Genomic DNA, 288,358 nt, shown 5'->3' with positions numbered 1-288,358 from the left:
TTAAGTGACCAACTCTTGATTTCAGCTCAGGGCATGATCTCACCATTCATGAAATCAAATCCCACATCAGGCTCTGTGCTGATAGCAAGTAGTCTGCTTGGGATTCTCCCTCTCACTCTCTCTCTCTCTCTCTCTCTCTCTGCCCATCCCCCATTCATGTGCTTGCTCTCTCTCATTCTCTCTCTCTCAAAATAAATAAATAAATAATGTTAAAAGAAAAAGAGAAGATTTTGAAATCATCTAATAACTACTATGGCAAAATAGACAATCAGAGAAAAGAAATATATTACTTACTTACATATGAGATGTTAATGCTCAAAATTACAGAAAGTTAAGGCATAAGTAAAGTATAAAAACATTTAATATTATTTTGTGTCAGCAAATTACTACTGAATGCTCTACTTTGAAAACTATTTATGCAAAATCAATGTTTAACACATTAATGAAATATAAGTTATGTGAGTAGTAATAAAAATCGATAATAATTTATTATACTAAGATCAGTGACCAAGAAATAGATGTATTAAAGTCTTACCTAACACTGTACATAATTCCAGTAATTGTTTTGAATGTCTAATTTAAAATTGTTAATGGGTAGTAAAAATAAAATATATCCTAATCTTTATCAATCTAGTACAATATATTACTGCTCTTTCCATTTGTTATTTTTATTTGTAAGAACTATGATATTTTGCATTTTGTTTAAAGAAGTTTCATATTTATGGAGGATTGTACAAAGAATTATATAAAGAATGTGTAGGTCTGCAGCTTCAAAACCCACCACTGTTGGTAACTACAAAAGCTAGACAAAAAAGAAAGAGATGAATTTTTTAAATCAGGATGAAAGCTTTGGAGAGTTACTGAAGCTACTTGGGCTTAAGGTGGGGAAAGACACACTCCCAGGGAGAAAAAAATCCCATGGATGTCAGACCCATGTGCTTCTCAGTTCTCCACATGAGGGCATTTGGTAATCCAAAAGCTGTGGATGATAGGATGAGAAGCTGAACAGAAATATTGGAAAACTTATACTGCTGAACAAATAAAAACTACAGTTGAGAATGTAACAAAGATGAAGGAACCTGACATGTAATACACATTTTCAGCTCTGCATAAACCCTAGGAGTAAGTTGAACAGAGTATAGATTAGTAAACATGAGAAGTAAAGTCCAAATAAATATCTGGTGATATAATCTCAATCTAAATGGCAGACTAAAACAAAATAATCTTTATGAAGAAAGATATTATCATACAAGGTATTAAAATATATTTATAGTTTTTACCCAAAATATCTCTTATTCAATTAAAAACTAATGAAAACAACGTAAGAATTGTCCAAAAGCAGTAGAAAAAAGAAAACCCTGCATGGTAAAGTAGGAGGACCCAAACTTCCCTCATCCCTCAAACACAGCAGTGTTGAGGCCAGAGGACTTGGGATTCCAAGAGTCCAGACTGCACAGTCACAGAGACATCTCCAGGGTCCCATGGGGACAACTTGGCAGGCTATAGGTAGGTGATTACAAATTGTGAGAGATAAAATGGGCAGTGTAGGAATGGAGGGGAGGGATCCCCTTCTGTGGAAAGGGAAAAGGAAGAGAAAGAGAGGCTGTGGAAGTATCGGATTGTACTTGGAAAAGAGAAAAACCACGGACCAGGAATGGAAAAAAAAAACGGTGAAGGAACCAATTTTTAACTGCAGGGCTTTCTCCAAACTGTGCTGTTTGCACACCTGGGGAAGTGGGGAGCCAGCCCCAGCCTCAATAACTAGCTCAGAAGCACAGTCTACAATCCAGAGAAAGCAATCCTCTCCTTTGAGTGCTGTTGGAAGAAGGCAAAAAATTGTTCCAAGGACAAAGGACATTGCTTGTGCCCGCTAGTCAGAGACCCTTTGTCGGCTGGCTGGGTGGAGTGGAACTACCCAGGAACTGAGGAATGAGGAGTGGTATTCTTTAAGACACCCAGGTTTGAATCCCAGCTGAGTGCCTGGGAGGCACAGGAGACTGTGGAGCAGAAAAAAGAGCCCATTTGTGCCCACGCAGCAATGTGAAGATGGCCTGAACAGAGTGATTTGGTATATCTGGTCCAGGGAGGAGAGACTGGGATGTAGCCATTTTTCTCTCCATCACCAACAAGGTGGTGGTGGTGGGGGGGGGGGCTTCAGGGAATGGACAAGGGGCCCACAGTGGAGGCAGGACCCACCTACACCAAGCCACGCCCCTCTACCCCTGGTAGCTGCCTATCTACCGGAACAAGATTGACACTGACCACACCAGACCAGCCCAGCCACAAGTTCCAAGGCACCAGTGGTTGTGCATTTTCTGATTTAATTCTTGGTCAATTCTTATTATATATATTTTTTTTCTTCCTTTTCTTCCTCTCATTTCTCCCCTTCTCTAGTCTGGTTATTCTGGTTGTTGGTTGCTTAAGCAGGCATATTTAATCTATTCTTTTTACACCTTTTCTCTATCTCTTTCTTTATTTTCCTCTCTCTCTCTGGATTAAGCCATATAGTTTCTCTGCCTCATCAATTTTATTTACTTTTCTTTTTCCCCACCCCTGTCATTTCTCTCTTTGTGTGGGATAAGGCTTATTCCACCCCCCTCTTTTTTTTTAATTTTCCAGGGTTACTTCAACAACAAAAATCAAAGCACACCTGATGGAAGATCCAATCCACCACTACAAGTAGGGAGATAAAGCAACCAGAGTCACAAAAACAAAGACCATGTAACACACTCCAAAAGCACCTCCTGAAGGGCCAGGCCCTAGACAGCATATAGCCCCTTTTTAATTTAGTAGTGTTTGAAGGTTCAGGACACATAACAAGCTATTAAAACATACAAGGGACAGAAACCTTTCCAAAATGATGAAACAGAAAAATTATCCTCAAAAGAAATTCCAGGAAGAAATGACAGCTAGAGAATTGCTCAAAACAGATATAAACAATATATCTGATCAAGAATTTAGACTAATAGTCATAAGATTAATCACTGGGCTTGAAAAAAGTATAGAAGACAGCAGAGAATCTATTGCTGCAGAGATCAAGGAACTAACAAATAATAATGACAAGTTAATAAATGTAAATGAGGTGCAAAATAAACTAGATGCAGTGACAGCAAGGATGGAGAAAGCAAAGGGGAGAATAAGATTCAATGAAATGTAATAATATCTGCATCATAGGAATTCCAGAAGAAGAAGAAGAGAGAGAGAAAGGGGCAGAAGGTTTACTTGAACAAATTATAGCTGAGAACTTCCCTAATCTGGGGAAGGAAGCAGACATCCAAACCCAGGATGCACAGAGAACTCCCTTCTGATTCAACAAGAATAGGTCTTCTCCATGGCACATGATAGTGAAACTGGCAAAATACAAAGATAAAGAGAATTCTGAAAGCAACTAGGGACAAACATTCCTCAACCTACAAAAGTAGACATATAAGTGTAGTAGCAGAACTGTTCACTGACACTAGGCAGACCAGAAAGGCATGGAAGGAAATATTTCAATGTGCTGAATAGGAAAAACATGCAGCCAGGAATCCTTTATCCATAAAGGTTGCCATTCAGAACAACTAAACCATCCCTGTAAGAGGTCCTAAGGGGGACTCTGTGACTGGAAAGCAGCAAAGACTACAAAGGGCAAGAGACATCACCACAAGCACGAAACCTACAGTTAATACAATGACACTAATACATCTATTCCAATAATCACTCCGAATGTAAATGCACTAAATACCCCAATCAAAAAACATAGGGTATCATAATGTATAAAACAAAACAAAACAAGATCTGTCTATATGTATATACATATATACCCATTTTAGACCCGAGGACACCTTCAGATTGAAAGTGAGGGGGTGTAGAACCAACCACCTATCATGCTATTGGAAGTCAAAAGAAAGCTGGAGTACCCATACTTATATCAGACAAATTAGATTTGAAACTAAATCCTGTAACAAGAGATGAAGAAGGGCATTATATCATAATTACAGGATCTATCAATCAAGAAGAACTAACAATTATGTTTATGCTCCCAACTTGAAAGAACACAAATATTTACATTAATCAATCACAAACATAAGCAATCTTATTGATAAGAATATGGTAATTGCAGGTGACTTTAATACTCCACTTACAACAATGGAAAGATCATCTACACAGAAAATCAATAAAGAAACAATGGCCCTGAATGATCCTGGACCAGAGAACTTGACAGATATAATCAGAAGTTTCATCCAAAAGCAGCAGAATACACATTCTTCTCAAGTGCACATGGAACATTCTCCAAGATAGATCACATACTGGGTCACAAAACAGCCCCCAATAAATATAAAAGAATTGAGATCATACCATGCCTATTTCCTAAACACAATGCTATGAAACTTGAAATCAACCACAAGAAAAAATTTGGAAAGCCTCCAAATGCATGGTGGTTAAAGAACATCTTACTAAAGAATGAATGGGTCAACCATGCAATTAAAGAAGAAATTTAAAAATATATGGAAGCAAATGAAAATGAAAACATGACAGTCCAAACCCTTTGGGGTGCAGCAAAAGCAGTCCTAAGAAGAAAATACATTGCAATCCAGGCCTATCTCAAGAAACAAGAAAAATCCCAAACACAAAACCTAACAGCACACTTAAAGGAACTAGAAGCAGAACAGCAAAGAAACCACAAGACCAGCAGAAGAAGAGAAATAATAAAGATCAGAGCAGAAATAAACAGTATAGAATCCAAAAAAAAAAAAAAAAACCAAAACAAACAAACAAACAAACAAAACAACAGTAGAACAGATTAATGAAACTAAGAGCTGGTTTTTTGAAAAAAATAAACTAAATTGAAAAACCCTCAGCCAGACTTCTCAAAAAGAAAACAGAGAGAACCCAAATAGTTAAAATCATGAATGAAAAAGGACAGATCACAACCAACAGCACAGAAATACAAACATTTGTTAGAGAATACTATGAAACATTATATGCCAAAAAACTGGACAACCTGGACAAAATGGACAAATTCCTAGACAAATTCCCTCAAATGGGAAGAAATAGAAAATTTGAACAGATCCATAACTAGTGAATAAATGGAATCAGTTATAAAATATCTCCCAACAAATAAAATTCCTTGGCCAGATGGCTTCCCAAGGGAATTCTACCAGACATTTAAAGCAGAGTTAATACCTATCCTTCTCAAGCTGTTACAAAAAAACAGAAACAGAAAGGAAAGTTTTCAGGACGTTTTATGAAGCCAGCCTTACTTTGATTCACAAACCAGACAGAGACCCCACTAAAAAGGAGAATTATAAGACAATACCCCGATGAACATGAATGATCAACAAGATACTAGCAAATCAAATTCAACAGAGTATTAAAAGAATTATTTACCATGATCAAGTGGGATTCATTCCTGGGCTACAGGACTGGTTCAATTATTTGCAAATTAATCAGTATGATACCTCACATTAACAGAAGAAAAGATAAAAACCATATGATCCTATCAATAGACACAGAAAAAGCATTTGACAAAATACAGCATCTTTCTTAATAAAAACCATCAAGAAAGTCAGTATAGAAGACATACCTTAACATCATAAAAGCTATATATGAAAAGCCCACAGCTAATATCATCCTCAATGGGGAAAACTGAGAGCTTTCCCCTGAGCTTAGGAATACGACAGTGATGTTCACTCTCACCACTGTTGTTTAACATAGTGCTGGAAGTCATAGCATCAGAAATCAGACAACAAAATGAAATAAAAGGCGCACCAACTGGCAAAGAAGAAGTCAAGCTTTCACTTTTCACAGATGACATGATACTCAACATGGAAAACTCAAACGACTTCACCAAAAAGCTGCTAGAAATGATACATGAATTCAGCAAAGTCACAGGATATAAAATCAATGTATCAGATGGAACAGAAATCAGATGCATTTCTATACAGAAGCAACAGAAAGAGAAATCAAAAAATTGATCCCATTTACAATTGCATAAAGTACCTAGGAATAAACATAACTGAAGATGTAAAAGATCTGTATGCTGAAAATTATAGAAAACTTATGAAAGAAATTGAAGAAGACACAAAGAAATGGAAAAAACATTCCATGCTCATGGATTGGAAGAACAAATATTGTTAAAATGTTGATACCACTCAAAGCAATCTACACATTCAATGCAATTCCAATCAAAATTACACCAGCATCCCTATCAAAGCCATAGCAAACAATCTTAAAATTTGTATGGAACCAGAAAAGACCCCAAATAGCCAAAGTAATGTTGAAAAAGAAAACCAAAGCGGAAGGCATCACAATCCCAGAATTTAGCCTCTACTACAAAGCTGCACTAATCAAGAAAGTATGGTATTGGCACAAAAACAGACACGTAGACCTACGGAATAGAGAACCCAGAATTGGACCCACAAATGTATGGCCAACTAATCTTTGACAAAGCAGGAAAGAATATCCAATGGAAAAAAGATAGTCTCTTTAGCAAATGGTGCTGGGAGTACTGGATACCAACATTCAGAAGAATGAAGCTGGGCAACTTTCTTACACCATACACAAAAAATAAACTCAAAATGGGTGAAAGGCCTAAATGTGAGACAGGAAACCATCAAAACCCTAGAGGAGAAAAGAGGCAACAACCTCTCTGACCTCAGCTGCAGAATTTCCTGCTCAATATGTCTTCAAAGGCAAAGGAAATAAAAGCACAAATGAACTATTGGGACCTCATCAAGATAAAAACTTCTACACTGCAAAGGACACAATCAACAAAACTAAAAGGCAACTGATGAAATGGGAGAAGATATATGCAAATGACATATTGGATAAAGGGTTAGTATCCAAAATCGATAAAGAACTTATCAAACTCGACACCTGAAAAACAAAAAAATCAGGGGAGAAATGGGCAGAAGACATAAATAGACACTTTTCCAAGAAGACATCCAGATGGCCAACAGACACATGAAAAGATACTCAACATCACTCATCATAAGGGAAATACAAATAAAACCACATTGAAATACAACCTCACACCAGTCAGAGTGGCTAAAATTAACAACTCAGGAAACAACAGATATTGGTGAGGATGTAGAGAAATGGGAACTCTCCTGCACTGTTGGTGGGAATGCAAACTGGTGTAGCCGCTATGGAAAATAGTGTGGAGATTCCTCAAAAAATTTAAAATAGAACTACCCTACGATCCAGCAATAGCACTACTAGGAATTTATCCAAAGGATACAGTAGTGCTGATTCATAAGGGCACATGTATCCCAGCGTTTATAGCAGCACTTTCAACAACAGCCAAATTATGGAAAGAGCCCAAATGTCCAAATGATGAATGGTTAAAGATGTGGTTTATATATACAATGGAATACTATTTGCCAATGAGTAAGAATGAAATCCTTCCATTTGCAACAACATGGATCGAACTGGAGGGTATTATGCTAAGTGAAATAGGTCAGTCAGAGAAAGACAGATATCATATGTTTTCACTCACATGTGGAACTTGAGAAACTTAAAAGAAGACCATGGAGGAGGGGAAGGGGAAAAAATAGTTTTAAACAGTGAGAGGGACAAACCATAAGAGAGCCTTAAATACAGAGAACAAACTGAGGGTTGATGGTGGGGTGGGGAAGAGGTGAAAATGGGTGATGGCATTGAGGAAGGCACTTGTTGGGATGAGCACTGGGTGTTGTATGTAAGCGATGAATCATGGGAATCTACCCCCAAAATCAAGAGCACACAATTTATGTTAGCTAACTTGAAAATAAGTTACATTAAAAAAAAAGCAAACCCCAAATATAAGCAGATCTACAGGAGATGCATACAGTGAAGGTATTTTTATAGACATTAAAATAACTGCTACATGTATGTGCAAGAAAATAACATGAACATGGTGAATTTTGACAGAGAAATGGAATCTTAAAAAGAAATCTAATGGAAGTTCTTCACTGAAAAATAAAATAAGTGAATTTTGAAAACTCATAGGTGATTCTAACAGAATTGACAAAATTTAAAAGAATTGAAAATGGAATAAAAGCTGCAAGATAAAGGGTAAAAATAGAGAAAAACAGCATGTGAGACACATGGAAAATAATGAAGCAATATCTCATATTAGTAACTGAATTCTCAACAAGAAGGAAAAAGATGGAACAGAAGCGGCGTTGAACAGAAGATGGCAAAATCTTTCTTAAAATTGATGAAGGACATCAAGCAACAGTTTTAATAAGCAATTAAATTTCAAAGAAAATAAATCTGAATACTGGGCATAACATATATATAACTGCTAAAAATGTAACATAGAGTAAACATACTGAAAACATCCAGAGCAAATATGCATATTACCTAAAACTTAAAAATGTAAGCTACAGTCAGATTCATAGCTAAGCTCTTAGAGAAAGGACAGAAGGAAGGAATTAAAAAAAGAAAAAAGAAGCTGAATAACTATTTAAAAAATATATTCAGAGGGTTAAAATGAAAATAATTGACACCCTAGAGTTATAGGTCTTGGAAAAATAATTTCAAAATAAAAATCAAATATAGTTATAGCTCACAAATAAAAATGGAAATAAGTGATAGCCGCAGACTGATACTAAAGGAAATACTACACTGGATTCTTTAAGTGAAAGGAATAGTATCTCAGTGGGAAGAGTGTGGTTGTCCAAAATCCCCAATGGTCTTTGTATGAATACGTGAAGAAACAGGCAACCACATTAGTAACCTGGGGCATGTGAGTTAAAAACACAACTAGATACAATCATATTCACAGAAGAAGAGCTAAAATTTATATCCATAGCACATGTATAAATATTTGTAAATATTTTATAAATATAAGCATAAATTGATGATGATAGAAAGATGATAGATAGATAGATAGATAGATAGATAGATAGATAGATAATATAGTTATATAGTGTGTTGGCAATAATGTGAAACAAACACTAACTCTCAAATGCTGCTAGAAAAAATAAATTTGATACAAACTATTGTGGCAATATGTAATAAAACTGAACATACTCTAAGACTAAAACTTGCACCCAACACAAATTCTTGCATAAATTATAAAAACATGTAAAATATGTTCAATATACATTATTTATAATGGGCTTAAGCTGAAAACAAGCTAAATTTTCACCAACAGATTATCTAGCAATTGCAATGAACCAATTACTGCTGTCTGCAAAATATAGGCAAATAACACAAAGAAAATGTAGCATTAAGCAAACACGAGATGAATAATATGTATTTTTTTATTCCATGTATAACGTTTAAAAGAAGCAATACTAATCTGTGATGATAGAATTCAAGACAGTGACAACTATTAGGAGGAGGGTTGGGAGCGGCTGGTAATGGGGTTTGGGATGTTAGACACTTTGTGGCCTGAATAGTGATTACAGGAATGAGTTCACTTTTTAAAAATTTGTCAGGCTAAAATAAAGCATATCAGAAGGGACATGGGTGGGGGATGGGTGAAATAGGTGAAGGGGATTAAGAGTACCCTTACCATGACAAACACTGAGTAACGACATATAGAATTGTTGAATTGTTACATTGTACACCTGGAACTAATTTAAAATTGTATGTTAACTATACTGGAATTAAAATTAAAAACTTCATTTAAAAAGTAAAGTAAAAGATAAGATAATAGAAATTTATCAGGCTGTACATTTTTTTAGTCTTTCTATATGTATTTTATTCTTTAGTGGAAAGTCTTAATAATACAATTATAACTTTCACAGAAGCTTCTGATCTCTTACTGCCCTAAATATGGGTTGCTTTTAAAATCAAATGAATGTCCATTTCTTTCCAACAAAATGTATAATAACCTTAAAGCATCCTTCATTAGTCATGCATGTCTTCCAAAAGTAACATAATACTTTGACCTATATAATGAAGCTAGTTTTTCTTTTTCATACCCTGAAATTGAGTAGGAGTGGGATACATTTTCTATGATGTTCATAGTTTACCAAGGCTAACTGCAAATCATAGAATTTTGAGATCATTAGTTAGATTATAAAAATAGTGTCTTTTTATATATACATATGTAACCACATACATTACCGAAGCTTATTCAACTGGGAACTCAAGAAGCAACATGAGAAATATTTCATTTCTAAGAAAAAAATGAATTCATACTTTTTGTTCCGGTTAAGTGGTTAAGTGAAATCATAAGTGTAGATTCATTTGAAACTTATAACTCTTTCTTCAGCAAGTAGTACAATTCAAACAAACAAAAAAACCTAACCTTTGGTTAAGATGTCAATTCATAAAACCAATACAATTATTAATCTTATTCTTGTGACAGAATATCTGTCATATGCAACAAAACATAATGGTGAGCATTCCATCATTGCTTTTCTCTGGATAAAAATTCATTTGCATAAATGTGTGTCACATAAGGCAGTGTGAATTAAAGACCACTATAGAAGCCCAAAAAGACAGTGAGAGCACAGGGCAGAGTAAGATTTCTAGGTAGAAGATAAAAAGGTTTTCCATGAGTGTTTACATTTTAGTTGGATATTAAGAGAATAGTAGATTTTAAATATGAGAAATTATAGAGGGTGCTCACCATATCTTAGAGAAAATGGCTCAACGTATTTCTTTAAGTAAGCAAAAAATCATTAATTTCCTGAAGTTTGCATTACAATGCATGCTTTTTACCATTTAGAAAGGAATTTGTACATTTGAATGATGCCATTATTTTTATTATTTATTAAATGCAAATAATTTTATTTATATTTTTAATTTTTTAATGTATTTTGAGAGAAAGAGAGTGAGCCAGAGAGAGGGTGAGTAGGGGAGGGACAGAGAAAGAGAGAGAAAGAGAGAATCCCAAGCACTGAGGTGCAGAGTCCGATGTGGAGCTGGAACTCAGCCATGAGATTACGACCTGAGCCGAAATAAGGAATTAGACACTTAATCGACTGAGCCACCCAGGTGCCCCTAAATGCAAATAATTTTATATTTTTAAGTTTATCTTTATTTATTTTTAGAGAGAGAGAGGGTGAGAGAGAGAGAGAGTGAGAGAAGTGGGGGAGAGGCAGAGAGAAAGAGGGTTACTATGGAGCATGATGCAGAGCTCAAACTCATGAACTGTGACCTGACCATGACCTGAGCCAAAGTCAGATGCTTAACCTACTGAGCCACCCAGGTGCCCCTAGATGTAAGTTGTATATACACTAAATATTACTTACAAATGTTGGTGAATGGAGAAAATGCAAGAGTCAGGTAAAATCTATATATTTAGACTCAGAAGTACCTCCTTTATTTTTTCAATTTATTTAATGTTTATTTTTATTTTTGAGAGAGGGAGAGATGGCATGAGCAGGAGAGGAGCAGAGAGAGAGGGAGACATAGAATCTGAAGCAGGCTCCAGGCTCTGAGCTGTCAGCACAGAACCCGATGTGGAGCTGGAAGCCACAAACCACAAGATCATGACCTGAGCCGAAGTCAGACGCTTAACCAACTGAGCCACGCAGGTGCCCCCTCAAGTCTCTTTAAAAAAATAATAATAATAATTTATGTACTGATAACATATGCTTTCAAAGATAAAACCTATTTCTATGGCCTGGAGAGTAGGCCACTTTTCGGGTTCCTGGACCCAAAGTAAGTCTAAGTAAGAGCCTGACTTCTAATTCTTGCTGCGCATCTTCTCTCACTGTGTATTTTTTAACATTAATGTACTGCCTCTTTTTTTTTTAAGTTTATTTATTTTTGACAGAGACAGAATACAAGCATAAGCTGGAGAGGGGCAGAGAGAGAGGGAGACATAGAATCTGAAGCAGGCTCCAGGCTCTGAGCTGTCAGCACACAGCCTCATGTGGGTCTCAAACTCACAAACTGTGAGATCATGAACTGAGCTGAAGTCGGACGCTTAACAGACTGAGCCACCCAGACACCCCAAAAATACATACTTTTGGCCAAAATTCTTCAATCATCCAGCGATAAAGCTTAGATTATTTAATAAACAGGTATAACCAGATTAGAAATGTACTGTATTAGTTAAGATAACGTTATCTGTTGTAACAAACAAATTAAATATATAACTAAATATGCAATTAAATATAAATAAATTTGTACAACTATAGGTATAAACTATATATTAAATAAATATTATATATATATACACACACACACACACACACACACACACACACATATAGGCTCAAGCATGATAAAATTTTTTGTTTCCTTTTTATTTCCTCACAATAAGTCCAAAATCCTAGCTCCTTATGGTGGGTTTTCTCGAAGATGTTTGTTTGTTTGTTTGTTTGTTTGTTTAGTTGGTTTCTTTTGTTTCCTGGGGAAGAGACACAGGCTGCTTGCGTATTTTTCTTCATCTTTGTCAAAATTTCTCCATTATCACTGATATCAAGAGTTGGAAGATACAAAGAAGGTTTCTATGGGCTGTCTCATCAGATGGTGTATAATACTTCCACTATCTGTCCAGAGGTTCAAGATCACTGGAATGGCCACATCTCACTATAAGGACAGTTGGGAAATGTAGAATAGCTGTGTACCCTTTACAAGGAAAAGAGCAGTTCAGTAATCCGTTAGCCAGTTTACACGCTAGTGAATTACATTTATTCACCCTCTTGAGCAAATGTGTCAAGTCGCTAGAGTTGTTATAAGCACCTGGCTAGGTACATAAAATATGCAAAACAACTATAAGTCACCATGCCTGTGTCTAATATAATCTAGTTGAATGAGAAAAATATATGAAAAGATAAAGCATTGTAAAACACAATTTACGTTTTTCAAGTGAATGTAAAATAATCAGGATTTTACATTCTCAAAGAAGGAAGGAAAATTGTTAGAATTACTTTATAAAAATCATAACATGATATGTTCAGGGGTCAACAGGAGAAAACACATTAGAAGAATAGTGATACTTAGTTTGGAACAGAAGACCAGTTAAGTGAAGAGATTCTGAATGCCATTCTGAGGTATATAGAATTGGCCTAGAAGTAAGGGAAAACATAAGCATTACTGAGCAGTAAACTGGTACAAAGAAGAATGTAACTTAGAACAGACTGAGAAATAAGAAATGGGAAGGTGCTGCACCAGCATTCTTCTCGAAATTAGAACAAGCAATCCTAAAATTCATATGGAACCACAAAAGGCCCCGAATAGCCAAAGGAATTTTGAAGAAGAAGACCAAAGCAGGAGGCATCACAATCCCAGACTTTAGCCTCTACTACAAAGCTGTCATCATCAAGACAGCATGGTATTGGCACAAAAACAGACACACAGACCAATGGAATAGAATAGAAACCCCAGAACTAGACCCACAAACGTATGGCCAACTCATCTTTGACAAAGCAGGAAAGAACATCCAATGGAAAAAAGACAGCCTCTTTAACAAATGGTGCTGGGAGAACTGGACAGCAACATGCAGAAGGTTGAAACTAGACCACTTTCTCACACCATTTACAAAAGTAAACTCAAAATGGATAAAGGACCTAAATGTGAGACAGGAAACCATCAGAACCTTAGAGGAGAAAGCAGGAAAAGACCTCTCTGACCTCAGCCGTAGCAATCTCTTACTCGACACATCCCCAAAGGCAAGGGAATTAAAAGCAAAAGTGAATTACTGGGACCTTATGAAGATAAAAAGCTTCTGCACAGCAAAGGAAACAACCAACAAAACTAAAAGGCAACCAACGGAATGGGAAAAGCTATTTGCAAATGACATATCGGACAAAGGGCTAGTATCTAAGATCTATAAAGAGCTCACCAAACTCCACACCCGAAAAACAAATAACCCAGTGAAGAAATGGGCAGAAAACATGAATAGACACTTCTCTAAAGAAGACATCCAGATGGCCAACAGGCACATGAAAAGATGTTCAGCGTCGCTCCTTATCAGGGAAATACAAATCAAAACCACACTCAGATATCACCTCACGCCAGTCAGAGTGGCCAAAATGAACAAATCAGGAGGCTATAGATGCTGGAGAGGATGTGGAGACACGGGAACCCTCTTGTACTGTTGGTGGGAATGCAAATTGGTGCAGCCGCTCTGGAAAGCAGTGTGGAGGTTCCTCAGAAAATTAAAAATAGACCTACCCTATGACCCAGCAATAGCACTGCTAGGAATTTATCCAAGGGATACAGGAGTACTGATGCATAGGGGCACTTGTACCCCAATGTTCATAGCAGCACTCTCAACAATAGCCAAATTATGGAAAGAGCCTAAATGTCCATCAACTGATGAATGGATAAAGAAATTGTGGTATATATACACAATGGAATACTATGTGGCAATGAGAAAAAATGAAATATGGCCTTTTGTAGCAACGTGGATGGAACTGGAGAGTGTAATGCTAAGTGAAATAAGCCATACAAAGAAAGACAGATACCATATGGTTTCACTCTTATGTGGATCCTGAGAAACTTAACAGGAACCCATGGGGGAGGGGAAGGAAAAAAAAAAAAAAGAGGTTAGAGTGGGAGAGAGCCAAAGCATAAGAGACTGTTAAAAACTGAGAACAAACTGAGGGTTGATGAGGGGTGGGAGGGAGGGGAGGGTGGGTGATGGGTATTGAGGAGGGCACCTTTTGGGATGAGCACTGGGTGTTGTATGGAAACCAATTTGTCAATAAATTTCATATATATAAAAAAAATTAAAAAAAAAAAAAAAAGAAATGGGAAGGTGCAACGGTCTGAATGTGTCCTCCCCAAATTCATGAGTTGATAATCGAATACCAAGAGAATGGGGTTCGAAGGTAGGCCTTTGGAAGGTGGTTAGCTCATGATGTTGGAGCTCTCATAGATGGGATCAGTGCCCTCATAAAAGCAACTGCAGAGAGATCCCTTGATCCTTCCACCACATCAGACTTCTGCAGAGAAGTCTGCAGCCCAGAGAGGGCTCCCACCCTCTTGATCTCAAACTTCCACTTTCCAGAAATGTGGGAAATAATGGTTCAGTGGTCTAGAAACAACCAAGTTTGTGGCATTGTGTTATAGCACCCTGAATGGACTAAGCTATAACAGTAACCAGGTACAAAGATGATTGTGATTTTGAGAACATTGAGAAACAGGAAGGAGAGCAACTTAAACAATAACAGGGACACTACCAGTTATTGAGATATTCTGAGGACTTTGCCTTAAGGGTATAAAAGGACTCTAGGTCAAAGGTGATTTGAAAAAGAAAACATATTTGAAAAAAAAAGTAGCAATATAAAAAACTTTAAAGGAAAGGTTACTTTTCTATTATATATGAATATAACATATAAATGAATATTTTATATGATCATATAAAATTATACTACATTTATAGTATAAAATATTCATATATATGGTGTGTATATATATATGTACATATATATACATGTAAACATGGCATCAGGCATAAAGGAGATTTATGAGTGCCCTCTTAAATGCATCATCAGTATAGACTTGTGTCCAGCTTGAGAAGTACTAGCTGCTTTACAAGAGCAAAGAATCCCAGAGCTAGACAACTTAGAAAAGTATAAGAGACAGGTCAAATATAAGCCAGTAGAATGCACATCGCCTACCAAAACTTCATTCTGCATTAGTCTAGAGTCCAAAAGCAATAAGGGCTGGATTATTTCATTGGATTTCAAAACATAAGGTTCGAATGGAAAAATTAATTGTGCTTTAACACCTTTTAAGTTACTCAGAAAAACTGATCACATCTGATGATAAACTGAGGACTTCCTCCACTTTTTCTTGCAAATATTTAATAGGTAGAAAGACTGTGACATATCATCACTCTAGGTACTTGGGATAAGAAGTGAAAACATATACAAGGTTTTTACCCTCATGATGAATATTTCTAGTGTGAAATAAAATAATTTAATGAACAACAAAATGTTTACCACTATGTAGTGCTAAATGCTATCAAAAAACTAAAAAATGGGGCCTGGGTGTTTCGGTCAGTTAAGCGTCCGACTCTTGATCTCAGCTCAGGTCTTGATCTCAGGGTCATGAATGCAAGCCCTGTGTTAGGCTCCACACTGGCATGAACACTACTTGGAAGGAAATAAAAAACCTAAAATATGGTTATAATTCAGAATAATAGTGGCAAGAAATGCCTCTCTGAGGTGGTGGTATTTAAACTGAAATCTGAATGAATAGACGGGACCCGCGTAATAAAGATCTAGAGTAAATAAATAAATGAATGAATGAATAAATAAATAAATAAATAATCAAATTAGCATTGAAGGCAAGGAAACAAGTAAAAAACACAAAAAAAGATTCTGTGGCAAAAATGATCACAATTTCCTTGGTGAATGGAAAGAGTAGCGGAAAGACCAGAGCAAAGTGGACTAGAACATTTGTGCAGAGCACTGAGGCCATGACCACAGGGTGGGTTTTACTCTGCAGAGATGGAACACTTTAAGCAAGGGAATGACTTTGTCTGCTTTCTATTTTTAAAAGGTCACTGAAGAAGAATTATGAAGGAAGAAGTGGAAGTGAAGGACCCAGATAGATTATTGTCATCCAAGCAAGAGATGATCAAGACTTAACATTAGAATAATAACAAAGAACGTAGCAGCTGTAAATTTTTTTGATATATTTTCAGAGGCAGAACGTGCCATTTGAATTAGGTTATTTCGGTCCTTGTTTAACTAACACTCAGCAAAGTTCCTTTTCTAAAAGATCCAGCTTACTCCTTCAGTTATGCAATAATTGATCTACTAAGCTATTCTTTGCATTCAGTTATAATGCATTAATTCTGTAAAATACATATTAACATTATTTTTTCCAGGAAGGACAACTACATAATTTTATATTTTGCCCCAGAGATATGTGAACGTACTTGCTACATATTAAAATGAGGTAAATATGTAAATATAATTTATGGTGATAACTTAAAGGCATTACCCTTACTTATAAGTATTATTTGATGGAAGCAGAATATATTAGTGTGTTTCAGAACATTTCTTATTGGATTTTTGATGGCTTATTAAATTAGAAATGATTTAGTAAATGCAGTAAACATAAGAAAGTTCACACTTGGACTAGTACAGACCTAAGTTCTAAGCATCTCTATTACTATTTCCTAGCTAAGGTGTATCACACTCAAGGCATCATCTGCCATCAGAATAACTTGACCCTTTGTCTCTCTTAGATATCCAGAGAGAACTTTGAAGAGGGAATTTCACGGCATGGCATGTGACAATCTAGTTTTTATTTATGTGCTACGAATATGTACTAATACGTTCCACCTGCTCTTTCTCCTGCTCTTTCTCCTCTTTCTCCTGCCTTGGTTTTCCTTAGAAATGCTTGTGGTGTGAATACCCTTCAGAATACAACATCTACAAGCCTAGAAACACGGTGATTCTTTCTGATCCTACAGTGTCAGAATAGGGCACTGATTTTACAGTTAAGTCAGTTCAGGTTTGGACCAGAAAAAAAGAAAAATGCAAAATGATACTAATGCAGAATGATACAGATGTGAGAAGCTTCTCAAAATACAAATTTGTAAGCTGTCGTGGTTGCTGAATATCTTTTGCAGGATGTCTCGCTACACATCTGTACATATAATTTTAACCTCATGATATTTTATTTTTTCTTTTTGTTAACCTCATAATATTTTATTTTTTTTTTCAACGTTTATTTATTTTTGGGACAGAGAGAGACAGAGCATGAACGGGGGAGGGGCAGAGAGAGAGGGAGACACAGAATTGGAAACAGGCTCTAGGCTCTGAGCCATCAGCCCAGAGCCTGACGTGGGGCTCGAACTCACGGACCGCGAGATCGTGACCTGGCTGAAGTCGGACGCTTAACCGACTGCGCCACCCAGGCGCCCCTACCTCATAATATTTTAAATCAATATTTCATCTTGGTTATTCACTCAAAAAGCCAAGTATTGTGTCAATCGTATATAATTCTATATATGGATACATGATCTAACAACTATTATTGTTGACTCTCTCTCCTAAAGAACATAACCACTCTTTAAATACTGAATATAATAGAAATTAAGAAAAATACTTTGTAAAGTTATAGTAGAGAAAATGGAACCTGAGAAAGTTCACATAAAATTTGTTAGGTGATTAAAACTTGGGGAACAGAACATTCTAGGCGCCAAAACTCTTCCCCCTAGATTTACACTCTGTCTTTAAGTCTGGTAATAATACTAAATCAGGTTGATCATACCCAAATATAATCCTGGGACTATTCACTACTTTGGAACCAAAATAAAACCTGGGAAGGCAATCAGGAAGTTGGTGTTACAACAGATATGTGGGAAATACAGATATTCTGCAACCTTAATATCTTTTGTATGAATTTTGCCGATAGAGTTTATTGGGTTGAGATTTCAAAGTGTTATGTGTCTTCTAACAACGATTGTTCTACGTAATTTAATACATATTAAGCAACGTAACACTAAAACTGAAATCAGACTTTTCTATATATTTCAAAGTCACATGTGTTTTTGCTTGTATGTATGTGCATTCAAAAGGATAGAACATACTTCACTTCTTAAAATATTATTCAGCAGATAAGGCAGTAATTCCAAAGGAAAAAGCCACTACTATTCAGTTCATATTAACATTAACATGCATTAACATTTCCTTGATAATTTGAGCTCATGATTGATATCATGTCAATTTTAAACTAGCTGAACTGAACCATTTTATGTCCTTTGATGAATGATTGATATTCCAAAATCTTTGAGTCTCATTTTTACACTAAAAATTACTTAAAACTACTACACAGATCATTTAAATGTTATAAATATCTTTAAAAATGATACAGTGCTTGAAACATGGCATATAATGTATCTATTATACTCAGTATAAGGTTATGCATTTTTATGATACTCAATTAATTTTAAAATAACTACCACTGTGCACTTCAGCATGAGTCACACCATAAAGAAACAAAAAGCAAAGAACAGATCAAATGTATCTTTCTTTGAAATACAGAAACATGTTATATGCCACACTTTGCTTTTAGTCTTACCTTGATTGTAAAATTTTGTTATCTAGGAAAGAAAGATGTCTGATAGACAAAAATTTTAATTTTTTAAACCTTTTGATTCCTGAGTGTCAGATTTGCCATTCATGTGAGAGCTTTCTTTTCATTTATTTTTGTGGGATTTTTAAAAATTAAAACTATTAATTTAATCATGGAATCAACACATTTTGAATCACAAACATACACTAAAGAAGATCCAAGTACCATAACAAGAATTGTAATTTGACAATAATTTTAGATGTTTGGGAACAAATCATAAGAATATTATTAAGCAATAAATTTGCCCTCTAGTCATAGTTAAAAGCTGCCCAGATTTATTGTACAGTTGTGGGTAAAGTTGACGATTTTCCTATGATTCGGATCTTTTGGTTAGAATAAAAATAGGAGTGCATTAAAGTTTAAAGGTTTCCCGAGAAATGCTATTGTTAGCAATATGTATGTTCCTGCCAAGATGCCCAGAGTGTGAGTCATCTTGTGCCATGACTGATGTATTACTTTGGCAGTCAGACATTATCCAGCCTGGAAAGAAGAAGTGCTGAAGTCCCTGGCAGTGACAGCTGTGTTTCTGTATGGAATACTGTGAACTTGAGAAATACGGTTCAATGAGAAACAGACCTAATCATCACTAGGGTCCTTTTCTTTATGACATAGGCTTTCAAGTTTTGTAGAATGAAGCTCAAATCAAAGATACATTTTTGAAGTACGTGTTAGTATTACACTTGTTTAAACTGTGTAGATAAAAAAACTAGCTAATTAATATATTGATAACAGAAAAGACTTAACCTAATGTGACTAATCATTTCCTTTGTAGAAATACAAAGCCCGTATAAACCCATTATGTTTTCCTTCAACTAAAAACTCTAAATATGAAAAGAATAACAAAAATGGCATGTTAAAGGATGAGTTCAAACGTATTAATTGATAGTGTATTAATCTCTTAGGTTCTATGGCAAGTTAACAAAAGCCTTTGCAGATGGGGCAAATGATCTATATTTGAAGCTCTTCTTAGAGAAGAGGAATAATACAAAGATTTTTCAATTAAAAATTTTTTTTACATTTTATTTATTTTTGATAGAGAGAGACAGAGCACAAGTGGGGGAGGGGCAGAGAGAGAGGGAGACACAGAATCTGAAGCAGGCTCCAGGCCCCGAGCTGTCAGCACAGAGCCCGAGGCAGGGCTCGAACTCACAAACCGCGAGATCATGATCTGGGCCAAAGTCAGACGCTTAACCAACTGAGCCACCCAGGCACCCCAAAGATTTTTCAATTTTAAGTAAATATAAACTTAAATTATTTCTTCCCTGTGTTCACATTAATATTTTAAACCTGAAAGTAGTTTATGAAGACACCAGTCACAAAAACTTTTAAACCCAAAATAATTATTGATTCCAAATAAAAAGTTACAAGCAATTGAGACAAATATCAGAAAAAAATAATCTAAGAATATGTTAAGAATGTGGGTTTCATCTGATTCAGAATGGAAAGCTTTTACCAAATGTTGGCATTCTTCTTCAACATTTATTCCAAATACAACTCAGTATTTTTCTTATGATATTAATTGCCTTTGGACAGAGACCAACTACACACACACACACACACACACACACACACACACACACACAAAGCCAATAAGAAATTGGAGCTTAACAAGAACACTAACATTAACTCTCAGAGATGCTATGTACTTAGTTTCTTCACAGAGGTTTTAAAGACATTCTACTGACTTATAAATAATTACATGAAAGAGAAATTAAGTCTAATGATAAAACATTTAAATGACATGAAGTTGAGAGAATTTAGAGTAAAGAGATGAGTTTGAAATATTATTTCTGCAAAAGTCAACAGATAATTAAATTAAGACTGAAATAAACAGTCATTGAAAGAGAAAAATCCAGGGGTACCTTGGTTGGCATAGTCAGTTAAGCATTTGACTCTCATTTTGTCTCAGGTCATGATCTCATGGTTCATGGGATCAAGCCCCTTGCTAATTGGGATCCTCTCTCTCCCTCTCTCTCTCTCTAAGTAAATACATACATACATACATACATACATACATACATACATACCTAAAGAGAAAGAAGAATCCAAATTTTTAAAAGAATGGCTTCAGACTAGAAATTAGCACATATGGAATGGGATGTATTTGCCAAATGCCTATGAGTGAATCATTTACTTGTTTTATTCCTCATTCCTCTGCTGTGGAATGGAGTAAACACTTTCTTCCCTCTTTCTTCTCATGATTCCTTAGGCACTGGTTCTGAGATCTTCCCAAGTATGGGAATCACCTACATGAACCATTTGAAAGACTGATTGCTGGCTACCACACCACACCCAGAGATTCCAAGTCAGCAGGTTTGGAGTGGGCCCACTTTCTAACAAGTTCTCAGATGTCAGTGATAATCTTAATCAGGGACCACCTTTAAGAGCCACCACTTAGAGTAATAATTAACACTTCAGGTAGGATAGAAATTAAAAAAGAAAACAGTTGTGGAAAGTCTATTTCAAAGTGAAACAAAAGCCAACTGGAACAGTTCCCACTGGCCAAAGGTAAAACAATTTGAACAATAAAATGAAAAAAGTAGTTTTGGAATATAATCCAAAGTATGAAATAAATATTGATGGGTCTATACTAATATGAATGATTGAATAAATAAATAATTGGGTGAAAATAAGCAACACTATACAGAATTTTTTAAGGTTTTTGGTGTCTTTTTAATTTTTTTTGACATTTATTTATTTTTGGGAAAGTACAAGTTGGGGAGGGGCAGAGAGAGGGGGGCAGAGGATCCAAAGCAGGTTCTGTTCTGACAGGCTGACAGCAGTGAGCCTGATGTGGGGCTTGAACTCACAAACCTTGAGATCGTGACCTGAGCCTAAGTTGGAGGCTCAACCAACTGAGCCACCCAGGTGCCCCTTTAATAACTTTCTTTAAGGTTTATTGATTTTTGAGAGAGAGAGAGAGAGAGAGAGAGAGTGAGCAGGAGAGGGGCAGAGAGGGAGACACAGATCCGAAGCAGGCTCCAGGCTCTGAGCTGTCAGCACAGAGCCCAAAGCAAGGATCGAACTCAGGAACCGTGAGATCATGACCTGAACCTAAGTTGGATGCCCAACCTACTGAACTACCCAGGCACCTCAACACTGTGCAGAATTTTAAATAATTTATGTAGATATTCTGCCATCAAGAAGATGAAGCATAACTTTATCTTAAGTGTGGCCTGCACATAGTGACTTCCTTCCAAAGAGTGTGACATGAACAAGAAGAAAAAGGAGTAACTTTCCAGTGAAGAAACCTGCCAAACACTATCTCATCAAATGATCAACATTAACATCATGTCAGTATGATGTCATGTTGACAGTTTGTATCCTTGATATAATGTGATGAAAATGGCACTTTACTTCTGTGATCTTCTTCCCCAAAACGCATAACCCCACTCTAATCATGAGGAAAAAACAAGAAAAATTCCAGTTGAGGGAGATTCTAAAAATATCTGAATCCTCAAAGCTGTCAAGGTCGAACTGTCATCCCGAATAAGGAAAGTCTAAGAAACTGTCATAACCAAGAAGAACTTAAGGAGAAATGAAGGCTAAATATAAATGTGGTATCTTGAAGAAGATTCTAGAGCATAAAAGGGACATTAGGTTAGAACTAAGGAAATATGAATAAAATATGGATTTTACTTAACGGCAATGCACCCATAATAATTAATTAATTATGACAAGTGTACCATAGTGAGGTTAACATATAAACAATAAGGGAAACCGGATGTGAGGTATATGGAATCTCTATACTTTCTTCACAACTTCTTTGAAAATCTAGAACTATTATCATGTAAAAATTTGTTACTAAAAAACAGCAGTGATGATGGAAGTGGTTAAGCAATTGAGAGACTGGGAGAAACAGGCTACCAGGTCATCTGTAGCCTTTCTGGTTTGCACTAAAACAGTTTCTAGCTACCCATGCCTGCACACACAGAGACAGAGACTAAGACAGTGACAGACAGAGACAGAAAGAGTAAGAAAAGACTGAGGCGTGTCTCATTGGACTGTTTTAGTGGGTTTTTGGCTTTTTCCCCAAATCTGTTTCTTTTTCACTGGGAACTATCCTAGTTTTTACTTAGGTATCCACATCCTGTCTATTGAACCCGTAAATTTTTAATGAACTGAGGCTGCCTTAGTTTAAAGAGTGGGACATGTGGCTGATGTGACTGAAGTTTAAGATATCAGCTGAATTTCATCAACAGACTAACAGATATTGACAAGCATAGGATCTAATTCAGACAGTAGGTCTGAACAAGACTAGCACCAGTAGATTCCGGGGAAGAAAAATCTATTGAATGATATGCTACACATACATGAAATCTGGAATAACTATTGCAAAATACCCAGCATAGTGGAGTTCAGCCTTTAGACAAAGTTGATACCACTGACAAAAGGAAGAAGAGAGGAAGGTAAGGAGGGAAGCAGGGAAAGAAAGAAAGAAAGAAAGAAAGAAAGAAAGAAAGAAAGAAAGAAAGAAAGAAAGAAAGAAAGAAAGAAAGAAAGAAAGAAGGAAGAAAGAAAGAGAAAGAAACAAAAGAAGGGAAAAAGGGAGGAAGGAAAAAGAATAAACATAGATCACAATAAACATAGATCAACTTAATATATTTTAATATATATATAATAATTTGGAATGCATTTTTAAAGAATAACAAATTATATAGCATTTAACCAATCTAGGTAAAATACACAAAATTTAAGCTATACTAAAATGTGGAAATAAGCTTGTTAGGGTAGTTTTGTAGCTATTAATAGATTATATTTACTTGGGGCAAACAATTATGTATTACATTTTACATTCCTTTTCCTCTCTAATATTTAAGCACAAAATTTCAAACTTTTGCACTGAACTGCTATCCATTCAACTCTACATTATTATGAGAAAATTCCAAAGCTTTTAAATGTTGTAATAATATTATTAAAATTAATTATATAATTTATAACATTGTGACTAAGTCACTCACTCACTAAATTTATTTGTAAAGATAGCTAAACTATATGTAAAAACAGAAGACTTTCCAATTAATATCTGGCCAGAATTAATGAGAAGGCTTATTATTAAAAAATGGCAAGGTCAACATCATAGCTGAAAATTTAGTAGCATACCTAAGATGATATATTGAATAATTTGAATTTTTCTGTTGTGAGAAAACATCCCTTTGGCAGCTGTCATTAACTGAGGATATTTCAGGGAGACTAATATGACCTGGGGACCCTGAGGAAGGAGCAGTGATGCCAGTCAGTCCCTAAAGATGATGGATGTAATTAAGCTTCAGGTAAAAATGTCTCTCAATGAAAGTGTAAGCAGGACTCAGTGAAATCATCAAAGTTCCTGAAATAAATACTCAAATTCACACAGGATGCTGACAAATATCTTTCTCTGAAAATTTTTTGAAATATAAAATGCTCATGAGTCCCTGAGTTTGTTTGAAAATGTATGCTTTTCACACACCTTCACGTGGAGGACAAAAAGGAAATAGCCACAATGCCGGGCGCACCTCCCTCTCCACTGTAAGGTTTGGAATTAGGAGAAGTGGCTCTTCTGTCTGATTTCATCAGTCTTGATGCTTTGGGAGGCAGATCTGTTACTTTCATCAGGAGAGCTGGGTGCAGTTTATCAGTGGCTGGCACAAGATATATGTCATGATTTACAGGGTTCTGATGCTCTAGAGAATTCTTTGTCTCTCTCTGTATTGAGCTCATGTTTGGAACTGTAAAGAAGCAAAATGATATAGCCATTCATTTTTCATTTCATTTTCCTACTTCAATTCAGATTGCAGCATCCCAATAAGCGGAGTCTGACAAATTTGACAAGTGTTTCAGGCATTCCGTAATGTAGACAAAGGTGCAACAATGTCCTTTAGGATAACAATGTTTTTGGGTGTTGTCTTCTTACTTTTATTTGTACCGAGACACTAAGAACAGAAGACAACAGCTTAACACATTATCCAACTTTATAGTCTCATAGAGTTAAAAAAATCATAACAAAACCTTATTTGGCCATTTTTCCATAATGACTAAACATTTGCAAACAAAAAATTTAGTGCACTTCACTTTAATCCTCTTACCAAAAATATTATGAAACGTAAGGCTTGATAAATTATTTACCTTTGACCTTGCAGTCTTAATTATCAAATTATTTAGTGTTACTCCAAAGAGTCATGAGGCTTTACCATCCATTTTTCCATTTCCATTATTATTATGTCTTTTATGAAATAAATAATAATTTAGGCTATTTTATTGATTTGCATGTTCTTTTTGTATATATAGATTATATACTATCTGTGCTTGTGATATTAAAATATATCACTCAGATATAATAAATAAACTACAAAAGAATGGCCATTGTTTCACAGTTCCATTTGTCACAGTAGTTAGCTTTAGATTCTGCTGGTTTCATAGAAGCCCTCAATAGACTTCCCTGTAGCAAGTTTTTAAATATGCCAATGTTTGTTAATTTTTAGAAGTTGGAGAACATGAAAAAGAAATGATAAAAACAACTTCCTTAATATTTTCTTAAGACACAGCACTCAGCAAGTTACGACAGCATCTATGAGTCTCGCTAAAGAGAACCTATAGACTACGGAAGTTTTCAAGCTTTTGTAGAGAATACTGCAGGCATTGGATGCTTCTAAGTGTTGTTTTTCTTCATTTTATCAATTTGGTAGCATTTCAGTGAATGAACATACCATTTTCACTGACTTTCTATATAATGTTAAAAATGCTTTTACAAATGCACTTTGCTTCCTCTGACCCTCTCTCCACTGAGACAGACCAACTCTCTCTTAATCCTCACAGATAAAATTCTCCTTAAATGTATACAGGTATATGTATGTGTGTATGTGCTTATATACTATTCTCCAGTGATGTGTTTTATTTTGTCTTTAGAGGCATGACTTAAAGGGACAACATCCTTGGTCTGCTCTGTCATTTGTTTCTTTTCTTTTCTTAAGAAAAAAAAAATGTCTTTCTTTTGCTTATCACATTATGGCTAAGGTGTGGAAGTTGCTTCAAGAAGGGATTAAAATGTGGGCAGTTTGTTTGGAAATGGGGTGGAGGTTGACAGCATTCAATTTGTTGACTGTCCTCAAATTGTAGTAATTTGGATTTTTAAATTTGGATTGTGCCTCTATTTAAATAGCTTGAAACAACATTCAGATAGCAAACTGAGTGTTTGAATTTAAGGCTAATAGAGACTTATTTTTCTTTTGAGGGAAGATCTAAAACCCTCTAGAAGCTACCCTTGGCATCTCCACTATTTAGATGATAAAAAGGTACAAACTCGCAGTAATCATGGTGACCTGGGGGCCACATTCACTCTCCTTTCATGGACAGGACATGATCTTTCAGCCCTGGCCTTAGACGGAAAAGCCTGACAGCTTTCTGACCTTGCTTACTCCAGGGACAGACTGTCTTTAGCTGCTCTGAAAGATACTGCCTTGCCCTAAGCCCCTCTGGTCTGTGTCATATGCAGTGTGACCCATGTTAACACGTGGCACTTTTACTATCGATTTTCCTCCTTGTGTATTTAGTTCTGCCCTGTCAGATGTAGATAAAAATTATTACATATACTGAATTTACCTAGTAACTAACACCGTGACTAGATTCCAAGTATATAAAAGTGCTTACAAGACTTTAATAAAGAGTGCTTCCTTCCATTTTAGGTTCAGCTCTACTATTCAAGTCTTGCCTCATGAATACATTGTGAATATATAGCAAACAAATCTGAATTTGCCTTAAAAACTGTACTTAGAAATTTGCCCAAGAAACTCTGTGTGTTTGATGGTCCATGACTGCCCTCCACAGGGTGCAATGCAGACATTTTTTTTTTTATTGTTGTCTCTGTTTAATTTTCTTGAGTGTTCTGTCTAGGATCATTTCTGTATTAGAGAAAATTCATAAAGGCTTGAAAAGAAATTAAATTCCTTGATCTAATTTAGTGAAGGTTTAATCATTTAAGTTAGGAAGCAAATGTCAATGCTAGCCTAACCCTCGCTCCCACTGTACATCATCCTGCTGCATCCAATTGCTTGATAAGGAGCTTCTGAAAAATGCTATTTTGCTTCTTAAACAACAGGTAATGGATTTTTAATAGTTTTTTTTTCATCTCTTCTTTCTGTAGGAAATTGAGTTAAAAGCGCAAATGTTGGCAATTACTCTTGTACTCCATGGCATTTGTTTGGAACTAGTACTTAATAAATCTACTAGCGAATTAATACTTTTCTAGACCATTTATCCCAAGCCCCCTGCTTACATTTCTCATAAAATAGATAGATCTCCTGACTCTTTCAAAGGAAAATTGTGGGATAGAATTTAACCAAGAGAGAGCAATGATCCAAATATATTCACACTCACTCATTTTGTAAACTAATAATTTGATATGGAGAGAAAAAAATCATTGTACATTGGTGGGATAAGGAGAAGAAATAAACAACATCCACATTAGAAGGTAATTTCTTTCAAACAAATAATTATTGTTCTGTTAGTTCCTAAGAGTCAGTCCTGGATCGTGTGTGCTGAGAGAAGTATTAAGCAAACCAAAAAAGAACCCAATGTTTTGATCAAAATGGCTCTCTCATAATAACCACTGAGAATCTGTTATCACTGTAAGAGCAGATGCTGAACAATAACAAATATATTCCTCTGAATATTTAAGAAAAGGAAGTCTTGCTAGCAACACCAGTGCATGTCAATGTCACGTTCAACATTAGACAACCCAGTATATCTCTATTCTTTCCAGCATCGTCCCTGATCTGATCAAGCCTGAAGACCAGCCATGCTGAGGCTCATGCAGCCCCAGGTTGCTTCCTGAGCCCTGAAACAGGACTTCTCCTTTCACAAGTAAAGCCACAAATGCCACACAGAGGCTAGGAGTGAGAGGAGCAATATATCCCCACATTGGTAAAATACACACACACACACACACACACACACACACACACACACACACATTTACTTGGTATTGAAGAACATTTAGTTACCCATTAATTTAATTTCTTCATTAGACAGAGTTAAAGACAAAAATAAGGATGCTGACCAATGAAAGAAACAAAGCTCTGCCATGACCACGGTAGCTGTTAGATCGTCTTCAAAAAAAGGTAACTTAAGAACTATGCATTTTAGTTAATTGCATAATGACTGCCAGAATCAATCTATAAATTAATTTTAAGAAATTTGTGAAGGTTAGTTGTGTCCCATAAGTGTTTTTAATAGAAGACAAAACATTTATAAGCAATAGGGTCCCAGGCTTCTGTCTTGCAGATATACCATCTGGAACAGGCAGCTTTCAAGGTTACTGCAGATGGGGAAGAGAAGCCTGGAGGATATTGTAGGACAATTCTTAAGAACAAGGACTGAAGTTGGCTTGCATCACTTCTGCCCACAAACTATTGACCGAAACTTAGCCAGTAGCACACCATCATGACTGCGGGTTGGGTGGACAGTAATACGATAAATGTCTTTCTGTGTCCTCAAGAGGAGGAAACCTTGTCTCTGTCCCACTTTTCTCTATCAGATAAATACCTAAGTATAATCAAAGCACAATGTTTTCACTTTGGGTTAATTTTCCCAGTATAATAAATAATAAATCATATAATAATGGTAATAAATCATCATTGTTTTCCTTGGCACAATCTTTTTTTTTAAATTTCTCAATATTTTATAATGCAAGCACTTAAATTTTTAAATGACACCCTTTCTTTTGTCCTCTTATTCCAAGCCCATTATCTAATAAGTAAATGCTTTCCGAGGTTATTCCTAAAGTAACAAAGCTGTGGGGAAATATATTAAAGTTTAATTTGAGATACTTCACTTATTTAGGTAGAAGAGTTAAGAAAAAAAAGCCCTTTAGGGGCACCTGGGTGGCTCAGTCGGTTAAGCATTCGACTTCCGCTCAGGTCATGATCTTACAGTTCGTGAGTTCGAGTCCTGCATCAGGCTCTGTGCTGACAGCTCAGAGCCTGGAGCCTACTTCAGATTCTGTGTCTCCCTCTCTCTCTGTTCCACCCCTGCTCACATTCTGTCTCTCTCTCTCAAAAATAAAAAAATTTTTTTTTTAAATTAAAAGAAAAAAAGAAAAAAGCCCCTTGGAGCACTTACTGGGAATTAAGCACAGAGAACACTTACCCAAATTTTACAATAATGGGATAAAGCAAAAAAAGTCCTTGTCAGTTTAATAGAATAATCATCACCAGAGAGAATTCTGTTGGCTTTGAGCTTCAGAGCAAGGCATGTTTATTGCTTGATTAAATATTAATGTGATTAGAGGTCATGCTCTTTGGTAAAATCCCATTAGTAACACACAGTAGAGTAAAAAACATTCAACTTCAGCATTATTTGTAATACATTTAGAACTATATGATTCATAGCTAAAAAAAAAAAAACAAAAACAAAAACAAAAACATGAAGACTTGAATTTACTTGCATATAGAAGCCACAGACCAAACACTGTCATGATGTAGTAATGTCAGACTCAAGGGGAGATTTAATATGCAAGAGATAAAAAAGGGAGAATTTCCTTCTTCTGACATCCTAGACAGTGCAAAACCATATTTCATGCCTAAGTAGATCAAATTGCAGTTAAGTAAGTACATGTGTCTGTATTAACTAATCAACCATTATGATTATACAGACTAATTAGGTAGAGTTGAATTGTAGCCTCTCATAAACTGCTGATTAGATACTACGAAGTAAAATCTGAAGTCTTGGCTCTAGTAATAACTCACCATGTGAACACAGATAAATGAGTAATGTTCACAGTCCCTCCATTTCTCTAGCATCAGGATAATACCTACCTGAACCTGATAGTGTTCGGACATTTTTAATAATGAATGTTACTCAAAGTGAATGAAGGTTCAAGTAGGAACTATGAAAAAGATCAGTAATGACTATACAGGGTAAAGACTTCTTTTCTATGGTGTCTCTGATATTTTCCATAAATACCAAAATGTAAACTTAAAAATATTGAATTATTAGTTAAAAACACATTTGGCAATTAAGAACTAAGCTGCCATGTTAGGTCAGTTTCTAGCTCAGGGTTTATACTGGGGAGGCACTTAGAGATTCATTTCAATTGCTATTATTAAAAAAAATCTCTATTCTACTTTACATGAGGGCCCTTTTTTTATATAAAGTTTTCTATTTGAACAATCACCTTTGAACTTTTCTGAGGAATTTCTCTTTTGGTATCATCATGTGATTGAGTGTATTTTCTGATGAGATAGCTGGAATCCAGAATTATAGACAATTAACTCTTTAAACTTATTTTTTATTCATTATGGTCTCGGGTTAATATAGTCTAAAGATTAAATCACACATAATTTAAAGTCAGATACCTCTTAAAACCTGGTATACACATAATTTTTTTTTCTTCACAGATTTAAATAAAAGGTGCTATGGAAATTAATGCCTCCTTCTTTAGTTGTATCTTGAATCACATGAGTATGAATGAAATTGGGGTAATATTGTTACTTGAGAAATAAAATAAAACTCCACTACTGGTGTTCCCACAAATAAGAATCTGGGGATTTAAATGAACAAGATAAGCCTCTAAATTAAAACAAGATCTAACTCAATTAAAATTGATACCTCTTCCCAAATTACGTAAGGGAATACTGCATTTCACACAGGAACACTATATCACACATACATCATATAGCAGCAATTCATTTCAGACCCTTAACATGCTACTCTTCAAAGGGGTCCATGACTCCGTAAAGGATCTGACTGACAGTCCTAAAGACCACTCGCTTCAGTGTATCTATAACACAGGCATCCACTGTGGAAATTTCACCACAAACCGGCATTTATGTGTGAACTATACACATCCTGAACCGATGACAACAGGGTATTTGTTGCACTTGGTTTCCAGGGAAACGACACTTTACAGGATCCCCACTTATCCTGCTCCACGCGAAGCTGCCTTACAATCGCCTTCAAAGAGCCCTTGTCTCCATCTGTGAGCTGCAGGTAAGGCGCTGTGATGGCTGCTGCTAATGAGCTGACTCGCCTCCATCGGGGCAAGCCTAAATTTATTTCTGCTGTCCCCGTAGGGAACTGTCAACCAGGAATATGAGTGAGAGGAGAAGAAATTATTGCCCCCTCCCAGGAGCATGGCAGTCTCGCTAACACACTTGCTAATTTGATAGTTACAATAAAGGATGGATAGTTAAGGGGAAAAATCCATGTACATTTGCCAGTACTGCAATGTCAGCTAAGCGTTTCCTTCCTAACTTTCCCAGGAGCGGCTTCCACCCGCCAAGCTCTCTGCATGTGCCTGTGACTCTTCCTTTGTCAACTGTGCTTGCTCCTAATTGCAGATTTCACATAGCATACCCTTTCCAGGAGTCTGTGTTCCCTTGCCCTTACTCTGTGATTGACAAGGAAGAATTTTAACAGAAGTTACTGAAAACGCAAAAACACATGTTTGAGATCATTGGGTAAAGCCAATTTTTGTTACGGTAGTACTCATTAATGGGCCACTGCAATGAGAGTATTAATGGCAGGTGTCCTTTGTTCCTTGGGTCACATGCCAGGGCCATTATACTGCGAAGCAGAGTCACAGTAGGTTATGCTAAGGAAGCCTGATTCTGAGGGACAATTAGAGACATTCCGCTGAGATTGGAGTAAATTGGTGAATGATAGTATGTTTCTAGTTCAGTATCTTGGGGACTATTAGATTCTACTTGGAGGTACACTTGAAAATGATTAAGTGTAGGGCAATAGAATTGTTACTAAAGATACCCGAATGGAGGAAGCATTGTACAAGACGGAATTGAGAAAAGTAAGGCTGCTGACTAAATTTACAGAATGTGAAACAGTTGGTATCACTTGAATTGTACCCTCATTTACACATCTGCTACCACTCATCTAACTGGACTTACTGTCTCCTATAGAACAATACATACTCTAGTTTGGGAGGACTCATACTATTCAATTAGAAGAAAATGATGCTGAGATTTAGATCATTCAGGCTTCTAGAAGCAGCTTACTTCCTTAAGAAACCTTGAAGGAGGCCACAGAGTACATTAATATGATATAAGATCAGAAAGGGTGCATGGGACATAATAGGCATGTTACGTGTGTATCTGTGTGAGTATGTATATATGTATATGTGTGTATATGTATGTATATATGTATATGTATATATGTATATATGTGCACTTAGACACCTGCATACAAAAGCTTCAGGTTCTGAAGTCTGTTACAGTAAAATTATAATACAAAAAGTTCTTTTTTCCAACACAACTGAGAGTAATCACTATGCCAGCATAGCAAGAGACTAGCTAATGGAAACAGAAGCAGACATAATAATGTATCTGAAAGACAGGTTGAAAGGTGAATGGAATGAGAATCCCTAAAAAATAAAAAAACGTGATATTATGGATGGAAAAGAAAAAAAGCCATCTGTGGAGAGAGAAAGAAAATGTTCCAGCAAGGCCATCCTTACCCTTTCCCCTTCAAAACCTTATTTTTTTTTTCCAAATGCCAGTGTAGCATTGAGAGAAGAAATTACAGGTTCTCCTTAAAAGACAAGTCCAATGAGGTACACACTGGTGGGCATTTTGCAATACACTGAGGACCTTACAAAGACTTAAGAATCACTGACAGTTCCTAAGACAATTTAACCGAGTGTCCTGAAGTGAAGTTCTGAGAGTATCAGTCAGGATTCTCCAGAGAAAGAGAACCAAGAGGATATAGATACACATCGGGAGAGATTTATTATGGAGTATTGGCTTACATGATTATGGAGGCTGAGAAGTCCCACAATCTGCTGTCTGCAAGCTGGAGAATCAGGAAAACCAGTAATGTAGTTCAGTCCAAATTTAAATGCCTGACAATGAGGAGAGCCCACGGGTATAAATCCCAGCCCAAGGCAGGAGAAGACCAATATCCCAGTTTGTGCAGACAGGCACAAAGTGAATGCTTCCCTCCTCTACCTTTTTGTTCTACTCAGGCCCTCAGTGGATTGCAAAATGCCCACCAACAATGGAGAGGACAATCTACTGAGTCTACCAGTTCAACTATTAATCTCATCTGGAACAACCTTCACATATACACCCAGAGATAATGTTTAATCTTTTATGCACCCTGTGGCATAGTCAAAGTTGACACATAAAATTCACGATCACCCTGAGGTAGGTCACATAAGAATTCTTTGCTTTTTATTCTAAGTGGGATAAAATAAAGGATACACATAAACGTAATTTTGGGGAAATGGGGGGAAGGGAAGTAGAATTTCACCTCCATGAGAAATGGATTTGGCATACATTATTCAATATGCAGTAATCAACAGACACCATATTTTGTCTGTATATCAGCCTTTTCTCTATTTTTTGGTCAAAGATGATTATTTTTCTAGGCAAAATTACTTCTGCCCCCCGTGTGGCACCTTTCCCCTCCTTTTCATCTGGATCCTCTCATTCTGTCTAGTTATATTCCCATCCAACAGTGTATAATCTTGGAGGAAATTCACCACATGTCTATTGATGCAACTTCCCCAAAGGGAAGTTTTAAGTAAACAAACAAATAAGGTATTTCTTGTCTTAAATGAATCAGAAAATGTTCCTCAGTCAAGCCTATCTGGAGAAGACCACTCCAGGATGTTCTCTGATTGCTCTGCCAAAAGGAGGAGAATATTTATCTTGGTGCCATCAGAAATTTTAGCTTCCATAAGGATCACTGACTACATGTTTTCCATTACATAAATTTCCAATCAGAGAGTTCTATCGTAAGAATATTCTCTCCTATACCTACTCTCAGAAATGCTAGGAGAGTTGAATTGGTCAATTATACTATATCCAAGGAAGATGTGCCTAGGGAATTTTTTAAAAAATGAACTACCCTTGCTGTTTTATATATGTGTATTAGTTTTTACACTGACTCTGTACGTAGCTGTCTCAAATAATTTTGGTAATTAGACAGGATATAAATTAAGCAAATAATGAATCATCAAAATGTTAATGCATGTGGTGAATTCCTACATACACCTAGTGGAGGGAATAATTTGTCTTGAGGACACCATGCCATCAGTGAAGTTTGATATTTGTAACATTTAAGAACATTTTTTAAAGTTTACTTACTTTTGAGAGAGAGAGAGACAGAGAATGAGAGGAGGCGGGACAGAGAGAGAGAGAGAGAGAGAGAGAGAGAGAGAGAGACAGAATCCGAAGCAGACTACAGGCTCTGAGCTGTCAGCACAGAGACCAACCAACACGGGGCCCAAACCCACAAACTGTGAAATGGTGACCTGAGGCAAAGTCAGATGCTTAACCTACTGAGACACCCAGGTGCCCCATATTTATAACATTTTAGAAATGAATTCACTGTTGATTTGTATGACCTTAGAGTTTCGAAAACATCTAAGGCTTTGGGTTTTTTTTACCCATTCTTTGATTTTGCACTTGGTTACACAGGGCTTTCTATTTGTGACTCTTGTTTTAAAATAAGTTATTTATTTAAGTTATCTCTACACCCAACGTGGGGCTCAAACTCACAACCCTGAGATCAAGAGTCACATGCTCTTCTGACTGAGCCAGCCAAGTGTCCCTTTATTTATCATTCTTAAATGTTACTGTATTAGATTCATCTTATAGAGCCAACATAACAAAGTATCTTTTTGGAACTTGATGATGAATCCAAAATCTAGTATCCAGAATGCTGTTGTCTCCTGGCAAAAGCCCACTCTGCATTAATTTTGGGTTTTGCCTGTCAATCTGAATTAGAGATCCAAATGAAGCTGCAAATATGGCCATTTGTGCAAATATGGCTATTGTACTATTTATGTTTTCTTCCTATAACATTTATTGAGTGTTTCTTTGGGTAATACCCATCCCACCCATTCCCTTTTCATTTCCTCCCCACCCTGGCTAAGTAAAGGAAATATGTCTTACTCATACTTGCATGCTTGGTAATATTTAATAGTGACATATAGTGCTGATCAAAAAACATGTTCATCCAAACATTTAAAATGTACATGGTGAGCTCCTACTCTGCTTTAGGCACTGTGCTGTGTGCTTGATATAAAATGAATGAATGAAACACAGAATAAAATTGGAGAACAGAATTTCACAGCAAGATGGCAGGCACATGAAGCGTTAGGAAACAATTAAAAAGTGCAATTACAACAAAAAGCAACGAACATGTGTCAAATGTTAAATCGAATTGAAATAATCCTGTCTGCCCACCTCCTCAATTATTTTTAGTCCTGAGTTCCCTAAATACCAAATGGTAGTATGAGGTCCACAGAAAATTAATTTCCTTCCCACCCTATACCAAGCTCTTCATAGATATCTCCTCACACAAAAAGTGGTTTTCAATGTAATCATATTATACTATATATTATTTATATTATATTATTTATAGCATTTATATTATATTATATTATATTATATCATATCATATTATATTATTAATCGTTAGTATTTGAGGAGATAATTGATGTTCTGTATAGTTCACATTCAAATTCCATTTCATCTTAAAAGACCTCTTTCTGGGGCGCCTGGGTGGCGCAGTCGGTTAAGCGTCCGACTTCAGCCAGGTCACGATCTCGCGGTCCGTGAGTTCGAGCCCCGCGTCGGGCTCTGGGCTGATGGCTCAGAGCCTGGAGCCTGTTTCTGATTCTGTGTCTCCCTCTCTCTCTGCCCCTCCCCCGTTCATGCTCTGTCTCTCTCTGTCCCAAAAATAAATAAACATTGAAAAAAATTTAAAAAAAAAAAAAAAAGACCTCTTTCTGTCTTGGACATGTATAGGATGCCCCAAAGTTTCTACAATAAAATTTTGCTAACCACCACCACTTTTTTTTACAATACATTCTAAAATACTGTCCAAGGTACAATCAAATTATTGGGAAGAGATAGATGATATGAGTTTTCTCATATAAAACCTTGAAGGAGGAAATAATTGCAGTATATTGATGTAGTTATTGAACAAATATGTGTTCAGCACCTGCCACATATTTGTTACTCATTTTGCCACATATTTGCCAAATGTAACACAAAAATAAAAACTCCTGCCCATGGAAGCTAAATAAAGTATAAAAGCAGAAACAATAATGTATGTTCTTTGTCCTCAATGATCCCTGACTTTAATGGAGGAAATAGAATCAGGAGCACAGTTATGACACTATGTTGCACCTGCAGAAGCAGAAATATATACAGGGTTTTATAGATACAGAGAATAAGTATATACCCTGTTTGCAGCACTAAGTTAATGACCCAACTTCCCAAGTATCTGGAGTATCTGGAGAGCCATCTCAAAGTCACCTTTGAGAGGAGTTTCATAAATTGGAAACTTTAGTCCTACTAATAGCTGTTAAAAGGCCATTTCAGGAGCCTGCATGTCTCAGTTGGTTAAGCCTCGAACTTCGTCTCAGGTCATGATTTCATGATTCGTGAGTTTGAGCCCTGCATGGGGCTCTGTGAGAAGCCTGCTTTGGATTCTGTGTCTCCCTCTCTCTTTGTCCCTCCTCTGCTCGCTCGCTCGCTCTCTCTCTCTCAAAAGTAAATAAACATGAAAAAAACTTGTTTAATTTAAAAAAAATAGGCGCATTCCATGCAGAGGGTCAACGTGACCAATGTCAAAAGGAAAAAAGTTCTAAAATCAGGAAGACCAATTAAGGCACATATGGCAAGAGTTTTAGGAATATATGATTTTACCTGAACTACGACAAGAGATAAAGGTGTGGAAAGGAAGCAAGAGATTCACGATGATTTTAGGTGTTTTGATTAAGGATGGAGTTCAGTGAGGAGGAGATTTGAAAGCTAATTTCCATGTTTTCAGATTGATTGCGTAGATGATGATTCCCAAACAGAACTTCCAATCAAAAGTGATAATTGATTAAAATTTAGCAGACATTTTGATACCCTACGATTTCAGGATGGTAAGACTTAGGACAGATGAGCCCCTCAAGGTCACAACAAACCTTGAGAAGCCTCCTTCAGATGCATGTTATATATTTTCATTTACTGTGAATGATGTGGCATGGGAAAAGTTTACAAAGAAATTTTACGGGCAATTTAGACACAAATAATAAGAATAATTTTCTCTGTCCAAATACCATCCCATAATAAATCTTTCAGAAAAAACATTGGTTGTATTTCCCCATTATTGAATTCATATTCATAACATATACATGTGTATAGTGGATACAATTAAGTTTTTAAAATATAATTCTGTTTGTTTTTAAATGTTTATTAATTTATTTTGAGAGAGAGAGAGAGAGAGAGAGAGAGAGAGAATGCAAGCAGGGGAGGAGCAGAGAGAAAGGGAGAGAGGGAATCCCATGCAGGCTCCACGCTCAGCATGGAGCCTGCAGCGGGGCTCAATCTCATGAACAGCAACATCATGACCTGAGCCTCTAAATCAAGAGTCAGAGATTAACTGACAGAACCACCCAGGTGAACCCAATTTTAATTCTGTTTTAAGAGAGTTACATAGCTTTAAGTCCTGGAAGAAATCCATTATAACAGTCCATAATGGGACCATAAAAAATCTAAAATATTTTTTTGAGGGAGGAGCCAAGATGGTAGAACAGCATGGAAGTTCTTTGTGTGTCTCACATCTATGAAATACAGCCAGACTAAACTAAACCATCCTGCACACCTAGAAAACTGATATGAGGATTAACACAACAATCTGGACAACCTGAACCACAGAACTCAGCTAAAAGAGAAAAAATTCAATTTTATTTTTAATTTTTATTAAAATATTTTCTTTAACTTTTTCCAGTATATTTTTTACGTTTGTGTAAATTTTCTCAAATTCTCTTTTATCCATCATTTCATTTTAGTCTACTTCCGTGTAATCATTTCTTTCAAATTTTCAAATGATTTCCTTTTTTTTCTTTCTTTCCCCTTTTTTCTCTAATTTATGAAGCCCCTTTCAAAAAACTCAAACCAAAACACACCTAGGATCTAGCATCATTTATTCCATTTGTGTCTGTTTTTAATTTTTCAAATTTTAATATTTTTAATTTTAATATTTTTTTAATTTTAATTTTTTACCTCATGAATTCCTTTTCTCCCTTCAAAATGACAAAACAAAGAAATTCACTCCAAAAGAAACGACAGCCAGGGACTTAACCAACACAGATACAAGCAAGATGTCTGAACAAGAATTTAAAATCACAATAATAAGAATACAAGCTGGAGTCAAAAATAGATTAGAATCCCTTTCTGTGGAGATAAAAGAAGTACAAGCTAGTCAGGATGAAATAAAAAATGTTATAACTTAGCTGTAATCTCAATAGATGCCACAACAGCAAGGATGCATGAGGCAGAACAGAGAATCAGGGATATTAAGGACAAACTTATGGAGAATAATGAAGCAGAAAAAAAGAGGGAGATTAAAGCAAAAGAGCACAATTTAAGAATTAGAGAAATCAGTGACTCATTAAAAAGGAACAACATCAGAATCATAGGGATCCCAGAAGAGGAAGAGAGAGAAATAGGGGTAGATGGGTCATGTGAGCAAATCATAGTGGAAAACTTTCCTAACCTGGGAAAAGACACAGACACCAAAATCCAGGAAGCACAGAGGACCCCCCATTAGATTCAGCAAAAACCGACCATCAACAAGGCATATCATACTCATATTCATAAAATAGTCAGGCAAGGAAAGAATCATGAAAGCCTCAAGAGAAAAAAAGTCCACAACCTACAAGGGAAGACAGATCAGGTTTGCAGCGGACCTATCCACAGAAACTTGGTAGGCCAAAAAGGAGTGGCAGGATATATTCAATGTGCCGAATCAGAAAAAATATGCAGATAAGAATTCTTTATCCAGCAAGGCTGTCATTCAAAATAGAAGGAGAGATACAAAGTTTCCCAGACAAGCAAAAATTAAAGGAGTTTGTGACTACTAAACCAGCCCTGCAAGAAATTTTAAGGGGGATTCTCTGAGAGGAGAAAATATTAAATAAATAAATAAATAAATAAATAAATAAATAAATAAACAAATAAATAAATATCAAAAGCAACAAATACTAGAAAGGACCAGAGAACACCACCAGAAACTCCAACTCTACAAGCAACATAATGGCAATAAATTCATATGTTTCAGTACTCACTCTAAACATCAATGGACTAAATGCTCCAATCAAAAGACACAGGGTAAAGAATGGATAAGAAAACAAGATCCATCTATATGCTGTTTACAAGAGACCTACTTTAGTCCTAAAGACACCTTCAGATTGAAAGTAAGGGGATGGAGAACCATCTATCATGCTAATGGTCAACAAAAGAAAGCTGGAGTAGCCATACTCATATCAGACAATCTAGACTTTAAAATAAACACTGTAACAAGAGATGAAGAAGGGCATTATATTATAATTAAGGGGTCTATCCACCAAGAAGACCTAACAATTGTAAACATTTATGTGCCAAATGTGAAAGCACCCAAATATATAAATCAATTAATCACAAACATAAAGAAACTCATTGATAGTGATACCATAATAGTAGGGGACTTCAACACCCCACTCACAGCAATGGACAGATCATCTAATCAAAAAATCAACAAGGAAACAATGGCTTTGAATGCCACACTGGACCAGATGGACTTAACAGATATATTCAGAACATTTCATCCTAAAGTAGAGGAATATACACTCTTCTCCAGTGCACATGGAACATTCTCCAGAATAGACCATATACTGGGACACAAATCAGCCCTGAGTAAGTACAAAAAGATCGAGATCATACCATTCAAATTTTCAGACCACAACGCTATGAAACTCAAAAACAACCACAAGAAGAAATTTGGAAAGGTTACTTGGAGACTGAAGAACATCCTACTAAAGAATGAATGGGCTAACCAAGCAGTTAAAGAGGAAATTAAAAAGTATATGGAAGTCAATGAAAATAGTAGCACCACAACCCAAAACCTTGGGATGCAGCAAAGGCAATCATAAGAGGAAAGTATATAGCAACTCAGGCCTTCCTAAAGGAGAAGAAAGATCTCAGATACACAACCTAACCTTATGCCTTAAAGAGCTGGAAAAAGAACAGCAAATAAAACCCCAAACCAGCAGAAGACAGGAAATAAAAAAGATCAGAGCAGAAATTAATGCTGTCGAAACCAAAAAACAAAAAAAAAACAAAAAAAAAAACAGATCAATGAAATCAGAAGCTGGTTCTTTGAAAGAGTTAAAAAAATTAATAAACCACTAGCTAGTTTGATTAAAAAGAAAAAGGAAAGGACCCAAAAAATAAAATCAAGAATGACAGAGGAGAAATCACAACCAACACAGCATAAATAAAAACAGTAGTAAGAGAATATTATGAGCAATTATATGCCAATAAAATGGGCAATCTGGAAGAAATGGACAAGTTCCTAGAAACATATACACTACCAAAACTGAAACAGGAAGAAATAGAAAATTTAAACAGACTCATAATCAGTAAAGAAATCTAATTAGTAATCAAAAATATCCCAAAAAACAAGAGTCTAAGGCCAGATGGCTTTCCAGGGAAATTCCACCAAACATTTAAGGAAGAGTTAACACCTATTCTCTTGAAGCTGTTCCAAAAAATACAAATGGAAGGAAAACTTCCAAACTCTTTCTATGAAGCCAGCATTACCTTGATTCCAAAACCAGACAGAGACCCCACTAAAAAGGAGAACTATAGACCAATTTCCCTGATGAACATAGTTGCAAAAATCCTCAACAAGATATTAGCCAACCGGATCCAACAATATATTAAAAAAATTATTCACCAGGACCAAGTGGGATTTATACCTGGGGTGCAGGGCTGGTTCATATCCACAAAACAATTAACATGATTCATCACATCAATAAAAGAAAGGACAAGAACCACATGATCCTCTCAAAGATGCAGAGAAAGCATTTGACAAAATACAGCATCCTTTCTTGATAAAAACCCTCAAGAAAGTAGGGATAGAAGGACCATACCTCAAGATCATAAAAGCCATATATGAAAGACCCACTGCTAATATCATCCTCGATGGAGAAAAACTGAGAGCTTTCCCCCTCAAGTCAGGAAAACGACAGGGATGTCCACTCACGCCACTGTTTTTCAATACAATATTGGAAGTCCTAGCCTTTGCCATCAGACAACACAAAGAAATAAAAGGCATCCAAATCGGCCAGGAGGAGGTCAAACATTCTCTCTATTCAGATGACACGATACTCTATATGGAAAACCCAAAAGATTCCACCAAAAAACCACTAGAACTGATTCATGAATTCAGCAAAGTTGCAGGATATAAAATCAATGCACAGAAATAGGTTGCATTCCTATACACCAACAATGAAGCAACAGAAAGACAAATCAAAGAATGAACCCATTTACAATTGCACCAAAAAACCATAAAATACCTAGGAATAAATATAACCAAAGAGGTGAAAAATCCACATACTGAAAACTATAGAAAGCTTATGAAAGAAACTGAAGAAGACACAAAAAAATGGAAAAAGATTCCATACTTCTGGATAGAAAGAACAAATATTGTTAAAATGTCGATACTACCCAAAGCAATCTACGTATTAAATGCAATCCCTATCAAAATAACACCAGCATTCTTCACAGAGCTAGAACAAATAATCCTAAAATTTGTATAGAACCAGAAAAGACCCCGAATAGCCAAAGCGATCTTGAAAAACAAAACCAGAGCAGGAGGCATCACAATCCCAGACTTCAAGCTATACTACAAAGCTGTCATCATCAAGACAGTATAGTACTGGCACAAGAACAGACACTCAGATCAATGGAACAGAATAGAGAACCCAGAAATGGACCCACAAACATATGGCCAACTAATCTTTGACAAAGCAGGAAAGAATATCCAATGGAATAAAGACAGTCTGTTCAGCAAGTGGTGCTGGGAAAACTGGGCAGCAACATGCAGAAGAATGAACCTGGACCACTTTCTTACACCTACACAAAAAGAAACTCAAAATGGATGAAAGACCTCAATGTAAGACAGGAAGTCATCAAAATCCTCGAGGAGAAAGAGGCAAAAACCTCTTTGATCTTGGCCACAGCAACTTCTTACTCAACACGTCTCTGGAGGCAAGGGAAACAAAAGCAAAAATGAACTATTGGGACCTCATCAAAATAAAAAGTTTCTGCACAGTGAAGGAAACCATCAGCAAAACTAAAAGGCAACTGACAGAATGGGAGAAGATATTCGCAAACGACATATCAAATAAAAGGTTAGTATCCAAAATCTATGAAGAAATTATCAAACTCAACGCCCAAAAAACAAATAATCCAGTGAAGAAATGGGTAAAAGACATGAATAGATGCTTCTCCAAAGAAGATATCCAGATGGCCAACTGACACATGAAAAAATGCTCACCATCACTCATCATCAGGGAAATACAAATCAAAACCAACATGAGATACCACCTTACACCTGTCAGAATGGCTAACATTAACAACTCAGGCAACAACAGACGTTGGAGAGGATGCAGAGAAAGAGGATCTCTTTTGCACTGTTGGTGGCAATACAAGCTGGTGCAGCCACTCTGGAAAACAGTATGGAGGTTTTTCAAAAAAACTAAAAATAGAACTACCCTACGACCCAGCAATTGCACTATTAGGTATTTATCCAAGGGATACGGGTGTGCTGTTTCAAAGGGACATATGCACCCCATGTTTATAGCAGCACTATCAACAATAGCCAAAGTTTGGAAAGAGCCCAAATGGCCATCGATGGATGAATGGATAAAGAAGATGTGGTATATATCTACAACGGAGTATTACTCATCAATCAAAAAGAATGAAATCTTGCCATTTGCAACTACGTGGATGGAACTGGAGGGTATTATGCTAAGCGAAATTAGAGAAAGACAAATATCATATGACTTGACTCATATGAGGACTTTAAAACACAGAACAGATGAACATAAGGGAAAGGAAGCAAAAATAATATAAAAACAGGGAGGGGGACAAAACAGAAGTGACTCATAAATATGGAGAACAAACTGAGGGTTACTGGAGGGGTTGTGGGAGGGGGGATGGGCTAAATGGGTAAGGGACACTAAGGAATCTACTCCTGAAATCATTGTTGCACCATATGCTAACTAATTTGGATGTAAATTAAAAAAATAAAATTAAACAAAATCTAAAATAGAACTTCAGTATCCAGAACTGGCTAATAGTTAATACAGTATAATGGAATCATATGGAGAGTTTTCTCCCTGATGGTGAAACAGTAGCAAATATACCTTAAATCTGGTGAGCATTCAATGTAAATTAGATAATGTAATACATCTATTATAATCAGAAATAAAATAAGTCCACAAGCAAGCTGGTTACCTTTTGCACTGTTCCTACCCATTTGATGCCATCATAATTGCTTCCAGTACCCAGGATTAAAAACCTATTGCCACCATATTCAATTGCCATTCTGCTCATACTTGGGGGAAAGGATTTTTCTGAAGGAGAATGATGAATCAGAATGAGGAAAGGCTGAGCAAAGCTTGAAGATGAATATACAGTACAGGAGTTGAGATGGGCATTCTATATGCATCAACATATCCTACACCAAGTTGGTGGAGGTAATTTAGCACCGAAGGAAGCAATATTTGATCAACAACAATTTAGGTACAGGAGGTCAGAGCATGGTAGTCAATCAGCTAGACAGGCAGTTTGGGGATCAAAAGTACACAGGTAAAAAGTCCCTAAAAAAAATGCTGGGTGAGTGAAAGGCTGAGCAGGTAGTCAGGAATCTGAAAACTCAAAGGAAGCAAAGCGCAGAGCAAGGTCACGGGGTCTGCATCCAGATGGGCACAAGGAGAGAAACTTTGACAGGCAGGAAATCTCGCCCACAGGTCTTCACTGGGTCATGATCAAATACAACCAGGAGTTTTGTAGCTTTGTTGTTCCTGAATTACAGAATACCTCAGACTTTTTAATGTCTGGCTTTTAGAAATGGAAATTTCCTTTTTTTTTTTATTTTTTTTTTATGTTTATTCATTTTTGAAAGATAGAGACAGAGCACAAGCAGGGGAGGGGCGGAGAGAAAGGGGGACACAGAATCTGAAGCAGGCTCCAGCCTCTGAGCTGTCAGCACCAGAGCCCGACACAGGGCTGGAACTCAGGAACTGTGAGATCATGACCTGATCCAAAGTCGGACACTCAACCGACTGAGCCACCCAGGCGCCCCGGAAATTTCCTTTTTAAAAATAGAAGCCCATAAGGCTAAAATGACAAACACAGGTAGGTTTAGATCATTGGTCAACATGTTCTCGTGTGGAAACTCATTTCAGGATTACAGAAGGCTCAGTGTGCTTTCCATTTGTTCTTGGATTTAAATAGGCACATCAACCATACAGTCTTCAACTGTGAGGTAGGCAGTTATTTCTGCCCCCCGACCCCACCTTAGTTTAGTGTCATCTCATCTCCCACGACACAGAGATGACTGAAGCAGTCCTGGTTTTTATTGATTGACTTGTCCCGTATATAATTTCAAAATAGATTTGAGATAGCTAAGAATATCCCTGTCTAAACCCATCGTCCAACATACCTCTTCAGCCTCATCACATTGTGTATTATCACAGCTTTCCAGGACTATTGCTTCAGCCCTCTCCCCAGGCTCCTTTCTGACTCCCCTGACACTCTGTCCTTCAATTATTCTCCCTTTATTTTAGATCTTTCTTTCCTCTTCCTTTTCTCTCTTTCCTGTTTGTCTGCAAGCATGCAACATTCTTCCCTAAATACTGTAACAGTATTTCCTAAGTAACATATATTTCCTAATATTATATATAACGCAATATTGAAACTTAATAGCTGATGCTCTGTTCCTAATTTCCTATTTGATGTCATTTCACGTCCTATGTTTTTAAACAGTGATTTACTCCAGCTTATAATTCCCCTCCTCTCCATTCTAAACTCATCAACATCTTTCTTCTATTTCTATCAGTTTGATGAAACATTTTCCAATACGGCATTGACCTATTAATTACTTAACTCCATGATATTTTCCCCATCCCTCTTGACCTAATTTTAGAGTTTTACAGGAGGAAATTTCTCATTTTTTGTCTCTGATAAGTTGATTTCTCCTCTCCTATGCCCATCTCAGATGATAATGTTGAATTTTCAATGGTGACTATTATTTCTCTAATTAAATGTGGATTAACACAATTTTAGCCTTTCATCCCCTATTTCTTCTTTTCCCTTTCCTCAGAAATGTATCTCTTCCTTCTGGTTAAGTTAGCATTTCTAAATATAACTATTACATCTATACTCATAATCTAACTCATTCTCCAGCTCTGTCTTGCATCTCTGAGGAGAATCATTATATTTAATCAATGAAAGACATTTTAACATATCTAAAACTGAACAGATTTTTCTCTTTTCTCTTTGGTAAAAATCTACTTCCTCTTCCTTTTGTTTCATGTCCTCTGGGCTTAAATTCTCATGACTGCTTCTCATCTCTGCCTTCTGAGACCTCCACATTTAATCAACCAAAATCCATACTGTTTCCTGTTTCTGAATGACTTCTATTTTAGCCCTTTCTTTTTTTCTATGGCCATCACCACTGTCCTAATTAAGGCTCGTACCATCTCAAGTTTGTTCTATGAAACAGATTCTTCAAAGGTCTTCTATCACTAAGGTTTCTCTTCATACGAATCTATCTTGCAAACAGATGGGTCTTTCTAAATGCTGTTTGATCATGCTACACATCTGATTTAAATACTTTGGATCAAATCAAAGCATCTAAGCCTAGAATTCAAAATTACACACAATATATCCCAATCTTTCTAGAGCCCTCCAATTGCTCCTTCCTACTCCAATTCACCAAAATGAACAGATCTTTATATTCACTGACATCTGTATATGTCTGGACCACTGAGATCTCTGAGTCTTTTCCCATGTTGTAACATCCTCACCGCCTATCTGAATTTTTCTCAAATTTCAAGACCAAGTTCACATTTCTGTCCTCTCCATAGAGTATTTATTGTCCTGCAACACACAATGATCTTCTAAAATCTGTATATACAATACTCTGCATATATTTTGTATAAACCATGCAATGCATGCTATTTTGACATATAATATCTCTTCAACTTTTTCATTTCTTCTACTTCAGAAAATGTGTCTTATATATCTGTATTAGCCATTTGTTTTTTAATTCGTAGTAAGCTTAGTATTTTTATTGATTTTATTGAAGACCATAATACTTACTTGTAATAAGACATGTAATAATGAACTTTCATTTTTCTCTCTAAAATTTTGTGAGTTATATATGTATATATAATCCATTATTTAATTTTTCATATTTTTCTTTCAATTTTATAAAAATAATATTTTTATCTCCATTTTTACACTTGTGCGTGATACATACATGCATATTCCCTCCTCAGCTCCTCTGTGACTTAGACAAGCAATGACATTCTGTATTTCGATGTCTTTCCTTTTATTTATTAATTTTTTTTTGAGAGAGAGAGAGAGAACAAGCAGAGGAGAGGGGCAGAGAGAGAAAGAGAAAGAATCTCAAGCAGGCTCCACACGCAGCACAGAGGCCCATGCAGGTCTCAGTCCCACAACCATAGGATCATGACGTGAACCGAAATCAAGAGTCAGATGCTCAACCAAATGAGCCACCCAGGCACCCCAAAGTCTTTCCTTTTGAATTGGGAATTAGACTACTGGTCTTTACCTTCTCACTTTGGGATGTAAACATAAATATCTACTATGTAATGAAGATATATTGTGTATCTATAAATACAGCATAGCACTTCAGAGGAAAACCAGTCTTTGCAGGTAAGTTATTATTGCCATTATCTTACATTATGAGGAGTAGAAATCTTTACGATGGAATATATAACAGGATTTATCTAAGCAAAGCTACTATGGAGTGCCATTAATATCTTTTTCTTTACATGTATTTTTTTTTTCCTAAATGTACATCTCAAAGACTAGTAAAATTAGTTTCATGGAAGTGCCAATTTAAGTGCTCATAGTTTTTAAATTGTCTGATAAATAATATTAACTGTAGCAAATTTATTATTCTTCTTTTAGAGCATTTCATATCACATTCCAAATTTGCTACACTGAATTCCTAGGTTTTAAATCTTCAGTATTTATTATGGCTACAAGTTGGTTTGAAATAGAGCAGCAGCACCCTCTAGTGGTGACTGTCTTTTCAGAAGCTGCATATATTTTTATTTCCTGAAGTAATTTCAATTGCTTTTTCAATTCTATTTTTTTTCCATAGATGTTTGCTAGTGAAGTTTGTCACACATCATAATTACATATAATTTTTTCAAGTTGTCTATCTTTCATAAGATATATCAAAACATATACAGTCATTAATTTAATTATTTTCAAGGATGTCATTGTTTGTTTTTAATGTAGAAATCAAATGTCTAGAACATTTCTCACAACTTTCCACCCAAAGTAGTTGTGTTTTCTTGTCAACTATAACCAAAAATTCAACATACATATGAAACTGAGGCAGTTTGTAAAAAAATTTTTTTCATTGATTTTGTCTGTGAATAATTTTAATATAAAATGACTAAGGGGGCCCATGAGGGAAAAGACCAGGTTAACAAAAAGTCCAAATATTTACCCCCCAATACTAAGTTTCCCAGAATACATAACAGGGGCTTATTTATATACATAGGAAAATGAGAAGATGTTTATTTGTGGGTTAATTCAGCTAAGTAAATATTGATCAAATATCAGTTACTGCTGGGTGGTGAAGATATACTAATAAATATGCTACAATCACAAAAAGCATTTCTCCAGCCCTAGTTTTATTAAAACAATATCCCATTATAGTTTTATTAGGTTCTTGCATATCAATAATCTTTCCACTTCACAAATAAGACAACTAGAGTATAGAAACCTTAAAATGTATTCAAATGCATTTTGTTTTTTATTTTGATTTAAAAAAAATATTTTAGAGAGAGACAGAGAACATGAGCAGGGGAGAACAGCAGAGAGAGAGAGAGAGAGAGAGAGAGAGAGAGAGAGAGAGAGAGAATCTTAAGCAGGCTCCACACTCAGCGTCGAGCTCCATACCACGACCCTGGGATCATGACCTGAGCCAAAATCAAGAGTGGGACCCTCAACCAACGGAACCATCCAGGTGCCCGAAATGCATTTTGAATACCAGAAGTAGAACCCTGCTAACTAGTCTGCATTTAAATTTTACAATATCTGACAACTTGCATGATGTTTTAAAATACATAGCGCTTATAAACACATGTACATGTATATTTCAATCAAAACTGTGAAAAATAATTCCATAAGAAGTGAGATTTTTTTTAAGTTTTTTTTTCTAATGTTTATTTATTTTAGAGAGTGGGGGGAGACAGAATGCAAGCAGGGGAGAGGCAGAGAGGGAAACACAGAAACCGAAGCATGCTCTAGGTTCCAGCTGTCAGTATAGAGCCCGATGCCAGGCTCAAATTCATAACCCCTGAGACCATGACCTGAGCCAAAGTCCAAAGCGTAACTGATTGAGCCACCCAGGTGCCCCCAAACCACCCAATTTGTAGTATTTTGTTATGGTAGCCCCAGCAAACTAATACAGGTACCCTCATCAAGCTAGCACCTTGTGGCTTCCTTACACCCCGATCACAACTTTGTAAATAGTCACTTCTCATATTGCCTTGGATACCCAGTTAGAGGGTGCCATACGGTTCTGATTCATCCTTCTATGTATTAGTCCTAGGGTTTTTGTTTTGTTTTGTTTTTTGTTTTTGTTTTTGTGGTCTTTAAGGCAATGATAATGATATGTATCAGTTTCCCAGGACAGATCTGGGAACCAGAAATCTGAAATCAAGATCTCAGCAGAGCTCTACTCATTCTGGGGACTCTAAAAGAGAATCCTGCCTTGCCTGTTCCAGCTTCTGTTAACTCCAGAGTTCCTTGGGGTGCATCACCCTAATCTCTGACTCCATTTTCACATGACCTTCTCCTCTGTGTCTTCTCTATCCTTTCTTCTAAGCATGCCTGTTGGATTGAGAGCCTGGCCTAATTAATCCAGCATATTCCCTTCTCAAAATCTTCACCTAAATTCTATCTGCAAAGATCTTTTTTCTAAAGGAGGTCACATTTATAGGCTCCGCTTTTGAAGGAGCACCACTCAAACTACTACAGACAGAAGAACAAATCTCAAAAGAAATTTCCTATCTTCTTGCCTGATGCCATCTGTTCAGTGTAACATCTCTCTTGTGAAAAATAATAAATGAAAACTATCATTATTAGAAAGCATAGGATCCCATATAATTAATATACAAGTAAAGATAAGTACGATGTGCATACAACTTGCCTTTCTTAAGTCAAAATAAGGCACTTGGAGCACATAAAAATGTTAAATAAAGAATTTTAATAAATAGAATATGTAGTTAGTGCATTTTAACAAGTGTATATAAGAAACCATAGTGGGGAGCAATCGGAAGATGGTGGGTAGGAGGACGCTGGGCTCACTTCCTCCTGCTGATTGCTTAGATTCCACCCACATCTGCCTAAATAACCCAGAAAACCACCAGACAGCTAGCAGAACAGACTCTCTGGATCCAAGCTAGACACAAGGCCTATGGAAGAGGGTAGGAAGGGCGGAGAGGCGGTGTGCACTACACGGACTGGCAGGAGGGAGCCAGGGTGGTGGAGGGGCAGCCCGCTGGGCAAGGCAAAGCCCCCGAAGTCTGGCTTGCAAAAGCAGAGGGGCCGAACTCCGTGAGTTCTGACAGCCAGCGGGACTTAACATCTGGAATGTTAAAACTCAAAAGCTCTGCTCTCAGAGAGCAGGGAGGTCAAGAGGACACTGGGAGGGAAAGTTGTCGAGCCCTATAAGACAGAGCTGAGCTTGGCAGGGGAACAAAGGCGCTGGAAAGCACCATCTCCCTCTCCCATCCCCCAGCCTAAATTCCAAAGGGAGCCATTTCCCATCACCGAACATGCTTACACCTTGCAAATGCCCAACGCTGTGCTTCTGTGGATCCATCCCTCCAACGGGACTGCCACCCTCCTGGTACTGCAGAGCCCCTCCCACAGGGGACCACAGAGCTAAGCAAGCTAAGCCTGCCCCCCTGCCCCTGTGCACCTTGCAGATCCATCCGGACTAATATGCCAGATCCCATCGAAGCAGCACCACAAGCCTGGCAGTGTGCAAATAGCCTAGACAGGGGCCAGACCACTCCACAGTGAGTCCTGCCCCCGGGAGAGGGGAAGATAAAGTACACACACAGTCTGACTGTGGCTGGGGGCAGACATCGGGTCTGACTGCAGCCCCGCCCACCAACACAAGTTACTCCAGACAGCACAGGGGAAGTGTCCTTCAGTTTGGAACCACCACAGGGACTACCCAAAATGATGAAATGGAAGAATTATCTTCAAAAGAAACTCCAGAAGTAGCGACAGCTAATGAATTGATCAAAAACAATTTAAGCAATATAAAAGAACAAGAATTTAGAATAATAGTCATGAAATTAATCACTGGGCTGAAAAAAGCATAGAGGACAGCAGAGAATCAATTTCTACAGAGATCAAGGGACTAAGAAATAGTCGTGAGGAGCTAAAAAATGCTATAAATGAGGTTCAAAATACAATGGAAGTGGCCATAGCACGGATTGAAGAGGCAGAGGAGAGAATAGGTGAATTAGAAGATAAAATTATGGAAAAAGAGGAAGCTGAGAAAAAGAGAGATAAAAAATCCAGGAGTAGGAGGTGAGAATTAGAGAACTATGTGATGCAATCAAACAGAACAATATCTGTATCATAGGAATTCCAGAAGAAGAAGAGAGAGAGAAAGGGGCTGAAGGTGTACCTCAACAAATCATAGCTGAGAACTTCCCTGATCTGGGGAAGGAAAAAGGCATTGATATCCAAGAGGAACAGAGAACTCCCTTCAGACATAACTTGAATCAATCTGCATGACGTATCATAGTGAAACTGGCAAAATACAAGGGTAAAGAGAAAATTCTGAAAGCAGCTAGGGATAAACAGGCTCTAACTTACAAAGGGAGACCCGTAAGAGTAGTGGTATACCTATCTACTGAAAATTGGCAGGCCAGAAAGGAATGGCAGGAAATCTTCAATGTGATGAACAGAAAAAATATGCAGCCAAGAATGCTTTATCCAGCAAGTCTGTCATTCAGAATAGGAGAGATAAGGGTCTTCCCAAACAAACAAAAACTGAAGGAATTCATCACCACTAAACCAGCCCTACAAGAGATCCTAAGAGGGACTCTGTGAGTGAAATGTTTCAAGGAGCACAAAGTACCAGAGACATCACTACAAGCATGAAACCTACACACATCACAATGACTCTAAAACCATATCTTTCAATAATAACACTGAATGTAAATAGACTAAATGCTTCAATCAAAAGACATAGGGTATCAGAATGGATAAAAAAAACAAGACCCATCTATTTGCTGTCTACAAGAGACTCACTTTAGACCTCAGGACACATTCAGATTGAAAGTCAGGTGATGGAGAACTATCTATCATGCTACTGGAAGCCAAAAGAAAGCTGGAGTAGCCATACTTATATCAGACAAACTAGACTTTAAATTAAAGGTGTAACAAGAGATGAAGAAGGGCAATGTATAATAATTACATGGTCTATCCATCAGGAAGAGCTAACAATTATAAATGTCTATGCACCAAATACAGAAACCCCCAAATATATAAAAAATTAATCACAAACATAAGCAACCTTATTGATAATAATGTGGTAATTGCAGGGGACTTTAATACTCCACTTACACCAATGGATAGATCATCTAGACACAGGATCAATTAAGAAACAAAGGCCCTGAATGATATATTGGATCAGATGGACTTGACAGATATATTTAGATTCTGCATCCCAAAGCAACAGAATATACTTTCTTCTCGAGTGCACATGGAACATTCTCCAAGATAGATCACATACTGGGTCACAAAACAGCCCTTCATAAGTATACAAGAATTGAGATCATACCATGCACACTTTCAGACCACAATGCTATGAAGCTTGAAATCAACTATAGGAAAAGTGGAAAACTTCCAAAGAATGGAGGTTAAAGGACACCCTATTAAAGAATGAATGGGTCAACCAGGCAATTTGAGAAGAAATTAAAAAATATATGGAAACAAATGAAAATGAAAATACAACAATCCAAACACTTTGGGATGCAGCAAAGGCAGGCCTGCAAGGAAAATACATTGCAACCAAGGCCTATCTCAAGAAACAAGAAAAATCCCAAATACAAAATCTAACAGCACACCTAAAGGAAATAGAAACTGAACAGCAAAGACACCCCAAACCTAGCAGAAGAAGAGAAATAATAAAGATCAGAGCAGAAATAAATAATATAGAATCTAAAAAAAACAGTAGAACAGATCAATGAAACCAAAAGTTTGTTTTTTTGAAAGAATAAACAAAATTGATAAAACTCTAGCCAGGCTTCCCAAAAAGAAAAGAGAGATGACCCAAATAGATAATATCATGAAAGAAAATGGAATTATTACAACCAATCCCTCAGAAACACAAGCAATTATCAGGGAATACTATGAAAAATTATATGTCAATAAACTGGACAACCTGGAAGAAATGGACAAATTCCTAAGCACCCACACACTTCCAAAACTCAAACAGGAAGAAATAGAAAACTTGAATAGACCCATAACCAGCAAAGAAATTGAATCAGTTATCAAAAATCTCCCAACAGAGGGGCGCCTGGTTGGCGCAGTCGGTTAAGCGTCCGACTTCAACCAGGTCACGATCTCGCGGTCCGTGAGTTCGAGCCCCGCGTCGGGCTCTGGGCTGATGGCTCAGAGCCTGGAGCCTGTTTCCGATTCTGTGTCTCCCTCTCTCTCTGCCCCTCCCCCGTTCATGCTTTGTCTCTCTCTGTCCCAAAAATAAATAAACGTTGAAAAAAAAAAAAATCTCCCAACAAATGAGTCCCCGACCAGAGAGCTTCCCTGGGGAATTCTACCAGACATTTAAAGCAGAGATAATACCTATCCTTCTCAAGCTGTTCCAAAAAATAGAAAGGAAAGGAAAACTTCCAGACTCATTCTATGAAGCCAGCATCACTTTGATTCCTAAACCAGACAGAGACCCAGTAAAAAAAAGATATCTACAGGCCAATATCCCTGATGAATATGGATGCAAAAATTCTCAATAAGATACTAGCAAATCTAATCAACAGCATAGAAAAAGAATTATTCACCATGATCAAGTGGCATTCATTCCTGAGCTGCAGGGCTGGTTCAACATTCACAAATCAATCAATGTGATACATCACATTAATAAAAGAAAAGATAAGAACCATATGATCCTGTCAATTGATGCAGTAATAGCATTTGACAAAATTCAGCATTCTTTCTTTTTTTTTTTTTTTCAGCATTCTTTCTTAATAAAAACCCTCGAGAAAGTCGGGATAGAAGGAACATACTTAAACATCATAAAAGCCATTTATGAAAAGCCCACAGCTAATATCATCCTCAATGGGGGAAAACTGAGAGCTTTCCCCCTGAGATCAGGAACACGACGGGGATGTCCACTCTCACCACTGTTGTTTAACATAGTGTTGGAAGTTCTAGCATCAGCAACAACAGCATCCAGACAACAAAAGGAAATCAAAGGCATCAAAAGTAGCAAAGATGAAGTCAAGCTTTCACTTTTTGCAGATGACATTATATTATACATGGAAAACTCAATAAACTCCACCAAAAGTCTGCTAGAACTGATACAGGAATTCAGCAAAGTCGCAGGATACAAAATCAATGTACAGAAATCAGTTGCATTCTTATACACTAATAATAAAGCAACAGAAAGACAAATAAAGAAACTGATCCCATTCACAATTGCACCAAGAAGCATAAAATACCTAGGAATAAACCTACCCAAAGATGTAAAAGATCCTTATGCTGAAAACTATAGAAAGCTTATGAAGGAAATTGGAGATACAAAGAAATGGAAAAACATTCTGTGCTCATGGATTGGAAGAATAAATATTGTTAAAATGTCAATACTACCCAAAGCAATCTACACATTCAGTGCAATCACAATCAAAATTGCACCAGCATTCTTCTCAAAGCTAGAACAATCAATCCTAAAATTTGTATGGAACCACAAAAGACCTCAAAGAGCCAAAGTAATATTGAAGAAGACCAAAGTGGGAAGCATCAGAATCCCAGACTTCAGCCTCTACTACAAAGCTGTAATCATCAAGACACCATGGTATTGGCAAAAAAAAAAAAAAAAAAAGACACATAGACCAATAGAATAGAATAAAAACCCCAGAACTAGACCCACAAAAGTATGGCCAACTCATCTTTGACAAAGCAGAAAAGAATATCCAATGGAAAAAAGACAGTCTCTTTAACAAATGGTGCTAGGAGAACTGGACAGCAACATGCAGAAGGATGAAACTAGAGCACTTTCTTACACCATTCACAAAAATAAACTCAAAATGGATAAAGGACCTGAATGTGAGACAGGAAACCATCAAAGCCCTAGAGGAGAAAGCAGGAAAAAAATCTCTCTGACCTCAGCCGCAGCAATTTCTTACTTGACACATCCCCAAAGGCAAGGGAATTAAAAGCAAAAATGAACTATTGGGACCTCATCAAGATAAAAAGCTCTTGCACTGCAAAGGAAACAATCAACAAAACTAAAAGGCAACCGACGAAATGGGAAAAGGTATTTGCAAATGACATACCGGACAAAGGGCTAGTATCCAAAATCTATAAAGAGCTCACCAAACTCCACACCCGAAAAACAAATAACCCAGTGAAGAAATGGGCAGAAAACATGAATAGACACTTCTCTAAAGAAGACATCCGGATGGCCAACAGGCACATGAAAAGATGCTCAACGTTGCTCCTCATCAGGGAAATACAAATCAAAACCACACTGAGACATCACCTCACACCAGTCAGAGTGGCTAAAATGAACAAATCAGGAGACTATAGATTCTGGCGAGGATGTGGAGAAACGGGAACCCTCTTGCACTGTTGGTGGGAATGCAAACTGGTGCAGCCACTCTGGAAAACTGTGGAGGTTCCTCAAAAAATGAAAATAGATCTACCCTATGACCCAGCAATAGCACTGCTAGGAATTTACCCAAGGGATACAGGAGTGCTGATGCATAGGGGCACTTGTACCCCAATGTTTATAGAAGCACTTTCAACAATAGCCAAATTATGGAAAGAGCCGATGAATGGATAAACAAATTGTGGTTTATATACACAATGGAATACTGATACATGAATTCAGCCTTTTGTATGAAATATGAGAAAGAATGAAATATGGCCTTTTGTAGCAACGTGGATGGAACTGGAGAGTCTTATGCTAAGTGAAGTAAGTTATACAGAGAAAGATAGATACCATATGTTTTCACCCTTATGTGGATCCTGAGAAATTTAACAGAAGACCATGCGGGAGGGCAAGGAAAAAAAAGTTAGAGAGGGAGGGAGCCAAACCATAAGAGACTCTTAAAAACTGAGAATAAACTGAGAGCTGATGGGGAGTGGGAGGGAGGGGAGGGTGGGTGATGGGCATTGAGGAGGGCACCTGTTGGGATGAGCACTGGGTGTTGTATGGAAACCAATTTGACAATGAATTTCATATTAAAAATTTTTTAAAAAGAAACCATAGTTACTTAAAAAGAGCATCCTGTTGACTTATTCACAGAATGTATTTTATATCTACTACAGTCAAGACATTGTTTTATGAAAAAAATGTAAAACAGTTATGGTTTATAAGAATCAATGCCATGGAACATAAAATAACAAGTTCATTTGATGTAATCATTCATTTTTCACATGAGAAATTCAAATCTCTATTCATAAATCTTCATCTAGTCCTGGGTTTTCCTACTCAGGTTCTATACCACATGTTAACTCTTCCCACATTAAGTGTGTTATTTTATTTATTTATTTATTTATTTACTTATTTATTTACTTATTTATTTATTTATTTTTGGCCAATCAGGAAAAAATTGAGCACTTGTACTTATTCTCTTTCTGTAAAGATTGGCATTGTTTAAAGAAAAAAAAAATACAAGCCAGGACTTCATCTCTTAAAACTGTAGTTGGTCAATTATGACCAGAGAACTGTATCCCTAGGTATTTTTCATGGAATCGTTCATTTGAAAGAAATCATTTGTCCCTAAGGACTTATGGTCTAAAGGCACCCTATCAGGTTTTTAAATATCATGTTGTAAAGAGAGATTCTTTTAAAATTTGATCATAGCACTCAATGAACCCATTGTGCACAAATTAGCAGTTCATAAAAATTCTGGTCCTACAAGGTCCATGAAAGGAAACTAACAACCTGTATAACCTTCGTGTTTTCTTTTATTTCCTCTTTCTCTATGTTAATATGCCCAGCTTATTTTCTTTTTCCCCCCAAAGAAGGACTAAAGAATGGTATTCCATAACCTCTGAGATGTTTACATGAGATATGATGATTCTTTAACATTTCAATCAGGCATAATCTTTAGCATTACAATTATTTTGAGAAGAATACACTTGATATGTGAAGAATGTTTAGTATTGTTTCATGACTGTCTCACTCTGCATATAATTATAACATACCTCTTGCAAATAAAACCTCTTTTATCAGTTCTTTTGAAGATAGTAAACTTTATAGTGGGCTTTCAATAAGTAATGCCTTTAAGATACTTTCATTTTTATTTTATTTGTATGTGTTCCCTGAACTTTTCTTTCCTCCCCAGGAGAATGAGATGCCAGCACTAAGCCAGTTTGATATCTGATGCCTCAAGAAATGACCAGGCAGAAATAAAAAAGTAAAAAGAAATCAAAGTGTTTCCTCTTGGGAAGCAGTTAATATTTGGTTTATATTTGATTCATACACAGATTCAGATATTTCTATTGCATTCATATTCATCAAAATGCCTGCTGAAAATCGACACAAAATTGAATACTCCTTGAGTATTCCACAGGAGGCTGCAATCCACATCAGACACTGTGGTGCAGTGATTTTTTTTATGCTTAGTGTGACTGCTGACTCTCTAGGAAGATGCCATATGGTGATGGAGTCATTAAATTTTTTCTAGCTGGACATGTGAGCTAACTTCATGCCTTCTTTATTTACAAGAAATAGCTCTTTTAAGAAATCATTGCTAAATATTTGAAATTACAAGGGCATTTCTATTCAATCATCCATGTAAGACCACTGATAGATGCCATCTTCAGTATCAAAACCAAGACTATATGGACAGCCATAAAAGTCATCAATTCATTGAAAAGTCAAGGGTAGGAAAGCCATGAATAAACAGGATGCCTTTCTTTTTTTATTATTAGTAAAGTGGCCTTTACACTGATAAAAGCATAGAATATACTTATTTCTGGAGGTATGAAAATAAGACAGATTTAATATCTAAAGATTTCATATAAAAGCTAAGTAATCTTCTTTCTCTCACTATACTATGGGACCAATGCAAATTGCAGGTAGGAAAATTGCAGCTTTAAATACTTGTGAAACTCGTAGTATGAGCACATTGCACAATGGTTAGACTATAGGCATATCTGGGTCAGTGACTTCTACACGTGTTCCACCATGCCTGCAAAGATGCTGTAGCTTCTGCTGTAGCAGGGTCCTGCTTTTCCTCTCAGGAATGCCTGATACTGCCTGTAGATACCTCCTCTGTTTTCCACCACTAATCACAATTAACAATCCCCCCTTTTTGCTCCCACTTTCTTTATGTCACTAGAAAATAACACACACACCTTGAAATTTTGTGTGTATATTCCTGAGTGTTAATCAAATGTGTCTTCATATACCCTTGAGCATGATGCCTAACCACCATAAGCACTCAGTATATTTTACTGAATTGCTGGTAGGTCCAACCATGCTGAACCTTGTAATTTGCTTTTATCCGAATGCTGCTAGTAAGCAGATTTGGACCTTGGGCAAGTCATTCATTCATTCTCTCTAGAGTAGCTTCTAATCAGCAAAATTAAATATTTTAATCAGAACTAAAATTATGTGAGTCCAAGTTTAGAGTTCCTAATTAAGAAACAGAGAGGGTTAGTCTTACACTTTCAAACTAAATGGAATCTTGGTCTTTGCAAAAAGTATTCAAGAAAAAAAATTCTTTTGTCTTCAAAACCCCAGAGAAAATCTGTATCCATAACATGGGTGCTTAAAATCAAAGGTGAAGTGATCATTACAGCTAGCAGCTACATGTGCACTACTTAGCACCACACAGAACGCTAATTGGTTTGGGAAAGCAACATTTGATCATAACTGCCAAGTGCACATTATATATAATGATTAGCGAAACAAACCTAGTGCATGCTCTCTTCCCACTGTGCGGTTGTAGTTATTAGTGGCTGCCTACCTCCCCGCCTCCAGCAACATCGATGTCTCTAGAGCTCCCGAACCCATTTACTTTCCATTCACTGCTTGCCTCACTGCCTGCAGCTGTATTAATACATCCCAGAAGAATTTGTTCCCATCAATTATGGTAGAAGTTGTAGTCACAGTTCTGTGGCACATCAGCACTACTGCAAGCAGGCAAAAATAATACATAAAATAAATAAAATAAAAACGGACTCAGCTCATGACTCACTGCAATTAAGTTGCTGAGATCTGGGAGGGGGGGGGGAATTAAAAGGTGCTTCTACTTTACAAGACGAATTATTTGTTACCTAACATTTGTTATAGAGACAGTATAATAATGACTTCTGGAATAACCAATACTTTTAGGGTTAAACTTTAGAGTGAGACTAAAGAGTAAGAATGACAGGTGGACAGCACTGGAGAAATAGACTAATTATTCCAAGTCCTTAATTGTGACTCCCCTGAGTTTTAGTCTTAGAAGGTTAGTTTTCCTCTTAGGAATCTCTTGTTAAATGTTTATTCCTGTTACTAGAAATTATTCCTGAAATAAGAAATGCCATGAGTGAAAAACATCATGGTGTTGCTAAGACTTGAATAATTATCCTAGAAATAAAAATAATTTTTCTATATTTTTATTATGATAATCACTTATGACTTATATAGACTTATACTTTATATGACTTACATAGACTTATATAGAATTTTAAAGGCAGAAGAAAGCCTGGATATCACACAAGTACATCATTTCATTAATGCAGAAACTGAAATACCTTACTTAGGTACTAAGGGGAAATTAGAGCTGACCATAATACTCTATTTAATGTTTTAACCAGCTTATCTTCTCTAAGTACCCCTGATTCCCATTACATTGATCTATTCTTTCTTTCTTTTTCTTTCTAGCTTCTAATATTTTATTAGCTCTAATTATTTATTGGTTTTGTTTCCTCCTTCCCATTATAATGTATCCACCTAGAGAGCACATTCCTTTGTCTATTTTGTTCTTGAATGTATCCAAAACATCTAGTGTAGTGTTAATACACAGTAGGGTTTGAATTCATATATGCTGAATAAATAATAAAGGCATAGATAATTGGTGCAAAAAGTCTGCTAAGGAAGTAGGGAGAGGAAACAGGAGAAAATACTCTCAAGTACATAAGTAGAAAGACAATTTTACTGATAACAATGGGAAAATTAATAGAGGAGTAATTTTGGCTATACATGGGGGTCTTCATATTTAATATAATAAGCTGAAAGGGTTTTGCAACCTAATATTATTTTATTCCAAGTGAAGTCATTGGGCCAGAACATCAGCTAAAACTGAGAGTTAAGACATCATGGAATATAACCCTCAAAGAAACTGAAGAATTAAAATTGCCAATGGGAAAAGAGAAAAGGAAATTCTCCAGGTAGCAATCTCTTTAAGAAACACTGAGAAGACTGAAGATGAATGTAGTTGGCACCAATTCAGAGTGTTCTTCAATATTTTCCTGTGTGAAACCAACCATTCAGTTATAATTGTACAAAAGGAAGATAATCTGTAGCAACAAAAACTCAGTGCTCAAAAATTGAGATATGTAACTATCCATGAATCATGGAAGAAGGACCTCAGAAGACATGTAGATGTTCAACTTCTGTTGTTGTTGTTTTTTCTTTTTGTGAGGATAAGAGTAATAATTTGCAAGCTCTTTACATACCGAAGCAAAAACTGGAGGTGCATCCATTGGGCAATCCTTATTCTTTAATATTTGTTTCAGGGTGCTTGCCTCGATCAGTCAGTAGAGCATGTGAGTCTTAACCTCAGGGTAGTAAGTTCAAGCCTCTTGTTGGGCATAGAGCTTGCTTTACAAACAAACAAATAAACAAACAAACAAACATGTAAAATTTGTTTAGATTTGCTTTATGGCTAAGGATAGCATCAATTTGGGTAAATGCCCCACATGCATTTGAAAATAATGTGTATTCTGCAATTTTTGAGTAGATATGTACCAATTAGGTCAGTTTGACTAATGTTTAATTCGTTTGATATCTATTTACTTTCTGTCTAGTTGTTCTGGTGTTGAGAAAGATGAGTAAACATCTCCAAATATGATACTGGGGTGGTTTTTTTTTACTACTTTTTAAAAAGTTTTTTAAATGTTGATTTATTTTTGAGACAGAGAGAGAAGGAGCACAAGTGGAGAAGGGGCAGAGAGAGAGGGAGACAAAGAATCTGAAACAGGTTCCAAGTTCCAAGATGTCAGCACAGAGCTCCGTGCAGGGCTCAAACCCACAAACTGTGAGACCATGACCTGAGCCAAAGTCAAACACATAAGGGGCTGAGTCACCCAGGCGCCCTTTATTACTTCTTTTTGATCTCTCAATTCTTGCTTCATATATTTTGAAGCTATGCTATTAGGTGCTACTGAAATAAGTTTCTAGGCCCAAGATGAAGTTACTTCTGCCCAGGGTGCCAAGCCAGCAAAATAAAATTTATATAACCTAGTGTTCCTATAAATGCTCCACTTGACCAAAAATTCAGGATATCAGTCAGTCAGTCCCCAAACACCAAGCCAACTCTAGGCTCCATACTTATTTCCTTATACCGTCTCACCCCAAAAAAGGTAGATTATGTGGCCCAGCAAATCAGTTATTTTTTGTTGTCTCTTCCATGTTCTTTATTCTTTATCCTATTAAAGTGTCCTGCCTTCTGCCCCATTTTGCAGTGCTCTGGATAAAGACTGTCCACTTAAAGTGTTCAATAAAGTCTGTTTGCATCATCTAAATTGTCTTCTTTAGTCATTTTTTAGCAATTTATACAAAACACCGTGGACTTGTCCTTTTTATCCTGCCTCTTTACTTTGATTAATACCTCCTTATCTCTGTCAATACTTCACCTTGTCATCATTTTTTTCACTGAGATATAACTGACATATAATCTCATATTAGCTCCAGGTATACAACATAATGATTCAATACGTACATACTGCAAAATGGTCACCACAATAAGTCTAGTTAACATCCATCACCACACATAGTTACAACTTTTCTTTTCTTCTTGTGATGAGAACTTTTAAGATCTACTCAACTTCTTCATTTGAAAGATAAAGAGGCAGTGTTATAAAAATGCGTTCTTTTATTAACTACCCATGTAACTTTGGACAAGTTGCTTGTCCTCTTTAAACTTTGATTCCATGATTTTTAAAATATTGGTAATACCTCAGAGAATTGCTGTACAGATAAAGTAAGATAACCCATTTTGGTGCTTTACCCGGAGTAAAATAAGACCTCATTATGTTGCCCTCATTATGCCCTCATTACATGCCCTCATTATGTTACAGGGCAACATTTAATACTATTAGTACTAGTAGTTTAAAAACTGTGATCCAACCCTAGAATCAGATGGCTTCCCTGAGACTTCTTTAAAATATTTAAACAGAAAGTAATACAAATGTACAAACTCCAACTAGTTTTGAAAGAACTTCCAGAGTTCTGAAAAGTTACAAGACTAGAGTGATTGTGAAATCAATATCTGAAAAAGATGTGACAGGAAAGGAAAATGACAGATTTATCTCATAAACATTAAGCCTAAACAAAATATTATCAAATATAGCAAAACATTATACACAAAAAATGATGATAAATTATGAGAAAGTATAGTATGTTCCAGGAATGACAAGCTAAGTTAATATTCATAAAGCAATATTATTTACCATGTTAATAGAATAACATGTATATTTTAAGAGGAGCTGAACATCATTTAACAAAATTTTATACCAATTCATGATTAAAAACAAATAAATTACTTAGCAAAGTAAGAATAGTACAAAATTTCTTTAACTTGATAAATGGTACTACAAAACACCTATAGGTAATTAACATCATATTTGATGTCAAATATTAAGAGCTTTTCATGTTGACATTATGAAAAAAAATAATACCCTCTATAATCCTTTCTATTCTATATTGTACTGAAGGTCCTAGTCAGTATAAGGAAGAAAGGAAAAATACATAGGATTGAAATATGCAACCCCTAATAAAAATCTTTTATTTATGAGCAAAATGACAACCTGATTTTAAAATTTACAAATTAATGCAAAGGAATGAAAATCAGTAAGACAATATTGAAGAATTTTTAAAAATAGAAACATACACTTGCAAATACTTCATAAACCCATAGTCAGTAAGAATGCATGGTGATGGTTCTAAGTAATTACAGTACAAAATAAATAATGAACACAGAATATAGAATATAGAAACAAACCAACACATATATGATCACCTTATTTAAGTCAAGAGTTCTGTTTCAATAAATTGTGCTGGGTCAATTGAAAATCTAAATGTAAAACATTATGTCTTGATCCATACAACATATTACTTATAAAAACATACTAGACAATTTTATGTCTAAATATATAAAACATACGAATGAAAGAATGCATGAATAAATAACATCTTTCTGAGTGACAAGGAGACAGTTAAGGTTAAATGCAGGTTTGTAACCTATTGTGTCCCTTTAGTGGAGACATTTAAGAAGGAAAGAAATAGTCTGATCAAACTCCCTTGCAATTATACCGCAAAACAGATCTATTATAAAGGCATTCTTTAAACTATTATGTGAAATCCAAACTAGAACATGTTTGAATGCAAGGGATGAAGAGCATTTGGGAGGTAGATCTGACAATCTTGAACCTCCTCAAAGACTTGTCATGTCTTTTGATACTCTCTGTATACTCTGAATTAGTGGTAATTTGGTACTGGGTAAGAAAAAAAAATATATATATATATATAGTATCTTGTTTGACAATTTGATCTTTATTGTAGGAAAAGATTTCCTAGTTCACCTGGCAGCAAATCCCTTCTAAGAACAGATAAATGCACTACATACAGTCACACAATGAAATACTACATAGAAGAGAATGTACAAGCCACAAATATATGCAACAGTATGGATAAATATTAGGAAGATAACTCTGAGAAAAAAAGAAAAAAGTGACAGAAGGTAAAAATTCTATATGCTATGATTGCAATCAGGAGTTCAGGCTTAATTAACAAGATTAACCTTTGGGCTAGAGGTCAGAATATTGTTTATCCTTTAGAGCCATTTACTAAATGTGGACACAAGGATTTCTGGGATGCTGATTACATTTTCACCGTTGGGTTCTGGTTACATAGGTGTAATCAGTTTGTGAAATTCCATCAAGGTATACATGATCATTTTTGTATTTTTTGTATGGAATTTTTAAGGATTAAAAAGAAATATTTAGAAAACTGAGGGGGGTTGTCAATGATCACACAATTACTTTAAGGAAAAGCACTGATATAATATCCAGGTCTTGTTCTACTGTTTTAATTATGTACACATACATGAATAACACATTTATTAAACAAACATACAAATATTTAAAGAAGGTTTGTACTTGCAATTTGCTAATAATTTTGATGGATTTGGCAACAACAACAAAAAAAGTTTTACTATGAAAATACAACCAACAGGGAAAAAATTGCATGGAACACCTTTAAAGATTTGCCCTGGGTCTTAAAAATATCATGATGTAGCAAATGTTAACACCAAAATTCTAATGTTAGAACCAAAGGGTTGAATCACAAGCAGTTGCTAAACATCAGAGTACAATCTATTTTAGTTGAGAAATAGCCCAAGGTACAGAGAAATGAACTGCTAACTGTTTGGAAAAGTAATAAATAGCAATGACAAATAAAGACTACCTATGCTTTTTCCTTGCTTGAAAAAATCACATTTTTTTCTCAGCTCTAGTGTGCTTTGGTTAAAATTAAAAGATGTAAAAAAAAGTACATGTACAGAATTTTTTTTTTCTTTTTAAGAATTGCAAAGAAAATTAAATGTTACAAGAAAATATTAATAAATTTAGTAAGGAATATGGAAAATTTAAGTAACAATTATATTGAGGAAATGCAGTATTTCTTTCCTTTTTTATTAAGTTTCACCTTTAAAATTTTTTTTAATGTTTTTATTTATTTTTGAGAGACAGAGATAGGACATGAGTGAGAAAGGGGCAGAGAGAGAGAGGGAGACACAAAATCTGAAGCAGGCTCCAGTCTCTGACCTGCCAGCACAGAGCCCCATATGGGGCTTGAACCCACGAACCACGAGATCATGACCTGAGTCAGACACTTAACTGACTGAGCCACCTGTCCCAAAAATGGGGTATTTCTATAATTAATGTATATCTGAGTAATATAGATGCTAATAGTACTAATCAAAGATGTTGGGAAAGAATAAATTTTGATATTGGGGACCAAGACTTTAGAGATAATCTAAAAGTACAGAAAAAAAAATCAAAGGGGTTTAAAAAAACTTATTTGACTAACTTTTGGTAAGGAAATGGGTGTATGTTAGTAGAATACAGAGCATTAAGAAAATAAATTAGAAAAGAGAAAGAATGCATTTAAGTTGAATTTAGGGAAGAATAATTTCCTAGAAAAATACTGCATCTTAAAATGTCAAATTGGAATGAAGGGTTTTCTTTCCTCGAAAGAAAACAAATCTAACTTATAAAATGCCAAGGCATATTTCAAAAATTTTTGATATTAAAGTAAGTATGGAAATGCTTACTTCCTAACTTTAATTATTTATTTAGCATTTGGACTTCACGGAGAGGGTGGAGAAATGAGAAATACATTAAGGCACGGAAGATTTAAGCAACCTCATTCTAGACTTTAAAAAAATATTTTCTATTTCTATTTAAAATGTTTTCCACAGAGTAAATAATGAGTTCAAACTTAAGTAACGATCAACTTCATACAGACTGCTATATGTATATGTATATGTTATATACAAACCTAATGGTAAAGAAAAAGGATTCCAAGTATATCACTAAAGAAAGTCAGCAAACCATGAAAGACAGAAGAGAAACAAGTGTCAGAGAAAAACTACAAAAACAACCACAAAACAAGTAACAAAATGGCAATACATATCTATCAATGATTATTTTGAATATAAATGGACTAAATGCTCCAATCAAAAGACATAGGGTGACAGAATGGATTAAAAAAAAAATCTATATGCCGCCTACAAAAGATTCATCTCAGACTCAAAGACACTCACAGATGGAAAGGGAGGAGATGGAGAAATACTTATCATGCAAATGGATGTCAAAAGAAAGTTGAGGTATGAATACTTATATCAAAAAGAAAAAAAAATCGGGATGCCTGGGTGGTTCAGTCAGTTGAGCATCCAATTTCAGTTCTGGTCATGATCTCATGGTTCATGGGTTTGAGCCCCTCATCGGGCTCAGTGCTGACAGCTTGGAGCCTGGAGCCTGCTTCTGATTCTGTGTCTCCCTCTCTCTCTGCCCCTGCCCTGTTCGCACTCTGTCTCTGTCTCTCAAAAAGTGAATAAACGTTAAAAAAATTTTTTTAAATAGACTTTAGAGCAAAGACTATAAAAAAACAAAGAAGGACACTATATAATAAAAAAGGGCATAATTCAACATGAAAATATAACAACTGTAAATATTTATACACCCAACATCAGAGCAACCAAACACATAAAACGCCTAATAACACACATGAAGAAAACCACTGATAATAATACAATCGTAGTAGGGGACTTTACCATCCCATTTACATCAATGATCAACCAAACAGAAAATTAACAAGGAAATAGTGGTTTTGAATGACACACTGGAGCAGATGGATCTAATAGATATATTCAGAACATTCTATTCTAAAACAGCAAAATACATATTCTTTTCAAGTGCACATAGAACATTCTCCAGAATACATCACATATTAGGCCACAAAACAAGTCATGCATTCAAAAAGATTAAAGTCATCCCATGCATCTTTTGTGACCACAACACTATGGAACTAGAAATCAACCGCAATAAAAAATCTGAAGACAGCACAAATACATCAAGGTTAAATACCAAGCTACTAAACAATAAATTGGTCAACTGAGAAATCAAAGAGAAAATCTAAAATTATATGGAAAGAAATAAAAATGAAAACACAATGGTTCAAAATTTTTGGGATGCAGGAAAGTGGTACTAAAAGGGTGTTTAGAGCAATAGAGACCTACCTCAATAAGCAGGAAAAATCTCAAATAAACAATCTAGTCTTATATCTAAACAGGCTACAAAAAGAGCAAATAAACAAACAAAAAAAAAACAGCAGAAGGAAGGAAATAGTAAAGATTAGAGCAGAAATAAATGATACAGAAAGTAAAAAGACAATAACAAAGATCAATGAAACCAGCAGTTAGTTCTTTGAAAATATCAACAAAATTGATAAAACTTTAACCAGACTCATCAAAAGAGAGGAAAAAAGAGAGTGAGAGACAGGACTTGAAAAAACAAAATCACAAATCAAAGAGGAGAAATAACAAGCGACACTACAACAATACAAAAAATTGTAAGAGAATATTATGCCAACACATTGGATAACCTAGAAGAAATGGATACATTTCTAGACATATACAGCCTACCAAAACTAAAGCAAGAAAAATCAGAAAATTTGAAAAGACTGATTACAGGAATAAAATTGAAGAAATAATTAAAATTCTCCTAACAAATAAATATCTAAATCCAGATGGCTTCACAGACAAATTCTAACAAACGTTTAAAGAGTTAATACCTACTCTTCTCAAACTATTACAAAAAACAGAAGAGGAAAGAAAACTTCCAAATCCATCCTATGAGGCCACATTACCCTGACACCAAAATAAGATAAAGACACTACAAAAAAAGAGAACTACAGGCCAATATCTCCAATAAACATAGATGCAAAAATCTTCAAAAAAAATACTAAGAAACCGAATCAACAATACATATTAAAACAATCATTCAATACAATCAAGTGGGATTTACTCCCAGGATGCAAACGTGGTTCAATATTTGCAAAACAATCAATGATACATCATTACAATAAGAGAAAGGATAAAAACAATGTGATTATTTCAACAAGTGAAGAAAAAGCATTTGACAAAGCACAATATCCATTCATGATTAAAACCCTCAACAAAGTAGGTTTAGAGGGAACATATCTCAACCTAATAAAGGCCTTATATGAAAAACCCACAGTAAGCATCATACTCAATGGGAAAAACTAAGAGCTTTTCCTCTAAGATCAAGAACAAGACAAAGGTGTTCAACTTTTATTCCTTTAATTCAACATAGTACTGGAAGTTCTAGCCACAGTCATCAGATAACAAAAAGAAATTTAAAAAAATCCAAATGGGTAAGAAAGAAGTAAAACTTCCCCTATTTGCCGATGACATGATACTCTTTGTAGAAAACCCAAAAGACTACAAAAAAAAACTGCCAGAACTGATACATGAATTTGATAGTCACAGGATAAAAAAATCAATGTACAAAAATCTGTTGTATTTCTATACACTAATAATGAAGTAGCAGAAAGAGAAATTAAAATAATTCCATTTACGGTTGCACCAAAAATAATAAAATACCTAGCAATAAACTTAACCAAAGAGGTAAAAGATCCATACTCTGAAATCTGTGAAATACTGATGAAAGAAGTTGAAGATGACACAAACAAATGGAAAGATATTTCATGCTCATGGGTTGGAAGAACAAATATTGTTTAAAATGTCTATACTACCCAAAGCCATGTACAGATTGAATACAATCCCTATCAAAATATCAACAGTATTTTTCAAAGAATTAGAAGAAAAAATCCTAAAATTTGTATGGAACCACAAAAGACCCCAAATAGACAAAGCATCCTGAAAAGGAAAAGCAAAGCTGGAGGTATCACAATTCTGGACTTCAAGTTATATCGCAAAGCTGTAGTAATCAAAACAGTATGGTACTGGCATACAAATAGATGCACACTTCAATAGAACAGAATAGAAAACCCAGAAATAAACCCACAATTATAACATCAATTAATTTTTGATGAAAGAGGCAAGAACACGCAATGGGAAAACTGGAAGATTACATGATAATGAATGAACTGGACCACTTTCTTACACCAAACACAGAAATAAACTTAAAATGGATTAAGGACTTAAATATGAGAACTGAAACTATAAAAATCCTAGAAGAGCGCATAGGCAATAATTTCTCTGACATCAGCTGTAGCGTAACAACATTTTTTAAATATGTCCTGTGAGGCAAGGAAAACAAAAGCAAAAATAAACTATTAAGACTATATTAAAATGAAAAGCTTCTCTACAGCAAAAGAAACAATCAACAAAACTAAAAGGCAGCCTACAGAATGTGAGAAGATATTTTCAAATGACATATCTGGTAAAGGGTTAGTATTTAAAATATGTAAAGAACAGATACAAGTCAATGCCCCAAAACACAAATGATCCAATTTAAAAATGGGCAGAAACATGCACAGACATTTCTCCAAAGAAGACATACAGATGGCCAATAGACACATGAAAAGATACTCAACTTCACTTGCCATCAAGAAAATACAAATCAAAACCACAATGAGTTATCACCTCACACCTGTCAAATGGCTAAAATAAAAAACACAAAAAGCAACAAGTGTTGGTGAGGATGTGAAGAAAAAGGAACTCTCATGCACTGTTAGTAGGAATGGAAACTGGTGCAGCCACTCTGGAAAACAATATGAAGTTTCCTCAAAAAGTTAAAAATAGAACTACCCTACAGTCCAGTAATTGTGTTGCTGAGTATTCACCCCAAAAATACAAAAACAGTAATTCAAGAAGAATACATGCACCCTTGCGTTTGTAGCAGCATTACTTAAAATTGTCAAATTATGGAAGCAGCCTAAGTGTCCATTGACTGATAAATGAATAAAGAAGTGGTATATACATATAACATATATAGATTAGATATAGATATAGATATAGATACAGATATAGATATAGATAGTGGAATATCATTCAGCCATTAAAAAGAATGAAATCTTGCCATTTGCAACAACATTGATGTAACTAGAGACTATAATGCTAAGTGAAATAAGTCAATCAGAGAAAGATAAATACCATATGATTTCACTCATATGTGGAATTTAAGAAACAAAACAAATGAGCAAAGGGGGGGGGAAGGTAGAGAGAGACAAACCAAGAAACAGACTCTTAATTCTAGAGAACAAACTGGTGGTTACCAGACGGAAGGAGGGTGGGGGGATGGGTGAAATAGGTGATCAGGATTAAAGAGTACAATTGTGATGAGCTGAGTAACGCACAGAATTATTGAATCACTATATTGTATCCCTGAAAATAATCTAACACTTTATGTTAACTATACTGAAATTAAAATAAAATAAAAACCTTAATAGAAAAAAACAAAATAAAATATTTTCCTCACATCCGAAATTCTCCTATACACACTCCAAAAGAGATACATTATTCTTAGAAGTGTAAAAATATTGGGGCACCTGAGTTGCTCAGTGGTTAAGCGTCCAACTCTTACTTTGCTCAGGTCAGTGATGATCTCACCTGAGTTTGGGCACCATATCAGACTCTGTGCTGACAGCGTGGGGCCCTCTGCCCCTTCCCTACTGGCTATCTCCTTCTCTCTTTCTCTCAAAATAAATTTAAAAACTTTAAAATTTTTTTTTAAAAAGAAGTGTAAAATATTGATTTACAAATATCCTTTCTGCAATGTAATTAATTCATAGAGATGTCATCAAATCAATGTTCAAATTGGATAGCTGTTAGTTAAGCTCAGTTTACCAGGTTTTTTTACATTGCGATTCAAATATATTAATGTAAATAAGAAGTAGGGAAGAAAATAAATAAAGTGAAATAATGTCATTTTAGTTTAAATACAATTGATATAATTAGAAATGTAAATATATAAGTAAATCATAACTATTATAGGTAAAATTATATCACACATAATTTCCAAAGCAAACAAAAAACATATTTTGTATAAGACAAAAAATATTACTACTGAATTATATCTGAAGAAAAATGTCGTTAACCTATTTCACAAAACTACTATTTTCTTAGAGTTTGCTTTTGTGTTTTATTTTTTTACTCCCTATTTGATTAGATAAATTAAGATTAATTTATACAGAATACAAATCTGTCCCGTGGTTATATAGCCTTGAAATAGACCCATGATTAAATAATGTTTGCATTGTTTCAACTGCCTATTCCTACTACAAGAAAAATTAGGAAAGGCTGTTTTAAGTTAAAATAGGAGAAAGGAATAAAAAATAATCCAAAGAAAGGGCAGTCGTACTGAATATGGGGTTGGAAAAATGTTGCTTAAGACTTGCCTTTTTGTTTGACTTCAAGATAAGAAATATTTATTTTCCAATCTATCTCCTTTAGCTTTTGTTTTTGACAGATTGATAATTTCTGTACAAAGTTTATCAGGCAATGCCCCTGCTCCTGACATCAAGCATATGTCAGCAAAAGAAAACCTCAAGGAACAACACAGATTATTATACAAGTGAAAATTATTATACCATAATTAATCATATATTCATTCTTTGGTTAGAAAAAAACGGATTATATAATAATATATATATACACATATATATGTATATATATATATAACCTAGTGAATAATAAGAATTGGTTAGAGACTTCACATATATTATTTTATTTTATTCTCACAAGAATTAATTGATGCCAACAAATCCAGTATTTTGCAAATGAGCAAAAGGAAGCTCAGAATAGTCAAGAAAACAGACATAAGCAGCTGACTTGTGATCAAATGAGGGAAAAACTATTAGCAATACTACTCTATAAATAAGAAAAACAAATCTTTAAAGACCCCAAATCAAAATGGTAGAGACAATATTTAAATTCTGGTAATCTGACCCCAGAATTCATTACTTCATGCTCCCTCCCATAATAGACCTCTGGTTTCAAGTTTGATTCCAGATCATAATATTCAGACTTGATTTCAGTGGGACTGTTCATGACTCCTAATGTTAATGAGAACAGGGTATGTTTCCTTTTTATTCTTGCATTATGCTATCTTTTTGATAAGAATCTGTCACTTTAAGACTAATGACTAGACAGGTAAACTCCACTGACCCTTAGTAATATAACAAGAGCACATGAAAATGAGGCAAGAGTTAATATCCTTTATCTTGTTCATTCACTTTGAGGTTAATATTAATGAAGCAGAGTCATGAATTTAAATCCCATTTGAGTCACGTAAATTTTCTAGTCCAGATAGTTACCAAATGCCCTCTCAGGTCCAAGCTAGTCATTTTTCTTGGCAAACAAATACACTGGTCACAAGAGAGACAAAATGAAACCTATAGATAGACTTGCGTTATCACACTGGCAAAACACTTAAAAGTCGATGGTACCAGTCATTTCATCTTTACTTATACATGAAACTTAGTTTTACTAAAATTCAATCCTAATTTAAGAATATACTATTTATGCCTTAAAATTTTTGTACATGTACAGTACACATGACATAATCTCACATAACCTAGACCAATTAGCTTATAGAAAGTCTAGTAAAATCTTTGGGAACTGTATTATAAGAAGGCTATTATCAACCTAGAGCACTACTCAAAAGGGAATCCCAAGATACGTAAACAGCCACGGAAGAACCGGACTGAGAGGTTTCCTAGGATGTGGGAATTCCAGTGCTAAAACAGCATAGTCCAACACAACTTGGGATGGTTGGCACCTGTATTGCAATAGCCTCACTTATCTGCAGTTTTGCTTTCTGGGGTTTCAGTTCTCACAGTCAAGCACCTTCATCCATGGTCTGGAAGCAGATGGTCTTCCTTCTGAATTATCATCAGAAAGTCAGTAGCCTCATACTACACCATAATGCCTACATCATTCACCTCATTGCATCTCATCATGTATGTCTTTTATCATCTCATATAATCCTCAGAAGAAGAAGAATGAGTATACTACAATAAGACATTTGGAGAGAGAGAGAGAGAGAAAGAGAAGACACATTTGCATAACTTTTATTACAATATATTGTTACAATGTGTATTGTTCTATTTTATTATTGTTGTTGTTAATCTCTTAATGTGTATAATTTATAAATTAAACTACCATATATATGTACGTATAGGGAAAAACCTATACATGAGTATAGGGCTCAGTACTATCTACAGTTTTAGGCATCTATGGGGGGTGGGGGCATGGTAGGTATCCCCCTTAGGTAAGGGAGGACTGCTGTATTATGACAGATAGTTGAAAGAATTGGAAAAAGTTAATGTGAAACAATTCTAACTGAAACATTATTAGTTCTCTAGAGTTCCCATAACAAAATATCGCAAACTGGTCTAGAGGCTACAAATCAAAGACCAAAGTGTCAAAATTTGGTTCTTTCTGAAGCCTCCCTCCTTGACTTGAAGATGCCTCACTCCTTGTGTCTTCACATGGTGGTCTTTGACCAGTGCCTGTATGTGTCTATTTTCTCCAGTGTGTTAAATCTTTCTCTTGTAAGGACCTCAATCATTTTGAATTAGTTAAGACTTCACTTTTAACTTAATCATCTCTTTAAAATCCTTGTTTTAAAATACAGTCACATTCTGAGATAATAGGGGTTAGGACCTCAATAGATAAATTTTGGGTGAGGACAACATCTATAACAGAAGTCTTCCAGTATCTGAAAGACTCTCATTTTGGATAATCTTTAAATATTCTTTTAGTCTTCAAAGGCAAAGAAAAATGACTATAAGAGAAAATTACCATAAATTCATTTGTGATTCCAAACTATCCCATTGAATATGACGCCCAGCTGGGTAGTAAACAATCTACTCTGAGAGGAAATTTTGACTTGATTACCAAACTATGGTTTTCTGAGAGCTGGTCAATTCTGAATAGACTACATCTGACAATAATAATCAGTGTATGTATTTTTGTGTATGAATGTATGTATGTGTGTATATATGTATATGATTCACACATAAAACTTCATATTTAGGGGCCATTAATATGTGGAAGCATTTTAGAGAGACAAATCATAGCATAAGATTGAAGAGAGAGAAAGAGAGAGACATAGAAAGATAAATAGGTAGATATAAATATAAATGTAGATATAGATGTAGGTAAATAAATATAGAGATAGAGACAGAGATATATAGGTATCCACATTTTCAAAGACGGAAGTATTGAAAGTAAAAAATAGTAATTTTACAGTGGAGATGTGGTAGGGTCCCGTCTCTAAGGAGAGGGAAAACAAAAAAAAAAAAAAAACTCAAAGCAACCTGGCTATGCATAACTGACAACATCCCTCACGACCGACTACATGTGTGTGTGTTACCATATATGGGAGACAAAGAAATAGAAAATGTATCTGAAATCTATGCCACGTGGCATTCGGGGCTCAGTGCTTTGGGTGCGAACCCAACTGAGCGGTGCTGGCACGAATTAAGTTGCTTCCTGGAAAAAAAAGCTTTGGTGTCACGACTTTCTGTGCAAGAATCCTGCTACAGAGAAACCTGACAGAAACTACATTAACCAAATAATGAAGGTCAGCGTCACCAGTGATTTTATGTCAAAATCATGTTTTCACTGATACTACGTAATGAGATCATTTCATACCTGTGGTACTCTTTCCAAAAATCCATAACCTCAGGCTAATCATGAAGACATCAGACAAATCCAAATGTGACATATTCTATATAATCTCTGGCTAATAGTCCTCAAATCTGACAAGAATTCAAGGAAAGACTCTCATAGACCAGAGGAGGTTGGAGAGACGTGAAAGATGGACACAATGTGGTATCCTGGAATGGGTTCCGGAACAGAGGGAAAACATTCATGGGAAAGTAATGAGACCCAAGTAAAGTCTGGAGTTTGGATAAAGTAATGTGCCAGTGTTGATTTCTTGTTATGACAAATGTACCACGGCCATGTAAAACGATAATAATGGAGAATTATCTGTATTACCATAGTCATTTTTCTGTAAATACAAAATTATTACAAAATAAAAAGACTATCTTAAAAACAATTCATAGCCTGGAGGATAAAATAGAGAAAGATTAAACTTAACACAGTGGAAGCACAGCCTAACCCAGATGAGAGATCATAAAATTGGGTAGGAGCCATGTGGATGGAAGAGGGAAAATAATTGATTTGAAAGTTAAGTGTCAGAAATGACATAATTCAGTGATGTTATTTTTTTATTTGTAATATTTTCAAAAGCCACATTAGCCTTTCTAGCTACTGCATCACATGGTTAATATATTGAATTTACTCTGGAAAAAAATATTAGCCTTTCCACAATCATGGTTAAGAGATTTCAACATCTTCTACAGATACAACTATACTTATGGACCTAAGTATAGGATCAGATTTTACCCTTTTGAATTCTGCTCCTCATGGATGACTTTACATATTTGAATGGATATATATTTACTTTTGCCACTCAAATCCATTTACTGTTGTCTTGGAAAGAGAGGCCCTCCTGCGTTTGGGCAGTAACCACATCTCCCCTATTTGTAAGAATGGCACTGGAGCCCATATCCATTCCTAAATCTAAGAATGGCCAGGTAATTTAGACCTGAGCCAAAACCATTAGCATGAAACATTAGCATGGTAAAGGTGATTAAGTCAGGAAGGATAGTGACCTTTAATCATTCTCTTGGAGAAGGAAAGTAAGTGTATCTTCTGCAGATGTGCACATTTTTTAAAAGATTTTATTTTTTAGTAATCTTTACACCCAACGTGGGGCTCAATTCACAACCCCATAATCAAGAGGCCCATGTCCCACCGACTGAACCTGCCAGCCACCCCTAGATGTGCACATTAATAAATATAGTCCTGGAGTTTCTAGAAACCAAATGCCATCATCAGAGTCAGCATGGAAAAGAATAGATCAAGGAAGACCAGCTCCTTGTGTTTCTTGTTCAGACCCTACATGACCTGAATTACATGGATTACATTTCTTCTCCTTTTCTACTTGTGCCAGTTTATGATAAATTTTCATGTTTATTACCTGCAACTGAAAACTCTGAAGGATAAATGATATCTATAATAATGAACTCTATCATTTTTATGCACTTTGTATCTATAGATTTGATGGACTTTTATGACTTCTAATTATTAATTCAAATCACAGGGAAAAGTGTAGAACAGCCTAGGGTTCAGTGAGAATTCTGAGACATATGATGAGAAATCTCACTCTAATTCATACCCAGCCTTTGGGAGTGAATCATGACTGGTCTAAGTCAGTGGTTCTAAAACATTAGACTGCATCAAAATTAACTGACAAGCTTGTTAATTATATGCAGTCTCCATTGCCCGACTTTCCAACTAAGTGGGATGGGTTTGGGACCTGAGAATTTGGATTTCTAACGAGTACGCACAGATGACTCTTTCAGAACCACCGGTCTAAGCATCTCATATTCACCCTTTTTTTTTTTTAAAGAATGTGTATTTATTTATTTTGAAAGAGAGGGAGCATGCACAAGTAGGGGAGGGGCAAAGAGAGAGACGGAGAGAAAAATCCCAAGCAGGCTCTGTGCTGTCAGCTCACGGCCCGATTTGGTCAGTCTCATTAACCGTGAGATCATGACCTGAGCCAAAATCAAGAGTCTGACAGTTAACAGACTGAGCCACCCAGGTGCCCCTAAGCATATAATATTCACCTTTGATCCTCATTTCTCTCTGTGACTCAAGTAGGGGCTTTCCAGAAACATGTTTTCACTGTTTTAAGAAAGAAATAGGGTAATAGAGTCACCTTTTTCTAATCTTTTTCTTCCAGTGTTGGACACTGCAATGAGAGAATGTGGTCCCTGGAGCCATATGGGAATCAAGAAAAAAGGCCAAGAGAACTACCAACGTACTCATTCCAATGCCCTGACCAGCCCCCAGGACTGACTTATTTCAGAATTCTTGATATGACAGGCAAATCAATGCTGTTATTATTATCCAACCATTAGTCAGGTACTCTTGTTACTTTTAGCTAAATGTTCTGCTTGAGATGGTTACAAATGGGCTACTGCAACTGATATGAAAAGCATTCTTGTGGCTATAAATTATTTTAGGGCAGCAACATTTTGCTTTAGGTCCTATAAAGCTACAGCACAGAGTACAGTTTCTGGAACACAATAGATGTTCAATAAATTTCTGCTGATTTAATGATAAATGATAGCAGTAGTTTGAATTCAGTATCACATAGTTTGGGCTTTGAAGCATTAAAAAGGCTTCATGTAATTTCTCCTATTAGCTAAACATGCAGAGTGAAAAAAAAATCACTTCTCTTTTCTTTTAGATTATGCTCCTTTTCCCCTTTTCAAAAACATTTCTCTCCCACAAAGATTTTAAATATATTTTCTACAATATCTAAAAATAGTTTAATAAGGGTAAAAATCTGGGATTGCAGTTTGAAGTCATAAAATAATGCATACTAAAAATAGGAGTAAATGTATCTTTTCTTGTCAAGGAATATTATAAATCCCACTTAGAAGGACATCATTTCTCAGGATGCTACAAGGCCTTAAGTCAGCTCTTTAATAGAGAAGAATACTAAGAAATATGATTCAGATAAAATAGTTTTATGGCATATAATTTCTTTTTTCATATATAATTTCTTAATGCTGTGTGAATGCTCCTATAACTCAGACTTGCACATATTATATCAAACACTTTTCTTTGCTTCTGTGGAACAGAAAAAATACAACTCTCATTAATACTAACTTAACTTACCATATTCTGCATCACCAAGCCCTTAGCAATTAATGTAGCATTTCTACCTTTCTGTCAATAAAATTAAATCTTACATTTAATAGATGTAGATAAGGATCATAATTTTACATGGGAAAGTAAAATCTGTACAAAGTCCAAAAATGATCTTGTAAAAAAAAAAAACCAAAAGTTCAAACTACTGCAAGCTCTAAGTTACAGTAATTGCTCCCTTGTTTGTAGTATGGGCTTTGTCTCCAAAATTATAGCACTTGCTAGTAGTAACTGATAAACTTCGCAGTTTTCAGCCTATTATTGTTTAATTTATTATTATTAATCATTCAAAATGAACAAAAGAAAATAATATGGGTTTTTTGGTATTGAAATTCCTTTTGTCCCCCTCATTTTGAAATTATTGGGAGGAAAATTATACTTTGTATAAGAAAATATTGATTCTAACTTACTGTGTTTAGTTCTTTTGGTTTTAACATCAAACATTCCAAAGATGGATTTTTATTTTTAGCTGAACATTTACTTTAATTTTGGAAGTTATTAGCATTTGCTTAATAGATATAATAATTTGGAATTGGCATTTATACATGACTCAAATCAAATAAAAACTCAATGTTTCTAATAGATTATTATATGAGTACATAATAATTTACAGCCTCTTTTGAAAAACAAAGAAAGAAAACAATGCATTAGCATTTCAGCTCTCTTAGAAATAATGTTGCAATTATAAGAGTCAGTATGAGAGGCGATATTCACATGGAGACACTCTAGTTCACTGTCTCACATCTTCCCCTACTTGGTAACTGAGTGGTCTCAGCCTACCTACACAAGTGTCTCTGGAGAGACTGCTAAATTCATCATTGTTCCCGACTATAGAAGATTAAAATCCCTTTGTATAGGCAGAGTAAGATTAGGCTAATCTAACCCCTTCTTCTATGAAGTAGAAAATTCATGGGCTGGAGAATCATGGATCCTAAAATTACTAGAGCCCAATCACATCTTTTGCTGACACTCTGGGGTGTCCATGAAAATTTGCTTTTTGTACCTCTGGAACCTCTCTCACTTCTCACCTTCACAGAATGTAGCTATTCTTGGGTTTTTTGTAAAATTCCCTTTTTTGATCATGATAACCAATTCAGATATCATGTCACAACCATATATGGACATATATAGAAAAAAATTATGTTCTTACTTTATATCTCTATCTGCCTATTCTTCCATGTATCTCTGTGGATATACAGATATAGTGATAGATGATTAGATAGATAGATAGATACATAGATACATAGATGACACATATGACATATGGATATATATGGATACTTATAATGGTCTCTCTATGTATGGATATATATGAATATATGGATATACATGACCTTTTATGTTATATGTTTCATATTATACAAAGGGATACAGTAAATTTAAGAACTGCTCTTTGGAAATAAAAAGTCCCTGACTACACTGAATAACTTAATGGTTACTGGATTATGGCCTCTGTTAATATCTATCTAATTCCATCTATGTGAATCAATAGACTCAATCACATGCCAATGATACTTTGAACAACATAGCACAAATATTGACAGCAACCTAGCTGGAATTGTCAAACACAGAAAAGTAGATAGTAAATTAGATCAATTAAATCAACTTCCACAACCTATTAATTGGGAGAAATTATTTGCAAATCATATATTTGATAAGGGATTAACACCCGAAATATATAAAGAACTCATTCAACTTAATAGCAAAACAAAACTAGTCCAATTAAAAAACTAGGCAGATGATCTGAATTGATGTTTTTCCAAAAAAGACATACAGATGGCCAACAGATACAAGAAAAGATGCTCAACATCACTAATCATCAGGAAATTCAAATTAAAACCACAAGATATCAACTCACACCCAATAGAATGGCTATTATCAAAAAGACAAGAACTAACAAGTGTTGGCAACGTTGTAGAGGAAAGGGAACCCTTGTACACTGTTGAAGGGGTTGTAAATTGGTCCAGCCACTGTGGAAAGCATTATGGAGTTTCCTCAAAAAATTAAAAATAGAATTTCCATATCAACCAGCAATTCCATTTCTGGGTATTTATCTGAACAAAACAAAATCACTAACTCAAAAAGATATATGCACCCAATGTTAATTGTAGCCTTATCTACAACAACTAAGGTATGGAGACAATCTTAGTGTCCATTGATGGATGAATAGGTAAAGAAGATGTGATACATATTTGCAATGAAATATTATTAAGCCATAAGAAAGAATAAAATCTTGCCATTTGTGACAACATGGATGAAAGTGGTAGTCATTATGCTAAACAAAATAAGTTAGAAAGGGAAAGACAAATGATCTCACTTATGTGTGGAATCTAAAATAAAAACAAAACAAAGCAAAAACAACCACCACTACCACCACAACAGAAACAGAGAACAGATTGCTTGTTGCCAGAAGTAGAAAATGGGGGCCAGGCAAAACTGATGAAGGGAGTCAAAAGGTACAAATTTTCAGTTATAAAATCAATAAGTCATGGCATGTAATGTATAGTATGGCAACTATAGTTAATAATACTGTATTACATATTTGAAAGTTGCTTAAAGAGCAACAGTTAAAAGTTCTCATCACGGGATGCCTCGGTGGTTCAGTCGGTTGAGCGGCCAGCTTCAGCTTGGGTCATGATCTCACCGTCCGTGGGTTTGAGCCCTACAGCCTTGGGCTCTGTGCTCACAGCTTAGAGCCTGAAGCTTGCTTCGGATTCTGTGTCTCCCTCTCTCCCCCTGCACCTCCCCTGCTCACACTCTCTCTCTCTCTCTCTCTCTCAGAAATAAACATTAATTTTTTTAAATAAATAAAATAAAAGTTCCCATCACAAGAAAAAACTATACATATGGTAATAGATGTTAGCCCGACTTATTGTGTTGATCATTTTGCAATATATACAAATATTGAATCATTATGTTGTATATCTAAAACTAATTAATGTTGAATGTCAATTATATCTCAAAAAATAAAAATTTTGAGAAGTAAATAAATTCAACTTTCCTGTTCATTAACAACAAAAAATATATTAACCAGGACATTGCCATGTTTTATTAAAAAAAAAATCTCCTTATATTGAAGGCACTAAGATGGGAGAAAAAGACCAGAAATGGATATTCTTAAGATGTGAATGAATAGTATGATCAGTTATACAGCCAATTTTATTTTCCTTATTAAAAGAGTAGTTGTCATATCCTGTTCCCTGGAGTTGTTATAAGAATCTTTCCTAAAGAATGATTTGTTAAACATGTTTATGAAAAGATCAGATAACCTGGAGAGGGATTGAAACACACACACAGACACACACACACACACATACACACACACACACACACAATCATTTATCACAAATATAATAAACAGAAAGGCAATGAAAAGAATACAGAAGTATTGTAAGAAAAGACTAGGTTAGCCCTGTTACTTGCTCCTTCACACAATTGTGAAGTCCTGTTTTAATCTATCTAGCACGCTTTTCCTAATTATAATCAATATAACTGACTAGCCATGGGTATGGTTACAGCCTGCAGATTTTATCCATAAATATAGGGACAAATTTAATGGTCATAATCACAAAATGCATATTTTATAAAATGACATTCTACTAACCAACCTGAGCTGAATTTTAAAATAAACCATATTTTCCCCCAGTCAATAATCTCCCTTGTCTTTTATACAGATAGTTACTCAAAGGCAAAGAGAAACTTATGCTTTGATAAATCCAACCTTGCAAAAAGAGTTTCTGATTTTTTATGCTAGCCCAGAAACTCATCTTTAGATAAAAGAGCATTGTTATTACATTTACCTCATTTATTATCTCTCTCCCTTGGGACTTCAAAAATTGGGTTAGGGCTACAACTTGAACAGATTCCCTATCTAACCCTTAAAAGTGAGTGTAATAGAATATTATTTGGATACAAACAACATCCATTTCATACTACTTATCACTGTTATCATATGCTTTGTAAAGGAGTCTTATCAATCTTACACGCTTTTATTGTGCCTTATTGAAATGACTACCTAGAATGCACATTTTCAGCATTCTCTAAAGTAATTATAGTGTATAGTAATAAAAAAACAACTTACTTCCCCAACCTCACAAATTCCCGTTTATTGATTTCAACATTTATGCAATGTATTTTTCTATTCGTCTGGAATGACTCTACTTGAAATTTTGTGTATGGTTTCTACTGCATCTCTGGACATATTTCTTGCTTTCTTATTGCTCTCACTTCCTGCTTTCTTCATGCTTGTGCCATTCATCTTGACTCATCCAACACTTTATTTACTTTGGTGCTTTGTGAAATTACTTTGAGCCATGTTACTTGAAAATCCTGAAGTTAATGCAAACCTAGCCAATTAAATGATTACATATGTTTCACTCTTTGGCTTTAAATTTTTCCCATTACTTTGTGTTCTGAATTAGAAATTATACTTAATAATAATAATAATAATAAGCAATTACACATAAGGGCTGTATTAAAAATACCACTCAAATAATTGACTACCTGAGTTGAGTCCCACATATTAAAAGGAATACATTCAGCCCTGGAATATCACTCATTTATTTAATTTCAGATTAGTTTCTGTTAGGATGTGATATACAAACTATGACACTAATTCATTACTTCTAAATCCAACCTATCTTTCCATTGAGAAAAGATACTTTTTAACAATATGAAAATAAAATCACAGGTAATTGTTCATAAAGGGGTGTCCCTTGTGCAACAATTACTTACTAACATTTAAATAATGTAAGTTTTCCATCAAAATGTTGTTATTTCTCTATGTAGTGATATCCACTTTCAAAGCAACTTTTGACTAAAGCAATTTCATCCTTAAAATAGATGGGTTATACTGTCTTTTTCCAGAATTTTTATTTCACTTCCCATTTAATCCATTTGCTTTAGCCCACTGTTACACAATAGGACATTGCCCAAATTATCTTGCCCTTGCTCTCACCCCATCAGGCCAACCACGGTGATTGTGCTGAATTGTTGATCCTCCTCAGGTTACTGGATGTTCTTAATTATCCTGTCTGTTCTTTTTCCCATGTGGCCAGTTGGAAAACCTTTCTTGGCCACTGCCTTGCAAACACACAGCAAAGACCTACTGGAGCAGACAACTTGCAATGATGTCCCTGGCATATGGACATGCAAACTTTTCACACTTCAAGTGATTTTGCCATTTGAGTGACTAGGTCTGGTTGCAAATGTCTCAATAAAGATCATCATTAAGTTTTCAAATATATGCACTATTGTAGAACATGTTTAAGACCCTGTATCTATCCCATATGCTTATTCATTAGTGTATGCTTATTTCTGCGCTATATTCTTGCTAGCTTGAGCAAACATTAGTTGGCCCTTAAGTGCCATGAAAAACACCATATTATGCTGTTTTCCCTTCAAAACCTAAACTCTGAGAAAACTGCAGTCACTGCAGGAATTACAGAGACAAGTAGTTAGAGATTTAGACCAATTTACTTTCATTTGGTTGTAGCAAGTGTCGAAAAAACAACAGCTAAAATAACCAAGAGAGTGGTGACTAAGTAGGGGAACAATTTATCTAATTCAATAGCAAAACAGATACTATAGATAGGAAAATAAAACTGATTCATAGACATGAGTTTACAAACCTACAAATAGAACACTACATGGTTTGCTGTTGTTTGTATCAAAGCCAGCCTAATTTCTTTTAGGAGGTAACTTGCAAACTTGATGCAGTTCTAGTCAACTTGAGACTCTTGAAACCCAATGTTTCTTCCCTAGACAGCAAGAAAAATTGAGTTCCATCTCTGCTAGTTCACTCTACAGTTTATTCCACTGTAGAATATGGTGTTCAGGTGCCTTCTTTCATGTATCAATCATCCAGAGTTGAAAGAGATTTAAGAAGTCTTGAAAATAATAAGCCCATTTTTTATAGACCTTATGACGTCTCTACTCCCAGACTTGTCTTTTTAAAGATACAAATATTTGAATAATATTTTATGATAACAGATGGTAACTTGTGGTGAGTATAGCATAACTTATAGACTTGTTTAATCACTATGTCGCACACCTGAAGTATTGTGTTTCACCTATTCTTCAATTAAAAAAAATTAAAATAAATGAAAATAAAGATACAAAGATTGTTTCCTAAAAAAAAGCATCCTGTTGGTACTTAGACTAAAATATCTATCAGTGGAAAAGCCTTATCTTACACGTATTTAAGTTTTTGATACTACATTTTAAGGTTGTCTTAGCTTTTCATAATGTTGGATTTTCAAGATAAGGCTATTTACCCCTGTATCTCCCATTCTTTCATATTTCCTTTCCTCTCTTCAGAATGTCAACATATAATAAACTTTATCACTATTGATAACTGCAAAATAAAAATAAAAATAAAAACAAAGAAGCTGTGCAGCTCAAGTGAGAAATGTGTGGAAACTCTGAGTAATTTTATCAATATCAATTTGAATTATAAATAAATATAGGGATGCCTGCTTGGCTCAGTCAGCTGAGCATCCGACTTCAGCTCAGGTCATGATCTTGTGGTTTGTGGGTTCAAGCCCCGCGTCAGTGCTGTGCTGACAGCTCAGAGCCTGGAGCCCGCTTTGGATTCTGTGTCTCCTCCTCTCTCTGCCTCCCCCCCCCCCGTTCATGCTCTATCTCTCTCTGTCTCTCAATAATAAATAAACGTTAAAATTTTTTTAATATAAATAATAAATTTTTAAATATTAAGCTATTCTTATACTGTTTGTTCTTTATACATTGATCACCCTTCAGAGTGTTACAGAGAGATATAGGTCAGTTTATTTTATTTTTTTTTATTATATGAAATTTATTGTCAAATTAGTTTCCATACAACACTCAGTGCTCATCCCAAAAGGTGCCCTCCTCAATACCCATCACCCACCCTCCCCTCCCTCCCACTCCCCATCAACCCTCAGTTTGTTCCCAGTTTTTAAGAGTCTTATGCTTTGGCTCTCTCCCACTCTAACCTCTTTTTTTTTTTCCTTCTCCTCCCCCATGGGTTTCTGTTAAGTTTCTCAGGATCCACATAAGAGTGAAACCATATGGTATCTGTCTTTCTCTGTATGGCTTATTTCACTTAGCATCACACTCTCCAGTTCCATCCATGTTGCTACAAAGGGCCATATTTCATTCTTTCTCATTGCCACGTAGTACTCCATTGTGTATATAAACCACAATTTCTTTATCCATTCTTCAGTTGATGGACATTTAGGCTCTTTCCACAATTTGGCTATTGTTGACAGTGCTGCTATAAACATTGGGGTACAAGTGCCCCTATGCATCAGTACTCCTGTATCCCTTGGGTAAATTCCTAGCAGTGCTACTGCTGGGTCACAGGGTAGGTCTATTTTTAATTTTTTGAGGAACCTCAACACTGTTTTCCAGAGTGGCTGCACCAATTTGCATTCCCACCAACAGTGCAAGAGGGTTCCCATTTCTCCACCTCCTCACCAGCATCTATAGTCTCCTGATTTGTTCATTTTGGCCACTCTGACTGGCATGAGGTGATATCTGAGTGTGGTTTTGGTTTGTATTTCCCTGATGAGGAGTGACGTTGAGCATCTTTTCATGTCCCTGTTGGCCATCTGGATGTCTTCTTTAGAGAAGTGTCTATTCATGTTTTCTGCCCATTTCTTCACTGGGTTATTTGTTTCTTGGGTGTGGAGTTGGGTGAGCTCTTTATAGATTTTGGATACTAGCCCTTTGTCCGATATGTCACTTGCAAATATCTTTTCCCATTCCGTTGGTTGCCTTTTAGTTTTGTTGATTGTTTCCTTTGCTGTGCAGAAGCTTTTTATCTTGATGAGGTCCCAATAGTTCATTTTTGCTTTTAATTCCCTTGCTTGTGGGGATGTGTCAAGTAAGAAATTGCTATGGCTGAGGTCAGAGAGGTCTTTTCCTGCTTTCTCCTCTAGTATTTTGATGGTTCCCTGTCTCACATTCAAGTCCTTTATCCATTTTGAGTTAATTTTTATGAATGGTGTAAGAAAGTGCTCTAATTTCATCCTTCTGCATGTTGCTGTCCAGTTCTCCCAGCACCATTTGTTAAAGAGACTGTCTTTTTTCCATTGGATATTCTTTCCTGCTTTGTCAAAGATGAGTTGGCCATACGTTTGTGGGTCTAGTTATGGGGTTTCTATTCTATTCCATTGGTCTATGTGTCTGTTTTTGTGCCAATACCATGCTGTCTTGATGATTACAGTTTTGTAGTAGAGGCTGAAGTCTGGGATTGTGATGCCTCCTGCTTTGGTCTTCTTCTTCAAAATTACTTTGGCTTAGGTCAGTTTAAATACAGGTATAGTTTAGGCCTAGGAACACCACATAGTAATATTGAAATTTATAGTTCTTAGCCACTTTCTACAATATTTTAAAAATTTTACAAGAACAAGAAAGCTCATAAAATAACATCCTAATTTTTGCTTTGTATATTAGTATGGAATATATGAGACCAAGTACCAGTATCTGGAATTATATGTAAGAAAAGAATAGCTTGGGGGGCTCAGTTGGTTAAGCATCTGAATCTTGGTATCAGCTCAGGTCATGATATCATGATGGTGGAATCAAGTCCCATGTCAGGCTCTGCACTGACAATGTGGAGCCAGCTTGGGAATCCCTCTCTCCCTCTTTCTCTGCCCCTCCCCTGCTCGTGCACACAAAGTGCATACTCTGTCTAAATTAATTAATTAATTAATTAATTAAAAATTTTTAAAAAGAATAGCTAAGGGGGTGCCTGATTGACTCAGTCAATGAGTGAGAAACTCTTGATTTCAGCTCAGGTCATGATCAAGCTCCATGTGGGGCTCTGCACTTAGCATGGATTCTGCTTAGAAATCTCTCTCTCTCTCCCTCTTGCACTCTCTCTCTATATAAAATAAAATTTAAATTTAAATTTAAATTTAAAAAAGAAAGAAAAGAAAAGAATAGCTAAGGATGACATGGAATCCAAAAGAAAAGTTGGAGGAAATAGGAGAAATGGATATTGCCTAATATGGATACTTTGATATCACTTTCTTTGAGATGAGACAAAAGATATTCCCCAAGTAATCCTCACTTGCTCCAGAAAGTAGAACTATAACCCTAGTAGATTTGTTCAACAGATATCCGCTAAAATACCCAACTACCTTTTTTTTTATTTTAGATCTAAGAAAATAAGAAAGTAAAATATTTTTAGGACAATTTATTAAATTTACTAAGAGCTAACAAGGATCCTATTTCTACTTTAGCCTTCATGGTGATTGAGAAAACTCACAATCATTTTACTTATTTGTAATATGGAAAAATAGAGTTATTTTTAGCTTTAATAAAGATACAGGACTATATTGCCTCTGCAGAGAGTATATAGTGATGAGTCTGAGCTACCCTAAAGACCAACAGGAATAAGGCTTTTACGACATACTTGAGTTGTCTTTTCCATGGGGTTATAGACATAGTGTATAGTATACTCTCAAAATCAACTTTGATTGTTAATAACATTAAATCTTCACCAAAATCTTTTATAATACATGACTCTTATACTGTTTACTTCTTCCTGGATTCAATCAAAGTTTGAACTATTGAAAAAAATATTATAATGAGTTTATATGAGGGAAAGAAAACATAGATCCGGGTGGAATGACATGGTGATTTACCACACAGGTTCTAAAATTTTCACAATTTTTTTTTTAAAAATGAAACATAAAATTTAATATATGTATCACCTAAGAAATCATAAATATTAATAGTTTACCCAAACAACTCTTCTTTTATGATAAAAATTCTCCTCGAGACCAAATGTGACAAACTGAATTCAAGTGAAACTCCAATATTTAAGGTATCAAACTGTATAATTAATTTAGATAAGAAAGTATAAAACTTACATAACCTTCAAATATCAGAAGCCTAAATTTAGGCATTCAAACACTCGGGAAGAAAGTGACCTCATTCTTTTATTACAAATATGCATTTACATGCAGAGGAATTCTATAATCACTATGTCCTCTTCCTACCTCCAAACTGTAGTAAAAAATAAAGGGAATAAAAACTGAGAATTCCCTTTATTTTTGACTACAGTTTGGAGGTAGGAGGAGGGCATAGTAATTATAGAATTCCTTTGCATGTAAATGAATATTTGTAATAAATAAGCTGAGGATTGATGGGGAATGGGAGGGAGGGGAAAGTGGGTGATGGGCATTGAGGAGGGCACCTGTTGGGATCAGCACTGGGTGTTGTATGGAAACCAATTTGACAATGAATTTCATTCAAAAAAAATGTATGTTGATGCATGCGTATTTTAATGAAAAATTTTCCTTTTCAGTAAATAAATAAATAAATAAATAAAGGGAATTACTGGAGGTGCAGCCATAGTTAGGGTTGTGTTCACTAGCCAGGTGGACACAAGAGCCAAGCTTCCAACAGCCGGCTGCAATGGCTTTTTCCTCTGGCATTTAGGTTAAAGTATGTGATTTTCCACTTTATATACATGCAAATTTTATTAGTACCAGAAAGGTTTCTCTTTCATTCAGAGGAAGTCATAATTTAAGACCATGCCAGAATACTCCATATTTTGTTTTCCTTTTCCAAACTGTAAGCTATTACCAGAACACATTTACTGAAACCTAACAGGGTGCAGCTTGTGCTGTGAAAGGTAGAATTACATATGATACCACCTGGAGGTCTTATAAAGAGTAAATTAAAAGGCAAGGAACTAAGTACACATACAAACTGCAGTTAGTTACTCAATTTATTGTTTTTTTTTTTTTTATTTTTTTAACTTTGTTTTATTTTTGAGGCAGAGAGAGACAGAGCATGAACGGGGGAGGGTCAGAGAGAGAGGGAGACACAGAATCTGAAACAGGCTCCAGGCTCTCAACTGTCAGAGCCTGGACTCAGGGCTCAAACCCACAGACTATGAGATCATGACCTGAGCCGAAGTCGGACGCCTAACCCACTGAGCTACCCAGGCGCCCCACTCATTTATTGTTATTGAGTGTGGGCAAAGGGAACAACTACCCTTTTTTGAAGCAGTCATATATTTTTCAAGCATTGCTTCATTAGTCAATTTGTAAGTCAAATATGACTTATAAACATATAGAGGAAAAGCTCTTAGAAATAATTGATGAAGCAAATTTTTAAAAAGGCAAAACTCTCCTTGATTACCTTTTTGTCAAAAGGACTAGATGTTTTCCTTGCTTGTTCTGTTCTGTATATGCACCAAATATTAAAATTTCCAGAGATTTTGGAAGGTTAAGCCAGTAAAAGATATTGTAGCCAATGAATGAACAGAAGAAATAGCTCCTTCATTAGCCAGAAATTACACATCAATTATATATGAACCTGAATTGGCTGGCATGTCCCCATAATGAAAATAAAGTAATTGTTTATTTTTTCCAACTTTATTGAGGTATGATTGACAAATAAAAGTTGTATATATTTAGGTTGTGCAACGTGATGGCTCTGTTTATTTCTAACGGTGTAAATACGATGATATATTATAAAATGATTCCACAATCAAGTTCCTTAAAACATTCATTACTTCACAAAGTTAACTCTTTTTTGTGGTGAGAATACTGAAGGTCTACTTTCAGATCACGTCAGCAACAAAATGTCCTCCACTTACATTTATGCTTTCACAAGTGTTAGGATTTTCTATTTCTACGGTTGAATAATATTTCATTGTGTGTGGTGTGTGTGTGTGTGTGTGTGTGTGGTGTGTATACACACCATAAATGGTCAACAGGTATTTGAAAAGGTGCTCAAAATCACTAATTATCAGGGAAAGGAAAATCAAAACCACCATAAATACCACGTTATATCTCTTGAGACAGCTAGTACCAGAAAGACAAAAGATAACAACTGTTGGTTAGGGTGTGAAGAAGGAAAATCTTTATATATTGTTAGTGGGAATGTAAACTGGTACCCCTGTTTTATGAAAAACAGTATGGAGGTTTCTTAAAAAATTAAAAGTAGAAATACTCTCTGATTCAGCAATTGCACTACTGGTTATATATCCACAGGAAATGACATCAGTATCATGAAGAGACCTCTGCACATCCATGTTCATTATAACATTATTACAGTAAATAGTCCAAGATATGGAAGCAACCTAAGCGACTGCTGACAAATGACCGGATAAACACACAACCTCTCCTTCATGATTAAACTGTTTCTCAGGCCCAAGAATTCAAACAGACTTTGTAAAAACCCAATATATTAAATAGTTTGAATTAAAAATAATTAAAGGTGAACTACTCTATTTGCTATTTGCATCTCAACATTGAATTCATCATGATTTATTACTAAAACAGATTTATGTTTGTCCTCACATTATAGTTCATGATAGGTGAGTAGGGCCTTGTTTTTCTTCATCTGAGACTTTCTCAATGTCCTAAAAACCATGATATTTAGGCAAGTATATTTTTTAATGGAAAGCCATTTCTACACATCAACTTTTCTTGTTTGCATTTCTCATTTTTATTTTCCTTAGACCAACTGCAAATTCTCAATGTCTTAGGGAATTTTTTAATACATTCTGCCTAAATGTTTCAAAATTCTTATTTTATTTTATTTTATTTTATTTTATTTTATTTTATTTTAATAATGTATGAGATAATATTCAAAACTATGTGTTCTTTCCTCATATATGGCCATTTCCAACACAATAGTGATTTATTGTATCTAACAGTAATTTCCTTCACTAAATAGATTCTCTTCAATGTATAAAACAGCCCCCTCAGATGCAAAATCTGCATTAGAGATGTCAAGAAAAGATGTCAAGAAAAGAAAAAAAGAAAAAAGAAAAAAAAAAGCAATAATTCCAAACAGAAATTATAAGACTATATCACAGTCTCTAATATACAGCAAGGTTTGTACAATCAAACAATTATAATTTATTATAATTTACCACACCACATTTTGTATTTGCTAGTATACATGATCATAAATAATAATTAGTGCAATTTTTAATCTTGTTTCAACATTTCATTTTTCAAAAGTCCAGGTAACTACAGCATTCAGTGACCTTGAATGTTAACTATGTTTGTCTCTTTTTTTTTTCTGAGAGAATGAGGGAGAGAGGGAGAATCCCAAGCAGGTGCTGTGCTGTCAGTGCAGAGCCCAACACAGGGCTTGATCTCAAAAACCATGAGATCATGACCTGAGCAGAAACCAAGAGTCAGACATTTAACCAAATCGAGCCCACAGGTGCCCCTGTCTCTTTTCATGTTGGAAATATATTTTCTTTGTGTTTTCAGTGATGCATAATGATCTTAGTTGGGATTCTTTCACTATAAGTTGGGATGTACACAATTGCATTAAGAAGAAAAAATTAAATTCATATCAGAAATATCAATAAAAAGAGAGCAAGATAAATGACTCACATTAAGTGAAAAAAACTTAACTTTAAAAATTTAATAGATGCTGATAAAAGCAGTTTTTCACAGGAGATTTATGAAAATTTTTATAAATAATTTTAATAAATGAAGACAGTGGAAAGAAACTCCTCTTCTCAGAAAGGAAAACTATGCCTATTTTATAATTCATGAATTCCAGACAAGATAATTGGTAAGTTTAAAAGGGCACTGAAAATCAATCCGTTTTAAGTTATGACCAAAATTATAGTAATAGTTAACAAGAGGGAGGGATATTTGAATAAAATGCTATTGCGAAGAAAGAAGCTAAAAGCTATGAGATAAATTTTATTTCATAACCTGTTATGCATTTTTTCTAAGAAACAAACATTGCATTGATGAAATGTTGATTTTTTTTTTACTTCCTCGGAAAAGAGAACAGATGGGATGTTATTTTTTCTTAATTCTAGCTATTATAAATAACACAAGATGCATACAGTATATTGATATTCTGGATGAGCACATAATCCAGTGAAGAAAACAGCAATAGCAGTGTGGGTTACAGGACCAGATATGTGGCCAAACATTATTTGAATGTTGCTGTGGATGTGATTAATGTCTTTGGATGTGATTAATATTTAAATCAGTAGATTTTGAGTAAAGCAGATTGCCCTCCATAGCATGGGTGGTCCTCCTTCAATCAGTTGACGGCATGTGTAGAATAAAAACAGACTTCTTTTGGACAAGAAAGAATTCTGCAGTGGAGAGCCTTCATATATGAATTGCAGATCCACTCTCTGTTGGGTTTCCAGCCTAGTGAACCACCTTGCAGATTTTGGACTGGCCAGCCTCTATAACTGCGTGAGCAAATTTCTTAAAATATGTCTCCTTATACACACATACACACATCCCATTGGTTCTATTTTTCTGGAGAACACTGATTAATACACACTATACATAAATATTTCATAATTTAATTAAAATGTTATAAGTGCTAGAGGCCTATTCAAAGCACTGTTGAGTTTACCATCTAAATAGAATAAAAAGAAAATCATATATCCTCTCAATAGATGAAGGAAAAAAGTAACAAAATTCAACAATTTATGATAAAATTTTTAGCTAATTCAATCTGATAAATGAGATATATGAAAACCCTACTGTTAATACCATATTTAATGATGAATATTGACTCATTCTCATTATGATTGAAACCAAAGCAAGGATATTGTCTCTGATGACTACTTTTCAACATTGTACTGGAGGTTCAATCTAATGCAATAAGGCAAGAAAAAAAATCTAAGCCATAAATATCAAAAGTAGTAAAATAATGTCTATCCTAGACAACATAATTATCTACATTAAAAAAAAAGGAATCTATCTAGAAACCACAACAGTGATAAGTAAACTGTTTAGGAGTCACAGAAGAAAATGTCAAAATATAAAAATCAGTTGTGTTCCTATATGCTATCAATAAATTATAGAACTCTTAAGAACCCACGTATAAATTGCATCAAACAAAATTCTTAGAAATCAGTTTAATTATGTGCAGGACCTCTATGTTGAAAATTATAAAACATCTCTGAGCTAATTTATTACAACCGGAATAAATGGAGAGATGTGCTATCTTCATAGATTAGAAGAACCATATTTTTAAGATGCTAATACTCCCAGGATTGATACATTCAAAACAATCCTCATCAAAAGTCCAGCATGATTTTAATAGAAATTATCAAATGGATTGTAAATTTTATATGAAAATTAAAAGATCAAGATTATTGAAAACAGAATAATACATTTCTACTAATTATACTCTTTGAAATATGCATTTACTTTAAAGCTGTAGTAATCGAAAGATGAGATACTGGCCTTAAAAATAGACTGGTCCAGTCTTTGTAAACTATGCTTATCACTTCAGAAAGCTCATATGATCAAGAGAAATACTGCTCAAGATATTTTGGTACCTGCATTTGTTCCTCAACTACGAATTTTATTTGGGGGGAAAATGTCATGAATCTGGTAAAACTGAGTTTCTTCTAAAGGTATTATTATAGAGACAGCATTCCCAACTCACCTTTAATCCCTTGTTTGACCATAAAACACACAGCCTTTGATTAAGATGTTAATTCTGAGTAAGATGTTAGCTGCTGCCACATGTCAGAAATTCCAGCATGGAGATATTTTGCCTAGTTATTTTATTAAAAAAGCCCCAATTCCTCTGAGCAATCATCTGACTTTTATTAAAAGATATCCAGCAAAGGGCACCTGGGTGGCTCAGTAGGCTGAGCGTCCGACTTCCGCTCAGGTCATGATTTCACAGCTTGTGAGTTGGAGGCCCATGTCTTGCTCGGCGGGCTCTGTGCTGACAGCTCCGGGCTTGGAGCATGCTTCGGATTCTGTGTCTCCCTCTCTCTCTGCCCGTAACCCACTTGCATTCTGTCTCTGTCTCTCTCAAAAATAAATAAACATTAAAAAAAAAAAGTTTTAAAAGATATCCAGCAGGTATTACCCAACTTGATCCTTGTAAGAACCACTTGAGATTTTATCTTGAAATTTCAAATTTCTAACACAATTCTGGCACAGTGTTTGTTCAAGCGATTAAATCTTCCCACCCTGAACGTGGATGCCAAAAGTAGGCTTTGTCATTTCTTCCCAGTTCTACTCTGTGATTTGCCAGAGAATGCCCACCCAATTCCATTTCTTTCCCCTCATGTGCATGGTTCCCATGGTCATTTGCAAGTAGTGTCTGAGTTAGCTAAACAACAAAAGTGGGGAACAGCTTGCTCTCAGTTCTCCTTATTCTGTCATTCTAACTGAACCACCTTAATACAAAGCTGGTGAAAATAGGCTCCTTTGTTTCTGATTAATGGACCAGAAAGAAGTAGAGGCACAAACTATATACTTCCATTAAACTCCTAGCCTGAGTCACAACACAGGATCCTCTCCCAGGGTGGGTAAAATCCCTCTTAAAAAAAGGTATTACTAACAATGTAAAGGGATGGTGGTCACTTCTCTAGAATTGAGTTTAATAATAATCTGGGACCCCAGACTCATTTGGTTATTCAAAGTTTACCTGAGTGCTCAGATCACAAATGTTAAACAAAAGAATAAGATATGTCAATTGTGGCCATGTTCTTTGATAAAGGTTCAGTCATCTTTTAGTGGTTTTAACCTACCAGCATTAGAAATTGTCACCTGCTCCTTAATGATCGATCACCCCCTGAAGAGAAGGCTTAATCTTGTTGCTTGTTTATAATCAAGATCTTCTCGTTAGAATTGAGAGCCTATTTCTTCTTAGCTGGACTGTTTTATATTCCCTGCTGAAACCAAGTTTTATACTTCAGTATTTTAACACTCACTTGTGTATTATGACTATTATAAGATTGTTACTCTCACAAGCAAAACAATGCTAAACATGTTTTGTATTTGTAAACCTCCAAGGGCAAGATAATCACACAGAGGAAGTTAAGCAATTTCCTGTGCAAAGCTATACCACCTGGGGTTTTTAATGACAACCACATATCAGCACCCATTCCAAATTAAGTGGAGGTGTAAGAAGTTACTTCCGTGTGTATGCTCTGAGGCAGAACTTTATTTCTCCCAAGTGAGTTGGGATGAGGGAGAGAAACATATGTGTCTCCAATATTCTTTCTAGCCTAATGAAACGAAACCCCTCAAATATTCTAAGGCTGATGCCAGCCACATACTCACTTTCTTTCTTCCTGTGTGATCCTGTACAAAAATGATTATAACAGACCACACAGATTGAGCCACTTGCTAAACACCGTGCTCAGCAAGTTACCTGTAATTTTCTCAGTTCTTTCAGTGACCCTCTGAAATAGTCACTCTCTGTATTTCACAGTGAGGGAACAGAGACTTGGATGGGTCAAGTGTTTTACTAAAGGTCACACAGTAAGAGACACAGAACAAATTCGAACAAAAACTGATTTCAGAACCCACTTTCTAAACCACAATACCACGTTGCCTAAATGTGGTGGTCAACAATATAGAGAATTTGAATTTGGATATTGACTGCCTAATTCAGTCTACTTATACATCTCATTGTGTGGAATAGTATATCTTAAAGAATGCTATCTGCCCTTTTGAGATAATTGCATCCTTTATAAAGAGAAAAAAATAAATCTCTGGAAAAGTCCTCTGCTAATTTTGAAGTGTATGCACCAAGGATAATATGTTTATTCCAAGTATAAACTCTGATTACTCTTAGATGCAGCAGCACTGCAGTATTAAATTATTCATTTATAATTTAAATTCATGAACAATATCCAGCTATAATTAATATTCTAATCAGCTCTGTAGTAAGAATCTTGCTAATATTTGTACTCTTCCCATGCTATTTTTTAAAAGATTACATAAAGTTGGTGGGCTTGAGTATCACATGGGAATTTAGGAAACGAGATAGCCTTCCTCAGCTCCATTACAAAATTCCTCCTAAAACAGGAAGTAGCTCAGTTTAAATGTTCTACATGCTGAGAAATGTAACTGGCAAAATAAGTGGACTTTATGCATGCATGTGTGTGATTAAAGTGAATTCAAAGTAACATCATTTAATTGTTAATTTCAGAATCTATTTGACTAATGATTTCTAAAATAAAAATAAATTTGCCTAAGTAGTTGTTCACTGAAACTGTGCTGTTGAACAATCATTTTATTTTAGGATTTGGAAATAAATGCTGACGTTCTAAGGAACTCCTGGAGGAGAAAGTTAATCCCTGAATGCCCTGTAAATATTTTACTGACTAGTTAAACTCCCTCCTTGTGGGTTCCTTAAAGTTATCTATTAAATAATTCTGTGTTATCTGTTCAAGAAGTAATTGCAGTAATTTCATTTCTTTGAAGAAAATAATTATTTGACTTTTCTAATTAAAGGATTTACTTCCCATGTTAATTATATTCATTCAGTTTTACTCACGGAATTCATTTTACCTTAAATAATTGCAAAAGGATTGGTTTATTCATTTTAATAATCTACAAGTAGCCAGAACTTAATTCTTCCAAGAAACCCAAATCAAATTTTATCTAGATTATTACTCAATACTATGCAAGGAAAGACATTTTACTTTTATTTCCCTTTTTGGACCCATTTCCTCTCAATTTTTAAAATTAGTATCAATTATTTGTTATCCTTTCTTCTCTAAATGTTTAAAGGGTTAAATAACTGTACTTTGGGGGCTCAAAACTTGCTGAGTTTCATTTGATATCTGACATACAGCCAGAAGCTGAAGAATGTAAGGTTTCTCTCTGAGCACAGGACTAAAAGATGACCTAAAAGATGCTCTTTCCCTTGCAAAGAGCAAATGTTCAGAAGTGAATTTTGACAAATGAATAATTCCAAGGTCTGGGAGCTTAATAGGGATTTAGGAACTGAAGTTCTGATACTTCTGGCAAGTGGAGGTCATGACTTCACCAGCCGAAATATTTCCTGACTCAAGATACATTTTTCATTTAATTCATATACTGCTATGAAAATACTGAGAACCCATCTAACAACTTTCCATGAAGAATTACAATACATGACCCAATTGACAGTAATGAAGCGTTAGCAAAATATTGAAATTAATCTCACATGCTCCTAGGAAAAGCTATGTATTTTATATTAAAATGGCTTTGGGGGAAAAAGAAACATTGTCTTATAACTGAAGAATTTAATTACTTGGAATTATCTAAGTAAAAAGTATCACATTAACAAAGAATTAAAAGTGGTGCATTTAACATCTATCAGTTTTTCTAGAAAATGATCTTCAGAATGCCTCAATTCCAAATTAGAATTTATATTACAAGTATGAGTATCCTCTTTATAACTTTGTAAATTAAATAGAGTTTTGAATAAGATGCTGTCTCCATTGTAGGATAAAACACTTTAAATATTCCAATATTAAATTTCCAATACTCACATTGCTACCTTTGATACCTAGGTCTCAGGGAACTAAAGCATGAAAATACTTTCTACTGGCTTATGGTATCAGCACTGCATTGAAATTTTTCTCAATTAGTTCACCTTTAAATTTCTATTCAATAATGCAGCATTCTAAATCAAAATATTTTATTGAATCTAAATGTTGCATTGTATGTGCTCTCTGTTTCTGGATGTGTGCACGCGTGTGTATACTTGAGGTTGTAAGTAGATAATAAGTTATTTCTACTCTTCTGCCTATGCATGTTAATTTCATGAAACCGTGCTTAAAAAATTGTAGATCCAAAGAATTGCGAGGCCTGGAGTAAAGCTTAAGTATGTCACAAACCCATGCAACACTTATGTACTTGGGTGCCATCACATATATATTAATTCACCTTCTGCTGGTTGATCTCTCTCCAAGAGCCACAAAGTAGGAGGTAGTCACTTGATCTTGCATTGCCTTCCAGAAAATTCAGGGGTAGCATTTGGTCTCCAGTAAAGTTGTAACAAATCTTTTTTTTTTTAATTGAACTGCTTCAGGTGGAAGCAAAAATCACAATGAGAGAATAAAATCACAACTAAATGACTGCCTTGTGCATGCCATAAGTCTAAGCCTTAACATTGGATGTGCGGTAATTATTGGCTATAAACTTAGCTGAGCCAAAACTTACAGTCTGTTATTCTGTTTTCATCTTAAACTGCTGCATAAAAACGGAACCTGTTCCACCATGGAGGTAAAGAGAGTGAAAGGAAAGCAAAAGTGAACTTAATAATGAGTAAAAAATGTTAACTGTCCAAAAAAGCACAAGCTCTACTCTGAATATATTTTGTAATTGTGGGAAATTGTTGAGAGAAAGACAAATCAGGACTCAGTTAAACATGCAAGACTCTTCTATAGTGCTCTCCCAAGTTAGCTTGGAGAAGACCTCAATGCTGCATATCAGGAAGCTAAGATTTATCCCTCCTAATAAGAACGGCATTTTTTTATTTTGGGGAGTTTTACATTTTAAAAATGTATACATTTGCAGTTTTGCACAATAACATGACTCCTCTTATTATAAAAGAGATGTGGCAGATGCATCTATGACCAATTTGCTAAAATAAAAATGGACATTTAATTCAGTAGTTTTGTGTGTGTGTGTGTATTGTTTGCAGTTAAAACAACTCCCTAACAACTGGTAAACCGATAGCAGTATTTGGCACATTATTTCATCTTACCCTTTTCATGTTCATGATGGACCTTTTATTAAGAAATGCCTTTGTACTTAGGTCCAAACTCCCAGGGAAATGAAGAACTTTATGATTATTAAATTCCTGACAAGATCATTATATCTGAAGTGAAAAAGAAGCATTCAGTGTTAAAGAAAAAAAAAGTAGATCAATCTTTTGCATAAATTTGATAGAACATTGCATTGTAGTGTTGTGACAGTGATTAATCTTGGATTATCTTGAAATGAGTAGGACAAAAAAAATAATCAGCCAATTTGTAGTGAATATCACACATAAGTATAGAATGTATTATCCAGGTTCAAATACTAGAATGTCTCCTGGCTTTGTTATTGTTTACAATGTATACATGGACTAAACCTTTATATTCCAGACTCATATTTACCTCTGCTTCTCCTGACAGCTGTAATAACTTCCAGTATTTTATTTGAAAAGGCTGCAATGTATATATACACATGGCAATCGAACCCCCGAGGCTGATAACAGGGCATACCAGGAGAATACTGACATTTAAGGCTACCATGGATCTTTTCCCCCAGCAGAAGGAGCATTTAGTGGGTCATGGCCCAAAGGTATTGAACTTCTTCCCTTGCTGACAGCTATTTACCAGAACACAGTCAAGGAAAGGAAGAAGAGGATTAAGGAGCTCCAACTGATCAGAAAATAGCAATCAAAGTTGAAACCTGTCTCTACTCCCAGGATTCAGCTTTTGAAAATCTTTTAGTGAAACCATTGTCAAGGGATGGCATAATCACAGAATGAAGTAAGAAGATTTAAAATTCTTGGGGCGCCTGGGTGGCGCAGTCGGTTAAGCGTCCGACTTCAGCCAGGTCACGATCTCAGGGTCCGTGAGTTCGAGCCCCGCGTCGGGCTCTGGGCTGATGGCTCGGAGCCTGGAGCCTGTTTCCGATTCTGTGTCTCCCTCTCTCTCTGCCCCTCCCCCGTTCATGCTCTGTCTCTCTCTGTCCCAAAAATAAATAAACGTTGAAAAAAAAAAAAAAAAAAAATTTAAAAAAAAAAAAAAGAAGATTTAAAATTCTTAAGCAGATGAAAATGCATTGAGATTCTAAGTTTTAAGGGCTCATAGGAAATAGCTATGTAATACTGAATCACAGGGAATAGTCATTGATCCTTTCAAATTATGACAAAAGGTATCAGGAGAAAATAGATCTTTCCATCTAATTCAATGTGATTCTAATGTGAACTCCATCTAATTCAAAATAATATTTCATACAAACAACAAAAATAGGAAGTTAAGATTATTTTATTAACCTGAGCATTGTATACAAAAGAGTGCAAAAAATATGTACTGAATAGCCTGTGTTCTGTGGTTGTTTATTCCTTTGTAGTTCCAGTCAATCAATTGCTTCCACGAGTTGAAAATGCAATACTTAAGTGAAATGCAGGTGATGGAAACCTGAAAAGTAAATGTTTTGAGGAAAAAAAAAATGGGCTGAATCTTATAAATGATACGGTTTTTTTTCTCTTGTCTTTGTAATTGAAAGATTATTCTTTCATTTTGTGTTGATTTGTGTTTATTTTTGAGGAGAAGTTTGGTTAAGTGTCCTGGGTTACCTCAGAAGGAAGACATTTGCTTTTAGAGCCTGTGTCCACTGATCAGAGAGTCACTCCAGCATGACACTGAAGAAACGAAAACTTCTCATTGCTAAGATACTCACAGTTTTGAGAAACTTGGTTTCAGTAAAGAAATGACCATAATAGGACCTAGTAGGTATTGAGTGCTAATTATGTGCCAAGGATTTTTCTAAACACTCTCCACAAATTAACTCAATTACAGTCACAAACACCCATGGAAGGAGGTTCAGTGTGTACCCCCATCCTGCAGGGGAGGGTACTGAAGTGCATAGAAGTTCAATAATTTGACCAAGGTCACATAGTCAGTAAGTGGTAATGTCAGAAATTAAACTTAAGGATGTTAATTCTTGTTTACACACCCAAAACAGAGAATGTTGGTAGAATGTGTAGTGTTCTTTCCTGAAGTCAGAAGACATGTGTACAAATAGTGCTCTTTAAGTGATCCCATCTCTGAGCTCCTTCCCATCTGTGAAATGGATTAACAATCCCCATCCCACAATACTGCTAACTGTTTTAAATAAGACTCAGCATGCATAAAGGTTGTTTTTGTGAGCTGTTACAGTTTGTATTTTATATTGAGAAATTATGTTTTCTATAAAACTGTATTTTCAAAAGCTCCTAGAATGAGGTCATAATTCATTTGATAAATATTACCTTCCTCCAATCCTTTTCTCAAGTAAAGGAACAAAAAGAGCAACAGTTCTTCTCAGGTGTGGCCCTTAGATCAGAAAAGCAAATTCCATTTATATATAATTAGTAGAATGTCTATTCCTCATTTATCAACTAGGTTCGTATAGCTCACCTGTATAAGCAGCATAATTATCAGGTATGTTTTGAGAGCTGGTTTCGTTTCAGAAAGAGAATAATGCATGTTGGAATGTACCTTTTTTTTTACTCTTTTAATTTGAATATTGTTGAAACACATTACCTTAGCTGCAGGTGTAGAACATAGTGATTCAACTTCTCTATACATTAAGCTACACTCACCACAAATATAGCTACTATCTGTCACCATACAACACTTCACAATACCACTGACTATATTCCTTGTGCTGTACCTTTTATCCTCATGACTTATTCATTCCATAACTGGAAGTCTGTACCTCCCTCTCCTCTTCAGTCACTTTGCCCGTCTTCTTGCCTCTGGATTGTATCTTAAATGTATCTTAATATACATGGCAACTTTCAAACCATTGATAGAAATATTTTGTGTTAATATATGGTAGGTAATTTATTTTTGCTTACTAAACCTAATAGAAACACTATAAAACTGCTAATCCAAGCAGTATTTTTGACATACATTAATAAATGTGAAACGAATGCAAATATAATGGGTTCTAGGATTCTGAATAACAGAATGGGACCACAATATAATATATTTAAATTATATAAATGTGTCATGTAATAACACTGTTACCATTATAAGTCATGTACTAATAAGCTTAAGTTAGATCATATTCTATGCTGAGAATTTTGATATTTTTTTTCAAAATAGGAGAAAAGGAGAAAAGAAGTAGAAAAACAAATACTGACTCCTCAAAACGTGGCATGTATTTTCTTAGTGTGTTCCATCATTGGTTCATTTAATCATCAAATAACCGGGGCACCTGGGTGGCGCAGTCGGTTAAGCGTCCGACTTCAGCCAGGTCACGATCTTGCGGTCTGTGAGTTCGAGCCCCGCGTCAGGCTCTGGGCTGATGGCTCGGAGCCTGGAGCCTGTTTCCGATGCTGTGTCTCCCTCTCTCTCTGCCCCTCCCCCGTTCATGCTCTGTTTCTCTCTGTCCCAAAAAAAAATAAATAAAAAACGTTGAAAAAAAATTAAAAAAAAAAATCATCAAATAACCGTATGAGTAAGGTACTATTATTATCTCTACTTTGAAGATGGTGGAAGTGTAGCAGAAAATTTACTTACCTTACCCAAGTTCCCAGAGCTTGTGTCAAGTAAACTGGGCTATGCAAGAAGGAAATCTGTCTCCAGACTCAGCTTTCTTATTGCCACTCCTATAGTAAAGCATATTGATCTCTAAAATCTATTAGACACAGTGTTATAACTCATTTTTCTGATGCATAGGCCACTACTCTCAAATTATGCTCAGAGAGCCAGATGCCTGTGGACCATGTTAGGATATTGGATCAAAAAACGCCTTCTTGACCAAAACATAAGACAGGAAGCCATTAAAATCCTAGGGGGAGAAAACAGGCAACAACCTCTTTGACCTTGACCAAAGCAACCTCTCACTCAACATGTCTCTGGAGGTAGGGAAACAAAAGCAAAAATGAACTATTGAGACCTCATCAAGATAAAAAGCTTCTGCACAGCAAAAGAAACAATCAGCAAACCAAAAGGCAATGAATAGAATGGGAGAAGATAGTTGCAAATGACATATCAGATAAAGGGTTAGTATCCAAAATCTATAAAGAACTTCTCAAACCCAACATCCAAAAAAATAATCCAGTAGAGAAACAGGCAAAAGACAGGATTACACACTTTTCTGAAGAAGACATCCAAATGGCTAACACACACATGAAAAAAAAAAAAGCTCAACATCACTCATCATCAAGGAAATACAAATCAAAACAACAATGAGATATCATCACCTCGCACCTATCAGAATGACTAAAATTAACAACTCAGGCAATAACAGATGTTGGCAAGGATGCAGAGAAAGAGGAACCCTTTTGCACTGCTGGTGGAAGGCAAACTGGTGCAGCCATTTTGGAAAACAGTATGGAGGTTCCTCAAAAAATTAAAAATAGAACTACCCTATATGCCAGGAATTGCACTTCTTGGTATTTATCCAAAGGACACAGGTATGCTGTTTCAAAGGGGCAATGTGCCCCAAAGCTTATAGCAGTGCTATTGACAATAGCCAAAGTATGGAAAGTGCCCAAATGTCCATTGATGGATGAATGGATAAAGAAGATGTGGTGTATATATACAACGGAGTATTACTCAGCAATCAAAAAGAATAAAAATCTTGCCATTTGCAACAACATGGATGGAAGTAGAATGTATATGCTAACTGAAATTAGAATTAATTTGCCAGTCAGAGAAAGACAAATATATGACTTCATTCATATGTGGAATTTAAGATACAAAACAGATGAACATAAGGAAAGGGAAGCAAAAATAGTATGAAAACAGGGAGGAAGACAAAACATAAGAGACTCTTAAATACAGAGAACAAACTGAGGGTTGCTGGAGGGGTTGTTGGTGGGGGGATGTGGTTAAGTGGGCAAGGGGCATTAAGGAGGCAACTTGTTGGAATGAGCACGTGTTATATGCGGGGTATGAATCACTGGATTCTACTCCTGAAATCATTATTGCACTATACACTAACTTGGATGTAAAAGTAAAATAATAATAATAATAATAATAATAATAATAACAACAACAACAACAAGGCACCTTCTTGGATCACCCAGGGCCAATTAAATCAGAATCCCTACTGATAGGTCTACTTTTTTAAAACAAACAAACAAAAAACTTTAACAAAATACCCAGATGATTCTCAAACACATGAAATTTGAAAAACACCATATGCTTTTAAAATAGGATCATGTCTGTGTTCTCAGCACTCCTGACACACATAGGAAGTAAGCTCAGTAAATATGTTAAGTGAAATAAATTATAAAAGAATAAATCAGTGTGCCAACAAACCATTTTTTCCACGACAATCACCTTTCCATGACAATCACCTTTATATAGTTCTAGGATTTATGAAACACAGATGTGAGAGAGTTTGGAATTTTTAAATATATAGTTAACCACTTTGAAAAACAAAATAAAAATTCCCTGTGGACCTATATCAAAAGCACAACACTTGGTGTTTTTAGAATTAAACATAAAGAAGGAAATAGAAATTCATTTTTAAAGATGAAAGCACTGTAATTTTCACTGCCAACTTTCTCAAGCAATTGTATTTCTCATTTTCTTTTTAATTTCTCCAATAATTCCTAAAATTGCATTTACATATATGACTAAGAATCCCAGTACAAAAATTTAACATGGCCCTGGTGGCACTCTTTAGCCCTCTATAATAAAAGAATCAGTTCATCTAAAACATTAGATATTTATGTCTTTTAATGTTTGACTTATCATGTTGAATTGAAATGATCATTAGAGAAGGCCATACAACTAAGGCTATCTGTAGCTTTCCCTAAAAGTGATTGGGTTAATTGTGTGATGATTGGACAGGTCCTCCAGTAGGAAACTCAAATTTGGAAGGCCAACCATGAGCAAACGGTTACCCTAAACAATGGTTTTCTACATCAAAGATGATTCTGATTGTTTCCGGATGGTATTGATTAATGATGGTCTCTGCCCTACCTGGGCAGACCAGAACGTTAAGCTTTCCTTTGCTGGGCTTTATTCCTTACCTGGGCTATAAGCTTAAAATAAGTATCTTACAATTAATTAACTAATTAATTAAGTGTCTTACACTGTTCGGATTGCTATTGCAAAACATGATAGCCTGGTTGGCTTATAAACAACAAAAATTTATTTTTCACAGTTCTGGAGGTTGAAAATTCAAAGATTAAGGGGTCTGCAGTTTCAGTTTCTGGTTAGAATTCATTCCTGGTTCACAGATTGCTGTTTTCCTCTCTCTATCCTCATAATGCAGAGGGGAGGAGGCTCTCTGGGGTCCCTTCCCACCCCATTGATAAGGGCCTCACTCTCATGACTGAATCACATCCCAAAGACCACACCTCCAAATACTACCATACTGGGGGCTAAGTTTCAATATATGAATTTTGGGTGGACACAAACATTCAGTCTAAAGTAAGTTCTTTAAACCAAATCATTCTCTTTTGAAATTTTATGTTAACTGGCTATCTTTTAGTGGCTATTAATTATTACTTAAATGTTCTAGTCTTAAATTGTGGAATATAGTGTTGAGGAAGAGCAGGTTTGATAGGTAAGAATAGCGAATTTCATTAAGGGGAAGTTAGCCCAGCGGGGAAGGAGACTCGGAACAAGTTGAGAATCTTCCCCCATCTCCAACAGAAGCCTCTGAGCTTTATTTTAGAAAGATGGCATCAGTTGCTTTTATCCAGTCCTGTATTATTTTTTTCCATCTAGCTCAATTTCTTCTTTTTGTCTGTTCTCCTGTTCTGCTTTCTCATTTCTTATTTCTCTACACTTATTTAATTGGGTTAGCTTGCCAATTTAACTGTAATTTGAAAATATACACAAAGAAAATGTCTACGGTTAGCCTTGGGGGATTGGGGAAGGAATCCACAAGGCCAGTATATTTGAATTTAATTCTCAGCAACATACATAGAGCCACCTGTTTCTCCAACCTGTTCAATAATTTGTTTTTCACAATTTTTTATGGTAACTAACTATCCATCATTTCCAGAGTTGATTTTTTAGGCTAAACAGAACTTATAAATGAGCAACACGCTAAAACATATTCTGTTTTCACACTACTTTATTCACTCTGAACACTATCTATGTGAACCCCAGAATGAAATAGTCATGATAAACATTGAAATAAATAGTTTGATTTTAGCCTGGGAGGAATTACTATTGACAACCTGAATAGGAGAATAAATAGCAATATTTTGAACTCTTGCTCAACAAGCTGAATAACTAAGAGAACTCTGTAAGCTGTCTCAAACTCACCCTAATAATAAATGTGATTTTCAAGGTAGTGGTGTTTTTGCCAGGTGTGGTGGAAGTGAGTTGCCTCTTCCAAGAACACTTGGGGAAGCTGTATGTCATTAAAGAAAACCTAGCATTGATTATTTTGAATAATTTGTTTAAAAATACAAATAACTATGTTATAGCTTAATTCCCACTTGGAGTAAAAGTTTGCATGAGTGAATAAAAAATGTATGCAAGAAGAAAAAAGCACAGAAAGCATTTGTTTGAGTCACATTAATAGTCATGTGGTGCTGAAATGTTTTATTACCTATGGTAGATAATCTGCTAGCAAGTACATCATACATATCCATGCCAAGAGCTAATGAGGAGCAAAGTATGATAAGGATCCTTCTTGAGAAAGAGCCATAATTGATGGGAAGAGCAGAGAAGCTGTGAGAGAGAATATGGGTTATTTTAATAAAATCAAAATAATAGGATAACTAAGAAAGAATGGTTCATTGGTATTAAAATTTAAGTTGTATCACTAGACAGGAATTTTAATAATGGAAAACACAATTATAGTGAAGTAAGAATGCAGGAAGAGGAGGGATAAAATGAGTAGGAAATTATGTTAAACTGAGGAAGAATTATGCTCACCAGAGCCGGGGATTGAATAAAATTAATGAATCCTAAAGTTGACAATTTTTATAATCATACTTTTTGTAAGAATTTCCTGAATATTCACTTGTTCAAATTTTTCATCCTAGCTACTTCTTTTAGGCAATTCATTGATCATTTTTGCAATATTGAAATAATTACCTTTTTTAAGTTTATTTATTTTGAGAGAGAGAGAGACACAGAGTGAGTGTGTGAGTGGAGGAGGGACAGAGAGAGAAGGAGAGAAAGAATCCTAAGCAGGCTCCACGCTGTTAGCACAGAGCCCAAGGTGGGGCTCCATCCCATGAACCATGAGATCATGGCCTGAGCCAAAATCAAGAGCCAGATGCTTAACCAACTGAGCCACCCAGGAGCCCATGAAATAATTATCTTTTAAGCAGGAAAGAAAAACACACACAACTATTATTAGCGATCACTATACTATGTTGATTGCCTTTCTAATCAGATCTTTAAAGAATGTAAGATATTACAATAAATGCCTTACTAACATTCATATGGATAGGTCATGACAAGTAATTTTACAAAGCATTATTTAAACCTTAAAACACGCAATTACTCAAAATGCATGAACATTGTCTAATTGTCTAAAAAACTGAGGTGATTTTAATACTTAATTTCAAGCATAAAAACAATCAAATTTAGAAAAAAATATGCCTAGGATTCTGATATGTACCAGATCTATGAAACTGACCCAGAAACGGATGTCCCAGCACTCGTGGTCTCAAGGCTTGCTCCTTTTAGTTTACATACACTCTTTGTTCTGACCCCCATGCAAAGATGTGTCACTGTAGTTGTGTCTAATTAGAGCTCCACATAGGTAAGATTTGTCTGTAACTTTCCCTCAGCACTTTACCTAGGAATCCAGTGTCTCCCAGTGCTCTTTAACTGTGGGACTTGACAACAGTCCCTGCCCCCTTCATGGCTGTCCATGAAAATATTCTATATTCTTTAAGCCAGTATCTCACACCCCTGCTCTCTGTAACAAGTGATTTCTACCTTTGGATAAACCCGTTGAAGTGGTTTGTTACCCTGCTACCTACTCAGAATATTCGACACTTTAATAGGAGATTTTAAGATGATATCCACTCTCTGTTCATGCTATAATTTTCTGCCCTAGATCTAACTAGTCTGTGCTTGTCCATGCATAAATTGAGTTTAATGTATACTTCTCTTTAACTTGCCTCCCTGTCATTGATTATTGCTACTTTGTTCATAATGCTTTTATAAGTTCTAGTGTCTAGAAATAGAAACTCCCTCTCTTCAAAAACCCTATTTCTCTAAAAGATGACGAGTACTATTTGAATTGGAAACATCATGCAGGACGTGTGAAAGTTCTCGGCTATATACTTTATACTCCGATGACTCTAATACTTTAATGTTTTATATTAAAATAAAAAAGTCATTCACTGTTTTTATATGAGATTCTTCCCAAACTTTATTACACATGCTGAGAAAAGTCTGCTTTAATGAAAGAATGAAGGCTGCTGAACAGTAGATTATTTTGCCTGTTATCATCAACTGAACTTCCCTCACTGGCTATCACTGGGTACATCTTTTAAACTCTCTGAACTACAGTTTCTCCATCAATAATATGATCACAGAAATGATTTCTTTCTTTAACATGGAGGTATTAGCAGAGTTAATTGAAATTTTTTAATGTAATGAACTATTTAAATGCAAAGCATTATGACAAAAAGGCCATTTGCCATGGGTGAATTTGTAAAAGCAAATGCAGAGATGAATATGTGTAAACCTCCAATGACCAGCAGCAATTCCTGTGGATCATATAAGAGATTTTATCTGGAAATGGATATAAAGGGAGAATTGACTTTTAGAGCAGATTGTTTTCAATGTTGTTTAACCATAAGAAAGGATTTATAAGAAAGAATACAGAGCACAGATTAATTAAAAGATTTCAAAGAGGACCATATGGATTAAGGGGCTTCGTGACTTTAAGAAAGAATGAATGAATGTTCTACAACATTCTGCATTAAAGCATTCTTTTGCAAAGATTATTGGAAGTTGTTAATTAAATTTACTTGAGTGATCTCTTCATTAGTGAGATTTCAACATCCACTAAATGGTGGGTGCAAAAAGAAACAAGTTGATGTGCAACCATGACTGACACAGAAGTTTTCTGTTTGACTTATTTTCTAGGTCAAAGCTCACAGTGTGGCAGTTTTCTATACCACACCAACCAAATTTCCACAAAATATAAATAAATGCATATATGCATGCACACATATTTTGCATATGATCAGAGCATAATTTGTTACTAGATATTTCTTGTTTCTGTTAATGTTCCTACCATGACTCAGAAGCAGGTGTAGTTTATAGTGTTGACATAATGTATAGTATGAAGCGATATGAAGGTCCTTGAGAGAGAATAAAGCACCATACAAATGTGAAGCAATATTTATGGTGGTTCCTTAACCACTTTTGTATATGTGTCTTGTAATTGGCTGGTATGAGGGATGATCTGGAGACAAATTAGTAACTTTCCTTTAATAATTGCAATTTTGGGGGGCGCCTGGGTGGCTTGGTCGGTTGGGCGTCCGACTTTGGCTCAGGTCATGATCTCACGGTCCATGAGTTCGAGCCCCGCGTTGGGTTCTGTGCTGACAGCTCAGAGCCTGGAGCCTGTTTCAGACTCTGTGTCTCCCTCTCTCTCTGCTCCTCCCCAGTTCATGCTCTGTCTCTCTCTGTCTCAAAAATAAATAAACGTTAAAAAAAAATTGCAATTTTTGGTCTGAAGAAAGTGGACTAAGATGATGGACAGGTGTTTTGCAAGTATTCAAAATGAGAGAAAAGTTGAAATAAAATCTCTGCAAAACTTCTGAACAAAGTACTAACCATAGGGTTTTATGAAAATGTACAAAATTAACACCAATGACCAGAAGGTACATCTGAATATACTCAGCTCTTACCAAAAGCTGAGATGATGAGATGACTATGTATTTTTTTGGGGGGGGGCAAACTTTGGTATTTTTAGGATAAACGATGGGACAAAAACTCCAGAATATGAATCAAAATGTTCCTCCTGCTAGTTTACTCTCCGTACAGGACTGCACCACATGTGGATCCTGTTCGGCTGGCTTTATCCTGCTGTTGCCAAAACCTCTTTTTGTTTCATGTGTCGGGGGGGGGGGGGGCTGACGAAAGGAAGGAAGGAAGGAAGTAAGAAGGAAGGAAGGAAGGAAGGAAGGAAGGAGAGGGAGGAAGAGAGAGAGGGGAGAATGAGTAAGTAGGAGGCTTCTCTTCTCCTCTCCTCTCTTCGTCTCCCTTTCCTCTTTCTCTTTCTTTTCTTCCTCTTCTCTTTTCTTCTTGCTCCTCCTTTTCCTCCTCCTCCTCCTCCTCCCCCTCCTCCCCTCCTCCTCCTCTCCCTCTTCCCTTTCCTTTTTTTCTCCTCTTCCTTTTCCCTGTCTTTCTTCTTTTTCTTCCTGCGATCCCATAAATGTTTACACGATCTTATCAGTATAAGACTATATGGAGGATAGGTCAAGCTGACTGAAATTCAGCATATGTGGAGGAAAAATGTCCCTGGGAAGAGAGCTCACAGGAGCACTATCATAATCTAAAACATGCCAGGATAAAGCAATAAGATGCTAATCTAGCTCCTGGGCATTTTCAGGGCCAGTGGAACACACATTTATTTTCTATAAACTCTTACAGCAGGTATACAATTCTTTCTCTGTTTACTGGGGGTCTCCTCAGCAAAGAAAGGGAAGCCATCCCGACAATTTTCTTGTAGACATGTTACTATTAAATCAACCAGTGGTCTTGCTACTGGAAAGTCCCATCCTATGAACCGCTTTTAGATGGATTGATCTGTTGTAGGACTATATGGTAAACAAAACAGCTATCTATGGACATATGAAGCACAGGTACGTGGAAAATGTCACCTAAGCTATATAACTTATGGGAATAACATGGATTTACATCGGTGGTCCATGACCTCTTCCTGCTTTGCCTGTCTCTCCTGAGTACTTGTGTCCTTGAAATTATTAGGAAACTGGAAACTAGGTAAGATCACAAATGTGTGTGAGACTGATTGTGATAGTCCAATGATTGGTGACTCACCAGCACACAGAGTAGCATATTGTGACGATTGTGACCATCTTTCATTCGCTATGTATGGCATGAGTGGTGAAGATACTGCTCAAGATGGCCCCTAATAAAGACACACCAGTCGGACAAGGTGAAAAATGCCCAGGTATAATTGAACTACCATAGCAGAGATGAAGGATGAATCTACTCACTCAGAATAGAATCTTCCTTCCAGTGTATTTCCTGCCACCCTAACTGTAACTACATCCATGATCAACCAACATAAAATTACCCACAAGAAAAAAAGAATTTCCTCTTCAGTTTTTTCTGGAACTAAGTGTTTCAAACAGAGACCTGCACTTTCTCTGAGAGAAACTATTTCAACCAGCAATATCATAATAATAATAACTTTCAAGCAAACCAAAAAAGTAGTGACTAAGGTATATATTATTCACTAGCATGAATATATAGCTAACAGGTGGCTTAACTTCTGACCCCAAATTTTCTTGCTTCTTTTTTTTAATTTACTAAGAACTACAGTTTTTACAAAGACTGATAGTAATGCTGTATGAAGTTGATAGGTGCTAAGGCCCATCAATCGTGACAATAAACATAATGGGATGATTTATGTGCTAGAAATACATGCATACACGCAGACATATTTTTAATTACTTGGAAGCATGCTCTGGTGAACTAAAACCGTATCTAGATCAATAAATTATTTGAGCAAAAAAGATCTCTTTAAAATTCTTAATGAATGTGAGAAATCTCAATATGCTTAATGACAGTAAGGTATACTTGATTTTAGAAGAAAAGTGGAGGAAGCTGTAAGTGCCATACAAGTGATCTCAGCTTACCAGAACTACAGTTGGAAAACTGGTTCTTGTAAGTAGGACCTTAAGAGGGGGGTGCCAGTTATTCAAAAGCAAAATAAAAGATAGTTAGAGCTGAAGAATCAATACAAATCTCCCACAAATACAAATCTCCCCTATGACATACAAAAGAAAATATTTTAAATAGGTTTTAAAAAATGAAACATCCACTCTCCTTGACTAGTAACAGTGGTCTTAGATTCGTATTGACAAGATTCCTGAGACACAATAAATGTCACCCAGTACCAAGTTAACTGACCTTTAAGAAAAGAAACAAAGCAGTGACAGCTAGCAGAGGTCATGTGACTCCCATGTGCAGAATGACTCGTTTCTAAATTACTCTGCATCTGGGACATGAGTATGCTAATAAGAGAAAAGGCTGACTGGGTGGGCACCACCACAGCACACAGAGGTCGTCAGCTCTGGAATCCCTTCAATCTTTGTACCTTGCTAGTTACACAGCTTCCTTGTGCTTTCTGGAGCTATTCTCCAAGTGTAACTGCATCTCATCAACTAGCAATTACTCATTGCCTATAAATTTTGCAATGGGAATTTTGATAACACAGGACAGACACTGAACTGGCTCAGAGTATATTCTTCAGGTTTTTTCCACAGTTTATTATGATCCTGTAAATGTTCCTTTAGTGTTGTAAGAGGCATTTGGCCAGAGGAGATTTCACAGATCCAATGACAATTCTTTATTTCCAGAGAAATAGTTCATTATTATTTTCAGCTAGATTAAGTGTAAGAGAAAACTTTGAGGCAGTTAAAAGTTATTGTTAGATGAATAACATGAGTGCCAATTGGAAAATTCAAAGAAGTTTATTGAATACTGAAGAAATATAAATCAAGGACATAGTAGACCAACTTAAGACATTTAAAATTCAGAGAAAAATGCTTATATATATATGTGTGTGTATGTAAATGTGTGTGTATATATATATATATATACACACTTACATATGAATGTTTATTAAGTATTAAATATTGTACTTGTGAAAATACATTAAAATTTAAGAGGCATAGGTAATAAAACCAGGAATGTCCCTATATGCAAAAAAAAAAAAAAAACTGCATTGAAGAAAAAGGAATAATCAAAAAGTTCCCAATTTGAAGAAAGATTTGAGTAACCACATTTATTAGGCAAATTTCATGACAAAATATAAATCTCTAACCCATTTCAGTAAAATTTTTTTTAAGTAAGTTCTGTGCCCAACATGGGGCGTGAACTCATGACCCTGAGATCAAGCAAGAGTTGCATGCTCTCCTGACTGAGCCAGCCAGACATCCCTTGGTAAAACTTGTTTGAATTTTAAGGACCTGGAAGAAAAAGATGTAACAAAAGTACCATAGGGGAAGCAAAAGTGCTATGAGGTGCTTTGGTCTTGAATGTTGCCAAAATCTGCTCCCATATACCACAAAGCTGTTAAATCAGGAGCAGTTAGAACCCCACATCTATGACAGTGTCTTTGGAGGAAACAAGCCAATGAATGAAAATGTCCTATCCTTAGGACAGCCTTTGGGCAAATGGAGAATTTCTGAACAGATCTGCTTCTGATGGTGAACAAGCAATCAATGATTTTGGTTGCAACTAAAGTCTCCTACCAGCTGTAATTAAAACAAGTATTTTTTATTCATTTAACATAGTCCAAAAGGAGGGTCTACCTGCATCAGAACAGCTCCTTAAACAGTTAAGGCTTTTCTTTCCTCATCTTTACTGTATTGATTTTATTCTCTGAGATATAATAGCAAGTGAGGTGGGGAAAATGGAAAACAGGGAGGTCGTGGCTGGCTTAAAGGGAAATAGAAATCACAATTCTTTGTTGGGGAGTGTGCACTTGACACCCTGATCAAAATTAAGGTTCTGTTGGGAAAGAAGGGGGAAGAATTTTGGCTACATAACTAACACTGTCAGCTACAGGCAGACACAAATGAGTAAACAGTGGGCAGAGTTGAATCCATTCTCAGAGGGCTGATGTCATGTACAGCTTACCTGCTAAGTTGATGCTTAGAGGCAATCACTTTCCCCACAAGAACCAACTAACCTACCAGCAGAGCTACCTTACAATGAAACGGTCTCGAATAACATTGTGTTTTATCATAAAACACACACTCCAAAAGGGATTAATCACTTCAAACCAGGGATGGTGGAAGGTGACAATGGGGTGAGAATAATTTCTTTTCTTTTTTTTTTCTTTCTTGCTTCATAACATTCAATTAATTTTTTCTCCTTTTAATGTGTGTGATAAAAAGAACTCATTATGACATATGAGTAAGCTGGGAGGAACTGAAATACATTATCATGCCATTAATGGGTAATCTATTATTTGGTGACACAGCTTTCTAACTTCTTTATTCAAATTTTATCAATGAAAATTCACAGTTTTATAATGACAGAAATCTTTGGTAGGCCTGATAATAATGTAAGCTGTGTTAACAGAACTTGATAACGGAGCAAAGATTATTGAGATTACCAATTTATCAGAAAGGATATTTTAATAATACCAAGAAATAGAAAGTTTTCTAACCAGAAAGTGGAAATCATTGAACTCAACTCCTCCTGGAGGCTTCTCATGGAGCTTCTTGCTCTCCACAACACCACATCACTTATGAGAGCATCACCCTGTAGCTAGGTCACCTTCCTGAACTTTGATTCTAAATCTGCCACTCACCTGCTAAGTGACAATGGGCAGGTTAACTTCTCTATTCGTTCGTATCTTCCTCCATAAAAGAGAGGGAATAGTATTAATTTCTACTTCATAGAAGACATATGAGGATTAAATGAGGTAATATGTGTAAAGTATTACTACTTATGGTACTTGTCACATATGCATATGTGTGTGCATTTATATATCACATATATGTGCGTGCACATACATATGTATATATAGTTGCTAAATCAGAGTGTGTAAAATAAAGTAATTGTGTATTTTTGAGGTTGGAAACAAAAACAAAACTATTGCTACAGAAAAAAGGTATGCAGAGTAAAAAAAAAAAGATTTCACGCAAATATTTAGGGAGGGGACAAATATATGAATAAAAAGAGATACTCTGTTAACATTTGTTATATTCATAACAAAGAGCCTATTAAGAGTCTACAATGAGTGTTAATGTCTTTCTCTTTTCTTTTCCCACCAAATAATGTATTCTTGTTATACTTCATTCATGTTATTAAGGGCTTTTGACACCAAGCCTGTTTGCAGCTCAGAATACTGATGCATCTGGATCATCAGCGAATCCAAGAGAAATGTGTACAAGTAGATTTCAAAGACATTTTTTAACATTTTTTTTTCCTGAATCTGGGATAAGGCAAAACATTTTCCATTAAGGTAATATTGTCACAACATTTGAAACCTTGAGAACTCCTTATCTACATATATATTTAATTTTTTTTAATTACTTATCTATGTAGCTACCTAAGTAATTTTATTTTATTTTTTTAATTTTTTTATGTTTTATTTATTTTTAAGACAGAGACAGAGCATGAGTGGGGATGGGGCAGAGAGAGAAGGAGACACAGAATCTGAAACAGGCTCCAAGCTCTGAGCTGTCAGCACAGAGTCCAAAGCGGGGCTCAAACTCACCAACTGTGAGATCATGACCTGTGCTGAAGTCAGAGGCTCAACTGACTGAGCCACCCAGGCACCCCGCTACCTAAGTAATTTTAAAGATTAAGAACTTATGAATCACATAGCATGGAAGACAGTGATAGAAACAGACAGACCACTAGAAACCAAAGCACCATTTCTTCTGCAGCATTAAAAATGCTTTAGTTTGGGGCGCCTGGGTGGCGCAGTCGGTTAAGCGTCCGACTTCAGCCAGGTCACGACCTCCCGGTCCGTGAGTTCGAGCCCCGCGTGGGGCTCTGGGCTGATGGCTCGGAGCCTGGAGCCTGTTTCCGATTCTGTGTCTCCCTCTCTCTCTGCCCCTCCCCCGTTCATGCTCTGTCTCTCTCTGTCCCAAAAATAAATAAACGAAAAAAAAAAAAACTTTAAATAAAAATGCTTTAGTTTACTGACAGGGACTTTTTGCTCTATGATATTTACATTATGAGACTTCCTTTTTTACTAATCTCTTGATTCTTTAATTATTTTGAGGGTACAAGAAATATGGCAATCTATGCAGTCTTTCTTTGAACAGCACTCAAAGGCGAGACGGCAGATAATACTTGGAGACCTACTGTCTATAATTTTAAATTCAGATTTGACTGTGGAGTCCTTCTACAAGGCAGATTTGCTGATTGCAACAAAACGTGGGTGGCCAATCAGTATGAATGAAAATCTCAATAAGAATACTTTTCAGCTGGCGTGCAGCTAGTCTACTGGAGTTTCCTTAAAAAGATCTAGTGTTGACATTCCAAAGAAATCTTCCTTTAATTTTGGCTTCTTTGTGAGCAGAATACTATCCTGTATTGTATCACGCATCACTGATAGGGATTTATTTTCCCTTAAAATCTGTGGCATCTTATTTTTTTGCATTCTATTATGGCTCATTTGTTTAATTTCTTCATTCTTCCTGCTTCTGCATTTATCAAGAACACACAAATGGCATGTAACTTAGCAGTCATTCTTGCCTTATTTCTTTTGTCTAGCCATTGGATCAGCTCATAGCTCGTAACTTCACAAAGCATAATGTAATCATTTATACAGTCTTTTTTTCCCCTTCTCTGTTCCTTTTGTCAGCTCTTTATGTGAATCTGCAGAGTTGGCATTACTTAGCCCTGACTCTGAATTAAACCTATCAGGGACTTGCTTATTTTTTGCTCCCTATTTGAAGCAAAAACAATCATGGTTTTTATGAATCAAAAGACTAATGAGCCCATCTGTCATATTTTGCAAGAATGCCACAGCGAATCACTTTTTCTGACTTTAACTGGCACTGGGAAATTACTACGTGTAAATAGACTCACTGAGATGTCAAAACAAGAGTGCTGCATAAAAGAATTTCCATATAGTTTTCCACAATCTTTGGCTGGACTTCCAGTTTATTAGACATTCGGGAGAACTTTGAGCATCAGAGTTTAAGCAAGATGTTCAGGATTTGAAGGGGGTGAAAGAAAGTGTGAAATAGCTGGAAAATAGAATCTTCTCTCAAGGTAGCAGAGGTTATGATGTTTGGAAATTATTGCTAAGGCAAAGAGAAGGCTAAAGAAGAAATATAGACCTCAGATAACACTATAAACCTATCAGTAAAGAACTTTTAAAATTCTTGCTTTAGAGATAGAAAATACAGTGGCTTTCCATTTGAGAACTTGAACCGAATTCTCTTTCCATTAAAGTATTTAGGCAAACTGAGGCGCCTGGGTGGCTCAGTCAGTTAAGTGTCCGACTCTTGAGATCAGGTCATGATCTCACAGTTTGTGAGATCGAGCCAAGCATGGGGCTCGGTGCTGACAGCATGGAGCCTGCTTGGGATTCTCCCTCTCCCTCTCTGCCCCTCTTTCTCTCTCTCAAATAAACAAATAAGTAAATTTCTTAAAAAATAAATTAAAAAATGATATAAAACATTTAGGCAAACCCTTGATGTCACACTGAAACTATTTCTACTTTAACTAAAGCAGACTTTAGCCTCTCCTTTTTGGTTTACAATACGATGATACTTCAATGAATTTTTTGAGAAAGATGTGGATGGAGATGGAAGTGAGGACAATACCAAATGCAGCTAAGTGATCGTAATGTTCCTGGCATTTCGCTAAACAAATCTGAGCTATAATCTGCGAATATCAAGAAAGAGCTCATTTTACAAAGAATCAAGACCTATGTTTTATGAAGGTGTGTGTCAGTGAGGGATATCAGGGAAGGAGAACCGCTGAGCACTATGAGATAAGGAATATATTTTAGGAATTAGAATCTCTATATTATTTTAGAGAACCCATGGAAGGAAAAATCAGGAAAGACATGGTTGGTAGATCAGAGAAAAGCCACTAACTAGCAAGGAATCATGGACAAGGGCTGGTAAAGTCGATAGAAGACTGTTGCCTCTTTGGGGTGGACAGCTTGTAGATCAGCAGGGCAAGAATCATGGTGAATAAAGTCTGAACCTAAAATGAGATATAAAACCAAATAAGAATGCATGAGAGGAAACCTGGATGCAGGAGGCTCAGTGGAAACCCACACCTGTCATTTGCTGCTTTTCTTACTGTTTCTGAACTTACATGAAGTCTTAACTGACCTGCCTTGGGTGACCTGCAGAGGACCTTGCTCTTCACCTTGGGGCTGCATATGAGCCTGACCCACAACTTAAAGAACCCAAAGGAGCTCTGTGCTCACTATAGCCCCAGGCCAATGAGATGAGCTAGCCGATCAGCAACGCGGGAGATCTGCAGTGATGCCCGGAGCCCAGGCACCAGCCTCCCAGCTTACTAGCTACTATTTCACAATTCTCTACTAAATCTCACAAGTTTTTCTTGTGGCCAGTCTAGCCCAGAACCATACACAAAAGAACATTTGGAAAATAGAGTTCAGCTAAAATGACACATATGAAACCATTGAGTTTAGGGTTCAGATCCAGACTACCTGAATCTGTTTTCAGAAACTGGTGCTTATCGGCTCTGAGATCTTAGGCTATTTACTTAAATGTTCTGTGCCTCAGTTTCCACATCTCCAAAATGGGGACAATATTAGCACTTAACCCAGAGGATTATTGTGAAAATTAAATAAGCAAGTACATGTAAAGTTCCTAGAATTACACATAGCATAGTAAGTGCCCATTACATGTAAGTAATTATCTTTATATGTTTACTTTATGTTACCCTATTTTGTAAATAATCTTATGAAGTAATGCCTTGGGATCTGCTGCTAAATTACATGTTTTTTTTTTTTCTGAGTTGGAGCATACTGCAATATTTAAAAATCACAAGCATGTATGACAAAATATCAACGTGCCAGGGGTCTCACCTTCCTTTTATGCTCTATTAAGGATAATATATTGCTTTCAGCCCTCTACCTGAAGGCAGAAGCACCAATAGTCTGAGAAGTCTTTTGCCCAAAGCTGGTATTGTAATTTTCAGTGGACATAACTGACAGGATGTGTCAACAATTTTTCTGAGGGCAATGAAGGTTAAACTTAAAGCAGGCGATGAAATTTACTTAGAGTCTCCATGGGACTTATTCCATTATCTTCCTGGGTAAAATTTTATATCAAAAATTCCTACTCAGACCTTAAGCAAAGGAGCAAACCGTTCTATAAATAGAGTAAGGAGAAGTGCATTCAGTAGAATGAGACTACAATTCCCCCAAAAAGGCATGGAAATTGTCTATTTTTCTTTAATGAAATTGCATAATGATCTTACAAGAAACTTACTGATTTCTGAAATGCCTAAATTAAGAATACTGGGTATAATTGATTAGTGAACCCTAAGAAAGAGAAAATTGTTACCTGGCCAAGGATAAGAAGATCTGGTCTCACAGGAGAACTTTTCTGAGGCTTCCCCTTAACAATTAGGTAATTGTTATGCCCATTATATTGATGAGGAAACTGAAGTTCAGAGAAATTAAGTAACAACTATCCACAGTTTTACAGTTAACAGGAGGCCAAAATTTGAACTAAGTAATAAGACACAAAGTCCATGATTTCAACCTCTATGCAAATTGTCTTCCCTTATACAGTCAGGATATAGCACTGAAAACTGTGACCAGGTCTTGAAAATCAAATTCCAGATTCTTCTGTGCAAAGACTGAGTGTCCATTTGAAATGTTTAATATACGGCATATTTTTATATCATTGTAGGTCACATTAATCCCATGTTAGTGCTGTCTCCCAAGACTAGTATTTATTAGTATTAATATTACTATTAATATCTTCAATATTAACATTTCTTAGTATGTAATGATTTCCAGTATTAGTGCTGTGGTTTTTAACCACATAGTAGTCCTTAGTCAGATATTTAAAATAACAGTTACAAAAAAGAATTTCTGAGTTTCTTCCCAAGCTTACTCTTTGATAATTCTCTGCTTTTATAACTTTAATGTGCATATGAGTAGCCTGGGGATCTTGTTAAGATGAAGATCCTTGGTGAATAATTCTGGAGAGATTCTGCATTTCTAACAAGTTTGCAGATGATGTTCAGAGACCAAACTTTGAGTGCTGAAGATAGGACCTCTTCACATTCTTTCTAGATACTTCTTGGGGGTGAGAGGGAGGAAGTACATGCATAGGAAACTCTTTGGTTATATATTGCTGGAATTCACTGCAGTGATGTCTCTAATGTGACCAAGACCCAAAGTGAAATCTCCCTGATGAAGGCCACTGGCTGTATTTTCCTCACTGCTCAAGCCTGGCCATGCTACTTATACTTAGGAAATTAAAGATCAAAAGCTTATTTCATTCAGTAGCAAGATGAAATATGCTTGTTACATGTTATGCATCTTGATATAGTATGATGTCATTAAGAATAACAATTATCACTAAATCACACTGCAAATTGTTTTAAGTAATGTATAGGTTTTATCACCTGCAAGGTACTGATAGTGATTAATTTGACCCCCACTAAAACCCATATATTTTTATTATACCTTCCAAATGTTGAAGATATTTTGTTAACCACATAGAAATAACAAATTCAATTCAATTTGTATCCTATACAAACACAAAATACCTCCCAGCTCCCGAAGAAAGAAATAAAGAAAAAAGAAATTCCAGTAAAGCTGGATAATGGCATTAAGGACTGTGTCCCCTCCAAAATTCATATGTGAAAATCCTACCCCCCAATAGCATGCGGAGGTGGAGCCTTTGGGAGATGATTAGATCATTCATTAGGTGCAGCCCTCACAGATGGGATTAGTGTTCCTACAAAAGAGACCACAGAGACCTCTTTTTATTCTTGTACCATGTGAAGATACAATGACAAAATGGCTGTCTGCCACCTGAAAGAGATCCCTAACCATTACCAAATCATGCTGACAGCCTGATCTCAGACTTCAGACTCCAGAAATGGAAAAAATAATTTCTGTTGTTTATAAACCACCCACTCTGTGGTATTCTGTTGTAGCGGGCTGAAATTAGACAAATAATGACTTTAGTAATGCTACTTAGTGCTATTCTAATCATAGATGCAGCAATGTTAAAGCTGACTAGCATTGTCTTGTCCAAACCATTCATTGTATAAATGCAGAAACTAACACTTGGAGAATTCAGTAAGTTGTTTAAGGTAAAATTAACAAAATCAAAAAGAGAACATCAGATTTTGACTTCTGGTGGTTAGAAAAGAACATTCCCCCATTTGCATATATGTACCCCCAATGTTACAATACCAGTCACAATAGGCTAGGTTATGCTCCATTAGAAAATGACTCTCAAGTCTCAGAGGCACACAACACAAATGTCTATTTCTTGCCCATATTGCATACCCGCTGTTGTTCAGCTGTGATTCTGCTTCACGTTATCTTCGTTTTGTGACCCAATTTGACAGAACAGCCCTATCTGGGAGATGGCTGTTCCCATTGTAAAGGGAAGAAAAATGAGTTACTTTTACTCACATTTCATTAATCAAGAAAATCACATAAAATGTCAGGATGTATTTTCCACCTGCAGGGAGGAACACTCCAAGGGTCATGGTCAACCTTGATGTCAGTGGAGCAGAGAAGGATACTTTTTCTACCAGGGTAGTAGAAATACTACTTTTAAATGATACAATCTTGTCCAATTACAAATGGTATGAACTCCGGTGCTTTTGCATGGATCTAACACTTGCAGCAAACGTTCAGCAAACAGCCCATATTCATGACATCTTCCTTCCCTGTGGCTCCAATTTTAACAGTTTTCTGTTAAAAGAGATGGGTCAAAACCATTCTAAAGTACTTAAATGGGAATATTCTCTCTTGTGGACTAAGAAAACAGCCATAAGTAGCAGCTATACCATTTTAGAGTTAGTAGATTATGGAGCAAAATGATACATAGATCACATCAAAAAGATGAATGGGCAGAAATGGGGGGATGAGAGATGATTGGAGAGGTGCCATGTTCCCTGTGTCAGCAAGGCACAGATAGAGGGCCCCAAAGGTTGGGGACTCAGGAAGGTTGGTTGACTCAGATTTAAGTTATAGCCCAGCCAGCAGATGTGTACAAGTGGATAATTCCACTCTCACAAATATGTGACTACTGTCACCTCTACCTATGCGTACCTACCTATAAAATCTTAATAGCCCTTGCTCAAAATGACATTCGCACTTCAGGTTACCACAACTACAGCAGATAAAAATGACAAGAGATGCAGAAAAGACCACAGGACACTTTTCAGAATAAAGCACTTAACTCCCTTATGTATAATCCACAGAAGCAGGGAACCCTTAGATCCTCTATTTTGAATATGGTCTTCCAGCAAGTATGAAGTGTAAATTAATAGATGAAATGAAACCAGAGGGGTGGGTGTGTTTGGGAGAGAGGGAGAAAAGGTATCATTTCTCTTGTGTGGATTGGTCATGACCAAGAAAACAAATGAGTAACACACTTAGTTGCCTTCTAGCTGAAAAAAGAGACCAGGATGCAAACTGGCTGTTTTACTGACATTGCTAGGCAAAGTCAACATCTCTCAGCAATTCTGCCAAGAAAAGGTAAGTTCCTTAAATTTTTCTAAAAAATTCCATGTGAAATGGGTATAGCATTTTGACAATTATATTCCAATTAAGTGTGTGTAAATATATGTGTATTTGTTTTTGTGTGAATGTGTATATAATTCTGAGCATGTGTGTACATGTGTGTATGTGCTTCTGTGGATGCCTATACGTGTGAGTATATGCACATGTGTGTGTTTATGGGGGCACAGGCTGAAGTTCTGACTGATACATAGAGCTGCTTATATATGTGCATATAACAGCATTCTCCTAATTATTTCTCTAATTTGGATCAATTCACATTGAGCAAGATTAGTTCCTGACAATCTATTTGGATCATTTCACTGAAGAGTTCATTTTATTTTCTGGATAAGAAATATCTAAAGGATATAGCCATCTGAAGGGCTTAGGCTCTATTTTTTTACAGGGTTATTGAGCTTGAATGTAATTGAATTGTGAACACACCAAACCCTGTTCAGCATAGATACTAGCTCATGTAGTAAGAATCTTAAAATGTTTCAAAAAATAATTGGTAAACTCCTGCCACTGAAAGGAAATTTATTGGCTACTTTAATTGCATGCTTTAATTACACATTTAAATTATATAAGGTTCTGGGATCTCTCCATAATATCTCTGTTTTTTCTTTATTTCCAGAGATCTCAGTCTAGCTTTCACTGAACCTGCTTATTTTCTTTGGCAGGACTTTTTACATAAGGGAGACAAGAGTAGGATTATGTAAAATGATGGAATGGTTTATCATTGCCTTCTTACCTTCACAAAGTGTAGACTTTTGGATTGAATTTTTAATAACATATTTTTTGGTGAGAAAAGGTAAAAAATGTAAAACCAAAATGTCAAAAAAATCTTGATATTATTTTTTGAAGTGTTTTATATAAAATTTGGCTGAAATGTTACAATTGATGTGATTTCTTTTTGATTACTGTTTGCTCTATGTTCACTCTAAGTTAAAATGGCTACCTCACACATAAATATCAATCTTACAATTAACCAAAATGTAAACTGATGTGGTCATTTTACCATTTTCTTCACAGAGTGTTGATTGGCGTGGTTTCTTTCAAATCAACCTGATATGAAAAGCTTTTGTCTTCAGAGTGAATGTCTTAAAACCTCATTAAAACAACATAACAATTACAGAAAATTTGTTCCCAATAGATAAGTATATCTAAGGGGTTAGAAGCATATGTGTTAGAAGGTGGGGTGGGGAACAGTAGACTATCCCCCAAACTGATAAAGTACTTTGAGACCAGACAACAAAGCAGGTGGCTCCATACAGGTGACTCCATACACAGAGTTTTAGTCAGGCTAACTCACTGAGAGGGGAGATTAGGCAGGTGATGATCCAAGCAGCTGCATAGATATTCTCCACAAAGTCCTGACCTCAGTCTACAGATTTTACAGAGTGAGGGGACGTACAGAAGGACACTGTAGTGAGATCAAGATTCACGCATACCTCAAAGGATAATTGAGAACTAATCTTTCATTAGATCTTGTCGCCCAACCTGTTCATCAGGAAGGGGAAAGACTGTGTTCTTTCCCACAGATTCATGAGAGCTCAAGGCAAGCCTCCACCTGTTCCAGCCTTGGCCGGCATTTCTAAGTTATGTTTATTAAAATCTCCAAGGGACTCAGAACACATAACCCCAAGAGAGGTCATTGAGTGAACACTAGCAAGATGGAGAGACAAAGATGGAGTCAGTATTGTCAGCATGGCTACACTATGAAATGTTTATATTCTTGAATGACTAAGCTTATCATGTTCAATGACAAGAGATAAAGTCAAAAGCTCTAGACGTTTTAAAGCCAAAAGCAAGAGAAAGACATGTTTTTAATGCTTTAGAATACGCTATAGTTTGTCACTTTATCAAAGGATAAATATTCACTTAGTGAAACAACCAATATCATCTCTGCTTTGTCAATGATATAGACAAATCACAGAGAGCCAGGGATACTATTGCAAACCGGGAGATGGCATACTGTCCTCTTAAAACAAATGCCTTATATTAACGGTAAGTACACACATTTCAACTGTCCAAAAGCTCTTTAGGATGACTAAATTCTAATATAGAATATTCTGGAAAGTGAAAGGTTACAAAGGACTATAAATTATAAGGATTAGGACAATTCTAAAAGAAACTAAGAAAAAAACAAATAGACATTATAGCTTTTTTTTCTTCTAAGATTTTATTTAAATTCAATTTAGTTAACATATAGTATAATATTGGTTTCAGGAGTAGAACCCAGTGATTCATCACTTACATATAACACCCAGTGCTCATCCCAACAAGTACACTCCTTAAAGCCCATCACCCATTTAGTCCATCTCCCCACCCACCTCCCCTCCAGCAACCCTCAGTTTGTTCTCTATAATTAAGAGTTTCATATGGTTTGTCTCCCTCTCTGTCTTTATCTTATTTTATTTTTCCTTCCTTTCCCCTATGTTCATCTGTTTGTTTCTTAATTCCACATATGAGTGAAATCATATGGTATCTGTCTTTCTCTGACTGACTTCTCGCTTGGCATAAAACACTCTGGTTCCATCCATGTCATTGCTTATGGCAAGATTTCATTCTTCTTAATGGCTGAGCAATATTCCATTGTGTGTGTGTGTGTGTGTGTGTGTGTGTGTGTACCACATCTTCTTTATCCATTCATCAGTCTACATTATATATTAATTAACATTCTATGGCAATCTATTAAGTTCAGAACTAGTACATTCTTACACTGGCATGCTTATTCATGGAAAAGAAAAACATCATTAAAATATTATAATTAAAGAATTTCTGCCTTCAACTAATTAAGTACTTTCTAGAGAAATGACTTTTAACTTTTTTTAAAGTGCATCATGAATTCTATTTGACCTCCTCCTATTTGAACTCCAAAACCCGTAGTTAGGGTTTACTGTAAAAGCAAGGTAAGGAAGTAGTAAGTCAATTAAATAAAACAGATGTTTGTTTTCCTCTGACATAATAGTGCAGATACAAAGGGTCAGGACCTGTGGCTTGACTGTGCTATTCCTAGCAAGTAGCTTCCAACACTGCTACTTTTCCCCATTTTATAGCCTTCAGGAGGAAAGAAGAAAATTCCAGCAAGGCTCCTCAGGGAGATGATCCAGGAGTTACACATATCACTTTCTGCCATAGCCCATCCTCTTGATTTTAATCACATGGCCACTAAACTGAAAGAAGAATGAAAAGGAGCAGCGGTTGCTGGTGGCCCAAGATGAAACTCAGTGAATTTCATCACTAAAAGGGGAAGGAGAGAATGAAAACAGGGAAGGGTTATGTTTATACAAAACTTCTCTTAGTTTTACACACTCTCTCCAAGGATCTAATGTAAAAATTCGAACATACCATAAATTGGTCATGTTTAATTCCTTCTGTCTAACCAACTTCACCAAATTCATGCCTCTGCCATTGACTTTATCATCCTTTACTAATAACTTAACAATAAAGCTATATTCCTAGTTGCTGTGAATTATTATCTTTTTAATATTAATAGTCCTAACTCTTAGCTGCAGAAGCAAGAAACATTCATCAAATACAGAAATGCAGGTGCAATGCTTTACTTAAGCAAAAGCTCCCCAAATACCTGGCCACTTTCATCTAGGAACTGACACTCTTAATAATAAGAAAGAGGAAAGAGGCAAATAACATTCATATAAAGAACTTCTGCATATCCTCAGTAAAAAAAAAAAAAAAAAAAAAAACCCAAAGGATTTATTTGGGTGATACAAAAAGGCAGAGTCATAAAAATGAAATGCAAGATTGTGCTTGAGAACTTTGAGGCCCAAATCAGGCCAGGAAACTTCAGTTTCCTTAACTAGATAATGTCCTAATTGGATCTTATCTTTATTCTTTCAGTTAGAAAAGAAAAGAAGATGAGCTTCTGGAACTGTTGTAACAACAAGACAATGAAAACTTAGCAAGTTGATGTGGAAAACTTATTCTATGGAAAAAAGTAAAGCCGATCTAATACTTTGGTGATGATAGCAGGGCAATTAGATTAAAAAGCACTGAGAAAATTTGACAAGTAAGCTGACTCTCTTTCAATATCAAAAAATTCTTTTGACCTCCAGGCACTAAGATGATTAAGTTAAAAAGTAACATGGTGAGAAGATAAAGCCTGCCTAAGCTACAGATGCGGCTGGCACAACAATGTAAAATCATGGGGCTGTGAATTGGTTAGGATTCTGGATATTTAAGGGGGGTGCTCTGAAAATGACCTAAACTAGCAGCTGATAAGGAAGAACATGCTGATATTTTTTCAAAGCTCCCTACTAACCAACTAAGATGCTATAAAAAGTGTGGTAACCCCTACCAGGAAAAGCCTATCTCTCCCAGCCTAGTTCATTTTTCTTTCCTGAAATACAGTCTATTTTTGAACACTACCATGAATAGAGTTCCCTCCCTTGGAACAGTTCAGTACTATACAGTTCAGCATGTTCTGGCATAATACCTTTTATTCAAAAGTTTCATAATCCACTTTACAGACAAAAGTAGATTAGGGAGATCTGCTTGGTGAGAGTGGCTTTCATATGACAAGGTAAGAAGCTGCATGGGGAGCAGGAAGAAAGAATGAAACAGAATTTGCATTAGCAAGGGGGAAGTAAATATGGGCTCCTGTAGTCAGACAAGAGAAGGATAAAAAGAAGCTGCAATGACAATTGAAGGTCAGGGGGAGGTATGAAGGGAGGAAAAGATCTTAGGAAAATTTTTTAAAGGACATTGTCTCACATGGGTGATTTTTAGGTGAATCTCTGAAAGGAATCTGGGAAAGAAAGGCTTTTTAATGTGAAGAGACATAAATCCTTACAGGTAGGAAGGGACCATAAAAATCATCAAGTCACGAAATTTTAGAAATGAAAGTGATTTTAAGATCAGTAATTTTGTTCTGCAGATGAGAAAACTGAAGCTCAGAGAGAGCATTAGTGAAATGCCCACGGTTGTGGAGTGAGGGCCAGTACCTGTACACAAAGGTGGGTCCACTGTCTACACATCTAATGCTGTGTCCATAACATCATGCCACAACCACCTCTGAATGGCAAACATATTTTTTCCCAATTGAAGGAGTGCAGTTTTGCCATTTTAAACAGAATATTCCAGAATGTGACATCTTTAAGCTCGCTCTTTACTATCAATTTGCAAGTAGTGGAGTACTCCAATTCCTACATGACAGGACTGTTAAATGATGTGAGAGATTACTATTAATTAAACAGATTTACAATCCATTTGTGTTCAGTTTTTATGTATCTTTCTTTGGAATAGTATTCAGTTGGGGGCGCCTGGGTGACTCAGTCAGTTAAGCATCTGACTCTTGGTTTCAGCTCAGGTCACCATCTCACTGTGATTTTGAGCCTCACAATGGGCTCCATGCTGACAGCTCAGAGCCTGCTTGGGATTCTCCCTCTCCCTCTCTCTCTCTCTGTCCCTCCCCTGCTCGCTCTCTCTCTCTCTCTCTCTCAAATCAATAAATAAAACGTTTTAAAAAATAGCATTAACCTGAAAATATTGTACATATACGAACTAAGTTATATTGTCTAACTCAGACCTCCCAGAGCCAAAAAGCTTTGAGATAACATCTGAATTAATGTTTTAGGTATCGTGTTAGCTGAGTAAAATTGATATCTTCTCTAAGCCAGAAATTACATCGGATGTGTGGAATCACTATGTTGTGCATCTGAAATTCATGCAGGATTGTGTCAAATATACTTCAATATAAAAAAACTACATTAGATGGACTTTTGCATCAAGTCTGAAGTAGAGCTGAAGCTTAAAACATCCTTCTCTAGAATCTAATTAAATGAGTTATAAACTAATTATGAGCTAGTCAAAAGCAAACTAGCAGCCCCCCCCCAAAAGCAAAACAAAACAACAAACAAGTTCATAGCATAAACTTTGTCCAATAACAAGAATATTAAGAGGCTCAACATGGTTCTTTTTTCTTATCATTCGCCTACAAACCTCTTCTTCCATCAGTATTGCTGAAAAAAAAAACTCGAATAAGTTCTAATTTTTATTAATACCTTGCAGTTTGCAGGAAAGCAGGTCAGACTGGTCAGTAGACAGCATGAGAAAATATCTCAGGACTAGCAACTCCTAGTGGCCAGCTCAGTGGAGATGAGAGGAAACTACAAGGGCTTGTGATTTCTCAAGGCTACTCACCTACTTGCAGGGAATATTGTGCAGCACAGAAACATCCCACACATTACACATTCGCCCACACAATAAATCCCACATTACTGCATAGGGACCTTAGTACAAAGTGTTTAACAAAATTGCAGGGAGAGAAAGTGATGTGAGTCACCACAGGAAGGCTGCCAGAGCTTAGGCTCCTTCCTCATGAGCCTCCCCTAAGCCCTCAGTTTGGGAAAAAAAAAAAAAAAAAAAAAGGAAAAGCATATAGTATGCATACTTCAAACTGTAGCTCATACAAACACAAGGAGAATTCACCCACTCTCTGGGGGAACCATGGAAAAGAGCAGGGCTGTCTAAATGACGCATGAACCAAATAAGAAGAAATAGTATGGTGGCCATGTAAATATACCACAGAAGGAAGAAAGGGAGAAGGGAGAGGATAGTATGTAAAATATTGCCAAAAAATGAATCTGGAATCAAATTCAGCCAAAGGAAAGGTTTCTATTTGCACTATTTATTATAGAATAAGTTAATATGAAAATAAGTCAAGACACTAAAAACTCCAACAACATAATAAAACACAGAATTAGATTAAAAGAGAAAGATTATAATTAAGAAAACCAATAGCAATCTGAATCAACAATATTACACAAAGAAACAATAAATTAGAAGCAGCAGAGGACAGAAAACACAGAGTTGAACATTGCATATAATTAAAATGTGTAAGGGAGTTATAGGTACTGTAACAATTAGGAGAAAAGTATAGGTATAAAGGAATGAGAAGAGAATTCAAGACAATTAGACCCCAACCCTAGTAAGACATCTGGTAAATTGAACCAAAAAATTTTTTCAAACTTTAATAAAGGATGTTAATTTTTAGGGCAAGGGGAAACTGGCAAAGGTATATACACACATTCCAAGAAAACCCCATTCAGAATAATTAATGCCAACTGATTCTCCATTGAACCTCAGGTATGAAAAAATAATTCTGTAAGTATTCATGCAAATGTAAAACATGTCACATACAAAAGTAAGTTACAGGGTTAGCTTTAGACATTTCCACAACTATGTTCTGTGTTAGAAAAACAACATAAGAAAAAATATCTTCAGAAATCCAAGACAAAAATAAGCTAGTCATTTGCCCAAGCATATTATCCCTAGAAAAGTATCAGTCAAGTATAAAAGAAAAGAGAAAGGTTTGTCATATACAAAGGAACTCAGGGAATATAGAACCCATCAGCCTGCCCTTCTGAAAAAAAAAATACAAAAACAAAAACAAGCAAACAAACAGCTGGTTGGTGATGACATACATGTAAACAAAAGATGAATGGAACTGTCGTAAAAGAGGACTAGTTCAATACCCAGGGCTAGAGAAAGCAGAAAAACAGCTACAAGCTTCTGAGAGAAAAACAAGGTGCCACCACATTTTTATACTGAGACACATTTCTTCTTCAAGTTGTCAAAACAGTAGAAAACAATATTCAGCAAACAAATCTCTGGGATTATAGTACCTAAGGATCCTCACTGAAAAGATATTTAGTAATATTTAAAGGCCTACTCCTACTATCCTTTTTTTTAACCCAAGACGTTTATTAAATAGTTCCGCAACTTTATACAAAGGAAGATCGCTGTCCTCTTGCAATACCTAAAATATGAAGAAGCTTATCAACTAGATATTAGGATAATGTATTAAAATTGTATGGGAATCAAAGAAAAGAAATACAGCAGTCTTGGAGAGAAGCAAATGTGAATTTCTTAAGGTTCTGTCACCTTTGAACCATGAATCACAGGACTAAGCTAAGTGTTAATTGATTTATAACATTGGGCATGTGGGCACGTTTTCAGAGACAAAAATTATCTGCAAAAAACTCCAAAAGTATTCTTGTTGAACAATATATATTTTTTGTTTTATATTTTTTTTTGTTTAACCTAATTCAAGAAATTTGTTTGATAACAACCCAGTCACAGTAAATTATTTAAAGGTGAAAGCTGCCAGGAGTTTCTTACATTGTGCTGAATAGGGAAAGAAAATTTCTATAGTGCTCATGGCCTTAGTCTTTAGAGATCTTTTGCAATTACTACTGCTCTCTAGGACAGCCAGGGTATAAAATCATGTATTTTTTGAGCAAATGCATAGATTATGGTGTGCACCATGAAACTTAACCTTCTGGTCTTTTTGCTTCTATAACATTAAGAAGAGTTTAATTTTCTTAGCTGTCCTATTTTTATCCTTTCATTCATTCCAGACAAAGATAATTATAACCCTCTCATAGAAGTCCCCAAATGTTCAGCATTGGCCCTACCTACGCCATCTCTCATGATCTTCAAGTCTCTTCCTCCTTCATTATTCACCAAACCAGAAACTGTCATTCCCATCACTGAGATGGCCACAATTTTTATATCCTCACTGAAAGCATCATTAAGAATATTAGTAATGCTGGGGCCCTTAGGTGGCTCAGTCAGTTGGGTGTCCAACTCTTGACTGCAGCTCAGGTCATGATCTCACAGTTTGTAAGATCAAGCCCTGTGTGGGTTTCTTTGTGCTGACAGCATGGAGCCTGCTTGGGATGCTCTCTCTCCTTCTCTCTTCCCTCCCCCATACATGCTGTTCTCTTTCTCTCTCAAAATAAATAAATAAACTTTAAAAAAAAGAGTATTAGTAATGCTTACCTATCCAAAGCTATATATTCTCTTACTCACCATCCCAAATATATTATACCTATACTTATCTAGATCATTACTTAGCCTTTATGGTTAAATATTTTAAGTGTACATTTAAAATAAATGTTTGCTCTCCCATTGATATTCAAAGACTTAAGTTAACGGGAGCTTTTTTGTAACTTCTGTATTTCTCAAAGTAGGAAGTTCTACACATAAAGTTTCAAAAATTTAATGAGCATTTAATAAAAATGAAAATATCACAGGAACTTCAATCACACACATACACACACACACACACACACACACACACAGTGGTAAAATGCAGAATAGTATTAACTCATATTTCTTAATCATCTAGCTCGGCCATTAATGGTTCATTAATTTGTTTTAAAAATTTTAAGAGAATGAGCACAATACAAATACAATTGAAGCCCTCATGGTTGGTATTCCATTCCTACACTATCCTCCTCTCTTTCCTGCTTAGAAGTTATTACCCTTTAGTTGGAATAAGTCAGAGAATTTTCCTCACTGTCTCACACAGTACACAGCAAGATTATGTTCCTGAGTCAATGGTAGTAAATGGCTTGATTATAGACCCTTTATTGGCTTTATTTTCCCCCTTTTTATTTTCCAGCTCCTCTCATAGAGTTTCCTTTGGTAATCCCCCAAATAAATTTGAGAAATTTACACAAAAATTTTTGCCTCAATTCTGTTTTGTTTGTAGCCAAACTAAAACATTCACAGTAAAAAAAAAAAAAAAAAAAAGAAAAAAGAAAAGAAAAAAAGAAAGAGAAAGAGAAGAAAAAAGAAAAAAGAAAAGAAAAGATCTAGTATGTGTCTTGATTTTTATTTTGTTTTTGATATCTTTTGCTTCAAAAAAAAGCCTCGGGGTTGTTTTTGGCTGTGTATCAGTATTTTATTTTATTTTTTTACTTTATTTTTTATTTTTTAAAATTTACATCCAAATTAGTTAGTATATAGTGAATGATTTCAGTAGATTCCTTAATGCCCCTTGCCCATTTAGCCCATCCCCCCTCCCACAACCCCTCCAGAAACCCTCAGTTTGTTCTCCATATTTGAATCTCTTTTGTTTTGTCCCCCTCCCTGTTTTATATTATTTTTGTTTGTTTGTTTTAACTCGTTCAGTGCCCTATTATCAGAAGACATATTTCAATATTTCGTTCAAATTTTTTTCTACACTTTTTGTGTATATGTAACCTACCTGGAATTTATTTTTCTTTATGGTGTGAGATAAAGGTCTATTTTATTTTCCTGAGAGGGATAAACAACCAACCCAGCATCATTTATTGAATAGAATAGACATCCTTTCCTCACCTATTATTAGTAACTATCTTTTTGATCCATGAAGTTTCCATATGTGAATGGAATGTTTGTGGGCTCTTTATTCTACCCCACCAAGATGTTTTCTACTCCTGGACCAATATCATACACTCTTTATTATTATAACTCTGTAATAAGTTTTATTATCTTGTACAGTAAGTTCCATTTTTATTTTAGTAATTGTTTAAATTTTAAGACATATGATTTCTTCTTTTTCACATTAACCTGTTTGTTCTACTTTAGTCTTTCCTTCATAAATCATTGTCTCTTTTAAAGAAAGCTATTCTCCCACTCATTTATGTGAATGTATTAAGTATAATTACTTAAAGAATATAATTTCAGGAGAATTTGTAATATAAATGCCGATTTCATTTCTGAAACCAAGTATATAATTTTTGGTATTCAATCTTATATTTAATCTATTTTACCCTGTGCTTGGAGCAGAGCATGTGAACGTATTGTGCTCTTGTCTCTTCTCTTATATAACAAAGTCCATAGAACTATAACAAAGTTCTACCTGATTTCTCAAAAGCAATCACATCAGCTGTAATGTAGAAAACAGCAATTTCACTTCCAAATTCTTGGTTCCCCAGATTCATGGGTCCCTCTTCAAACTCCAATTTTATTGAGGGGTCTGGTCTATTATTAGCATCATCTCCTGGGGTGAAAGTAAAATGAACCTCTCCCAACTCTATCAGTAGTATCTCTCACTTCAGCATATTTGAAAGAGTTTAACAATTTACTTAGTATTAATTTAGATAAATTAAAACCAAAAATGTATCCCATGACATGTATTTATTTATATCTTACTTTTTATCAGCAAGAATTTCAGAGTGCAACATAAAATTATCTTCTTTCAAGAGTACAGAAGAAGAAAGAAAAGTGGTTGATGCTTATTGCAGCCAATTATAATATGCCACAATTTCAGTGCTCAAACACTGAACCTGACGTAGGACATCCTTATCTCTGGCCAGCTTCACCTGACAGAATGGGAGGCAAACTGGTTTACTTATGAATAGATTTAGGTTTTGTTTATTAATTTTTAATTCTAGACTCATTATTTATTCAAAATGTGGAAGTGTCAGTGATAAACTGTTCTTTAATTATCAGAAAACCATCTTGATTTTCATATAAAGCAAAGGGCTATGGTCGACTTGTTCTCTAACCTGTTCTGTTGTTATAATTAGTGTGTTTAAAAAGATAAAGTTCAGGACAAGTAAGCAATGTCTTCCCCACCCAGAATACTTCCTTAAAATAGAAACAAATGTTTTGTGTTTTTTTTCTCTCTCAGCAGCTACTCCCATTCATTGGTAACCACACAAGGCCATAAAGAATAGCCATGTGATGCCTTGTTAAAACAGACTTTGTTTTAAGTTAAATCAGTACTACCTTACATTGCATAACTTCACATGGGTAATATAACAAAGATTACAAAATGTGTTATTATTTCAATAAGAAACATGTATGTGTGTGTGGGGAGGGAGGGAGAAAGAGAGACAGAGATGTACCTACTAATATATGTGTTGGGCTTGGCATACACCTATACATAAAAGTTATTTTCAGAATGCCTACACCTACATAAAACAGTAGAAATGCCTTAATAAGGACGTGAGCCAGAGAGTACAAAGTTGATCTGTTAGAAAGTCACCACAAATATCAACTGCATGTGGCTAATTACTAATTGGCCTGCCATGAATTCCTATTTTTCCTAATAGTTCCGGAAATGATAAAGGGTCCTTTTTGTTTACAACATGCATTTAATTTCATTCACCTCAACAAATGGCCTGTTCAGGTGATTAACGTTTATAACTCTGGCCGTATCTTTACTCATTAATATCTTCTTAAAGATTAACCACCCTTTTAAGCTACTCAATGTATAGAGGCATAATGTTGCTAAAGGGTCATGCACAACTCATTTACACCAGCCAGTAACAGTAAGATAGACCTATGTTGTTGCTTTACAAATCTTTGACAACTTGAGAGGTTTTGCTCTTCAGTTGGAGCAGGGGTCTATGTTCTTTCACAGTTCTTAGACTGGCATACTTTCAAAACCCAAAAATGGTGTCAAAAAGAAGTATACCTTCAAGGCACCATTCTCTCAGCACCTATGAGGTCCTGTTTGCAGCTCTCTTTGCCTTACTGGTGGCACTCTGTGCTGGATTATTTGCAGTGTCCTGGCTGGCTATCGAGGGATCAGAAAGAGGTAAGCCCTGTGGCTTTGGCTTAGGAAGAGACTCTCTGATGAATGTGCCCAGGTTAATCTCAGTTATCCCACCAGGATGTCTTATCCGTTTCTGTGCTCTCATGACAAGACACCTATGTCGCATTCAGATGCTTTTGGTATCAAGTTTGGAATTTAATTCAGAATTCAAGCATGAAACTAAGCTTTTTAAAATAAAAGATGTCAAGTAAGTTTTTTTTTTTTTTTTAGTTTTAACATGTAACTAAGTTTCATAGCCCAGATTTCTTCTGATGGAATTTAAATCATAAATATATTAAAATGTTGTTGACTATTCAAGTCAGTAAGTAGGCAAGGTTAAAGGAAATATATTATTTATTCTAGGGAATAACAGTTTCATTTTCTTATTAGTCCAACAATAAGAATACAAGGAACTTAGATTAATTGTAGACTTTGCACTACAAGAATACAAGGGAACTTAGATATGATTGTAGACTTAGGTCTCAAACTGCCTGAATAGCAATTTTTAATAACAGAAATAAAGAAAGGTAACCATTATTTAACACCTAAATTATCTATATCATCACTTTTCAAAGATCTTCAAATATATTCTCTTCCTACAACAAATCTATGATTTAGTTGTTATTGTTACCCTTATTTTAGAGTGAGGAATCAGAGACAAGAAGAGTTAAGCATTTGTTTAAAATTTGTATCAGTACTTTATAGTTTTAAAAATAAGTCCAATATATTCCATTTAAATACTGTATACAAGGGATGTATTTAGAAGAAAAAAGAAAATTTGTGATATTTTATACGGAGGTTCAACTTAGACTTTTAGAAAAGCATCTGCTCTGGTCTTAATTAAACGCTAAAGTAACTGGAACAACATGTAATCAGTTAAGAGTCCATTGGAATCTTAATGTTCAATGAAGTTACAAAAGTTATTTTACAAGCAAAACAAAAAATAAATATTTATAAATGTTATGCGATTTAATAGAATACTGAATATAAAAAAGGAGTTTGAGTTACATCTAAAATAGAATATTAGAGGACAAAGCCCATGCTACTTTTAATGCATTGCTTTAACTTTTTATTAAAAATCATTTTAGACTTACAAAAGATTGCAAAAATTGTAGGTTCTTATATAACGTTCGCCTACCTTCACCTAATGTCAGTATCTGTATATCTGTAGTAGCAAATTGCTACAACCAAGAAATTAACATTGGTACAATATTAGTGACTGAACCACACATTTTTATTCAGATTTTGCCAGTTTTCCCACTAATGTCCTTTATACCTGCTCAGGATTCAAACCAGATTTCTACACAGAACAGGTTATCCTGTTCCCTCAGTCTCCTCCAGTGCAGGAACAGTTTCCTCAGTCTTTCTTTGTATTTCACATTTAAATATGCAAGTCTAAATGTAATTTTGAGTTTTTAAAAACAAATGAAATAGCATAAATGATAATATATTCCACCAATTATGCAATGATAACTGTTTAGACTGAACTTTATGCAACTTTATTGCTTAAATTGTTTCTAATGTTCTTTCTGGTCTGGGAAGTTTGGTGTCAATGTATGACAGATCCCGGGTTCTAAAGTATGTCAGTCAGTGTCCAAATTCCAGATCTGTCATCTGTGTCATTATCACCTTGGGAAGTGTTCACAATGAATCTTAGCCCCAATTTCCCCATCTGGGAAAAGGAGAACTGACATCTTCTTATACCATAATGTAAGAATTATATATCATTATTACCATATTTACTAATGATTTCATCATTGTGTTTCAGTTGAAGTGTCTCATTTTAATTTAAACATATGTCAAAAAAGATATTCTGGTAAAGGGATTATGCAAAACTTGATGGCGCATTTTATTACCCATGTTTATATTCAATTTATTACCTTTCCACTTACATTTTTTATTATATGGGATAATATATTTCCTGCAGCATTCTCAACAACTTTTCCAATAAAAACAGTCACCATTTAATGGCAAAAGGTCATACATGCCAACTTTATAATTACTAGAATAAAAAAAGTAGTTTCACATCTATCTTTCAAAGTAACACATACACTGAAATCTTCACAGCAATCCGCATGTAGAAAACCAACAGTGTCCCTGGATGCTGGGTGTTCAAGAAGTATCTGAAAGCAACTACAAACTTCTAAAACTTTTAATGGTCCATTTCTCACCATGAGTCCCTGGATCAGTTCTCCAAATTGGTGGAAGTTTATCCCTTATCTTCCAACAGGAATCTCAGTAGTAAAAAAATAAAATAAAATAAAATAACACTTGGAGCTTAGACTGTGGGTTAGATTTCAAAGAAAAGGAAAAAAATGGTAGGATAAAGAAGTTTATTTTTAATCTTGTAAAACAACCACATAGCTTAAAAAAAAAAAAAAGCACCTAATTATGGAACATGAAGTCTGCAAAGAAAAAGCAAGAACCACCACTCCAACACAGGAAGCAAGAACTTTAGGTCTAAGTATCAACCGGAATGTGCATATTCTCTCTTATTCATGACTCATATTGTTAGTGTTTTATTTCTTATTAATTCATTTAGATCAGTGTTTGGAAAAAGTCACAAAGCCAGAGGGACATTGAAAATAACAGCTGGAGCCAGGTATAATCCTAATTTGCAAGACAAACTCTCAGTGGATTTCAAAATTCTTGCTTTGGACCTTCAGCAAATGGTAGGAACTGTCTTTTTTTTTTCAGCTGATTTAAAATTTCAAACATAGTTTCACTAGCTACTTGCCAAAAGATACATAGATCCCATTTTCTTACTTTGAGAAAATAGTAAATAAATGTAATAAATGTATTTATTACATGTAGTAAATAATGTGCCCAGAATTCTTAAATATATGAGTCCTATCACCACAGAGAAGAAAACGGCCTATGATCCATTCTAAACAGAAAAAAAAAGATCATTTGTTTAAAATGTTTTATAAAAGTTTAAATCTTAATACACGGTTTTTTAAACTTTTTTTAGATAGATGAATGTCTTTCAATCAAGTAATCTGAAAAATGAATATAAAAACTCAAGAATTTTAAGATTTGAGTAATTACAGCTCAAAAATTTTCTACTGTTAGAAAGAAGGCCCAGAATCACAAAATAGTGATTTGATTTTATTTTTTACTAATATTTGGTAAATGTAAAACAGGGTGACCCACTGTCAAGAGAAAAAGGAACACTTAAAATTTTCAACATTTTTCTAAGGATTTTATGAGGAAAGTGGCATAGCATAAACTTTCATATTAGTAGCAAATAATAATGCTGGATAATTTATCTTAAGTCAACATGTTTCTCTCTCCTGAGTAAAATCTTTCAAAAACACATGGATAGGGCTGAGGTTGAATGTATGCAAATGCACACAGAGTGTTTCATCTGCTCTGAATGTGTAAAAGATGCTCATTTATCACACTCCATTTACACTGAAAGTCACAGAGAAAAGACACTTATTCACTGCTGCACTCAGAAAGCAAGTCACTACCTATAAAAATGTGAATAGTCATTAATTTTACTTTTATTAAATTTATCATTACTACACATATATCATTTATTGTGTACTGACTAATGTTACTAAACATTACATGGCAAGTTGTTATACATTAGTATAATAGGAATTCAGGAGAGAGAAAGACTTTAAATGATGTAGTCTGCCTTTGCTTGCCTGCTTTAGGTTGGAATGCCCACAGCTTCAGTGGGAAATTCATTGTCATCCACAAAAGAAAGTGATTCACACTGCTTAAAAATGGATTCCATTATACAAGGATATCTGATAAAAATTAGGAATCCATTCTCAACGTTGCTGTGAACATCATTGTTACTGAGGTGTTTTACTTGTTTCTTTATATTTGTTCTAGAAAAATTATTTCTTATTCTCAACCACATCTTTATTTCTTTGACCTCTCACCCACTGATCCTGATGGTAGCTCTTAAGGTTTTACAGAATAAATATATCTCTATCTTTAGATTTCAGTCTTTCAAATACCTGAAGACTGTTTCTAGTGTTAACCATTTTAAATGCAGGTAGGGTACTTTCTGGGGTTTTGTCTAAGAAAAGCACTCTGACCTTCTATTTTTCTTTTCCCCTCTCCGTGTAGGCTTCTGCAACTAGCCCTACCATATCACCTGTACACTCGCAAAAATAGCCTGCTTTCCTCTCTTTTGTATACTTTTTCACTGCCTAGATCGGCATTTCTTCCTACTATATATTGCCATCCATCATTACAATCCATCCTTACAAGCCATTAAGAACCAGTCCATGCATCTCCCACAAGGATGGTCACATGATACTCTCGCCCAGTTAGGTAATGTCTCAGACCTGCTCACTTAGCATCCTGTACCTACAAATAAGTAACAACTGTCATACTATAATATAATCGTTAATGTGTCTCCTTTGTTAGACTATGAGCTCCCTCAGGGCAAAGAATATCTTTGATACCTGTATTTCCAGAACCTAGTTAATGTCTGCCTCAGAGGATGTACTTTATAAAGTCCTAGAAAGTAAATAAACCATTTCCTTGGCACCTGATGTTGATATACTGAGTACTATGTTAGGTGCCACATGTTTTATTTAGCTCTTGTCCTACAGATATAAAATAAACTATACTCTGACCAGGGCGTTAACTTTTTGTTATCAGATTTTAATAAAAAAAAATCTAAACTAGTTCTCTGGGAGCACAGAAGTGTTACAAATTCAAGAGCCCCTCAGGTTGGAAAGGAGAGTCATGGAAGGTTTCGTCTGATAAGCATGAGACAAGACTACTTCAGGAGAGAAGAAAAGGGAAGCTAGTTTCTGTTACAGAAAGGGATTGTTGCATATTAATGACGTTTTCTGTCTTTCAGTGAGTGTCCAACAATATGTTGAGACAACAGGAAGGTGTTGAATATAAGCCTAGGAGTCTGCGTTTAACCTTTTTCAAGTGGAAGCCATAAGGGACTCTAGGTCATTGGAGAAATTCAGCGAGTCATAACTGTAAAGTGAGATCTCATCTACTAACCTCACATCAAGAACAACTGGGTCAGAGAGCCTTGTGACAAAGACCTTGGTAAAAGATCTTTAGTCCCTAGTGACCAAATAGAGGAAGGAAGGGTCAACTCAGAAGGCAGAGATCTCATTTAGAAAACAATGACAAGGTATGGGGCGTCTGGGGTGCTCTTTGGTTAAGCAGCCAACTTCAGCTCAGGTCATGATCTCGCAGTTCGTGGTTTAAGCCTCATGTGGAGCTCTGCTGACAGCTCAGAGCCTGAAGCCTGCTTTGGATTCTGCCTCCCCTTTCCCTCTGCTCCTCCCCTTCACTCCTGCTCTCTCACTCTCAAAAGTAAATAAACATTAAAAAAAAGAAGAAGAAAAAGAAAAACAATGACAAGGTCAAATGAGGATTATTAATGCAGAAGAAAACTCGGGGACTTGCCATTTCTTGTTGGAACAAAACTAATCCTATCAAGTGGAAGTCTAATGACAACCAACAATAGAAAAAAAGTTTAAAAATCTCTTTTGCTCTGTTCTTTCATTTCTTACTTCTTTCTCATCTATTTATTTACCTGTACTTATTCTTGGTCGAATTGTATATTTCATGACATCTTATCCCAATGGCCAACAACCCTACACCCATCTACTGTCTTCATTCCGACCTACCATACAGAGGCTTCTACCCTTGTTTTCCAGGACTTATTATCAGCAAGAGCCTCTTTTATGGGCTCAATATCAGAACTGGAAGGAGACATGTGGACTCTTAGGAAGGTTTTTGTTTGTAATGCTTGGTTGGTTTAGGTTTTTGTTGTTGTGGTTTTGTCTTTCTCAAAAGAGTATTTTTTATAATATTTATTCACTATTCTGTGATAATAAAACATGCATGCAATTTTTTTTTTTTGTCACTTCAAGCAATCTGTCTATTTTGGAGTATGTAGATTCAATTTCTCTTTCCAGTTTTGTAGAGGATTGAGTGTGGATCTGTGCATTAAAGCCTTAATTCAGATTTTTTTCAAGTAGTTAGCATTCCTTAAGGAGAGTTACCCAGGTACTTGCCTCTCATATCAGGCTCTGCTCAGTGAATCCATACAAAGCACAGAGTCCATTGCAGAGTTTATTAGGATAGTTTTGCTAATGAAGTCTTCATATCCACATGTTTACAACATGCTGGATAACTTTATTTTTACTAGATGAGGAAAATTGCTGATATAGACTTTTATATATATAGGCCTAATGGATGATCAAAACCCCATTTATATCGGGGCGCCTGGGTGGCGCAGTACGGTTAGCGTCCGACTTCAGCCAGGTCACGATCTCGCGGTCCGTGAGTTCGAGCCCCGCGTCGGGCTCTGGGCTGATGGCTCAGAGCCTGGAGCCTGTTTCCGATTCTGTGTCTCCCTCTCTCTCTGCCCCTCCCCCGTTCATGCTCTGTCTCTCTCTGTCCCAAAAATAAATAAACTTTGAAAAAAAAATTTAAAAAAAAAAAAAACCCCATTTATCAAACCCAGCATTTTCTTTGATATTTAATAAGTAATCTTTATTTCTCTAGAAGGTAAAGCCACTATACTGGAAACCATAAATTATTGAGCTGAGGAATTAATTCTTTCTCTTCCTTCATAGCTACCTAGAAGACCAATGTAGTACCTAAAATCTTGCTATGTATTTATAATGATTCACAAATAATACACTGTATCAATGTAGAGATACTTTCACCCAGTTGTACCTGAACTACGTTTAAATCAGAAGTAAAGATTTGAAAGATGCAATGCAAAAGAATTTCATGAAAATGTCTGTAAGATAAATTATAGGTCAGTTTCTTTGCAAGACTGAGAAGAGAAAGATAGGGAAAAGAAATTCAGAAGCAGGAAAGAAAGCAACTAGCAAACATTTAGATTTATTTTAATAATCATTTATAAAATGACATACTCAGAATAAAGTGGCAGACTCCTAATTACCTTTATAAATTATTTAATTTTAATTCCATTGATAAAACGGGCAACAGAAATAACTGAATTCTCAACTAACCATATCCCCACCAACAGTGTGGATTTAAAAAATCCCTTAAAATACCTATTTTCCTTTTTCTTACTGATTTCATTAAACTCACATTATATTCACATGTATATGGTCACATTATAGCACTCAGAAAACTAACTTAGTCATCAAGGTATCCTTCTTTCCTTTTAAAAATATCCCTCAAAAAAAAAAAAAAAGAGGTTAGAGTGGGAGAGAGCCAAAGCATAAGAGACTGTTAAAAACTGAGAACAAACTGAGGGTTGATGGGGGTGGGAGGGAGGGGAGGGTGGGTGATGGGTATTGAGGAGGGCACCTTTTGGGATGAGCACTGGGTGTTGTATGGAAACCAATTTGTCAATAAATTTCATATATATAAAAAATAAAAAAAATAAAAATAAAAAATAAAAACCCCCCCAAAAAAAATATCCCTCAATATCGGGGGACCTGCGGGGCCCAGTCGGTTAAGTATCCGACTTGATTTCAGCTCAGCTCATGACCTCATGGTTGGTGAGTTCAAGTCTCCCATCAGTCTCTCTGCTGTCAGCACAGAGCCTGCTTGGGATTCTCTCTTTCTCTGCCCCTCCCTCGCTTGCACATGCTCTTTCTCAAAATAAATAAACATTTAAAAAATTGTGTTACTTAATATCAACTCCTGCTCCTCTATTCAAGTGTGTGTGTGTGTGTGTGTGTGTGCGCGCGCGTGTGTGGCCACTCTGCAGGTTTGCTCTCCTCTGGGAACACTTAATGTTATTCTGCTTTGTGGAAAGTGCTTTGATTCAGAGAGCATTTAGCAGTTGATTCTTTTAATAAAGTGCTGTTTACCCTTTGTGGCGATATGCAGCTTATTTTGCCCTTTGAGCACAGACAAGTCACAAAGTTAGGAAAGGAAAGGCTTTTGTTTACTCAGCAACCCTAGAGGTTATCAATATCATTAAGAAAATAAGAGATAAGAAACATTTTGATTTATTGCACACAGGCTTTCCGTACAGTGATAGGATTTATCTGCTTTACAAAAAAACTCAGATATTCCACTGGAATAAGTACTTTGAAATGAAAACGGCCATCGCTATGTTGTTGTTGTTGCTGTTATTTCCCTAAAGGAAGAATTCTCATTTACTTTAATAAATAAAATCAGTCTCACAGCAGTGATAGAGATTGGTATCATACCAATCAAATAACAGCTTTAGCTTTCTCATTAGGTAAAACACAAATGTTTATTATGTTTTTTCCTGATTTCTATATATATGTCTCTTATCTCAAGATTTACACTGAGGAAGAGAATTTTAAAAAATACAACCGTATGTGATATATGCTAATTACTGGAATTAAAATAAAAAGCTTAAAAACACAAAAAGATATTTGTAAAAATAAACAAATAATGTAGATATAGAATGTGTAACTCTTGCTCTTCTAAAGTACAAATAACTAAATAAAATGTATAATTTGCAGCTAAGAAGATACATCTTTATGTATTTTTATGCCTGGTTATGAACTAATATAATCATTTTCAATGCAATGAAGGAAAATGCCAGACTTGTATTTTCTTTAACAAAAATGCCTTACTTCTTCACTCTCTAACTCAAATAAGATAAACACAAGTATTCAGCCAAATTAAACATGTGGAGATTACATAAACAACTCAGATTCAGGGGTGCCTGAGTGGCTCAGTCAGTTAGTTAGGCATCCAACTCTTGATTTTGGCTCAGGGTCGCGATTTATAGGTCACAGGTTCAAGCCCCACCCATTGGTTTCTGTGCCAGTCCAGAGGCTGCCAAGTATTCTTTGTCTCCCTGGCTCCCTGCCCCTCCCCCACTCATGCATGCTCACTCTTTCATTCTCCCTCTCTCTCTCTCTCAAAATAAATGAACATTTTTTAAAAGAAACAGCTCAGATTTAATCAGAATTGAATTAAAGAATTAAACTATCTCCTGTGCAATCAAGGATAAGTTTAAAATTTTGATATGAAGACCGAGAAATGTATTTTAATCCCGTCCATATTTAATCCTGTCCATTTAACTATATGGGGGCAAAGGGCGGTTAAGGAGGCATAATTAGAAGAAGGAGGAGGAAGAAGTGCAGGAGGAGGAGAGTAGAGGGATGGGGTGGGAAGGAAGTAGGACAGGGAAGAGAGTGTCAGAGAGAGGAGGAAGAAGGAGAGCAGCAGAAGGTGAGAGAGACTTCTCATTTATAAAATTTGGTCACTATGATTAAATTAAGTTAAACATTCTGACTTTTAAAAATTATTTATTTAATAGAGATGAAGTGTGAAGGAAGAGAAAAATAGAAGATTCTATCTCCTGAAATTATGGAGGGAAAAATTATCTATCTGTTCCTCCCCAAACCCAACTAGCTACCTTTCCCATTTATTTGATATAAAAATCTAGTAAAAATGCAAAATAAAAACCTGGACCTGCATCTAAGCAAAACGTACTGTATTGTCTTTCCTCTCAACAAATAGTTCCTATGGTGTTGATAGTGATGGTGTTGGCAGTATGGGAATGGGAAGTACACAAAACCACACCTGTAAACAGAGACTCTGGACTTCATTCCTATCTCTGAGAGTAACAGGCTGTGTAACTCTGGGCAAAGTTACCTACATTAGTCCAGGCCTCAATCTCCTTGTTACTAAAATAACAATGTTGGCCAACATTAGGTGCAAAAACAGAGTAATCTCTCTTTTCTGGAGCTTCTGTTTAAATAAGCATGGAATAAAGCCTGGAAGTTGTATGCCAGTTAGGATTTTTTTAATTTATTTATTTAAAATTAAACTTGTTAACATACAGTGTAGTATTGGCTTCAGGAATAGAGCCCAGTAATTCATCACTTACATATAACACCCAGTGCTCATCCCAACAAGTGCCCTTCTTAACGCCCATCACCCATTTAGCCCATCCCCCCACCCAAGATCCCTCCATTTCTTTTCTGTATTTAAGTCTTTTATGGTTTGCCTCCCTCTCTGTTTTTATCTTATTTTTCCTTCCCTTCCCCTATGTTAATCTGATTTGTTTCTTAAATTCCACATGTGAGTGAAATCATATGATATTTATCTTGCTCTGACTAACTTATTTCACTTAGCATAATATACTCTAGTTCCATCCACATTGTTGCAAATGACAAGATTTCATTCTTTTTGATTGCCGAGTAATATTCCATTGTGTATATATATCACATCTTTTTTATCCATTCATCAGTCAATGGGCATTTGGGCTCTTTCCATACTTTGGCTATTGTCTACAGTGCTGAGATAAACATTGGGGTGCATGTGCCTTTTTGAATCAGCACTCCTGTATCCTTTGGATAAATACCTAGTAGTGCAGTTCCTGGGTCATAGGGTAATTCTATTTTAATTTTTTGAGAAACCCCCACACTGTTTTCCAGAGTGGCTGCCCAGTTTGCATTCCCACCAACAGTGCAAAAGTGTTCTCTTTTCTCCACATTCTCACCAACATCTCTTGTTTATTGAGTTGTTGATTTTAGCCATTCTGACAGGTATGAGGTCATATCTCATTGTTGTTTTGATTTGTATTTCTCTGATGCTCAGTGATGTTGAGCATCTTTCATGTGTCTGTTAGCCATCTGGATGTCTTCTTTGGAAAAGTGTCTAATCATGTCTTCTGCCCATTTCTTCACTGGATTATTTGTTTTATGGGTGTTGAGTTTGATAAGTTCTTAATAGATTTTGGATACTAATCCTTTATCTGATGTCATTTGCAAATATCTTCTTCCATCCCACCGGTTGCCCTTGAGTTTGCTGATTGTTTTCTTCACCATGCAGAAGCTTTTTAAGTTGATGAGGTCTCAATAGGTCATTTTTGCTTTATTTCCCTTGCCTCCGGGGATGTGTCTAGTAAGAAGATGCTGTGGTTGAACTCAAAGAGGTTGCTGTCTATTTTCTCCTCTAGGATTTTGATGGCTTCCTGTTTCATATTTAGGTCTTTCATCCATTTCGAATTTTTTTTGTGTATGGTGTAAGAAAGTGGTCCAGTTTCATTCTTCTGCATGTTGCCTTCCGGTTTTCCCAACACCATTTGCTGAATTGTTTTCCATCGGATACTCTTTCCTGGTTTGTAGAGGATTAGTTGGACACACATTTGTGGGTCCATTTCTGTGTTCTTTATTATGTTCATTAACTTCTGTGTCTGTTTTGTGCCAGTACCATACTGTCTGGATGATTACCGCTTTGTAGTACAGGCTAAAGTCTGGGATTGTGGATGCCTCAGTGCTTTGGTTTTCTTTTTCAATTACTTTGACTTCGAGGTCTTCTGTGGTTCCATAAAATTTTAGGATTATTTGTTCCAGCTCTGTGAAGAATGCTGGTGTTATTTTGATAGCGATGGCACTGAATGCATCAATTGCTTTGGGGAATATTGACATTTTAACAATATTTGTTCTTTCAATCCATGAGCATGGAATGTTTCCATTTCTTTGTGCCTTTTAAAATCTCTTTCATAAGATTTCTGTATTTTCAGAGTACAGATCTTTTACCTATTTGGTTAGGTTTATTTCTAGGTATTTTATGGGTTTTGTGGCCATTTCAAATGGGATAGATTCCTTGTTTTCTCTTTCTGCTGCTTCTTTATTGTTGTATAGAAATTAAACCCATTTCTGTACAATGATTTTATGTCCTGGATTTTCTGAATTCACATATCAGTTCTAGAAGTTTTTTGGTGGAGTCTTTCTTATTTTCCACTTAGAGTATCATGTCACCCGCAAAAAGTGAAAGTTTGCCTTCTTTTTAGCCAATTTGTATAACATTTATTTATTTTTGTTGTCTAATTGCTGAAGCTAGGCCTTCCAGTACTTTGTTGAACAACAGTGGTGAGAGTGGATATCCCTGTTTCTAACCTTAGGGGGAAAGTTCTCAGCTTTTCCCATTGAGGATGATATTAACCTGTGGGCCTTTCAAAAATGATCTTTATGATGTTGACGTATGTTCCTTCTAACCCTACTTTCTTGAGGATTTCTATTAAGAAAAGATGTTGTATTTTGTCAAATGTTTTTTTCTGGATCGATTGAAAGGATCATATGGTTCTTATCCTTTCTTTTATTAATGTGGTGAATCACATTGACTCATTTGCAAATATTGAACCAGCCCTGCAGCCCAGGAATAAATTCCACTCGATCACGGTGAATAATTCTTTGGCCAGTTAGGATTTTTAGAACTCCAATTACCAACACATAACTAGAAGCCCCTGGGTGGCTCAGTTGGTTTAGCATCCTGCTCTTGATTTTGGCTCAGGTCATCCCAGAGTTTGTGATCCAGTCCATGTCTGGCTCCACCCAAAATGTGAAGCCTGCTTAAGATTTTCTCTCTCTCTCTCTCTCTTTCTCTCCTTCTGCCCCTCCCCTTTTCATGCTGTTGCTGTCTCTCCAAACACACACCACACACACACACACACACACACACACACACACACACGACAAAAAGTGCCATAAACAGCAAAGGCTGTTATCATCTGACATCACAAGAAAACTGGAGATTTCAGCAGAGGTTAAGTCAATGGTACAATGACAACGACATAAGCTGGAATTTGGGTGCTTTTCTTCTTTCACTATGCCATCTTTAGCTTATCAACCATAGCTTGTCTCAAGGTCCCAAGATGGTAGTGGCAGTTCTGACAATCACATGTAAATATAATAATGTTGAACAAAGAAGAGTAGTAGTCTACTATGAGCTTTTTTCCAGGTAGATATGGACAAATTTTCCAGAAGTTTCTCACCAGTGTTCCCTCAGATTCCATTTCATTCATATGGCCTTGGATAAAACTGCCATTGACACGAAGAATGGTTGGAGAAGACATCACGTTTCCTGAGAAAATGGAGAGTTATTCTCAAATAAAATTAAGGATCAGTCAGCATGGAAAAATTAATGAAGGTGGAAGAGTAGATAAAAAGACAATGTGTGACAAAATGTATCTGTTTCAAAGACTGCAAGTGGTTCCATGTAGGGGTAAATTTGGGGACCTCTGAACTAAACAGTCACTGAGGAATCTTCTCATTTACAAGATTTGGTTACTATGATTTATGCGAAGTTAAACATTCTGACTTTTAAAATAACTTATTAATAGAGGTAAAGTGTGGAAATTATTACATCAGAGCAAGCACTTTATTTCCAAAATGAGAAACCAGCTACAAAGACAACAATCCTCTGCTAAACTGTGAAACCTGAATAGTGGCACAGATATAAGAAAGAATATTGTACCTGGAGGACATGCTGATCTACTATGATATTCAAGGAATGTTCTGATTCAATATGTAGTCCTTGGGGGAAAAAAATTGCAAGCTCTACCAAGACAATGGTATGGACAGATAAAGAACATTTTTAGAGTTGAGGAAGTCCTTGAAGAATCTTATTAACTTATAGATACCACAGGGTATGAGTGTAACTGCCCAAATTTCAGAACCAGCAAACATACAATGGAAAATTTGATTCTCTCTAGGCTTCCTCTTTAGGGTCCAAGTATACTCTGAGTACCCTCAGCTTTCTGAGGGGCACACAATGGAGATCAAGACTAGAGTTTGGGGGCGCCTGGGTGGCGCAGTCGGTTAAGCGTCCGACTTCAGCCAGGTCACGATCTCGCGGTCCGTGAGTTCGAGCCCCGCGTCGGGCTCTGTGCTGACTGCTCAGAGCCTGGAGCCTGTTTCCGATTCTGTGTCTCCCTCTCTCTCTCTGCCCCTCCCCCGTTCATGCTCTGTCTCTCTCTGTCGCAAAAATAAATAAACGTTGAAAAAAAAATTAAAAAAAAAAAAAAAAAAAAAGACTAGAGTTTGGCTCCCAAGTGGTTTTACCCCAGAAGAATACCATGAGCCAAGCAGAAGTGTAGGCAGGAGAGCAAAAGTCTCTCAAGTATCCCTGTTGGGCCAAAAATTTATTCATTTTTTTATTGTTTAAACTGTAAACAAATCACCAATTAATCAAACTTTTTAAATGGATGTTTCAGAGCAGGGGGTAAATAAAAGGGAATATAATTTGGGCCATATAATTGGATTCTAATGTTATGGTCAGAAATAATGTAGGCAAAATAATCCCAACTCCTGACTATGAGACAGACTGCATTTCCCCAATAATCCCACGTGTATGAATCTTCTTTCTATCCCTAGAAATCAGGGCATATTTTGATATTTTTATATTAAGAATAGAGAAGAAAAAGTAGATATGATTCATTGCTCTAAGCTTGCTCTCAGGCCTTTATAAAGTACATAGAAAACTCTGAAATTAGTGAAACTATCTTAGACTTCTCCCAACTTAGAAATCATCTGTGAAAAATTACAGATCCACACTTTTCTTTCCTTTGCACAGTAAATTAAGAGTAAATATCATGATACCATGTGATTTTGTTTAATTTGACACAGGTAACCTAGGGAAGAGCCTGGCCTGAGGATTAGGGTGCTAATGTAGAACTCAGAAAACTTTAATTCCGGATATGTCTGTGTTCTTGGACAAACACTTAGTTTTCCAATCCCCTTTCCTTCCACCTGTAAATTAAGGTAATATTTCACATAACCTACCAAGGTTTACTACACAAGTGTAATAAGGTGATAACTGTAGAGGATTTCAAAGACCCCTTACATGAATTAAATACGAATCACTTGATGAAGGCTGACTTTTTCCTCTTATATCATCTTTTGCTTTACAGAAATGGCAGCATTATAGTTATATTTGACCTTTTCTTTGCCCAGTGGGTGTCAGATGAAAATGTAAAAGAAGAACTGATTCAAGGCATTGAAGCAAATAAATCCAGCCAACTGGTCACTTTCCATATTGATTTAAACAGCATTGATATCACAGGTATCTGTGAACATTATTTGATTTCTTTGAATCATTAAGCTATGAAATTAAAATTCTAGCTATATACCAGGGAAGCAGTGGGATCGTCCTTGGACTTTAGGAACATGTCTTATTGCCTGAGGTAACACATTTACATGAGAAATGTGAAATATGGAGAAATCATATTTGAAGAAAAATACCAGTGAGGAAAAGTTTGTAAAATATCAAAAGGTTCTGAAATATTGGCATACATAAATGTTTGTGGGTCACATCACATTCTTGGCATTTGTCAAGTACACCCTAACTTTCCAGGAACCCTCTGATAGTAAGTAACACTCATTACTTTCGGATAGAGTCATAGATGTTATTAAATTACAAAGTCACATGTCAAGCCCACTCTAATTAAGAACTTACAAGGAGAGGAAAAAACATAGAGAGCTCATGAGTTTGATTCTCCCAGTTATTTATTAATAAAAAATAAAGCTTCATTTTTAAAATAAGTAATTTTATTTTTTTTAGTGTTTAGAGAGAGCACAAGTGGGGGAGGGGCAGAGAGAGAGGGAGACACAGATTCCCAAGCAGGCTCCAGGCTCTGAGCTGTCAGCACAGAGCCCAATGCAGAGCTTGAACCCTTGACCCACGAGATCATGACCTAAGCTGAGGTCTGACACTTAACTGATTGAGCCATCCAGGTGCCCCTAAAATAAGTAATTTTAAAATAAAAATAAATCAAAGGGGAAGAGATATAAGGCATTAAAAATAATAGTAGGACAATAATGTCTATCAACACCTAGGTTATTCTAAATTTTCCATTCTAGTTATCCTCCATCTAATTCAGTTCAACGAACATTTACATATATCTTCATTTTGTTTGAAAACAATACTACTAATTTACCAGATCTATCCAGGTCCACCATCCCTTACCTGTAAACCTTGGAGTCAGGTAAGTTCCGGAATTTGGAAATTTTGGGACTTCAGAAAGTTAACCAGTATATAAATACCCACATCAAGTGGAATAAAGACAAAATTTAAATAGCCTAACACCAGTTGAAGCAGTTTTGCTATAGAATGAGATCAGTCAGTACAGGTTTGTTTCTAAATCAAATATATAAAAACATGCAAAAGTTTTTTGTCTTGTTTTTGATTTTGTAATACTAGATATGAAAGTTGCTTCTCCTTACAGTATTGGCTCATCAAGCATAGTTTTCTCATTCATTGAGTCTCCTCCTGTATCCTGCTGTTTAGGGAGAAAACAACTAATGCTCTTAAGAGCTTCCTCTACTGATGACTTGGTTCCCTCTGGCGCAAAAGCTGGAGCAGGGACGTTGTGGATCTTTGATTCAGTTGAGCTAAAAACTACTACTATGAGTTAGAATAGGTGATTAATCTACAAAACATTTAATCTTTACATTAATCTTATTACATTGTGTCTTTACTAACCCTCACTTTACAGATGAGAAGACAAAAACAGATAATTTTGATAAATAGCCTTAAATTACATAGGTATTTAGAGTTAGATGGAAGATTCTGACCCAGCTGATCTTACCCCAATGTCTGTGCTCTTAACCATTATGCTAGTTTGTTTACAATGTTTTTTTAATGTTTATTTATTTATATTATGATAGAGAGAGAGCATGAGCAGAGGAGGGGCAGAGAGAGAGAGAGGGAGAGAGAGAGAATCCCAAGCAGGCTTCACGCTCAGCTCGGATCCCAAATCGGGGCTCTCACAACCGTGAGATCATGACCTGACCCAAAATCAAGAATCGGATGCTCAACTGACTGAGCTACCTGGGCAGCCCTGTTTACGATGGTTTATCTTGAACAGCATTGACTGATACTGTCTCAATAGTCATTTTCTTCTAGAAAGTTGGGTTCTTATTATCTTTAGTTGAATATGCATCAGGTTCTGAAAGTCTCTTCTGGCAAATGTTTTAACAGATATGCTGAAACTTATTTTCATGACTCCCTACAGTTGGGCTATTTATGGGTGGTTTTTAAAAATATTTATTTATTCAATAAAAGTATATCTTTGAGTTATCTGAAATAAATATCATAGATGCAATAAACTATATCATCAACTCAAGAATATGTTCCACACATAGAAGTTACATTTAATTTGTTGAACTCTGTTAGCACATATTTATGAACATGATAGCAAGGTTAATTTTAGATATTTAAGTTTAATGAGTTTAATATTTACTTGTATCATGTGAATTTTTTAATTACATTTAAAATTGGTTGAAATTTTTGTAAATATCTGGAATTTTTATATAGTTTACAGCCAAATCAAATCATAAAAATTTAAAATATTAAATTATTTATGAAAAAATCTTATAAATTTTGTTTTGTTGTCTTCATCAATCTACCAAAAATTGTTTATGGAGCTGCTATAGATCTTGTAGGAATGAGACAATGCGAAAATGAAGAAATACTGGAATAAATAACCTAGTCAGTAGAAAAGAATATACCTCATAACATACTTATCTTAAATACAGTTTTAAATAAAAACAAATTGACCAGATGGGAATTTTTCATAAGGAATGCTTTGGTTTCCTTTATACTGTACATAGTTGTCATTATGTTTTTAAAACTATTAAATATTTTAAAAAGTGAATAAAACAGCTAGTTTTTATCTTTTCTCAGTATATATTATTCTGATATAATAATTCTCAGTAGATATTATTCTCAGTAGATATTATTATGTGCAAGATTATTTTGACATCTTCCATATATTTCAGTGAAAAACTACTGATTCTAATTTTGACATGTTCTGATGTGCAATGTTATATTAGCTGTCTTAAATATAAGTTATCCTATATAACTATGATGAATAGATATCTTTTTTTAATATGAAATTTATTGTCAAATTGATTTCCATACAACAGCCAGTGCTCATCCCAACAGGTGCCCTCCTCAATGCCCATCACCCACTTTCCCCTCCCTCCCACCCCCCATCAACCCTCAGTTTATTCTCAGTTTTTAAGAGTCTCTTATGGTTTGGCTCCCTCCCTTTCTTTTTTTTCCCTTCCCCTCCCCCATGGTCATTGGTTAAGTTTCTCAGGATCCACATAAGAGTGAAAACATATGGTATCTGTCTTTCTCTGTATAACTTATTTCACTTAGCTTAACACTCTCCACTTCCATCCACGTTGCTACAAAAGGCCATATTTCATTCTTTCTCATTGCCAAGTAGTATTCCATTGTATATAAGATGCTCAACATCACTCCTCATCAGGGAAATACAAATCAAAACCACACTGAGATATGACCTCATGTCAGTCAGAGTGGCTAAAATGAACAAATCAGGAGACCATAGATGCTGGAGAAGATGTGGAGAAACAGGAACCCTCTTGCACTGTTGGTGGGAATGCAAACTGGTGCAGCCACTCTGGAAAACAGTGTGGAGGTTTCTCAAAAAATTAAAAATAGATCTAGATATCTTTCTTAAATGAGTAAAACAAAGCAAACTTTTTGCATAGGTAAATTTTATATACAGCACATACAGATTCTGGAAATTCATCAAATGTATCACAATCAAATAATAATAGAAACATCCAGCATAAGATAGGATAAAATGGGAACTCTATAGGATCAGCTGTCCTTTGAATGATATTCAAACTGCATTCACTGTTTTGTAATATATTTCTATTATAATCCCAAACTTCAAATCAACTTTGCTTTATTCCAGCATCTTTGGAGAATTTCTCTACAGTAATTCCCGCCACAACTTCAGGTAAGTACTAATGGCATTTTTTTAAATGTAACTTGGGGGTGTCTAGGTGGCTCAGTTGGTTAAGCATTGGACTTCAGCTCAGGTCATGATCTCAAAGTCTGTGAGTTTGAGCCCCACATTGAGCTCCGTGCTGACAGAACAGAGCCTGCCTGGAATTCTCTCTTTCTTTGCCCTTCTCATGCTCTTTCTCTCAAAAATAAATAAATAAACAAACAAACAAAATTATATACACATACACACACACATATATATACACACACACACACACATATATATACACACATATATGCATATATTGGTGGTCATCAAGCTCCATGACATTAGAGAAGGTTATTTTTTAATAGCCCTTTCTAAGATGTTTATTCTTCATATTAAGAAGTGTACATTTGGTTAAGAACAATGTAGTTCATAATATTGCAGAGTTCATAATACCTAGCTACACATACCAAGGGCATGCATCTTTAATTTCAATGTTCCTTTCATATTTTAAACTCTATTTACATATGGTGTATGTATGAGTGTATGTATGTGTGTGTGAGAGTGTTTGTGTGTGTATGTATGTGTAGCATTCTAAAATGTGGCTCTAATCTTACAGGCTTGGAGATGAATCCCTAACATTCATAAGATCACTAGGTATAAAGAAAACAGCATTTAAAAGAGAAACAAATGATGACTTTCAGAATATATTGCATTCTTGAGAAAGGAAAATCCAAAGCTTAATGTTACCTTTGCTCTGTTCCAGCATTTTCTTACTCCATCTTTCTAACTATAATTGATTACTACTGCTCATAAAATTCAGAACTTCACTTTGTCTCACCAAGATCATACCACTATCAAAAGAGTTTGCTTTGAGAAATTGTTAATAATTCTAAATTAACCTAGCTGATCTTATAATGTAAAATTATTATGTTGTAGAAAAATTATTTAAATCAAATTCAGGAGATTTAAACATCAATCCTTGCTCTGCCAATTACCAGAACCACTGGACACATCTCTTTACCTCTCTGAAAATCTACTGCCCATAAATTGCAGATAATAAAATTGTTCTGAATATTTCAAAGTCATCCCAAATATCAAATTTATACATAAATGATTTTTAAAGTATAAATTGTTATAGAAACTATAAATATATTACTTTCAGTATTACCTATTATCATGACCATTTTTTATAATATTTGAAAGATCTACATTTTTTAAAAGTGTCTTCTTGGGCCAGGTAGTATATTTTACCAGCATTGCCTCATTTATTCCTCAGAATGATCCTTTAGAGAAGTAATATTTTTTTCCACTTAAAAAGAAATAAATAATAAGCAATGTGCCCAGAGTCACATAGCTACTAAGTGTCAAACTGAGGAATTAAAAGCAATTCCTTTGGACCTCAAAGCCCGTGGTCTAAGCATATCTCAAGCTTCTGCTTCACATAGCATCAGATTAACCTAGAAAATTTAAGTCTAATATCATTAAGATATTAATGAATCCTTGTGTTTGGTTATTGATCATTGAATAACATCTTCTCTACTTAGAAAATAAAAGATGACTTAAAATCGAAATACCTCTGCTCTACAATTCTAAAAACCAATGAAAACATAAAAGACTTATTCTTGGATCCAGATACAAATGACATTTTCTTAAGTTAATAGATAATCATAATTCACAGTAACTTTAAAAACTCTCAGGTTAAATATTAAACACAGAGAATACACAATAAATTCTTAATAATCAGTTTAAAAAGGTAATAATTATCTCAACACCATTTCTTTTTATAGGCAAGCTAACAACCGGCCGTCCTCTGGCAACTCCAGGTCAGTTTAAGTAATTTTATTCATACCTTTTTAAAAAGTTTTTACTTGTTTTATTTTAGGCTCTTGAGAATTCTCTGCTAACACAGCAGTTAATGTTACTCTTATTTTACGAATAATAAAATTGCAGCATAAAAGTGTGCAGCTTTAGCCTAAGATTTCACCAAAAGTGAGCAATAATTTAAGGCTTATGCTTGGATTATCTGACCTCACACTAGTCGTCCATTAGAACTCTGGTTATTATCTGACACTAAGAATGCCACCAATAGGATCAAAATGCTTTCTAGAGGGATGTAGGTTTCATCAGATGTGAGGGATTTTTCTTCGATTATTCTGTCTCCATACAAAATAGAAATGCTAGCTCTCTCAACACAATCCAGGTTGCCAAACCAACACCAAAATAACTTTAGGTTCATTCATTCAACACGTTTTCAGTAAGTGGCTACCTTGTGCTAACTCTGAATATGTACCTTTGATGTGCCCATTTCTCTGCATTCCTGGTAATTGTCTACTGTGTCTATTTGTCAACTAAAGTGCCTTCTCAGGTCCCAACTTAATCTTCATGTTGAATGCCCTGGGTGTGTCCCTTACCTTTCAGATAAACTCCAAAAAGGAAATATTGTACATATCTTCAGCTCCTAAGGTAACACTGTCATTTTTATGTCATTAGAATTCATATCAAATGTTATATACATGCAAAGAAAGAATATTTGTAAAACTATAAATGCCCTTTTGAGTAAGACTTAATAATTCTTGAGCAAACTTGTTGACATGATGTTTGAAAAGCAAAGCAATACATGAATCATTAATCAAAATCCTTTATGAACCAATCCATCACACCTCAAAATCCACAGAGATTGTTTACAGTAGGAAAAGGCTGCCTGGAGTTGTATTTAGGTGTGAACCCATAGAGCAATACAGCTTACTAAAATATAAAGTTGTTCTTTATCACACAATCTCTTTTCCAATGTGGAAGACTATTTACAGCATTTAAAACAACCTTACAATACACTTTCAAACAAATGCTTTTAGGATTGATAATGGTTAATTCCTTTAGCCTAAAAATAAGCTGAAAAAGTAAATTTAGTATATTTTAAGAAATATCTTTCTTTGTATTTTTTTTAAAAAAAATTTAACATTTACTCATTTTTGAGAGAGAGAGAGCATGAGCAGGTGAGTGGCAAAGAGAGAAAAAAGGGAGACACAAAACTCAAAGCAGTCTCCAGGCTCCTAGCTCTTAGCACAGAGCCCAACGAGGGGCCCGAACCCACAAACTGCAAGATCATGACCTGAGCCGAAGTTGGACACCCAACCGACTGAGCCACCCAGGCACCCCTGAGAAATATCTTTCTAAAACTTTGAAAGTCAGCAACAAATAACCAAATTTGTGCCAGTTTTCTATTTGCCTATTGGTTTACTGAGTGATTCCTATAAACCATAGTATGAGGACATCTTAGGTGTTTTAAAATGCCTTAAAAGAAATGTGTGGAAAAAATCCATGTTAGAGCAAGAAAGCCTTGGACTTAATGTAAGTGTTTCTCCCCTCCTATCCTGAGAACAAACTTGTCAAAAATACAAGAAGAGGTTGAACTCTGTGATCAGTTTTCTCCATCCAGAGGAGATGGTGAACGGGGGACACAAAGATCATGGGAGTGATACTTCCCTCATACCCTTCTTTCCTGGGAAGTGAAGCAAAAATCTCCTTTCCCACATGTAAGCTACAGGGATGGGATCAATATACATTTAGTCCTATCTTTCACACTTTAGGCATTGGATATTTAAAATGAAGACCAAAAAAAACAGCATACAATCATTGAAAAGGCATAGCCAAGTCCATCATTAACTAATTGCACCAATCACTATATGTGGTGTTCAACAAGCTACCTAGTCTTTATTTTTTAATTTTAGACTAACATACATATCTGAGAGAACAATCATGAGAATTAAAAGAGAGATAACACCGATAACACTGCACTGTCTCAATTCATGACTGATGCAAAGTTAGATTCCTTCTCCCTTTCCCCTTCTGAGTTAAACAGGAAAAAAAAAGAGTTGCAATACTTTTTTTAGAAATATTTCAAAAACTAAACTAAGGTTAAAACAAGACCATTGTACCTGGTAATGTTCATTTAATCTGATCTTTTATTTGACTAAAAGAACTCCATTTCCAAAGCTTTCTTATTATTGGAAACTGTATCGAATTACTTTAATCAATCCTCAAAGAATCATACTAAGGTAAGGAAGTGGGAACATCTTATATTCCCTTTTTTACTGGATCCACGAGTCCCCAGTCATCCATTCCATTTGTGCCTCTCACACAGCGAGACGCTATCGATTTATAGAGGGAACGAGGCAATTACACTTGAAAACCACAGTTTCCAAGCAGTAATTTATTATGAATATGCCTTTCAGGGATGTTAAGTTTATTCTCATCTTTATGTGCCTGGAAGACAGAGTTTGAGAAAAATCAACAAATGCATGCATCATATACCTGGCATTAGTGCTATTATAAATTCTGCCAAAGAGAATTTTTGTATGATAGCGGGTACAAAGTCCATGAGGATTATGTCCTATTGTTCAACTGCCTTTGTTGCCAATTACTGTAAAGTTTTATTAACCCATTTGGAACACTGGAGGAGGGAGATGGGAACTGGGATTGAATTCCACTGATTGATTTCTTGGCTGCTACAGCCAAGAGGGGCTGTTCTGGGCGATTGTTCAAATGCTTGAAGGATTTCTAGAATATAGTTTGTTCTAGTCTTTTGTTGCTTACTACGTAGGCAATGATTGCAGAAAAACAAAAGTTTCACTATTTTGGACTTTCTCAGTTTCATACAAAATGCAATCTTGCTCCAATACTACTATGTGGAGGGGATTGGGGATTGGAAGAAAAGAATTGGCTGATTTAGTAAAGAACATGAAATTGGGTCAAGAGAAGCTAAGGTAGAATTACACTCTTCAGTTGAATTGCCCAAGGACTAAGACACAGGGACTTTATCCAACACCAAATGGAACTTTAAGTATTTTTCTTTCTCTGCATTTGAGAGAACAGCATGTATATTGCTAAGCACACTCCTAAAACATCCCTTTGCATATGACACCAGAACTTTTAAAGTATTTTTCCACTGTAATTTTACTTGGATTGACCAGCCATGGTCTTGCTAAAAAGATGAAATTAGTTATATCGAAGTTGAAAAGAATTTCTGTAAGGGGATATCTATTTTGCCAATACAGTGTAGAGAAATAAACTTAGTCTCTAAAGGCAGGCATACATGGATTCAGACTCCACTTTCACTGCTAAGTATGTTATAAGGGACTTGGGCTGAACTTGTCTCAAACAGTTTTGTCCACCAAGAATTATTATCTCCATTTAAGTAACAGGAAAAATAAAAATCCAAGATTTCCAAAACATGATTTAAAAATTATTATCTTGTAGGTAACACTCCTTGTAACTGGTTTGAAAAACAAAATAAATGGATTTCTGTCTTCTTATCCTCTACCTGCCTAGTACAGCGCCTGCACAAAGTAAGCACAGGAGATTCCTCACCACAAATCACTGAAAATTGTTGTGGCTTTGGATCATTCTGGAGTTATCACATTCGGTTTATACTGAATCCTTCAGGGTACAAATATAAATGGACAATTAAAACCTTCCATTTGCAGAATCCTAAATAATACTAATTAATAGGTAGGTTCTTACAAAATGCCAAAAGAAAAATAGTATGCCAATGATAAAATACCATATAGATATGAAAATGCATGCACACCTTTTTTGCCCACTCAAGATAAGAGTAATTAATATTCAGGTAATTTGTTCACCTTCTAGTAAACAGAGCCAATTATTATTCTCTCTGTGCACATTTCTTTAAATATAGTTATTTAACTCCTTTCCTAGAAATTCCCTATTGAGAAGTACAGTACAGACTTCTTAGAAGAGAAATACCAGAGCAAAATATTGTGAAATGAAATGGCAAACAAAGTAGTACACAAATTGAAGAACTCTAGTTTTAAGAGTGGAAGGTCATTTTTAAAAACTGGCTAATTTCTGTGAAAGTTAATGTTGTAGTGAATCGTTTTGTTGGAAATTATCATCATATATGTGTATACAAGGAGATGAAAGAAAGACAGAACACAAGGTAAAAATACAATCTGATAAAATCTCCAAATGTTCCATCCTTATGTGACAATTATATTTATATTTTCTATATCGGTTTTGATATGAAGAACTTCTCTTTCTTCATGGACAAAGGCAGCTGAAAGGTGCTGGTGAAACAGAGTCTGGGAAAATAGAGTACAACCCAAACTAGAGTACCTAATATTTCCACCTTCACATCAAAATACTTCAAATTAGAATCATTTTCTAATCCCCCCAGGGGTTTCTCTTATAATTACTGTGGTGACTAATGACCGTGAATAATTCAATGGGCCACTCCAAAAGTGTCCTTTTTTCCACCTCTCCAGTCAGGAGCACATCTAGTCACCAAAATTCATCTATTCCACTTGTAAAATAGCAATTGTACTCTCCTCTACCAGGGCAAAGTTGCTACCCTTATCCACTAGTAGGAGTTCGTCAGAGTTCCAATCCTTAACCACTTTCACCTTGACCATAAAAACAGCTTCTCAGTTGGCCTCCTTACTCTACTTGATTTTCCACTTGGTCCCAGGGTTGCCTTAATGACACATGGACTGACTATACCACACATATGCAAAAAATTTCAGAAAAAATATTTCTGTCATTTAACAAAAATTAAAGAAAACTCTTTTAGACTTGACACCAAACTCCCTTCCTGCCATGGCCTTCACAAATATCGAGATAAGTTTAGACTTACCTGTGTTCCATATATTGATGTGTTTTGTCACATCACCATGTATGCATTCCATATATCCCTCTTCCTGGTACATTTCTAAGAATCCTTTAAAACCTAGTTTATATGAAGATGTTTTCAGTTTCTGACTCAAAAGGAAAATAATTGCCTAACCCTTGGTGCTCCCATTGCACTTTTTTATACCTCTTTAAAAAAAAAAAGTTAATGAACTAGTTTTTCACTAAAGTCCAAGCTTCATGAGAATAGAGGCTATGTCTTAGTCATCCTTTTATCTCCATTCCTTAAAAATTTTTGACCTAAATAAATAAACAATAAATACTTGTATAGTGAATAAATGATCATTAATAAGATCAAAAGATCCCAATTGTTATCACTTGCAAGTGTGGCTTTGATGCTCAATCTATAGAGTTCAGTAAGCCACAGACAGACATGTGAATCATCATGAAGTTCCCATGAGAAGCATTAGGACAGACAAAATTATACATCTTCTTAGCTGTTTTCCTCAATTGTTCCTTTAAATGCTAAATACTTAGAATTCTATTAACTACTGTTAAAATTATATATAGATTTCCTAGAATAATGCTTTTTTGTTATTTAGCAAGCATTTATGGAATACTATCAATGCTATGCCTTTCTTAGATTAGGGATTCAATGACTAAGGACTCTTATGTAAGTATCTCATATATATCAACAGTTGTAATATGCTTTTGGGCTTATTCAATACCATGTTTACCATTTTTTTATTCCCTTAAATGGGGGTGCTCTGTCCTTTACAATGGCTGTGATCTTTATCGTGTCCTGTTTTAGATGTTAGGTGATCGATCCATGAATTTCCCACTGGTTTGTATTCATTTTAATTAGAGCCAATAACAAAAGTCTAATTTAGTTGAATATATCCCCAGCAATACTGTCCATAAATGTCCCAAATTAGGTATTACCTTAGTAGATTAATTGACACATGCACTTTCATTTTCTCAATTAATTTTGTGGAACACAAGGAGAAATTTCAGAATCAAATATATTTTTAAAATCCAGCAGATGGCAGTGCAGTGCAGAATATTCCATTTTTAAGAATCGCACTTAATTTTTCCAAGTTAATTTCTAGAAGTAAAATGTGTTTCTTGATCCATGCCTGCATGTAGGCATATGGAAGAGGAGCAGGTGAAGCACAAGACAGGCTGAGGAGAGCAAACGGATCGGATTCTGGTCAGAGAATGGCATAGAATTCTTCAGGGCAATGTTTGTATCTTTCCCACTGAGAATCTCTGACTCAAGAAGCAAAGAAATACTGAATGGAAATAGCGATTGGGTTTATTCATTGCTCAATGTAGCCATGTACTGGGAATTTTAAGTGTTTTATTCTACTATAAAATGGCCATCACCAACAAATTTTGTTCTGCAGAATGTAAACGTTTCTTCAGCCCCCATATTTTCAAATAATAAGTTTATAAGTAAATGAAGTGGTTACTGGATACTGCAGATAATGTGAAAAACATTCCAACAAATTGCCCCGCAGAACATGTATAAACAATCGTAGGAGGTGTAATCATTAGGAGCTAAATGTCCAAACTATAGTATTAATTTATCAAGGTTAAAATCAAGAAATTAAACATTCATATTCAACATCTATGAAGGAATATATATCTTCTTTTCCAAATTTAAAATTCTAAGCTTCTTTTACAAATGACTAATTAATTAAATGAAATGAATATTTACTTTGGAAATTGAAATCCATGCTCTGAGTAAAGACCTAAATGACAAAAAAATACGTAATAAATATCTAAACGTTGTACATATGGTTGGCAATTAAATGTACTATGCAAGAAATTTACAAATTCAATCTTTTTTTTCTAAAGGAAATGTCTCAATAGAATGCCTGCCTGGTTCTAGTCCTTGTGCTGATGCTCTAAAGTGCATAGCAACTGATTTATTTTGTGATGGAGAAATTAACTGTCCAGATGGCTCTGATGAAGACAATGACACTTGTGGTAAGTAATGTCCCCCACATTTTCTCACCCCACTGCTTTTTCATCCTCCCTCACTGTGTACACACAAACACATATCCCTCAGATACCAGAAACTACTGGAGAAAGAGATATTCCAATACACATGATTATAATTTAATACAAAATTTAAAAAAATAATTATATTAATATTTTTCTAATCTATTTTATGCAATATTAGACACTGATTAAGTGGAATTCTATTTGATGTTTATGGATACAATGCTATGATTAATGTCTGTCATAAATGAGGGAAGAGAATGTCATTGTTTCTCATCCTTGAATAAACTACTCCAAACTATTATGAATTTGAATGCACTTTCATGGTTTTTTTAGCATTACACCATAATATCAATCTTTTTTGTGTGTGTGATTTCAATGGCTTCTAACTCAGTAATTGCTGCTCCTTAATTTTGATTGTTGCTTTTATTTGATCTTTGACATGGAGACAAGTAAGAAAAAATGTACTTGAGTTGTAGTTCTATGAATAATAGAAACAGTTATGAATAAGATCTTGTCTTATGAATAAAACATCCATGTTTTATTTGTAAACTTTGGCATCTGTTTTAAGTGTTATTATTATTATTATTATTATTATTATACACTTAAGTAGTACTTACTATATGCCAAGCATGACTCTAAGTGATTTAAACATATTTACTTTTTGACTTATTTCATTTGATAGTTGTGCAGCATATATATGAAAGATTATCACATAACTACAAATATAGATTGATAAGCAAGGTGAAGAATTATAGGAACAATTCTAATTTATAATTTTTTTCTTAATTAAACAGAAAGCATGAATTGAACACATCTGTGGTGTGGTTTATAATCAGTCTTAAAATTGACCATGAGCACAATTAGTTCCTGAAATGTACAAAGGTTGTAGTTACAACTTTCTACACTTGCTCTTCTTTTATTTGTTGCATTTTGTGCTTCTTGTATGACATTAATTGAAGATGAGTGCTCCAAAAACAACCAAAGCTTAAAAAGTTACCTATCCACTCGGTACTCACTTTAAAAGACAGGCAGTTGGCCTGTTTTCCAGGAGCGACTCAAAAAAAAGGCAACTTGACTAAAGAGGCTTCTACTAAGCAATCCCAATTCAAATGTTCTTTGATAAAATTCAAACCTTCAAAGTTTAACTACATACTTTGAAGTGCACTCAGAGCATATTGGAAGAAAGTGCAGGCTACAGAATATTTTTTAATCTATTTTATATAACTAAGTTACTCAAAGAAGAAGAAAGCAACATTCTTTTTTTGCTATGGTTTCCAGGCAGTTTCCAAAAGCTTTTCAGGGAGAATATGATACAAGTGTGCCATCATGAGGTAACAAAGGTGATGTTTCTTAATATTTAGAAAAGAATAATGAATGCCAAAGTTACACACATAGCTTTAAGCCTATATAATGATAATTGATAAACTTAAGTAGAGGGAAATATGTAAGATGAGTTCAATAATCAGAAAATGTACTACGCCTATTATTATTTGGTCTTCAATGTCATGGAGTTAATAATGTTCATGGTAAAGTAATGTCAGTGCATCTCCAAAAATAACCGTGGAAGTATCATGTTAGTGTAACAATTTGTCCTAAAATAAGTTACAAGGTCATGAATTCTTTTTCCAAGTCACCATAAATTAATGGCATGAGCCTTGGCATTAGAACTGAATTAATTCTTTAAATTTGCCTTAAGTACATATCAGACTGCATTTTTAGTTTTCAACGTCATGGAGGTTTTGTGTTAAGTGAACTTTGGTATCAACAAACCATCCATGTCACTAACTTTCTTAAGTCTCTAGATGCTCATTTTTCATTTTTATTGGCTCTCTTCGCTATTTGATTTTTAAAATTAGCATTATATTTATCTTGGAAAACAAATTTAAAGCCTTTGTGGAATAAATGTGGACTAATCAATCAGTTAATCTATCCTTATCCAGCTAGGATTCAGGCCTATAAGTTGTTTTGTTCATCATTCATCCTTAATGATGGTGAGCCCAAAAGCCTAGTGCACTTTACCTCAGCACCAACCTGATCATCTAATAGCATAATTTCTATGTGAAAGCTTGTGTCCATCAATCTACATTCCCAAAAAATTAATTTAAGAGAATTCTCTCTCTATGAAATTGACCCTTGTGCACTCTCTCTTTCTTTTTTCTCCAGCTGTGAGCTCTAATTCTAGTATGTGTTATTAATAGAGTCACATTAATGTTGACTTCCTCACATAGCTTCCTTTTTTAGTCTTTAGTTATTTAGGTCTTATGCAACTTATAGCTGACTGTAGCTGAACCAAGAGTTTTTAAAATTGTTTTTCTCTTCTGATTAGAATGGCATCAGCAGGAAAGTTCGCTTTTTAGCTGACCTATGAGAAGGAAAGACGCTGACTCACAGCCTTTAGACCAATGTTCAGACCTATTTGGAAGTTGTCAACCGTCTCTATAGATTGTTTGCATGCCTCTGTATGTGTGCACAATAGACCTCGGTGGATGGGCATAGATCATGTTTGTTTTATATATCCTGGAGAGTTCAGTGCCCTATGCAAGCGCACAACTAGTAAATATTCAGCCAGCAGAGGGAGCTCTCAGTAGGTTCTGAGAGCATAACTTTTAGGAATCCCCTCCCATTACAGGCACCTTTCAGAGAGCTCAGTAAATGCCTGATATTATTTGACAGGCTCATTTATCTCCCACTCAGGATTTTTTTTTCATGCTGCACCGTAAAGCACTATGCAGTCTAAAAAGTCATAATCCTGAACGCCAGTTATCATACTTATCCATGGCTGGGTTAGATCTATTTTGCTGAAAGGCTATCCCCCTTCATTGTCTTGTGTAATATTAGGTTCTCCAGAAACGTCCTGAAATTAAATGAAAGAAGAATGTATGAGAAGGCCCCTAGAACGAGTCGACACCTTGAAATAATAATATTTTGGCATTCTGAACATTTCTATTATAAGTACCTCAATACTATCGTGGTTTTTGGGTTTTTTTTTTTAAATGCTTTCAGAATATGCTTCTTAAGAATACTCTTAACAGTCACATGCAAGAATTCATCAATGACCCTTTAGACCAGAACTGGATGTGCAGATTGCCCATTCCTACTGAAAGTCAGCAAATTCATAGCACACTGGAAAAATTGATCATATTTCTAAGGATAGGCTAAGTACTATGGTAAACAATCTTCGCAATTTAAGATAGTAACAGTTTATTTATCACATCCTGATCCAAGGGGCTGCCCTCTGTGTAGGCATCCAGGAAACCAGCTCCTTTCTCATCCCCTCTGTCTCTTGTCCTCCCCTGGATCCTTTGCAACCCACTGACAGACAAGGAAGACTGTCTCAGAAGATCTTTTTAGGAATCACATCTGGAAATAAACATAATGACTTCCGCAACAGTTTCATGGCCAGGATCTGTCACATGGCCCATTATTGGAAGTGCAGCCTAGTGATGGACCCAGAAGGGACTGAAAAAGGGTGTGACAAACCTACAACTATCCTGCCACCAGGGACATAACTCAGGTTGTTGGAAAACTTTGAATTTTGTTGTACAACACAGAGCCGCTCCCAAATGTGTAGTGAATGGGTATGAAGAAGTGAAGAATTCCTAAAATGTTTCCAGATTTGCGAGTTGGTTTTATAAATTCTTAAGCCAGTCCTGTTTTGTTCCCTTTTCCTTCTATCTTTTTTGCTTCTTTCTATTTGTCATAGAATTCTATTGCAATGTGCCCTATTTTAATTTTAAGAACAGTGAAAATGATGGAATTTTTTAAAAAATCCTGTTTCTTCTTTTATTTACAGTTCTGCACACACATGCCCCCCCTTTTAGTCCAAAGAGTAAATGATAACATCACGATAGCTGTATATATTGAGGTATCAGGTAGTATACCCCTGTATGCTCAGGAGTAAGAATGCCTGGCTTTGAATTGTCACTAATAATCTGGGAAAACTTTTGCCAGTTACTTAACCCCTCTGTGCCTCACTTTTCCCACCCATAACTTTGTAAGGTTGTTGTGAAGATCACATTAATACATACATAACACCTTTACAATAGTGGCTGGCACATAGTAAATACTCCATCAATTATAGCAGTTACATTTTAGGACTGTCAAGATTGATTGCTCATCAAATATAAACTATTTAAAATAACAGTGGACTTGCTTACACTGCCTGTAATCTTGAAGTCCATATGCTTTTTTGACAAAGTGATTGGAAGGCTCCATATATCACCTAAAATATAAGCAGGCACTATTTTCACTTTTCTAGTCATTGAAGCTAAGGGATTAATTGTCCCATTTATTTGGCATGGTTTGCAGACAGTTGAGGGTGAATGAGAGGTTTCCTTTTACAACTAGAAAATTACTTAAATCTGCATTAAATAATCAGATATTTTTCTGTTTATTTTCAAATCATACAAATTATCCTTAATCATCTTTATTTGCTCCAGTAAGAATTACACATAAGGAGATTCAGTTCTCTCAACAAGTCACAGTACTCTGCATTTCCTTTCCCAGATCTCCGAAGATTTTTCAGTGCTTAATGCTTCTATCTTAGATTATCTTTTCTGTTCTCCAAGTTTGTTGCTTATTTGTTGTTTTGTTTTTTTGTCTTCAGCTGGGAGTCAGGTTATCAAGTTATAATCCAATGCAATTAATTCCTAGCTCATTGTTTTTAAACAGACTGAGTCTTACAATTTACAATCTTACACTCTTACAATCATAAAGTGATTTCTTATGCTTTTAAAAAAATACCAAAAATAGCAAAAAGCCAACCAAAAGCAAGAGAGTTCTGCCAAGATTTCTATAGGCTGTTTAATTTGTCAATTTTTTCCTTTGTCCATATAAAATATTTGTTGTCCTATAATAGCTTGTATTTAATTACTTGACAGAAATGTTGTATAATGTTACAGTGAGGTTTTCCACCCATTAGCTTATTCTAAGTCTCACGTTCTAAGAGCAGCAATTTAATATTAGTAATTTTTTTTAATCTCCCTATCCTCCATTCTTCTGGCCTATAAGGAATTAACAACCTACCAAGAGAAAAAGGACACATTCTAGGAGTAATTATTTTAAAATGTAGTATCAAGAGTATTAAGTAAAAAGTATATAGAAAATAATCTAAGAAAAATTAAAGATTGTGAAAAAATGGCTTTTATTTTTTAACACATAGTATGCATTGTAACTGTAAGGGGAACACAAAAGTTAGTGAGGTATGGTTCCTGTTTTATGCCTTCAGTAAGATTTTAAACTAGCTGGAAATGATTCAGATATAAATTAAAGACAACTAATAACACGAGACATCAAAGAGAGTATATGAAGTAAATATGCTACAAGAATTAAAAGAGGAAAATGAGTAGTCATGAAACACAGAAGACATATTCAGGAATATTGAATGACAATATTGAGATAGCAAATTCATACAAAAGAAGCAAGAAGTTTAAAAGATGGGTGGAATAGATCAGATGGATGGAATTTGCTACAGGCCACTGGCACCACATATATCATTTGCCTGGCCATATTGTGATCATTTTCAGGAGGACATAGCACAGAATGCATATATTTAAAATTCACCCTCCCTCCAATTTAATCAGGAAAATAAGACCAAAAAATAGTAGCTATTTGTCTAAATTAGGAGTTTATAATTCAAATATATTTATTTCCTTAAAAATGTGAAAAAATAGGGACACCTGGGTGGCTCAGTTGGTTAAGTGTCCTACTTGGGCTCAGGTCATGATCTTGCAGTTTGGGAGTTCGAGTCCCGCATCAGGATCTGTGCTAACAGCTCAGAACATGAAGCCTGCTTCAGATTCTGTGTCTCTCCTCTCTCTGCCTCTCCCATGCACTGCTCTGTCTCTCTCTATCTCTCAATAATAAATAAACATTAAATAAATTTTTTTGAAAGGTACTCACTTTAAAAAAAATGTGACAAATACTAAAAATGCAGTTTAGGTATGGGCATTTAGAAGTAAAATGCTTTTCTAAAGGAATCTATGGTGAGTTATGAGCAAGTATATGAAAATAGGCAATAGATTTTAAACATGAGATCTGATCTACTCCTATTGGATCATTTCAGTCATACAGATTCAGTCATAACTGTTCTGTGAAGGGTTCATTAGCCAATTTGAATCCCATTTCACTTGATAAAACTTTCCAGGACTGTTTTTTGTCTAACATGACTTCTCATTTTTTTCCACAGCCACAGCTTGTGATGGCAGGTTTTTGTTGACTGGAACTTCTGGGTCCTTCCAGGCTGTTCATTACCCAAAGCCTTCTAAATCAAGTGTTGTTTGCCAGTGGATTATACGGTAATATATCATTTTCTATTCCCTGTTGTTAAGTCATAAAGTCTTTCCCTGATACAATAAGTCTTACCACCTATTGTAGTCTATTTTTTAACAATCATTTTCACTGGCTATGAAGCAGTCTTCCCAACTGATAACCTGTCCTAGAAGTTTCTCTCTCATTCTTCAAAAAGGTGTTCTATCCTATGGGTAATACTGTCTAATTAATGGGGCCATCATAGGATTCTGTGGCAAACTTTCCCCCCTTTATGATTGGCACAAATCAAGGGTTGCCAAAGTGAACAGCACACATTTATATCTATATACTGCAATATATAATATTTCCCATTACTTGCATCCTGGCCACCAAGGATTCTTTTCTCATTATGCCAGCATCTATATGAAAATGTCCTCTGATGTGATTTAGTCATGGCAGATTAAGAGTTGGGGACACCCTCTATACACATCCTACTAGACAATAGTAGCTAGATCTTGAATAACACTAAGATCAGTTAGCATGTCAAATACATGATATTGACCTCCAAGCTCTTAATTCAATCCACTAATTCAATCATTATGATGATCCAAATAATTAAACTGCTGAAGACTGATTGACCTTAATGTTTATCTAAGCATTTTGCACACAGGAGCAGTATCTGATGTTCCTCCCAGATTCCAAAGGAAAATAATTTGTACGCAAATAAATAAAAGCAAAGCTGAAATAAACTCATTATAACTTTTTAAGTTCAGTTTAAATAAGTTAATGAGCAATATAAATTTAAAAAAAAATCATCTTAAGCCACTGATCGTTTTTCTCCACAGAGCATGAAGAATAAACGTTCTCTGGAATTCACTTTGATAAATGACATTCTAGTTAGTTCATTTCTCTTAACAGCTGGGTAGGACTGTGGTTTCCTGATCCAACTTACTGTATAATAGTTTTAATCATTGTGATGACTCACTAGAAAACTAGGAGAATCAACATTACGACTGATTAAAGAAGGTTATAAGGCAATGCCAAACACATTCTTGCCAACTATGTATGATAGAAATGGTTCCATAAAGATTCACAGTGTTGTTTCCTAGTGTACATACCCCAGAGATAAAATGGGATATGAAGGGAAATTCGTATTTCCCTTCAAATTCATGAAGGGAAGAAGAACATTCTGTTCTCTTTAAATAATTTCTATTTTGGAGTTCAGCCACATGTAAGATATGTTTTCATGCTCTAGACAACATGTTACTTGTATGCCAAAGATAAGATTTTGTATTCAAAATGACAGCTCACTTGTCAAGTTAAGAATTAACCAATTTGGGGGATATTGTTTCTAATAGAATCAGATCAAATTTAAAAAGAAGCATTTATAAATGGCTATTAGCATTGATTACAAGTAAAATGAAAAATATTCTATTCCTTACTTAAAATGTCAGCAGAAAGGTTTAGAAAAATCTTAAATTACTTTCTCTGAAAATGGAAAGAACATGAATCCTAAATTATTTCTTCATGCAATCTTTGAAATTTTATTCACACCAAATAAATATAATGTAATTGTTAAATTTAATTGTTAAATGCTTAATCAAACTGGATCAAACTTGTAGGAGAGTTTATAAGGAGAACCCAACAAACTTTTGCCATAGTAGTAATATCATTTATGTAACAATCAAACTATGTTAATTAAGGATTTGTATGGTTCTATTCTTTTTTACTTTTTTTTCCATTACTTAATTTTTAAAACCATTTTTAAGAAATACACCATTAGTGCAGCAATGATTTCCAAACCCCAAAGGACCTAAAATGTTACCCTAAACACTGCACTTCAAGATGAAATCATGAATTAATTAATCATATAAACAACCTAAGTATTTTGTTTTTCTTCTTGAAACTGGTTACTACAATGGTGATACATTGTCTTTGATAGTTTGTTTTTCCTAATTATGATCAAAGGGGGTCATAAAGATAATCATGTTTCCTATAAGCTTGAAGACCATTAAATGGTGGAGAAATGTTTAAGATGCAATTAAACTATATTTTGGGCTAAACCAGCCCATCGTTGGAATTATATTAAAACTACATTTAGCAGAGAATCAAATATGAAGAATATGAGCACCTGAGACAATCTGTATGAATTCAAATCTTCCCTCTACAGATTCAAAATATGTGATCTCTAGCTAATAACTAAATCTCTTTGACCCAAAATTTCTACATCCTTAGAGTTCAACATCTCTAAATTCAGAGGCCAAAGTCATTATTAAATGTAGTAATGACTGTAAAGGGCTTACCCCCATATTAAATTATCAAAAAAACTGGGCTTTAAAAAGATTAGCTATTGATACAAAAATATAAAATGCATAAGTTATATTTAGAAAAATACCCATTCCCTTAAAAATCAAAAGATAACCATGTCTACATTATAATAAACAGATATTATATTTTCTAATTAGTCTTCTATCTATAAATGACCAAATTTTTATTGCAAGTTGGCTTTTCTGAGTCAGAAGAAATACTCACTATTTTCTCTCTTGTACCTTCAACTTTATACATAAAGAAAAGTAAAGGAATCCTGAAAGCAAAATTTCCTAAGGAGCTTCTCTTGTATCTCTCAGCTTTATAGCTTAAAAATAACACATGAAGGAAAATTCATTTTATTCTTCCCTAAAGACATCAAAAGTTCAATTAAAAAACTAGAAATCACTCTGAAGCCTACTTCATTTCTTCTTCCCATGTCTTCTTAAACTTTGACACTGGAGTCCTGAGGTCGCACTACCAGGCTCACTCACCCACCTCTAAACTGACCTAACCGAGGCAGAATCTGTATAAATGGCTGCCACCATTTGCAAGAGCACATAAGAACTGACAAGATTGCATATATAGAAAATCATAAAAATACACACATACAGACAATATGTTAGAACTAATAAAATAAATCAACAAAGTTGCATATACAAAATTCATATAAAAAATCCTGTGTGTTTCCATACACTAACAATGAATAGTCCAGAAAAGAAATTAAGGAACAAACCTATTTACAATAGCACCAAAAAGAATAAAGTACCTAGGAATAAACTTAACCAAGGAGGTTAAGACTTGTACACTGAAAACTACAAAACATAGTTGAAAGAATTTAAAGAAGACACAAATAATGGGAAGACATCTCATGTTCATGGATTGGAAGACTTAATATTGTTAAAATGTAATAATATATTAATGTCCATACTACTGAAAATGATCTATGGATTCAATACAATCTCTATCAAAATCCTAATGCCATATTCTTACACAAATAGAAAAGAAAGAATTCTAAAATTCATATTAACTCATAAAAGACCCTAAATAACCAAAGCAACCTTGAGAAAAAGAACAAAGCTGGAGGCCTCATACTTCCTGGTTTTAAAATACATTACAAAGCTACAGTAATCAAAACAGCATGGTACTAGCATAAAAACAGGTACACAGACCAATAGAACAGAATAGAGAGCCCAGAAATAAACCCACACCCTATGGTTAAATGATCTTTGTTAGGGGTTCCAGGACTACACAATGGGAATACAACACTCTCTTCAACAAACAGTGTTGGTAAAACTGGATATTCACATACAGAAAACTAAAATTGGACCCTTATCTTACACCATAGAAAATCAACATAAAATGGATTAAATACCTAAATGTATGACCAGAAATCATAAAATTCCTAGAAGAAAAGATAGGAAATACATCATGCATACACCAGCCACATACCACACATGAATAACACATATAGCACACAAATACACATAATATTCACACAAGACACATACCACACACACCACATATAAACAACACATATACAACAAACACCACAAATACAACACACATACCTATTGCATGTATCATACACAAACACCATTTGGAATACCACACATATCACACACATGAGACACACTCAGTACACACATAACATACAAACACCATATTCACCCCACACATAAACAACAAATATGCAATCAACACACATACCACAAATCCACCACACCCATATCAACCAAATACCACACAATCATATCTCACATACATAAAAAAAAATAGAACTCTTCATAACATTAGTCATCACAGTGATTTCCTTTAGTTGCATAGACAACTAAAGCAAAAATAGACAAGTGGCATTATGTCACATTAAAATCATTCCACACAGCAAAGGAAGAAATCAATAGAGTAAAAAGGCAACCTATGGAATGGAAGGTAATGTTTGCAAGCCATATATCTGATAAAGTGATAATACCCAAAATATATTAGGAACTACTACAACTACATAGCAAAAAAACAAAACCAAACAAAACAAAAACCAAATATCTAATTTAAAAAATGGACAAAAATCTCAAATAGTTACCTCTCCAAAGAAGACATACAAATAGTCAATAAGCATGTGAAAAGTTGTTCAATATAAACAATCATCAAGGATATGCAAATTAAAATCACAATGATTAAAAAAAAAACCAGAATGTTATAAATTTGGTGAGGAAGTGGAGGAAATAGAAACACGTGCACTGTTGATAGAATGTGAAATGGTGTGGTAACGATGGAAAACAATACAGAGAGGTTCTTCATAATTTTACAACTAGAACTACTGTACGATCCAGCAATCCCATTTCTGGATATTTATCCAAAAGAGTCAAAATCAAAATCTCTAAGAGATATTTGCAATCCCACTGCAGCATTATTCACAACAGCCAAGGAGTGGAAACAACCTCAATGTCCATGACTGAGGAATGAATAAAAAAAATGTGGTACATACATACAAGGGAATATTTTTCAGTCATTAAAGGAAGGAAATCCTGTCATATGCAACAACATGGGTGAACTTTGAGGATATCATGTGAAGTGAAATAAGCTTTTTACAGAGGGCCAAATACTGCATGATTGTATTTATATGAAGCATCTAAACTATTCAAATTCATAGAGACAGAAAGTAGAATGCTGGTTTCCAGGGACAGAGGGAGGGTGAAATGGGGAGTTACTGTTCAATGGTATAGAGTTTCGGTAACACAAAGTGGAAAAAGTCCTAGAGATCTGCTATACAACATTGTGCCTATAGATAACAGTTCTGTATCATAAGCTTAAAAATTCATTGAGCATCAATCTCATGTTATGTGATTTTTAAATCACAATTAGAAAATACATCCAAAGTTTAGAATGCATAAAGAGTTTTGACAACTTGTTAAGAGTGTAGTAACCTATTTTTTGCTTAATTTAGTGTAAATCAAGGACTCTCCATTAAACTGAGCTTCGATGACTTTAATACATATTATACAGATGTATTAAATATTTATGAAGGTGTGGGTACAAACAAGATTTTAAGAGGTAAGTTAAAACAAATATACAATCCATTATCAAAATGAAAATATGTAGTAAACTCTTTGAAGTGATGTGTTTTGACTTTGACTTTAAACTGAATATGGACTTGAAATTTAAGTTACTGAAAGGAAAAGGCAAAACTGGTTTTCATTATAAAAATGAACAATTTAGTTCCCTATGTGATCAATCTTCTTAGTAGTAAAATGGTTACTACTTCATATTACCCTCTTCTAACTATTTTTTAAAATAAGGTGGAATTTTCCAAAGAAATATAATTGTGTCTTTGGCTACTATGCTTTGTTTGTTTCTCCCATTAAGCAAAATTCAGACAAACCTCGAAAACCATTGTTCTCATTTTCTCTAACATTGCATTGGTTATAAACTCACAGAATGTCTTCCTATTTTCAACATGCACTCTACTATTCATTCTTTTGCAAGACTATTATGAATACAGCAAGTAAAACAATGGCTACCCCAGGATGTAGGCTCATTAAATGATAGGTATAGGTGGTATTGTCCTTTCATAACCATTGTCATTATATACATGGACAGTAATAGAAGCCGAATAGAGGGCGGGGAATTCACTAATACACATGTGCCCACTCTATTCTGTCTGGTCCAACCGTTACATGGGTAGAAAGACAAAAAAATACTCTTGTTTCTATTATTGTGACCAAGCTTTAGCCATTATTAGTGTGGCATGAGCAATACCTGACAGAGCCAAATTTTTAGTTTTATAACTGCTTAGTTTGTGTGTTTCTTAGAGGAACTTTTTCAATAAAGGGATGCATCTTTTCTTTTTATGAGTATATAGTGTTGTGCAGCTAATAATTAAAAACAAAAATATAGCTTTTTCAAACCATAAATATGTATAATTTGTGGTTTTCTAACACTTAGGAGAAGAGACATTTCAATTAACCAATTAATCATTACTAGTGCTCATTGTACTGAGTGGTATAATATAGATTGATGAATCAATTGATAGAATAATAAATTGTTGGATGGACAGAAGGATGGATGGATGGATGAACAGATCTATAAGTATATTATAGTCATTCATTTTTTTTTGTAGCTTCTCTCTGGGAAACCAATCCTGGCACAATTAGGGTCTTTTCCAACCAGGTTACTGCCACCTTCCTTATAGAATCTGATGAAAATGATTATATTGGATTTACTGTGACATATACTGCATTTAATAGCACAGAGCTTAATAGTAAGTATTGTTTATTATTTAGCCTTTGAATTTTAAGATGCTTTAATATTGTAATGGAATTTTAAAAGTAGCAGAATTTAAAGTTTTAGAACAATGTCATAATTTGTTTTATTACGCAGGTTCTTTAATGAGTATCTCATGTATAGCTCTCTCTCCTTGATACTTAGGAAAATTGAGAAATTAGAAAATAGTTCATGTTCTTCAAAAGAATCAAATAATCAATTCCAGAAAAATTACAAAGTTTCATATATGTATACACACACATATGCATAAAATTAATTCTGAGAATATTCCAGAATATTGACCAATATTCTGGGTAAGCCAATAGAGATCAGATGTAAAATTAAAGAATACTAAGAAAAAGAAGCTTGCTTTGCTAAAGGGCTACTGGGATATAGGAAGCATATTAATTTAAGACAGTTGGCAACAAAAAGCTATTTTTTTCAACTAAATGGAATGAAACAGAATGAAGATGAATTAAAAAAGACTATGTGCATGACACTTAATTATAGATATACAAGACTGTATAAGACTAGATTATTTTTGATGCAATCGGTTACAATTAGTCACACTGTGGACTAAATTTGAAGTATTTTCTTCCTCTTTTTTAATTCACAGATTATGAGAAAATTAACTGTGATTTTGAAGATGGCTTTTGTTTCTGGGTCCAGGATCTAAATGATGATAACGAATGGGAAAGGATACAGGGAAACACCTTTCCTCCTTTTACTGGACCAAATTTCGACCATACTTTTGGCAATTATTCAGGTATAATTCATATTTAATTCAAAATCAAAGGGAAGCTGGTGTTTTCTGCAGTTTAATGTGAACAGCATTAAATTAAAAATAGTCTTTTCAGATTTTCTTTTTTAAAAAAATCATGGACTAACAAATGTTTTGAAGTGAAAATGGTAATCAAATAGGCCAGCAAATGAGAATATTTCAAAAGATACATTATTTTACCCAGTATATGCCTGAAATATGGAAAAGTACACAGAGGCTATTCCACATAAGACTTAGGTTGTTGGGAGGAGCCAAGATGGCGAAACAGCATGGAAGTTTTTTGTGTGTCTCGAGTCCATGAAATACAGCCAGACCAACACTAAACCGTCCTACACACCTAGAAAACTGATTGGAGGATTAACACAACAATCTGCACAACCTGAACCACAGAATTCAGCAGGTACGTGGTGTGGAGAGGTGAACTTGAGGACAGAAGCCGGCGGCAGGCAGGGAGCGGCGCTTGCAGGTGAAGAGAGGACGGAGACTGGGTGGGGGGAGCATACGGGAAAAGCACCCCTCCCCAAAAGCAGCTGGAGAGAAAGTGGAAAATTGGAAACAGACACAGGGACTAAACTAAAAAGGGAGAAAGGAGAAAGGAGACGGTTTAAATTCCATTAAGACTGTAAACAAGGGGAGCGCAAAGGTTGCAACTCCACAGCTCCATACCTGTAGGTGCTCGGGTGAAAAGGGCGAATCCCCAGGAGCAGAACGGGGTCCAGGGGGTTCTCGGACCACACGGAGAAAAGCGGTTCCATTGCTGGAAGGACATTTGGTGGAGACTGTTGAAGCCACCTGGTCCCAGCAGATCCCAGAAAACGGCCACATTCGCTGGTGCTGGAACAAGGTCTTTAAGGGTGAAGCCTGGTGCCAGATGTGTGCTGTAATTTCCCATAATCCCTGAAATGCTGCTGCTACACTATTGCTTGAAGTTTTTCTGGGCGGGCTGGCACCTGGCTGCAGTCTCGAGGAACCGGCAGCAGGATGCCGCAAGCGTTCCTGGGTGCAGCTGGCATTCAGCCATTGCTCGGTGAGACCCTCCCGCAGAGGGGCGGAACGGGTCAAAGCCGCAGTCTTTCAGAAGTAAGGGGCCGGGGAAACAGCCGCATCTGAGACAAAACTCGGCAGAGAGGTACGGCCTGGGGCTTGGTCACGGACAGTGAAGAAGCAGGGAGTGGATGAAACCTGAAGACAGAGGATGGGTGCGCGATTGCTGATCCGGGAGAACAGTTCCGACACTAGAGACTGGATACTTGGGTGACGCAAGGGTCACCTATCCCGCGCATGCGCATATGCATTTACCAGTGCGGCAACAATCCACCCCAGTAGGCTAGCAGCGCCATCTAGAGGAGAATGGAGCCATTACACTGAGCCCCACCCAACTGGACCAACCTCACTCTTCAAGAACACAAGTCTCACCTCCTACTTAGTTTAAGGACTATAAAGTGCTACATAGTCTGACTTCTAGGGGAAAATGAAGTAATTCCACTCCTATTTCAATCTGTTAGCAGGTCCTTCTATTCAATTTTCTTTCTTTGTTTTTTTCTTCTTTTTTTCTCTTTTACACTACTTTTCTTTTTCTTGAATACAGAAAGAAAAAAATTCATTTTTATTTTCAATTTTTATTAAAAATATTTTGCTTTAATTTTTTAAATATATTTTTTACTTTTGTGTAAATGTTTTCAAATTCTATCTTACTTCCATCATTTTATTTTAGTCTACTTCAGTGTATTCACCTTTTCAAAATTTCAAACTATTTCCTTTTTTTTTACTTTTTCTTTTTTCTCTTTTTCATTTCTTTTCTTTTTCGTGAATGCAAACACAAAAACTTCATTTTTACTTTCGATTTCTATTAAAAATATTTTCTTTAATTTTTTTTACTATTTTTTTGCCTATGCAATTTTTTTCAAATTATATTTTACTTCCATCATTTTATTTTAGTCTGCTACAGTGTATTCACTTTTTCAAATTTTCAAACGATTTTTTCTTTTTTCTCTTTTTCATTTCTTTTCTTTTTCTTGAATACAGAAAGAGAAAAATTCATTTTTTATTTTTAATTTTTATAAAAATATTTTTCTTCAATTTTTTTCTACTATATTCTTTACTTTTGTGTAAATTTTTTCAAATTCTATTTGACTCCCATCATCTCATTTTAGTCTACTTCCGTGTATTCATTTCTTCAAATTCTCAAACAATTTCCTTCCCCCACCTTTTCTTTCTCTAATCTGTCAAACCACTTTCAACACCCAGACCAAAACACACCGAGGATCTAGCATCATTTATTAGATGTGTGTGTATATGTGTGTTTTTAATTTTTTAATATTAATATTTTTTAATTTTAATTTTTTTAATTTTAATTTTTCTACATCATTAATTCCTTTTCTCCCTTCAAAATGACAAAATGAAGGAATTCACCCCAAAAGAAAGAGCACACAGAAATGACAGCCAGGGATTTAACCAACACAGATACAAGCAAGATGTCTGAACCAGAATTTAGAATCACAATAATAGGAATACTAGCTAGAGTCAAAAATAGATTAGAATCCCTTTCTGCAGAGATAAAAGAAGTAAAAAAGAGAATGAAATAAAAATGCTATAACTGAGCTGCAATCACGGATGGATGCAGAGATGGCAAGGATGGATGAGGCAGAACAGAGAATCAGCGATATAGAGGACAAACTTATAGACAATAATGAAGCAGAAAAAGCACAATGAAGCACAATTTAAGAATTAGAGAAATCAGTGACTCATTAAAAAGGAACAACATCAGAATCATAGGGGTCCCAAAAGAGGAAGAGAGAGAAATAGGGGTAGAAGGGGTAGGGGAGCAAATCATAGCAGAAAATTTTCCTAACCTGGGTAAAGACACAGACATCAAAATCCAGGAAGCACAGAGGACCCCCATTAGATTCAACAAAAACCGACCATCAACGAGGCATATCATAGTCAAATTCACAAAATACTCAGGCAAGGAGAGAATCATGAAAACAGCAAGGGAAAAAAAAGTCCCTAACCTACAAGGGAAGACAGATCAGGTTTGCAGCAGACCTATCCACAGAAACTTGGCAGGCCAGAAAAGAGTGGCAGGGTATATTCAATGTGCTGAATCAGAAAAATATGCAGCCAAGAACTCTTTATCCATCAAGACTGTCATTGAAAATAGAAGGAGAGATAAAAAGTTTCCCAGACAAACAAAAATTAAAGGAGTTTGTGACCACTAAACCAGCCCTGCAAGAAATTTTAAGGGGGACTCTCTGAGGGGAGAAAAGATGAAAGAAAGAAAGAAAGAAAGAAAGAAAGAAAGAAAGAAAGAAAGAAAGAAAGACTAGAAAGGACCGGAGAACACCACCAGAAACTCCAACCCTACAAACAACATAATGGCAATAAATTCATGTTTCAGTACTCACTCTAAACATCAATGGACTAAATGCTCCAATCAAAAGACACAGGGTAGCAGAATGGATAAGGGAACAAGATCCATCTATATGCTGTTTACAAGAGACCTACTTTAGACCTAAAGACACCTTCAGATTGAAAATAAAGGGATGGAGAACCATCCATCATGCTAATGGACAGCAAAAGTATGGAGTAGCCATACTTATATCAGACAATCTAGACTTTAAAATAAACACTGTAACAAGAGATGAAGAAGGGCATTATATTATAATTAAGGGGTCTATCCACCAAGAAGACCTAACAATTGTAAACATTTATGTGCCAAATATGAAAGCACCCAAATATATAAATCAATTAATCACAAACATAAAGAAACTCATTGATAGTGATACCATAATAGTAGGGGACTTCAACACCCCACTCACAGCAATGGACAGATCATCTAATCAAAAAAATCAACAAGGAAACAATGGCTTTGAATGCCACACTGGACCAGATGGACTTAACAGATATATTCAGAATATTTCATCCTAAAGCAACAGAATATACATTCTTCTCCAGTGCACATGGAACGTTCTCCAGAATAGACCACATACTGGGACACAAATCAGCCTTAAGTAAGTACAAAAAGATTGAGATCATACCGTTCATATGTTCAGACAACAACGCTATGAAATTCGAAATTAACCACAAGAAAAAATTTGGATAGGTAACAAAAACTTGGAGACTGAAGAACATCCTACTAAAGAATGAATGGGCTAACCAAGCAGTTAAAGAGGAAATTAAAAAGTATATGGAAGTCAATGAAAATAGTAGCACCACAACCCAAAACCTCTGGGACACAGCAAGGCAGTCATAAGAGGAAAGTATATAGCAATCCGGGGCATCCTAAAGAAGGAAGAAAGATCTCAGATACACAACCAAACTTACATCTTAAGGAGCTAGAAAAAGAACAGCAAATAAAACCCCAAACCAGCAGAAGACAGGAAATAAAAAAGATCAGAGCAGAAATTAATGCTATCAAAACCAAAAAGACAGTAGAACAGATTAATGAAACCAGAAGATGGTTCTTTCAAAGAATTAACAAAATTGATAAACCATCTGTCAGTTTGATCAAAAAAAAAAAAAAGGAAAGGACCCAAATAAATAAAACCAAGAATGAAAGAGGAGAAATCACAACACAGCATAAATAAAACAATAATAAAAGAATATTATGAGAAATTATATGCCAATAAAATGGGCAATCTGGAAGAAATGGACAAATTCCTAGAAACATATACACTACCAAAACTGAAACAGGAAGAAATAGAAAATTTGAACAGACCCATAACCAGTAAGGAAATCGAATTACTCATCAAAAATCACCCAAAAAACAAGAGTCCAGGGCCAGATGGTTTTCCAGGGAAATTCTACCAAAAATTTAAGGAACAGTTAACACCTATTCTCTTGAAGCTGTTCCAAAAAATAGAAATGGAAGGAAAACTCCCAAACTCTTTCTATGAAGCCAGCATTACCTTGATTCCAAAACCAGACAGAGACCCCACTAAAAAGGAGAACTATAGACCAATTTCCCTGATGAACATGGATGCAAAAATTCTCAACAAGTTATTAGCCAACTGGATCCAACATTAAAAAAATTATTCACCATGACCAAGTGGGATTTATACCTAGGATGCAGGGCTGGTTCAATATCTGTAAAACAATTAACGTGATTCATCACATCAATAAAAGAAAGGACAAGAACCACATAATCCTCTCAAAGATGCAGAGAAAGCATTTGACAAAATACAGCATCCTTTCTTGATAAAAACCCTCAAGAAAGTAGGGATAGAAGGAGCAAACCTCGAGATCATAAAAGCCATATATGAACAACCCAATTCTAATATCATCTTCAATGGGAAAAAACTGAGAGCTTTCCCCCTAAGGTCAGGAACAAGACAGGGATGTCCACTCTCACCACTGTTATTCAACATAGTATTGGAAGTCTTAGCCCTTGCAATCAGACAACACAAAGAAATAAAAGGCATCCAAATCGGCCAGGAGGAGGTCAAACATTCACTCTATTCAGATGACACGATACTCTATATGGAAAACCCAAAAGATTCCACCAAAAAACTGCTAGAACTGATTCATGAATTCGGCAAAGTTGCAGGATATAAAATCAACGCACAGAAATAGGTTGCATTCCTATGCACCAACAATGAAGCGACAGAAAGAGAAATCAAGAAATGATTCCATTTATAGTTGCACAAAAAACCATAAAATACCTAGGAATAAATATAACCAAAGAGGTGAAAAATCAATACACTGAAAACTGTAGAAAGCTTATGAAAGAAATTGAAGAAGACACAAAAAGATGGAAAAAGATTCCATGCTCCTGGATAAGAAGAACAAATATTGTTAAAATGTCGATACTACCCAAAGCAATCTACATATTCAATGCATCTCTATCAAAATAACGCCAGCATTCTTCACAGAGCTAGAACAAATAATCCTAGAATTTGTATGGAACCAGAAAAGACCCCGAATAGCCAAAGCGATCTTGAAAAAGAAAACCAAAGCAGGAGGCATCACAATCCCAGACTTCAAGCTATACTACAAAGCTGTCATCATCAAGACAGTATGATACTGGAACAAGAACAGGCAATCAGATCAGTGGAACAGAATAGAGAACCCAGAAATGGATCCACAAACATCTGGCCAACTAATCTCTGACAAAGCAGGAAAGAATATCCAATGGAATAAAGACAGTCCCTTCAGCAAGTGGTGCTGGGAAAACTGGACAGCGACATGCAGAAAAATGAACCTGGACCACTTTCTTACACCATACACAAAAGTAAACTCAAAATGGATGAAAGGCCTCAGTGTAAGACAGGAAGCCATCAAAATCCTCGAGGAGAAAGAGGCAAAAACCTCTTTCATCTTGGCCGCAGCAACTTCTTTCTCAACACGTCTCTAGAGGCAAGGGAAACAAAAGCAAAAATGAACTATTGGGACCTCATCAAAATAAAAAGCTTCTGCACAGTGAAGGAAACCATCAGCAAAACTAAAAGGCAACTGACAGAATGGGAGAAGAATTGCAAATGACATATCAGATAAAGGGTTAGTATCCAAAATCTACAAAGAACTTATCCAACTCAACACCCAAAAATCCAGTGAAGAAATGGGCAAAAGACATGAATAGATGCTTCTCCAAAGAAGACATCCAGATGGCCAACCGACACATGAAAAAATGCTCAACATCACTCATCATCAGGGAAATACAAATCAAAACCACCATGAGATACTACCCTACACCTGTCAGAATGGCTAACTTTAACAACTCAGGCAACAACAGATGTTGGTGAGGATGCAGAGAAAGAGGATCTCTTTTGCATTGTTGGTGGGAATGCAAGCTGGTGTAGCCACTCTGGAAAACAGTATGGAGCTTCCTTAAAAAACTAAAAATAGAACTACCCTACGACCCAGGAATTGCACTACTAGACATTTATCCACAGGATACAGGTGTGCTGTTTCAAAGGGACACATGCACCCCCATGTTTATAGCAGCACTATCAACAATAGACAAAGTATGGAAAGAGCCCAAATGTCCATTGATGGATGAACGGATAAAGAAAATGTGGTGTATATATATACAATGGAGTATTACTCGGCAATCAAAAAGAATGAAATCTTGCCATTTTCAACTATGTAGATGGAACTGGAGGGTATTATGCTATGTGAAATTAGTCAGGGAAAGACAAAAATCATGACTTAACTCATATGAGGACTTTAAGAGACAAAACAGATGAACATAAGGGAAGGAAAACAAAAATAATATAAAAACAGGGAGGGGGACAAAACAGAAGAGACTCATAAATATGGAGAACAAACTGAGGGTTACTGGAGGGGTTGTGGGAGGTGATGGGCTAAATGTGTAAGGGGCACTAAGGAATCTACTCCTGAAGTCATTGTTGCACTATATGCTAACTAATTTGGATGTAAATTTTAAAAAATAAAAAATAAAAGCAGTTAAAAAAAAAGACATAGGTTTTTGTCCTAGATTTACCACTAATTATTTACTAACTGGATGCATAGGAGGCAATCAACTTTCCTGAACTTTGGTTTACTTTGCCTTTATTTCATTTTCTGATTGTTTATTGCTAGCATATAGAAATACAGTTGAGTTTTGTATATTGGTCTTGGACCCTGCAACTTTGCTGAATTTGTTTACTAACTGATAGTTTTTAAAGACTTTCCTACATTTTCAGTATACAAGGTCATGCTATCTTAGAATGCAGATATAGAGATAGATCTCCTTCTTCTGAAGAACTGTCTTAGTCTGCTTAGTCTGTGTAAGCTTCTATGACAGAATACCAAGACCGCTTGGCTTAAACAATAATTGATTTCTGACAGTTTTGGGGTTTGGAAGTCTGTGGTCAGGTGGCGCCATGGACAGGTTCTGATGAGAACACTCTTCCTGGGCCACAGCCACCTGCCCTGACACTGTGTCCTCACACAACAGAGAGAGACAGAGAGTCAGGGAGAGACAGAGACAGAGCACTCTCTCTTATTTCTTCTCATAAGGTCACTAATCCCATCATGAGGGATTCACGTTCATGACCAAATTACCCACCTCCAAACACCGTCACAAGATGAGTAGGGTTTCAATATATAAATTGTGGAGATACAAACATCAGTCATAGAAAAAAGACTGTGGAAGAGCTGATTCTAAAGCATGGTCCTGAGAGAAATGGTTGTGATTAGTAAATACCTCTTCATGTGAATATCAGTTGGATTTCAGGTAGAAAGATAACATTGGAGATGATAATAGTTGATGGAGAAGTCCAGAAATCATGGGGAATTATCAGAAGATAAGGAAATCATACTGGGAATACTGCTCATGAAAACCTTAGAAGCATGTATTTATAATACCAAATTAATCACTGAATGGAGAGTTCAAATCTAGAAGTAATGCATATTTTACAAAGTAAGGAAAATTACAGAAAGGGCAGAATAGCAATTTTGGAATTTAGCTAATTTTCTTAAACAAAATCCATCCAACAATGTGATTTGTCAATAGGTTACGGATGAGAATATGGTTCAACTCCAAAAACACATACTATAATCTGCCTCTAACCTGATAGGGCTCTAGGCATTGAACACACAGTTCTCATATCACTACTTATCACCATAAAGCCTGTCTGGAACCTCCAAGTCAAAATCTTTCTTTCTGTTAAGCATTTTAAACACCTCTTTTGTTTTTCCTGTTATGTAGTATTATATTTTCTTACTTATTTTTTTCTTTTCACTACAGTATTCTCTTCAGAAATGAGGAACTTGTCTTTTTCATCTTTGAATTCCTAGTGCCTTCTCAGTGCCTGAATCTAATTAACATGTAAAAATATTTGGATATATGAATGAATGTCTTCAACTCTGACTCAATAAGTAATTTCTGAATGAGTTATTGACTGTGAGAAATTGCTTATAACATAAAAATAACCTGATGATATGTGCATTTAAATATATTATCAATGCCGGGATGCCTGTGTGGCTCAGTCAGCGAAGTATCCAACTTTGGCTCAGGTCATGATCTCATGGTTCCTGAGTTTGAGCCCCGCATCAGGAATCTGTGCTGACAGCTCAGAGCCTGGAGCCTGCTTCCCTCTCTCCTTCTCTCTCTGCCCATCCCCTGCTTGCACTGTCTCTCTCTCTCTCTTTCTCTGAGAATAAATAAACATTAAAAAAATTTCTTTTAAATATATTATCAGTGGCCACTTCTATTGCAGACATCAATATTCTCATTTTCATAACCTAAAAAGTAAATAGTTGATTTAATGTCATTGGGAATGACATCTGGAAAGAGGACATTAAAGAGTTCATTTTCTCAGGGCAAAAATGTATCTGACTAGTCCTGTTCCTTTGGACAATGGCCTCCCTGGAATAACAAAATATGGCTCATCACACTACTTCAACTTGATCAAAATATTGCATAATAAAAAATGACTACTTTTGATCTATTTTTAATCTATTTCCATAGTCATCATTAAAAGCCCCAGCTGAATAATTCTTCCACTCCTTTACTCAAGAAATATTTTTTTGAGCCCCAGTGCCTATTCAAGGCACTCAGTATATATCTTTGAGTAAAACGAAACCAGATTTTCTGAGATTATGTAACATATATAGTAAGGGGAAAAAAATTTTAATTTAAAAACTTACAAAATAGAAACTAAGCAATCTGCATGACAAATAATTACAATTTGTGGGTATTGTAAATGTGAATGAGTGCTCTGAGAAAATGTAGAGTTTGGTAAGGACGGCGGGTAGGGCAGGTGTGCAGGAGTGCTGGTGTAGACTAAAAGAGGGTGATCAGTTGGATCTCATAGAAAAGTGACATTCAAAAGAAAACTTTATGGAATGGAAGGAATTGACTATATAGATTATTCCAGACAAGGAAGAAGAAGAGCAAGAACTTTAAAGGGAGTATGCCTGACCTATTTGAAAAAAAGCTAGGAGGCCAGCATGGCTGATGTGGAATAAACAGGGCCAGTGGAGTGCAGATAATGATGGGTCTTCTATAGCTTTGGCTCTTTCCTTAGTGAAATGAAGAGTTATTGGAGGTTCTTGAGCATAGAAGTGATAGGATTCACACTGGCTCGTAGAATAGTGAATAGAAGGGCAAGAGTGTTGTCAGGGAGACCAGAGGAGAGTTATCACCCCACCCAGAGAAGAGGCCATAGGACTTTCAGATCAGTGGGACCAGATACAGTAAGAAGAGGTCAGGTTCTGAAAGGAAAGGCAACAGGATTCTGCTAACTTAGTTACCAATACAGAGCTCTGAACAAAAATGTGTTCTGTGTAGCTGGCCAATCCCATTAGACCAAAAATGTTTAGTATTGAAAATAATGACGTGCATAGTATAATACATAGTTACTCTTCTTTGAATAAGTGATTTCCCAGAGCCTGATCTCTATGGATAAATTAGTAATCTGCACAGCTAAAGACTAACCCCAAAGCGATAATCACCCCAGCCCTCTGAAGAAGCCTGGTCTAAAACAGTTAAATCATTTGACCAGTTTTTGTCTTTATTGTAAAAAAAAAAAAAAAAAAAAAAAAAATGTCTGTACCACACTTGGACAAGAGTAGTTAGAGGAAAGTACAGAAAGCATTTATATCTATTGACTATGACAGATACCTTTTATGTAGTTGAAGTCTTTGATGTTCAAATGATCATTTTTCTACTTTTATGTCATCATAATAAGAGATAAAATAATTCCACTGATATTTGAAGAATAGAAGTACATTACAGGTGAAAAATGGTTTCAGCTTGCCAACAGATTAAATAACTAAAGAAATAAGATGAAAATGACCACAGTGAAACAGGTTGAATGTCAGGTGAAGATTTTAAATAGTTGGGTCGGAAATGGAGTCTCAGGAGAAAGTCATGTAGCAGGAGTTATTTAAAATGAGACAAGTCAGAGCGGTTCAGAGCCCAGCAGAGGCAGTGGTGTAATGAGAATGGATGATAGGATTTAATAGGTTCTCTCCAACTCTCCTACCAGTGATTTCATAATCTACCAGACATTCCCCGCCCCCAGGGGCATTTTTTCTTCCAACCTGCTTTTTTATGTGTCAGAACATCCTACCTCTGAAATGGAAGAGAATTAAATCTCTCCTGCTGTTCCTCTTATCCATGCAGGGGATTTTTGTTCTTTGCCTTCACTTTAAATGACAGAAAAGTCTAAATGAAACAGATAAACTTTGAATTAACATTGCTTTAGGGAAGAACATCTAAGCCCCTTAACTTTTCGGTTCCTTCTAAAGAACTGTCTCCTGGTAGAGCACCGGCTCCAAATGTGTGCAGTGTGGATGCTCAGAGTTTCTCTGCACCTCTTAGAAGCAAAGGGAGTCAGTGGAAATGGTGGCACTGATACAGGGCGGCATCTTGGGGAGCTCAGAAGTGGTTCCTTTGTTCAGAACATTCAGGGAAAATGAGGTCAGTAACATGTGAAAACTTCAGAAATGTAGGGGTCACAAAAGGGCTAGACAGCTCAAAGCAAGTGTTTCTTTGTTGGTCTTTCTCGGAGAAATCATAATTGTTTCTAATGCTTAGGGGCTAGTGTAGTGTAGTGGTAAAACATCATTAAAATAGAGACTCTGAAGCCAGCTAGGTTTAAATCAGCTCTGCCCTTTAGGCAAGGTATCTGTCCTCTTTGCCTCAGTTCCCTCATCTGGGTAGTGGGCTGATGATAATAGGACCTGACTTTAGAGGCATATTTTGAACATTAAATTGCTTACTATGTTTACAAAAAATAAGTAAATAAATATAATAAGAAAATGGCAAGCAAAAAGTGCTGTAGAAATGCTAGGGATTATAACTATTTTCTTTTCATGTTGCAAAAGCATTCAACAGATAAAAATTGACTGCAGAGCTGTTTTCAGTGTTAGGCTAGGGAGAAAAATAGTTATACTGTTCAATTTTCGAAAGTATATTAAGCCTTTTAGATATCTGCATTTCATGTAGCACAGATACTTTCTTCTAACATAAGTATGACTTTAGTGTTTTCAAAGTAATATTTGTCTTTATTCCCTTAGCTTTCCTGTGATGTTGAATTTTAGGAAATTCATTAATACAAAGTCTATTAATATTGATAGACTTGATTTTGAACCATTCTGTAATGTAAAACTTACAATGTTTATCTCCTAGGTTCAGTTAATTTTACATAGGTGCTCACAACCCACAAAATGGTTTGTTTCAGGCTAATTTCCTCTTGAAAGGGATCTCCAAGTTTCCACAAAGTTCTACAGACTGTCCAGCTGCTGCTGTGTCTATATCACATTAGCACGTGTCCAACACTTTTTCTCCTTACTTGAGGTGTTGGGTGTGAAACAGTTAGGTTTGGTTCATGGGGAAATAAGCAGTAAAAGGGATAGAAAGAAGTAAGAAAAACCAAAGCTCCACAAACAGGTTCATTATATGCTTAGGTTAACAAAATAAATTCAATCTTCTGGGTTTTAAGCTATGAGGCTAATGGAAGAGTTCTTGAAGACATTTCAAGAAATTTGTAAGATTTTAGAAGAAATTATCATTTCACCGTAGAAATTCCCATGTGATTATGAAAAATATCTATCTAATCATTCCTTTTGTGTATTACTTTAATAAATTTAAAATGAACAAGTCAAATTGGTGTAATAAGAATAAATTAAGCAACATTCAGCTAATCCATATTGAAAATTCAAAAATGAACCAAGTGTATTTTTCTCCCCAAATCTAACAGTTTTAAAGGTCACATATGAATATGAATATAATACACAGTAAAATAGACTAAGTGAGGAACATCTGGGTGCTAAGTCAGTTAAGCATCTGACTCTTGTTTTCTGCTCAGGTCATGATCTGACTCTTGTTTTCTGCTCAGGTCACGATCTCTTCCAGGTCGTGAGCTGGAAGGAGCCCATGTGGTGCTTTACGCCGACAGTACAGAACATGCTCAGGATTCTCTCTCCCACCCTCTCTCTCTCTCTCTGCCTCTCTCTCTCTCTCTCTCTCTCTCTCTCTCTCAAAATAAATAAACTAAAAAAAGAAAAGAAAAAAACGGATAAACTAAGTGACATCAGAGAAAGTACATGTGCAACAGACAATTCAAAAGGAGTGGACACATATGATTGGGAGGATCAATAAGCACTTTCTAAAGGAAATGGCAATATGAGCTAAATGATTTCAAAAAATTAGTAAGATTTTGACAAGTACAATCGTAAGGAGACGTAGAGGGACAGAAAAACGGGGGAAAAAAGGCCCATATGTCTTAACATTTCTGGGGGTTGAAAAAAATCAAAATAATGTAATTTTGTAGAAGTTCTACCTGTAAATAGATGAATTATAAGAACTATGGCTAGAAAATGACACTGAGTCATAGTATAGTAGCTTCAACCATCATTGTAAATTTATGTTTGTTTAGTAGGAAATAAACAGATGGTAAATAAGGGACCAATTAGATTGTGCAGAAGGAGGCATTATAGGGCAAGGATGGAGGAGGTGAAGAATTCTCATGGAGAGTTAGAGAACTATGAATGAGACACACTTAAAAATAAATAGTCTCAATGATATTATAACTTAAATTATACTCCCAAGGTATTATGTCCTTATTAGTCCACCTGCTAAGATACTCCAACAGAAATATTGTGTGAACTTCTGGTTTCCATATTCTGAGTGGAACCAGACGGATGTACAACTGAGAGCTTATCAAATGTGAGGCAATTGAAATTGTGCCATATTAAAATTATTGAAGGCCAAAAGGATGAAAAAAAGCTTGAGAAGACTTAGAAAAGTCAAAATAGTAGCTTAAACATTTGTAGTTAACATAAATTCATTTATCCTTAATGGGCTGAGGAGCAAAATTTGAAAAAATAAGCACATGATAACTTACTCTTAGAAAAGAAAAGAATTTTCTAATTGTGTTGAAATGGAATGGGCTGCCTTGAATGCAATGATTCCTGCAAATCTGACAAACGTTAAAGACAGGCAAATGACCCCCACAGGAAAATATTGTAGATGAAATTTAAGGACATGAGGTAGACAAGTAAATTTTTATGTAAACAATATTCTATTTTAAAAATTCGTAATTTTATGAAGAATTTTCTTCATCTTCTGATTTGTTAAGTAGAGAATTTAGCTGATATCACAGAAATATTTAATATATTATTTTTCCATTTTTATTATTATATATTTATTAATATGTTATTTTATGTTATATTCCAAAACATGCAATTCTATGTGATATGTAATATATTGTGTTTTTTAAAATGTATTTATGCAAAATTCATAAGGTACTATGATCCACATGATTAATAGTTTTATCTGAACAGTGGTACAAAACCCATAGCGTCATGATATCTTTATGAGACTGAAAATCCCATATATATTACTGCTCAATGAGTAAACAATAGGTTCAAAATATTTCTTATAACTAATTGACTATGAACATGGCCAAACATAAATAGAAGCACAATAGTTTTCATGGTATATAATTGCTGCTAGCTAGAAATATTTCTGAACAAGGTACCCATTTCACTATTGATTCATGGCATTCAATAGTATTTTAATCATTTCCTCCCCAACTATATTTTAATCAACTAAAATTAAGGTCAATTCAAACGGGTTTTGGAATTTGGCATTTAAAGGATGGACTCTGGATCATCTCCTATGTTACATTTTTTACTAGGTTGAATAATTGAGCACTAACTGTAAAGCTAAAATAAGTACTCATGAAATGCCACAGCCTTATATAAAGTATTAGTAACATGTTAATATAAAATGTTAAACATTCATTCATTTCCATTTTACATATTATAATCTAAGTCGAGTGAATGTACTTAATATTACATTTATTAATATATTTGACTATGCAGTTAAGCGTCGACTTTGGCTCAGGTCACGATCTCATGGTTTGTGAGTTCAAGCCCCACATGGGTCTCTGTGCTGACAGCTCAGAGCCTGGAGCCCACTTTGGATTCTGTGTCTCCCTTTCTCTCTGCTCCTCCCCTGCTCACACACTCTCTTTCTCTCCTTAAAAAATAATAAACACTCAAAAAAAATTTTTTTAAATATATATACTTGACTATGATTTCACCTTGATAAAAGACTAATTTATTCTGAATTTTTTGCCTTACTTACCTACATATAAATTGACATATCTATTGGCAGTTTTACTAGTACTTTACTTTGTATCTTGTCCTTATGCTGCATGTTGTAAATGAATGAGTTGAATTTTATACAGCATTGCTTTTAAAAATTTCTGTTGGGGCGCAGCTGGGTGGCTCAGTTGGTTTAGCGGCTCAGGTCATGATCTCACAGACCATGAGCTTGAGCCCCGCATCGGGCTCTATGCTGGCAGCTCAGAACCTGGAGCCTGCTTCAGATTCTGTGTCTCCCTCTCTCTCTGACCCTCCCCTGTTCATGCTCTGTTTCTCTGTCTCTCAAAAATAAATGAAAACATTAAAAAAAAATAAGTATAAATAAATAAATAAATAAATAAATAAATAAATAAATAAATAAATAAAAATTTCTGTCGGAAAGCACAAAGAGAGAACATGCTTGATTTCAAATAAACACTAAATTTCAGTGTTTCATAAAAAAATAACATTCTAATAAAATTAGATTTACCCAATATGTCATTTGCTTTATCTCATATTTTGTAACATGATTCCTGCTTTCTGTCATAATATATAAGCTGCAAACTAAGAATAAAATAAATAAATAAATTTCCCTAAGAAAGTGTTCAAGATGATCTCACTCAAGCAACTCTTCCCACACTTCAAATAACTCAAATCATTGGTTGGAATAATGAATTCCAGACCAGAAAGGACTTTATGCAGTGGCTTGAGCTATTATAGAAAGCTTTTATGTAGATTAGCATGCTTCCTGCTCTTCTGTGATCTGATTAGTTCTCATTCAAAGAAATATAGAAGATGAAACCATTATAAAATCAGGTAACTTCTTATAGGGAGAAATGCAGTATAGTCCATGAAAGAAAAAACTGACTGTCTTTGAAACTCTTAACATTGCCTTCAAATTTGTGCACAAATACTTGCATGTATCATGAGTTAATCCAGTAGCATATCTAAATACTCTCATGTACTCATTGTCTCTAAAGAAGGGAATTGATCAAAACATCTAGTAAATGGGAATTAAAGTGGCGTTTAGATATGATAATATGATGAAATAATCATTTGGACTCATAAAAAGTCAGAGATTGATATACCTTTAGTGATACTCCAATTCAAGGGTCTTGTTTTATAAATTGGGAAGTTGAGAGTTGAGTTCCTAAATAATAATTTTTATGGCAGAGATAGTGCCCTCTGGATTCACATCTACTGCCCTTTCCCTCTTTACATTTTTACCTTAAAGTTGCTCTTTTCTGCTTATACATGATGTATCTCACACAATGAAATTGCTGTAATTTAAATGAAGTAAAACTTTTTTTTTGTTTTTATAGGATTTTACATTTCCACCCCAACTGGACCGGGAGGGAGACGAGAAAGAGTAGGGCTCTTAAGTCTCCCTTTAGACCCCACTTTGGAACCAGTCTGCCTCAGTTTCTGGTATGTCATAGACATATGTGAAATAAATACTGCCTTATTTAATGAGTAACATTGCCTTTGTCACATTGCCAGACTCTGATTTTACTAAGGCACCCAAGTTTTAATTCATTTGCTATTATTTATCCAACAGATAAAATAGCAAAATGATGGGAGACTCCCTCCCCTTCTCTAGGAACGCTCTCACTCAAGGAAAAATAGAGTATTTCAGAGAAAGTAAAGGATTTAGAAAAATCCTAAGTTCCATTTATTCTAATATTGTAGAAATCCAATAATTTCTGCTTGTTTCCCAATTAGGTATTATATGTATGGTGAAAATGTCTATAAATTAAGCATTAATATCAGCAGTAACCAAAACATGGAGAAGACAGTTTTCCAAAAGGAAGGAAATTATGGAGAAAATTGGAATTATGGACAAGTAACATTAAACGAAACAGTGGAATTTAAGGTTGGCAAAATACCTTGTGATTTATAATCATGTATTTGTGTTCTACACATGGTGATACAATTATAATCTAGGTAACATGATGAAAAAATTATTTTTTTCTGAATATAGCCAAGTCACTTTTTCTACTTGCTTCATCTTTTTTTTTAATTTTGAGTGCCTACATTTTCATTTGTCCATTCATTTATTTAAAACCACTTATAGAAAAACAACTTACTACATGAAACTATTGCTTATAATGAGCGATAAAATCCATAGAAACTTTGTGATCTATTTCAGTTTTCTTCAGCAACTTTCTAGCACAAGTCGGCCATGTCTTCCCATGTCCCCTACATACCAAGGACTTCAGCTTTCACAAACACCACCTAGATCAACCCTGCACTTTCTAGGGAATCATCCTTTCCTATTAGAACATCCACACCCATCAGTATCCATCCACCTTGCCTTACTTTGACTTAATCTATATATTTCCTTTAGAAACAAATTGTACAAGCTGTATCATTGGGAAGTTTCTGATCATTTATTTCACATTAAAGTGGATTAATTTTTCAGATAACAGCTTAATGTGTTCTCTTCCTAACGGTGTTTACAATTAAAATACAGGATAATACAGGCTAATAGACCAAATTAACAATGTTTTAATCGGGTCATTTCAGACAAGAGAGTGTAACTCTCAGTAGGTGTCTGTTTGGACAGACATCGTCATTGTGAAGGCTTCAGTTCGCCCCTGTGATTTCGTGTAAGGCAGGCAATAATCAACCACACTTGTCTGCATTCCTTCCATTTTTCTTTCTTCTGAAGTCTTTTTTATTTTTTCTGTGAAGTTTTCTTCTCCAACTTTGTTTTCTGATAATTCGGAGAAGGATAAAGGAAAATAGGACATCAAGGGAACTAGGAAATGGCAGAAGCAGGAAAATAAGTATGGTACCTGACTTGTCCACAGAGGATATGTTCTAAGACCCCCATGGATGCCTGAAAACATAGATACTATCAAACCCTGTATATACTGTGTACTTTTCTATAAATACATACCTACAAAAAAGTTTCATTTATTAATTAGACTCAGTAAGAGATTTACAAAATTAATAAAAAAATAGAACAATTACAACAATATACTGTAACAAAAGTAATGTGAATCTGGCCTCTCGCTCTCTCTCAAAATATGTTATTGTACTTTATTCACCCTTCTTATGATGATGTGAGATGATAAAATGCCTATGTGATGAGATGAAGTGAAGTGAATGTTATAGGCATTGTGACATGGCCTTATGCTACTACTGACCTTCTAACAATACCGAAGAAAGATCATCTATTTCAGAACTTGGTTGACCATGAAGATCTGAAATGGCAGAAAGTAATACCTCAGATAAGGGGGGACAGCTGCATTGCAGTGGCAAAATCTGTCTCAACTCATTAAACATTTTTTTTAAAGTAGTATAACTCCACCCACTTCTTCCAAGTTAGCTTATCAGGCAGAATGAGAACAGCAAGTTCAACAAATAGTTGCACCTTGCCTCTGCCACTTTGTTATGAAATCTTAAGTCACTTTAGTCTCTTTGAAATTCAACCTGCACGTACATGAAAGGGAGAAAATAATCCTTCTTTGGAGTTATGTCTAGCATAAAGTAGGTAGGATGAATGAACAATTGCGTAAATGGATGACTGTATAATAGTGTTGAAAGAATTAAATGAGATAATGTGTACAATGTGCCTTGCATAGCAATTAGAGTATAGCAGGTATTCTGTTTATGTCTTTCCTACAGAAGAGGATCCAGGAACGTTCAGCTAAAATACTCACTGTCCTTAAGAACCTAATATGTTTCATCTGACCACTTGAAAATTTCTTCCCAGTCTGGGTCTGTGTCCTCTAAGCATTACCCTCACACAGGATCTCACACCAGCTTTCTGGGTGAACTATATCAGAACTAGTTGGCCCTGAATGATCATATTATACCCATTTTTCCCTTGTCCCTTTCTTTTCTCATTTAAATTATTCAGTTGGTGTGTCTTCCCTTTAGGGTTTGTATTCTATAAGAAGACAGACAGCTACCTGGATTTCTAATAGTGTTGCAGGGAGGAATCTGTGAGAAGAAAATGCCAGAAAATGTGGCTGTGTGGCAGAATCCAGTAAAGTATGACAAATCATGAGAGAGAGAGACAGACAGAGACACAGAGAAACTGTGACAATATTGCCTAACTCAGAAGGAAGACACCAGTGGACATAAGTAAAGGAGTGGACTCAGCAGAAGGATTATAAAAGAGCATGATCTATCAATATTCCATTGTACAGACACTTGCCCTCTTATATTTAGAGTTGGTAATACTGATTCTCCAGAGAATGTTGGGCCACAAGAACCAAGTCAGAGATTAGAGTAGAATGATTTCATATCCTTCTCTGAATTGCAGGTTGCTTTTAATGCTTTTAAAAACCAGTTCCTGAGTGATATAGCTTTGGATGACATTAGCCTAACATATGGGATTTGCAATGTGAGTCTTTATCCAGAACCAACTTTGGTCCCAACTCCTCCACCAGAACTTCCTAGTAAGTAACTATAACATGTATTTTACCAATTAAATCATTAATATTTTCAGGTAGATCTTCATTTGACTTTTTAAATTATCTTAGTCTAATATTTTTTCACTGAAAATCTAAGACTTCAAAATATAAGTAAAATGGAAGCTAACAAAATATTACATGTTATGCATACACTCATAAAGAAATCATTTGGTACTTTGTTGTGCATAATATTTATAATAATGTTAGTATATTTTTTTAATAATTAAGGTGTTGATTTCCATCCTGTTTTCACTAAAATACAAATTAAGGCTGTATTGACCATGTGGCATGGCTGAGAATCTTTGGGGAAAAAAACCTTAAGATTCTCATGGTCTTCTTAAACAATGATGTTAGATCTCAAGAAGAGTTTAGTTAAGCTTGAAACCCACCCAGCCTTTTTCTGGAATAATTTAATAGCAATTATTGGGCCTGGACTTTGACTATACACACCAAGATCACATGAAAGATTTTTATCCTAAAATGATGCCTTCGTAAGGCCCTGCAATGTGCTCCCTTCATGGGGCCACTAACGTGTTTCAGCTGAGCAGTGACCAGGATTTCCCTTGTCTTATGGGTTCTTTTAAGACAAAAAAAAAAAAATGGAGCCTGTGTCTACCTGTGTTTTTAATACAAATTGGAAACATGACATTTCAGAGGACAAAGGGGCATTACTATCCATCTTAGCATGTCAAAGGAGACCATAACTACATACTACTTTCAGACTACAGGATTTGGCAGGGAAAAAAAAGGTACAATGATAAATTATATAAAACAGGTATTGCCTTTATTGAGATGTCTTCACTGCATTGCAGTTTTGATGTAAAAAAAACATACCTTTTATCCTTCTTTGGATTATGGTACTTGGAAGCTGAGCTAGCTCTACAACTTTGCTTGTATCAGACCTCATGGATGTTTTTCTTCTGCCATGGATCTGAGCCCACAGACAGCACTTTTTCCATTTCCCATTTCCTTCCAAGTGCACTTGAAACTCTTCCCATAATCACACCAGCAAATCAACTTGGAGAACATATCCAAATTTGACTTTACTTCCAAAACTACATGTTTTTCTGCTTTCAATCTTTACCTTAAAAAAAGAAAAAGAAAGCAGACTTTCAGATGAGGGGCTTTAACAACTCAAAAGTTCTGAAGATAAATTACCGGTGTTTAAGAGCATATACATTGTCACACTGGTTCCATGCCACCATAGTGAATGTACTTACATTCTACCAAAAGGCTAGTTTACTCTTACCATCTTTCGTATTAACAGGTTTAGATGCTTGAATAGACTATACATAAATTCCTCAATATTTCAAACATTCATTCAAATTTTATAAATATCTACTATGTAAAAAGCATTGCATAATAAATGTAATACATAGCAGTAACCAATACATGGAACAAATAAATATAATCTATGTAAATAAATACTTAAGACAAAATATAATTATGTACCCCTAAAAGTAATGAACTAGAAAAGTAAGTGATAGACTTTGGAGAAGAAAGTGTGAACTAGAGAAGTCTTTAAGGAAACATTAAGAGACAGTAGAACACTTATAAAATTGAAACAAAGGCAGAAAAATAGCACGCATTCTCACATAATAATTTGGCCACAAGATTGTGGCAAGGAGTGACTTTCATGGCACCAAACTCTGATTCTTACTCACCTTTGCTTCACAATTATCTGACTGGTTCTTAACATCACACAAATAGATCAATAAATATTATTAGACCTGAACCGATCTCTCTTTCTTTTTATGTTGACTGTAAATTTCTTTTGTGACACAAACATTTTTGTAAAACAAAATTTTGATACCAGAACTAAGATTTGGAAATGAAGGAAGGGATGGGATAGAGAAAAAACCACCATGAATACAATAGTTTGGGCTATCCAGCACTGTTTAAAAATAATTGTTTGACTTCATTGTTGGTAGCCCACACCTTATCTGTCTATAAAACTTATATATTACATTCTTATATAGAACATTCTGATGCAAAAACACCCACCACATTTTAATTATTAAAATTACTACTGGTTTGATAAATAATTCCTATGGATACCAAATATTAGAAACATCCTGCCTTTTTTTTAATGTTTATTTATTTATTTTGAAAGAAAGAGAGAGCAGGGGGTGGCAGGGAGAGAAAGAGAAAGAGAGACAATCCCAAGCAGGCTCTGCACTGTCAACACATAGCCTGACAGGGGGTTCGATCCCAGGAACTATGAGATCATGACGTGCGTTGAAATCAATAGTCAGACACTTAACCGACTGAGCCACCTAGGTGCCCCAACATCTTGTTATTTTGATATTTCAATCATTTAAAAACAATTTTCATAATCCTTTCTGCTGGTGTGTTTCTCTATTCATAGATAAGTGGTCGAGAAAAATTTTCCAGTGGAATTAAGTTTCATAGGCTTGATATTTTTAAAATAATAATTTCATCATTATCTGAAATCAAAAATGCAAGATAACTTTTGTTCATAATAGCATACATACAAGTAAAACTTCATTATAATTTCCCACATTAAAACTTTAACTACATAAGCCATTCAGTCCTCATATCTAGTCTAGTCAGAAAGAGAAAAAATAATACTTCAATGTCAAGGAAGCATGATATCCTTGCATATTTTAACAATAGGGATATTATAACGGTAGAATGACCTATCTGATTTTAAAATATAAACTTTAGAATTTTCCCAAAGTATATTTGTTCCAGTTTCCAAATGGTTCACTTCAGGGCAATATTTAGCACAGCAGAAAATGTTAATTACCATCAAATGCATTCTGAACAATTTCATTCTAATGCCATTTGCAATTGGTTCAGTGAAATTCTTATTTGAGCAGAGCTTTTCTGGTTCCAGATCACTGATTTGTTTAAGCAGGAATAAAAGGAAACCATGGCTGACTGGCTAATAGCCTTTCTTTAGCTCTTATAGAGCATTTAAATAAGAAAATAATCCCAGACCAGTAGCTGACTAGCAAAATTCCTCCTTTGTTCTTAGGCATCCACATTGTGCCTAGTTTGGAGAATTGTTAAGTTCAGTTTTTGTAAGTACAGGGATTCTTCCATTTTGTGGCTTCAATCACTTGCTGTTGCATTAGCTCTACAATTGTTGCCCTCTGACATTAACACAAATAATTCAAGCATGGGGATTGTATTGAGAACACTTGTAAAAAGTACACATTCCATTAAACAAATATCATGTCAACTTGCAACACAATTTGGGTGATACGTGACAAGATACCTACTAAATAGAATAAGAATAAACAAAAAGAAATCCACACTTCAGGTCCCTAACTTATTTCTGTGACTGTTAAAACTACTTAAGAAAAAAAATTATAAGCCATAGTTTCAGCTATTTTAATAGTCACTCTTTATTTCCACAATTTTGCTCTATTTGGCCATCATTTAGGCCATTTTCCATGTCCAAAGACCAAATCAAAGTTAATTTGGAAGGTTTCATAGACAGAACGTTATACTTTGAGTTAAATAATCTAACTTAAATTCTTCATTTCTATAGAAATGAATCGGTACCTATCTACTTGTCTTATAATTATATGAGGCTCATATTCTAGCAGAGCTACTTGCCTTTTATATCATTAGTATGACTTGATATTTAAATCCCTAGCAAATTCCATATTAACTGCACTCACATGCATTCATAGGTCACTAGAATATATGAATGGAATATAAATTTTGAGAAACCAAACACAAAATTTTCATGGGAGACTCCATTTTATATTACAACCTAAATTTTTTAAATGTTATATGTAATAGTGTAAGACTTGTCTATTACTATGATGATGAAAAGTAATTGCTGACTTTAACATTATTTAAACATCAATGAGAGATACTATTTCTCAAGGTGCATCTATTGTTTTTCCACAAATACCTTTAATTTGAACCTTCTTCTTGTAAGTGAGAGCTGGGCTTTTTTCTTTTTCACCCCACACTAACACATATCTCATGAACGTCAGAGGCTTCAGCATGGATTAAAATGACGTACCTCAAGGAAAATATCTATCCTTGACAACCACTTTGCAAAATACTGCATGCTATTTACATACTGTATGGAGTGAAAATCCCTGCTGGCATAGTAAGGAATTAATCAGAATACAAATCTTTGAGAGAACAGCTTCAAGAAAAAGAAAAATGACAAAATTTAACAACTGTAAATGAATAGAGTTCCCTGTACCAGACAATTTAACTCTTTAGTCTCTGGGTGGAGAGAGTTTATCTAATGACACAGTATGTGATACCCAAAAGTATGTTTTATGAGTCTTCAGCCCCTCTATTAAGAAGCTATGTCTTTACTATAGCAACACCACTCTTAAAATACATTGTGTCTTCGTATTTAGAATGGCTGAAAGTGCTTTTTCCAATTCCTTACTATCATATGTATACAGAGTCACTGACATATCATATCAGGCCAAGGGTCAGAGATATCTTACTACTGAGTTATTAGATATGAAATTATATGTGAGATGAATTTCAAAAAAGGGATTTTTAATTTCTAAGACTTCTATTTAGTGGAGAAATGCTAAGTGAACTGTTTGCCTTGACAGGCTTCACAATTACGCTTGACAACATTTTAGTTCTAGTTGTGTATTTATTAAAGTCCTACCTACTCATCTATATCTAATATAATGTACTGTTGTGTTCAGTTATGTGAAAATTCAATCCCTTCTCCAAAATGTCAGCTTTTTACTCCGTTAGAAGAATACATTTTAAGATTTTCCTATTCCTTGAAAAGAAAATATGAATGACGGTTTAAAATCAACAACAACAAAACAAAAACAAATCCACTGGCCACGTCTAAATCTGTGAAATAGGAAGAACTGGTTTTCCCCAATCTGCAATCTGCAATGTTAGTTTTGCCCCTGCAATTATACTTCCCCCTTTCCCATTAGTTTCACAGAGGATTTATGGGAGATTTTCATGGCACTAAGAATTATTAAAATTAAATGAGTTGTATGTTAGTGGGGTTGGAGGGATTGCCATAGATCCTTCTTCAGAAATCTTTACTGGACAATTAATCACATAATCAAGGAGAGTATTAGCCTCAGAGATGGGAGCACACAATCCTCTTGCCTTTCCTTCCTCCTGCCCAGTGGAGAACCTGCTCTTCTTCCCCATTATCACTCTTTCTTTGGTTTAAGTATTTTCTTCAACAACCTATGTACAGTACTTTCTTTCTTCTAGATCTATCCATCATTGACCTTACTTGTTAGTACTTTCATCTATGTTCCTTTCTACCCTCCTTTTTTTTCTGTCTATACCCAACAAGTTTTATGTCACCTACCATCAAGTGGCACTTACTGAGACACAGTCAAACCCTCTCTATAGCTTAGACCAGACAGTGGAAATAATGCAGGGTTTAATCAACTTAATCAGAAGACATATTGAGGGATGAGCTTGAGATGAACTGAATTGAAGTCTTGACTTTGACACTAAATGGATGTGTACAGTATTAGCAAGTAACTGAATATCTCCAAAGCTTTTATTTCCACTTAAAATTGAAATAATAAAAGTAATTACCTAACCCACAAGTATGTATTGGAAATCAGTACTGAATATTCCAGGTAATGTGTAGGCACTTTTCATAATTATGTCTAATTTTTATAAACAACCCTGAAAATATCTAATATATATCTATTTTATGTATGAGAAAACCAACTCTCAAAAAGACAAGTAGCTAACTCAGGGCAAAAATTTAATCCACCAGCTCCAGCACATCTTCCTTTTATACATCATGTTCCCTCCCAGATGAGACGATGTGCATGGAAACAATGTGCAAATGATAACGTTTTATAAGAGATTATATTACTCTTGCTAAGCTCATCCGGATCTGGCCCAGCCTGCCCAGGAGAGTGTGTAAGGTAGACCAGGCTCCACACCTTACAAAACAGGATGGGATGGCAACACTACTACTGGGCCACAGCAACTGCCCCTCTCCGCCCAGTCGTATACATCATGACACGCAAACCGAAGAGGCTCATTGCATGCAAATTTGGAACAAGCACATGAATTGTAAAGATCTACATAAATGAGATAGATAACATATAAAAGAGGAACCAGGGAGCCTGAGTGGCTCAGTCGGTTACGTGTCTGACTCTAGATTTCAGCTTAGGTCATGGTCTCATGCTTCCTGACATTGAGCCCTGCTTCAGGCTCCATGCTGACAGTTCAGAGTCTGCTTGCAATTCTCTCTCTTCCTCTCTTTTTCCCCCTGCCCCATGTGCACTCTCTCTCGTTCTCAAAAATAAATAAAATAAATTTTAAAAAATAAAACAGAAATAAAAGAGGGACCAAAGAAGAGGGTATGACTGAAGGCACTGCTGTAGATATAGAGACATTTAATTATCCCTCCTATTATCTGATTTTTATCTTATTGGGAGTAAATAACTTCAGTATCATCTGCCTTTAATAACAGTAGAAATATATACTTAATCTCAGTTTCCTATATCCTTAGAATTAGGTTACTTTTATCATCTTGATTTTAAATGTAACATGCTAATAAAAATAAGATAGAATAAGGATACTTAAACTAGCTGGTAAAATTTTATATTACTCTAGAATTTTCTTCCTAAGCAGGAGGATAAATTTAAAATAGGTTAAGAATTTCATAAAGTTAATATGCCTACTTAAATCATCTTAGTTTTCACTAGGATACCTGTGCTCTATTTTTTCTAATAAGTGTTTCCTCAACTTGACTCCTAGACAATGTTAAGTACAGATCAGTCTAGGCCAATTATTTAGCAAGTGAAGTTTCAGTTTGTCTCCCGTTCTTGACAGTAAAACAACTCAGTATACAGAACAGTGAGGCTTCCTCTCTACTGAAAAAAAGAAAGCTAGATAGACAGAAAGAAAGAAGGAAAGAAAGAAAGAAAGAAAGAAAGAAAGAAAGAAAGAAAGAAAGAAGGAAAGAAAGAAAGGAAAAATAGTAGAAAAACAAAAAGAAAGAAAAAACGTAAAAAATGGCCAAATGAGTCATTTACTAGCCCTTCTCAGAAAGGCAGAAATAAGATCTGTTCTACTATAAAGATTCTTTTTTTTTCTATAGCAAGGAGTATCTGATACCTTATTTCATGAAGCCTATTTATAAAAGATGCTCAGAAAAATTATTCCTTACCCAAATAATTTTGGGAAATGCTGCATACTATTATGCCTTCTTGGAGATTCATAAATAACATAAGAATATTTAATGTTTTGAGAAGTTCTTCAGTAAGGAGACCAGTTTACCTGTAGTTTTTCATTACTTAAGTTGCAAGGTTTTCTTTTATACACACTATGCATTTTATCTGTCAAAATCAGTATTCCAAGAAATATAATTGGAAATTTGCTAAGATATAATATTATTTCTCTGAAATAAGCATTGTGTTACTAATGATTTTTTGTTATTTCCTTTTCAGCGGACTGTGGAGGACCTTTTGAACTCTGGGAGCCAAATACAACATTCACTTCCATGAACTTTCCAAACAGCTACCCTAATAAGGCTTTTTGTGAGTTGTTTCTTTTCCCAAGCCATGAGAAACAGATGCATGTGTGTGTGTGTGTGTATATATATATATATATATATATATATATATATATATCAAGGCTAGATTCCCACCTTGACACAGCAAAGTGGATTAGAAATTTTCCAAACCTGACTACAACTATCACATCTATAATATTGCATAATATAATGATAACAACAATAACAATAATGATTACTAACTTACTTAGCATTTATTTCATGCCAGGCACTGTGCTAGTGCTTAATATACTGTTTCAGTCAATTCTTACAATAATTCTTTGAAGCAGGTGTTATTATTACAATTCTAAAATTTAAAAATTTAATAAAACCAGTAAGTAGAAGTACCTTACTCCAGATACTGTTCTCTTAATCACTCATCTTGATTATACATACAATGTCTATATTATATATAACAAGTTTGCAATTTCATAGAATAAAGTCAGCAAAAGTGCAAAAAGTAAAGGGCCAACTGTGACATCCACACCTTTTGTAAATATAGACCAGTGTCAATAAAGCAGGCAGCTAGAGTCAGGTAGCTAGTTTCTCAGTATAAAAGATGAAATAATGAGGAGTCACTAGAAAATCATTAAGTGTAGAGGGAAGAATAGTTTGCTAAAACTGAACAGAGCCTATATCTAGGTCAATATTTCTAAGTAGAGTAGCTCATTCAAACTGCATAGAAATTATGTTAAAGATGCCAATTCCCCAGCCCATCCTACAAATATTCCACTTCAGTAGGCCTGGGAAACAGATATGTTCCTCACATGGCCGCATCTAAGATAGCAACACCAATCTAAATGGGAAAATCTACCAGTAAAAGAAATGCTCTAATGACAGTGAAAAATGTGTTGTTAGAAAATGTCAGCTTTTCTTCCTTCAAATGACCCAGAGATAAGTAAATATCACTTTCATAGAAGAATAAAGTCACTATTCCAGGGGCTTATCTGATCCAAAAAAATAAACAACCATGAATCTAATTTGACTTGTAGGGGGAACCAGAGATTATCATCTCTACTCCACATTGAAGACATCTTTTAAACATATCATTTGTACAAAGGAATGGTCCAAAATTTCTGAAACATCAGTGGAATATTAAAAGAACAATTTGAATAAATTTATTAAATTTGTTGATTTATTAAATAAATATTATTGGGCACTTTGTTAGGCACTGAAATGAGAAAAGAAGAAACAAACATGACACAGTCTAGATGAAGATGTAGGTAAATTATCAGGCTTTACAAAATACCCAAGGTAGTGTAACAATAAAAGGAAAGGCAGGGTGCTGTGGAGGGACATGATATTTACCTAATATACAAAAGTTCAGAGAAATTTGAAATTCTCAAGGGAGTAAAGCTTTTGAGGGAAATCAAAAGAAGTGTGTTCTAAACTGTGTTGTCATGTTTTACTTTTAAGGTATTTGGAATTTAAATGCACAACAGGGAAAGAATATACAACTTCATTTTCAAGAATTTGACTTAGAAAATATTGCAGACGTAGTGGAAATCAGAGATGGTAGAGGAGATGATTCTTTGCTCTTAGGTAAGTCTGCAATTTCAGTATTGTGAAGGTTGTATGGCTCAAGATGTTGGAATGATAGAGAAAGCATTTCCCAATAAAAATAATCAGTCTTTTACAACAAGCAAAATGACATTACAACAGCAGAGTAACATGTCAAATTTTATGTGGAGCTTCCAAAATGAGAGTGTTTGCAATAATGAGAGAGTAATATTCTTCTTGAGCATTCTTGGCAAACCAGAATTAATATTTTTGCATGAGTAGTTTCTACCAGCTATATTAATTCACTACAGTGAGCATTATACCTTGGAGACTAAGAGCTAAAAACATGCATTACTCAGTTTAATATGCATTATGTATACATCATATTTCCAAAAGTAGCTATTAAATCCAGTTTTGTTTCACTTCAAACTAAAGGAACAAATTGTGTTTTTATGCAAAAATGTTTTATGATTTTTTATTTACATTTCATTATTACTTTGATTGTGTCTCTAGTACCAGCTGCTTCTATATAAGTATCCGAAAATGATTCAAATATTGATCAAAGTTGATTTTTCCCTAACTTCTACTGATAACTATTTTTTTTTAATAAACATGGAAGAAAGTGTACTATTCTAGAGGAAATTCTTGTATGTAGGTCATAAAATATATGGTAACATAATAAAAATCTATCAGTCAAATGTGATAGCTATTATCTTACTTAACTACTACCAATATTTTAAGAAAGTGTCTCTTGATAAGTGATATATTAAATTATGAAAATGCTTATAGAGTCAACTGGAATGCATGAAACAACACACTTCACAAGTAAAAGTGTTTTATCTAACTGTGCTTTGGACTCATATTAATCATTTCCTACAAAGTCTGACCAGGTAACTATGCAATCAGGGTGCAATCACATGAACACTGCAACCAATGGAGAAGACCAGAGGGAACTTTCTCTACAGTAAAGGTGCAGGGTGGTGGGGAGGGTTCCCAGCAATACTAATCCATTGCTGCTTACACAGTGTTCTTCAGCAAAATCCCACAAAGTTCTAACGTACAGGCTTCCTAGAAGATTTTGAGAGCCACACAAAGAACGTATCAACAATGAAAATCTCGGTGGGGCTGGGAGGCTAATGTTAATAAGAACTGAGGAACTTCAAATTTGATTTTTATATACATAGTTATGAACACATTTTGAGTTATTTTCCCATGTTTAGGTTATATTGCCCCTCTAATGAAAATTTCAGTGTTCTTATGATCTAAGAAAAATTATTTTTTGTCATTTCATAATATTTACATTAATTATTGAAAGGTAAATAAGAATTCCAGAGGATCCCAGAATCATAATTTTCAAAATTTTAGGCAAGAAGCTGTTTTGAAACAATCACTTTAGGGGATTCTAATACATAAAATATCTAATAATATGAACGAATTTTTAATTAACTTAAGTCTTTATTGTGTAGTAGAGAGTATTTCATTATTTGTGAAACCCCCATAGCCCAGGGGTTAGTGGGAAACATTTTGAAAACATAACTTAGGTTTATATTATCTGTCTCTAATTAATCCAATCCTTCAGCTTAGTTTAATGATTCAACTCACACACACAAAAGAAAACCAAATAAATTTGGACAAAAATTTACTAAGGGAAGCTATAATCTCCATTATTTTCTAAAGGTCTTTAAAACAGACATATAATCATTTCTTCTGGGATAACATGAGCTTTGAATAGTAGTGGTGCTAAGCCAGATAATATAAATAATTCATCATTAAATTATAGAGCCACAGCAATAGTGGAAAAGATCAATAGAGAAGTTGGCTTTCCTAGAAGCAGTGTCCAAAATCTAAAAAAAAAGCATAGTTATTTATATGTGGTCGCTTCCCAAGCAAGCTACGCTGCATGTAGCATACATCTAGAAGGTGGAACTGACAGAAACGAGTCTATTTTCTTCTAGATTCAAAGAATCCCCTCAATAATTATCTTGTTTTCATTTGGAGCAGCTGTGTACACAGGGCCTGGTCCAGTAAAGGATGTGTTCTCAACCACCAGTAGAATGACTGTGCTTTTCATCACTGACGATCTGTTGGCAAAAGGGGGATTTAAAGCAAACTTCACTACTGGCTACTACCTGGGGATTCCAGGTATGTGCACTTAGGGTTACATGTTTAATTGTAACTTTTGGAGCAAAACGATACAACCAGACAGTATTTTGAAGCCTAAATATGACTTCATTGTTTGCATTCAAATACACTCATCTGTCTTCATTTTATCAGAGATTTTCTTCCTGCCTTTACATCTGTATAACTGCTGCTTAAGTCGGTTCAAAGAAAGAATCCATATTTTCAGCAGACCTACTTGTACTTCTCTGGGGTGTAGAGTCGTGAATTTTGTTCACTGAAGAGGGCCATTTTAAATGTTAAAAGCAGGGTACTTGGGACTATGAGGAAGGAGGATTATCTGTCATGTCATTTGCCAAAAGCATTTTCAGAGAACAGCGGGGAGTCAGGCAAGTGAGCTGTTTGGATTCCAACAACATCCAATTAAAAAATTAACATCACTAACTTCTTAAATACAAACCAGTGTAAAGCTGCTGCCGTGAAGGATGAAGGAATTTGATGCTGATATTACTGGCATGTATAATCTTCTAATCCTACATTTTTTATTAGACCATAACATAATCAGCAGGCCAAAACAAAATTGCCTGCCTGCTTATCATGTATCTGTATCTCTATAAGCACAGATAGAGGATATGGTATAACTCTTTGCATTTGACAATTTATAGTGAATTTGTGATCACTTGCGGCTCGGCTCCCCTTGGAGTGTGATTTTTCTTATACCCCCGCCCACAACTCTGTGGTCCTCTCCAAGGGGATAATATGTCAGGAACACAGAATATATGTCATTTCCTTTATCTATGTTTCCTTTCCATAGGAGATTGTGGTCAGTTTGTCTTTGACCATAATGTCTAGAAAAGAGGTAGGGGTCAAGGCACTGATCCTCATCTGGCTTGTTATCTAATCTCAGACCCAGCTGTGCAAATATCTGTTCCTCCACTTACAACTGGCCTAAACCTTTGACTGCATCTCTGAAAGTTGAATGCTTTCAGATTTACTGCAAAGTTGATCTGTATCTTGTCTACCAACCTGCCATGAAAATAAGCCGCATCAATTATTAGCCAACCTACTTAGGTAGGGGTGAGTGGTAGCCCAATCAACTGACCTGCCCTTCTGGATTTTGTGACTGGTTTTAGACACAGCGACTTGTGACTTGTAAGCAACAGTGACATGCATCAATCAAAATATTCAATTAGTGAATTGAATATTTGCAGTGCGATTTGAATATTTTCAACCTATGATAAATATGTAATATAAAACGATGGGAATAAAGAGTTTGAGATCTACTGAAAATTAGATTTTTATCTTAAAATACAGTCCATGACAAAGGAGAAAATGGAGAAAATGACAGGATTTAAATTATTTTTATTTTATAAATTAAGACTATTTTAAAGTCATACTTATAATTATTTTTCAGAGGAGTAAAAAAGAAAATATAGTGACATGAAAATAGCAATAGATATTATATATTTATGTAAGTATACATTTATAAATATATATTTTTATGACATATATATTTGTATGATATATACATACATATAATAAGGAACTTAGTAAAGAATCATATCACTGTTTGAAAAATATTAATCAAGGCAATTTTGAGACTAGCATTTTGTCTTATTTTTTGTTTGTTTAGCTTCAGATTTTTATTTAAATTCCAATGATTTATTTATTTAAAATACAACATAATATTAGTTTCCGATGTAGAATTTAGTAATTCCCCACTTACGTACAACACATGGTACTCATCACAAGTGCCCTCCTTATTCCCTATCACTTATTTAACCCATCCCCCCACTCACCTCCCCTCCAGCAATCCTTAGCTTGTTTTCTATAGTTAAGAGTCTGTTTTATGGTTTGCCTCTCTCTCTCTTTTTTCCCGCATGTTCATTTGTTTTGTTTCTTAACTTCCATATATGAGTGAAATCATATAGTATTTGTCTTTCTCTGATTGAATTATTTCACTTAATACAATAGTCTCTAGCTCCATCCACATCACTGCAAATGGCAAGATTTCATTCTTTTTTATAACTTAGTAATATTCCAGTGTGTGTATATGTGTGTGTGTGTGTGTGTGTGTGTGTGTGTGTGTGTGTACCACATCCTCTTTATCCATTCATCAATCAATGGACATTTGTGTTCAATGTTTATAGCAGCATTATCAACAGTAGCCAAATTATGAAAAGAGACCATCATTTTGAATTAAGCTACTAATTCTGTTCTCTGATAATTCTGTTGTTATTGATTTTACTATGGTAACTATATTTGTCTGCCAGTATTTTATTCCAGTTTTTTTCTGTTTGTGAGTGAACCTAATATTTTAATTTAATCCAACATTTGATTTAACTTAGGTTAATAGTTTGACTTTCTGATGATACTTTTAAAGTGTAGATGAATAATGGACATGGATAAGGAAATTTTGGTATATAATATTTAGTCTTTCTAAGGTAAAAAAGACTTTGAATGTGTATTATTGATAAAACCTAATTGGTTCTTACTGTTAATAGAAAGGAAATGATATAATAAAGAACTTTAGCTAATAGTAGAAGACACAAAATGGTTTCAACATTATTTATACCTAAAATTATGACTTGTAATTTTTTACAAAATATTAATATTTAATTTTAGCTCCTAATATCTTGCTGAACACTGCCCCCCAAAAATGATATTACAAATTAGTTGCCCCTTAAGATATTTGGAAAACCATTTCTATTTGAGGCAGAGGAATTTCCTGTTTAAACTCTAGCACAGGGGCGCCTGGGTGGCGCAGTCGGTTAAGCGTCCGACTTCAGCCAGGTCACGATCTCGTGGTCCGTGAGTTCGAGCCCCGCATCGGGCTCTGGGCTGATGGCTCAGAGCCTGGAGCCTGTTTCCGATTCTGTGTCTCCCTCTCTCTCTGCCCCTCCCCCGTTCATGCTCTGTCTCTCTCTGTCCCAAAAATAAATAAACGTTGAAAAAAAAAAATTTTAAACTCTAGCACAACCAAATTCTTTTTTCTGGTTTGATTAGAAGTCTTTGTTAATGGTGTAAAAGGCACAGTTTTTTGGTTGCTTGCATACCAATTCAAATACTCTAGCACCAAAATATCCACATTTCCACAAATAATTGCTGCACAAAAGCGTGATCAAGAATACAAAAACAGGGGTGCGTGGGTGGCTCAGTGAGTTAAGCGTCTGACTTCAGCTGAGGTAATAATCTTGCCATTTGGTCAGGCTCTGTACTGACAGCTCAGAGCCTGGAGCCTGCTTTGGTTTCTGTGCCTTCCCCTCTCTCTGTCTCTCTTTCTCTCTCTCTCTCTCAAAAACAAACATAATTTTTTTAAATAAAAAAGAATGCAAAAACAATATATAAAAAGTTGGAAAGATGTGAAAGTCTAGAATGAGGATTCAGGAAAAAACACCAAGCTACAATTTAAAAATAATGAACATTCCCAAAGGGAAAGAACCAGTTGAAACTAATAGGGGAAGCTATAAAGGGAAAAAAACTTTTGGATCTGATTAAATGACTAAAAATCACAAAGTCTTACTGCTGTCTGTAAAATATTAATAAGCAGTAATTAGTATTATAAAATTTCCTATTTACATTTTTAAATTCAAGAGGAAAATTTTTTGGCAAATTTCTAAGCAAAATAAATATAATCATTTTTCAAATGTGTTAAAAATCAGATCAGCCTCATATATTACTCATTTCTTTTTTTTTCAATATATGAAGTTTATTGTTAAATTGGTTTCCATACAACACCCAGTGCTCATCCCATAAGGCGCCCTCCTCAATACCCATCACCCACCCTCTCCTCCCTCCCACCCCCCATCAACCCTCAGTTTGTTCTCAGTTTTTAAGAGTCTCTTATGCTTTGGCTCTCTTCCACTCTAACCTCTTTTTTTTTTCCTTCCCCTCCCCCACGGGTTTCTGTTAAGTTTCTCAGGATCCACGTAAGAGTGAAACCATATGGTATCTGTCTTTCTCTGTATGGCTTATTGCACTCAGCATCACACTCTCCAGTTCCATCCATGTTGCTACAAAGGGCCAGATTTCATTCTTTCTCATTGCCAAGTAGTATTCCATTGTATATAGAAACCACATCTTCTTCATCCATCTGGTCAGAGTGGCTAAAATGAACAAATCAGGAGACTATAGATGCTGGAGAGGATGTGGAGAAACAGGAACCCTCTTGCACTGTTGGTGGGAATGCAAACTGGTGCAGCCACTCTGGAAAACAGTGTGGAGGTTCCTCAAAAAATGAAAAATAGACCTACCCTATCACCCAGCAATAGCACTGCTAGGAATTTACCCAAGGGATACAAGAGTACTGATGCATAGGGGCACTTGTACCCCAATGTTTATAGCAGCACTCTCAACAATATATTACTCATTTCATGATGATACTTAAAAACGATATGGTTATATTTCTAAGATTTGTGGATAATTAAATGTATAAGCATCAATATCATCTATATTTGAATGCAAAAGAATTAAGTGCTCAATTCTTCAAAGTATCTTAAAATAGTGCAAGAAAACACCCAATAACTACTCTGCTGGAGAAGAGAGCCTCCCAAATTTTTTCCAAGAATGATGTCATGGAAAGAACTTATGAAAAAAGTATTATATTTTTTTGAATCATTATAATGTACACCTGAAACTAACACAACACTGAACTAACAAAACACTGTGTGTTGACTATACTGCAATTAAAATTAAAAACTTAATAAAAAAAACACACAATCTGAATTTCAGAAAAAGAGGAGAAGAGCAGAACAAACATTTTTTTCCAAAAAATGATATAGAAATGCCCAATAGGTACATGAAAAGATGCTCAACATCATTCACTATCAGTGCAATGCAAATCAAACTACAATGAGCTGTCAACTCACACCTGTTAAAATGGCTATTATTCAAAAGACAAGTAATAAATAACCAAGTGCTGGTGAGGATGTGAGGTAAAGGGAACCCTTGTATACTACTGATGAGAAGAAAATTGGTTTAGTCACTGTGGAAAACATGAAGTTTCCACCAAAACTTAAAAATAGAACTTCCAAAAAAATTTAAAAAAATAAACAGAATTACCATATAACCCAGGGGTGCCTGGGTCGCTTGTTTGGTGAAGCAACCAACTCTTGATTTCAGTTCAGGTCGTGATCTTATGTGTGTGAAGATCTAACCCCGAGTTGGCTCTGGACATGGAATCTGCTTAAGATTCTCTCTCTCCCTTTTCATCTGCCTCTCCTGTGCTCACTCTCTCTCCAAAAAAAAAAAAAAAAAAAAAAAAAAAAAAAAAAAAAAAAAAGCTATCATGAAATCCAGCAATCCCACTTTTGGGTAAGAATGAAAAAGAAATGAAATCAGAATCTCAAAGACATATCTGTACTTCCACGTTCATTGCAACATTATTTCCGATAGCCTCAGGATAGAAACAACCTCAGTGCCAATCTACAGATACATGGATAAAGGTGATGTGGTATATTATATTCAGTGGAATATTATTTATCCATGAGAAGGAAGGAAATCCTGTCATTTGTGACAACATGGATAAACCTTGAAGGCATTGTGCTAAATAAAATAAGTCAGAGGAAGACAAATACTACAGCATATTGCATAGGTGGAATCTAAAAAAGCCAAACTCTTAGAAACGGAAAGAAAATAAATCAGTAAATAAATAAATAAATAAATAAATAAATAAAACGTATATTTTTTTTTAATTTTTTTTTCAACGTTTATTTATTTTTGGGACAGAGAGAGACAGAGCATGAACGGGGGAGGGGCAGAGAGAGAGGGAGACACAGAATCGGAAACAGACTCCAGGCTCTGAGCCATCAGCCCAGAGCCTGACGCGGGGCTCGAACTCACGGACCGCAAGATCGTGACCTGGCTGAAGTCAGACGCTTAACCGACTGCGCCACCCAGGCGCCCCTATAAAACGTATATTTTTAAAGAAACGGAGATGAACTGTAAAACCAACTGAATTCATGAGATAAAATAACTAACAACTCTATCAATAAGGAAATGGATTTTTTTCATGTCTCCAAACAATTAGAATAATTATTGGGCATTCCACCGTCTGCAAAAAGAAATCATCTTGCAACAAAATTTTAGACAAATGTAGGTCTTTTAAAAAACATTTAAGAGAGGAGAAAAGTGGAAAGAGAATAGATTATGAAAAGGAATGTGGCAACAAATCTCTTCCAACAACAATATTAGTTACTGGTTTTTATTAGATTTGTATAGTGAGATAAATATAACACCTAGGATTTTGAAAAATACTACAAGTAATCCTATTCAAGATAAAAGCCTAAAGAGCACAATCTGTTACTTTCAACACAAAACAGATACCAAGTTTTTGGTGAAGGGGTTGTTCATAGTTGCCCATTCACTAGATTTCAGTTACTGTGATTATGATATTTAAGAAATAAATCATTTAGAGAGAATTCCCAATCGTTGCTAGAATGGAATCTTCCATGACCATCACTGTGTGGTGAATATGCTGGGAATGTGATTTCTCATCCCTCCTGGACACAGGACAGATGCTGTTGGGGAGTAGAAAATGGAGTGAATGAATCGTCATCAGCACAGTCTCCCAGAGAGATTTTTACACCAAAAGACTGAAAAGCAATTATAGAAACAGGGAATTGGCAGTGGAAGATAATCAAGCTGATAATGGAAAGAGAGCTCGAGCACACTTATCTGTTTATATGGTGCCCTGCTTTGGTGATCATTTTAGAAAGGAGTATGAAAGGGATATCACAAATTTTCAGCATTTATGTACTTCATTTATCTTGTGTGATATTTTAAGGGCACCTTCCAATGCATTCAACTGAAATATAAAACAATTGTATAACACATTTTTGTATCTCTTTTCCTTATCCTATTTTTAACATTTCCCTGTAAATTAAACTAGAGCATATGAAATATAGATTTATTAAGATGTGTCTCCCATAAACGTCCCCTTATTGCTCTTTTCTCATACTCAGAGTCTTAATTCGGAATTCAATAGTGCTTATCAGGCAACTGTGGAAGCGGCAGCTGATTACATTTAGGGGTTTAGAGCCCTCCCCAGATTGTGTGGCATGTGCCTTAGAGATCAATTCAGTTCCATTTAAAGCCAAGCATATGTTGACTAAACGAGGCAGGGCTACTGGAGACTTCATAAAAAGAAGATGGGAAAATTCAATTCTTAGCAATATTTCTTTTTCCCTCTCTCTCTATGGGCATAAAATGATCAGATGTAAGATTTCAGAGGCCACAGAGAGTTACACTTTGGGACTAAAGACTTCTTAATGAAGCTGAACTGTTATATGTGGCAAAGAATCAGAATCCAGTTCATGCATGTAAGGAAAATTTTGAAAGAGTTTATTCACAACTGTCTTCAGAATTTATAATTTCTACTTAGGTCAGCAACAATACATCATTTTGTCCCATTCAGTATTTTTTCATTCAGTGCATCCATTTTACAGAAAGAAGTTAGTTTTTTGGATTTACAGGGTATAACCCTAACAGCTTCAGGCTACAGCACAAAAATAAATTACAATTTCAGATCTCTATGCGTGTATTCACTCATATTTTCATTCAGAAATTTATATTTCCATTTGGCAAACATGTGCTTTTCCAATTGAATGTAGCCTGACTACCCTAGTAAAAGAGTAAAATTATCAATAAACTTATCTGTGAAATAAATTATTGCTATTGAGAACTCAATTTTTACATAATGATTTTAATAAGCTATGAAAACAAAGTAATGAGATAATTTTAAAATAACTCATGCTGACTACCCTTCTATATTAAGGTATTTAATAAGGGATATGTAATTAGGCTATCAACTTTTTAAATAAATATAATATGTATCAAAGCATAGATTTAAAATAGAATATACAAATACAAACACATGTATACATAGTTTTAAGCCTTCCTGCTTTGTAAAGGAAAATCAATAGTAGAGAGATAAAATATAAAGTCAGTTAAAATATTAATGCTTGCTTGTAGAATATATAATTGTCTTCGCCCATTTATCATCTCACTAATCTGGTTAAAAAATACGTGTTTGTGAAACAAATTGATAATTACATTTACAAGAACATCCTTAATAGTATTATGGTTGATATATGTAACATACTTCTCTCATAGGGTAAAGATTTACAGAAACAACTAGACCAGCCATGTCTTCCTTAAAATATTTCTTATTAATGGAACTTAGATTTGGGTTGCAAAGTATAGAATTCTTCAAAGTTCAAAACAAAGTACAAACAGCTCCAATTGTTGTTTTAAGATACCCAGAGAAAGAGAGTAGGTATGATTTCTTGTTGTTTATATGGTTATCTGAAAGTTAGTGAAAGGGATGCTTTCTAAGTGTTACTCATTTTGCTGTTAATATTATTCCTTGAGCATTCAATATATTCATATTGGTATACTAAATTTCTTTTTTTTTAAACTGAATCTCATAACATACCTAAGACATAATATTGTTTATTCCCATTGGACAGTCAAAGAAACTAAGGTTCAGAAAGATTAACTTATTTGCTCAAGGTTAAAAATAAACATAAAGAAAATAGCTACACTGCGGATCAAACCAAGGTCATAAGATTCCAGAGCTTATGTTTTAGCCACCATTCAAAAACAAACAAGTATATTTTATCTTGGTAATTCATGGAATCAATTCCTATTTTACATTTCAATAGAGTTACCATTAGAAGATCAACTGCCCAATTTAAAAATGTATTTTTTAAATTGTACTTTTAAAGATTGCTTTATATTGTGTCAACTCTATTACTGGGGTTCATACTGATCTTTGAGGCATATCACTCATTTGACATAAATTAATTCACTTTATCAGATGTGCCAGGCACTGGATCAAGCCCTGGGCATGTAAGATGAACAAACAAAGCATATAGACATTGTAGCTAGTAAATTGTATATTCAATTTAAAGAATGGATTTAACAAGAGTGTAAACAGAAAATGTTTTCTTTTTCTCCACCTACTTTATTTCAAATCTCTCTTTTGGCCCCTGGATATTTCAGACAGATCTCTTCACTTTTCCAGTTATTTTAGGTGTTAAATTTTCTTAACTGGTTAATTAAGATTCACTTTTAGATATTAAGATGTACTGTCAAATACAGCATCCAAACTTTAATATCATCTAGTTCAAAGTTTCTTTTACCTCCCAACTCTGTAAACTAATAATCTAACCTAATAACTTAAGGTAGAGGAGGTAGAAATATTGCCTTTGACTCATTTTTCACTTTCTTTCCCTTCCATTTTCCTATAGCTGTAGCGTCAGAGGAAAGGCAAGCAAGAAAAATCTACCATCACTGTATTTTTCTTTTGGCCTACAGTGGCTCCTGGCCAAATGCTAGCTAGCTCTTTTGTAGAACAGAACTGTGAGTTCTTCGGAGCATTCCTCTCCCACCCCCCCTTCCCCAGGCCTACTGCACTGTAGGTATGGGTGGTACTCTTCCTAGCCAATCTCTAGCCCTGCTGAGCTCCTAACCCACCTCAGATTCCATCACTCCACTTCTTTGTGTTGAACCTGCTTGTCCTGTAAGGCAGCTGTCCCTCCATTACATTGTCCAGTGTCCACTGATTAAAAAAAAAAAAAAAAAAAAAAAAAAACTTAACACACTTTTCTCGCATGGATAAAATGTAGGTTCTTTCCACTGCCACTCTCTCTCCTGGCCCCTAATTACCATCAAGAGATGCTCCAGTCTAACTTTCTGACTTTGAATTCATTACATAGGAAGAGAACACAGGTCTTTAATTATACAGTTATATGCCCACAAACCTTAAGAAACTAAAGTCACAGTCTTCTGTGAAGTCATTCACTATACTTCAGTTTAGTCTGATTGTTTTCAAAAAGTGGATCATGAAATCGATTTATTTGGTTTCGATAAACATTTCTTATTATGGAATGGAATAAAATGGAGTAGAATAAAATTTAGAATAGAATAGAACAAAATAATTGTGTTCAGTTACACACACACAAGTACACAGAAACACACATCTGTTGGAAAAAAAAATCTGAAAGTCCCTGCGTTAATCCCATGGAAACACTGGTCCTTGTGATTCTTTAGGCTGCAAAAATTTCAGGCTGAAAGTGATAGGATGGCCTTCTCCCTTTAAGTCAACTCAATATGAATGGTTGCCTTGGAGCATTCCTCAGCTGGTGCGCTGGATGGCACCATATTCCCTTCTCCCACTCTTCTTCAAGGACATTACACAGTCTTCTTTTAGAAAAAAAAACTTTAATCTTCTTTTATATAAAAATAGAGCTGGGGCGCCTGGGTGGCACAGTCGGTTAAGCGTCCGACTTCAGCCAGGTCACGATCTCGTGGTCCGTGAGTTCGAGCCCCGCGTCGGGCTCTGGGCTGATGGCTCAGAGCCTGGAGCCTGTTTCCGATTCTGTGTCTCCCTCTCTCTCTGCCCCTCCCCCGTTCATGCTCTGTCTCTCTCTGTCCCAAAAAAAATAAATAAACGTTGAAAAAAAAAATTTAAAAATAGAGCTGAAAATAGGTGATGGGTGTTAATAGTTGCTAGACCAATTTTGATCTATTTTTTAGTTAAGTGTAGTATGGATATATTTAGTACTTCTATTTAGAGTGTAACAATATTTATCAGTACTCTCAGATTTGGGGCTACAACCTAGATTCTAAAACAACAGGAATGATTCCTTTCAAGTACTATTACATGTGGTCATCATAAATTGAAAAAGTCTCTACGGAGATTAATACAATTCAGTTTTGAACCTACTTTAACATGAATTGTGGCTCCTTGAAAATAATATAATCATTTATAATTAATATTCATAATAGCTTTCAAAATACAGGTTTCCCTCTTCCTTGATTTTATCAAGTGCTTTTGCTTCCCCATTATGCTTATCCATACACAACGTAGGGGAAGAAACATTAAGCCTCTCCATACCCAGCCACTATATATCTCCCTTCTCAGGGAAGTCAAATCCCATGTGGCCTCAACAGGGTCCTAGTACTGCCATGTAGCCATCCCTCCTAAGCCATAATTACAAAACATTGAGGGAGCAAACCCCTCTCTCCCTGTGACATGAGGAGTCACCCAGGGCAAAACCCTGCAAGATCAAACAAACAGGTCCAGGAAACAGCAGCACCACTTTCTTCAAACAATATTTCCAGTTGGCCTATTTTTGCATGACCCAAATCCTGGAAACCACCAACTGCCTGCAGATTCATTCAGTTTCTTCCCTGTCCAGTTTCTTCATTTTCCTTCTATTTCTTCACATGCCAATTATATTCTCCCAATTCCAATGCTGATTTTCTTGTTTGGGGCCCCATCTTTAAGTTCCTTTCAAACGACTGTTATTGCAGAGTTTCCATGTCTTTGTGACTACTTTTCCCCACCTGACTCATGATTTAATTGAACTCAGTTTCCAGCCTCATCCAACTTTGGTCCCACCAAAAGGCAACTTTCACATTAAAAAAAAAAAAAATTAACGTGTATTTATTTTCGAGACAGAGAGAGAGACAGAGCATGAACGGGGGAGGGGCAGAGAGAGAGGGAGACACAGAATCGGAAGCAGGCTCCAGGCTCTGAGCCATCAGCCCAGAACCCGACGCAGGGCTCGAACTCAGGGACCGAGAGATCGTGACCTGAGCTGAAGTCAGATGCTTAACCTACTGAGCCACCCAGGCGCCCCACACATTTTTAAATCATGTAGGTTTGGATGCATCATTTGGAGGGAAAAATCAACAGATCTTCTATGCTTGTGTAACATTCCAAAGGTTGAGGCTTGAATATTTATGTGAGGTAGAGGAGTTTATTGAAGAGAAACTAACAGAGTTTATGAGGGAGGGGTATATTCTAGACCTCTCAGCCATCCCTTGGAACTGCTCTGTGCTCTGCTGTAAAGAAGATGCCTAGGGGTGCCTGGGTGGCTCAGTTGGTTAAGTGTCTGACTTCAGCTCAGGTCATGATCTCACAGTTTGTGAGTTCGAGCCCCGTGTCGGGCTCTGTGCTGACAGCTCAGAGCCTGGAGCCTGCTTCAGATTCCGTGCCTCCCTCTCTCTCACTGCTACTCCCCTGCTCACATTCTCTCTCTCTCTCTCTCTCTCTCTCTCAAAAATAAAGAAGTATTAAGAAAAATTAAAACAAAAATAAAGAAGATGTCTAAGGTTTTATCCACCCTTTCCTCAAGCCACATCTCTGGCTTTGACACTACTATTGTGGAGGCGTTCTGAGCAACTAAGTGTATATAGTCTCACTTGATATTAGATCGAGGTCAACAATGCACTGTAGTAAAAGGTTGATGTGTAAAGAGGCAGAAATGGGATGGATATTACAGGATCATCTATTCGTCACCTTTTTATCCTATATGTTAATATTCTTTCCCCATAGAGCCCTGCAAGGAAGACCATTTTCAGTGTAAGAATGGAGAATGTATTCCACTGGTGAATCTCTGTGACGGTCATCTACACTGTAAGGATGGCTCAGATGAAGCACATTGCGGTATGTGTTGATTTTAAGAAAACACTCATCACTTCAGCCTCTACACTTGGATCCTCCAAATGTAAAAGAAAGATCAGAAATGTATTTATCAGGACGTGTTTTGTTCCTTTTGTGTATCATCATTCCCCTCGTGACTTCCGCACCTTGGATGCCACTCTGGTTAGGAGAAAAATTAACAAGCAGACCCCTGTTTATTGTTAGTTTATTTATTTAAATTTGACTGCATTTAGTAACTTTAAGTCTAGGATAACCCGTATTCAGGTAGAAAGCATAAAGTAGTACTGGGAGACAATGGCCCACACCAGGCCCTCTAGCACCGCCCATATTGACTATGATACTCCTTTGCCTGCATATGGAGGCATCCTCATGTTTACTTATAACTGACTATGTTACACTTGCTCCTTTGCATTCTTGGTTCTTCAGTATCTACTTCTCCTCCTGCTTAGTTGAGTCTTTAGTCTCATCTGCTTCTGAACCTCTATAATGAGTTGTGGCTACTTTCACTATATCTTGCTTTTATTTCTAAGCAGATACTTAGTGCTGCTTATTACATGCCATGCACTATATCTGATTGCTGCAAAACAATCTTAACAAAAGAAGAATTAGCTCTTTTTAGCCATGAGAAAACGGGTTTGGAGAAGTTAAGTGGTTGTCAAAGATCACATACATAGTAGGGGCTAGAGTTGCATTTTCAACCTAAGTCTGTCTAATTCTAACAATGCTCTTGCTTTTCTCAGAATAGGGGGAAAAATGTAAACAATAACATGAAATTTACCCATTGTGGGTAAAACTATTGTTTCTGATGTTTTACCTGTTTGATAAACTAGCTTAGCTTGGCCCAGTCCCTACCTAGCCACTAATAGCATCTATACTGTATCCAAAATGCTTGTAAGATGGTGGGGAAGAGATGGAAACCAAATAGCATAAGAACAAGGCCAAAGAAAATAGCCTCTAGAGAAAGAAGTAGGAAAAAAAGTGCCTATGAACTTGAATTTTCCTTGTTTTAGAGACCAAGCTTGTGAGACATACTCCTCACAATAAATATTATTTTCCATTTATTTTCTATTTTGATATGCACTAAACTTCCATATTTCTCTGCCTTTTTCATTTTTGTAGTTATATGAAAAGAGCAATGTAAAGTCTATCAAATTTATATTTTTCAACTTAAGCTTTCTAACATCCTCTTTTTTAAATGTTTATTCATTTTTGAGAGAGAGAGAGAGAGAGTGCACGTGAGTGGGGGAGGGACAGAGCGGGAGTGGGGGGACAGAGGATTTGAAGCAAGCCCTGCACTGACAGCAGAGAGCCCTACACAGGGATCCAGCTTAGAACTGTGAGATCGTTACCTGAGCTGAAATCGGACGCTCAATGGACTGAGCCACCCAGGCGCCCTCTAACACACTCTTTAAAAAAATTACAATCTCTAAACTCTAAACATTAAGAACATTGCACATGTAGTTTACAACCCATCGTTTACTTTTAACAACTTAGGTCAAAATGACCCTGTGTGTGATCTAATTTCTTTAGTGCGTCTTTTCAATGGCACCAGGAACAACAATGGTTTGGTGCAGTTCAGAATCCTGAGCACATGGCATGAAGCTTGTGCTGACAACTGGACCACACAGATTTCAAATGATGTCTGTCAGTTGCTGGGATTAGGGTAAGTAATTCTACTCAGCTCTGTTTTAAGCAAGTCTCGAACTTTCTTATTGGTATGAAACTGGGTTTATTAAGACATTTAAAATTTATGGAGGTTATGAATTTAGAAAATACATGTTAGCAAAAAGAAGAAAATAAAAATCTTGATTAATGCTATACTCAAAAATAACCACTTAACATCCTTTTTATAAATATGATATAAATATAAGTATATAGAAATACTGTATTATAAAATCATACAAAATATTATACTATTCTGTTTTGTAGCATACTTACACATGAGCATTTCTCATGTCATTAAATTTCTATAGACTATCATTTTTAAGAAAATAAAATATTCTATTTTATGCTATATCATAATATATATAACTAATCACAAAGGTCCCTAGAGAACATGTTTTTGCTATATCTTTCTATAGCAAATAGCTATAACTATTTCTACAATAGTTCCTTTGGAAAATCTGTAACAGTATAATTATTGTGAGAAAAGACATGCAAAGTTTCAAGACTTTTTCAAGAATTGTAGTGCAAATGATAATTCCATATCAATGACTCAACTAAAATTTATTATACTTTCAGTTTGTCATAACATGTTGCATCAAATATACAATTTCATTTTTTACCTTCCCATAATCTCAAAAGTAATGAGGTTTAAAATAGAAAGAAACAGTATAGTCGACTCTAATTCGGCATTGTGATCCATTCATATTTGTGATTTACCAAATCACAATTTGGGAGATTTAACCATTTTAGATTACACATGGTTATTTGGTCATTGGTAGCACTATATTATTTACCACTTTGTTTTATCATATTAAACTATAAAATCTAAATGTAGGAAGTATGCCTATTTTATCCATTACTTCATTGCTAACACCCAAACTTATCATTGTCTCCAAATATAGGTACTAAATAAACATTTGAAGTAATAAATTATTCATTATATATTAATATATGTGTGCATATAAATATAGAAATACCTACCTATCTAAACGCCCAAAGTTGCCCAACTATAACTCATTATCATTTTATTCTGTCCTGAACTGGGGAATTTTGTATAAAATTAAAAATAATTTAAGTCCACATCCACACATACCCTCAGCATTTGGCAATTATCCCAGCTATTCCTAGCTCCTCAAAATCAAAAGTAATTGAGTGCTTTCTTTATAAGGGGACTCCTTCTTAGTTGATTAATAATCATATAGTCTTCATGCGATACACAGGTTTTCAAAATTTATTTCAAAATGTTTATTTTTTTAGCCCAAGACATATTTTCCACAAGAATAACATTAATGAGTGATTAGGTCTTGGTGTAATCTGTAAGAGCTGTTTCATTTCTATTTGACTGGGAGAGTTACATTGTATACTAATGCCAGGCTAGCACCTAACCACCACATAGCGAGATTTTACCATAGGAAAATGTGTGAGGTCCTACTCTGGGTATCAGATACACCCCATAATTTTTTGCAGTTTGAATTGAGAGTTTTCAACTCCCTTTACCTCCTAAAATGCTGTCATTAAGATTGTGAACTCCCCAGTTTCAAGCCTCATTCAAGTGATGCCAGCCTCATCAGGAAGACAATTCCTACAACGAGCAAAGGGAGGATGTGATTTGTCACCCATTATGTAAATAATCATCCGTTTGATTTATGTGCATTAATCAGAAGCTTCCTGCACTTTATATATATTATTGTTTTTATAATACATCATAGCCTGTATTCTAACAAAAACTTTTTCAAAGTGGGAGGCTTTGAGACATAAAGGGTCTTGGAGGAGGGTAGGCTGTAGAGGGAATAATGTTTTTTGATGAAGACTCAACAGAACACTGAAACTGACAGTTGTTGATTTATTCCCACTTCAAGTAAAGCACTGGGTAAGTGGCATTGATTCCAGATTCCTACTTTAATTCCGATTTTAGTTCAACAGTGAGTTCATACAGGTGAGGCCCGAAGAAGTTGTTTGCTGTCACTACTGAAGTTGTCAGTAATTCTTAGGAACACTTTTATAGACCCAGGAATTTAGTAAAGATTAAGCTAAGGAGATTGGTAACTTGACCTTATTTCCACAAGTGACAAATCCAAATGATCTAGATGATGGAGCTCTCAATGCACAGGAGCTTGTGTTCCAATTCACCATCTAGCCAAGCATCATTATATGGTTATAGACACAGGAGTGTGTTTTCATTCTGGTTGTGAATCTTAACTAAAATAGTTTCCGGGGAGATATATGGGTTCAAGATGAATCATTTACAAAGACCAAAGGATCAACATCCTCTTTGACAGAAGTTTTTAAAATTTAAGTGAAATATGTTGAGGGATAGCACAATACTGATTCCTGCAATTGCGCGAGAGAATGTGTTGGAAAGGGAACATGTATCTTATTACTTTTTAACAGTTGTTAATATAAATGTATTATTTTAATTACTCCTGGATCAGAAATTGAAGCGTTAGCAACAATGTTGTGTCTGTTCCATGGATGAGTAAAACATGGTTTTTACTTCAGGTATGTTGGGGATCGACACGTAAGTAGATAATGACAATATAACGTGATAAATGCAATATGCTATTAGAGAACCACTCAATTTGGGAATGTCAAGGAAGGCTTTCTAGAAAATGGCTTGAGCTGAGTGGATGACAGCCAATTCCACACAACTGTATACTATCTATTTACATGTTTTTCTCCCAGCCAGATTTTACTGTCTAGTTCACTGACCTCATTTCCTATGAATCACAGCCCTTCCAGCAGGAGACAGGGACAAAGAACTAGACTTTTTAGTGTGTATAAAGCAAACAGTACATCCCATTGCCTTAGATACAATATTTTTGATGAAGGTCAGGCACTTGCTTTCTTCAGAAATGAGTCAGGTAATCTCTTCAAAGACTTTAATCTTTGGGCCTGCACTTATTAAATAGTCTCCACAGTGCCCTAGTAATTGAACGAAAGTTATAGCCTTAATGAGAATGTGTCTAGACTGGCGCATGGTACCCGAAAGAAAACTTAGTGACTTTAAAATGATGTGTTTGGTACAGTGGAAAGTAATTTAGGAGTCAATTTATTAAAAAAGCACTGTGGTCTCTCAAGATTATTTATGCAGATAGGGTACAAAATGCAATTCCCCAAAGATTCTAGTAAATCATATGAGGTGGATTTCATCAGCCTTCCTTCTTTTAAATGAAGCATTTTCATTCCCTGCCATTTATAGCATGCGTAAGTAAAAAAGTACTTTAAATAACACTTTCATGTCTCTGATCAAAGTATGAAAGAAAACATTTTACACTGATGAAAGAATAAATGTTAAAGAAACTTAGGGTATTGATTTTTAAAACATTTCCTAGGAAAGCACACTACCTCGTTACTAACCCAATAAATGAACTATGTGGTTGACTTGCCCCACTAAGCCATTAAAAACTAGAAGTCATCAGGTCTGTGCAGCTTTGCAGAATTTAGGAAAGGCTAATGTCTTAAAATAGAGGTGGTTATACATACCCCTCTTAGCCTGCTTGTGAGGAGTTGCTGGTAATTTTTAAATCCCACAATAGTCCTGTGCAAGATGCCCTCAATTCAAATGTCAGAAACCTCATGTTGAGCCTCTCATTCTCAAATCCAAAATAAGAAATGGAATTATTGCAAGGTCTTCCATTTCAGAGGGGTTTTGAAAATGTTGGGGGTGGGATGGGGAGGGAATATTGTTTTAATAAGCCTTCCAAATAAACAGAGCATAATGATTTCATATCCTGTGTAAGTACCACCACAAATTCGTATCCACAATTTAACACTGGGTCTTAGAAAACTGAAACGTAGAAAATATAGAACCAGTGTTTCATATTAGTTTTAAAAATTGGTAGGCAAAAAATATTCCTGTTCTTGCCCATATTTCCAGTCATTGTCCTCAAATTTTCAACTACGTGGAAAAAGCCTTAACATAAAGCAACAACAAAGATAAGATATGAGAATCAGTAGAAAAAATGTAACTACTACTTTCTACTTTAAATGATTTCCTTTTTATTTGCTAACTTTATACAGAAATAATTAAATACTATTTTCTGTTATTTTTATTCTTATCTATTTTCCTAGGTGGGATGGTAGGGGGAGGGCAGGTTATGGGAAAGATGGTGGGAAAAAAATTATTTTACTTAGTTTAATTGACCAACCTAAAAAGTTCATCATTTGCCTGATATACAAACTGTAACTCTCATATTCTTCCTATTTTGTTTTTTTTAATGTTTATTCTTTTTTTGAGAGAGAGAGAGACAGAGCGTGAGTGGGGAATGGGGAGAGACAGAGGGAGACCCAGAATCTGAAACAGACTTCAGGCTGTCAGCACAGAGCCTAACGCGGGGCTCGAACTCATGAACCATGAGATCATGATCTAGCTGAAGTCGGACGCTCAACCGACTGAGCCACCAAGGTGCCCCTGTTCTTCCTATTTCAAACTAGAAATGAATTAACTAAAAATAGGTAAAGAGAAAATAATTATAGCAATGCATAGTAAATTTATAACTTTCCAAGATTCATATTACTAGGTTATGAAAAGCACAGTGGTTAGGAAATTCTGTCTGCTATGGGCGAGGGACTGAAAGCAAGCATACCAGTGACTTGTAATCCAAGGGCTGGCTCAGCAGCTCTCAAACCTGGCTATACGTTAGAATCACCTGGTCTTTTTCCCAGATGTTTGGAATCAGGAGGGTTTAGGTCCATGGCTTTCACGTGTGTGTTTTTAAGATCAAACTAGCATAGCAGCATCTGCAAAGCCTGGGATGCAAGCGCGGAAATGCAAATTCTGGAGCCCCACCTGAGTCCTGCCCAGAGGCAAGTCCAGAGTAGTGTCGGCAGTCTGTGTTTGAACCAGCCCTTCAGGTGATTCTGATGCCAAGTTTGAGAACCGCACTCTAGGGAAGGCTTTCATAACCTTCTTTTGTGTGTCATGAACACTTTTGGTGGTCTGCTGAAAATTACCAACCTCTTCTTAGATTCATATATTTAAGTGCAATAAAATAAAATACACATGACTAGAAAGGAAACTAACCACCTTGAAAAATAATTACCAAAATGTTATAAATGTGATATGGTAATATGTATTTCTTTATGGAGTATTCAATAAGATATGTTGGTGGTTCTAATGATTATTGTAAGATAAAAAATTAGCATAAATGATATTTTTAGGTGTATGCAGCAACTGCAATGTTCGTTTTGGTGACAAAATTATAGGTGTTGCTATCAGTGTGGCAATTAGTCACTTACATTTATATAAGAAGGAAATACTAAACTTCAATTAAAGATTAGTAAAAGTTAGTATGTAATTATTTCTTTTCTACCTACAAACTTCTTATCATGGACAACAGAGCAGGATTCTCTCCATCTCTCTCTGCCCCTCCCCCACTTGCCCTCTCTGTCTCTCTGTCTCTCTCTCTCAAAAATAAATAAATAAACTTAAAAAATGGATGAGATGGACACTTGGGTGGCTCAGTCAGTTAAGCATCCAACTTCGGCTCAGGTCATGATATAGTTCGTGGGTTTGAGCCCCACGTCAGGCTATGTGCTGACAGCTCGGAGCCTGGAGTCTGCTTCAGATCTGTGTCTCCCTCTCTCTCTGCCCCTCCCTCGCTCATTCTCTCTCTCTCTCTCAAAAATGAATAAACATTGGGGCGCCTGGGTGGCGCAGTCGGTTAAGCGTCCGACTTCAGCCAGGTCACGATCTCGCGGTCCGTGAGTTCGAGCCCCGCGTCAGGCTCTGGGCTGATGGCTCGGAGCCAGGAGCCTGTTTCCGATTCTGTGTCTCCCTCTCTCTCTGCCCCTCCCCCGTTCATGCTCTGTCTCTCTCTGTCCCAAAAATAAATAAACGTTGAAAAAAAAAAATTTAAAAAAATAAATAAATAAATAAATAAACATTTAAAAAATTTAAAAAATAGAAATATTTTTTCCTTCTCCCTCCTGTCCTTATTTTCATTCTTCCTTATTTTTTGCTTCCTTTCTCACTTTCCTATTCCCTTCCTTCTTTTCTCCTTTATTGCCTTCCATTCTCTTTTTTTCCTTATACCCTTACCTTTTCAAAACAATCTGAGGTGATTTGTAACAGAGTATGTATAGTAACGTTAATAGAATAGTAAATGAAAATAAGATCTGAAGAAATAAGGAGGCAAATCTATAAAACATACAGGATCAACATAATTACTAATATTTGTGTCTGAGATTCCTGGAAACCTACGCAAAAAAAAAAAAAGGAAAACATCAATAAGGGCATCACTTTAATTATGAGATAAGATAAATACTACCAGTTCCATAGAGAAGACACATGTCTCCTGACATTAAATTCTAAAGGAAAGTTTGCATTCATGTCCTTATAAGGTAGTAATGCATTGAAAAAATATGTGCACAGAGAAAACTTCATAGTAAATGTAGAGGTGAATGTCATACTCTTCTTCCTGAAAAATAAACAAACTCCAATGGCAGCTAAGAAAATAAAGTTAGGAATGAGTCAAGGACTTACTACAAAGGGGTAAGACCACATTCTCCAAGATGTTAACCATGAGGATCCTGTCTCTGACAATCTCCTCTAAGTATTATTTCTCTCAGCCGCATTTGATGTACAAAATGCCAGGAACTTGTTTCCTTTCTAATACCATTACATTTGTAGGATAATGTAGAACAGCTACCAGGCTGACCCATCAATTTCTCTCTTGTTCTTAATACAGCAGCTTGCACAGAGGAAGAAATTGATTAGGTGAAGATAATTTTTTCTAGTGGCATTTTTTTTCCTTCTGCATACCACAAAATGTTAGGAGTCGAGGTCAGAAAATCTAAAAATAATTCAGGTTACCTGTTTGCTAAGAGCTACCATAGTTCTAGGGAAGTGCCTACATGTGTTACTATAAACGTGATAAGAAATAAGCAATTGTAGTTGAAGTGTGTCCAGTTCAGCCACGCTATTTACCTAACCGCCTGTATGTCCTGACTTTTCTAGTAGGATGCGTTGCCATCCTTTGCCTCAAACCCCTTTCATTCGCCCTTCCCCCTGCCTATTAAAGTGCTCTCCTCACCTTCTGTCCTGCCAAATCAATCCCCTTCTTTCCCTCCAATCTGAAAAAAAGAAGGTCCATCCTTCTCTAAAACCCTTTTCAAACTAATCCCACCTGGCTCCATTCATTACTTAAACCTTTTGGGGTGTGAAATGAGCTACAGTGCCTGGCTGCAGTATTTGCAACATTTGTTATTATTCTTTCTAGCTTTAGTGTGTCCAAAAGCTTCAAACATCCCTAAGCTTCTGCTTCAGGGAGGAATTCTTATCACAGCAAATACAGTCTGAGGAGCAAGACAAAAGAGAGGAAACCCAAGCAGGCCTGAGAAGAGACACAGAAGATTTAATACTGTACGAGACGCCCCAGGATATCCTTCCTTTTCTCCCTAGAATTCATCTCCTAGTATATTTTTATACTCCATATATGACCTTAAAAATAATGATGGTGGGTTGCATTTGTATGCTTCTTTTCTCACATAGAATAAGGTTTTCCTGAAGCCAGGGGAGCCCTTTCAGGATGCATAACCTATAAAAATGGTAATAAAGGTTTAGAAATAGGTAGTCAGGAGGCATTAGCATGTCAACAAGGTAATGCTATATGGGCATGTTTCTATGTGATACCAAATTTGTACAGATTTCAGACAGCTGTGCAAATGTGTGGGTAGAGTTACCTAAATCTGCAGAGCTAAAATTTTCAGGATTTAAAAAATGCAAACCCCAGTCATAATCTTGCCAGAGTTCCTCTCTAAAAATTAAAAGCTAGTTTTGTTGCAAGAAAAGGAAACCGAGGCAGGGAGAGACTCAGTGACATGCTTTAACTGCAGAACTTAATATAATTTATTCTCTCTCAACAATTCAATTTTTCGTTGTTATGAGATTCTGCTTTTCGAAAATAAATGTGATAATAAAAGGTTGCTAGCCTGTTATTTTGCCAAGAACATTATTAATATATTTTTATTATCTCCATCATTTCTTAAAATAATAAATAGTTTGTTGTAAACCTTCTCTACGGTTTATCTTCTGTGTACTGTGAATACAAGCTGGAATAAATTGTGTTCAGTCCGGAAAAGGTTGAGTTGAATTTGGCAGGATTTGAAACACAAGTAGTCACTCTTAAATTAAATTCCAAATTCTAACATCCAGCACTGACACCTGGAAATGTTTGTATGAACGGATAGCCTCTATATAGCACTTCAGGCTGCTGAATTTATGAGCGACAAAAAATTAATTATGTGAATACTTTATAATTTTTTTTCCAAAAGAGCATTTTAACTATTTTATATTATAGCTTGTAATATATTCTATATACTATATAGACTACATTTACTATATATAGCACTTATATACTATATATCTATATATACTATATATAGCACTTAATATATTCTATTCTATATTCTGTATTCCAAACAATATATCTGTAGTATTAATTGCAGTCTGTTTCCTCATGTAACTTTGAGAGTGAAAATATAGAGAAGACGATCTCAGAATATAAACTGTGTGTCTGTTTTTTTATTTTCAATATGCACACATAATCTTTATTTTTTCCTCTGCCAGATAGTGAAAACATCACTGTGGGACTGCATTTGAGACTCCAAGAGTAGAAGAATTGGCATTCACTAGATATTCTTTAAAGCTTTGCCTCTAGTCTTTTTTTCTCCTAGAATAGGCTTAAAAATTTACCTGCCAATCCCATCACAGTTTAATGCCAGTTGTAAATGTGTAATAAATAGACACTAGATTTAAAAAAAACTGATTTATAAATAACACCTCAATACTTTTTCACTTTAATTATGTCCGAATTTTTAAAAAAGGAAAAAAAAAAGAAAAAGAATTACGTCCAAATTTTGTTTTGAAGTTCCAGAGATACTAATGCATCTTCTCGGGGTCTGTAATAAAAGAGCTAGTCGGGGCACCTGGCTAGCTCGGTCGTTAAGATTACATGCAACTCTTGCTCTCAGGGTCGTGAGTGGCTTGTACAGCTTACTTAATTAAAAAAAGAGAGAGAGAGATAGTTAAGGGATGGAAGAAAAACAGGTAGAAAAAATGGAAAAGTGTTAAACCCACGTCTCTGAGATGTATTTTTAATGAATTACCCTTGAGGATGTTCCCCCACATAGTTATGAATATGGTCAAATGGCAAAACTAAAACAATTTAGTATTGAGTTTGATGTCCTTTATTGAAGGGAAAACGATCCACTGATTGCAGGAGTGCAGTGTCTCACAAGCAGTAGAGCAGACTTCCTGAGTGATTTGGGGGAGAGAGAGTTTTATGGACTGTTAGAAGAGGCAACGGGGCATGACTGGTTAGGAGATCAGGATTTCCTGTTAACCCTAGCAGGTCTTATTTTAGGGTAAAGTAAGCCAGCAGAAGCTGAGTTGGAAGATTGTGATTGGTGTATATTAGGGTTTCTTGACAATGAGGCCATTCCTCAGTGTGGGCTGACAGGTTGAGATTTGTGAAGTGGACTGGGCCACTGCAGTGGGCTCCATTTTGTGGGTCCTGAAAAACAAATTAACTTTATCAGTGCCTTAAAATGAATTGCCTATCAAATAACGAGAAATCATTTCAGAAGCTAAAAAGCAGACCCCCTGAACAAATAAAAATAGATATTATATTTGGCTTTGACAGGGCGTCCCTGACTTCCAAGTGTCAAAATCACCTGAAGGGTATGTTAACACATAGATGGCTGGACCCTACTTCCAGAGTTTCTGTGTCGGTAGGTCTGGAGTGGAGCTAGGCAATTTGCATTTCTAATATATTCTCTGCTGCTTGCCTGGAGAACATACTTTGGAAATCCTTGGTCATGGAGGGTCAGGAACATATAAAACTACCTAGAAGAATGTCCAACACATGTAGGAATTCAGCAGAATAAGGACACTGGCAATATGACCAAAAACAATAAAAGAGAGAGTCTAAAAGAGAGAACGGATAGTAACTAAGACCCACCCTTGCAGCAAAGATGAGCACAATCAACCAATACTAAGGATGTTTCTGAAGCCTCAAGCAAAGTCAACTCAATGAGAGCCTCTTCAAATTGAATAGGTATTCCTTGATAGTCTGAAAAGCCAAGACTGGTGTGATGAATTCTACCAAAAGCTGCAACAATGGTAAATTCAAAGTCCTCTAAGATCTGTTTTGATGCACACTCTGTCTTCCCTAAATATGGGAGTCCTTAAATATAATGTTTCTGCATTATTGTCCTTCCTGAGCAGAGCATTTCTGACCTCTACACCCCTGCCTGTTGTGAAGTCCTTATGCCTATTTGGTTTTTCTGAACTATAACAAATACATTTTACATAAATACTTAAATAAGATGATGCTTCTTTTTCTCTAGAGGGAATATCTTAATCTTTAACAATAACAGTAACAGCACTTATTCTCCCTTTGGCAAATTCATTTCGGGTATTATTAAATGAATAGTCATTGATTTGTGTGCTAGAGTTACTTTTATCTGTTTATAAAGTGCAACATGCTGAATTCTGGGACATTAAATACAGGCTCCATTGTTCCAGTTCTCTGTTCAGTGGATGAAAGGTACGAAACAAACACTTTCAGTTTTTTTTAAGATGCTGTCCCATCTGAAAGAGACAGGAAACACTCTCAACCTCTTTTCTTCTTATTGATCACAACAGTCATGGGTGTTCCCTTGGAAATTCCCTACACACAGAAAAGGGCCAGTGTTGGGGACTGTCTAGGCAAGACATTGGACCTTCTTTTGAAGATGCAGTTGGTGGAAACTTCATGTTATTCCAAAAGATAAGAACTGCATCCTCTCCTTGCCAACCGGCAGAAGTTAGCAGGAATCAGGATGTTTCCAATCAAAATGCATATTTTTATATGAGGATTAAAATCTTGAATAAATAAAAGGCAGGAAAAAAAGATTAGGAAGTAAGAAGCTAAATGTTTCCAGCTAAACCTACGGAAGAGGGTCAGGATGATTGAGAGAAATCTTAAGTTTCACAGTGGAGAGCATGGATATAACATGTTTTCAGGGATAAGAAAGACTAGAAATTTAATGTCTTTTGTTACATGCAGAATGTCTCTTTCTCCATCTCATGCTGGCCCATGAGTTTAGAGTTAGAGGGCCAGGCTACAGACTCCCTTTTTAGAGCAGTCACGTAGCTTCTGGCTTTAAATTAGGGCTTGTTAGACTTTAAATTGAATGAAATACCGAGAACAAAGCAACATTTGGAAAAGTAAACACTGAAGACATTCTTTTTCTAGGTTGTTCTCAGGCAACATGCATTTTTTAAAAGATGGATTACACTCAACAGGAAAAAAGTTTAATAAATTATGGTGCAGCAATTCTATGAGGTTGTTATTAAAATTGATCATTATGGAATTTATTGAACATAGAAGAGTCAAATGAAAAAATCAAATACTCAAGTGGTGCATGCACTGAATTTTAACTTTGTTAAATAATATATGAGCATGAAAACAAGAACTAGAGGGATTACACAAAAACTTAAATTATGTTTTATGTTTTTATGGATGATTCTGGTTTGTACCATCTTTTAGACAGCAAAACTTTTGAAGGGTTATATTAAAATGTTCATCTTTTTTTTTTGTATGGAATCCCATCATTTCTTTCAATGTCCACAGCAAAAAATAACTATAAATTAAGGTTTTGGTTCTTTGTGTTTTTGTTTTGTCTCTATGTGTTTTTCCCTAGGAGTGGAAACTCATCGATGCCAATCTTCTCTACTGGAAGTGGACCATTTGTAAAATTAAACACAGCCCCTAATGGTAGCTTAATACTAACACCAAGGTGGGTCCCAAAATCTGTTCTTGGACTAATTTGTACATGGACTGGAAAGAAGATAGATTTTAAAACTAATCAGATTTTAACGCCACCACATACTAGCTATATAATCTTAAAAGTTATTTAATTTTTGTATTATTCAGGTAATCTCAAATACTACCTGACTGATCCTACTTGATAACATTATCTAACCCTCATGTATATGGTAAGGCAGTCAAAGGAGATATTGCATATAAAATTGTGCAGCACATAGATAGAGATTCAATAAGTTTACTTCTATACCCTTTCTATCCTTACCTTCAAATTCATTAACAAGTAAATCCCAAAGAAAAAAATTCTGAGAGTTGGGATAAATTGGTCCAATGTTAGTCAGACTAAAAAGGGTGACACAAATTAGTTATCAAGAAAAGAGAAGAGAGGGGCGAAAGTCATGGTATTTAGCAAATAGAACATGAATATTGAGGGAAGGAGTCTAGACTTCTAGTTGTGCCTGCATATTCTCTTATGCTCTTTAAAATTAGGTTATTTTGGGGCTCCTGGATGGCTCAGTAGCTTAAGCATCCGACTTCGGCTCAGGTCATGATCTCGCAGTCTGTGGGTTTGAGCCCCCTGTCAGTCTCTATGCTCTCGGCTTGGAGCCTGAATCCCACTTGGATTCTGTCTGTCTGTCTCTCTCTCTGCCCCTTCCCTGCTCATTCTCTCTCTCTCTCTTTTTCTCTGTCTCTCTCTCTTTCTCTCTCAAAAATAAATAAACATTAAAAAAAGTTTTAAATTAGGTTCATTTTTATAATTTTTACTACTGTTTAAAAAGCAACCTCCTTCCTGTATTCAAACGTCTATTTTATCTTAAATTATGTCATTTCTCCTGTTTGGGCATTCATGATATTTTTTTTGGTTGAGATTGGCTTTTGAATTTTAAAGTTCCATTAAAGACCAGCTGCAGGTAGGAAGAGAGTAACTTCAAGAAGAAGCCATAACTACAGACAAAGATTTAAGATGTCATTGCTGGTACATTAGCTTGCAGTTTTTTTTTGTATAACATACTTAATGGTAAAAAATGAAATTATGTAATTATTCAGCTATTCATGAAACGTTGTATCTGTGAGCTCAACCAGTAAAACAAATTGATAAAGGAGTATTTTCAGTACCAAGGACTTTGCAATTGAATGTTTTATATGAATGTTTGCTGGGCCTTGACTGATATTGTTAGTCTCATAAGGGGTGAAGCAAAGCTTTTTCAAATGAGAAAGCAGATTTCTAGATTTCCTTCTATAAGCATGTTTAAATTTACATTAGCATTGTAGATCAAAAGCAATTTGTACACCGAAAATTTCTTTTGTTTATATCTCATAGACTTTAAGGATAAGAAAAAGAACAAAGGAAAAAATATTTTTAAAAATTCATCTCAATTATGTGCATGTTTCAGAGCAGAAGTCTGTTATTCTGTGCTTATCAACAAAATGACAGTATCATTGATGTCCCTATTGTGTGTATGCTTATGTTATTGTATGCGTGCTATGTTATTGTGCATATGCTATGTTATTGTACGTATGCTTATGTTATCATATATATGCTTAGTATTACTCTACTCTAAGGCCTAGGAGACTAAAGCATGACCTGGACATGCTCACAAATCCATAGGCAACCCCACGTTCCTCTATTTTCCACTCTACCTTGCAATCTTCTAAATTGCCAAAGGCAACAGCTCACTTTAAATAACAATTCTGGAAGGGGCGCTTGGGTGGCTCAGTTTGTTGAGCCTCTGACTTTGGCTCAGGTCATGATTTTGGGTTTGTGGGTTCAAGTCCCAGGTTGGGCTCTGTGCTGACAGAGCAGAGCCAGCTTTAGATCCTCTGTCTTCCTCTCTCTGCCCCTTCCCTGTTCTCTCTCTCTCTCTCTCTCTCTCAAATAATAAAAAAAGAAAAAAAAAACTAAAAAGAAAGAAATAAATAGCAGTTCTAGAAAGGAGAAAGAAAGAGAAAGCATAGCCAATCAACGAGAAAAAAGACCATACTGATGGCCATATATGGGAGAGAAACGTTTATTTTGTCAATATAATAGATATAAACCCATCCATTTATATCGCAATAGCCCCTCAACTAATGGGGCTGAGAGAAAGACATAGGATCCTGCTCTTGTCTTTCTTCCTGTCCAGGGGGCTGACCTAGCTCTGATTCCAGGACCAAAGGCCGGGACAATAATTCTGTTTCCCTCCGATCTCTCTAAATATACCTGGGCAAAGTGTGGAGTCACTGCTCATTCTGACCAGATACTAAGGAATTTATTCCTCTACACTGAGAAACTGCATGTGTGTGTTTATGCATGAAAAGTTTGACTGGCTGAAATGCATGGAGAATGAGGGGCAAAGTTCAGGTCCATTTTCTGGTTAATTTAATAGTTACTTTTTGTTTTAAAAGTTTATTAAGCTTTTCTATGCTTGCTAAAAAGAATTTCATCAGTTTTGTCCATACCACAAACTATTAGGCATCTTTAATATCTAAGAATGCTGAACCATTTTGAATATGGATTTTCACTGATGAGTACTATAGATAGAGAAAGAGTTTGGATGAACTTGAAAGTATGTTGGAAAACATTCTAGAAACTGCTTTTCTCCCAACGATGAGTATATAATAGAAGGGGAGTTCATTATGACTATATATTGATATACCCATATTTAGATGGATATACATGTGTGTGATGTGGTTGTGGATTGGGGGGGGGGTGGTTCGGAGCCCACGACCAAGAAAAAATTCTTAAGACCTTCTTTGGGGCAAAACAGTAATTTTATAAAAGGATGGGGACAGGACCCATGGGCAGGAAGAGCTTCCCCAGGATTGTGAAGGGTGACTGATTATATACTTGGGAGCTGGGGGAAGTAAAGGCAATGAGGAGTTTCCAAAAGGACTTTTATATGGAGGCCTAGCTGTTGTCAGTCTCTAGCAAAGCATTAACATTAAGATATTAGGGAGTTCCTGGAGAAATGTTGTCCTCCCCTGCCTCAAGCATTTGTCAATAGGCTGCAGGTTATAAGGAAATTTATTTTATCTACCATTTCCTTCTGCCTTGGTTTCCCACATCACATCCACATTGCTTATTAATAAAATATAAGTATATTTTCTTTTATTTCAATTGAAGTTACCTTCTATTCTAAGTGATATGTCAATTGGACAGTATGAATGCACGTGCTTTCAAATAAGCCTTATCATGTATGTTCCAGAAACACTGAATTGCTTTGATTGTACTTGTGATCGCATACACATTTTGGGTCTTGCTTTGTGTTTTTGTTTTGTTTTTACCTGAAATTTCAAACACCTAAGTAATATGCACAACATATGTAGCTAAATATATAAATAGAAATTATTAAAGTTATATATGTGTGTATGTGCTTGTTTCAATGTGACCAGTATCTGCCCTGGCAGAATCAGGAAACAGTGTGGGAAAGTACTTTAATTCCTTGTATTATACTGATCTCTAGTGGTCAATAAGTATAACACATTTTTTAACTCTTTTCCTTTGTTTAAATTTTTGTTTAACATAGAATTCTTGGCTTTGAAAAAAGTTGGTATCCAAGTATTTAAACAGGTAGTGAGTTTTTAAATTATTTATGCCTATACTTCGTCTTATATTTTGCTGTTTATATGTTTATCTCCCTTGAAAGCAGGGCCTGTGATTCATCAATCAGTGAATTTTCTGAATGAGGTACACAGCCTCACACACAATGCGAGGCATTTATATTTTCCTGAATAGCAATACTGAGACATGTTCTGTATTATAGAATGATGATATCCAAGGTTGGTTCAAGCAAACTAACAATAACTATCATTTATTGAATGTTCATTGTGTGTATGGCACAATAACTCCAGTTTATTTAACTTCTCACAAAACTCCAACAAAGTAACTACTATTGCTCCCATTTTATGGATGACAAAACTGAATCCCAGGGACACTAAACAACTTATCCAAAATCACAAAATGTAAGTGGTAGAGAGTTAAGGGCTCAAACTCCGTTCTATTTGACTTTAAACTGAGGATTTTCCTGCTGTGCGTGTCAGCGTCCCCACATTTCATATAACCTACTTACATCTGAAGGTTAATTCTACAAAAAAAATAAGATAATAAGATTAAAATAGATACACTATACTTTGTTTTAAAATGTTAGGTGCACACTTTCTGAAATATAATTGTTCTTCTATTACAGTAAACAGTGTTTACAGGATTCACTGATTCTGTTACAATGTAATCAAAAACGTAAGTAAATATTTTGTCATGTTTTCTTCCTTCATGCCTTCCGTTTAAAATTCCGAATGGAGTTGGTATATCACTATTTTGTAGTGATCCACTAAATTTTCGTAAGCAAAGGAAATCCACCAAAATAAAATAGATTTATTTTAATTCACTTATTTTATTTCTTCATTTATTTTAATAGCATGTGGGAAAAAACTAGTGACTCCACGAGTCAGCCCAAAGATTGTTGGAGGAAATAATGCCAAAGAAGGAGCCTGGCCCTGGGTTGTCGCCCTTTATTACAACGGCCAACTGCTCTGTGGTGCATCTCTTGTCAGCAACGACTGGCTGGTGTCGGCCGCCCACTGTGTGTATGGGTGAGTGTGACATCACAGTGGCTTCTCCCAGATGAGATGACCACAGCAGACACTCTGCATGCCATTTCCTGCAGCCTCACAAAATCATCCCCTCAGGGAAATGTTCCTGCCATTCTGACATTATATAGTACCATTTTTCCCATTAAAATCATATATAAACATAGAGAACGCTAAATTAAAAATCAATTCTTCATTAGATACTTGCATCAAGCATTATGTTTCCTACATACATGAAAATTGAAATTCATATGTACACAAGGTAAGCACTTTTAAAGGCATGAAATTCGTATTTAATGCATAAATTGTGCTGGTTATCGTTCAATCAGGCCAATAGCATCAGAAATTGTCAGTATCAAAAAAAAAAAAAGCACGTTCAAATAGCCCTTAAGTGACTAATAAACTGTGTTCTAAAAATTCATGGGTAGGGACTTTGTTGTGACTTAGAATAAAAATATTTCCTTCTCAAGTCACATCTAGTTTGATGCTACCCATAACTGAATCTTAGAAACAATATCAACCATATCTAACTCTTTTTTTGTTATGTAGTATGACAAAATACATGTTGAATTCTAGGATCTGTCTTCTCCTTCTAGAAGCAGCCATTCCCAAAGCAGTGCCACAAGGAAAAAACAGAGAGAGTGGAGGGACGGGGAGAAAAGGAGAAGAAAAGAACTATTCTTGGGCCCAAGAACGTGTTAATTCTCTGCTTCTGCCTGAAAGAAGGCACCTTCTTAGGTAGTCTTATTCTGACACTTCTGAATTAGGCCCAAGTAAAAGGTAGCTTCCTCATAGAAGATTCATAAGCCCTGATCCTAAGGTAATTTACTGACCTTAATTGAGTAAAAGGAACCTCCAGAGAATGGCCTGAGTTATGAGGATTAGAATAAGCCTCTGTGGCCAGTGTCCAGAATCTCTGAGAAATGAAGCATGTGTGCTCAGGAATGTAAGATATAGCTATAATCAGATCAAAAGACTAACTCCCTACCAACCCAGATAGTGAAAGTTCTTTGATGGATGGAGACAAATTGTCAGATGCAGGTTATGATAGTTGTTTGGCAGACGGGGGCGGGGAGCAGAGTATTAAAGGATTGATCCCATTGGACCAGTGTGAGGGCAAACTTGAACTCAGAACCCGAGGAATCTGAAATAAGGACCCATAGCCAGAGCTGGACTAATCACCTGGGCTCCAAAAGGACTACCCAAGTTACTGCCCATCTACATCCAAGCTCTCTATTCTATGCATCACACCCTGTATCTAGATGAGTAAACTACAGCCTGTCCCATAGCTAAACTGCACCTTCGTGACTCTGCTGCCTCTCGATAATAATATTTTAATCTGTTTTCAGCCACACCACAAAAAAATGTCCATAGCAGTCAATATTTTCCCATCCCCTGCTAAACATGAATTTAACTTTTACCTGTACATAACCTATACCTTCAGATGCCACAGGTGGGTAACCTATATCCCAATTTACAAGCGAAAGGTATCTTTACCTACAGATTCATTGTTTTCTGTTGCACAGAGATGGGTCTTATTAAGTTAGCAACCTCCCATATTAACCTTGGATTTGGTAAATTAGTCCGTTTGATGTTCTTGCAGAACATATGCTTTCTAAATGTCAACCAGGCTTACAGTAATATTAGTGGCATCTTTCATTTATCTACCTTACAGATGTACTTGTTGTAGGTCAATGATACCAATATCATAGCTTTTTAAACCACAAATATTCAAACGAAATAGAAAATCAGTTTGGTCTACTATAAACACATGTTTAGTTATATAGGACATAAAATGTCTTTTCACACAGCTTCAATCAGAACACAAGCAAACAAGTGTAAACTGTAATACAATTGTGATGAATTCAAACTCATCCTCACCAACGTTGCATTTTGCTCTCCTTACCCATTCAGTTGTATTATTTCTTCTTTCCCAAAAAATGTAAACCTGGTCCAGGCGTTTTAATCTGCAGGTGGTTAAATGGTTTAATTGGACAGCTCTTCTCTGTCTACCACAGTCCACACTCCTATTCCCATCCATCAGCCAGTGTTCCTGGATGTCATTAAGCTTCCTTATGCCTGTTTTTTTTCTCTGTCACCGATTTGTCTTCTTTTCCAACCTTAAAACAGAGATTTGGAGAGTATGGACCAACTTTACTGTGCCTTAAAAGGAAGGTTGACTTTAAACCAGAGGATAGAATTTTGATCCTACTTACGCTACTGACTTCATGTGACTTGGTATCTGTTTAGGTATCCTCACCCACAGGGGGTTCCTAACGATGTCCACCCCCTAGAGTGATTATCAGGACAAAAGTAAGATGATGCAATACTTTTGCGTACTGTGAATTACATAAATGTGCAATAAAAATTTTATTGTCCTCCTGTTCCTGTGCAGAAAAGGTCCAGAGTCTGATTCTTGCCCAGGAGACATTCAGCATATTTATTTTCTAAACTTTTTATAGTGCTATAATTTCAAACACAAACAAAAATTGCAAATACTAGCACAGAGAACTCTTCTGTACCTTCACTGAGATTCATCAATTGCTTACATTTTATGCTATGAAAACTTTCTTATCTTTCTCTCCAATCTGGAGAAATATTCTTTCATTCTCTCCAATCTGGAGAAATATTTATTTTCTGAATCTCTTTATAGTGTATTAGACACTGTGCCCCTTTACTCTGTATGTTTACTAAGAACAAGGATATTTTCCTACATAATCACAGAAAGTCATGGACATTTAACATTAATGCAATACCACTATCTAATCTATAATATGTGTTCATTTTTGTCTACTGTCCTAAATATGCCCTTTATAACCTTCCTGGTTTGTTTGTCTGTTTGCCACCCAAGAACCAATCCAGGATAATGCACTGCATTTTGTTACTATAACTCTTTCATCTTTTTCAATCTGGAATAGACTTTCTGCCAGGCTTGCTATCTTTATGTCTTTCTTGTCTTTGATATTTTTTATTACAGCAAGTTATTTTATAGAAAGTCCTCATATTTGGTGAAACCCTTTAAGCTTGCCCCCGTGTTGGTCTTGATGTATGTCCATTCTTTGAGAATTTCTTTACTTTCTGCAAAATAAGATGTTCCAGGTTCATTTTGTGCTTCTTCCCCCCTAGTCCTCAAATCAAACTTTCTAAGAAACCCCAGTTCTGTTTAGGTAATTTTAGTTTCTTCTACATTTTACAAATCAAGATCTTGTGTGCTCCTTGCTACTGCTGGTGTGTCGAGCTCCTAGACCCTCTCAATAGATACAGCCATATACCTATAAATATGAACTCAAAGTGGCAGCTCCAATGAAAATAGATTGCCGCAAGATGCATTCTAGCTCATCTCCAATAATGAGAAACCTGTTCCTACCATCCACAAAATATTTATGGATTTGTTCAAGCTTAGAACACAAGTAGTTTGAGAATTGCTAACCCTGCCGCTGTTAAGCAAACTCACCACCTAGAGTTTAATACTTGTTTTTTCCCACTGACAGAGAGCAACTGCATAATCTTAAGTGCACAATTTGATGAGTTTTGAAAAGGCATATGCCTGTGTAACCCCCACTCCTATCAAGACATGAAACTTTCCATCACATGCAGAATTCTCTTACTCTCCCTTCCCAATCACCATCCCTGCTTCCAGAAGCAACCACTACTCAGCCTTTTGGGTGGACAGGTATATATAGATTTATACTCTGGATCACAGCTATTAAATTGACATACATCAATAATGAAATTATCCATAGAGAGGCCTCTTGCCAATCTTCCATTCTTTAATTTAGCTCTTTAGAGATGACCAAATACATTTATTTCATTCCTTATTGAAATAATTCATTATTCAATATTACTATGATACCATATGATACTTAAATTACTAAAACTGACCAGTATTATCCCATTTAATCTAGCTCCTCTTTTCTTTTAAAATTACCCCTGATATTCTTGAAAACATTCTTTTTTCAAGTTTTTATTTATATTCCAGTTATTTAACAAACAGTGTAATGTTGGTTTCAGGAGTATAATTCAGTGATTAATCACTTACATACAACACCCAGTGCTCATGACAACAAGTGCCCTCCTTAATGCCCATCACCCATTTAGCCCATACCCCATCCACCTACCCTCCATCCACCCTCAGGTTGTTCTCTATGGTTGAGTCTGTTTTCTGCTTTGCCTCTCTTTTTCCCCCACTATGCTCATCTGTTTTGTTTCTTAAATTCCACATATGGGTGAAATCACATGGTATTTGTCTTTCTCTGACTGACTTACTTCACTTAGCATTATGCCATCTAGATCACATTTCATTCTTTTTGGTGGCTAAGAAATATTCCATTGTATATATATCTACCACATCTTCTTTACCCATTCATCAGTCGATGGACCTTTGGGCTCTATTCCTTGAAGACTTTCTTACTCTCTGACAGCACCATATTTCAGAGGCATTCTACTTTTTCCTTGCCTTAAAAAATGGAATTGGGTATCCTCATGGGAATCTTTTTTCCATTCAGTGGAGAATAATAATAGAGACCTAAAATGCTGTGCTGGGGGTAAACATTGGGGTTGGCCATGGGTGGACTTGACTAAAGTACCATCTTTGCTAATGGTAGAACAGAAAAATATTGCAATTCAGAGTTACAGGTTCCCACTGATTTTTCTTCCTTTCGGCATATCGTCTTGCTCTATCATAACTGTCTTACCATATTTACTTTTTACCACAATGAAAGTCCCATACTCTGAGTAGGGAATTTATTTATACACCAGCACATGGCAACCTAGAGTGGGCATAGTGCTAGTCCTCCCATCTGGTGCAGCATCGAAGGAGCACCTACTGTGCACCAGGAAGTGTGCTAGTCTTTGAGGTTATAGAAGTCAAGAATACATGCCTTTCTGTTGCCCCCAAACCTGTGCCTTTCTGTCTTTTGCTACTAAGAAACATATTTCGCTTGAACAAGGCAGGCACAGGCAAAATGCAGCAGAAATTCAACCAACGTCTCCTACCTTAAGGTACTCACTTCTGCCCTCTTTAGTCTGTGCCAGATTGGGACTTGCCTATCCAATGGGCTATTTCCTGTTCCATCCGCACCTGTCTTCTGTCCTATAGCTTTTTCTTGTTTCACTAGAATGCAGATATTTTGAGACAAATATGTTTTTAAAACATAATAAGTACCCCTTCCTCATCTACACTGATTTTTCTGAGGCCTTTCTTTCTCTGTCTTAGCTTTGGGTGAATGGAAAAGCCAGGGAGGATTCTGTATTGCTCATTATCCCAACAGTAATAACAAAGGGCAGATTCTTGAGTCCCACTCCAACTTTCCAAATTAGAATCTCTGGAAGTGGAAATTGGGAATCAAGATTTTTAGCAAAATTCTTCAGGTGATACATAAAATTGAGTACCATTGGCTATAACTTCTGTATTCTCAAGCCTTTTCTTCTGAGAGAAGGCACTAAGATTGCAATAGGATGTAGTTGTTCTAATAGTGCTTGTGCTGATGTGGGCTTGTGGTGGGGAAGCTAAGCACATAGACATGAAAAGCTATGTGGAGTAAGACTTGAGGGAGAAATGCAAATGATAAGTTGGAGAGGTATCTCCTTCCTATAGTACGGTCTATAGATACAGGAGAAATAAAAATATGAAAAAAAGGCTATTTTCCGTGTAGTGCTATAACAACTTCAGAAATCATTAAGAATGTGTCAGATTAATATTGCTGTAACTTATATTTAATTAGACCAGTAGCTTGAAGCATGTATGTTTAATTTTCACAGTTCACGCATCATGGATTGGTTTCCTACTTCAAACCTTAAAATAACAAGACAAAATGGTGATTACTAAGCTTTGTGCTGCCTGCAAGCTCCCTCATATCAGTAACTAATATTTATTGTTCTCAGAAGGAGTATAGTACTTATAAAAAACAAGAATTTGCAAAGTTAGGGGCATCTAGGTGGCTTTGTCAGTTAAGCATCTGACTTTGCCTCAGGTCATGATCTCATGGTTCATGAGTTTGAGTCCTGCCTCAGGTGAGCTCCCACCCTGCTTTGGGTGAGCCCCCTTGTCTCTCTCTCTCCCTCTCTCTCTGTTTCTCTGCCCCTCGCTCACTTGTGCCCTCTCTCTCGTTCTCAAAAGAAAAAAAAAAAGAACAGAATTTGGGAGGTTAGCTACGGAACTGCATTATTTTATCATTGAGTTAAACCTATAGCGAATAACTGCATTATCTGTCTGAACTTCCATGTAAGTTTTGCTGAAGATAAAATATGTAGAAAGCACTTAAGAAGACAATCCTATCATTTTTGAAAATAAATACATTCTGGCAACTTTAAAATTGAACCTCTGTAATGGGCTCATATGCCTTTTGAGCAGATTTTGATAGTTATTTTTTCAACATGATACCATTAATATGATTAATATTATTTATGATATGAAATATTAATATTACACATTGTTTATGTAAAATATATGAAAATGCCAAATGTAAAGCGTATAAGTAGATATAATTGAATGTAAAGTAAGAAACATGGTGTGGTAATTGTAAAATCAATTTTTTGTAAATATTAGGTATATATTAAATGTTTAATAAAAAACACAATTCTTAAAAAAGAGTAGCTACCTGTTACCCATCAACCGTAACAGGTATACTAATCAAGAGACAACCATGACCAGCTGAGCTTTAGGAAACATGTTTAAATATGTGATACAGCAAGAAGTTTAGAGATAGGACACCAGGAAAGAGATTTCATTCTATCCCGTCTTTGAGTAGGCCAGTGTGGGCAGGGGAGTCCCAGGGTACGGTGGGAGTGCATGCAGGCAGAATGTCTGAAAACATCAATGTGTTCAGTTTGACCAGTCCAGCCAGTACTGATGATTCCTCTGACCCAGACAGGAAGAATCAAAAAGCCCTCTTGACAAGCAAACAGGGCCTCTACAGCACCATAATACCCTCCTGGCCCGGCATCTGGGCACGTAAGGAGCTATCACCAGCCCCTAAGAGCAGACACATCCTCCCTACCTGAGCCCAGATAATTCAGTGGCAGATCCTGTCTCTCTCCCAACCCTACCCTCATGTTCTCAACCCTGCCCACAGAACCCTACCCATGGCCACTGGAGGCACCCCAGTATGCTGGTGCAGATGCAGCCTCTGAGGTCAGACAGCCCCAGTTCAAATTACTGCCCCACCACGTAAACTGTCAGTACCCAGTTTGTTCTCGTTGTAAAATCCATAGCACTGAAGCAAAAATGAAAAGAGTTGATGCGAAGTACAGGGCACTGGCCTTGGCACAAAATAAGTTGTCCATAAATGGGTGTTAGGCTATTGCTATAAAGTATGTGAGCAAGATATCTCTGATTTTAATGCAGTGTGGTTATCTGTGGATGTCGCCTGGATGCTTGGGCATTCATTGGCTTTACTGATGACTGTGACTTAATCAAACATGATCCTTTGTTTAATTTAAACAAAATAATGAATAGACAGGTAAAAAGGTGAACAAACGGACTTGAAATAACTTCATGCCCTTTGTGTATTTGTAAGTGATTTGGATTCTAACAGTTGAAATGCCACATTAAACGAGGCACTTGTAACTATGAAGAATTAAATCACTAGCTCTGCTCAAATTGCAGTTACTGAATTTTGACTTCATTGTGAATATGGCTTAAATGGCTTAATTCCAGCTATTCACTAGTAGTTTCTTGGTGTGAAGATGTTGCAGGCCAAAAGCACATTTAGAAGTCCCTGCACACTTTCAAACTATAACTTCATCTGCATATAACACAAATGTTAGCCTTGACCAATACATTATTAAAGGACATTACGTATGAAAAATTTTTCAACTTTGTTGCATATGAAAATTACTCAAATTTTTAGGTTAGATTGTAAGCATCACAATAGGTTTTATTTGCTGATTTTAATTGTGTGTAAATTCAGTGAGCCGCTAAACAGGAGAGTTCTCCTGAAACCCCTTTCCCTTACTACCATAGCTGTTGTGGTTGCCTGAAGAAACCCTGGACCAAGATGCAATCTCTACAGTGGAATGTGATCTAAGGCGTGGTTCCCAAACGTGGCCATATGTTAGGATAAACTTAGAGATTTAATGTAAAAATAATATATATTTTTAAAGTCCTCTCTCCATTCTAGACTCATAAAATCAGAGATAGAGGAAGGGAAGCAGGCGACAGTGTTCTTTAAAAATACTCCAGGTGATTCTATTGTGAAACTGAAGTTGAGAACCACAATCGAGCTAGAGATTGAGATGATTTAAGTGATAGAAATTAGCACTGAGGTTCTTTCTATGATCTGATCAGAAGAATAAAAGTTAAAGGAATGTTTTTAAAGACTGGTTCAGAGAAATTCAAGCATATTTTAGGATGGGCACACATAGTTCTGAAATACCTACTACGAAGATGTGTAGAAAGTAACTGTGGTGGATGGAAAGTTCCTTATATGTCTTTTTCATAATCTTCAGGAGAAATGTAGAGCCATCAAAGTGGAAAGCAATCCTAGGACTGCAGATGACATCGAATCTGACTTCTCCTCACATAGTAACTCGGTTGATAGATCAAATTGTCATAAACCCACATTACAATAAACGAATAAAGGACAGTGACATCGCCATGATGCATCTGGATTTTAAAGTGAACTACACAGGTGAAAGAAATCAGTTTTAGTCATCTTATCTGGCCAAATGCATTCAAAGTTAGATTTGAAATATTATTAGTACCAATGAATTAATAGTGCATAAAAGTTGGATAATTTGTTATAGAAATCATTATAACTTAAATGGAATTGGGGAATGGAGTGGAACATATTCAATTATCTTCATCAAGGTGTCTAAATCCAACTTTCTAGAAAGTTGGCCAGCAGAATAAAACATTCCAAGCTCTCTGTAATAGTAAACTCAAAGGAGCAGCTGGGAGAAAATAGGTCATTACAATGCATGCCTTCTGTATTTCTCAAAGAAAGGCAGGTCCATCTACCACAAAGAGCAGTGTAGGACAGAGAAGAACATATATTCTAAGAGTAAAGTGAGTAAAAATTAAAATATCCATAGAATGAAGATTTTAAAGGAGTTTTAACAATATTAATAGAGTGGCAGCTGGAAGACTTCCTCCAAATACCTAGATAACATGCTAGAAATCATCTGAGTTAGTGAACTTTACACGAAGGGTTCTGCTCAACTCCATCCTTTACTCCAAAGACTTTTCCAACCCCCAGTGAAGAGAAAGTGCTACCATTTCTGTGCTCTTTTGGAATTTGGTCTACACACACATTAGAGCACTTATTAAAGGCAGACTATTAATTATGTAGCCCTGTCCTTGAAGGTAAGCACCATATCTTACTCATTTTTGTGTCTGCCCTGGGTCTTACATGTAGTGGGTGCTTAATAAATGTCAGGCAGCTTGTAAATTGTTGGAAAGGGGCTTTAAAAGTCAGTGACCAATGCTAATGCTTCCACAAGTACCCTATAAAACAATCACCTAAAAGCTTTTTTAAATGTGGAGATAACTGGGGAAAATCAGAACATTTGTCCAAGTGTCTTAATTGACCCTAAAGAAGAGCCATACCAAGATTTTTACAGAACCGACACTGTAAATAGCATGATTACTTAAAATCAAATATAAATGACCAACTCTAGAACTAAGACCTTGTTTACATTATTAAAGAGTAATTAGGATACAATGTAAGAAAAGATCCCAAAAAGACCACTAGTGATACCTAGTCCGTTATCAAAGAGTGGCTCCTGGAGATGCCTCTTTCCCCTAAGATTGATGTCTAAAAAATGTTCAAGCAATTGATGTCTAAAAAATGTTCAAGCAACAAAAACAAAAATACAGGTTTTTTAGATAACGTGCTGAAAATAATTGATTTTTAAAATCTGTTAGAAATGCATGTGTGTCTGTTCTTATTCTGTTTTTCCAGATTATATACAACCTATTTGTTTAGTGGAAGAAAATCACGTTTTTCCTCCAGGAAGAATTTGTTCCATTGCTGGCTGGGGGAGGCTTATACATCAAGGTAAATTATCAGACTCAATAAAAAGAAAATGTCTACTACTAAGAAGTATGCTATTGCACTATCCTGTGAATATTTTCAATATTTTTTGCAACTCTTATAACAAGTTTTGCAACAGCTCTTAAAAGCACTGTCAGGGGGCGCCTGGGTGGCGCGGTCGGTTAAGCGTCCGACTTCAGCCAGGTCACGATCTCGCGGTCCGTGAGTTCGAGCCCCGTGTCGGGCTCTGGGCTGATGGCTCGGAGCCTGGAGCCTGTTTCCGATTCTGTGTCTCCCTCTCTCTCTGCCCCTCCCCCGTTCATGCTCTGTCTCTCTCTGTCCCAAAAATAAATAAAAAAAAAACGTTGAAAAAAAAAATTAAAAAAAAAAAAAAAAAAAAAACTGTCAGGTTTATATTCATATGGTGTGTATTTGTGTGTGTATATATATATATATATATATATATATATATATATATATTTTAACCCAGGTTGTGTAGAACATATTATAAAACTATATTTTTTGGAAGAGAGTTCAAGCATTCCCCAAACTTAGTATGTAATTTTAGTATTATAAATACTCTGATAAAGAGAAAAGATACATCTATTTAAATGAATATTACAAAGGTTATAAAATTTACTTTTGTAAATCACATAGATAAAGTCTGATCAAAAGCCAAATTATTACCTGTTTCATTTTCCAAATCAATAAAACTATCTTCATTTATCACATAAAGGCCTCATACTCACATTCCCTAAGAAATGAGAAAAGAATCCCTTTTAACTTCAACATTCTGACTCACTCTACTGATGAGCAGATTCAGATGTGGCATAAATCTTACACTGAAGACTATAAATTGACTCGTTAGCATTATTTAATAAGATGTTTTCCAACCACAGAAAAGATGCATATTAAAACTAACTGAACATATTTTTTAAACATTCCAGTACTTTATTCTCTCTAAATGTAACTATAAGGCATGTTGCTTTTGGATTCCTAATAGGAGTTATTCCATCTAGGACAGAATTTTGGCAACTTATTAAATATTAAGCAAAAAAGAAAGGCACTATATACTCTGGTGGAAGAACCAGGCCTCTTGAGTCCCAACAGATCGTGACCAAGATATTTAAAAATCTTAACTGTACAAGATGAAAAGCCACAGAATCGTGTGGAGAGATGCAGATACCAGAAGCAAAGCATTCAGAGTTAAAATTCCCATATTCCTTGTAAAAGGATGATGTTCTAAGTCAAATCTTTGCCTAATGATTTCGACAAAGGTTCTCCACTGTAATTACATTATGTTGCTGAAATGCCTCATGTCTTCTGTCCATAAAGTATATTGAAGTCAAAGACTGTATATTCTTGTATTTCCTCCACTTGAAAAATGCCATGATTTATTAAATTTGAAGCCTACAGAGTAAAAATGATTCCTAGATAGATATTTTCTCTATCAGACTTCAAACTAAAAGACATTTATGACCATGATGTAGACTCTTCCAAAACAAATTATCCACTAACAAAGTTTAAGACTCTTTATTCCATAGGAAATGGGTATTTCTTTTAAGAGCTGAGTAAACTTGACTCGTTTATTTATTGTTACTACAGATATGCATTTAATTGGCTTAAGAAAGGTTGCTAAGAGTGGTATGGAGACAAGGGAAATCTGCATCTGTGATCAGTTTCATTTAGGAATAAATGGTCAGGTCATAATTAAATACTTCCTGGGTAATGGAAATTTTAATGAATTTTATGAATTTTGCCTTATGATTTCCAGATAGTTGTGTAAAACCCAGTTCCCTTCCACCTTTTGAATATATTACACTAATCATCTAGGAAAACCATGAACATTTCTTTACTAGGAAGAAATGAAGTGATATTAGTTGACTAAATTAAGGCAATTAGTAAACTTAAAATAACTTTACTGATATTTTTATGTATGTCTTTTTGTGTGCATTCTTAATTATCCTAATGGCAATTCACGTTGACAAATAAATATTAAATATAAGAATACTGCTCAAATTTTTCTTTACTGAAGAGTTTGTCCTAGACCCAACCATTTTTTGTTCCTTGACAAGTAGCAAAATTGCCTTTGACTTTATAATAGTTTACAATAAAAACTACTGGTCCATCCTCAATGAATGAATGGCATTGAGATGCTGAATTTCCTCCTCCATATTCACCTCTTTTACTAATTTTTTAAATGTTTATTTGAAAGAGAAAGAGAGAGGGGCGCCTGGGTGGCTCAGTCGGTTAAGCATCCAACTTCAGCTCAGGTCACAATCTCGTGGTTTGTGAGTTCAAGTTCTGCCTCGGGCTCTGTGTTGACAGCTCGGAGCCTGGAGCCTCAGATTCTGTGTCTCCCTCTCTGCCCCTCCCCTGCTCACACTCTGTCTCTCTCTGTCTCAAAAATAAACATTTAAAAAAAATTTTTTAAAGAAAGAGAGAGAGCAGGCAGTGTAGGGAATGAGAGAACAGGAGAGAGAATACCAAGCAGGCTCTGTGCTGTTAGTGCAGAGCCCAGAACATGGGGCTCGACCACACAGTGCCCCATGTTCATAAACCATGAGATCATGACCTGAGCCAACATCAAGAGTCGGACACTTAGCCAACTGAGCCACCCAGGTGCCTCTCCATCTTCAGCTTTCAAAACCCATTGTCAGACTTCAAAAGTCAACCAGTGGTATGCTGCTGGAGTCACTGGCACCAGCCGGAAATTGCCGTTTGTGCATATCTCCTCCCAACTCCTGTTCACTGTCATGCTGGTACCTTGAAATTGGCCATGGTTGGAGTGTTTACATCAGGCAAATGATACATATCGGGGATTTTTTTCTTGAAACCAGTTATTAAACATTAAACACACCACTGAGTCATACACACACACACACACACACACACACACATTTGTTTCCTGTCTTTTTAGTGTGTGGATTAAACTTAAACTTAGCTGGAAATGAAATCACATACATTTTTGCAGCAACATTTACTGCAACATATGAAGTCACATACTTTTAGCTGTCATATGCACTAAGTTATCATCAACCTTCTGCCTTTCTTGAGGAACCAGATAGAATTGCTAATTAGTAGAAAGTGCTTATCATGTGCCTTTTCTGAGGCACTAGACAGACACCTGCTTGTTTCACATCCCTCTTGGGAGTAGTATTTCAGTAAACAGAGATCCATGCTTGCAGTAGATGAGTCATTTTATAAAAAGCATGGAAATACACTCTGTTACAAAACGCCTCCTTTCTCTTCACCTGCACGTGGATGACAAGCTGATTGCCCTTAGACCAGGGCACAGCTCATTTGAGCTTTGTCTTTTGCTCAGTGTGCACCTGCTCATTCACATAGCATCACAAAGTTGCTGAATGCCATTATGAGGGAGCACCTCTTCAGGTGCCAAATGAAAAGCCTCCTGGATTTCTGAGTTGTTGCTAATTTCTGTAAATGAAACGTTTTGTGTTGGTGGGCTTTTTTTCCCCATGAGCAATACTGTAACCATTTACAAATACTGAAAATGCCTAAAGACTGTCTAGTCCAATCCACCATTCCTGCTAGCCCTTGGGCACTAAAGAAGTACTTTACTGTTATCCATTTGGCAAGATCCACAGATGGGCTTTATTATGTGCTTTAAAATACTAAGGTTTAGCATTTAGTTCCATTATATATATACACAGTACTCGATAATGAGAGTGAACTGTTGGAATAAATAAGACTGATGGTGGCTCATTCAGTGATGCATGTCGATCACTTCTGACTGGCTGGCTGCATTACCATTTTGAACAGGTCCTACTGCAAACATATTACAAGAAGCTAATGTTCCTCTTCTATCAAACGAGAAATGCCAGCAACAGATGCCAGAATATAACATTACAGAAAATATGGTATGTGCAGGCTACGAAGAAGGAGGAATAGATTCTTGTCAGGTAAATATGTAAAACTGCTCATCCTACCTTTCCAGAAAGCATTGCTATGTAATCATTTGATTGCTTCACAATGATTAGGGAAGAAAGAGATCGTCATTTCTTCTTTTACGAAAGTGTGACTTTTTGTTTTTTATTTGTGGCCTACTAGCATAGAACTTCTGGGTGGATGTGCGCATTACAAATAAAACTAATCTTTAAACAAGTATTAAAATCGGATAGAGTCTTTAGAGACAAGGCATAAAATTTGAATATGTGAGATAGGTGAAATATGTAGTGCTGGGCCCACTGTTAACCTGAAGAGTATACATCTTAGCTAAATCAAATTCTAATTCTTTAAAACCCTATACAAACTTAAAACAAACAAAAAGTAAATCTGAAGGCCAATATCACCTAATGGCTTCTAATTTTCAACTCTTGTTTTTGAATATGGGCCAAAGGTCCAGTGACAAAAAATAATTTTTTTTGTAACAATCAAATTTTTTAGGTTTATTTATTTTGAGAGACAGAGAGCATGAGCAGGGGAGGGGCAGAGAGAGAGGGAGAGAGAATCACAAGCAGGCTCCACAGTATCAGTGTGGAGCCCAACATGGGGCTCAAACTCACAAACCGAGAGATCACAACCTGAGTGAAATGAAAATTCAGATGCTTAACCGACTGAGCCACCCAGGCGCCCCTCCAGTGACAAGAAATAATTTCTGCACAAGAACCAACCTGGATAACCTGGCTAGAGCCAGTTTGCAGCTAACCACTTGTAGGAAGGTTAAAAAATAGAACTTAACAGCCTGGCATAACTCTGGATCTGGAACACCTATGGTAGAATTTTCATCTTATCATCTACATGGCATTTTAGAGATGTAATAACATGAACTCACTGAATGCCAACACGGCAATATATTTGAAGTATCCATAGCTTTTGACTTGTGTGACCATCAGAGAAACTTCTACCCACAAGCTACCCTCATTGAGGGCAAAAACATCTTACCACCTAGAAATAATGTAGCTATCTGTTAGCACCATGCAATCCACATGCACTCAACAAATAAAAAGTAAATTCTGTGAGATTTTAGAACAGTTATTAATTTTTAGGTGCAGCATGAAGTAGTCATGAAGAGCATAGATTCTGTGCTCAGATGACACTTATTTTTCACCCTTGCCTTAATATTTATGGGTGAGACTTTGGGCAAGTCACTTAAGTTTTATTTAGAGGTTTAAAAATAAGGTAACACATATAAGGCATTTAAGTAAGCACTCAAAAATATTAACAATTTTCATTATAAGACTTTGTAAATAAAGTTTCTGGCATTTTTTTGTATTTGAAAATTAATAAGATATTGATGCATTAACATCTACTGAATTAGATTAAACCTGATAGCAGTATTGAGCAAATGAATAATATACAAATGCAAACATAGTAATTTATACCATGAGAAAATCTTTCACTTTGTTAAAGTGTAAACAACTTGTTACAGATATTAACACATATATGTCACCCACAATTCGACTTGATACAAGACTTTTTTCACATACACTTAAGCAGATGAATCTTTATATATATCTTCTTTATCTTTATATATATCTTATATGTATCTATATAGTTAAGTCTATGTCTCAAATCACGTTAAACTTTCAGCTTGGTTTTGCATTTATTCTGCTTGCATGAACACTTGCAAATTCAAGACAGATAGGATAGCTTTCTTGTTTAAAATTTATCTCTGGATCTTATTCGTTTTAAAATGAAAAGTGTGCAAAGGTAAGATATATTGCCACTTAGAGGGAGATTTATAGAATTATCGTTCAGGAGGGAAATCAGCTGTACAACGTCAATTACAGTTAATGGGGGCTGTGTGGCAGGAGCCTCATGCACCGGGTAGAAAATAGGGCTGCCGATGCTACTGATATTAGGGTTACATTAAGTCAGTAACTCATGCCAAATCTCTGAAATCTTATATTTGGCTCTGATTTCTAGGGAGTCTAAGTATGTTGTTCATTAGCAAGGAAGGAAGCTCCCACACAGGGAAATGTCTTGTGTAACATGGTATCGTGATTGAGTAATCAGTAGTCTAGAGGGTCACATGATTTTATTTGTTCAACTTTAATACTATGTTAGACAAGAGGATTAACTAAATAAGAACACAATGGGGCACCGGGGTGGCTCAGTCCATTAAGCATCTGACTTTGGCTCAGGTCATGATCTTGCAGTCTGTGGGTTCGAGTCTCTCATGGGGCTCTGTGCTGACAGCTCAGAGCCTAGAGCCTGCTTCTGAGTCTGTGTCTCCCTCTTTCTCTGCCCCTCCCCCACTCACACTCTGTCTTTCTCTAAAAAAATAAATAACAAACATTAAATTTTTTTAAAAATGAGAATACATTAAAATTATGAATATGCCATTACTGATATATCACTTGAATAAGCTCTACGAAGCATTATTTTCCCCCTATAGTTGCAAAGAATTTGCCTTATTAGTCCTCCATATATTCTTAAATATCTTCTGGCTTACCAAGGGCTTGTGTTTTGGGGGCAGATGTCTGGATTTTAAGGCACAAGTAGCTGTAGAGGTCCTCTCTCTATAAAACTAAGTGAATGACACAAAGAGCAAACTCATTTTGCTATGTAGAGCCTTATTCTGTACCAGTGGTTTTCTTTTTCTTTTTCTTTTTTTTTTTTCAATGTATATTTTTTAAGAGAGAGAGACAGAGAGCATGAGCTGGGGTGGGGCAGAGAGAGAGGGGGGCACAGAATCTGAAGCAGGCTCCAGGCTCTGAGCTGTCAGCCCAGAGCCAGATGCAGGGCTCGAACTCACCAACTCGTGAACCATGAGATCATGACCTGAGCCAAAGTTGGCCACTTAACCCACTGAACCCCATATACCAGGGGTTTTCAAAGCACAGCTTCCAATCCAGCAGATCAGAATCACCTGAGAGCCTGCTCTAGGTGCCAATTCTCAGGCCCCAGCACAGACCTGCTGAATCAGCAACTCTAAACTGGGGCCCAGCAATGTGTGTGTTAGCATACTAAAACCACTGGTATAGAAACATAAATTTTAGGTTAGTGCTTTATTTTCTGGACAGTCACTCATATTTTTTAAGTACATACATATCTCTCAGATAGTGGAAGAAGGAAATATCTTCATTGGAAATAACCTCCAACTGACATGTTGGGCGATTTAAAATCCGTGTTCATGGAATCAAGGTCTAGATTCTATTGTCTTTTTAAAAATTAAGATATATTAGAAAATATGAAGAAAACTAAATGACTCCTTTAAAAAATATCCAAACTGTTAAAGTTTATTTTTTAATAATTTCTAAGTTACATGTAGCTTTGAGCCTGTATTTATCCTTAATTGTTCCATAATTATTTCTGGACCCGTATTATAAACTAAGGGCTTAGGGTACAGAAATAAAACCCCCAGTCCCGGCCTTCCAACAGTTTGAACACATTTGTTACATCTAGAAAAGAGGTAACCTGTGTTTGCCAGTACAATTTATGTTCCTCTGTACCCAAGCAAGAAAAGGTGCTTTTATACACCACATACTGCATTTTTCCCCTTAAATATGATCCCAAAGACAATAAAGATTCAGGCAAAAAGTCTCTCAGGAAAATGTTTAAGACAAACTTGGGATGAACTATTGTACCAATGATTGCAACCAAAGTACACAAGGCTTTAATTCCTTCATATAAGAAAATATTAAATATAAGAAAAGATTAAAAGTATCGCACAATGAGTATAAGAGAGATATTTGTCAATTCCATCATTAAATAATGGCACTATGTGTTTGTATCATGTTCTTTTGCATTACACACAAATATTCATGTGCAAATCAAATATATGTAATTAACTCTATTAGAAACTGCTATAATTAAGATTTTCAAAAATTAAAAACAACTCATCAGTTAAAATCTCTTATGAAAATATGTGTGCCTATCGCTACAGGTTATATCATAGGCCAATTTCAGTTGAAATGTTAAGATTTTTTTCAATTCGGATGGTGTCTAATGGCCAAAAGTTAATGCTACCCGAAAGAACTAAAATCAACTTCATGTGTGAGTTTTTAGTTTCTGTAAACACACAATGTGTGTAATAAGTGCCTTTTCTGCAAAGTCACCCCTAATACTTAGAACATACTTCTTTTTGGTTTTATTTTTTTTGTTTCACGTTTTTATTTAAATTCCAGTTCATTAACATATAGTGTAATATTAGTTTCAGGAATAGAATTTAGTGATTCATCACATCTAACACCCAGTGCTCATCACAAGTGCTTTCCTTAATACCCATCACCCCTTTAACCCATCCACCTGCCCACCTCCCCTCCAGCTACCCTCAGTTTGTTCTCTGTAGTAAGTCTGTTTTATGGTTTGCCCCTCTCTCGTTTTCCTCCCATATTCATCTGCTTCGTTTAAATTCTACATGAATGAAATCATCATACCTCCTTTACTAAATGATCAGATTTTAATATATATTTTGGTTAGGATGCTCCTCATAGTTGTGCCTTAGAGATTTTCTTAGTCCCTATTAAAATGCCATAATGAAAGTAAGGAAACTTGCTATGAAAGTACATCATGAAGAATTACATATAAATTATGTTTTAGTTCTCATAGTTTGGGTCCTTACCAAGCAGCAAAAGGTTCTCTTTCTTGACAGAGAGTGCTGGTGAAGATGTATACAGATGACTTTCAATTAAAGCATATTTTTGACATGTAGTTTTGAATTGATTTGCTAAAAAATAATCTTATATATCAATTGAAAACACATCTACGGGGCGCCTGGGTGGCTCAGTCGGTTAAGCGTCCGACTTCAGCCCAGGTCACGATCTCGCGCTCCGTGAGTTCGAGCCCCGCGTCGGGCTCTGGGATGATGGCTCGGAGCCTGGAGCCTGCTTCTGATTCTGTGTCTCCCTCTCTGCCCCTCCCCCATTCATGCGCTGTCTCTGTCTCAAAAAATAAATAAACGTTAAAAAAAAAAGAAAACACATCTATAATTTTCTTTTGCAATTTACTCTTTAGGGGGATTCAGGAGGACCATTGATGTGCCAAGAAAACAACAGGTGGTTCCTGGCTGGTGTGACATCATTTGGATACCAATGCGCACGGCCTAATCGTCCAGGGGTCTATGCCCTGGCCCTGAGGTTCACAGAATGGATACAAAGTTTTCTGCAGTAGAATGTTTCCTAAACCAACATGAAAGCCATGTGGTTTTCCCATTCCACTCTAAAAAGCATGGGAATTGAGAGTTTGACAAAAAAGATTTCTAAAAGGCTTTATTCTTACCTAAGCCATCGAAATGCTGAGGATTAAGGGTGAAGACAAAAAAATAATCTGTACCGTACAAAGTAACTTTTTCATTGTGAACAGTTAATCTTTCACAGAGATTTTACAGTCTTTCCTTTGTGATCATTATCTTTATCATACTCTTCTTATTTAAAGGAATGCTATGTTAAAGCATATACTGCATTCTTAAAGTTTTGGCAAAATTAAGAAAAGAAGTAAAATAAACTATTTTGCACAGTATGTTATTTTTTGAAGTAAACTGCTGTAAATTATCTAGTTCCACCTTGCTATTTTCAGAATCTCAGTAGTCTTCCTGATTTTCTATCTAAATGCATTTCCAATTTCCAATTCATCTTGAGCATATCCTTAATATTTTCCCCACTCATAACAAATATGTACTTTAGGCTCATGTCACAAACCTGGACTAAATTGATTACACCTTCCTCTCAAGATAATTAAACAGCAAACAAGTGCAAGTCTACAGATCACCCCTGTATCGAAATAGAAAGGAAATTAAATGATATTTCCATTCTTTTATTGGATCATTTTTTACCTGCATTAATCGCACCGTCCATTTATTTTAAGCTAATATTTTTTTAAGTTTCCAAAAAGTAATCAGACATATCCAAAAAATGCAACTATTACAAATGTTTTTTTTTCTGGTCTATGTGTCTTACAGTGGATGTTTTTAACATGTGCAAAACTTACTTAGACACAGCTGAATCACCCATTAGAAGGCCAAAAATGTGGAATAAATGAATTTGCTTCACTGCTTTAATCTCTTGGATCATTTCCAGAGTATGTGCAAACTTCTATTTAGCTTTCCACACAAAATCTACTGATTTATTTGGGAAGACAAAATCCACACCTACTTAATACACACACACACACACACACACACACACACGTCTATATAATCACAAGTAATAGAAGAAAGAATAAGGTTAAGGGATTGTAGACTGGCCCTACCAAACAGGAAACAAGATGGGGCTACATCTGAAGGGAATGATTCTTATTGAGGTATTGAAGAGAATTAGGGCTTCTGTGTAGGTGGAGGTTTAGGGAAGTTCAGATAATCATGTGTTGTACCAAAAGTCACTATCTTGGGGGGAACAGAGAAACAGAAAACAATGTCATATAAAAAGGTGTGGCCAGATAATTGGGGACTACAAATTCCTGGTAAACAATCATGGTATTTAATCTTAGGACAAAAGTCAGGAGTCTCTGAACACACTACTCTTTTTAAGACCTTTCCAATGACCTGATCTTAGGAGCAGTTGGAAAGGATGAAGCGGCAGGTACTGTTTGATCTTACTACTTGGATATTGTTCCACAATTCATCTACATTCCAAAATATGTATCAGAACTATGCTCTGAAAATACAAACACAACAGATACATCATGTACTCCTTTTCATTTTTCAAAGGTCAGCTAAAATTTTAAGAAGCCCTAAGGACAGTGTCACTGTCATCTTTTAATAAAAAGGAAGTTGATTGCCCCACTCCTCATAATGTATGGGGTTAGTAATTGATACTGGAACAGTTATGCGGATCTGGATCAAGACAAAAGGCAAAACCACAGCCCTTGCCCATTGCCTTTCCTCTCCTGACCTGCAGCTGTTGTAGTCATGGGTGGCACAGAAGTGGGGGAAAGCGCTGTCTCCTTCCCATCAAGTCCTGACTGAAGGAAGAAATGCACAGCGGGAGCTTGGAGGGAAGAGGTAGATCCCAGTCAATGTGGGTAGCCAGGCAGAGAAAGGGGGTGCTAAGTGTGGGCAGATGGAAGTTTACAATACAGCTGTCCATGCCCTCAGTCTCCAAGCAGCAGAAAGGGGGCCAATGCCCACTCATCTCTATTTGTCTTTAAGTTTCACCAACCAACACTAGTCATGATTGCCTTAATGAAAGCTCTTTATTTTCTAACATCAAAGGTTTAACAGGGCACACTCAGGTATCACCTCACGCCAGTCAGAGTGGCCAAAATGAACAAATCAGGAGACTATAGATGCTGGAGAGGATGTGGAGAAACAGGAACCCTCTTGCACTGTTGGTGGGAATGCAAATTGGTGCAGCCGCTCTGGAAAGCAGTGTGGAGGTTCCTCAGAAAATTAAAAATAGACCTACCCTATGACCCAGCAATAGCACTGCTAGGAATTTATCCAAGGGATACAGGAGTACTGATGCATAGGGGCACTTGTACCCCAATGTCATAGCAGCACTCTCAACAATAGCCAAATTATGGAAAGAGCCTAAATGTCCATCAACTGATGAATGGATAAAGAAATTGTGGTTTATATACACAATGGAGTACTACATGGCAATGAGAAAGAACAAAATATGGCCCTTTGTAGCAACGTGGATGGAACTGGAGAGTGTGATGCTGAGTGAAATAAGCCATACAGAGAAAGACAGATACCATATGGTTTCACTCTTATGTGGATCCTGAGAAACTTAACAGAAACCCATGGGGGAGGGGAAGGAAAAAAAAAAGAGGTTAGAGTGGGAGAGAGCCAAAGCATAAGAGACTGTTAAAAACTAAGAACAAACTGAGGGTTGATGGGGGGTGGGAGGGAGGAGAGGGTGGGTGATGGGTATTGAGGAGGGCACCTTTTGCGATGAGCACTGGGTGTTGTGTGGAAACCAATTTGACAATAAATTTCATATATTAAAAAAAAAGGAAAAAAAAGGTTTAACAGGGCAAAGATGAGGTTTAAAATGCTCTGTAACTCCAACTTCCATTCATACCATACTTTAACAGTAATTTGTTTTCATCTTCATGTGCTGATGCAAACAGATCTATATTTTGTTCACTTAAAAGATTTAGACAACACCCACGGCCATTCGTCAGAAACAAGAACTTTTTATTTAGTTAAAAGGAACACAGGGACATTTGAAGACCAGATAGTTACAAGTCTCTTGAGAAGGAGACACAAGCATTGAAGAAACTAGCAGAAGACAAGCCGCAGTTCACTCTCTCAGACGAATCCTCAACACGAACACGATTGATCACTGATGCCCTCCAACCCATTTTCACACTAAATCATAGTTTCTCTCCTTCATGAAATGTCGGTGTGCTGTGCTTACCTCCACATGGACGGTGGTGACGACGCACCTGGTCCCAACCATAAGACCACCTTACATGCTAATGGAGGCTGAACAGAGCTATGGAAAACCTTAGGCACACTCTGCAGCTGCTTTCACTGCTAATCCCCACCCCCAAACAACTGTCTTTGTTTTGTGGGCAAGGGAAGGACCAACTCGATTCCAGAACCCCTTAGAGAGCTACTTGTGGTTATATAGGCAACATGTGAAGACATATGATTTATATTGTGTATGCCATTTTTTTGTTCTAGACGGAGTATAATATTGTTTATACAGCTATTAACAAAGTTATTACAAAATCTGTTGAATTTTAAACTAAAAATAATTGTAAGGCACATGTCTTGCACAATTGAAATTAGACAGTTCTTGCCTCTAAGTAAAATATTTGAGTAAATTTACACCACAGTTAATGAAATAGCTTCTTATTTCTGAAGACATTTCCTAAACACTGTCTGACCCCAGAGCAGAGAAACTGAAAGAAGATGAACCATTTCTAGAAAAGAAACATTTTCTGTGGTAATTTATCTATGTGTGTGTGGATTCAGCTGAAAATAGTGATAAATTTCTTTAATCAAAACAGCATGTATTGAAAAATGAAACACCATAAAAATAAATATTAGAACAGTCCATTTCTATCAAACACTTATGTAAAGGTAAAATATTTTTGCACACTGTAAACTTTAATACAATTTACATTACGTGAACTAGATTACAACTTATGAAAGGTGAAAGAAACAAAAATAACTGCTTCCAACACATACACTTCTCTAATGTGTTGACAGCAATTTTATTTGCATGGTCCATTCCATTTACTTGAAGTTTGGGTGCATCCTTTAGCAATAAGCATGTCTCACTCCATTGTCAGCACAGCGTATTTTGTAAATGAAATAACCAACATATAAAAATTATTTTAATATTTGCCTCAAGGGGGAGCTTACAGTTCATCTTGCAGATCCTCTGAGATTTCAAGCCATTCCAAGCGAATGTTCTAGATGCCATTCCTTATGCAGATCCAGAATTCTAAAATTCTATTTTCTGTGCTGGAGCCAAGTCGATGGATTCTTATACTTCCATGCCACTTTCTTTTCTGGTGCTTTTTGAAATCCACAGGGTGGACTGGTTTGGGCTAGTTTTTGTTCTTCCTTTACTGAAAAACATAAGAAGAAGTAAGTTCAATGCCTGAGACTTATTACTGAAATAGGCATGTTTTGGTCCCAGGGGAGATATTGCAAACCCTTCTTATGAAAGGGTCTTTCTTCTCTCACCAGCACATCTACAAAAAATTCCAGATTATTCCAGAATGTGAAGATGGTAAATAGACCATGTAAAATAATGAAAAAAATAGAATGATCTCTGTTTGACCCTTTGTAGTACAGAATTCAGACACATTCACATGCACACGCATGCACACACACACACACACACACCACAAATATGTCTGAAACAATACCAACAATTTTCATTATAATCACCAATAAATCTTCATTTTATTTGATAAGTGGTTTTGAAATTTTGCTTTGTGGATATTCTTCCATTCACATATGCTGCATTTAATGCTAAAGGATTGAAACAGTGTTTTTGTCCTAAGTATAAAGACCTTCCTAATCACCATCCCTCAGTTTTCCTTTTTTATAGTTAAGTCACTTAATCCCTGAAAGTTTGGTTTGACTTCAGTCTCTGCAACCAATGTAGTTCAAAGTAGATTCAGGCCTTGATAACTTTGTTCCTCTAGATCTGAGACTGAACTTCACTCTCCTTGGACGTGGAATCTGAGCCCACATTTCCAGCCCCTGTATCAGAGTTGGCTGTCTCCTCACTCTTTCCATAAAATGGCCACTTCTCAGGCTCCTGCAGAAGTGCCCATTCCTGAGTTTATGTAAGTCATCCTCCTCTAGGCTACTTATCAAGATCTAGATTCCTTTGTGTCTAGTTTCCAGAGAATGAACCCTCACCTGGATCAAGTAACCACTTCTGGTCCCTTGTGTCATGCACTTCCTGCCCCACACAGACCTCCCTTCCCCCGCATCTGCCCCACTCCCCACAGGTACTGCATTCCAGTTACTCTCAGTGTAGGTGGGGAGGGCAGAACTCCTTCAAAGAAAGAAAAGAACTCTTCCTAACAAGCCCGAACAATACAATTCTATAATATTAATTGACTTCAGTTTAACTGTGATTTTACTACTAATAAAATATGTCCAAATTACAGGTTTTGGAGATTTGCTTCCAAATAAGTAAGATCAACACATCTTTATCTATGAAGTCATCTAACATGAAGGAAAAAAACAAATCAAGCAAAGTTTATAAATAACATGACATTTTTTAAATGGTAAATAAAGGCAGTTAAGTTATGAAGGTAACTTTTTTGTGTAGCATTAGTATTTCATTTAAGAGTTACTACCAGTTAAGGAAACAAGAGTTACTATTTTGAACATGACATGGAATGATATAAACCATCATGTGTACCAGATTGGAATTTAAACTTTCTGCAAGGCACTCAGATGATAATGGAGTTGAGTCTTTGATGAAGGTTCTCCTTGCTTTCCTGGAAGAAAGGAAAAGGGGAGGATCTAAGAACGAATGAATTAAGCACTACATCTAAGTCGGGCATCTGGAGGTACCCAACTTTGGTTTATTTTCTCACTCTGGGAATTTCAAACAAGTGAAAACTCCATAGATCTTCAAACACCTGGAAGACTTTTGCATGAATAGAATCTCCACAATAATACACTATTTGGAAGAAGGAAAACAAACTTTAAAGAAAACTCAGTTACTGGCACTATAGTAATTTTTATTTTAGAGATGACAATGCCTGCATGATATTTTTAAATCAATTTTTCTTTTTTTATAAATGTTTTTCCATAGATAATAGATCTATCTATAGATATTATAGATCTATCTATAGATCTATAATATCTATAGATCTATCTATAGATCTATTATCTATATATATATGTGTGTGTATATATGTATATGTATGTGTGTATATATATATATATATAAACATTTTTTTAGAGAGAGAGCATGAGCAGGGGAGAGGGGCAGAGGGAGAGACAGAGAGAATCTTAAGCAGGCTTCACACACAGTGTGGAACCCAACTCTGGACTTGATCCCATCACCCTGGGATCATGATTTGACCTGACACCAAGAGTAGGATGATCAACCAACTGAGCCACCCTAAAATCGGTTTTTCAAGCTGATTTGTTATTTACAGCTTTTCCTTAACAGTTTTCTGGGTTAAGGGGGGATTTATATCACATCCTTCCTCTACTTCTCTGCTTTTCACAATGACTAATCATCTTTTCATCTCTAGTCTTAGGACGTGAAGAAAGAAATGAGATATTTACTATCGTCTTTTTTCTGTACAAAATAATACAAAATTTCTAACTGTGTTTCACATATATATTGGAAAACCCAGAGGATACAAAGTGTAGTATTAATTTGCCAGGCTTTATTTATCATTACTCAAAATGTCTTATTTAAACAGCCTGTACATCACACTTTGGATCCTTTAAACAATTTATGTGAACCATTTACAGTTTATATCTATTTAATTGTTTTTTTCTGGGGCTTTTTTTTACTTAGTTGATACTTTATGGTCTATTTCAGAACAGATGAAGATAAACTAAAATCCAAAGAGAAAAATGACTTCATTTGCAGTCCTTCCCTGATGGCGGCACTGTCTCGATCAGTTCTTGTTTAAAATACTGACAAAGATGGCTAGTTTATTCTAGCAAATATGTTCTTATTTAAATCCAACATCTTTTCCTTTTTCTTTTAATATATATTTATATTTCATATATTAAAATGAAAAAAATTTCACCTCTAACTCAAGGGTATATGGCTAAATAGATATAAAAGAATACTCCGAAGAATCTTGCTGTTAAGATATATCATTTTGGCTGAAGATGCATACTAAAAGTGACATACTTTTACCATTGTACTTGATTTCCTCTACTCAGAAGACCCTTTGGAAATAAACAAAAGCCTATGACTTAAATTTTTGAAAAAGTATTATAGAGTGCACTTACAAAAATCAAGTCTTGCATACAACTTGGGGTCAAGATTGAAAGGCTTAGCATTAATGCTTATATGTAAGAAACAAGAGTCAGTATAGAGTAGTTGCATATGTTGTAAGCTTACAAAGATTCAAATTTCAGATCCACCACCCACACAAGCTGTGAGAACCAAAGCAAAATTGTGTAACCCATCTAAGCCACCATCTTCTCAACCGAAAAACAGAAACAAAAGGGCACCTACCTCATATGACTTGTGAATATTAAGTGAGGTAATGCATGAATCCTGTATTCAAGGCCTATCTTATTAGACTGGATACACGGGGTGTGTACTGACAGATAGGAAAATCAGAACTTTCTCTCTTTATTTTTTAAGTGGGAGTGGAGCCCCAACCTGGGGTTTGAACTCATAACCATGAGATCAAGACCCGAGCTGAGATCAAGAGTCAAACACTTAACTGACTGAACCACCCAGGTGCTCCAAAATTCAGAACTTTCTTGAGACAAAGTAAAACTATAATTTACACTAATATTTTTAAAGAGTTATAAAAACCTACATAAAACTTTTTAAGTTGACTCTGCATATATGAATTATTTACCTTTTATGCAGCATCTGGAAACAGCAGGTTCCAAAAGCGACCAGTATCAATAAAAGCAGTGGGATCGTTGGTATAACAACATAGATTAGATTGGGAATTATGCCTACAGAAATAAAACAGTCAGTAAAAAAAGATGGCAGAGGCAGAATTCTCACACTAACATTATATACAATTGCCCAAAAATTCAAGGTAAAATAAAATTATTATAATTAAATTCCAAATAAATTTCTTCCCAAAATATTAAATAACCTAATAAAATAATATATTCAGGTTAGTAAAAATTAAAAACAAAATCATATTTCACTGGTTGCCATGCTTCAATTCAGTGTCTATATTTCTAAAACTACAATTAAATCTACAGTTCAGATAGAGGCTAGTTTTCATAACATATTAATAATCTTATCTATCTCACTTCATTAATTCTCAGCTATTACTTAGAAAAACAAGCACTGATTATTAAAATAATTGTTGATTTATTGGTCATATAATCATCCTAACCAATAAGGTCAGTGCCAAGATGATAATTAAGACTTTGGGATTAAATCAAAATACAAAAAAATTAACTGATGATACAGTCATAAGCCAGAGACACAAGACCCCAGAAGCATAAAGACTTGATCTTAATTAAATTCTAAAATGAATCATTTTTTAGTCCTGTTCCATTACACAATATTAAGTATTCTTGGAAAAGTAAAAACTGCCACACTTCAGTCCCATACAGACTAAAATGACTTTATTGAACATTTTTTCAATGTCATAAAAGGGAAAATATTCCTAATATAATTATTTACTAATATTTTTAGTTAGGTTTAGATGTTCTGAATGATTTTAAAATCAGGCACCTGAAAAGTAAAAAGCACTAAGGTTTAATGTCATGTTCATACAAGAAAAGCAAATTGAAAAACTATGCATTTAGCTAGCAAATCAAAAGTTGTCATCATTACCAATCTGAATAATTCTGTTCAAAATGGACCAGACTTAGATCAAACTATCCATTTTACTGTACATCACGCCCTTTATTAACTAAAGATATATTATTATCTGAGGTCCAGTGATGGGTTATTTTGAGAGTAATCTGCTATGCTTTTACCTACTCTTGAGCCCCTGACATGAAACTTCAAGCATTTTAAGGATTCAGGAAATATTCTCGTTCCTTTTCAAAATACCATCATGATCCTTTATATATAACAGTAAAGAAAAAGAGAAAGTATGTCCTACTCTTCCTCACATTTTAGATCACCTGTGGAAAGATTCTGAGACTTTGGCTCTTTGGCTCAATCTTCACAAAGCAACTAGGAAACATCAAGATTTCTGTCCAAAAATCACAGGACCATGCAAAAAGGAGCACCAAACTAATTCTTAGAGCAGTTTCTGACTGGGATTCAAATCCTAATCAGGGAATGTGCAATCTGCACTGGGATTTCATGATTTCTTTTGCAGACTGGTGTGCTCAGGGCAGCTGGGTTGAGAGCTAATTATACGTACTCTGTCCACCCTGTTCACCAGTGATGTCACCTTGATAGCTTGAAATCAGCCATGGTGGGAGTATAATATACCACAGGAATCTGCAAAGGCTACAAATCAGGCTTTTTCTTTTATATCCACTCCCACACTGGTCTCTCCCTAAACATTTACCAGCACACCACTGTCTGCCGGCCGCTGAATGTGCTGATGTACATCATAACGCTTACATGTTGTTGGGGAAGTTCCCTGTGAATCCAGGTTTCCATGTGGATTACTTGGTTTATTACTAGATACATCTACCTGAGGTGAAAAATCAAAAGGAAACAAAATAGATTCTTCTATTCAAAAAACTAGCTTAGCATTATCTGTTTTAACCTAGTTCAAAAGTAAATTCCAGAGGCCAAATTTAATGCCCCCATCAATAAGCAATAAGAAAAGTTAGGGCTAACATGAAGCAGAGTTTAAAACTATAGTTTCTGCTCTTGATAGAGGAGTTAAAAATACATGAATTCATTACCTGCTTCAGTAACAACCACATTTTGATGGGTATCTCCTGGCTGATTTGTAAAATACGTCTTTTCTACAGGAGAAGTTGGAATGATCTCTGTAAATAATAAGTACACACAACATATACAATGATAAAAAAAGAAATACAACTGTAGATGAAAATAAGTTTATTATAAAACAATGTAAACATCATAGCTTTTATTTCAGAGTAATAAAGGTACATGAAATTCAACTGTAAAGTCATCATTTAATTATCTTTGAATAAAGTATCCACTTGGTGAATCTTTGCAACTGGATCTACTTGGTGAATCCTTGCAACCCAAATCTGCATTTACGAATCAACAGCGCATCCATACTGATGACAGCCTGCTTTGGCAATAATGAAACCAAGCAGGTACAAAGAAAGGCAAAGAGAAGCAGGAATTGGGAGCATAAGAATGTGAGACACTGGGGTTCCTGGGTGGCTCAGTCTGTTAAGTGTCTGATTTCAGCTCAGGTCATGATCTCATGGTTCATGGGTTTGAGACACGTGTAGGGCTCCACGCTGACAGCTCAGAGCCTGGAGCCTGCATTGGATTCTGAGTCTCCCTCTCTCTCTGCCCCTACCCCGCTCATGCTCTATCTCTCTCTCTCAAAAATAAATAAACATTAAAAAAAATAATAAAAGAATGTGAGACGCTAACTGCAATTCAAAAGACAAGCATATCAGTATAATATTTAGATTTCTCCTTGCAGTAATAATCAGCAGATGACTACACGGATTGCACTGGGAATTGATGATTCAAGGAACAACATTCTAAAGCACATTTCTGTCCCAGAAAAACAGTGCCATACTTAGATTTGCTTTCGAGTAGTGTCTATTTCTTTTTAAAAAAACAATAATAAATTAAGGCTTGCAGGTTATTTCTTTCCTGGTTTTATGAGACAAGACCTCCTCAGTGGCCATGCAATTAAAAAGTGTCAAAATTTCTTACCATGATCTGATACTGCTGTGCCACCTATTTTTCCCCCTAGGGCACGGTTTGTTAAATTAACAGTTCAGTGAAAGTAAACTGAATTAGTAAGAAAAAAACCTGTAAACTTGTCTTTTGCTTCAAAATATAATTCTTTGTTTATGTTTGTCAAATGATGGAAAAGAAAAAACACATGCAACATTTTAAATTAGTTTATAATGTTAAGTTATTTTTAATACCATATTTGCTACTCTTTATTTGGCCACGTAGTCTCTCTTTATTGGAAGTTTACCATACACCATCCTGTAAGAATATTTATTGCCCTTGTGTACAATCTCACCCTAACACTTTAATAGCCTCCTGGAGGTTTTAGATATGGTCCTTTCCTACACTCATTTTTCTACAGAACTGAGGCACCTTATGCCAGTCGGTGCTCAACTGGTATTTGCTGAATAAATAATACAGATATTATTCTATTTATTAACACAGAACTGGTTATTTTAAAATTTTTTAAATATTTTTATTTATTTTTGAGAAATAGAGAGAGAGCATGAGCATGGGAGGGGCAGAGAGAGAGAGGGAGACACAGAATCTGAAGCAGGCTCCAAGCTCTGAGCTGTCAGCACAGAGCGTAACGCAGGGCTTGAACTTGTGAACCATGAGATCATGACCTGAGCTGAATTCGGATGCCTAACCAACTGAGCCACCCAGGCAACCCAGAACTGGTTATTTTTGAAAATAATCTTAAAAGTCTTTAATTGATGTAATTTCTGATTAACAAAATTTTAAAAACTTAATCCCATGTATACTATATTTAATGTCTAAGAACAAGAGTGCATAATGCAATTTTAATGAATACAAAAATTAGATTCAGCAGTATCCCCTTAAAAATGTCTTAGGAAAACACTGACAGTCACAAAGAGTAGATATGTAACTCACAGAACAATAACAAAAAATAGAGAAGAGTGAAAAAATCAAGTAGTGAGTTATTCAGTTTCTTCATTAATTACTTGGTTAATTGTTTATTATTTCAGATATCATTGCTCATATTATTAGATGGCATGCAGGGGCAGAAAGAGGAGATGAAGTTCAAATCACACAGTACTTCAAGTGTAACTGGAGAATAAAGTTCAAAATAAGTGGTCTAATTCACAAATTTTAATAAATCCCACTGCTTACTCCTTTAACCCCTCGCCACCAGAAATTAATCATTCTCCACTAAAAAAGCACTGACCATATAAGCAAGAAATTTCATCAAACCAGCATCCCCTAAAAACAAAACACTAAGCTCAAAGAAGGTTAACAAATAGAAAATAAACAAAGATGAAAATATTCCAGTTAAAATAAAGAATAAAAATGCTATACACATAGTTATACATTTGTAACTATAAAACTGTACACATGCATCAAAAACAAAAAATACATAAAGGAATCTTATTCACAAAGCACAGGTTATTTGAAGATTTAGGTGGAATACAGAAGATAAAGAAGAAAATATTTTTTATCTTAAATGCTCTTTCCTGAGTAATATGAACCTAAATTACCTAATATAAAACAAGTAAAGAAGATTCTGAGGTTGATAGTGTCCTGAATAATTTGGCAAGTATGAATGCAAAATAAAAGAAAATAGACACATGTACAAAGGGTCAAATAGTTTACCTAAAAGCTCAAAGAAAGGAGAAAACGATGTTGTATTAAAGAATGCTCTGTATACCACATGGTTTCACTCTTATGTGGATCCTGAGAAACTAAACAGGAACCCATGGGGGAGGGGAAGGAAAAAAAAAAAAAAAAGAGGTTAGAGTGGGAGAGAGCCAAAGCATAAGAGACTCTTAAAAACTGAGAACAAACTGAGGGTTGTTGGGGGGTGGGAGGGAGGGGAGGGTGGGTGATGGGTATTGAGGAGGGCACCTTTTGGGATGAGCACTGGGTGTTGTATGGAAACCAATTTGTCAATAAATTTCATATATATAAAAAATAAAAAAATAAAAATAAAAAATAAATAAATAAATAAAGAATGCTCTGTAACATACTTTGTTGCATTCAAGTACATAGTGTCACAAATTTAAAACATCAGAGAATTTCGACTTTATATTTTTCCAATAAAAAAAAATAAAGACAAAGAACATAAGTGCATAACAGATTTGGCTTTGCAAAGGCTTCTAGGATGGTAATGATGGATTTAGGGCTTTAAAGAATAAACTCACCAGGGATATAGAAAGCTGGCTAATATACTCAAGAGCAGGATAAATATAAGAGAAGGGTAAATCTAATCCAAATAATCCCTTGGGCTTTAAGGTCTTATGAGAAAAGGAATCATGTAATTTCAAGAGAATAATGGAAATAGCAGTACTTGATGGTAATTGCCTTCCATGAACACATTATGAGGTCAAGTAGACAGCCCCTCAAAAGATTTAAAATGATACTTCCCAACACTGAGGAGGAGAAAAACATCAAAAAAAAATATTAAAGCCTAAGTATCTAGTTTGACTTTATTAGGTCATTAAAAAGAATTACTTTACAGAGTTTTTGCTGAGTGTCTACTTTTGGTCAAATTTTAATTTAGTCGATCTGTCCTCTTCACACTAATTCAAATTTACTATTTCAACAGGAAAACACACCAGTGTAGCTCAGGTCAATGCAATCTTCCCACGTGCTTCACGGGCAAGAAGGTGGAGACTTCAAACAAAAGCTATCTAAGGAGGTATGTTCCAAAGCATGACAATCATGGGAGGAACATGGCACAGGTCCCCACTTTTGTTTCCACTGCGGTTCAATGAGCCATAATCAGTCTGACTTTCACTGAGGAGCACATGCCAACAAATGATAAGCTAATGTTCCAGGAGAAAGTTGCTTTGTTCCCTTAAACTCACCAGATAATCACCCAAAGATCTGCTGTCCACGTGTGTAAATCTATAGGTGCTCTGGTGACTTATACCTACTTCACACACATTACACTAACTATTTAAAATATTTAAAAATAGATACACGTTCTTTGTAAAACCTATTTCCAAAACACTCTGACGTTCACAGAAAAATGTTCTTTTCTCTTAAAGACATGTCTCCAGATGTGTCTAGTTACTCCCTTCTATTTGACTGATTGGACAGTTTGCTCTAGAGCATGAAGTATAATTCAGTACACTGAGTGATATGACAAGGTACAAAGTAATTCCACGTTTCATAGCAGAGAAATAAAAGGATCCAAAGGAAGTGAAGCCTAAATACAAATAGTGAAGATAAAAATAGAAGCAAATACGCCCAACATCTGCTGTACCTCCTTACAGGACTTCCTACCTGGTTCATACTTGCAGATGTAATTGTGCTTCATGTTGCACCTGTCATCATTCCACTGGTAAAGGTAGGGCCCCCCCAGGCCTGGATTGGCTGTTGGTTGATGATACATCACAACACACTTTTCACTTCCACAGGAAGGTTCATCAGTATACCAGTTTCTGCAAACAGAGCAGCAGGAACACCTCTAAGTGATTTCAACCATCCTATTCTTTTGTTTTGGTTTTGTTTCAAGTTTTTTTGTATTTAAATTCCAGTTAGTTAACATATAGTATCATACTAGCTTCAGGAGTAGAATTTAGTGATTTATCACTTACATGTAACACCCAGTGCTCATCACAAGTGCCCTTCTGAATATCCATCACCCATTTAGCCCATTGTATTCTGACATCCTCAACCAAGTAATGTCCATAAAGAGGAAGAAGCTGTTACCATAGAGATGAATGAGTCAGTTCAGCTGACTTTTGCACTGAGATACCCGAACCTCTTTACAAAAGCCCAGCACCCTCTCCTACAGTAACACTCAGTACGTCTGCAGATGGACCCCTTGTTGTAGAGTATAAAATTGCTGCTATGGTACATGTAAGGCTCTATTTGGCTCCCAAGATTGAGGAGGAAGAAGGACCTTAGGCATTCATAAAATCCAACAAAATAAAATCAAGCTCTTCGAGAACTGCTTCCGAGATGCCAGCATGTACGTAAGTCTCTTCTGTCACCAAATTTGTACCTCTCAGTACATATCTAGATATTTTCTGTAAATAACCTACTTCTTCCTCCATTATTTACAATTTGTTTAAAGTCCAAAGTCAAATCTGGTCTTGTTAACCTAGAAATATTTCTGCCTTCACCTAGAAATACTTGTGATTTTCATCACTAAAGGGTTTTGACTCTAAATACAATTTTAATTTTTTTCAATTTATAGAAATTATTTGAATTTTAAAAAAAAAGAAAAAAACAAAACAAAACAAAAAACCCAGAAATCTCCCTCCTCCCTTTCGAGTCCCCCACAGCACATTTAACTCCTCAAGATCCCTACTCACCGGTACTGGGAACTGCTTCCATCAGACCACTGGTAGAGATCTGGGCAGGCACCAGATGTTTGCCCCTCTCCGTTTCGCCAAAGCCCTATCCAGAAATCACCATCAGAAATCCCTGTTCCTGGTTTTGTCAGGTTTTGCAACATACTTTCTATTAACTTCTGTTCTGCTTCATTCTCCAGGCTGAGGAGGGCCCCCCCCTCGCTCTCACAAGCCAGGCGTGCCTCCTGAAAGCTCACGCGGCTGGACAGTTCGTGGAAGTAGGCCATTTTGTAGCAGGGATGCTTGAGGTCAGCAAAGCACACCTTTTGGCCTGGAAAGAAGATAGCATGCATTGATTCTTTGAACTATATTCATAATGCTACTATGAATTAGGATTAAAGAACCAATCAAGGGGCACTTGGGTGGCTCAGTCGGTTGAGCTTCCAACTTCGGCTCAGGTCATGATCTCACAGTTCATGAGTTCGAGCCCCGCATCAGGCTCTGTGCTGACAGCTCAAAGACTAGAGCCTGCTCCAGATTCTGTGTCTCCCTCTCTCTCTGCCCCACCCCTGGTCACTCTGTCTCTCTCTCAAAAACAAATAAATATTAAAAAAAAGAACCAATCAAAACAGGATACACTCTTTCAAGAATGTTCCTCCATGGAATCATTTTATAGAGTTTATTTTTAATTATTATTATCAATTTATAAAAGCAAAATGATTCCCTGGTAAACTTGTAATATGAACTTTTAAACACAGGACTCCAAAAAAATGTTTGTTAAGAGAACTCATGATTTTCTGGCTTAGATACAAACCAATTACATAGCAAACGAAACTAGCAAAAGAAATTGCTTTTTCTTTTAGAGCAAAGAGAGCTAAAAGGTCAAAGTTATGAAAGAAAAATAATTCACAAAAGAACTTCATTTTTAAAACAAGTAAAAACCAATGTATAGAAGGTATCATAAAAAAGATACAAGGTGGCAGAATTTAAGGTGTAAACATTTGCTTTTATTGTATATATCTGAAAGCAAATAAATTGAAATTGAAAGTTAATAGAGGCCAGAATGAAGGTAACTCTAGTAATAATTAACTTATTAATATACAGCATTAGAAGTGACAGGAGAGATTTCTAGAGTACTCTTTGAAAAAATTCTCATTATCAATTCTCTGAATATTTTCTGGTTTTATAGGACATGCTATGTGTGAGTGTCAATTGCTCAGCCAATGACCTCTCTTTTTACACAGGCAGCTCAAATGAGTCATAAACTCCAAATAAAATTTCCCAAATTTGAACTTAGAGAATCAAGTACTTAAAACAAACAGAAAAGAAGTGCATTTTAAATATGAAAAAGCCAAATGGCTTAGGGTTGGAATAAACACATCAGGAAATAAAGGAGCTATTAAAAATCTCATCAGATGGGGCTCCTGGGTGGCTCAGTTGGTTAAGCATCTGACTTTGGCTCAGGTCATGATCTCACAACTCGTTGGTTCAAGCCCCACGTCGGGCTCTGTGCTGACAGCTCAGAACCTGGAACCTGCTTGGGATTCTGTACCTCCCCATCTCTCTCTTCCTCCCCCACTCACACTCAGTTTCTGTCTCTCAAAAATGAATAAATGTTTAAAAAGTTTAAAAAGATAAAAAATAAAAAAATAAAAATCTCATCAATTGCTAATTATTGTCAATTTCTATAACTTGGATAGAGAGCAGGGTAGGCTGAAATTTGTTGAAACTCATCTTTCAAAGATGGTTAAACAATGAGCTAAAAACAAATTAGGTGATAAATATTTAGCAGACTTGAGAACAAATTATTTTTCAGCTTTAGAGTCTCCATTTATGTACTAAACACACACCAAATAAAAATGACTTCTTCAAATTTATTATAAAAAATGCCCTATTAGACTGGTTGAGATTAATTCCTTTATGACTGTGAAAGGGGTAACACTGCATTTCTTTTAAATTTTCCCTAAATTAGAATTTCATTAAAATCAAATCCAAATTCACTTAAATTTACCTTTCCCTACAGTTAATCTTAACTATTGCTAGTTTTATTGCATATTTCTTTAGGAATAAAGATTGGGGACCACAAAATGTCCAAAATCCATGAATAAATAAATAGAATAATCAGAATTTGGAAAGGAAGTTTAAAATGTAATTTATATTTATACTTGTATTTTAAAGGTTTTTATGAATTACAGCACTTGATTAAGCCACCTATTCTGATATCTCTAAAGATTTTCAAAGTCAGTATATACATAAATATGTGTGTGTACATATATACACATATATACATATATTTTTAAGTCATATATGTGTTTGTGACAACAAATGAAGCTTAGAATAATTTTTGAGACTTCTTAATGGAATATCATCTTTTATAAAACTTCATTGTGTGACATCACTAGTTTACTTCTGCTCTAACAACATCTGTGAAGACTTGAAGACACAGGCAAAAGTTTGATTTAAAAAAATCTCTCAGAATCAAATTTCATACACCTCTACATGTGAATTTCACATTTGTCTACATATGAAGCAGAATGACTTTCTCCTAACTACACTATGGATGATAATAACATCAGGCCACAATAAATCCACATACATATCAGGGATATTAGAGTGTACAGGATTCAGCTAACTACCAGCAAGGGAAGTCCTATCGTTCTGTTGTTTAGATTTGCCCCCTTATTATCACCAGACATGTATGCCAAATGATAGACAATCTCCAGAATGACCAACCTGTTTCATTTTGTTTTTCATTAGCTTCTTTGGGTCACTTCTGATCTCTGCTATCAACTTTAAAAACCACCACGAATCCCTCTCTTTCTGTTATTTCTTTATCCCAACCCACTGTCCATAGCCTCCACTCCTTTCTTAGTCTTTTTCTGCGTTCAGTTTAGATTTGGCCTCAGAAAACAGACTATGAAGCATTTAATGTAAAATAAAGTCAAATTGTAAATGTAAAATAAAGTCAAATGCTAAGAAATTAAGGCATAGCTTTACTGCTTTCTTAAGATTCATCTTCATGAACATTATTCTTGTTGGGATTGAAGGTTTTTTCTCACTTGATATTTAATTTTGTGGCTGATGAAAAAAATTTGTCAGTAGTGGAGGGAGGGAGAATTATTGTACTTAAACACTGGCTAAAAACTACAGCATTCAAACATTGGATTCTTAATTATAGTACACCACACTGAGTCAACATTGGTACCACATCCATTCTCCCCCAGAATCAGCAATTAATGACCTATGATGACACTCAAGTCAGGAGGGAGCAGGAATCCAGAGGCCATTAACCTCACAACGGTGTTTGAGTGATAGGCATTCAGTATCATGACACAAGCTGAGAACAGCCATCTAATAAAATAGCAGTTGGAACAACGCAAGCACAACACCCAGTAGTCCTCTCTGTCTCATTAACTGTGATCTGGACCCAGAAGCAACACACTGAATAATATGAACAAATTAACAGACTTCCCCAACTGATTGTTAATGAAAATGAAAATGCTACTATGATTGACCATAGGAAAATGGAATTAAAGAGACTTCAAGAGGACAAATCAGTCTCAGATAAATAATCCTTGAGAGATGATCATGGAAGTCCCAGTGGCTGATTCTAATACAATTATTTATTTTAATTTCTCCTAATTTATTATTAGATTTTGTGATGACTTCATTGTTTAAAATGGTTGTTCCTGATGATATTCTAAAAATGTCATTAAGCCCAGTGAGTGTTGTGCCTGCATTTTTAACGCAAGCTATTTCCATTTTCATCTCCTACATCCTTTACATATTTCTAAGTCTCAAAATATATCGTAACTGCATTCCCTTGAGTTTTCAACTTGCTCAATTTTTCACTCCAAGAACTCTCAGACTTGGATTTGACTCCAGCATTTCTGAAATATTAAACTTGTCCAACAAGATTGTTTTGCAAGATGTCAAAAAGAAGCCGACTTAAAAAAAAAATCACCAGAAATTTGAAAGAGTAAACATTATTTATGTAACAAGGTTAGCAGAAATTCAGAGGGTGCCTACATGGGATTGATATGCTAAAAGTCTCTGTTCATGATCTTTAATGTATTAAAATATAAGTGCAACACAGATTTATTTATGGTGAGGGGACAGAAATGATGATAAGAATCAACTCATTTATAAAATATGATAGCACTTTGAGGGGCATGTGGGTGCCTCACTCAGTTAAGCATCCAACTCTTGATTTCAGCTCCAGGTAGTGATCTCATGGTTCATGGGGTCAAGCCCCACATCGGGTTCTATGCTGTCAGCATGGAGCCTGCTTGGGATTCTCCCTCTCTCTTTCTGCCCCTCCTCTGCTCATGTGCACACACTCTCTCTCTAAAAATTAATTAATTAATTTAAAAAGATAGCAATTTGGATAAAATGCTTAAGAGAACTTTAGTGCAATGTGGAAATTTCTAACACCACTACATGAGTCCACAGAGAAATAATGCTGATATAAGAAAAACCTAAGGTAGGGATTATATTTAAAGTGATTCCTAATACTGCACAGGCCCTAGGTGGTAGCTGGCATGGCATTGTTTATGACAGGTATTCTCTCTTTAGTTGTGGAGGATGGAGTGGTCCAGGGTCGTAGGTGAGGGGGTAGAGACTGTGGTGGCTGCACAACAGAGGGACCCTCAGGGGATCAGAACAGGGGCCAGGTACTTGAACAGGCAGATATTCACTCCAAAGTATCCACCGAATATCAGCTGTGTCCTCAGACATTGAATGGAAAAGTCACTAGCAGTTCAGATCTACCAAGTCTGTTTTCACAAAAGGATACACATACATTGTCCAGTTTTACTACCGTTTATATATCATCAGTAAAGCTGACAGTGTGAATTTCTTTACATCCAATTCTATTTTACTACTGACTATGGCTTTCATGTGCAAATTTGGTCCAAGCTGTAGCAAAACCAGCGAAAGCAGCTATTGAATGCTCACCACCATTTCAGATGGTCACATTTGGCCGTCATGGCAGTGGAACTCCAACAGCTGGGAAACAAATGTTGCCCTAATTCCCAGAAAAGTTCCATTAATACAGATCTTCTGGAAGCAACTTTTCCCACTTCTGTAAAGGCTCATCTTCCTAGAGAACCATTGAGATGACCTCTCTTCTCATTCTGTGAGATCACATGGAGAATCCTTTTCTCTGATCTTTAAATGTTACATTCAAATAAAATCTGTCATTGACTGTTTTGAACAATAAGAATTCTACAAGCTTCCACCCACAACATCGACTTCCATCTACTTTTCTACTACCCATAAAATATTTAGATGAATATTCAAATAACCATATCACAGTGTTATTACACAAGGCAACACTGATACTAACAATAATTTATTAAATGTCACCTAGCATCTCCAAGGACAAACATCCTTTGATTGTTGTTTTATATACAAGCATGACAAAAGACTTTCCACCTAGGATTCTGCACCTGTTAATTTTATACATACATGCATACAGAACTACATATATCCACATGCACTTTTGTTTAGAGATAATTCTCAGGACTGCCTACTAGAGTAAACATTCCTATCACGGTCACAGCTAAGATTCTGCTATTCTATTATTCCCATGAATAGATAGTTTTGTCTTCTGTCATAGTCATGAAATTCCTTTAGAGCTAAATATTGGCAGTAAATGCTTTTGACCTTGATGTAAAAGTGGAGCCAAACTCATAAAGTGATGGCAGTTTACTTTTTTCTTTCTGAATAGAAAGGATCTATGATTTAGTTTTATTTTGCTTATGTTTACTAACTTTCTGACAGTTGAGTCCTCTGTTAGTAAAGTAATAACATTTTTCTTATATCTCACACTAGCATCATATATTGTCAATATTGAGTATTGAGTTTATATCATAATTTTTAATAAAAATATAGAAGATATTGTATGAATTCCTATGGCTCAATCATGATCTACTTTTTGTTACAAAAAGAAAAAAAAATTGTACAAAAGAGGATCTACATGATAAATCTTTCCCAAAGCAGACTGACTGAACTTTGGACATGTTACCAGATCCTACAAAATAATTTGTTTTTCCTAATTCTTTCTTACCCCTCCTCAAAATCAAACTGGTAAATGGGTAGATCCCATATTATACAGAGTGACATGACCTCTGATAACAATACCAACATTTCTGAACTAAAAAGAAATTCTTTGAAGCATTCCGTGTTCAATATTACACCTACTTCTTAAGAGCTATTCTTTATTTAAAAAAAGAAGTTTTGTTATAATAACCTCTCATTTTTGTAACAGATTTTATAGTGCAATTAAATACATAATGTGCTATTATGAGTGTGCTGGAATCTATTTTCTTACATTAATAAGCAAACTCAAAACTGGAACCCTGGGTCATTTCGTGAATGGTGGTGCCAGCTTTGCAAGGTCCTAGGTCTCCCACTGGGAAATATCACAAGCTTTGAGAAGGTAATGGGACTCCTTGCTCAAACTCATACTTATCCAACTGAGCCACCCAGGCACCCCTACTATCCATATTTAAAATTGAGGTCTAAATAGCAAATGGTAAACCAAGTAACTTTGTGACTTAAAAGTTCAAGCATTCAATCAGAAAGAACTGGTTTTGAATCCCAGAGCTATACTTGAATTGTAGGTACGCTGGGAACATTACTTAAATGTTCCTGGCCTCAGTTTTCTTACCTAAAGGGAGTGTGGTTAAGAGTTCTAAAGAAATACAGATAAATAATAATAGCCAGACATTTATCAGTAGTTTAGCATGGATGGTCTCACTGCTAGCACAATCCACACCTTCGGGTAAATTAGGAAAAGATGTTCTTTCCTGGTGATACAGGCTGTTGAGCTAGAAAAAGTAGTGTTTTCCTGTAGGTGGCCTCAGCTCCAGGCGCAGAACTTGCATACTGAGCTCCCTCTCAGCTTCTTGGGACACACCTCTGTGCATGACACAATCTGCACAAATCTTTTCAAACCCCTTGACCCTCCAACAATCCTGTGCTGTTGGTCTCATCACGTAGATCTCATCCCATTTTAAAAATGAGGCAAGGGGGCATAGAAAAGTTAGATAATTTGCCGGATTCACACAGCTCATAAATCGGGGTTGTGAATCAGGCAGTCTAGCCCCGCAGTCCATGCCTTCACCCAGATGTCTATGCTGCCTCCATATATGTCTCAAATGTAGTATTTTCTCTAAAGTGAAATATTTAATGAATAAATAAAGGGACTGATGAATATACACATTATTCGGGTTTTCCTTGTTATAATTATTAGCGTTGATCTGTTATTGATTAGCACTGCTACTATATGCAAGGGTTTGTGCCTTGAGAGTTTGTTTTTCTGAGCAGCTTGTGAATTTTCTATTACTCTACAATTAGACATGGGATTAATATTGGGACATCTATCTCATATTTTCAAACCACATGCAGCCTTAGTTATTTTATCTAGTTCTTTCATTTTTCCAAATAAAGCAAAGCCCAAATGAATTTTTCCCAATTACAAAAAGTGTAACTTCAGTCAAGTTGTCAGGCATGTTATATTACCAGTAGTATGTTACCACAGTGAAAGAAACAATCCCGCCTGAAAGTTGTGTACAGCCATCCACCTGTATGCCAAGTGCCTAGCACAGAAAGCTGTTATAAAATCTAGTGAGAACATCAGCTGGGTTTCCACCCTGGACCCCTTTATATAATACTACCTCTTTTTTAACATTAATGTAATAGATATTACCTTCCTCAGGAAGAAGAGTTATAAAAACAAAACTATAAAATAATGAAAAATAGCAGTTAAGGAGTAATGGCTACGATAGATGTGTAATTTATTAGATGACTAGTAATAAGATTAATGTGTTCCTTTCTTGCCCAAGAGATACTTAAAGTAATTGCATCTTTGAAAATTGCTCTGTCATCACTTTATGCTTTTGATGATGTCATGCAATAGTACCACAGGCTGAGATATGCTCAGCAGATTTTTTTTGTATCTCCTTTGCTATCATAATAATCTATGGACTACTGGTCACCACCCAAGCACTTGCATAATCTGTGGCATCTGCACAATAAAAGAAATATGTCTAAATCACCCAGTCTCCAATGTAAAATGCATGCCAATTTTAATGAGTTCAAATTAATACATAATACATTTTTCTGCAGAAATTTGGAGGTACCATGAAATACACTTAGTGCCATTTTGCTGCATCAACAAATTGGGGATCACCGCTATGTGTACTAAAAAGAAAAAGCAAGAATTAAAAAAAAATTCATTACTTTAAAACACTTAAAATGTTTAAAAGTATCCACATGCTCTTTAGACATATCTTCCCATCTTAGAAACCTGAGTTTTGAACACTTCTTTTTCATATGTATCCATGTCACCATAAGTAAAATCCTCTTATCTTTTCCCTAAAGAAGATATCATTATCTACCAGTAAAGTCACAGAATTAAATGATTGTACTTCCTACAAATATTCTCTACACATCTGTGTTCAGCAACAAGTCAGTACAAATCTAAGATCCTAAAAGTAGTTCACAACTTTGACTCATAAATTCATTAAGTCTTGCATTAAATACTCTTTAATTCATGAAATTACTCTCGCGGTTATCTATTTTTATTACATATTTGTGCATCAGAATAAGCATGACCACTAACCTATTACTGCTTAACTAATTACTTAACTATTAACTGCTTGATGCTATTAACCCTTATGGGACAGATTATGATTATGAAGTTTGAAATGTAATTTCTTATTAAAATATTTTAACTTCATTTATAAATAACGCTTTCTATTTTCAAAACAGTGATGTATTTAAAAGTATTGGAGAGTATCTTATTGAATATTTTAAAGTGCTAAAACGAAAATTTTTATAGAGGATTATTTTGCAAGTTCCTGCCTTTTTTCTGGTGAAAGTAATTATTTTGGCACACTATATAGAAATTACTAATAGCTGTACTGATATTTAGCAAATAGAATATAAGTATTTTCCTAATAATGGCCCCTGAAAGCTTCTTGCATTGGGCAGACACTCGATTAGAATTTTGGTAAATAGCCCCCAGTAGCAGGAAAAAGTTGATGCATACCTCAAAACTTAACACTGATCAGGCAGACACTAGACCTACAACTTTCACCATGTCATGTTTTAGACTGTCTGCATTCATGCTATTATGGCAAAAATATATTTTTAAAAATTTGTCTTCAAAGGATAAAGTCACAAGTTTATAATGATCAAATTTTAATGTGATTTTTAGGGCCAAAGGCAATTAAAATAGTCACAAGAAAAACATAACTAAATAATTGTTTTGATATCAAGTAAACATCATCATTTATGTTTAATCAAATAAATCATGTTCAGTTAATTAGAAATTTTCCAGATGTCACCTACAATATGCTTATAAATATTTAATAGGAAAACACAGCAAAAGGTTTGCAACAATTTATGCAATAATACAACACAAAATAAACTTCTCATCAATAATCTTTTAAGTTCTGTTTTTACTTTATATATTTCTTTTCCGCAAAGTTTATGGCATGTAAACAAGAATATGCCAAATGGATACTATTTAAGTCAATGGAGTGTTTCTTTGTGTTTAAAAAACACCATATGCTAAAAGCCTGGTCTGTGCTGTTCATTTATTTCTAAGAGTAATTCTCATAAACACAAAGTCAGCCAAATATGTAATTGACACACTCAGGTCTATATAATACACTTTTTCTTCAAAGCCAAATTAAGGGGGAAAGGATCTAATATTATGGCTCCTGTGACATCCTTACCTGATACTGTAAAGTTTTCATTTTATAAATATAAAGACTCTGATTTTCCCCTCCCCCACCCCCCATATAAGCAGCATGTATGTCCAAATGATAGTTCACAGTGTATTTAATTCCAGTGTCTCCAGAGGGCCAAAAGTTAGTGGAGAATGATTGATAACTAGACATTTAAGAATTATATTCTTAAGATGCAGAACATCACATATTGCTGAGGGGAAGATCAGCAACAATTAAGCTTAATATGTCAGTTTCTAAAGGTCTGGCTTCACTACTGATTAAGTACATGTCATTTGTCATCTATCTCTACCTCTAGTGACACCTGTTATACAGATGCACAGAATGTGAAAGGGAATTTGTGCTTTTTACATTAAAAAAAAAAAAAACTTCCACACTTAAAACACATGCTCACCTACATTCAACAAATATTTACAGAAACACTTTTTTTTTCTGGTTTCTCTTTCTCTCTTTTTTTTCAATATATGAAATTTATTGCCAAATTGGTTTCCATACAACACCCAGTGCTCATCCCAAAAGGTGCCCTCTTCAATACCCATCACCCACCCTCCCCTCCCTCCCACCCCCCATCAACCCTCAGTTTGTTCTCAGTTTTTAAGAGTCTCTTATGCTTTGGCTCTCTCCCACTCTAACCTCTTTTTTTCTTCTTCCCCTCCCCCAAGGGTTTCTGTTAAGTTTCTCAGGATCCACACAAGAGTGAAAACATATGGTATCTGTCTTTCTCTGTATGGCTTATTTCACTTAGCATCACACTCTCCAGTGCCATCCACGTTGCTACAAAGGGCCATATTTCGTTCTTTCTCATTGCCAAGTAGTACTCCATTGTGTATATAAACCTCAATTTCTTTATCCATTCATCAGTTGATGGACATTTAGGCTCTTTCCATAATTTGGCTATTGTTGAGAGTGCTGCTATGAACATTGGGGTACAAGTGCCCCTATGCATCAGTACTCCTGTATCCCTTGGGTAAATTCCTAGCAGTGCTATTGCTGGGTCATAGGGTAGATCTATTTTTAATTTTTTGAGGAACCTCGACACTGTTTTCCAGAGTGGCTGCACCAATTTGCATTCCCACCAACAGTGCAAGAGGGTTCCTGTTTTTACAGAAACACTTTAATCAGCATCTCAAGAAATTTCAATAAGGATGGTTATGCTCAAGTTTCCTGTAAGGCCCGACTCATTCATCCTAAGCTTTTGAGACTCTTCGCGTTTTCTTTAAGAGTCCTTGCCCAAAAGTAAGGAAGGGTGAATACGATATAAATTACTCAACAACAGAACAGAAGTCGAAGAAAAATTAAAATCAGGGCGAATGCTGGGAAGCTTGCCAATTCTGACCCATTTCCCTGACACTGACTCAATCCACCTAAATGGGCACCTACTGTGTGCATGGACCTGCGGTCATTACCATGTACACCTCTGCCCAACTCGAGCTGACTTCATTTTCTGAGAAGTCCCTAAGTTGGAATAAGGCGTGCAAAGGAAAGGAGTCTACAAGGATCGGTCAGTGCCCCGTTCTTCGTCAGCGCTCCCTGAGAACAAAGGCTGTGCGCCCGGGAGTCTGTGAGCGCCCCACAGCTAGCAGGTCTGGGCTGGGAAATCATCCGAGTGAACACCGTGTGGAGACTGAAGTCGAGCCAGACCAACAGGGGGTGACATTTCTGCAGTGGTTCTTACGGCTTCGGGTTTCCTCTGCCTGCTCCATGGTACCCCACCCCTTTTTGCAGGTGCCAAGCCCTGCCCGGTGGCCAAGTCCCTTACAAAGAAGGTGGAAATTACTCCTGGAAAATGCTGTAGTGCTCATGATGAAGCAGAGCTCGCTTCACAGCTACGGAACCAGGCACTTCCAAAAAATTGAAACTTTTCTCTGTGCGTGTTTTGTGGGGGAGGGGAAGAAAGCGGAATACAATCTTTTCCCCCCACCCCCACGCCCCCTGCTCACCTCGGCCCCGTACCCTGCACAGGTTTCCAACCTCCAGGAGAGCCTTCATCCCAGGACGGTCGGTGCCGCACCACCCTCGTCCGCGCGCCCCGCGGTCCCCCCTCGCGGCTCATCCGCCCGACAGGCGGCCCCCCTGACTCACCGCTGACCACCCGGCGGCAGAAAACTCCGTGGCCGCAGAGCAGCGCGGCGCCCAGCAGCAGCCAGACCACGCGGCTCATCGCGGCGCGGCGACAGCAGCCGGTGTTGCGCGAAGCGAAGACGGCCTCTGCCCGCCGCGCAGCGGTAGCTCTAACCTCTGAGCCTCCCTGCCTCCCCGCCGGGCCCTACTCCCACCGTCGGAGCCCAGCTGGCCGGCCGCCTGCACTCATTGCCTTCGGCGGGGCCTGCAGCCGGGCGCGCTCTTGCCGCGCGCGGGTGTGATGGGCTAGAGCGCACCACACGGCGGGTGCGCGTTGAAGGAGAGGAAGTAGAAGTTAGAGGGTCCCGCGTCTGCCCCAGAGGTGAAGCGGAAGCCCCGGGCTGGACCCCCGGGCTGGACCCCACTCGCGCCCTGTGCTCCTGTCCCCGGCCTCTGGCTAGCGTAGGAAGGAGCCCGTGTGCCTAGTCCCGGCTCTCAAGGCGGCGGCGGCAGCGGCGGCGGCGGCGGCGGCGCTGTGCTGGAGGCGCGGTCTTATATACCCACATCCCAGGGTTCCAGCCCCTCTCGCTAGCAAAGATTTTTAACTACTTCGTCTCTCCCGCTATGCGGAGCATCCCAGCCCCTCCCCTAAAAACTAGAGCCACTTTGAAAAAGAGTGCAGTCAGCAGCCCCACCTCCTCCCCTCCGCTTCCCCGGGTGCCCTCTTCCCATTCGCTAACAGACCCGATACTCGTTTGTGTGAAATGTGACAGCTTTGCTATTAAACTCTGGCAAAAGTTGGATCCATTTGGTTTTCTCAAAGATTAATGTCCACGGGGATGCCAAGTTGTGGGGCCTTTCTCTTTTTGTGCTAAATTGCTTGATCATATGTATTGCTAGATTCAGGGCACTAGCCACTATTCAAGATGGATTGGCGAAGCGGGAGCCAAAACCTGCTCGGTGAATTATATAACGTGGCAGGTTTTTCCCCACCTAGGTTCTGCAAATAGATTACTTCCAAGCAGGTTGTTTAACTAAATTGCCACAGGAGCAAATTGAAGAGAAGAATATTTAAAGCACGGTTTTCCCAACTGATTTCCATCTCAGTATTTGCAGCTCCAGAGAAAACCATTAACGCAAATATTCTGAATACTCGGGAATTTCTTGGATGTAAATGTATGTATTTCTTTGCACTCACCTCTCCCTGACCTGTGGTTTCTATTCAAAGTAAAGCATTCTAAAACCCACAAAGACATTTTTTTTCCCTTACCTGACTTGGTCTTCATTGTTTCAGTCCCGCCAAGGATGCTAGATTGTAACCTGCAGTATTGGAAAGAAGTTCCCAAGAGTTTCATCTATATCGAGGGGCACCTGGGTGACTCAGTTGGTTAAGCACTGGACTCTCGATTTCGGCTCGGGTCATGATCTGGGCAGTTTGTGAGTTCATGCCCACCATTGGGGCTCGGCGCTGACAGTGTGGAGCTTGCTTGGGATTCTGTCTCCCTCTCTCTCTGCCCCTCCCCCACTTGCAGTCTCTCTCTGTCTGTCTCTCTCTCTCTCAATAATAACAAACTTTTTTTAAAAAAGGTGTTTCATCTATATCTAGTCCCTGATAGGAACCCTGAGGATACTCTTATAATGAGCTTCGGTAGAATTGGTATTTTCTCATTAGGATGCTTTAAATGCACCAAGATTTGGGGCGCCTGGGTGGCTTGATCGGTTAAGCGTGCAATTCGGCTCAGGTCATGATCTCACGGTCCGTGGGTTCAAGCTCCGCGTCGGGTTCTGTGCTGACAGCTCAGAGCCTGGAGCCTGTTTCAGATTCTGTGTCTCCCTCTCTCTCTGCCCCTCCCCTGTTCATGCTCTGTCTCTGTCTCAAAAATAAATAAACATTAAAAAAAATTAATGCACCAAGATTTGTGAAATAAAATCCTTTGGTTTTAATGGGTGGTGCATTTTCCGGTAACACCTCCCTGTCTTTGGTTTTCATAAGCCACAAGTACACTCTGAACATTTATTGAACAGATTTCTTGGGAAAAAGAAGGTAAATCTTGCTACAGTAAGAACAAGTCTTGCAGAATAAAAATTTCAGCACTTATAAAGACCTTAAGGATTATTAAATCCACCCTACTCAAGAAAGTGTAATTTCACGATAATCATAATAATGTCTATCACTTTATTTTTCCTTGTATTACCATTAAATTACTAATTTGTCGCAGGGCCATGGGCAATTAATAAATCTTACAGAGAGTATGGATCTTGTTTCACTACTAGCTGGATGTCCAAAAGAAGCAGGAACTGCTGGGATTTTGAATGGAAATGGAAAATATAAATCCTCAAAGGCATGGAGATGTATATAGCTCAGCCCTGTAAATCCTGTCATAGTGTCACTGGGTGTGGCTGTGGTCAGAAAGCTGCTCCAGGGACTCAGAGTCCAGTGTGGAGAAAGAAATGTAATAATGACTGGAGTGGAAGTCTGAATGCAGTGTCATGGTTAGCACAGAGGAATGAGGAATTAGGTATTTTCGTAGGCATTCTCTAGCATTTGTCCAGGTTGAGCATGATAACCCTCAATGGCTGATTGATTACCTGAGTGCCCCACATGCCTACGGAATTAGGATTCTTGACAGGGGCTCGTTTCTCCTTCTGTGCCATCCTATTCCCAGATATTCACGTGGCCCAGGGCTGTCGTGGAAAGTTCTCTATTTGGGAAGGAATACCAGTGGATTTCCTACATATCCATACACCCCAATGTCCAAAATGGCTCAGATGCCAAAAAAGTCAGCCAGGCCATGAAGCTACTATTGGCAAGAGGGAGCTCTGTTGTTTTAGTACTCCAGAAAATCCAAATTACAGTAAAAACTGTATCCTCAATATGGTTGCACAGACTTCTAAAATATAGTTTGTTATCTTTAGGCTACGATTATATCGGTTCAGAGTGGCTGCACCCATTAACTAAGGCTACTCAGAAGTTATCCTAGGAGCTGTCTGACTTATCAAGACAACGAATCATTAAAAGGTCTTTTTAGATGTAATGCTTTTAAAGGGATTGGTTAATAATACCAGCTTTTTTCTTTGTTTCTCCATCACCAGAAAACATCTGGATGGATCATCATTAAAATAAATTCAGAGAGCACATTTTGGATAGTCATAAATATGGAATTTTAGTGGCACCTGATATTCTCTTCGGAGAGTATGGGAGGGGGGAATCTCTCTGAAATAATTTTTTTATATAGCAAAGTGGGAGATATAAATTTAAAATTTTCAACAAAATTCCATTTTAAAAAAACCGGGGTTTAGGGGACAGCAACAAATATTAATTTTTTAAAGAAATGGCTGTTTTTCCCTGTGAGTATGCATAAGTTATCATAAAAGACAAAGGACTTTCTTATAGCAAACACATTTCAGTTCCAGAAATTTAAGAACTGCTTTCCGATCAATCAGGAGATAAGAATTCCCTTAAGGGCAACCAAGAGAAGCTAGGGTTATGTGAGGAATTTTTGCACATGTGTAGAGTTCAGCCTCCAGATTTCCTGAAACCAAGGTGTGATAACACCACATCAGTGACAATCCTGAGAGGTTTCAAGTTAAGATTCTCTGACCACTTAAAAAAAAAAAAATCAAACAAGAACTTCAAACTGTTTAAGCTAAAAAGTTCAACGTTGACTCAACAACTTAAAATGTGTCTTTTCAAGCCCCAAAATAGACAGGTAATCTCAATAAGAATGGTCCCAAAGAAATCTCAGGCATTATTCAACCACTGAGTCTCCAGAGGCTCTAAAACATCAATTAAGCAACATCCAAAGTTTTGAAAAGTGACATCAGGCCTCTTAATAGTGTGCTGTGGAATCTGTCTGTCCCAAATATACAACTTACTCCTTCACTGTCCCTATTTCCTTTCAGATGTTTGCAACTCCCGGTGAGCATCTGTTTCTTATGTCCATTAATAAGCCTCAAGGACAGACAGTCTGAATTCCAGGCACCAATTTGCATTCAGTGGCTTCTACTTGAGCAGCTCTGTACAGTGGTTTTAGCCACAGCCACAGCAGGGTTCATTCATATGTGTTCTACAGCAAAAAGTGACAAATATGGTTGTCTTAGTTCAGACTCCTATAATAAAGAATTATAGACGGAGTGACTTACAAACAACAGCACTTTATTTCTTACGGTCATTGAGGCTGGAAATCAGAGATCAGGGTACCAGCATGGTAGGGTTCCATTGAGGACCCTCTTCTGGGTTACAAACTGCCAACTTGCGGTTAGATATTTATATGATGAAAAGGGAACTAAAGAGCTCTCTGTGGGCACAGTCCCACACAAGAGGTCTCCACTCTCATGATCTAATTGCCTCCCAAAGGCCCCACCTCCTAATATCATCACACTGGGGGGTTAAATTTCAACATATGAATTTGGGGGGAGCATATAAACATTCGGTCCAGAGCACTGGCCTACAAAAGAGATTTATTAGAATGCTTAAACTTATTATAACTAATATATCTGAAATGGTATTGAAATCCAATATTAACTAATTTGTTCATTCTATTACACTTTATTTAATGATGGTTAATAACTCTCTTGACAACTATCAAAATATTGCCACGAGATAATAAAACAAATGTTTGAAAGTCAAAAAATAAAACGACTACAATATAACCATTTTTGCAGTAGGCAAAAACAGTTTATTATTTTCTAAATAATAGTTGTCATTTCCAGGAAGACAGCACTGAATCCAAGGTTTATCCTCCCTATTCTTCAGAAATGACACCTTGACATCTGTGCAGGCATGTAATTGGCTCATTGCAAGAATGAACAGTTGGACCAATTCCCCCATGATTTACTCGTTCTTTTCAAAACACGTCTGTGCGATAGGATACATGACCTACCTCATTCAGGAGCCAGTCCGACTCTTCTTTATAATTCCAGTAGAAGTTTTAGCCTTGACAGTGCTTTTTAAGACAGTGTTAATGTTCATAAGGTTGTTAGAGATTTAATGGAGAATTATATACACTTCAAAAACATGCTTTCCTATCCTTTGAAGTTTAAATTTAGGAACTACTGAGTCTGTTACATGCTCTGACCATTCAGGTGAGCAGTTAAAAATATTTGTAAAGTTCAATTATATCTTATCAGAATTTATGTGAATGTCTAACTAAATATCAACTCAGTAAATTAAATTTTCCTTTTAACGCTTCTTTATTAATTTAAAACAATGCAATTGGGTACCATTGCTATCAATCTAGCATGAACCAATACTTCTCAATTACCGAATCTGGTGTTAATATACATGTATACAAGTAAACAAAAGTGAGATAATTAAACTGAAAAAAAAAAAAAGAAAGGATAAACTGTGGTCATCCTTACTTCAAGAGTCTGGCCTGAATTATCTAGGTATGTAGTTGACAAAATCTTCATTGAGTATTGTGCTATGGAAGAATTACTTAGCTAGCAGAATCATAATCTAAATTTTCAGTTAATATAATTTTGGGCACATTTCTTCACTTTTTTAGTTTTTACTTTTAAAATATAAAAAGAATGCAGGGGTGCTTGGATAGCTCAGTTGGTTTAGCGTCCAACTGTTGATTTTGGCTCAAGTCACGATCCCAGGGTAGTGGGATTGAGACCCGTTTCAAGCTCTGTGCCAAGCATGGAGCCTGCTTGAGATTCTCTGTCTGTCTATCTCTCTCTCTCTTTCTGTCTCTTTCTGCCCCTTTCCTCTGCTCATGCTCTCTCTCTCTCAAATTAAAAAAAAAATTAAAAGTTAAAATAAAATATAAAATATATTTATATAAAATATATATATAACATATATAAATAAAATATAAAAAGAATGAGTTGGAGAAGTGCTGTGCTTCCTGACTGGATGGCATTCTGCCCCAGAAATATTGTTATTTCACAAATTTTTCAAATCTTAATCTTTATGTGCACTAAATCATCCCCAGCCATAATAAGTCTTATCTGCATATATTCACTAATTTTTCAAATATATACAGATGAAAATTAAATCTTTAAATGTCACTAAATTCATAAAACTTTTTTCCACATTTTTTATTAAAACTTGCTGAAAAACAATAGTTATTATGTAGGTATTGTGGAAAAATATGCATGTTAAAAATGCTCAAAGAAGTTGGGAAACACTAAGCTAGGTTATTTCTAAAGCCTTTTCAGCTTTGCATAAAGTTCTATTTCTTTAACATTAAGAAAGACTAACAATTTTCTTCCTTTTTTCATCCCCCTCTTCCTTCTTTCCCTCCTTTTCTACCTTCCTCCCTCCCTCCCTCTCTTTCTCTGTTTCTATAAAAAAGACTACGCCAATTTATAATGAATGGGTACACTCTCTTATTTGATTTCCAAATACATCAGAAAAGAGCAGTCCTGGAAAATCTGCTATGGTCCTTTGAGTAACAGATCAACATATCCACAAATGCCATATAAATGGAAAATTCAAACAAAGCAAACTGAAACTGAGTGTCAGGTTGAGTGAAAGAAAATCCAGCTAAGAGACCATAAAACTATGAATGAATATTTGATAAGCCAAGATTTTTTTCCATAAAAGTGCTCTACTTTATTGAAAAGGAAAGTGTGTCAGGAAGAGAAATAGCTAAAGACATAGAAAACATAAAATATGCCTTTATGATATTCACAAATATTCAGCATTTCTCCAAAAATACCAAGTAACTAAAAAACACTGGTATCAAAGCAACCATAGTAGCAATAATCTGGGGAATGTAGAATTACATATCAAGTTAGAGGGAATTTGGGAAAGAAAACAAAGGTATTAGGACAGAAAATCAATTTAAATATCCTTCTGGAGGTACATCTGTCACTTCACTATTTATTCATATACTGTTTCTAAGGGTAAATGGCTTACATGCCAAATGTGTGCGTATACTGCAGCACAGCAAAATGGAAATTTGGGGAACAGCAAGGAACATGGTGTCAGATAACTCATAGATATCAGCACCCATAAAAGTCTCTTTATCCTCTAGACTACACTCTTTTATATGTAAAAGTTATCATCTACCTGTAATATAGTCTATATATTCTGTATTCCAAAGAAACCCCTTTGAAAGAAACCTGAAGGGAAAAAAATAATAAAAGTAAGTACATTTCTATTGTGAAATTCTTTATACCCCCCAAAATTAATTAATTAATTACCATATTACATTTAAAAAAATGATGCTATAAGATTGCTGTCTAGAGAATGAACACAAAGATTCATAAGGCAGCTTTAACTTTCAAGAGCTTTCAAGATCAGAGAGACAAGAAATCATCATGAATGTAGGTAGCTAAGTACCTCCTATTGTCCCTAACAGGTTGGAGTCATTTAATCTGAAACTAAAAGGATGAAGAATGGATTATATTTTTACATATTTATGAAGTCAAGTAATACAACAGTTACAAAAAGATATAAAGTTCTCTAAACAAGACTGGGGTAATCATTGTGAATTCAAGTTCATCTCCACTAGAGCTCATTACCACATAATTCTAATGACTTTTGAAAAAACACTTATTGGCAATAAAATGAAAGCCTCAATATCTTAATCCCTTAATCAATCCTCCCACCTGTACTCTTCAACGTCTCCCTAAACATGTTACTCCGCATAGTTTACTCTAACCTGTTG

At 35.8% G+C, this 288,358-nt stretch overlaps 2 protein-coding genes across 2 annotated transcripts; one reads left to right on the top strand and one right to left on the bottom strand.

Annotated features, from left to right (window-relative positions):
* The first annotated feature begins 132,864 nt into the window (after window positions 1–132,864).
* TMPRSS15 (transmembrane serine protease 15) lies at window positions 132,865–254,736 on the top strand. Its single transcript, XM_032594595.1, has 24 exons — window positions 132,865–133,009; window positions 134,095–134,155; window positions 147,618–147,769; window positions 153,248–153,283; window positions 159,963–160,094; window positions 166,300–166,408; window positions 171,613–171,719; window positions 172,786–172,926; window positions 173,545–173,694; window positions 190,074–190,179; window positions 190,474–190,624; window positions 193,028–193,163; window positions 200,591–200,680; window positions 202,111–202,236; window positions 204,196–204,336; window positions 216,659–216,769; window positions 218,297–218,429; window positions 230,120–230,215; window positions 234,408–234,457; window positions 234,636–234,810; window positions 243,256–243,437; window positions 244,710–244,805; window positions 248,565–248,704; window positions 253,704–254,736. Exons 1-24 carry the CDS (start codon window positions 132,865–132,867, stop codon window positions 253,857–253,859), a joined length of 2,922 nt encoding a protein of 973 aa, XP_032450486.1. The 3' UTR covers window positions 253,860–254,736.
* A 2,081-nt stretch (window positions 254,737–256,817) lies between these two features.
* On the bottom strand, window positions 256,818–269,240 carry CHODL (chondrolectin). The gene is made up of 5 exons (XM_032594609.1): window positions 268,936–269,240; window positions 267,899–268,056; window positions 263,662–263,748; window positions 261,681–261,783; window positions 256,818–258,215 (listed from the first exon to the last, which is right to left on the bottom strand). The coding sequence occupies exons 1-5, from the start codon at window positions 269,199–269,201 to the stop codon at window positions 258,131–258,133; spliced, it is 699 nt and encodes a 232-aa protein (XP_032450500.1). The 5' UTR covers window positions 269,202–269,240; the 3' UTR covers window positions 256,818–258,130.
* Window positions 269,241–288,358: the final 19,118 nt, after the last annotated feature.

The sequence above is a fragment of the Lynx canadensis genome, chromosome C2, assembly GCF_007474595.2.
Source record: "Lynx canadensis isolate LIC74 chromosome C2, mLynCan4.pri.v2, whole genome shotgun sequence".
Taxonomy (NCBI): Eukaryota; Metazoa; Chordata; class Mammalia; order Carnivora; family Felidae; genus Lynx; species Lynx canadensis.
Note: the sequence above shows the minus strand (reverse complement) of the source record. Positions and strands in the feature narration are given on the sequence as shown.

Excerpts from the sequence above, each read along its gene's own strand:
- TMPRSS15 (XM_032594595.1), top strand. The coding sequence starts at position 132,865 with ATGGTGTCAAAAAGAAGTATACCTTCAAGGCACCATTCTCTCAGCACC. Across the intron at positions 234,811-243,255 it reads GCCGCCCACTGTGTGTATGG|GAGAAATGTAGAGCCATCAA; the intron begins GTGAGTGTGACA and ends CATAATCTTCAG. Across the intron at positions 243,438-244,709 it reads TTTTAAAGTGAACTACACAG|ATTATATACAACCTATTTGT; the intron begins GTGAAAGAAATC and ends CTGTTTTTCCAG.
- CHODL (XM_032594609.1), bottom strand. The coding sequence starts at position 269,201 with ATGGCCTACTTCCACGAACTGTCCAGCCGCGTGAGCTTTCAGGAGGCA. Across the intron at positions 263,749-267,898 it reads CATCTGCAAGTATGAACCAG|AGATCATTCCAACTTCTCCT; the intron begins GTAGGAAGTCCT and ends TATTATTTACAG. Across the intron at positions 261,784-263,661 it reads TGTGGTTGTTACTGAAGCAG|GCATAATTCCCAATCTAATC; the intron begins GTAATGAATTCA and ends TTATTTCTGTAG.